Genomic DNA, 240,517 nt, shown 5'->3' on the forward strand with positions numbered 1-240,517 from the left:
TGGGGTAATTCCTCGCAGCCGCTGCCCCTGACCTCCACATGGGCTAGCTCCTCCCAGACACCGCCCCTGACCTCGACGTGGACTAGCTCCTCCCAGACGCCGCCCCTGACCTTCACGTGGGCTAGCTCCTCTCCGCTGCCGCCCCTGGCCTTGGGCAGGGGGTAGCTCCTCCCGGACGCCGCCCCTGACCTCCAAGTGGGCTAGCTCCGCCTGGACACTGCCCATGACCTTCACGTGGGCTAGCTCCTCTTGGCTTCTCCTGCACCGTCGCAACCTGGCACTCTCGGCCACTGCCCCTGACCTCGGACGTGGGGTAGCTCCTTTCGGCTGCTCCTGCCTGTCACAGACTGGCACTCTCGGCCGTCACCCTTGACCTCGGGCATGGGGTAACTCCTTGCGGCCACCGCTCCTGACCTCGGACGTTGGGTAGCTCCTCCCGGCCACCACCCCTGACCTCGACATGGGGTAGCTCCTCCCGGACGCCGCCCCTGACCACGGACGTGGAGTAGCTCCTCCTGGCCACTCCTACGCCGTCGAAACCTGGCACTCTGGGCCGCTGCCCCTGACCTCAGGTGTGCGGTAACCCCTCCCAGACGCCGCCCCTGGCCTTGGGCGGCGGGTAGCTCCTCCCGGCCACTGCCCCCAATCTCGGGGCGGTGGGGTAGCTCCTCTCGGCTGCTGCCCCTGGCCTGGGACATGGGGTAGCTCCTCTTGGCCGCTCCTGCGACATCACAGCCTGGTGCTCTTGGCCCCCGCCCTGGACCTCCGACGTGGGGTAGCTCCTCCCGGCCACCGCCCCTGGCCTCGGACGTGGGGTAGCTCCTCTCAGCCACTCCTGCGATGTCGCAGCCTGGCGCTCTCAGCTGCCGCCCTGGACCTCCAATGTGGGGTAGCTCCTCTCGGCTGCCGCCCCTGGCCTTGGACATTGGGTAGTCATCCCGGCCGCCATCCCTGGCCTCGGATGTGGGGTAGCTCCTCCCAGCTGCCGCCCTTGGCCTCGGGTGGGGGGTAGCTCCTCTCGGCCACCGCCCCTGACCTTGGGTGTGGAGTAACTCCTCGCGGCTGCCACCCCTGGCCTAGGGCAGAGGGTCGCTCCTCCTGGCTGCTGCCCTGACCTCAGGCATGGGGTAGCTCCTCCCGGCCACGGCCGCTGACCTCGGGCATGGGGTTAGCTCCTCTTGGCTGCTGCCCCTGACCTCGGACGTGGGAACATTTCATGCAAAGATGGGCTTGATAAAGGACAGAAATGGTACAGACCAAAGAGAAGCAGAAGATATTAAGAAGAGGTGACAAGAATACACAGAAGAACTGTACAAAAAAGATCATCATGACCAAGATAATCACGATGGTTTGATCACTCACCTAGAGCCAGACATCCTGGAATGTGAAGTCAGGTGGGCCTTAGAAAACATCACTACAAACAAAGCTAGTAGAGGTGATGAAATTCGAGTTGAGCTAGTTCAAATCCTGAAAGATGATGCTGTGAAAGTGCTGCACTCAATATGCCAGCAAATTTGGAAAACTCAGCAGTGGCCACAGGACTGGAAAAGGTCAATTTCATTCCAATCCCAAAGAAAGGCAATGCCAAAGAATGCTCAAACTACCGCACAATTGCACTCATCTCACACGCTAGTAAAGTAATGCTCAAAATTCTCCAAGCCAGGCTTTAGCAGTACGTGAACCATGAACTTCTAGATGTTCAAGCTGGTTTTAGAAAAGGCAGAGGAACCAGAGATCAAATTGCCAACATCTGTTGGGTCATTGAAAAAGCAAGAGAGTTCCAGAAAAACATCTGTTTCTGCTTTATTGACTATGCCAAAGCCTTTGACTGTGTGGATCACAATATACTGTGGAAAATTCTTCAAGAGATGGGAATACCAGACCACCTGACCTGCCTGTTGAGAAACCTGTATGCAGGTCAGGAAGCAACAGTTAGAACTGAACATGGAACAACAGACTGGTTCCAAATAGGAAAAGGAGTACGTCAAGACTGTATATTGTCACCCTGCTTATGTAACTTATATGCAGAGTACATCATGAGAAACGCTGGGCTGGAAGAAGCACAAGGTGGAATCAAGATTGCCGGGAGAAATATCAATAACCTCAGATATGCAGATGACACCACCCTTATGGCAGAAAGTGAAGAGGAGATGAAAGAGGAGAGTGAAAAAGTTGGCTTAAAGCTCAACATTCAGAAAATGAAGATCATGGCATCTGGTCCCATCACTTCGTGGGAGATAAATGGCGAAACAGTGGAAACAGTGTCAGACTTTATTTTGGGGGGCTCCAAAATCACTGCAGATGGTGATTGCAGCCATGAAATTAAAAGACGCTTACTCCTTGGAAGGAAAGTCATGATCAACCTAGTAGCATATTCAAAAGCAGAGACATTACTTTGCCAACAAAGGTCCGTCTAGTCAAGGCTATGGTTTTTTCAGTGATCATGTATGGATGTGAGAATTGGACTGTGAAGAAAGCTGAGTGCTGAAGAATTGATGCTTTTGAACTGTGGTGTTGGAGAAGAGTCTTGAGAGTCCCTTGGACTGCAAGGAGATCCAGCCAGTCCATTTTAAAGGAGATCAGTCCTGGGTGTTCTTTGGAAGGAATGATGCTAAAGCTGAAACTTCAGTACTTTGGCCACCTCATGAGAAGAGTTGACTTATTGGCAAAGACTCTGATGCTGGGAGGGATTGGGAGCAGGAGGAGAAGGGGACGACAGAGGATGAGATGGCTGGATGGTATCACCGACTCGATGGACGTGAGTTTGAGTGAACTGGAGTTGGTGATGGACAGGGAGGCCTGGTGTGCTGCAATTCATTGGTCGCAAAGAGTCAGACATGACTGAGCGACTGAACTGAACTGAAATGATTCTCTTCTTATTCTTCCCTAGAGCCTTCTCTGCTAACTCCTGTGAAGGAAACTGCACAAAGGCTTCCCCTGTAGTCTTGCCCTCAGGGTCCACAGGCAGTGTGATCCTGTTTGGCATGATTTCCAACCCTGAGAAGAACTGAATGATGTCCTCCTTGTGCATCCAAACGGGAGTCCTCGAAGTCTAACGAAACCATCACTGGAAGAGTCACCACTGTTTGGACCACTGTGCTTCAACACCAATTCCATCTCGGTTCTGTGGGACTTGAACACTTCAATGTACCAATGTCCCATGCTTACCCTGTCTTTTTTAAGGGCCATTTTTACATCATCTGATTGAAGTTCAAGAAAAAGTTGATTGAACAAATAGTTCAACAAAAGTTGATTGAAGTTCAACTTCTGATTGAAGTTCGCCACTCTGCCTGCCTTCTGTACTGTAGATAAAATGAACACATGTGACCTCATCACGGATCATGCAGTTGGAGAGGAAATTCTGCACATCCTTAACAGAGCAGGACCAGGGCAGGCCATGGAGCTTGACCAGAAAGCCTTCATCTCTCTCAGGGCCTAACATCATGGACACTTGACAGAGCAGACGTCAAACAAGCTTGGGTGCAGCTTTGTGTGGCTGAAAAGAAAACAAAAACTTAAAGAACAGCGGGGGATGCCTTCAGCCAAAGACTCCAGGTAGGTAACAAATTGTTCTGCCTCTCCAACAAGACACAGTGCAGTCCCACATCCTCCTCAGTGTCTTCTTACTCCAAGACTCTTGCTGAGTGATTTACTTGACTTTCTTGCTTTCAAGTACCATCTGTTTGTTGATGACTCCTAGAGCTCTATTTCAGGTTTTGATGGTTCCTTCCCACCTCCACCCCTCCAGCTCATTCCAGCCATTCCTAGTGTGAACATCCATTTCTTTGCAAACTCCCATACTCCCCTCCTGGAATCTGTGCAAGGTCAGTAGATGAATATATCTTCATATATAGTTTACCTTAGGATTGGTGTTGTATATTCTATGTATTGGGGCAAATGCATAATGACATATACCCACCATTATAGTATCATACAGAGTAGTTTCAGTGCCATTAAAATCCTCTGTACTCTGCCTATTCATCTTTCACCCAACCCCAGTCCCTGGCAAGCACTAATTTTTTTTTACTGTCTCCAAAGTTTTGTCTTTTCCAGGATGTTTTATATTTAAATTATAAGTATATAGCCCTTTCCAGCTGGCCTCTTTGACTTGCGTGTGAGTACATACATACACTCAGTTGTGTCCCACTCTGTGACCCTGTGGACTGTAGCCCACCAGGCCCTTCAGTCCATGGGATTTTCCCAGCAAGAATACTGGGATGGGTTGCCATTTCCTCCTCCAGGGGATCTTCCTAACCCAGGGATCTACATTACAGGCAGATTTTTTTTTACTACTGAGCTAGCGGGGAAGCCCTATGCATTTAAGGTTCTTCCATGTCTTTTTATGGTTTGATCACGCATCCTTTTTTAGCAATGAATAATATTCTATTGTTTAAATATACACTTATTTATCCATTCACCTAATGAAGGACATCTTGGTTGCTTCCAAGTTGCACCAATTATGAATAAAGCTGTAATGAACATCTCATTGCAAGTTTTTGAGTAGACTTAATTTTTCAACTCTTGTGGATAGATACCAAGGAGTTCAATTGCTGGGTCATACAGTAAGAGTATGTTTAGTTTTGTAAGAAACCACCAGACTGTCTTCCAAAGTGTTTTCCATTTTGCATGTTCACCAGCAATGAATGAGAGTTCCTGTTGTTTCATATCCTCACCAGCATTTGGTACTGTTAGTGTTCAGCTTTGGGGCATTCTAACAAGTGTGTAGTGGTATCTCATTGTTTTAATTTGCATTTCCCTGATGGTATACATGTAGAGTATATTTTTGTATGCTTATTTGGCATTTGGTTATCTTCTTTGGTAAGCTGTTTGTTAAGGTCTTTGGCCCATTTTTAAATTGGGTTGTTTCCTCACCATTGAGTTTTAAGAGGTTTTCTTTCTTTCTTTGCATATTTTGAATAACAGTCCTTTATCAGATGTGTCTTTGGCAAATATTTTCTCTTAGTCTGTAGCTTGTATTCTCATTCTCTTGACTTTATTTCACAGAGTAGAAGTTTTTCATTTTAATCGTAAGCTTGTCAGTTCTTTCTTTCATGGATTGTGCCTTTGGTATTATAAAAAGTCATTGCTGGGCTTCCCTGGTGGCTCAGTGGTAAAGAATCCACCTGCTAATGCAGGAGGCATGGGTTTGATCCCTAGTCTGGGAGGATCCCACATGCCTTGGAGCAACTAAACTGGTGTGCCACAACTACTGAGCCTGTGATCTAGAGTCTGGGAACCAAAACTACTGAGCCCACGTGCTGCAGCTACTGAAGCCTGAGTGCCCCACAGCCCATGCTCCACAACAAGCAAAGCCACCGTAATGAGAAGCCTGTGCACTGAAACAAAGAGTAGCCCCCACTCCTTGCAACTCGAGAAAAGCCCACACTGCAATGAAGACTCAGCACAGGAAAAACCATAGCCTTGACTAGATGAACCTTTGTTGGCAAAGTAATGTCTCTGCTTTTGAAGATGCTATCTAGGTTAGTCATAACTTTCCTTCCAAGGAGTAAGCGTCTTTTAATTTCATGGCTGCAGTCACCATCTGTAGTGATTTTGGAGCCCAGAAAAATAAAGTCTGACACTGTTTCCACTGTTTCCCCATCTATTTCCCATGAAGTGATGGGACCGGATGCCATGATCTTCGTTTTCTGAATGTTGAGCTTTAAGCCAACTTTTTCACTCTCACTTTCATCAAGAAGCTTTTTAGTTCCTCATATTCAAAAGCAGAGACGTTACTTTGCCAACAAAGGTCCATCTAGTCAAGGCTATGGTTTTTCCAGTGGTCATGTATGGATGTGAGAGTTGGACTGTGAAGAAGGCTGAGCGCCGAAGAATCGATGCTTTTGAACTGAGGTGTTGGAGAAGACTCTTGAGAGTCCCTTGGACTGCAAGGAGATCCAACCAGTCCATTCTAAAGGAGATCAGTCCTGGGTGTTCATTGGAAGGACTGATGCTGAAGCTGAAACTCCAGTACTTTGGCCACCTCATGCGAAGAGTTGACTCATTGGAAAAGACCCTGATGCTGGGAGGGACTGGGGGCAGGAGGAGAAGGGGACGACAGAGGATGAGATGGCTGGATGGCATCACCGACTCAATGGATATGAGTTTGGGTGAGCTCCGGGAGTTGGTGATGGACAGGGAGACCTGGCGTGCTGCGATTCATGGGGTCGCAAAGAGTCGGACACGACTGAGCAACTGGACTGAACTGAACTGAAGGTGGAAATTTAGATTATTGACTTTAGATCTTTCTTTTTTTTAATATAAGGATTCAATGCTATAAATTTCCCTCTAAGCACTGTTTTTGCTGCATTCCACACATTTTGATAAGTTGTGTAAACATTTTCATTTAGCTCCAAATATCTTAAAATTTGTCTTGAGATTTCTTCTTTGACCTTTGTGTTATTTAGCAGTGTTTTGTTTAATCTCCATGTATTTCGGGATTTTCCAGTTATCTTTCTGTTATTGATTTCTATTTTAATTCCCCTGTTGCCTGAAAGCAGACATCATATGATCTTTATTCTTTTGAATTTGTGATGGCCCAGAATTTGGCCTATGTGAATTTCCATATGAGCTTGAGAAAAATGTGTATTTTACTGTTGTTGGACAAAGTAATCTATGTATGTCAGTTACATCCAGTTGATTAATAATGCTATTGAATTCAACTATGTCCTTCCTTATTTTCTGCCCATTGGATCTGTCCATTTCTTAATACAGGAGTGTTGAAGTCTCCAATTATAATAGTGGATTCATCTATTTCTCCTTGAAGTTTTATCAGATTTTCCCTCACTTAATGATAAAGAAGAATTTTACAAGACATAGGAGAGATTGGGTTCAACTCTGAATACAATAAAGACAAGTGGGATTTTATAGCCAATAACCAGAGTGAAAGGGTCAGTGGATGGAAAATTACTAAGAGGACATGTCAAGGATGAGGGATTCTTGCTAAACTGACCTAACAGTCTTACTAATGGCAGGCCAAGGACTTACACAACTGAAGTGTGGGATGAAGAACTTGATCATATATCAAAGATGGGAGGATGACTTAGCAGAATTCTTTGCCAAGGGACTTCCTTGGTGGTCCGGTGCTTAAGAATTTGCCCTCCAGTGCAGGGGACATGGGCTCAATCTTTGGTCAAGGAACTAAGATCTCACATGCCATGGGGCAACTAAGCCCATGCATCACAACAAAGGTCTGTCTAGTCAAGGCTATGGTTTTTCCAGTGGTCATGTATGGATGTGAGAGTTGGACTATAAAGAAAACCGAGCAACGAAGAATTGATGCTTTTGAACTGTGGTGTTGGAGAAGACTCTTGAGAGTCCCTTGGACTGCAAGGAGATCCAACCAGTCCATCCTAAAAGAAATCAGTCCTGAATATTCATTGGAAGGACTAATGCTGAAGCTGAAACTCCAATACTTTGGCCACATGATGTGAAGAGCTGAGTCATTGGAAAAGACCCTGATGATGGGAAAGATTGAGGGCAGAAGGAGAAGGGGACGACAGAGGATGAGATGGTTGGATGGCATCACCGACTCAATGGACGTGAGTTTGGGTAAACTCTGGGAGTTGGTGATGGACAGGGAGGCCTGGCGTGCTGCAGTTCGTGGGGTCACAAAGAATTGGACACTACTGAGCGACTGAACTGAACTGAACTGAACCACAACTAGAGAGCCTGTGTGCTGCAACCAGAGAAGCCCGCATACCACAATGAAGAGCTTGTACCCTGCAGGAAAGACCCAGTGCAACCAAAAAAAAAAAATTATTTGCCAAGACTGAACTGGACAGACCAAAGAAAAGATATTATTCTTTTCTCTTAACAATTTAAGTCCATTTCTCATCTGGTCACCTTTTGTTTATTAGATGCCAGTTGAACCATATGTTAAGACTAAGAAGTAGAGGATATTTGCTGGATGATATGAGCCATTGGGCATTTAATGAGGGGAATTTCTGTGGAAAGAAAATAACTACAAAGCTTAGTGGTTGGAGCAGATTATAAACCCAGTTTCTGAGTCCAGAAAGTAGCCAGTCAAGAAGATGTCTATATACTGGGCTCAAAGAAGATTTCCTTACCCTAGTGGAATGAGTACACCATTGGCAATCTGATGGGTTTTCTAACTTGAAGTTTGCATGGTTGTTTCCTGGAGCAGAACATGATAGATGCAAGTGTTCAGTGAACTTCCTGAGTGACCCACACAGCAGTAGGCACAAAGGTTGCCTATATATGATCTGCTGTGGTGATGCCCCTTTGATGTTTACATTAAGTTGTCCAGCTTCAGCTTACAAAGCTTCGTTAGATCATGGGGGAAGGTCAGCTACCAGACAACCTTGAATCCCAGTAAGGACCTGGACAGTGATGTTTTAGTTCTCAGCAGCACCAAGTCAAGAGGGTGAGAGAAAAATTGGAAATGCCAGTTTGTAAATTGGAAATGCCAGATATTGAGGGAAACTAGAAGAATTAAGAAGCTGGTAAGGACTGACAAAATGTGCAAGCTGACAGGATTCAGTCCAATTTACAGGTAGACAACAAAGTAGAAAATAAAATGTAGTTTACTAAGAGGTGAAAAACTGTTCAAAGACAACAAACAGGACTGCAATCTAATAACCAACAGAGGTGTACTATAGTTTTCTATGGAACACAAGATTTCTCTCTACAGTCACCCCCAACTTTTCCAATTCTTGTTTACAAACTACATCTCATCTCATTAGATTTGGCCTGATTATTTACATAAATACAGCAAAAAATGGTAATTGACCACATACACTTTTTAAAGTTTGCTTTCCTGGAACTTTTCATAAAGAATTCCACATTAGACTTTCAAAGGCCTTCTTGAAGCCAAGCCAAGAACTTGGCACCAAATTTCACTTGCAATACTTATAGATGTAGGTGAATTCCTCCTTTCTTGAAATCCCCCAAATAGCCCAAGATCCTGGGCCTTCCTTGCAAGAAGTGATCTTTATTCACCTGTAAATATGGGAAATCTATAAGCCAGGTACCAGGACAGTTTTTTCAAGAGGACTTTGTAAGCATTGTTCTATAAAGTCAATCTTAGTTCTGTAAAACTGTCTAGTCATATCTGATTCTAGCACATTATTTTCAAATATGACATTCCGATCAACATCTTGGGTTATGTATGCAATGTTTCTAATTATGTCCTGTTATAAGGAGGACAGATTCTTATTGAACTTATGCAAATAATTATACTGTCATGGAAATAAGAATACTCAAGAGTTTCAAATTCTGGAGAAATCAGTCAGGGAGAAAGGTTTCATTTCTGTTTACAAAAGTACAGTTTACTAGTTGTTAGTATAGCTAACTTAAAAGAGAAAGAGGTTCCTTAAATCCAGCAGCAATACTCCAAACAAAAGCCATAATCATCCTTCATTCAGTGCCATATAATTCATTCTTATTCTGCTTGATTTGGGGTTAGCAGTTTAATGAACCCATTAGCTTTTCCACTGGAGTTTTGAAAATCTTAACTAAATCCAGTGGTATGGTCTCAAAATTATTTAAATAATGCCATCAGAATCCTGTACCCCTGGTTACCTGGCAAAGTCCTTTCTGGGTCCCTGAGACTGAGTGTTACATTTTCAGGAATTTTGTGAGTGGGTTGATGTCACACTAGGCTAAGGCTAAGTCACTTCAGTCGTGTCTGACTCTGTGCGACCCCATGGACGGCAGCCCACCAGGCTCCCCCGTCCCTGGGATTCTCCAGGCAAGAACACTGAAGTGGGTTGTCATTTCCTTCTCCAATGCATGAAAGTGAAAAGTGAAAGTGAAGTCGCTCAGTCATGTCCGACCCTCAGTGATCCCATGAACTGCAGCCTTCCAGGCTCCTCCATCCACACTGGTAGCTTGAAATTGGCTATGGTGAGTGTATTTACATCACCAAAATCAGTAAATTAAGGATCTCCTCCAGCACTCAGAGCTGGTAGTTAAACATTTACCAGCACAACACTAGGCACCTCCAACTCAGCATACCTCAAACTGATGAGCTTTCTAGTTTGTATCTCTTGTAAAGCCCACTCCTCACCCTATATTCCAATCTTTATGTGAATGATGTCACTATAGATCCAGCTGTCAATCAAGAAATCTTTGGCACTGTCCGTGACTCCTTTTCCCCAATCATTCACCACATCAGTCACTGCGTCTTGTCAGTTCTCCCTCAGAAATATTTTCCTGAACTAATAGTTGCTGTCACTACCTTAATTCAAGCTCCCATCATTTTTTACCTGCACAATTGCAATAACCTCCTGAGTTATCTGCCTGCCTCCAGTACATCTGGACACTATTTCTCCCGTAGTCTTCCTGAAACACCTCAATGCAATCCCATCAGTTATCAACATAAAGACTGCAGCTGGGTCTCCTTTACTTGTAGGAAAATGTCCAAGATTATCAAGCAGCACCCACAACAGCCTTCATAATCTGGCCTCAAGTCTTCTTCAGATTTATATCCCCCCTCATCTCTACTGTATACCCCATGATCCAGTATGAATTGCTTATTGTTCTCCAAATGTAGCCTCCTCTTTCAAAATTTTATACCTTGGCTCATGATATTCCTTCTGCCTGAAATCCTCCCTACCACTCCAGAGTCTGGGAAATTTCCCCTCTTCTTTGAAGACCCAGCTCAGAGTTAATATTCTTTGTGAACTCTCCCAAGGAAAGTTAGTCTCCTTCCTCCTCCACAGAGTCTGTTCATGCCTCTAATATAGAACTAATCATTGTTTTGTAGTTATCTGTTTTATAGTTCTGACTCACACCCCAGTAGACTGTGCCTTACTCCAGAGCCTAGCGTAACACTTAAAACATAGTGAGAGCTCAAGATATGTTGTTGAAAGAACAGATGGGAGGATGAATGAATGGAGTTGATTCCTAGCTCTAATAACTGGGCTGTTTCCTAGGGCCCATCCTTTAAGTCTCATTCAGGTGCCCCCAGCTCTTCAGTCTTACCTTGGTGCCCTGTATGGCCACTTAGTCTTTGCTAGAATAGTGCTTTATCCAGCTCTTGCCAGACCTTTTGACATCTGGCATCATGCTCTGAAAGCCCAGACCCCATGGCATAGCCTCTGTCACTGGCTGCCAGAAATTCTGGCTGCCAACCACCTGCCAGTCTGGGCTTCTTCCTTGTGTCTGCTGCATCCTGGTTACCCTGATGCTTGCTGTACCTGCCTGTCTAAACAACTGGCTGGGGGTTCTCCTGCTGCTTCTGGGATCTTCTACTTTACCTGGTCTGCTTTCAAAGTCCTGGCCCTCCATATTCTAGCTTCCCTTGCCATCAAAGGAGTTTCATTTCTATCAGTATCCAACTAGCAGATTAGGTAAAGCACGTCGATTAAATTCATGGGCTCTAGATTCTAACTACCTAGATTCAAATCTCACCACTTCCACTTGCAGCCAGATGTGTGATCTTGGGGCAAGTCACTTCATCTCTTTGAACCACAGTTTGCTCATCTGCAACCTGTGCATAATAACGATACCTACATCATAAGGCCAATGTGAGACATAAATAAGATAATGTGCTTAACACAGAATGGGGCATATAGTATGTACTCAATAACTATTTGCTATCATTCTTTTTTTTAAGCACATTATTTGTTATTCATTTGGCTGCATCGCGTCTTAGTTGTGGCTTGCGGGATCTTCATTAGGTCATGTAGGATCCTTTATTGTGGTGCACAGACTTTCTAGCTGTGGCACACAGGCTCCAGAGTGCCTGGGCTTTGGTAGATGCAGCATTCAGACTTAGTTACTCTGCAGAATGTGGATCTTAGTTCCCCAACCAGGGATAGCACCTGTGTCCATGCATTGCAAGGTGGACCCCTAACCACTGGACCACCAGGGAAGTCCCGGCTATCATTCTTATTTTTATGTTCCCAGTATCTAGGACAGTGTTGGCACTCAACAAATGTGCACTGAAAAGAGAAGAGGAAAAAGAATAACAATCAGCAGTTATTCAAGCTTTCCTGATCAAAGTCTACTCCATCTAAATCTACTCCCATCGCAGGATGTAAATACCCCATGGCCATTTGGTCGTCACTTACCTATTTCTGAAATCCCACCTCCTCTAGAAATCCTTTTACGATTAAGAGGCAATAGCTTTGCTTGTCCCAATCCACCTAGGTCTAAAACTCTCACAACTGCCCACCTCCACTTTTCATCACAATTACATGCATTTATCCTGATTTCTTAGCCACAAACTGCACTTATCCCCAGATGTGTCACTGGCATAAATATCTCTGGACTACACATTTTACCACATTAACCCACTTCTCTCCCCCATCTCCATGTGTGCTTTCTGCATTTTTGGTGTCACTTAGCCCTTGTTGCCTTTGATGGTCAGGGCAAGGGCTGTGTGTAAAGAAATGCTTCCGGATTGTTTTTTGATGAAGGAGAGGAGGTGGAAGCAGAGCTGAGGAAGGGATAGTATTTGTGTCCCTACTTGTTCTTCATGCCAGCAGGGGCAGAAAGCCTGCCGCTTCTTTCTTATTCATTGGCTACATTCCTCTCAGAGGCCAGAGGGGCAAGCCTGGACAATGCAAATGAGCTGTGGATGGGACTTAGCCAAGGGTCCTCCAAAAGGAAAGCAGCGGGGCTGATGAGGAGTGAACAGAAAAGGAAGGTGCCTTACATATTTCTCAGCAACTTCTTTTCCCCAAGTGACAAACTACTCTTTCTTCCCAGAGACACAATACCAAAGTGCATAAGCTCCCTCTGAATAGCTGAGAGCACTTTGCAGATGGGGTGGTTCCTGAGTCTCCAGGGAATTTGTTGTGCACCCACTACCTACAAAGCCCTATACAGGCAGTGTTAAACCTAGGCGAACTGAAGCTTTCAATCACAGGTTTTAGCTGTGGCATAAGAGAGAGAAGGGGTAAGTAGTGATGAGCGTGTAAACAAGAGCGAGCAACTGAGCCTACAAATGCCCAAAGGGGACACATTTAGCCAGTCCCTTTCCCACTTTCTAGTACAGATCTACTATTAATGCTTGCTTCACTTGACTCTAACCAGCAAAGCATGCTGTGAGGATCCTTACCCAGGTGGAAGTTCATGCATTCATCTGTGTAAGTGGACTGGGTGCAGAACAGCTTTTAAGTTCGGTTTCAGCCCCCTACTTGTTTTTCTCACCCCCTTCCCATCGCCCACTTCCCTCCCCTCCCCACGCCATTAACGACTCAAGGTCTGTTTCCTCTTTGGGGCTGCAGTCCCAAGCAGTTGTCACATGTGGCCTGATGTAGATGCCCAAGAGACTCACAGAAATGTTTGAAAACTTCCAACCCTAATCGTGTCTCCCCTGACTCCTCCCTCTTCGAGGCCAGCCATGGGAGCGGGGCTGCTTGACCTTTGCTTGGAACTCAGAGCCGCCTGGGGTTTGGCATTGAGCTGGAAACAGAGGCAGAAAGCCACCCCATCACAAGAAAGGGAAAGCTGAAAGAACAGTGACGGGTTAAGCTCCTTATAAGGAAAAAAACCTTCACGTTCCTGCACGGAAATTCCGTTTTTTGCTTCTATATGGTTCAAGTACACTGTAAAGACTAGACCCGATAGGATTCACAAAAACCATTCCCCTAAGGGTGGAGGACAACTAGGAGCGAAGAGAGAAAGAACGGGCGGGGCGGGTATTAGGAAGGACACTGAACGAGGATTTTGAGGGATGAGTCATCAAAAAGAAGCTGGGAACGAGAGCGGAACTAGTAATTTGAGCTGGGAAGGAGACGAGCATTCATTAGGCATCGATGGTGTCAATCACATCTGCTCCACAAATGACCTGAGAGCCTTCCAGGCTTCTCAGACCGGAAAAAGGGTCTCGGTGGGCGGTCTAAAGGCTTTGAAATCGGAAAAGACAGAGCGCGAGCAGCCGTCCGAGGAGCTAATGCAGCAAAAGCTGGTTTCTTAGAAAGATGGCGTTTGCCATCAAGGTCACATGGCCACTTTAGGGGACTAAACGAGATACTAGTGAGAATGATAGGAACAGCCACGTAGGATTCAGATTTTCAGAAGCAGTTTCGAATCCAATTTTTTTTTTTTTTGTCAGTTAAATTCATAAGCACATGGAAACATAAGTCCTAAAAACCATCAAAACGACATTTGAAGGAGGTGGATTTTCACTGGGGCGCTTCTCTCTCAGGGAGCTGGAAAGAGTGAGGGATCCCAGGAGTCAAGAGGACTGCAGAACCAGAAGGCAGCTGGGTGCCAGGCCAGAAGGCAACGTGGGAGGCAGATTGAACCGGGGACTGCCAATCTCACCAGATCTATGTCAGGCTGAAGTCTAGGCAGCTTGCTCTAACGTCAGACCTCACTTGATTTTGCAAGGTTGTCCCGACAAAAGGACTTTGTTGGGTGCCCTGTACATTGTACCAGATAAGTTCACCAATAGTTAGCCTTTAGTTGGTCCAGGATAGGACGAAAAATGTTTTAACCCCTAAACTATTTGTATGTTCTTTTGTTAGATTTATTATCTGTTAGTTTCCTAGCAGATGTTATATATTTTTAAACGGCAACCCGGTTGTAAGTAAACTACAGGATAAAAAGGGATTTGTTAACTTCTTGGCCAGTCAAGTTAGGGGGGCATCCACTATGCTGCCCTGAATTGTAGGGACCAGGGAAGAGCTGGAACGTATATATTTTGTGATCGCAGAATGGAAGCATTCTGATCTAGCTGATTCCTTCCATTTGCACTTCAACCATTTTCACGCTCCCACCCACAATCCATACTCCAAACTGGGAGCTGCCCAAGATTCCCAACACTCAGAAGAGCCTACAAAGGCTGTGCCTAAGAAGATGGGCACAACAGAAAACGAGACTTCAAGGGTACCTGAGAATGCAGGCAGTGGCAGAGGGGTTCACATCTTGACTAGCTTAGTCTTGTCCTTACTCAGCTCTGGCCATCCCAATTCAAGTGACCCCCTCAAACTACACTCTAGTATTACCCCATTGTGAGGCATCATCAGACTAGTTCAGTTTTAGTTTTATTGATTGCTTTGAATCTATTCAGGAATGGGGTTTGAGGGCAAAGGGAACCACGTGCTGTTCTACTCTCATTTCCCCTCCCCTAAACATTTAGAAGGGCTGTAGGAAGTCTAAGGAGCCTCCTTCCCAGGTGGCTCATTGGTAAAGAATCCGCCTGCCAAAGCAAGAGATGCAGTTCGATCCCTGGGTCAGGAAGTTCCTCTGGAGAAGGAAATAGCAACCCACTCCTGTATTCTTGCCTGGAAAACTCCACGGACAGAAGAACCTGGTGGGCTACAGTCCATGGGGTCACAGAGTCTGACCCGACTAAACACGCATGCGCACGAAGCAAAGCGTAGCCTCAGGGAGCTGATTTCTTATGGAAGAGTTTGAGCTCAGTCATTCTAGACCAGTATAACTCACGCAGGAGGAAACCCTTAGGCCCGAGCTCAAGGGGGAACCAGGCCTCTTCACTGTTCCTCCCTTGGCCACCCTAGAGGCTCACAGCAGTGTCTCTTGGTCAGATCTGAAAGAGAGCTCTTGTCGCGTCTGTTACAGATATTTAAGCCATTGTAAGAAAGCGTGAGTGGGAGGGGGGGTGGAAGGAGGAGGACACAGCAAACATAAACCTATAGTCCTTGGGAAAGCACACATCTCCAGGAAAATATAGAAGCTTTAGTGACAGAAAAAAGGATGGCCAAGAGGCGTGCCTGGAGCAGCACTTTCTCTTCCTCCCTCTTTTTTCTGTTAACGCAGACCCCAGAGCGACTCTACCCTACTGGAAGGAAGCTGGCCTCCTCCTATAGATGCTGGGCGGCGCTCCGGAGCTCGCAACTTAGGAAGGAAGCTGCTATATTCCATCTCGGACACCAGGTGGCACCAAATCACAAGCATAACGCCAAAGAAAACTGGCAGGAAATGGACCTTGAGAGTCCTTGAACTATTTTTCTCCCTCCCTATTCCCCACATGGAATTGAAAAATAAGAAACCTTTCAGATATGGTGGATAATTCTAATTCAGTAAAAACACTTTAATCTTCCAGCGGAAGGTTCCTAGGATTTAAATGCAGCCTTAGTCCCCACCCTTCCCGGAGACCTAGTTCTCAGCAGCAGATAAGGAAAATGGTGACTTTCCTGGAATCATTTCAGATGCCTCCACCCTCCAGAAGAGTTGTTTTTCTCCCAGGTGGTAAGCTGAGAAGTAGCAGACACCAGACTTCAGAGGCTCTACTCAAATCCTGGGCCCCCTTCTGAAGGGCCAAGTGCTCTGTCATGTGTGTGCTAGGAAATGACCATGTCTAAACAAGTTGTAATGTGGCCAACCAGCCTCATGGCCTCTTGCATCCAAACAGGACCACTTCCAGCCCCCACAAATACGCTCCATAAGTCCCCATTTCCAGGTTCCTCCACCTGGAATGCTGTCCTCTTTCAGCCATTTCTGTCAGGTCCAAGCTATGCGTTGAGGTGCAGATGGAAATCCATGAAGCCTTCCTTCATTTCCCCCAGTCTGAAGGGACCTCTGCTTTTCTAAATTACCATAGTAACTTGTGCCATTTGCTCTATTTGTTGTTCAGTTGCTAAGTCGTGTCCAGCTCTTTGTGACCCCATACTGCAGCACCCCAGACTTTTCTCTCCTTCACTATCTTCCAGAGTTTGCTCAAACTCATGTCCATTGTGTCGATGATGCCATCCAACTATCTCATTCTCTGTTGCCCCCTCCTCCTCCTGCCCTCAGTCTTTCCCAGCATCAGGGTCTTTTCCAATGAGTTGGCTCTTCACAACAGGTGGCCAAAGTATTGTAGCTTTGGCTTCAGCATCAGTCCTTCCAATGAATATTCAGGGTTGATTTCCTCATTTGCTCTATGCTTCTACTTCATGTCTCCCCTACGAAATTGTGACCTCCTCAAGGGCAAGGACCATGGCCTATGTATCTTTTTACACCTTATATTGATGAACACAGTAGGCACTCAACATACAATGATGATGATATCTTACATTTGTATAGTGCTTGAAATGGCAACCCACTCCAGTACTCTTGCCTGGAAAATCCCATGGACAGAGAAGCCTGGTAGACTACAGTCCATGGAATCGCTAAGAGTCGGACACGACTGAGCGACTTCACTTTCACTGTACTGTGCTAAGTCGCTTCAGTTGTGTCCGACTCTTTGCGACCCTATGACTGTAGCCTACCAGGTTTCTCTGTCCATGGGGTTCTCCAGGCAAGAATACTGGAGTGGGTTGCCATGTTCTCCTCCAGGGGATCTTTTCAACCCGGGGATCAAACCCACGTCTCTTATGTCTCTTGCATTCGCAGGTGGGTTCTTTACCACTAGTGCCACCTGGGAAGCCCTTGTATGGTGCTTATAGTTTACAAAATACATTCACATCTATTTTCCCATTTAATCCTAACTACAACCCTGTGTATGAGGGTTGCATGAGCATCCCTATTTTACAGATGAGCAAACAGACTCAGAGAAGTTAACGAACTTGCTCAAAGTTGTACAGCTGGGAAGAAGCAGAGATGGATCTGAATGCAGGTTTTCTGACCCTAAATTCAGTTCTTTCAATTTTCTCTACCTGAGCTGGTGGCTGGGAATTCTTTCGTGGAGACTGAGGTCATGGAATTCATCATGGGACTGGGGGAAAGGGAGGAGGGGAAGATCTAAAGGTTAAACTCCTTTCATCTCTGCTCCCTTTGTACCCCTTCCCCTCCCTTGCTTCCTTGTTTCCAAAGAGGATTTCAGAATGCAATCTTACTTTGTTTAAGAATGTCCTGGTTTGAGATGTCCTTGTGGATAAGAAGAAAACACGTGAAGTGAAGATAGGACAGTAAAGGTGTATTCACAGCTAGTGACTAATGGATCTTTGGGGGCTTGAAGAGAGGTCCCTGGCCTGTCCAATAATTTAACTAACGACTTGGATCAGGACATTGATGGCATGTTTATCAAATTTGTAAATGATGCTGGTTTCAGGAAGATCCCAAGAGGCCATAATGAACCAGGAAAATGAAATGTAAAGTTTTCGTAGTCGAGTTCATCGAAACCAAATGCTTAAGTGTAAGGTAGGAGAGACATGACTCTGTGAAAAGGTTTCAGGTGTGTGAGGTGCCTGTAAGTTCATTATTTTTGACACTAGCTGCCTGAAATGCTAATGAATTCAGGCCTAGGATGTGGAAGATTACATTTGTACCTTCTTGTCTGCTCATTAGACCACAGTGGAGGACTGTCTTTAGCCTTGGACACCACAAAAGAACAGGAGCATTAACAACCTGGAGCATGCACGAAGCACAGAGACCAGGAGTATGAGAGGACTCCAGAATCATTGTATGTGAACTTGAAGAAGGGATCAAAAAGGGGGTGATTGTGGTTTGGGATCAAGTTCTCATATGTCGGAACCATCATCATATAGAAAATGGATTCATCTTGTTTTGCTCTGTAAGAGGGACAAAGGGCATGTGCTCTGGGAAAACATATTTTGACTCAACCTAAGGAAGAACTTTGATGGTTCAAGATGACCAAATATTATGCAATGGTCAGCTTTGAAAGGACAAGATATTCCTATCACTGGAGGTATTTAAACAGAGACAAGATAACTACTTGGCAAAGGCCACAAAAGGAATCAAGCAGCAGATCATAGGGGTGAGGAATTAGGCAACCATTAAGTTGGCTTCTGACACTGTAATTTGGGGATTCAAGTCAGGGGTAGGGGTTGGGGCCAGAGGTGAACATAGTTGTACCTCAAAGTAGGTACCTCTCAACTAGTTATTATCTCTGCCTCCAGATTGCCCTGCACAGAGGCTTCAAAAATATTTTTCTGAATACTTTATCATGAGACTTTCCAGCTCACCATAGAATCTCAGTAACGCTAGAGGTCATTGGGCTCAATCCTTTATCAGATGCTTTCTTTGCCTTTGAATCACCCACAAGGAGTGATTATCCAGTCACTGCTTAAATATCTCTGTTGACGGCGAGCTGCCTACATTTGAGTTAGTACATTCTAATTTCAGAGATTGTTTTTAATCATTATAAAGTTCTTCTTAAACATAGCAAAATGTTTATATCAGGATGTTGAGATTAGGAAGTTTTTTCTTGTCTGTTTTTGAAGATGTTGGTAATAAATTTTAAAAGGACTTCAAAAGGCTGGAATCATGAGCCAAAACTTTTATTATCATTTTCTCATTATAAAAAAGAAAGAAAAAAAGCCTCTTCCTTCTATCCAGCCCAAATCTACTTTCCTGTAACTTCCACCCCATTAGATCTTAGAGCCCTTGGAGTCACACACAGAATAAATGTCCAGCTTCCTCTTCACTATGAGCCCAGTAATGATTTGCTGACAGTAGAGAAATTTCTCTGGGGATTTGCTAGTTCCCTTACTATTCTCACCATTCTTTCTCTGGCTGTACTTTTGTTGACATGTCCCTTGAAGTATGATGCCTGCATTGAACAGAGGGCCTCAAGTGTGGTCTGACCAGTACAGACGATCTACTGCACAAGACGATCACTTACTTCCTTTATTCTGGACATTATGCTCTTATTAATATAGCTTAAGGTCATGATACTTTTGGTAACAACCAAACCACACTTTTGACTCGTGGATCATGATGAGATTCCATTTACTCTAAAACCCTTTAAGTCACATCTCACACTTCTTAACAGTTACACTGTTACATTTTGAAATTTAAAAAGGTGACATCATCCGTGTCTTTGTAAACTCTGATTTTGCTATACCGAGTCCATCATACGAGCCTCTTGACATCTGTACAAGTTCTTATTCTGTCATCTCACATTTGGCACTTCCTCCCAGCTATGTATAATTTTCAAAGTTTATCTAGTGACATGAAAGCCGGAAATCGCCTAGAATTCCCACATTTCTTCATGTTGTCCTAAAAGTATGGTGAGAGAATGTTTCTTTGAGCTCCAGATACACTGTAGGGGTAACATTCTAGTCTACCCATCGAGTCAGCCTATCAAAGGAAATGAGCTTGAGTGGGAAATGGTTTTTCCAGAATCCATGCAGGGGCTAAGTGTTCTCTTCCTTTTCTAATTGCTCACCAACCCTCATTTGTTCTAGAATCTTGCCCTCAGTCAATATTTAACTCATTGATCTCAGTGATGCAGCAGTGTGCATCCCTTTCACCCTCCATGGGGTTTTCAAAGCCATCACCAGTTGTCCTGCAACTGGAGCTGCAGGTCGTCACAGCTGGGCTGTTATTGATCGAGACTAGGAGGTGGAGTTGCTCAGAGCAGCTAAAGGCTCTCTGGGACTAGACTCCCTTGAGGAGCCTCTCTCTGGGGCTCACTTTGTCCCTTTGACTCTGAAAATCCTTCTCCTTGCAGAAAAGAAGAAACACGGGAGTTGCCAAGGAGATTTTGTTTCTTGTCTGTGAAACCATTAGCAAATTAAAGAAAAATCAGGGCCCCCCATTATTCATCTGGCAACACCCAAACTCTTCTGCTGTTATGAAGACCTCCACAACCTTTCTTTCCAGTCTTTCCAAATGATTTCCCATCATTTGACTTGAACCTTTCACTTCTGTCACTGCTCCTCAAGCACATTTAGAATCTTACCTCCATGCTCTGGCTGAGGACTTTCCCCCAATTTGGAATGCCCATTATTCCATCTCCCACCCAGATCTTACCATAGCTTTTCTTGCAATTTCTCCAGCTCTTTTTACCTTCACCATACAAACGAAGTCACAGAGCTTATGCATTTTACTCATCTGATCACAGTTCAGACATACTGTCTGAACTGTCTTCCTGACAGTACGCACCCCAAAGGGGGTATATTTTATCCCTCATTGTATATAGACCAGCACAGGGCCTGGCTTACAGTCCTGATAACCATCCTTGCTTCCCATGGAAATTTTCCACAGTGACTGACCTCTGGCCCTTCACACACACCACGAGTTCAGATCCCAAGATATCTGTGTCCAGCTCCTCAAAAGACTAATATAGAAACTAGATAAATCTAGAGATGGAGGCTGGATCCGGTTTAGGCCCTAATGATTTTTGCCATGTGAAATCAAATCCAAGTATACCCTCAGCCCTTTAAACAAGAACCTGGGCTTTTTTTTTTTTTTTTTTTTGCTGGACTCAGGGCTGGCAGTCAGCAAGGGGGCCAAGAACACTCAAACCACCCAGGCACAGCACTGACTGTCAATTAGACTGAAACTCTGCCTGCATTAGAGGTCTCACAGATCTTTTTTTAGGTGTGAAGACCAACTATGATCTCTCACTGATGAGTCCCAAATAGGGTTGGAGCTGGGTTTGCTATGGCACCTTTAGTTCTTAGAGGAGACAATGTCTACATCCTTTCCAACTAGAAAGCCTCCTAATTTGGAGGCACACACACACCCCTCAGAAGAGGAGGTTCATTTTGGTATATCTGACATGGAGTAATCAAAGGATCATAATAATAAAGACTGACTGAGCTAAAATGGTCACATAACCCAGCCCTTTGCATTCAGAAAGATGAACACCATTGCTTCCCTTAGTCACTCATTCAATATGGCAACTGTTATTGAGGACTTACTACATGCCATGATCAACTCCTATCTACAGCAAAGTTTTGCCTTGTGTCTAACTTAATCTTTCCCCCCTATCACTCTCAGAAGATCACCCAGTTCTGTCCTGATTTAGGGGATGATATATCTCCTAATTTTTTGATGATGTTGATGTCACACTTGTCATATAGTAGGTGCTCCACAATTATTGAATGTTATTTCATCAGCTTCCTCCTTTTTAAATTAAAAAAAAAAAAAAAACTTAGTCCTTTGGCACATTGTTTTTGCTCTTCTCCAGATCCTCTCTAGCTTTTCCACACATGCTGAAAATGTGTTGACCAAGGGCAGACCCATTACTGTTTTCAAAGTCCTAACCAATGTTAGGTAGAGTGGAGAAAATTGAGGACCATGAGAAAGGTCATATGTTACTGGACTACATTTTAGGTCTGTTTCTAACACTGTGACATTGTGTTTTTCTGAGCCCATTTCCTCAGTTATAAAATAAGTGGGTTGGACTACATGACTTTGAGCTTACTTCTAAAAAACTCAGACTGCGATTACTTCCCAGTGACTCCATGCTGAATTTTTGTTATTATGTGCTAGTATCCAAGTTAGTTTTGGAAAGAAAGAAGGAAGGGAGGGGGGAAGAAGAGAAAGAATAGGGTGAGAGGAAGGAGGGAAGGAGGAGAAAACCAGTTCTACATTAGGGACTCATCCAACTCAAGACCCACCCTGACACCCTCCCCCCAGTTCTATTTTCTTTTTTTAACTAACCTAGGTCAAGTCAATCATTGCCCATCTCTTTTGTCCCCACATACCATATTAGTATTTAGTTCTTGGTTTTGGTCTTTTTACTACCTTGTGTTTGTTCCCTCTGAACGTCATCGTGTTGTGTTGGTTCATCTCCTTCATTCCATCAGGGACACTTGGAAGAATGCTATTCCTGGTTTCTGAGGTGTCTGCAACCCCACCTAACTGTCACACTTGATGAGCAGACTCCTGGTTTAGTCCTTCAAGTCACTGAGGGTAGTACGAGATACCATACTGCTAACTCTGTGGAGCCCACTGAATCTGTCCCCCAGGGTTGACAGGGAGCTACTGATCACAGTCCTGGAGAGAAATGCTCCCAGGGTCCCAGTGACTTCTCCAACTCTAATTCACAGAACAGGAAACCAGTATCCCTGGGGAGGAGAGGGCCCCTGCTCTGTCAGTCACCCAAGGCCAGGGAGTCCACATATCTGATGCTGCACTGGATTCAGACATGAAAAAGAATTTTCAGCATATTAGAGGGCGGACCTCGTCCCAGCTCCCAGTCGTCCAGGACGAGGGCAGGGTAGTGGCGATGGTGGCAGAGGCAGCAGCGGGTGGCGGCGGCAGTGGCAGCAGAAGCCGTGGTGCAGTGGAGAAGGAAGTGTTATTTTTGCAGTTTCATTAGGAGGCCCGAGGAGGTGCCGAGAGAAGGCTTCAGCAGCAGGAACCCAGAGCGTTGGGGGGTGAGGGTGGGGGTGGGGACAGCAACCTGATTAAGATTTGAGAGGCCTTCGTGCAGGGGGTCAGCAGCCAGCTGCCCAGACTTGTATCAGCTTAAAGGCACAGGATGCAGAGGGAGACTGCGAGTCCTCTCCCGCAGAGGTGCCCTGCCAGGAGGTCTGTCGGGGCAAGGCCTGTGCAAGGGAGGCAGGTTGGGAGTGCTAACTGGATTTTTTATTTTTATATCAAGACACTGTGTTTAAAATTTTTACAAAGGACAAACTCCATGGGTTTCCGTTAGTGTTTTAAGAACTTTTCTTTAAAAAAAAAAAGCCAACAACAACAAAAAAACACCGTCTTTTTGAAAGAGAAATGACATACACGAAAGAGACTCTAAAGAAAATGGGGCGAATTTCTGAGAGCATTACCCCAAGGGCAGAGGTAGGACCCAGCTTACACCCAGGGCCCCCAATAATGACATGGCCTCCACAAAACCTCGTTCACCAAATCTGGGGTCCCCTGGTCTAGGGAGGCCAATGCTCCTGGGGAACGCAGGTCACCTGTGGTCTCCACAGCCCTCCACAGAGATAGAGGCGGCTGGTGAGTTGTCCCCTACGGCCTTCCAACCCCATCCAGTGACAGCCCCTTCCTCCTTCTCCCCCATGGTCTTGCTCGAATCTGTTTCTTTCTTGGGGCTCACGTTCCTCAGTCATTGTGTGAGCAATGGGAGTTCCAAAGCCAGAGAGACCTAGGCCTGGAGCCCTCCCTTCCGGAGCCTCTTTGCACTCATGGGTTGGAGAAGCATTTGTTCCAATTTTTTTTTTTAAAAAAAATCAACAAAAACGAGACCCAGAAAAAAGACCAAGTCTAAGGGAGAAAGAGCTACTCTGCTCTTTAAAGCTCCCAAGTCTGGAGTTGGTGGGTGGTGCAGTTCCAAGAGATGCGGAAGGCGAGCACCAAGGGGTATCCAGCTGGTGCTTCAGGCTCCCTGGGAGTGTCTGTGGTCAGGTCTGGGAGCCGGCTTCAGCTGCTGTTCCATGGGTCCTCAGTTTCCCAAGGACTCGTGTGTGTCTCCATTTGAAGGGCTTGTTCAGGTTTACTTCCTTATTTGTGTTGTTGCACATGCGGGTGCATGTCCATATCTGTCTATGTTTGTGCACGTGGGTCTGCTGTTGGGTGTGGGTGCGTGCGTATACATAGATGTCTGCATGTGTCTGCGTGTGTGTGTGCGTGTGTGCGTGTGTTTTTGTGGATCTGGGAGGGGTAGAACCAGGATATAGGCTGTGCTCTGGGCTGGAGCTACTATACCCGGGTGGTGGAGTGTGAGTGGGGCAGCCCAGTACTGTTGAACCCTGCGGCAAAGGTGTTATAGGGGTGCAATGTCTGCAGCCCCACCAGGGAGTTGGGGATCATAGTGATGGTGTTGGGGGTCATGAGTGGAATGTCATCAGGGGAGCGCCGCAGGGTCAGCGTGTAGTCAGGCAGCGTGGTGAGGCGCAGGGTGTCGTGGGGGGGACCTGCCTCACACTCGTGGTGTGTGGGACCCAGTTGCAGTGCTGCCAGCTCCTCCTCAGGAGCAGCTCCCAGTTCAGGAGCCCCAGCTCCCCTCTGAGGGCTGGGCTGCCGCAGGGGCTCCTGACGTCGCTTGTCCTTCCGATAGTAGAGAGCAGCGAAGGCCAGGACATTAAGGAACAGGAGGGAGGCCCCCACAGCGATGGTGACGCTTAATTCAGTGGAGTAGTCACGTGGGTTCTCCACCAGGAGTGGCCCTGCATCCTGGTCCCCGTTCCAGGACCCCTGGGCATTCTCGTTGCTGTAGGCGGGAGAGATGGCTGGTCGCTTGGTGCTCCAGGTCTTGCCATTGGGCCTGCGGGTGATGTGGGAGCTGTGGGTGGTATCCGGGGGCGGCACTTTGGTGGTTGTGGACGTGTAGTGGAACATGTCGTGCAGGTTGTATAGGTGGGGCACCAAGTGTTTCCAAAAGGCCACCTTAGTGGCCCGGTAATGATCGCGGACCCTTGGCTTCAGCCCGATGTGAAGGTACAGCTGGTCTCGGGGATTGTATTTGGACCAGGCCACTTCCTCAAAGCGGTTGGCCTTGGTGTGAATGAACTTGGTGTCCTGGGGGACCGGCTTGTTGGGATCCCTGAAATACCACATGGAAATCTGGGGTCACCACTCTATGTAATGAGGAAAAGGCCCAGATTCTTCCTTTAACACCCAGCCCTAAACCCCTTCCCCAGTCCAGAATGTCCTACCATTTCCATGTTTTTTGGGGTCCCTCACCCTGTCCATACCCCTCATCTTCCCCAGACCTTGAACTCCTATTGCCCATGGCATCATGGAAACCATCACATCCTCCCCTGCACCCATCCTCTGAGATCAAGCTATAGGATGCTTCTTCTCACAAGTTATAGAGCATCCATTCATCTTTTCAGCTGCCCAGTTTTTCCAAGAGCCCTTTAAAGGCTTTCTGAATGTACTTTATTCCCACTTCACCTGGCTTCTTACCATCTAAACTCGAATCCCATAGTTATGCCAGTAATTCTCATTCCTGCTTGATCCTTATGCTGACCAAGTTCTGAGCCTCCACAAAAATTTTTAAGGGAAGGAAATGGCATGAAAGACTAGATAAGGGGATGTATGGAGAAGGATGAAGGGGTTACCAATCAAGATTTGGGGACTGTTTTAGGAAGGGAGATGATGGAAGAGGTTTAGGTAGAGGAGCAAAGGGGAGGGCACGCTAGGGTCCCAAAGTAGAAGAACCCCCACCTTCTCCTTACCCAGTCTTGGCAAAGTTGGTCCAGTAGGTCATCACAACAGCACTGAGCATAACGTCATTCTTGGAGAAGTTGCAGGGGAAGAGGTCAGTGGGGCCTACCATAGGGACACCAAAAACATAGGGTACTTCATCCCCATGAGCTGCGTCTGACCAAGCAGGCTTCATGAGGCTCTGGCAGTGATGGTAGAAGGCGTAGAAGTAGGTAGGCGAGCCATAGCGGGCATGCAGATCAGCCGTCACCACTGAGGGCTCCACCCACTGGTGGTCAGTGAAGAGTGCCACCAATGTCTTACGGCGGGTCTCAGGATTGTCACGGTCTGCCCAGTCTGTGTACATGAACTTGATGGTCTCCCGCAGGGTGTCCTTACCCTCAGGATAGCCATACAGATTGTCCACAAAGTTGGAGACTGAATAGTCAAAGTCAGTGCCAGAGACACCATCTTCAGGGTCCACCACCCCTTCCACAAACTTGAGCCCCTCACCCTGGTTGACACCTAGCATGATGTCATAGTTGAGGAACTCGCCCTGTTCCATGAGAATCTCTGGGTCATCAGGAATGACATCACCATCAATCACTGGGCCAAAAGCCACATGGTAGCGGGCTGGCTGGATGTCTTGCTCTACCAGCTCCTTGGCACTCTTTTGCCGAAGACAGTCCACCATGTCAACTGTGTCTAGCACATTACAGCCCACCTTGTCTGCCAGCAGGCTGGTGTACTTCACCGGTTGGTAGTTCACAGCCCAGCTGGACAGAGCAGAACCGCTTTGGATGATGGCCCTCTGGAAAAGCCCTTAGAAAACAGACAGCACCAAGTCAGATCATCGTGTCACTCATGGCCTAGGCCTGGCCCTGTGGGACAGATCAAACACCTCTTCATTCCTTTTTTATTGAGGTCGCCCTCTGGGTTGAATGGGCTGTGAAGAAGGAATAACCCTTTTGCTGGAATGATGGGTTAGGACCAGAGGAGAGGTTGTTGGGCTCTTTTCCTGACTGGTCCCCCGCCTGTTTCTTATCTCCTCATTCTAGGATGATGGTTGGTAACTTCGGGGTTAAGGAAATGCCAGGAAGAATTAACCCCTTGGGTCCCAGACATCAGTTTCCTTAGGCTCCCTCTCTTTATCTCTCCTTTTCTTCCCCTCTTGCTTCCTGCCCAGCTGGGCCCAGCTCTGTGCCAGCACACCACCAGGGAGCTGGCGCTTCCACCACAAAGGGGTCTTTTTCATGAGGGATGAGAAATGCAGGCAGGAGAGAGTTTCACATTCTGGGAGTTTGGGGAAGGATTCCTGAGGGCAAAGGCCCTGTGGTCTGAAGGTCTCCAGGGCATGTGCCCTCCCAAACTGTAGCCTCCACAGGGACTTTCCTTTTCCTGAAGCTACTGATGCCTCAGGTCCAGATTTTCCCCTTGCTAAGAAGGAGCCAGTCCCCCAAACTCAAAACATAGATGATTCTTCCCCTCTATGGAAAAAAGGTATCATTCTTTCTCTGACCTCAACATTCCCAAGTAAGGGAAAATCTGGCCCACAGGTGCACAGTTCTATTCCTCTAAAAGAAAGAGTTTATGGGACTTCTCTGGTGCTCCAGTGGTTAAGACTCTGTGCTCCCAATGTAGGGGCCACAGGTTTGAGCCCAGCTCAGGGAACTAACATCCTTTATGCCATATGACATAGCCACAAAAAAAAAAAAAAAAAAAGAGAGAGAGAGAGAGAAAGAAAGAAAGTTGAAGGGAGTCTGCATGGGTAAAAAAGAGAGGGAGAGAAATATAGATGACTACATAAGAAAGCCTCATTTTTTGAAAGATTATTCTCCATTAATCAGTTACAGAAAGAGAGAATAAATCTTTAAAGCAGCCAGGTTTCCAGGGACACAGGCCCACTATGACACAGAGAATTACCACCACACCAAGAAAGGCTTTCTCCTCCCGGGGAAATAGTCCCAGTCAGAGGAGGCACTGTTCCTCTGTCCAAACAGAGGCACCTTCACCACTCGTCGCTTCACTCTCCTTGATGGAAAAAAGGAATTCCTCTTCCTGTACCATCACCTAGGAACACATTCTAAGTTGCCTACTTCCCACCTTAGTCTTCCCTCATGGAGTCCCTGGAGGGACAGAGGCAGAATTTCTAGGTCAGAAAAGGTGATTTTTCTCCCTGAGACAGGCCTTCTTCAAAGAGAGAATGCAAGTCTTCCTGTGAGAATATCACTAACTCATAAGGTGGATTTCAGTGAAAAACTGTGTTCTCTCTCATGGTTTTCCTTACTTTAGAGAAGGACACTTATTTTGAGAAGCTCATCTTTGCCTCTCAGAGGTAGAAAGGGCTCTTACAGTCCAGGTGGCGCTAGTGGTAAAGAACCCGCCTGCCAATTCAGGAGATGTAAGAGACACAGGTTCTGTCCCCGAGTCGGGAAGATCCCCTGGAAAAGGGCATGGCAACCCACTCTAATATTCTTGCATGGAGAATCCCATGGACAGAGGAGCCTGGTGGGCTACAGTCTATAGGTTTGCAAAGAGTTGGACATGACTGAAGCAACTTAGCATGTACTCATAGTCCACAGGTGAAGAGAACATTTCCTGCTGAACACAAAAAAGGGTCCATTTGGCCCTCTTGGAAGGGTCACTGGCAGAGGCTTCCCATCAGGCTAAAAATTAAAGTCTCCCTTAGCTGGGGTCATACAGCTTGGGGGTGGGAGAGGTTTGGTCTGGACTGTGATAAGAACTTGCCACCCCTCAAACAAAGCTCATCCACAGGTTTTTAATGCTGGCTTTGGTCCTGTCTCCCCCGTCAAGGGCAGTTCCTGTCTTACACAGACTTGCTCTTCAGAGATGAAGGCCGAGAATGAGTGTTTCTTACACCTAAAAACTAATTTCCACTCTAGAGCTCTACCCGAAGTCACGTGTCCTTCCCACACAGAAAGATTTCCCTGGCCCAAAAAGAGCCAGTGTCCCTTCAGAAAGAGAGAGAGACATCCTACTCCCACACTCCTCAATAAGACTCCCACATCACAAGGAGAACCTTCCTTTCTCAAGATATAAATGGGATTCTCTCCTTTCCTCTCTCATACTGGGAGATATACATCTTCCCCTAGAGAAACACTTCCTTTCCACTTCTCCCCAAAGAAGGCTTCCCTTGTAGCTCAGCTGGTAGAGAATCTGCCTGCAATGTGGGAGACCTGGGTTTGATCCCTGGGTTGGGAAGATCCCTTGGAGAAGGGAACGGCTACCCACTCCAGTGTTCTGGCCTGGAGAATCCCATGGACTATGGGGTCACAAAGAGTCAGACACGACTTTCACTTTCACTTTCTCCCCAAAGGGACACTGAGCTGTTAGGTGAGGGTTGCTGATTCCCCTGGGTGCTCTTGGGACATGAAGCTGGGCACCCTGGAGCCTGGAGGGCCTGGGGTCAGGGTCGGCAGCCAGCACTTGGCTAGTTCTTGTGCTGTTCCAAGAGCTACTCACCTTCAGAATGATGCGACAGTGTGAGGAGGCTGACACAGGATGCACCAATGCCTGAGCCAAAGACGGTGATACGGCGGGGATCACCACCAAAGAAGGCGATATTCTCGCTCACCCAGCGGAGGGCCTGGATTTGGTCAAGGAGCCCATAGTTTCCCTTGGCAGCCTGATCGCCAGTGCTCAGGAAACCTGAATTCAATAAAGGGCACAAGGACAGTGAAGGTGGAGGGATGGAGTATTTGGATGGCGATGACTGTCAGGGGCATAAGGATGGAGGATGAGCATGCAGTGTAGCTCTTTTCACCCAGTTAGCATTAACCATTGCTCTTTTCTGCAAGGTCCAGCACCATCACTCTGGGAAAGATCAGTTTCCTACTTCCTACTCATTCCCCAGTTTGGAAGGAGGGGTCTCCAGACTGTCTGAAAGGGATGCCTCCAGTTGGGAGACTTAAACTGCAGGAACTGTAAATGGCCAGTATCCAGCATCCTCTGCCTTGATGTGCTAACTGATACATTACTCTAGCACCTGTCAAGATAGAGTAGAAAGAGCAGGGACCTTGGCTCTACCATTTACTGGCCATGTAGTTTTAGGCAACTTATTGAAAATCCCTGGGATTTAGCTTCCTCTCCTGTAAAATGGGGATAAAATACTTCAAAGGGTTGTATCAAGGATAAAATGAGCATAGGCATATCAGATATGCTCAGCACACTATACATCAATAGCTACTTCTCTTTTTGCTTTGTTCTGTCTCTGGAGGAAGTTAAGATTCGAAGAGATTATAATCCCTAAGCCCTCCTGGCACCCCCTGTCCAAGCTTGTCCATTTCCACTTCCTTCCAGGGCCTCAGATGCCCCCTTCTCCTCATTCTCAGGGCAAGTCCTCATTTCCCCATCCTCCAAGACCTAATGAATCAGAAACTCTGGGGGTGGGGCCCAGCAATCTCTATGTTTAACAAGCTCTCCAGGTAATTCTGATGCCTGCTAAAGTTGGAAAACCACTGGGTTAGACCATCTTTTTCATCTGGTGGAGAAATGGGGAAGTCAGTGCAGCTCATTACCACAGAAACAGGTCTTCCCGCCCACCCACTGGGATTTGCTGCTGAGGAGACATGTCACCATGGAGACTACCTTCCCACCCACCTGCTGGGATTTGCTGCTATGGAGACTTGTTGCCATGGCGACTACCTTCCCACCCACCTGCTGGCTATCCCACAGAGATGTCCTATATTCCCCCTACTCCACCCTGCTTCCATTTTAGTCTGATCTTGCTGCTTCATTTCATCCTCTTCCCTGATATTTAGGCTCCTTGGAAGGCTATCATCTCCTGCCCTAGGCTTTTGGAAAGGTTCTTTCCAGGTGGATAGCTGTGGTGCTCTTACACACTGAAAACCTATACCTGGGTCAGTATTTTTTAACTCCACAGTTAAAAGCTCATCCACAGCCCCTGGGATGAACTTTGTGGGAGGCCATGTTTGAGGAGGCTCCCTCAGCTCACAGAGAGTTCTCCAATGGGCCTGGTAGACCACGAGCAAAAGCTGAATTCAAACAGACTCAAGCAGGCACAAGACCTCATCACTGTCTTTCTTGAGTCCTTCTGAATCTAGCTACTGTGAAAGAGCTCATTTCACCCTCTTCAAGTATGTTATTAATTTACCTTTGGTGCAATTAAGTATGTAAAGTACTTAGTTATTCCTCTCAGGATCTAGTCACAAGCCCTCTTTAGCCCCAGGTTCCCAATGAGGAAATGAGAAGGAATTAGAGAAAGCCTGAATGAGGATGAATGGAGGAGCTCTTGTGCCTCTAGACAAGGGAACCAGCTTCTTGTCTGGCCCATTCACAAGCTGAAGTTGCTCCTGCAAGTCTTGAAAAGTATGCTGACCAAGATCCAACCTGGCTGTCCAAGCCTTGAGACCCTCCAGCAAAAATCATTGTGTTTCTCTTAGCCTGCCTGTCCTCCCTCCCTCCTCTCTCTTTCCCCCATTTTCTCTCTGCCTTGTCTTTTATTTAGGCAATAGCAGACTTGGCTTTGGTCTTTGCCAAGGTATCATTCAGTGAAATGTGTCAAATACACCTGTCCTAATCAGCAGGGAGAGCCTGCATTTGGATGTAGTAAAGTTGATTTCTCCAAAATGTACCAATTTCCTGGGTTGGGAACAAAGGCCTGAAAGGGCTGAGTGGAGGATTTGAGCATCACTGTCTTCTCCCTTGGGTCCCATGAACCTCAGGATAAGAGGCACTGAAGCTTGTGGATGACGTCATGTCAACCATCCTACTGCAAGCATCCTGCTTGAAGTGCTCTATCCAACAGGCTCAGGCAGATGACACAGTAAATGTCACTGACCACAAACACAAAAAACCTGGCAGTTTGGAAGAGCAGGCATTTGCTGCTGGTTCCCCAGTAACTCAGTCATCCAGTGAAACCATGTGAGAATGAGGGCTGAGACACCAAACTCCATAAACCGCTAGAGCAAATCTGAGCCAGTCTCCCTGGGCCCGAGTTTATACTGCAGTACATGGTAAGCTGCTTGTCAACAGAAGACAAGGGAATCTGGTACACTGTATCAAAACCAGATAGCATGTCACCCAAGGCTTGACATTTACCAGGTTTTCAGTTTGCCTGAAGGTACCTGAGCAAGGATGTAGGATTCAGTTCTGAAACCTGAAAGAAAACTCAGCAAGCCCTTACTTCCTCAGCCCTAGGGATATCCACATCCTATATCCTGCTGAGGTCCCTTTCTTTTGTTGGTCTCAAGCCCAGTGGGGGCTTTTCAAATTATAGATACCTCTCTGCCTTGGATGGGATCCATGGACTCGCCTGTGACATTGTCTAATAAAATATGTGCATCACCTAAGATGTCTAAAGAAGCACCTTGGAGGGAACCGTCTGTTTGGGCTCAGGGCTCGGAGAAGCTGATGGAAGGAGAGTGAATGAATGCATATAATTGAGGTCCAAAACTGGTCACATGTTTTGGGAAACAAAACAACAAAGCCTCAGCTATACAACAAAATCCCCAAGAAACAGGGACAAACCCATTTTCTATATCTGGCCCCAAGAGACAAAAACAACTCGTATGTATCCAGAGTCCAATCAGTGGCTTATTGATTACATTTGTGTTCCAGAGCAGGCACTGAAGGGCACACAGGAGGTGGTGGGAAACTTCTGGCCAAATCTTACTTTATGGCTCCTTCTGAGGTTTGAGTAGTATTATTTTGATCATTAACTATTTAAGTCCAAAGAATACAAATGTTTATTTTTTAAAAATAAATATTTTTTAAAATGTGCTGTTTTTTTTAACCCCAAGATGTGCTGTTCTGGTTATGCAAAAGAGAGGAGGTTGTAAGGTGGTGGTCGGGGTCTTAACCTGAATTTCATGGATGAGTTTCAGTGGGATCCATGAAATAATTTCTGTAAGTTTGTGTGTGTGTGTGTGTGTGTGTGTGTGTGTGTGTGTGTGTGTGTATGTATGCATGCAAGGATTTTCTGGGATAAGGGGCCATCATTTCAAAGGGGTCCAAGACTCCCCAAAAGGTTAAAAATTTCTGATATACAAGCTTAAGGATTAGAGCAACTGAAGGGTTGTGAAGTAATCATCAAACCAGGATATCACAGGGAGCTTGCAGCCCACAGCTCCCAAGTGACACTTCAAATCCTGAGTCTCTCCTCTGCCTCCTTTCTCTGTGTCACTCTCATCCTCTTTTCTCTTTACCATCCTTTCCTTCCCTTTCTTACTTTTCTCCCCTCATTTCCCCAATTCTCCACTCTCTCTTTGCCTTCATTCCAGCTGGTCAGATAATTTGGAACTGAAGCATATTCTTAGTATTCTCTGTGCTTTCCATTGGTCCTTAGAGAATGGAGCTTTGTGTTGATCATTTTTAAAAGCAGCTGAGTTGAACATTTTCTATCACTCTCATTTAGAAAATAAAGTAACAAAATTACTTCTGGCCTTCAACAACCATGCATGTGTGCCTGCATATCTGTGTGTGATTACATTTGTATATTCATTACTCTTCAGGCACTGGGCAGCCCAAGTGTGTGGGTTTACAGCCACCTGCATGGTACCATTTTTACTGTCAGAGACTCCAATCCTCTTTCTCAATGGGACATAACAGCTTACGAGAGCCTTGCCATAATGTCTGGAGCAACTCCGAGAGCCACAGGAGCAGTGGCAGAACTATAAAACCCGAAGCCCACTAGTCTGTGGAGAGACCAGGGAGATGCCCCACACAGGTCACATCTAGTATCTGGATCTGCTGAAGGGGACGCAGGCTCCACTTTTTTCAGAGAATATAATTTCTCCAGCCTGAACCTCCAAAAGATGTCTTGCTATCCCATGTAGTATTAAGGGGAAGTCAACAGGAGGTGGCCTTTCTGTGTATGGAACTGCACCCACAAGTGAAATGCAGCTCTGGGGTCTCTGAGGTTCGAACAGGCAAAGCCACATATTCACAAGTATATGAAAATAAGGTCCCATCAGCCAACCAGCCCAGAAGAAGCCAGGCCTACTGTTGGTTCAGCACCCAGGCCTGCAGACCTGACAAAGAGCCCTGACCCACACTGGGACTCTGAGGACACCAGCCCTCCAAGCAGGAAGTTGGCTTCTTTGTGCCACTCCAAGGGTATGGGGCTGCATGCACCCTCAGAGGCCTGTGTGCTTGGTTGCCCTCTCTGAGGCACTTGTTTACCTCAAGACCTTGGCCACAGTTAGGCATTACCAGTTATCAAGGAAGGCACAGGGCAGAGGGGCAGCCTAAATCTCCAAAATAAGCACGTAGGCAACAAAGTATGTGTGGGAAGGGGATAAGGGTGTGTATGAGGAGGTATTTGAGAACTAAGTGTGTATGTCTGGGAGCACAGTGGTGTAAGGGATAGGAGTATATGGAGATATATGTGTGGAGAGAGTAGAAGAAATGTGTAGTGTATGTATATGGGGTATGTAAGTGTGGGGTGTGCATGAGTTTGTATGGATATGGATGACCAGGTGTGGGTATATGGATGCATGTATATTTGTAGGGTAGGAATATGTATACATGTATGTATTGGACATACATATGCTAGATGTGTATAGGAAGAGTATGTGTGCATATGTACATGTGTACATGTGGGTATGTGCATGGGGGTCTGTGGGTTTGTGTATAAGGGGGGATGTATAAGGAGGAACCGGAGAAGGCAATGGCACCCCACTCCAGTACTCTTGCCTGGAAAATCCCATGGACGGAGGAGCCTGGTAGGCTCTAGTTCATGGGGTCGCTAAGAGTCAGACATGACTGAGCGACTTCACTTTCACTTTTCACTTTCCTGCATTGGAGAAGGAAATGGCAACCCACTCCAGTGTTCTTGCCTGGAGAATCCCAGGGACACGGGGAGCCTGGTGGGCTGCCGTCTATGGGATCACACAGAGTCGGACACGACTGAAGTGACTTAGCAGCAGCAGCAGTAGCATAAGGGGGGGAACATATATTATATGTAGAGCATGGAATGTGTATGTACACGTGGAAGCAGGGATATGAGGGATATATGTAGTATTTGTGTACTTTGGGGTGGGGAGGTGTGGACTTGCAGGTATGGCTCCTATATGTGTAGGGAGGGGAACATTGCTTATGTAGGGAAGCTGAGGGACATATGCGTGTGTGTGAATGTTAGAGGAGAGTGGATACAGAAGTGGGGTATGTAGGGAGACATAGATCTGTGTATGTGTAGAAGATTCCCCCACCACTCCATACACACTCCACACATATAGTCTCCCCAACACACATATCTAGATACCCCACACCTTTCTACACTCCTTACCCATACCCCGCATCTTATCCATACCCCACATCTACACAGATTTCTCTCACCTCCCATGTGTACACACACACAAACACATACACACACACAGAGGTTCCCTCCCCATTGCTATATCTACATCTGTGCCCATATACATATGTGCGGTGTTTGGGTGTGGGTACCACTCCAGTACTCTTGCCTGGAGAATCCCATAGACAGAGGAGCCTGGTGGGCTGCCGTCTATGGGGTCACACAGAGTCGGACACAACTGAAGTGATTTAGCAGCAGCAGCAGCAGCAGCAGTAGCAGCATGGACCCAGGGTGTGGGTCTTTGTGTAGAGTGCATTATGGGGGTAGAGGGAAGCATGAGGTGGGCATGTGTGGTGTATATGGGCATAGATGTAGATATAGTGATGTGGAGGGAACCTGTGAGTGTGTGTGTATGCATGGAAGGTGAGAAAAATCTGTGTAGATGTGGGGTATGGATATGGAGTATAGAGAGGTATGCGGGTATCTGGATATGTGCGCTGGGGAAAATATATGTGTGGAGTGTGTATGGAGTGGTGGGAGAAGGTGCATATATGTGAGGGGGTCTGTAGATGTAGATGTAGGGATGTGTGTGTGTATGTTTGTGGAGGTGAGAAATAGTTGGACACATGGGGATGGATGTGGGCCATGTGGACATGTGAGGGTATATAGGTGTGCAGATGTGTGACTGACTAAAAGGAATATCCTGTGTATGTGTAGGGTGTTTAGGGATGTGAGGGTGGGAGAATAGAGATAAGGACAGGACACCAGAAAATAAATTGATTTTACAAAACTCAGCCATGCAAAAATCTGGAAGCAGAGACCTGGCTTGAGGCCTAAGAGAAGGTGTGAAGTTTGAACTGAATTTCAAATGGCATCTCAACATTCCAGGAAAGGACCTAGGGATGTGCGTAAGCTCCGAGCAGTTGGGTAAAACCATGGGATAACAACCTTGTGACCACCGTCATTAGCACCAGCTAGAGAACCGAGGGGCTTGTTCTCAACTCCTCAGCCTTCTATCCTTCCTTTGAGAGCTCAGGCTTCCTTCTAGGCATCCAACAGGGAACCATACCTAGCACTCCAACCCGATAGTTGAGGGTGATGACGATGACGTTGCCATAACTGGCCAGGACACTGCCGTCAATCATGTTGCCTGTCCCTTCCATGTAAGAGCCTCCATGGATGTAGACCATGACAGGCTTAGCGCCACTGTCCCGGATGTCTGCAAGGAGAAGGGTTGAGACACAGGCTGGGTAGGCTGCCCTTCCTCCCCCACCCCCGCCAGCCCTGGGGTGGGGTGCGGGCAGCAAAGCTATCCCAGGTTCCAGGACACCACTGCCATCTCTGAGGGCAGGACTCAGGGGGCTGTTCAGCCCAGAGCTTGGGCCATCGGCCAGAGAAAGTCAGATTCTGGTGATGTTTTTAAAGACTGGTTTCAAGTGCCTCCCAGCTGAAGGCAGCCAGGTGTGCCTGATACAGTGAGTTCTACAGAGGCTGTGGCTGAGCCCTGGGGGACAGAGGGCAGGAGGAAGAGAAAGGGCTGGTCCCTTAGCTGGATCAGTGAGTCCCTGCCCTGGGCACCCAGGAGTCCTGGGACCTGACATGGCTTTAGAGAGCAGGAGCTGGGGAGCCCTGAAACCCCCAAGGCTAGACCAGTTACATGGAAATACGGCCATTGGCAGCAGCTGGCCCCCCAGTGCAGACAGAGACAAGAGGTGTGGGGATAAGGGGCGGCACAGGAAGAGAACAAGGGAAAATGTGGGGACAGGGGAGAGAATGGCAGAGATGGGGTTGGGGGGACCTTACTGACATGGTTTCTCAACCATGTGCTCATTTACCCCATTCTCCCTGGACATCAGGCAGACTTAGCTGCAAACACTGGGGATGAGGAAGAGGTGGGGCAGAACTAAGAATGAGAGAGCCCACCCCGAGTCAGCTCTGAGATGAAGATGGAGCCTCCACAGAGGCCACTCAGCAAGGGATTTTTAAGTGGTTGCTCCCAAGCCGTGACTGTCCCAAGTGGGGACAGGGCTGATCTCCTAGACCTGCAGCACAACCCCCACCCCCGGCCTGGGAGCTGGGCTGCACCCCACTGCCCCAGAATACCCTACCAGCCACCAGTGGGCCCCCTTGAGCTGTGTGGCCCCCAGGGGTGGGGGCCAAGGCATGGAGGTAGAAGGGAATGCTCTCTGCTGCTGCAAACACAACCTGTTTTCCTGAGGAGGAAGGAAGACTGGTTCAACCGTCACCCAAAGATCTTATGCCATCCACTGCCTGGTCTGTGGCGTATTGGCCTCAGCCTGGTGTTTCAGCCTGGTTCTTGTGGCCGTCCTGAACCTAATACAGCCCCTGACCCCAGGCCATCTCTCTCTTTCTGGGCGAAGGCCAAGGAGGTTCTAGGTGGCGCTGTTCCCCAGCCCCTGGGGTCATCACTGCCTCACTCCTCACTTCCCTCTCCCAGGAGCCAACCTCCCCACAAAAACACAGGGGCTCCTGCCATTCAGGTTTCTCTGTGCCTCTCCTCACCCCCCGCCCTCCTCAGTCCTGCTTTCTCTCCACTCTCCCTGCTGCTCAGTCAGGGCAGGTGCCCAGGAACCACAGAAGATGGGGAAGGAAGCTGTCTCCGGGCAGTGGGGGACCCCGTAGCTCTGCTCGTGGTCCCCTGCTCCTGCCAGCCGTGTCCATCACCCTGGAACTCCCAGTGGCTGACCAGGCCAAAGATGGATGAACAGCCCAACGGCCTTGTACAGGAACAGAAACACACCAACGGACAGACAGACAGACAGACGGGGCTTCTCCCCATTGAGAGGGGGAGGGGCTCTGTGCCATGCACCAGCCGCCACGCCCTGCAGCCCCCAAATACCTTCATCTTCATCCCCGTCATTATCCGCTAAGTCCTCGCCCTGTTTCTTAGCGCCGGATCCTGGGGACCAGACACGGGGAGACACAACAGCACAGAACAGAGAACAAAACAGAGAGAGAATTCAAAAACAGCATGACTGCAGTGTGGCCCAGCAAGCCAGCTCTGGGCCTGGGCCCAGGACAGGCAGGAGGGATGGCAAGAACTGAGGGAATGGGTGGGCTGAGGCCCAGACCTTCATCAGGATGATGGTGTTGCAGGCCCCTGCTGTGCTGGCCTCACTGCACCTCCCTACCTGCCTCTCTGTCCCCAACAGCCTGTCTCAGCCAACCACCTTCCCAGTTAGGAAGGAGGCAGCAGCAGGTGGGCCAGGGCATGGAGCTGGAGACCATCTCAGGGGAAGGCCTTCTCCCAGGTGGAAGGGGCTGCACATGCGTACACAGGCCAGCTGAGCTGGAGCGTGGGGGCAGGCGCCAAGGGTGAGAGGTGGCATCACCACCATGTAGCTACAGACGTGAGCTGCCAGGGCAGAGCCAGGGACCCTAGTCCTAAGCTATTTGGGCCCAGTGGGCAGCCTCAAGCTGGGTCTCAACTGATCCTGATTCCCACAGGAGAAAATGGGAGATGAAGCTTTCCCTCGCTGGGACCTGCTCTGAGTAATGGCAAATGGGGTTCCTGCCCACAGGAACCAGGCCTGAGAGCAGCAAGCATTGCTCTGAGATCAAAAGACAGCCAGAGAGGGAGGGAGGGAAGAGAAGGAAGGGGAAAAGGAGAAAGGGACATGAGAGAGAGAGAAACAGAGATAGGAATGATGGTAGCAGCTCCTACCATGTACCGAATGGTTACCATGTGCCAGACACTCTACTTCTGCCATACTGTTTGATCCTTACACCCCAGTGAGGGAGGGACTATCTTTATTCCTGTTTCACTGATGGGGAAACTGAGGATCAGAGAAGCAAAGTGACTTGCTTAAGATCACACAGTTAGGAAGTGCTAGAGGTGAGATCCAAACCCAGGTCTGCTTGATTCCAAAGTCAATGGTCTTTCCACTGCACCATGCCACCTTTCTGGGATGGGGAAAGGGAAGGGAAAAAATAAGTCAGGAAAAGAGGTGGATCATGGGGAAGGGGGAAGGGAGGGAATAAGAGAAAAGAAGAAACTAGAGGAGAGAAGTTTAGGACCTGGCTGAGCTGGCACCAACTCTCCTTCCCATTCTAAGGAGACAAGAAGTTCATCTTGAAAATGGCTTTGAGAAAGAAGACCCACCACCCGGGTGCTGATCAGTGTGTGGAAACAGAGGTCATTCTACGGTACCCCAGGGCTTATCCTCTTGTCTAAGACATCAGATACTCTTGGCCCGGAGGCAGCAAATAGCTTTCTTTCTCAGCTGGTCTGGGTTCCCTTACAGCTATTAATCAAAACAGGAGCCGCCCTCAAATTATAAAATAACTTTTCAACTAGGGCAAGAGCCCAGCCTGAGGGGCAGAAACTGCCTCTGGCTTTCTGAACCTCTAGTGGTGCCTACCGTCTTAACACCTGACGACAGCACTGCCCTCAGAAACCCTGTGGGGCCTGGGGCATCATCACCCACGCAGCAGAAAGCCCCACCCCGTCCTCAAACAGCAAGAAATCACTCATCCTTAAACATGAATTCCCTCCAATTTGATGAAGGTGGAGGTGGGGGGACAGGGCACACCTTCCCCAGGAATTTCTTCACTTACTCTGGACCCTGACTTAAAAGATGCATCCCTTTTGTCCCCTTCTGGGAATGTCCCTGGCTTGCTGCACAGTCCCAGCCTCCTTTGTGCAGATGCTTTGCTCCCTCTGCATAGCACTCACTGAGCAACTCCTCACTGCCATGCCTGTCCCCGCCCCTCCAGGGACTAGCTAGACCACCATCCCCGAGTCCAGTACTGTGCTGCTGCAGGTGCTCAACCAGCCCTGCCTGCTCTGAACACACCACCCCCATAACCATCTCTGGGGACGGGTCTCCCCTAAGAGGCAGGCTTTTAAAATCTGTTTCAAATGGCCAACAGGCCCTGGATAGGGAACTAATTTGAGCAGCTAAATGACCAGATGCCCTCTCCCATGCTGTCTGGAACCCACTTCCCAGCTTGGCCTGTGGGGCTTCACTAAACCAGCTGAGTTTCAACACTAGCCTATGAGCTTCAGAATAGCGATCAAGTCTTTAGTTATTTCTAAATCTTTCCTCTACCTCATATCCCTCCACATCCCAACAGCACCTAGCACATGGCCTTGCCCATAGTCAACAATCATGATTGGTAAATGTTCGAACTTGACTGGTGCTTCCAGGTCTGGATTCTTAGGACTGGACTGGACTGCCCTAGGCTCTTACTGGTGCTCTGGGGATCAACTGCTCCTAGGAAATGGTTAATGTCATTGCCTCCCCCTCCATCCCCACACCCAAGCAAGCAACTAACTACTAGAAGCAGGTTTAACAGACCCTCTTCATGAATTCTTTTACAGGTTAAAGGAATGTTAAAAGGAATGTTAAGACTGGAATAGTCCTCTACCACCTTCAGATGCAGAAACGGAGGTTCTCAAAGGAAAAGACTTGTCTAAGGTTTCACTGTGAGTTAGCAGCTGATATGGGACCAGGCTTGTGGCTCCCAGACCCATACTCTTTATGCAGTACCTCCATCTCCTATCTTCATTCATGCAAAAGCGTTTTTACTGATTGCCTTCTGAGCTCTTTACTGAAGCCCTGAGCTGGGTGTGGGGAGGTGGTGGAAAGCTTATCTCTGGGGCAGGGGACCTCCCTCAGAGCTTCAGTGTGCATCAAAAGCACAATATATACATTTCTGGGCTCTTCTCCCAGGAGATTCTTACTCAGTAGGGAATATCCAGTCCCTAATGACCCCACCTGGGGGAATCCTGCCCTATGATTTCAAAGGAAAACAAACTCCAAGCTTGCCAAAGGGTTGTAGGGACCAGGCTGTGATTTTCCACCTGTTCCTTAGTCTGTTACTGCTTCCAATTGATTCACCCCATCTGTATTTCACCATTTGTTTCAGAGGGGAGGTGGGAATGACCAGATGGGAGTTGCCTCACATGCTACAGTGGAAAGAACACTTCCCTGAGGGTCAAGAGACCCAGGTTTTGGTCCAGGCCCTGCCACAGAACAAGGAAGGGGCCTTGAGCAGCAGCAAGTCACTCCCCTGGGCCTGTTTCCACATCTGTAAAATTGGGAAGCCAACTCGTGCCTTATAAGCTTCCAGAGAAGGGAGGGGGGGTGGATTTTCTGAGGTAAGTATGCAAATACTTTGCAAAAAACACAAAGTGGTGTTGGAACAGGAAGAGTTATTATACAGGTGGTGGGGGGACAAATTCCTCCTGGCAAGAGTGCCAATTTGAAATTTGAGATCTTGTGCCTCCTTTAGAGTCCACAGTTCCCAGAGACCTCCCAAGGTCTGCCATCAGGCCAGCCGGGGGCACTCAGCTATGCCCTGGCCAGAGGCGGTAGACAGGGTGGCAGGGTTGCTACGCCTGGGTACAGTTTGGTCTAAGCTCCAGGGCTGGAGAGTTGAATCTCAACTTTCAACCTGGGAAAGAGCACGGAAGGATGAGTTGGCAGCTCCCTCACCAGGAAAATGGCAGAGCCTCTGGCTCCATTTTGGTGGCTTAGAGTTTCTCCTGAGGTGACCTGGAGGAAAGCACTGGCTTGGTCTTCGGCACACACTTTAGGGTGGAATTGGGGGCCAGGAAGTTTGAAAGAAACGGGGTTTTGCTGCTTCTGCTCTGAACCTGCCTTAGGCCACCAGAGCCTCCCTGAGGGGAGCCGGGGCCCTTGGATGAGGTGGAACTTATGCCTGCTCACTGACCGCCCCCTGAGCCTGGGCTATTTGAAGGAAGGCTGGGTCCTCAGGGGCAAGGGCAGGTGGGCAGGTAGCCCTCCCTCTCTCTCTCTCTCCCTCCCCGCCGGCTGGCTACCTACCTCCTTTCCTACAAATTTTCTTGTTGGGCTTTCGGGCGCATTCCTTGGAAATCCGCTTTACTGTAAAATGAATAAAAAACTAAAAAATAACAGGAGGCCTCTGCCCAGGGGCATGCACCCCCCACCCCCCAGGCCCCAATAGCTGCTCTGCAGGCGGCACATGGCAGAGAGCCTGTCCCACCATCTCCTTGTTTCTGTCACTTACCTTAGTGTGACCCCCGCGGGAGGAGGCATCAGCTAGTGAAAGAGGAGGCACCTAAGCACTGCCCACCAGGCTTGCCCCCTTCCCCCCACACACACCCAGCTCCCTTGGCCACACACACACAGGTGGAATGGCAACAGAGGGGCCCGGTGGAGCCAGCATCCTCCCGCGGGGAAGCTGCCAGCAGTGACCCATACTCCCCCGGGGAACCCCCATCCAGCATCTGGCCCTAGACCTGTCAAAGCTCTCAGGCCTGGCCAGGCCCATCCTGTGGTAACAGTGTCACTCACACATGGGAGCTCAGACAATGCTGGGAGAGGAAAGAACAGGGAGGAGGAAGAGGGAGGCCAAGCCAAGTGATGGTTAAAAGCCTTTTCACAGACAGACAGATGCATGCTTCAGGGCACACGACCACATGCCAGCCACAAACACGGTGGGGCGGGTGGGAAGCAGGGAGGGCACAGCGCCTGGCCACACTCACCATCCTCCGTTGGCACATAGACGTTCAGGTAGAGGCAGTCCTCGTTAGGCTCCTGGATGTAAGTAGCGACGATATCCAAGTTGGCGGTGAACCAGACAGGAAGCATGACTTCGGGCACAGCTGTGTGGATGTTCTGGGGGCACACTGGGGGAAACTGTGTGGCGTTCCGGATGCCCGACCAGGATGGGGGCGGTTCAGGGGGCAGGAAACGTTTCTCGCCGATCGGGGGAGCTGCGTAGGGCACCCCAAGGTACTGGTCCACAGGCCCCAGGATCTCACTGGGCAATGGTACCCGGGCACCCCTTAGCTTCCCAAAGTGAGTGTTGACTGTGGGTGCTGGGGCCTGGGTACTGGCCCTCAGCACCAAGCTCAGGAACCACAAGGTGAGGCACAGGCTCCGGCCAACTGTGGGCTTGGGGCTCAGGGACAGCGAAGGTGGGCCAAGCCACAGCCACATGTTCCGGGCCGGGGGACTGGCAGGAGAGGCAGACTCCAGGGTCACAGCATCAGCCCAACAGGCAGCCCCTTCATGGCCACACTGACTTGAACCTCAAAACTGAACTCCCGAGGGACACCTACAGGTGCCCGGCAACGTACAGAGCAGGTCGTCCGAGCACCACAGCTTCAGAAAGGGGACTCCCTCAGGGCCAGACAGGCCTGTGGAAAGAGGGAAGTATGCGTCATCCAAGATGGTTGGGAGGATCGTGGAGTGGGTCTTTGGGGCCCTACCGTGCTCGGGCTGTTCTCTTATAGTTAAGAAAGGTTTCTTCACACCCGGGATTCCAAGGACCCTCAGACTGCCATTCAGAGCCATTCGCTGCACCCAGGGAAGTGGTTAGAAAAGCCAAGGGGATGGAGAGATTGACAGTTGTTGCCACTGTAAGTTGCCAGTCCCCAACTTCAACTTCTCAGCCAATGGAGTTCATCGGGGTCAACTGGAGCCAGAGTAGCATGTGGGGGAACAGGAAGTGGAGCTCAAGTTCCTGGGTACTCTTCCTGGACACTGAGCTCCTAGCCTCCAAGACCCATAACCCCCATAGGGTCCTCCACGTCAGGAGAGGGTAGGATTGTGCACCTCACTCCAGGACTAAGGCAGAATAAGGGAATATGCATCACATAAGCAAAGGGGCCTCTAGAGAGATCCCCTCTCTCTCTGGCAGGGAAGGGGGCAGGACAGACATTCACAAGAGTCCCCAGGCCCTCCTGTACATTTCTCCACAGCCCTCACTGCTTCCGAATACTTAAACATCAGTCCTTTCTGGTAGTTATCTCTAATTCACACGGGGTGCCAGAAACTGAGGCAGAAAGAAGTCTGCCTAGCACCCTAGGCATTGTTGATGCTCAGCCAGTGTAAAATAAACAACGGAGGGCGGGGGACACACACTCAGAGACTCACAGAAATAAACTCACAAAGACTCAAGAGGGAGTGAGAGAGAGAAAGCCTGAATCACAGACACTGTGATATTCACTCAGGGACATACATTTCAAACCCACAGAGACCCCCTCATATAGTCCCACCTTCTGAGACAGAGAGCTTCACAGAGCCAGAGACTCACAGAGAGATACATTCAGAGACACACACAGAGACTCACTGAAACCTAATCACACATACCACATAGGTAAATATCCAGGGACACAGGCAGCATAATGGTGACACACAGGTGGAGACAGAAGCAGAAATAGCAACACACTCGAGGCACACAGGCCTTCCGATACAACAGCTGTACAGTCAACACACATACATAGGCACACACAGACACTCCCGCATGGACACACACACACACACACACAATTGAGTTTCCCCCTATTTCTCCCGCCTTCCAAGATTGTAGGCCTGCTCCTTTAAGAACTGGCTGAAGGGGTGGGGGAGGGAGAATGGGAACGCCCGGCCACCGCCACCGAGAGAGGGGAATGAGAGCGTGTGTGTCTGTGTGTGTGTGTGTGTGTGTGTGTGTGTGAGAGAGAGAGAGAGAGAGAGAGAAGGAGAAAGGAAGAGAGAGAGAAAGGAAGAGGGAAAGAGAAAAAGGAGGAGGAGGGAGGGCGGGCAAAGAGACTAAAGGGGGGGCTCAGAGGAAATGGGGAGAAAAGTATGGGTGGTTAGATCCCAGACACTGCCCAGAATGCACCCGGGTGGGGGGAGGAGGGGAAGGGGTAGGAGTAGGGAGGTGGGGCAGGAGGGAGTGGGTGTGCGTGTGTGTATGGGGGGGCTAGTCCGCAGCTGAGTTCACACAATCCCCCCATTCACCGTCTCCATGGCAACTCCGGGGTACAGACCGCTCATTCACACGGCTTCCCCGCCAGCAACCCCCCCACCCCACACCATTAACCCCCTCGGTGCTGCCCCTCCCCGCAAATTCCATTAACCCTTTTGAGATGCCTCCCTCTCCAGTAACCCTTGAGCACCAAATGCTGTTCTCCTGTGAGTCAATTTCCTGCAGCCCTTCCCCATGAACACCTAGACAAATCAACCGACCCCCAAACGCCCTCTGTACCCTAGGACCCACTGTGAGTCCCCAAGGCCAAGATCTCCATCCTGGTCCAACTTGCAATTTGGGAGAAGACAAGGGGAGGTGGCAAAGCCGGGGATTCAGAAAGCATCTGGGGGGTATTCTGGGCTGGAGCAGTATTGGGCGGGGGGCATTGTGCAGGAATGGACTGGTGTCTAGAACTGCAGTACTGGGGGCTTTGCGGGTTCTGAATGGTATTGGGGGATGGAGCTGCAATGGAATGGGGGAGAATAGGATAAAGGCCTCCGTTGGTGGGGGGGGCTGCAGAGAGTGGGGGAGGGAGTCTGGCTGTGAGATGCTATGATGGAAGAAGGATGGGGCTGCACTGCGGGGGAGGGGGGACTGGCAATGTGCAAAACAGAAACGGGGCAGGGGGCCCTCAAGAGGGGTATTTTGATGAGCATGCGGGCAGGGCAGTGGAAATAGAGGGACCATGGGCGGGAGGATGATAAGGATGCGGGATTCAGGGAGGAAGGAGGTGGAGGGGAAATGCGGGGGAGGATTGGAGGGGGGGGGTCAGGGGTGCCGATGGAGAACATGGGGTTGAGGATGGGGTGCATTGGCTGGGAAGTGGAGCACCCCAGGATTGGGAAGGGATAGGATCGGGGCAAGGTATGGGCAGCTAGAGGATGAGAGACCGGAGCAGGCGGCCTCACCTGTTCCCCGGGCTGTTGCGAGCGACTGAACCGGGCCACGGACCACCCATATCGCTTCCAGGCCAAGGGCTCCGCACCCGAATCCCCGAGATCTGCTCTCCGGCAGCCTGGCTGCTGTGCCCGCGCACCGAGGGGGCGCGCTGCGCGTACCCAGACAAGGGGGGGCGCGGTCCCTTCCATTAACTCCTTTTGCGCCAGAGATGGCTCAAGTCCTGGGGCATGGCCCAATTCCTCCCAGGCTCAAACACACTCTCCCCATCCTCTCTCTCACACACCCCTCAAATCACAGATAGACGATCTTCCAGGGCAGCTAGTTCAAACTTTACCTTCAAAGCTTGAGACCTCAAAACAAAGGGAGAAACTGAGGCACTGCCTGCAGGAGTCCTCAGTCACACTCCATGAAGACCAGCCTCCAGCCCACTTGGTATCCCTCACCTCTCCTCAGCACCAGCACCACCCAAGCACCAACAATAGGTGTGTAGTGTGGGGTGCACTTTGCCCTCATCCTGTCACTCTCAAAAAGGTCAGCATTGTTCCTTTCTGTTGGGGCATGTCAGACTCTGGCTGTCAGCATGCCAGTTGTCCAACCATGTCAGTCTCTCCCACTCCAGACCCGGCTGTCTCAGTGTCTTGTGTTCTGTGTGTAGGGCACCTGTCCAGTTTCATTAGCCCCCCATCCGAAGCCCCTCTGAGTGTCCCTTATCCCAGCCAAGCCTCTACCCGTATAGTTCCTCAGAACGTTTCTGTCAGGATAACACAGGGCAGAAGAAAGCTTCAGTCAATTATGTTCAACTTTATCCTGTTGGACAGTTCCTCTCCTTGTGCACACTACCCTTAAATTTAGTAAGTCCCATCTGAGCAAGGGCTTCATGGACCTCAGAGGGACTTTTTTTTTGTAACTTGGGTATTGATTGGTGCTCCTGGTTTTACCAGCACAACTGACAGTTCCCAGTGCTAGAGTGCAACTGTGGACTGGATGGTATCCTGAAGTTGTCCAATCATCAGGTACCACCCACCTATGAGGTTGGGACTGGCCTCTTCCAGCCCCACCAGAGGGCTCCATGATAGTAAATCAGTTGCCTCTCATGGATAGTCTTAGATCTTGAGCCCCAAACCTGAAGGCAAGGGTACTGAAAATGGCCCTGCCACAGTTCCAAATGTCTCTGGAGCAACATTTTTGGGTTTTCTCTACTATAAGATGGGAGTGAGGAGGTCACTCTGGGTAACTGTGAAGATGGGTCGTATGAAAACAAACAGTTCCAGTAACACAGCAGAGAGAGAAAAGGGTGCTTCCCTTCACTGGTTTCTTTTCCTCCTGGAACCATTCTGCCCTTCCACCACCTATGTGATGGCAACACTTACCAATGGAGGACAATGTTTTGTCCCAGAAATGTGACTCAGGGAACTTCTCTATCTAGGACATCACTTGGTGCATGATGGGGACCATACAAGGTGGCCCAAAGGATAGGCAGTGTCTGTCACCCCCACCCCCCACCCTGAAGCTTATTCAAAACCCAGCGTGTGGGGTGGGTAGAAGAAGAATCAGGTTCCAGTGATTTTTCCCCTGGTCCAGTGGCTCCTCCCCAATCCCAGCAGTGTTTCCTCCATGGAGACAAGCTATACAGAAGCCACACCATCTAGATGAGAATATGAGCTGCCCTTATTGAGAGACTAAGGCTCCAAGTCTTAACATATTACCAGGTTAGAAAAAGGAAGAGATGGTAGCAACCCAATTAGAATTCAGAAATGTAGGGGGTGGAAGGTGAACAGGAGAGATGATCTGAAGAGAATGAAGGTGTCGACTTGCTGGTCCAGCCCCGACACCCTTCCAAGAGCCCACCCTTCCCGGACACGCAGATTCACACACTTTCTTTGCAAAGAAGCTCTGTGTATTGGGTGCAACAGCTCTGGGGTCTCTATATAAATAATATACAAAACCCAACAGCTCAATGCCTCACATTAACAAAAATACTAAAAACTCATTAAAAATGGAGCCTAAGGGAAGAGCCCCAACCACTACTGGTGCTAGCCCAGGAAGAGGACTGGGAATTAAGAGGAAATGGTGGGGCCACATCCAGTGTACAAGCAGTTCCTCCAGGTGGCTCAGTAGCGTCCAAATATGTTGGTACTGGGCTGTGGCTGGGTGTCTGTGAAAAACCAGAGACTATCAGGAATGGGCAGCTGAGCAGGGGCGAGGGTCTGCAAGAGGAGAGCCACTCAGGCACCAAGGGAAAGGGGTAGAAGGCAATGCTTCCCCCCACAAGCTGGGCTTGAAGCAATCACCTCAGCCACTTTGACCTCTACCCTCCCCCCCTCCCCCTCCCCCCCTAGTTATTCTGCAGAGGCACTCCTTGGGCAGGAAGGCAGGCTTACTAGAGAGCTGTTGTTGGAGCTGCCGGACCAAAGCTGCTGTCTGTTGTTGTTGCTGTGTCTGCTGAAGCCCCTGGCGCTGGAACTGAGGTGAAAACAGGACATGGAAGATGGAACTTGAATGTTCCCCATCCTTCTCCATCCTCACGTCCCCACCCATCTGTAGAGGGCCTGGGCTTGCCTCCTGCCTCTCCCTAGCTGCACATGCTGCCACCCCAGTGGGGGGCGGGGGGCAGGGGCTGGAGTCCAGCAGCTACCTGGGGCTGGGACTGGGGCTGGGGCTGAGGAGGAGCCGCCTGCTGCTGCTGCTGCTGGTGTGCTTGTTGCTGCTGCTGTTGCTGCTGCTGCTGCTGTTGCTGCTGTTGCTGCTGCTGCTGCTGTTGCTGCTGCTGCCATGAAGACAGAAGAGATCCATGTAAGGAGAGCAAGGGGCTGAACCTCAGTGGTGGAGGGACAGGGAGAGCAGAGGAAGCACAGGGAACTCTGGGTCTGCTGCCTTCCCTGCTCAGGGAGCTGCAGAGAAAATCTAATCTGGAGCACCCAGCAGATGACCCCCAACTCTCTCCAACCGGGACCCCTGGAAAAGTGGGGAGGGAAGGAACTAGCTTCTCAAGGCCCCACTACATGCCAACTGCCCTGCGGGTACTTAAGGTACTTGCACTGCCTCATTCTATCTTTTTGTCTTTTTTTTTAATCTATTTAATTAAAGGATAATTGCTTTATAATATTTGTTTGATTTCTGCCATACATCAACATGAATTAGCCATAGGTGTACATATGTCCCCTCCCTCTTGAACTTCCCTTCCACCCCCTTCCCACCCCTCTAGGTTGTCACAGAGCACCAGGTTTGAGCTCCATGAGTCATACAGCAAATTTCCACTGGCTCTAATTTTACATGTGGTAATGTATGTTTTTCAGTGCTACTCTCTCAATTCATCCCACCCTCTCAATCCCTCTGCTTGTGTCCACAAGTTTGTTCTCCATGTCTGCATCTCTACTGCTGCCCTGAAAAAAGGTTCATCAGTATCATCTTTCTAGATTCCACATATACGCATTAATATATGACATTTGTTTTTCTCTTTCTGACTTACTTCACTCTATATAATAGGAGAACCACCCAGAAGAGCCTGTGCCTCTCCTTGCCCTCTTCCTCTCCTCCTCCTCCTAGGTCTCCCAGGTCCCAGATGAAATCCCAGGGCCTTACCCGCAGGATCTGCTGCTGCTGCTGCCGGATATGGTACTGTTGCTGCTGCTGCTGCTGCTGCTGCTGCTGCTGCTGCTGTTGCTGTTGCTGCTGTTGCTGCTGCTGCTGCTGCTGCTCAGGCAGGATGGAAGCCGACCGGATGCCAGCCTGGACACCCTGGGGGCCCAATGGGGTCATGGTGCCTATCATGGGTGTTTGCTGCAGTGTCTGGTGGGAAAACCTACAAAGACAAGGAGAGGCAGAGATCAAGGCATGGGCTGTGGGGGGAGAGGGGCAGATGAGCCCCAGGTCTCTGACCCCAAAGAAATACCAACAGGCCATTTCATTCACTTCTGTCACCAACCAGAAGAGCCTTTTTGGCTTGTGACAGATTACTAAGTTGGGGAATGAGAAGCAAAGACAACCCCCTACTTTAGTGTCTCCTAACCTTCATGGTTAGGGATTTTTCAATTCTGTTGTAGCTGTTTTTCTCTTATGAAGATGAAACACAGCCTGAGCATAGGCTAGCTATTCTATAAACACTCACTAAGGTTGTTCAGCTTATTACCATTGTCAGGGTCTTGAAGACTGCTGAGTTCTATTGCTCCTTACACTTTCCTGACCCCAATCGGTACTTCACCTCAACAGGCTACTGGCTGGGTCCTTGTCTCAAGTCTTCTGTCACCTTCCCTTTGCATCCTCTCCACGTGGTGGTGGTTTAGTCGCTAAGTCATGTCCGGCTCTTGTGACCCCATGGACAGTAGCCTGCCAGGCTCTTCTGTCCATGGGATTCTCTAGGCAGGAATACCGGAGTGGGTTGCCATTTCCTTCTCCAGGGGATCTTCCCAACCCAGGAATCAAACCCAGGTCTCCTGCATTGGCAGGCAGATTCTTCACCAACTGAGCGATAAGGGAAGCCCATCCTCTCCACGAGACCCATGTTAATTTCTCAACATGCCCAAATCATCACATCATTTTCCTGACCAAGAGCGCTTTCAGATTGTGTCTCAACCCCATGCCAAGCATTCCAAGCTCTCTCTCAACCTGTCCACTCCCAACCTATCCCTACTCCTTCCCTGTCACGAATCTTAAATTCCAGCCAAGCTCTTCTCCTGCCTGTCCTCCCAGCCACCCTACATGTCTTTGTTAATGCTATGTCCTCTACCTGGGATCCCCCTCCTTTTCCTCCTCCATGCAAATCCAAATCACAGCTATCCTTCAAAGGCCAACTCAAGTCTGACCTCCTTCATGAAACTTTCTCTGATGATTCAGGCCCACAATAATATCATCCCCCACTTTTCCTGAATTCCCGTTTTATTTTACAGCACCCAACTGCACAGCTGATTGTATCTTTCATTACCACATTCTCTAAGTACTTTTCTGAATAAGTCTCTTCTTCCCAGCTAGAGTAAAAATTCTATGTGGTGAAGGACTTTGGATTTTTTTCCAATAGTTTTCCTCACCCTACCTGGTCCTAGCACAGTGCTGGCCACACAGTGGGCACTTAATCAGTACCTCTAAGTAAGGGACTTTTCTTCCGGTCCACCCCCACAGTGTTCTCAACCCGAAGCTGCAGAACCTCAAGACATGATTACAATGTCTTTAGTAAGGCCTAACTGACATTCAGTAAGATGGGAGGATGTGTTCGCTGGTCCACTTCAGCACTAAACTGCTCTAATGGTAGCTAGATGACTCCTTCCCACACACTGCATCTATGAACTCCAGGTCTTTCCTTCTCATAAGCATATAAGTGATTTATCCTCTTTGGTTCTCAAAGAAACTTTGGGAAGCAAGCATGAGAGTACTGGCCACCAGTGCCCCTTCCAGCTCTGGCATTTTGTGTTGACAGGCCAGGTATGTGCTCTTGATGCCTCCAAAAGTTCTGACTAGTCTCACCACATCCAGGCCCAGGTTTTCCCAAATTGAAAGCCTCAGTGTCTCCGCCATGCCTGGCTCACTTGGGTACCTTTGAGTGGAGGTCAGCCCATGTCCGTAGGTTGGGGCCTGCTGGTGCACATAGCCACTGGGCCGCTGCTGCAGGTGGCGAGTAGGATCTACAAGAGTAGGATTGGTAGAAGGGTGGGTGCTCTGGTAAGGCTGGCTGGAGTAGCTGGGGGGCACCATGGTACCTGCAGGGCCTGTGTGTTGCTGCAATCCCACATGAGAAACATAAGGAGTATAGCCCTGGAGGGGAGGAGGAGACAGGGTGTCAGAGCCAGGGGTGTGCAGACCAGCGTGCCTGGAGCTCCCCAAGTCTCCCCATCTTGCACCCTTACCTGGGAGGTCTGCAAACCGTACGAAGAACTGGGAGTCATCTGATGGACAGATGACTGTCCCAACATCCCTTGACTCTGTTAGAGGGAAAAAGGAAACAAACTCAAACTCTGGAAATGCTTTCTGCTGCCTCGTTTCTTGCATCTCCCACTCTCCATGTACTTGTGAAGACCCCAAATTCCTGTGACCTTCAAAAGCCCCTCTCCCTGACGGCCCTCCCTACGGCCCCTCTCACTATCTTTGCCTGGAGCTGTTGGCGAAGGCGCTGTCCTTGGGGCACTGCAGGCTGCTGCTGTCGGTACACAGATGTCTTGTAGGAGGCAGGTTCCAGTCCCATGACACCAGTCATGGTCGTGGGCAGCACTCCAGGGTAAGGTGGGCGGGTAGGCAGCTTCTGCATCGGTAACCGCACAGGGCGGTATGGATCCACACGGGGGCCACCTGGAAAGGGGAGCCAACTGACCTCTTTAGGCTCTTTGTCCCTCCATCCCCTGCTCAGCACCCTGTGCATCCATAGCTCCTGGGAGAAGTGGCATTGCCCTTCAGATGGGAGGAATATTCGGGTCAGTCCCTCGCACCCAGTGGCTGGTACCCACCTGCTGGCAGTGGCTGGTTCTGGGTGTAGAGGCCTATGGAGCTCTGCCTGTAGCTAAGGTGGGAGATGGAGCTAGGGTTGGCATGGTGCAGGAGGTCTGGAGGCACTGTCACTCCGTAGGGGCCACTTCGGCCTGGGCCCATTCCATAGTCCTATATGAACGGCAGGGGAGGAAGGTGAGAGGGCTGGGGTCAAGTGGGGAAGGAGGACAGAACAGGAGGTGGAGCTATGTGGCTCATTGTTTTAATTCTAAAAGTACTCCTTCCTCAAATGCCCCTAGCCCTCCCACAACCAGGATCAGGAAGAGAGTGGGGCTGGGAAAGACGTGCACAGGGATGGCATGCACGGGGATGGCAGCAGCAGTGCTCACTTCCGTCTTGGCGGCAGGCTGGCTGCGCTTCTTGCCCTTGGTGGACTTCTTCTTGCGTTCCTCAGTGCTGGGTGGAGCAGCTCCAGGTTTGTCAGTTTTGGGGGGCTCTGGAGCCTTTTTTTCAGGCTCTAGCAGGGTGGGGGCAGGGGGTTCCTCGTCTTCTGGAGGCAGTGGCAGTGGCTCCAGGTAGTAGGCGCGGGGCCGGGGCCTCAGATGTGTGTGGTACAGCAGCAGCCGCTGCTGCTCCTCTCCACGGGCCACGCGCCGGTCCACCCGGACTGTTCCAAACCAGCCCCAAGACAGTGGCGCTGATGGCTTCAAGCCCTCAAAAAGATCCCAGGGAGAGATCTTTTGTTTGGTGGAAACCTGAAGACCCTGCTCCAGAAAATGAGAAATAGTGAGCTGCTGAAACTTGGAAAATACAACACAGACCTTGAAGGCTTGCAGGAGAGGGAAAAGTATCTGTTGGCAACAAAAGAAAAAAAAGTTCATGGGTAGATTCAGGGAAGATGGTGAGAGGAAGACAGACAGACACGGATATACACACAGGGGAGGGAGAATGAAGAGGGGACGGTAGGGAGCAGAGGGAGACAGAGACAGACACTGACAGTCAGAGGAAGACAGATATAGAAACAGGAAGGCAGAGAAAGAAAAGGCAGTGAGAGACTGAAGGGAGCCAGAGAGACAGACAGAGAAAGGGAGAGAGAGAAAAACAGGAAGAGAGAGACAGGCTGAGAGAGAGAGAGATACACAGAAAGATAGAGACAAATAAGCAGGAAAACAATGAAGAGAACGCCTATAGGAAAGGATTGGGCTTCTGATTTGGAACCGCACATCCTTATTCTCCTCTCCCTCTACTACACACAATGATTATGATTACTCAATAAATACTGCAACTCACAGAAAGAGGGGACAGAGAAAACCATGCTGAGATAGGTGGATGGGAGGAAAGAGATGCAGGGATTAAAGAGATGCGGGCCATCGGCCAGGCAGATAGGTGGGGTGCAGGCTGGGCTGGAGCAGGATGGGCTGTGGGTGGGGCAGAGGAAAGAGGTTGGGGTGCTGAGAAATGGGTGGCAGGTACAAAGGTGGTGGGGATGATGAGTAGTGGGGAGGGGTAAAAGGAGAGACCAAGGAAAGAGAATGAGATTCCCAAGACAGGGAGAAGATACTTGAGGAAAATAAGTGATTATCTCACACCCCAGGGATGGTTCTTGCTTCCTCATGGAGCCCAATGAACTTGTTGCAGCTATAAGGTTTAAAGCAGGGGAGGCTCTGGCCCAAAGGGGAACAAAGGTGGGAAGCAGGAAGCAGGGGGTGGGAAGATAATGGAACGTGCCTCCTTCTTGAAGATGGAGTCGAAGCCAGCAATCTTGTTGCCCTTGGTGTCAATAAGGGAGCCCTGCGGCTCACACGTGATCACATCTCGAGTCGGCTTGGGCAGTGGCAGCAGCTGGTAAACTTTTTCCAGACTATCCGACTGGCGTTCCGCCAACTCTTTCTGCAGGCACAAGAAGATGGGACAAGAGTTTCAGAACACAGGAAACAAGGAATGGGACCTCTCAGGGGCCAGCACAGAAGCTGGCCCGAAGAAAACCCTCAGTAAATCCTCACTAAACAAGTAACAAAGAAGACACAGATGTGTGAGGGAAGGGTAGAGGGGCAGGATGATGTCACTGAGGCTGGACTCCCTCAAGGAAGACAGAGGAGGCCTCTAGGCCTCGCTCCCTCCGCTCACCCGCAGCTTCTTCACCAGGTTCATGTAGGCACGTTTGTTCTCCTCCATGCTGCCCTGGGAGATGCTGGACATGTCTGCAGCTAGGGTCCCATTGATGAGCACGCTTAGCATGTCCAGGACAGTGGTGAAGAGCTCGCTATAGCAGGAAACCAGGGAGAAAACCAGAGGAGAAAGAGTTTCAGACAGAGATGGCCGGCTTGGACATGAGCAGGGAGCAGGCACCCAAACCGTGTGAGAAACCCCAGACCCTGGACCTCAGAGCCCAAAGTGTCAGCCACATCTACTGCCAGGGTCATGCACCTGGTTTGGGGGAGGGGCTCCTCTTGGGGGCGAAAGTGGAGGGAGGGGAGGGGGATGCTTTACTTGTTGGACTGCATGTCGACAGTGCCGCTGATGATGATCTCCAGGAGGAGCACAGCCCACTCCGTGGTCTGCTGGGTGCTGCGCTGCACTGTGTCAAACATGCCCCCCACCTGCCAGGGCCACATCAAGTCAGTCAGATGGCTCAGGGGCGGAGGCCAGCCTTTGGAAGCTCAGATTAGAACCTGGGCTACATGATCTCAGGCCAACGACTTAATTCTCGACCTCTCTGGGCCTTGGTTTCCTTACTTATGTAATGATGAAGTTAGACCAAAGGATGTCCAGGATCTCATTGAACACTCCACAATAGGTGTCTAGGGCTTCTCAGGCCCAGCCAAAATCTACAATACTGAGGCAGGGTCCCTGCAAGGATACAGTCTCCTTAACCACTTCCAGGTCCCACGTCCTTTAGGAGAGATGGGTTAATACGTGAAGATCCAGGCGAACCTGGGCCCTCATCTGCATCCTCGCCTCCCCAGGCTGGGGCTTCTTTGTCTGCGGTCCTAGCTCCACCCCTTTCCTCCTTCTTCCCGGCTCCCTCTCTCACCAGGTTGAGCCGCAGTTTGAGTGCCTCATGCATTAGCTGCTTTGGTTTGCAATCGTCTAAATACTGGTCATCTCTCCAATTAGTCACAATCTAAGACAGAAACAAGTACAACACACAGCTCAGGGATTTCGTCGTGTCCATGCCAAAGCACCCAGGGTGTTCTTGTCAGAAAATACTGAAGATTAAGAGTACATAAGTAGCCTCTTGGCTGCATCCTCCTCTGCCCTCCTGCCTAGCTCCAGGCCGAAAGACCCATACCTGGTGGACCTGGCTGTAGAGCGAGGTAAGGAGTCCCTCACGCTGCTCATCCTGCCCCTTCAGACATGTCAGCACCAGGGATAAGAAGGGCTGCTGGCTCAACAGGGACATGCTAGAGACGGGACAAGAAAAAGAGCAGGACCAGGTCAGGCGACTTCCAACCTCATTCCTCCAAGCCCCCGACTCTACTCTTTTAACATGTAGCCTCTTGTTTGACCATCTTTCTTCTCCTCCAATTGTACCTTTTTCTGATTTTGACCCTCACCTCTTTGACCCAACTTCTCTTCCTCCCTGGGCCTCCTCTCCATTCCACTCCGCAATCCCAGCCCCACAACAGCCACTTTACCTCTTTTGCTTTTGTCGATCACGTTCTTTGCGGGAAGAGGAGTCCAGGTGCTGGCCGTTCTCCAATTCTTCCCCAGCAGCCTTTAACACATGCCCCTGGACTGAGGTGGGCAGTTTGGCAATGAGAGGAGCCACTAGCCATACACCCGAGCGTTCTAGAGAGCTGGAGAGATGGCACGCGCAGGGTTACAGAGGAGCCAGGAAAGGCTGGAACAATCCCTCCTCTCTTTTCTAGATGGACATGCCTGACATCTCTGGGCAGCTGAAATCATTTACACTACTGGAAGAGAAAACTCAAAAGGGGATGGGTCCTAACACATTTCTATTCAACCTGAGCACAGGCTTGGTCTTGCTGCTGCTGGGCATGTTGCTTGCAGCATTTCCAGAAGATGACCCTGTCTCTGCAGACTGTTGGAAAACCTCGATTGTGGCCTTGGCGATGTTCTCTAAGAGGGAGTTCATCTCCTAAGGAGGATGAAAGGCACAGGGGAGGTAAATAGGTTAGCTGGTGGCAAAGGCAAAGAGATAGTAGGAGAGATAGGACATGAAGACAGAGGAAGGCACCTGTGGAGGCTGATGGGAGGGTAGGAACACAACTCTGTTGGGCATCATGCCCTCCACCACCTTGCAGTACTTCTCCAGTGCCCCACTGTCTTCTCCTTTACATACCCCCTTACAGCTGTGGCCACAGAAACAGCCTCTACTACCACAGCTGTGAACCTTCCCCACAGCTCAGAGCCCCAACACTCTCAACCCATGTCCCTTATCATCGGTTCCACACATCCGCCATCTTCCCATCCTCTCTTATCTCCAGAACCCAAAGATAGAACCTAGGCTCCTCTATGGCAGCCCCCTTCTCTGACACATATTGTTGGAAGTGAGCATGAGAGAGGGTCTGGGAACCACTCACATTGTTAGGGGTCTGCTTGATCATGAGCTGCAGTTCCAATGAAGACTGGCGCATGGTCCACTGGTCCAAGTTCTGTGACAGAGACCCCATCAGCAAGCTAGTCAACATTGTGTCATCCCAGCCACTTAGTACCCTGATGCCAGCCCCTGATCTCTCACAACCTTGAATCACATATGCCTGGAGGTCTGAAAGGGCCCTTGACTTCCCCTCTTTAGGAAAGATCACACTTAAATAATCCAAAATGGCTGAAAATAAAACTATCCTATTTCAAAAGTGGTTTTGAAAAAATTTCACATCTTCCCCAGTTTCCTGCTCCAGAGCCTCACATTCCTCCGTATCAGGAAGTTCTGCTTAACGCTTAACTTAAATCTTTGATGTTGAAGTTGAAGCTCGCCACTCCTGTTTTCAAAGTCCTTTACAGACCCGAGGGCTAGTCTTAGTTAATCTCTCTGAGGCATTATCTTCTCTCAGCTGAAGAGGCCTCATTCCTTTAGGTTCTCCTCAACAGCTTTATTTTTCCATCCCCCAGTCACATGAATGTCTGCAGCAGTGTGGTGAGGCAGGAAGGGTGCAGGCAGACCTGGGCTCCTATACTGACTCTAAACTTACCAGCTGCGTGAGTTACTGAACCTCAGTCAAGTTACTTAACCTCTTCAAGCCTCAGTTTCATTGATGCTAAAACAAGGATATTCATACCTACTTCACAGGGTTGTTAAGACTAACTGAGGAAATCTACATAGAGTACTGAGCATGGTACCCAGCATGAAGCAGCCATTCAATAAGCAGTAGCTTTCCAACAGCATTACTACTCATCACTGAGCTACGACCGACATGCTAGACACATAAGACCAAAACCTAGACCTCCCAGATGCTCTGTCTCCCACTGATAAGCCAAAGCCCTACTCCAGCCACTTGTGTGCCCTCACCCAATGGTTCACTCTTGCGTCTAGACCATATTGGCTTGACTTCAAAACCCATGCTGGAGCTGTTTCTCTCACCACCTTTTGTCCATATCCTCATTCATCTTCCTACTTAATTCTCCCTCTCTTTTTCTCTCAAGGTTCCCATCATTTCACCCCAGGTTCAGGCCCCACCACTTCCTCCAAGACCCTCGTCACCTTGGCCTACCTGGAGAATACGCTTAATGCGTTGCCGCTGTGGGTTTTCCCCATCCTCGTTGTCCAGCAGCCGATGTGGGTAGCAGATAAGCTGCATGAGGCGCTGGGCCTGGGCACTGCTCAACACTGGGTCTTGCAGGTCATTGCTGTCCTCACACAGCGATTTAAGGCAACGTTCTCCTACCCATTCCTGAGGAAGCCAAGAATCAGGGGACTGGGCCAACCAGTGAGGGGCTTAGGAATAAGGGGGATGGACCAGAGGTTGGTGAGGGATAAAATGTATGGCGGGGAGGTGGTGTGATCATGACAGGAAACGAGACTATATTATATAGCAGCATTTAAGAGGTCTGCGGGAGAAGGTGAGACTGACCTGCTGGCAGATGCTGCGTAGCACGTACTTGGCATAGACATCCAGACTGGCTGTCTCCACAGAGATGTTGCGGCCACCCTGCCTCCGACTGCCACTGCCACCTCCTCCTTCCTCCTCTGGAAGCTCTTCTGTTCCTCCTGTCACAGTGAAGCCCGAACCCTTCAGTTCCGCATCCCCTGCGGTTCACGGGCGGGAGATATGGAGTGCAAAGTGAGATCCCAATGCTGTGTGGAGACCTGCCCCAGAGCCACAGAAGCAGCACTCCCCAAATCCTGCCCTATGGGACAGAGACATACTTCCCTCCTTCCTATCCTCCAGAAAGGTCAGAGAGACCACCTTTAGGAGGGAGAAAGACTGTCCTTTGTAGTTTAGCTGGTGCTCCACCCTATACACACTTTTGGCACCACTCTTTCTACCCCCATACCAAGTACAAACACAGCCTTGAGAACAGCAAACACAGCTCCATCCACGATGCGGTTCTGGGAGGCAGCCAGCAGGTGGCGGTCACAGGAGGAGCGGATTCCTACAGTAGGCTTGTCTGGTGGAGAGAGCTGAAGTCAGGGGAAGCCAAAGTAGAAACAGTGGGGGTAGGGTAGCCACACTATCCTTGGCAGCCTGGCTTGGATGGAGTCACTTACTTCCATCCGATTGGCAAGGATTGAGTTGAGGTGTCTTGAAAAGGTGGAGGAGGATGCGGCAGGTAAGCCGGGCCCCTGGCTCAGAGTCCTGTTCACTGCAAGCTACAGAGAAGACACAGAGGCGGGGAAAGGATGAAGGTGGGCTATATGTGGGTTTGTGGGTGCTGAGGCACTAAAACGGTGGCTGAGGTCAGGCAAAAGGAGATAACACATTGGAGAAGAGGTGAGGGAGCCAACTGTTCTATAGTGTAGAGGGGAGAACCTGGAAGGGTCAGGAACAGGAACGACTGGGGATACAGGTGCAGGGTCAGAAACAGGCCCCTCCCAGCCTGAGGCACACAACAGAACTGGCTTCTGGTGCCACCAGGAGGCCCACAGTGAACAAGGAGAGTATGGCCATTGAGTGTGTATTGACATTGGGGGTCTAGACTTTCTAGGGGTCACAAATTGGTAGTTCACCAGCATTAAGGAGTGAAGGGATGGCCGCACAGCGAATCAGATCCTCCAGGAGCAAACACTGCCGAGCGATGAGGATGGCAACAAAAGTGGCCAGGGAGTCGTGAAAAGACAGGTCACTGACCTGGAGGAAAAAAGCAGACACACACCAGGACTCAGTGTGGAAAGAGTTCTCCTACTCTGAGTGCTGGGCCTCCATTCTGCATAAAGCTGTCCCTCCACTCTCACAGTCGCTGGGAGCAGACTCCTGCCCTGGGGACTGCCCGGTGTGCCCCCACCCCCAGTCTCACATCTACATTGCAGAGGAGGTCGTTGAAACCACAAGTGCCATTGTTAGAGGAGCAGCACAAGGCCTTAAGCACTCCCAGCCACTCTGCACTCAGTGACTTGCAATAGCCGGTCAGCTCTGCACACAGGATGGCGATGTCATTCACCCTGGGGAAAAGTACAAATGCCCTCAGCAAAAACCTTGTTCCAGCAAAACCTCAGACTCATTAACTTTTCATCGCCACCCCAGCTATAACCAAGGTTGTGGTACCTCCCGGGCAAGTCATCCCTCCCAACATCAGGCGGGAGCGTGGTGCCCATGCCTCACTCAGTACGCCCCATACCTATCCGAATCATGGTGCCCCACACAGACGTGCATAAGGGCATTGCAGACAAAGCTGTAGCGGTTAGCAGGGTTCTCACTAAGACTCTTGCCTAGCCCCGTGTAGGTGAAGGTGTGAGCGGCGGGGTTCTCTAAAGTGTCGATCATGAACTCGGGTGCCCAGCGCATGTTGGACTCTGACGGCTCCACGTTGCAGTAGATGGTGTTCTTCACCTTGGAGCAGAAGTCACTGCAGGGGTAGGGGAGAGGAGAGAGCAGTATTGAGGAAGTGCTAGTGAGCCAGAGGGATGGTCAGGAAAGAGGAGAAAAGAACAAAAAGGAGAAAATGAGGGACCAAGGGCCTTAAGGCAAGAAGAGGGGAAATGGGACAAAGCAGACCAACTGGGCGGGAGAGAAACCCAGTGAGGGTAAGGCACAGGGGCCCCAGGAGGCAGGGAGGAGGAGCGTGGGCCCTGCAGGCGTGGGCTGGAAGCAAGGCTGATGAGGAAGGAGGCCCACTCTGGGGACCAAGAACACTTAGAGGACACTGTCCCCAAATGACCCTGCAGACACAGCAGGGTGGTAGGCTGTGCTCTGCTCCTGAGTTGGGTGATAGCGAGGAGATGGGATGAGGTCCCACTCTCTACCCCTTACCTTCTACCTCTCTTACCTGAAGAGTTCCCCAAATTTGCTCTTTAAATGGCTACAGGAGGTGTACAGATCATAGAGATATGCAAGGATACAGCGTTCTGCAGAGGAACCATCAGATCGGTTCATCCCATGCTTAACTACGCCACACAGCCTGTCGAGAAGGGACAAGGTCGCACCTGGAGCAATGGCGGGTCTGGGCGCCAAGATTCCTGTCCCTCCGCAATGTTCTGTCCCCTCCCTACCAGGAAGGCATGCAATTCTGCATTGCAAGAGCCTTATGTGTTCTCTGCAAGTCATTTCCAACGGCCTTCACCAGGGCCCCATGGGTTTTGGTTATTCTGAAGCTCCACTTACCCCTCAAAGACCTGTGCCATCTGGTCCTGGTTGAGGATGAGGCAGGCATGATAGTGGCGCAGGACAGCCACGATGCACAGGCACAGGCTGGTGGTGTAGCTGCCCACCAGATCTGAGGATTTGAGAAGCAGTTCGGCCTCGACTACACTCAGTTCATTCAGCAGCTAGCAGAGTGAGTGGGGGTTGAGAAACAAGAAGAGGCCTCAAATGTTATACATCATTCCTTTTCCTGTGAGAAAACTGGAGCCCTTTCCTGCTAGAGATGCCTCAGCCTGGAAGGACTCCAGTGGCATATTCCACTGCCCTTTATTCTATTAACAACAAGCCACATAAATGATCTACCCAGTGTCCAGGATATAATCCTATGAAGTCCACAGTGGAAGGACAGTCTGTGCCCAGTGCTCTAATCCATCTCTCAGGCCTCCCCAGGGAGTACTTGAGTCTCTATTCCTGCTGGCTTAGCTCATGGGCCACTCCCCTGACACTAGCCTTTTGGTCCCTCCAAATAACATGGGACACTGGCTTGAGCCTCTGCTCTTGTCTTTGTGACCCTGTACTGCACAAACGCCCTCTCCTTCATCTCCCCAACTCCCCCACCTGAATGGCAAAGTCGATGAGGCCACTGATGCTGAGTGAATATTCCATGAGGTCGAAGATAAACTGCACATGCTGCACCAGAGGCAAGTGGTATGACATGCCAAGGGCAAAGCTCGTGATCTGCTCCAGAACATTCCGGGAGACCTAATAAGGGCAGTGGGAGTGAGATGGGAGTGGAGAGAGGTGAGAAGAACCAGGGCAGCAGGAAAGGATGATGGGGAAAAGGGGTGAGAACAGGAGGCTTAGCCTGCCTGGGGGAGAAAAAAGATAAGGAGAGAAGGAAAACAGGACAAGGAGGCCAGAATGTGGGAAGGGGGCTGGACTTAGGCCCACACCTGAGCCGTGACCTGGTGTTGGTCATAATGTGAAAGGTGCTGGAACTTAGCAAAGATATCCTCGGCAGTGGGAAAAGCTTCAGGTCGGTTTCGTCGCCGCTTCTGTCCATCCTCCCCACCTGAGGGGACAGTTGAAAGGGACGAGTCAGGACAGGGAAGATAACCAGGCAACTGGGGGTGGGGGGGTATGGAGAGAAGGCTATGGTGGGGAGGGAAAGGGGAAGGAAGGGAGGGAGGGAGGAAGGGAAGGAAGGAAGAGGGAAGACGGGAAGGGAGGGTCAAGGAAGGGGTGGGGGAGGGATGAAGGGAAGGGAACAGTGAAGCAAAGGTTTGGAGGACCACAGACTATGTGGACCTTAGAGGAGTACGTACAGGGAAGTGCTAGGTTGAGGGAGGGAAGGGAGAGGGAGGGCGGGTAGTATGGGGCTTACTGTGAGGTACCTAAGAATGTCAGGTCTCCAGGATTCAGAGGCACAATAGGAGCAAGCTGGTCTGCAGAGGGGGGGAATGAGGGGGGAAGTTTCAAAAGGACTAGAGCTCTCAGGAGACTCCAAGAGACAGGACATTGGGACATGACTGGGAGTTCCCTATGCTGGGGAAGGGAAGACTGACTAAGGTGCTCTTTGGGGGAGATCTATTTCAGGTGCCTCAAACCCACCAGTTTCTGCTGTCCCCTTGCGGTTCAGAACCTTCAGGATATCCTTGGTAATTTTCTTGATGGCATGGCGGGCATCATCTCGCTGCTTTCCCACCCCAAACAGTACGACCAACCGCTGGTTGCACTCATGGCTGCATGACTCCTCCTGCATCCCAGCAGCACCATCAGACTCCAGCAGGGATCACTCTCCCTCCTCTCAAAAGCATGCTCCATGCCCCTCAGCACCCCAGCACTCCAACCCTTCCCAGCATACCACACCCTTAAGAACAGCTCCAACCCCTCGGCAAAGTCCTTGGACAGAAACCTGGGCTCAGAACAGAGGGTCGGAAGGTGTTGGCGAACGGTACCTGGGGGATGGGAAAGTGTGTGGCATACTGCACATGCCGTGGCTGGTCATAAAGAACCCCAAGGGTTCCTTCTAGCTTCTCCTTGGGTGGGGGCTTCACCTCCTTCTCAACATCTGGTTTCTCAGGGGATGGACTGCCCTTCCCCTCACAGGGCATAGTAGGGGAGAACAACTAAGAGAAAGGCGAAAGGGCAGAACGTTTAGAGGAAGACAAAAGGATTGAGGGGGGCGCATAAAGAAACTCCCCAAAGTGGCATAACGGAAGGACCTCAGGAGCTAGATGCTTCCACACCAGTATGTAACTTAACTTACTGAGAAATCAGGCTTTTCCATGTCCTCAAAGAGCACACTGGAGCTAGGGTCAATGTCCATAGACTCTGAGAGCCCTGGATCCTGAGTGTAGAGAACAGAAGTGAAGCTGCTTTAGCCCTGAGGAGCTGCTCCTCACCATCTTGAAAGGTTGACTGGAGTTGAAGAGAGGAGCCCATACTGGGAAAAGCATTGGTTCCAGATCCAAGCCTTGACTGGTCCCTTAACCTCTGCAGGCCTTGGTTTCTCTCAGCTTTAAAATGAGGATAAGGATATCTCATGGGGGTGGCGGGCAGGGGGTGGCGGGGAATTCCCTAGTGGTCCAGTGGCAAAGACTCGGCACATTTACTGCCATGGTCCCTGGTTGGGCAACTAAGATCCCACAAGCTGTGTGACACAGCCCCCGTGAAAAAAGAAAAACAATACCTCACAGGTCTGTTGTGAGAATCAAATGAAAAAAAAATAAATAACTTGAGAGTGCTTGCTAAACTGCAAAGCACTAAGCAAATCCTACCCTCCTTATTTGGTAAAGGATTCTCAGAGGACTCCTGGAGCCAGGAAGATGGGGCTGTCAAGAAGAAACAATCTAGGACAAGGAAAAGCTCACTCACCTCCAGCTTGCTGCTGCTGCTGCCCTCAGCCTCCTTGCGCTCTGGGTCATCAGCTGGGTCATCAAAGGGAGAGGGAGGCCGGGGACCAGGGGCTCCGAAGGCAAGGTCCCCTCGGGAGATGAGGGTGCAAGTGTACATGTTGTGGGAGAAAACATCATGTCGAATCAGTTCACAGAACAGCAGTACCAAGTTAAAGAATTCCACTCGCTCACTCTCACTTCGGGGGTCCGCTGGAGAGAGGGAAGGAGAAAAGATGAATTAGAGGAGCACAAAAGAGACAGGCAGAAAGAAAGAAATACACCAAAGGCATGGTGCTCCTAGGTACCTGAAGTAGACAAGAATAGGAATGACTCAAAAGAAAAAAAAACCAACAAAACCAAAGCTATGGAGGGACAAAGTGTGGTTGGTTATCCTACCCCACCTTCTGCCCCACACACCATCTCCTAAAGGAATACAGCATCTCTGCTATTTATACGTGAAAATGCGTCAACTGCATGCTCTCATTCTTATTCTTATCTTTATTTTTCGACCCTGTTGAATTGTAAGATGATCAAAGACTAGAATTATGTCCATAAGTCATTATGCTTAGAGCTCAAGACTGAAATATATTCCAGAAGGCCCTTCACTATGCTTTCTGATGACAGGATGGCTGAGTCTAGGCAGAGGGAACCAGAGAGTGGCAGGTCCATACTCAGCATGGGAGCCTGTGTATCCAGAAACTGTAAGAGGACATCTTGGAAAATGGGAGCACTGGGAGCAGAAAGGGAGCCAGAGGCAATGGAACCCTTCTCATCTGCAGCTTCCGATTCTCCACAACGCTGTAAGATGAAAGAACAGACTATAAGATTGGGTTTCAACTATTTCTTCACTCGCCCATGTGCAATCCTTGAACTACGGACTGTTCTGCCTCCATTCCCAAGGTTTTTACTTCCACTCCCCTCCCCTGACTCCCATTTTCTTTACCATCTCCCAATTGCACCTTGGTCGCTTCTCTTAACTCTGACATGGTTCCGCTCCTTTCTACTTTTGCCTTATGTCCTCAAATTTCCCTGTACATTTTCTACCACTTCTTCACTCTCACAATTTCAACTTTGGTCCCACTACCAGCTCAATCTGGCTTCAATCCCAACTGCCACTGCCCCATGGGCTGCCCCTAACCTCAGCCTCAATCTCTGCCTGTCTCTTCTCCAGCAGCTTGGCTACCACCATCGCACGATGCCGACCAGAACGCTTGCAGCTGACAGCCCATTCACACAGTAACGATACCACTGCATCATCATCTGAGGAGATCTGGAGACCAAAGGAAGATAGGGTAAGTAAGGTAGAGTTGAGGACAAAGAAACAAGTTCCAATTTCCTAGTAACTAGACTCCATTTTTGGAGAAGGTAATGGCACCCCACTCCAGTACTCTTGCCTGGAAAATCCTATGGACAGAGGAGCCTAGTAGGCTGCAGTCCATGGGGCCACACAGAGTCAGACACGACTAAAGCAACTTAGCAGCTGCAGCAGACTCCATCTTAAAATATCCTAGGCTCAGTAAGATGGGTTGTCTCTTCAGACATCCTCTGGCTTCAATGCCTCACCACACTTTCCCCTCATATATACTGTTGCTTTTGCTCTGTTTTTCACTTTTCTTCCCCTTCTTGCTTATTACCTCGTGCCCATCCTTGCTAGGCCCCAATCCAAAGATTCGATTACAGAGGGAATCAAGAGAGTTGCTGAAGTCAGAGCGTTCAAAACTATGGCTGTCCAACACCTCCAAAGTATGGAGTACTCGTCCAATGGTGAAGCCTAAGGAGGAAAAGTGGTAAAGGGGACTTAACTAGAGGCCTGGTCTACGCCAACTCTCAGATCTGTATGTCCTTACCATCCTGATCCTTTCCCCAAACATTCTTCCTATTGTCTGTCTTCTGGCACCCACCTGCAGTAGCTTCCTGGCACTTATCAAAAGACCAGCGAACCTCAACGGCCTGTCCTCGCTCCTTGATCTGTTGCTCGATCTCCCGCAACTTTGCACGGACCTGCAAAAAGGAGGGCTTTAAGGATGTAGTAAAGCATAAAGAAAAAGGCCAGGGCTTCAGGCTAAAAGAACAGTAGCAGGCACTAGGTCACTATTTCTGAACTGGTAACTTCTCACATCCCAGTCCCCTGGAGGTACCAGGCTATTGGTCAGACTTACCTGCTGAGTGAAGGCACTGTTGCCCTCTGGCATGGGCAGGTTGGAGGGGGCAATAGGCAGGTGGTCAAGTGGTGAGCCAGTCTTGATTCGACTATCAGTCAGTGAATAGTGCCAAACCAGGGCACTAGGACAACACAGCAGGATGGTCTGCCAGACAGAAATAGCTAAGTCAAACTCGGTTTCCATGGCTACCTTCTAGAAGCCCACTATAAGACCCTACCCTTTGGCTTCTGATCCAAAGTCATTCTGAGTCCCTGGGGTGGCACCACTCCATCTCTGAGCCCCTCTCCTCATCTACCCTCCTAAAGGCTTTGGGTCTGCTATTTAGGTCTGGATGGGTATTAACTGAAAAGGAACTAACACCCCATGAATGAGAAGCCAACAATTTCCAAGCAAATTCTCAGTGCCTACTTTTGGCCCCAAGTTAGAATCACTCCCATTTTCTAGGACAAGCACCTGACTCTTCTCAAGATGCCTCTTAATACTAATACTTTCATGGGACCACCCAGTACCTACCTGAAGGATACAGCTGAGGCCAAAAACTAGGGGCCGGTGCTGAGGGCACATAAGCAGGTCACTAAAGGGTGTAGAGGGTGTGCTGCTACTTGGGGGCTGAGGAGCAGGGGTGGTGGGCAGTGTGCTTGTCGACTGAGCAGACATCACATGAGATGAGTGACTGCTCACACCATCCAGCTGCAGGGCCAGTCTCCGTGTACAGAAGTAGGCGAGGCGGCGGGAGAGGTACGCAGACTGAACAAACTCTCCAGAGTACTGTGAAGACATGACAATCAAACCCCCCAGTTCTCTCCGAGGGACACAGCTCTTGTGCCTTATATCTCCTCAAATCCTCCTGAGACACCCCCCACCCCCACACACACACCAAATCCTAGGCCTTACTCGAAGCAGCAGGGGCAGCAGCAGTTTAAGCAATTCATCCTCTCCAGGGCGGATTTTCTCAAAACACTCAAGTACCCAGGTCAGAAACTCATGTCTGTCCAGCATTCCGTCCTATGGACACCAGGGGTGGGAAGGGGATGAGTTTCAAATAGGGACTATTAGAGATGAGGCAGAGAAAGTAAATGAAAGGATGAGGAAAACCACGAGTGGGGCAAGGTGGCAGGTGGACTCTGCTCCATGTTGGCAGAGTATGAGGTTAGGCTCATTTCCATGCCACACGACACACTCTCCTTCCTACCTGAAACATGAACATGGCCAGCTTCTCGTTGTAGTCCCACTGCCGGATTGCCATCTCAACATCATGGGGCAAGGGGCCTATAGTGGAGCCACAGCCCCCACTTCCAGCAGGCCCTGGCCGGTAGTATTCAGCCATCTTTTGAAGCTGCTCCCATAAGCACTTGGTGATGATCTGAGTCCATTCTAAAAAAAGATGGGGAGATGGCTATTTTACAATGTCCCTCTGCTTAGAACACCTTCTGTCTCCCACCTCCACTCCCAGTCACCATGTTTCTAAATCCTATTCATCCCCATATAGGCTCTAGTCAAATGCCACCTTCAACAACAGGTCCTACTGTATAGCACAAGGAACTACATTCGATATTCTATAATAAGCTATAACGGAAAAGAATACAAAAAAGAATGTAGATAAACACACACACACACATGTATAACTGAATCACTTTGGTGTACACTAGAAACTAACACAACAGTATAAACCTACTATACTTCAACAAAATAAATTAAAACAAAACAAAAACAAATATCACCTTCCTAAAGCCTTTCCAGGTATCCCCAAAAGAAAATAACCTTTATGTTCACGGAATTCTCAAAGAAACTTCTGCCTCCATTTTTTTAATATTACATAATATTATTTATTTATTTTTGGCTGCTCTGGGTCTTCATTGCTGCACACAGGCTTCTCTAGTTGTGTAAGTGGGGCTAGTCTCTAGTTGTGGAGTATAGGCTTCTCGTTGTAGTGGCTTCTCTTGTAGAGCACAGGCTCTAGGGTGTGCAGGCTTCAGTAGTTGGGGCACATGGGCTCCAGAGCACAGGCTCAATAGTTGTGGCTCACAGACTTAGCTGCTCCAAGGCATGTGGGATCTTCCCAGATCAGGGATCGAACCCATGTCTCCTGCACTGGCAGGTGGATTCTTTACCACTGAGCCACCAAGGAAGCCCCTGCCTCCATTTTTGACATTATGTTTCTATATTTAATTATGGGATTTATACAGTGGCCTTAGCATCCCTACTAGACTATAAGCATCCGAAGTGTAGGGATTAGGTAGTGATTATCTTTATAGCCCAGTACCCACTCCAGTGTTCTTGCCTGGAGAATCCCAGGGATGGCGGAGCCTGGTGGGCTGCCATCTATGGGGTCGCACAGAGTCGGACACGACTGAAGCGACTTAGCAGCAGCAGCAGCAGCACACATACAGTAGATACTCAAGACACTTGATGTTTACTAACTGAGTGAATGCAAGATACAAGCAGAAGCAAGGAATATAGATGAGGAAGGAGAGTAATTTCAAGGTTTCTCCACCACTCTTTGAAGTGATCAGTGGAAGGATCCCTGGTATTAGGAGTTACTCACCTGTGAAGGGGTCAATATGTCTCTTCTTAACCTTGGTCTCTGAGATTGCTGCATAGTAGGCACAGGTCATCTTAATGAGCCAGGCGGCCCGCATCACAGGCACTGTGTATTTGGCTAAATACCCAAACACTTCTTCCTTCTTACTGAAAATGGGGACCTGAATGGACATTGCAAACAGTGAGACTTCTCTCACCCCAGTGAGCTGACACCCGTGTACTTCAATCTGAGAATCAGAGGGTACTTGGTACTCACGTTCCCCTCTTTGGCCTGAAGAACAGGAAACAGTACCTCACCTTTTTGGCTAGTTGTGTGAGTGGCTTGGTACCAGCCAGATCAGTAAACCACGTGTTAATGGCACTCTGGGATCGTGCAGTCACCAGCCAGAAGTTGTCCTTCTGGTTCACTTGGGGCTTCCTTCGCCCAATGTCAGGGAGGGTGTTACAACGTAACTTCTCTGTAATGATGCTGTTGAAGTTGGAACTGATCTGAGGGAAGAAAACTACACCTCAGGGTGGGAAGAAGGGGCAGAAAGGTGGCTGTGCCTTTGATGGGCAAATGCCAATGTGGTAGCATTAGGTTACAAAGGAAAACACTGCCAGTTAGGTCATCCCTTTACGTCTTCCCAGCCTAGGGCCTTTGCTCCCTCTCAGATTCTTCCAGCCTTTTCCTTCAGCCTGATGGGGTTGTCTCACCTTGGCAGGATTAAAGTTGACATTCTTGGCAGTGCCATGTTCATCCCCAGAGACAGCGGGCTGGTTATTGAAACCTTGTTTTACATTCAAGGCCGTTAATTCATCCTGAGGCAGGAAAACAACATTTTAGCTTTTTTCTTCCTTGGGGGAGATGGTGGTGGTGGTGGAAGAGGGCAGAAGAGAAGGGAACAAGGGTGGAAAAAAATAGGAAAATGATTGGGGAGTAGATAACACATTATTATTTAAAAATAATCTCATATTCATTTGGACCCCACCCTCACCCCCACAGTACTAAGATTCCCAATCCCCAGAGCTCGCTCAACAGCACTCTTCCCCTGTGAGTTTACAAGCAGCCTTAGTTCACCCAGCCGCCTCAGACAACTTTCTGAGATCTGTGTGTGTAGAGGGGGCGCCTCCAGCGTGGCCCCAACATCACTCCCGGTTCTAGCTCAGAAACCAGCCCCCACCTCCCCCAGGTCTTACTCTCCGACACCAGTCCACTTTACTCTTGCCCCTTTCGGGACTTGCGCTCCCACAGAGCCGCCCCGCCCCCGCTTCCCCGAGCCATCAGTGCTTCCTCCTATGCCGATTGCTGGCCCCTGGCCCCCTGGGAGCCCGAATTTCTGAACTCACCTCCTTCTGTTTGGGATCTTGAGGGTACACATCAGGAGGCCCCAGCCGCGGCCGCTTCAGGGGCCGGTGTTCGTAGCTCAAGATCCCGAAGGCCGCCATCTTGCTCAGCCCGTAACGACAGAGGCGCCAGCCGGGCCCGATCGCGGCGGGGGGGGGGAGGCGGGGAGGGTAGGGGAGAGGGAGCCGAAAAGAGGGGCGGCGGTGGCGAGGACGGCAGCCGAGAGACTACAAGGGGCACGTTAGAAACTCCCGATCTTTGCCGGAAACTACCGAGGGAAACCGAGGGACGCCGGGAACCGTCTGACAATACCGACCGCAGCAGGGGCGGGCCCAGCCCGGCGTAGGGCGGAGCTCCGCGCCCCCGGAGCTTTTCGGCGCCCGCCGCGGGAGGTGGGTTTCACTCAGTCAAGATTCCTGCAGCGACCACCAGTCTTGTGCTGTACTGGGGATACGAACCTGCGAGGTGGGAGGCGGCCGAGGCAATGAGCTCGTACTGGAACTGGGTTCTCGGAGCCTCTCTCAGTTCTCGGCCTCGAATAAGGGCTAGATCGTCTGTAGGAACTCTTGCCTTTTTCAACCGCTTCTTCGTTTTCGCATCTGAAAAATAGGTATACTACTAACACCTCTTTTAAGGGACTGTTGCGAAGATTAGAAACTATATATGCATGAGAAAGCACGTGTTAAACCCTGAAAGGTCGGCTCTAATCCCTCAAGGTCTTTATGGTACATCACTGAGGTTCTTAACCTCTTGTGTTTCACAATCCCATTAAAATGCTGATGGAAGCTAAGGCCCTTCTTCCCAGAAAAAAATGCGCATAGAGATATACAAAATAGATACTTTCTAAGAAAAGGAGTATGTCAAGGCTGTATATTGTCACCCTGCTTATTTAACTTATATGCAGAGTACATCATGAGAAACGCTGGGCTGGAAGAAGCACAGGCTGGAGTTAAGATTGCCGGGAGAAATACCAATAACCTCACATATGCAGATGACACCACCCTTATGGCAGAAAGTGAAGAACTAAAGAGCCTCATGATGAAAGTCAAAGAGGAGAGTGAAAAAGTTGGCTTAAAGCTCAACATTCAGAAAACGAAGATCATGGCACTTCATGGCAAATAGATGGGGAAACAGTGGAAACAGTGTCTGACTTTATTTTGGGGGGCTCCAAAATCACTGCAGATGGTGATTGCAGCCATGAAATTAAGAGACGCTTACTCCTTGGAAGGAAAGTTATGACCAACCTAGACAGCATATTAAAAAGCAGAGACATTACTTTGTCAACAAAGGTCAGTCTAGTCAAGGCTATGATTTTTCCAGTAGTCATGTATGGATGTGAGAGTTGGACTATAAAGAAAGCTGAACGCTGAAGAATTGATGCTTTTGAATTGTGGTGTTGGAGAAGACTCTTGAGAGTCCTTTGGACTACAAGGAGATCCAACCAGTCCATCCTAAAGGAGATCAGTCCTGGGTGTTCTTTGGAAGGACTGATGTTGAAGCTGAAACTCCAATACTTTGGCCACCTGATGGGAAGAACTGACTCATTTGAAAAGACCCTGGTGCTGGGAAGGATTGAGGGTAGGAGGAGAAGGGGACGACAGAGGATGAGATGGTTGGATGGCATCACCGACTCAATGGACATGAGTTTGAGTAGACTCCGGGAGTTGGTGGTGGACAGCGAGGCCTGGCGTGCTGTGGTTCATGGGTTCCCCAAGAGTCAGACAGGACTGAGCTGAACTGAACTGAACTGATACAGACTAGATACTTTGTAGGGAGATTCTTAGGCCCTCTCCTGAAGTTTATTCACATATCCTCTAAGGGTCCATGAACTTCAGGTTAAGAATCCTTGCTCTATCAAGAGAGGCACCTACTAAGTGTCAGATGCTTTTCAGACGTTGTCTCTAATCCTTCCCCCCTCCAAAAAAAAAAAAAACAAAGTTAGGGATATTATTGTATCCATTTTGTGGTTGAGGAAGCTGATTTTCAGAGTGGAAGTTCACTTGCCCTGTGTTATATGGCTACTGAGTAACAATTGAGACTAGGCTACTGAGTAACATTTGAAACTAGGCTACTGAGTAACATTTGAGATTAGGATTTTTTTTTCTCAACTCTCTCTTCCTCTCTCTTTTTTTAAGTAGTGTATCATCTCATTGCTATTCTTTTTTCCTTGCTTTTTAAAGTTGACCTGCATTATATTATATAAGTTATAGATGTATAATATAGTGATTGACAATTTTAAAGTTTAGTTATTATAAAATATTGGCTATATTCCCCATATTGTACAATATATCCTTGTAGCTCATTTTATACATAAGTTTGTGTCTCTTACTCCCTTACCCTATATTTCCCTTCTCCTTTCCCTCTCCCAGGACTTCCCTGGTGGCTCAGGTGGTAAAGCGCCTGCCTACAATGCGGGAGACCCGGTTTCAATCCCTGGGTTGGGAAGATCTCCTGGAGAAGGAAATGGCAACCCACTCCAGTATTCTTGCCTGGAAAATCCCATAGACAGAGGAACCTGGTAGGCTACAGTCCATGGGATCGCAAAGAGTCAGTACACAACCGAGTGACTTCATTTTCTTTCTTTTTTCTTTCTTTCTTCTTTCCCTCTCCCAACTGGTAACCCCTAGTTTGTTCTCTGTATCTATGAATCTGCTTCTTTTTTTAATGAGTTGAATTTATTTTTTAAATAAATAAATTGAACCAACAATTCACTAGTTGGTTGTATTTTTTGCTTTCTTTCTTTTTTGACCGTACCAAGCAGCTTGCAGGATCTTAGTTCCCCGACCAGACCAGGGATCAAACCTGTGCCCCCTGCAGAGGAAGTCCTGAGCCCTAACCAGTGGACTGCCAGGTAATTTTCTATTGTATTTTTTTAGATTTCACATATAAATGATATTGTACTTTTCTTGACTCTTGACATTCTTTCTATAATGATATTGCCTTTTAGAGAAAAGATAGAGTGCTGTAATAAAAGTAACAGATGACAATAAATCAGTTCAGTTCAGTTCAGTCAGTGGTATCCAGCTCTTTGCAACCCTGTGGACTGCAGCACGCCAGGCTTCCCTGTCCATCACCAACTCCCAAAGCTTACTCAAACTCATGTCCATCGTGTCCGTGATGTCATCCAACCATCTCATCCTCTGTCATCCCCTTCTCCTGCCTTCAATCTTTTCCAGCTTCGGGGTCTTTTCTAATGAGTCACTTCTTCACATCAGGTGGCCAAAGTATTGGAATTTCAGCTTCAGCCTAAGTCCTTCCAATGAATATTCAGGACTGATTTCCTTTAGGATTGACTGATTTGATCTCAGTCAGTCAACAATAAATAGAAAATAATAAAACTAGCAAATAACAAATAAAAGTAACAATAACAAAATGCTGTTGAATCAATGGGAAGACTAATTCTGGTTGGGGAGATGAAGACATATTGGAGAAGGTAACATTTGAGCTAACCCTGAGGAATTTTGATCCACGGAAAATTAACATGGTTTAGAAAATAAGCACAGTGCCTGGCACATATGAAAGCCTCAATAAATATTTACTAAATAATCAATTTATGTAAATGAGTCTCCAGTTAGATCTGTGTTTGGGGGAAGGTACATCTGGCAACAGAATGAAGAATGGCTTTGAGAGCAGGGGGCCTTCAGAAAGGGAGGCCAGTTCGTGGGTTCTAGTACTAATGGTGACTAGAGGGAATAAAAGGCTGATTTAGCACAGTGGCTGTGGTCACAGAAAGGAGGACATGCCTAGGAGACACACAACAGGAGAGCTGATTGGATTCTCAGGATGAGGGAGGTGGAGAAACTGATAATGACTTTGAGGTTTCAAGTTTGGGTGATTGAAAGGGTGATGATACCATTAAATGAGATACAGACACAGGAAGAGAAGCAGATGCAGGGCAAGATGAGGAGTTTGAAGGTAGCATTGTTGTTCTTTCATTTCCGAAATCTTCTTGTAAGTCAGACCTCCTTGCCAGTCTTCACAGGGACCCAGCTCTAGAAACAGCTAAGGATGGATATTCTGATTTGGATTAGGTCAGAGGAAAGATAGCTATAGATGTGCTCATGGGAGCTAAGACTGCATTTTCTGTCCAGCCTAAGACAGTAGAGCTTTGATAGCAGTTTCAGGGTAACTGAGTCAAGGAAGAAGCTTAGCATCAAATGAGGGGAGGTTCAGACCCTCCACTCTATGGGATGAAACAATTTAGATGAGAAGGTGATGGGGAATGGTGGTGGTAGTGAACAGATCCTTCCCAGGATCTAGGTAGTCTGATGATCCTTGAGTCTGTGACAATAGTGGATACCCAGCTTTAGTCTCTACTTAACACCACATTACAGTGGTGGTGTTATACCTACAGATTAGATTAACACCTAATCTCCTGGAGGATTTAGCCTGTGTCATAGCAGACATTCACCACACCCTCCGTAAAGCCCTGGTTTCTAAGGTTCTTTCCACCGGAAGTTATGACAGAAGGAAATGTGTGGGTGGGGAGGGGTAGTGGGTAAGGGGCCCAGGTTCCTGACACAGTCAACACCCAGGGAACGAAGAGTAAGCGCCATGTTGAAGCCACCGTTGCCACTCAGATCCCTCTTATTTCTCCAGCTACCTCTGCTGGGGGTGGGGCTGAACCCAAAGTTCCTCACGCCCAGTGGCAATGAAGACATTGGTGGGAAACCTGGGACTGGAGGAGGTTGGTGAGAAGGGAATCTGTGGGAAGGGGGTCGCACAGAATCCTGAAACCTGCCACCGGGCATTAGAAGGATGCGGGCAGAATTTAAAAGTACTGTAGGGAGGGCAAGGGAAGGGTTCCTTGCTTCACTCTGCTTCTGCTTCTTACCATGTTGTCTTCTCTTCCCCTCCCCCACTTTACTTTCTCTCCAACCTAGACTTCTTCCTGACTTCAACACCCGCTGGGACCCTCGATGTTTCTACTCTGCCCCTCCCAAAGGTTCAGTGTTTTGTGTTCAATGTGGAGTATATGAATTGCACTTGGAACAGCAGCTCTGAGCCCCAGCCCAACAACCTGACTCTGCATTATGGGTATGAGAAGGGGAGAGGAGACGGGCGGGGCGGGGGGTGGGGGGGGGAGGAGGAGGTGATGTGAAAGACTAGATGTGAAAAGACTGTGTGGGGACCAAGAAAGAGAGTAGCCAGCACCCTAAGCTCTCCACTATTTTCTCGTGGGGTAAGTCATAAATCAGTTTAGAGGAGCCGAGGCTGGGCTGTGGAAATCTGGAGTACCCAGGTTTATTTACCTCACTGTTATGCTCCCTTGAAAACCTTCTCTAGGTACAGGAACTTTAATGGTGATGATAAACTCCAGGAGTGTGGCCACTATCTATTCTCTGAAGGAATCACTTCTGGCTGTTGGTTTGGAAAAAAGGAGATCCGTCTCTACGAAACGTTTGTTGTCCAGCTCCAGGACCCACGGGAACACCGGAAGCAGCCCAAACAGATGCTAAAACTGCAGGATCTGGGTAAGTTGGAAAGGAAGGTCAAAGGATATTGTGGGATATTGGAGTATTTAAAGTGGTGTTCTTTCACCATCAGTGTATGTGGCAGAAAAGAGGAGGTGAGGGATAGAATGGGGAAGGGAGGAGGGCTCAGGGGCACTACCTTCAGGATCCTGACTTATCTAGGCCAGGGAAATGACCACACATGCACACATATCTCCAGTAATCCCCTGGGCTCCGGAGAACCTGACGCTTCGCAACCTGAGTGAATTCCAGCTAGAACTGAGCTGGAGCAACAGATACTTGGACCACTGTCTGGAGCACCTGGTGCAGTACCGGAGTGACCGGGACCGAAGCTGGACGGTGAGTGAGTGGGGATAGCAGCCCAGGCCCAGCAAGTAGGGTTAAAGGATTCAATTAGCCAATAGGAATGCTGGTCCCCAGCTCCTGCTCTCTGTCTCTCAGTTCCCCTGCCCACCTTCCACCCTCCTCCTCTGACTCCTTTCTCTCTCCTCATCTTTGAGTTTTCTTTAAGGTTTCCCTACCCATACTCTTCCCAATACCAGAAAGACAAGTAAACAAAAGCATTCAGTTCTGGTCAGTGAAGGTAGCAGTGTGACTTGAATAGTCAAGAGAGGAGGGAGAAACTGAGAAGAACCAGAAGATGATGTGAGATGGGAGTGGGTGCAGCAGTTTTCATTCTCCCTTCTTCTATAAACACCCATCTTTCCCCTCACTCTCTTTCTCCTCAAGGAACAATCCGTGGACCACAGGCATAGCTTCTCTCTGCCTAGCGTGGATGCACAGAAACTCTACACGTTCCGTGTTCGGAGCCGTTATAACCCACTTTGCGGAAGTGCTCAGCATTGGAGTGACTGGAGCTATCCAATTCACTGGGGCAGCAATACTTCAAAAGGTAAAATGGACCTAACGCATCACCCTGACCCATGAGCCGAGTACCCCAACATTTCTTGCACCATTGTCTTTTGCCCTGCCTCCCTACCACTAAGACCCCAAACTTGGTGGCCCATCTCCCCTCACTGTTCAACTCCAACTCCCAGGAAGCAGGATTTTTCTGTGTAGTGTTGGATCAGTGTGTTGTTAGAGTAGGAGGAGTGGGTTGAGAAGGAGGCTGAGGGGGTATTCAAAGGGGATACAGAATGTGTAAGATTTCCCTGCAGCATTCCCCAAAAGCCTGCATGGTAAAGATGGCTTTTGGAACCAGGCAAATGTAAGGTTTAAATCTGCCTCTGCCACTTCCTACCTCTTTGACCTTGGGCACATCACTCACATTTTGATTGTTTCTTTGTTTGTAAAATGGACATAATAATTGCTCCCTGGCCCCTCAGGAGTTGTGAGGATTGAATACACACACAGATAGTGTTTAGCACAGTGTCTGGCACCAAGTTGGCACTCTAAATGTTGGCACGTAGTAGGGGTACTACAAACGTTAGGTCTCTTTTCCTTTCCTCTTTTTGACAGAGAATATTGAGAATCCAGAAAATCCTTCCTTGTTTGCATTGGAAGCTGTGCTGATCCCTCTTGGCTCCATGGGATTGATTGTGAGCCTCATCTGTGTGTACTGCTGGCTGGAACGGTGAGAATTCCGAATCCCAGGAAAATGAGGTGGGGGGGTGGTGGTGCTGGGAATAGTAGAGGAGGGTTATTACAGGGTCTCCAGAAGTAGAAGGCGGACAGTAAGGAATCACCCAAGAGGATCACCCAAGAGGGCATGAGGATGAAAGGAAGATGCAGGCACAGGCAACACAGAATCATTTCACTCCATGTGGGAGAAGGATAATAAAAGAGTGTGACTGATGTGGTCCTACTCCCTCTTTCTCCCTGCTCAGGACAATGCCCCGAATTCCTACTCTCAAGAACCTAGAGGATCTGGTTACTGAATACCAAGGAAACTTCTCGGTGAGAACACTGTCATACGCAGACTTCAGTGTGTCAACTGCCACCAACTGCCTGCCAGCTAGACAGAGCATGGGGGAAGGAAGGGAGGGGAGAGGGGCCTGCACTAACAGTCAGGATGTGGCCGACCATTTGGGGGATGGGCTCGACACAGAGAGACACCGAGAAGAACTGATCCTAGATTGGTTGAGGCAGATGGAAACAGTGGTATTGGGGGGCCAGGAGTATGTGTGTCCCTTCTGTAATCACAGTGGTTGCAAATCAGGAGAGTTCCCTTGGCACAGACCCCTGACCTGGAGATATTTGTCTTTAGGCCTGGAGTGGTGTATCTAAGGGACTGGCCGAGAGTCTGCAGCCAGACTACAGTGAACGGCTCTGCCACGTCAGTGAGATTCCCCCCAAAGGAGGGGAAGGGCCTGGGGGCTCCCCCTGCAGCCAGCACAGCCCCTACTGGGCTCCTCCATGTTATACCCTGAAACCTGAGCCCTGAGGCCCTGGCAAGAACCCAGGGTCCTGGAGCCCTAAACTGTGCTAACTTGTCCTTGTCCAACCGACCTGGGTCCAATGCTCACCTCGCCGCCCATGGCTGATTTTGAATTTTGTTCCCCCTATCACTGCCCCCTCATTCAATATCTCCTACTTGAGAAATGCCCCTTGGGCCGATCCATGTTTCTCATCTCCCCCAGTCCAGCCCTTCCTTCTCACCGTTTTGCTTCTGCTGTCCCTCCCTCCCAATTTCCATCTACTCTTCAATTGTTCTAATGAGAAATAAAATTTCTGTTGATAATCATCAAGGATGTCTATTGTTGGGGTGGGGAACAAGGGAAACGTGGGATCCAATGAGGGTGGGAGGCACAGTACTGAGGGCACAAAACAGGAGCCATGGGCTCTGCCACAGCAGCAACGGCTCTACAAATTCCCTGGGAAGGAGTGCTGCTCCAGAAACAGACTTCACTCTAGGTGTCCTACACTCTTTCTGGGGCCCATTTTAGAGTAAGATTTACCATGCTGCCCTGATTTTCTTTGGTTATTGTCATTGCCCCCATTTTCAACACATTTTTATAGACCCTACCCAGGTTCTTCTCCCCTTAGCCTTCCTCCACCTTCTGCCACACATAGCACTTCTGACCTCATAATCCCTCAGCTGCAGCCTCAGGCCCCACCCCTGGGGATGTTGGTTATCCACAACTGCCCATAGCTCTCTCCTGTCTGCCCAGTCTGGGCCTCCTCAGTCAATGTAATCCATCTGCCTCTCCAGCCCCCTGATCTTATGGGCCCACTTGGCCCCTCAAGGCCTCTAGGACACCCTCCTTCTGCCATGACATCTCAAGACTCTCTTTGAAGAGTGAGAAGATCTTGAGAGCATGTTCATCTTTATCAAACATGGAGGTGAGGGGTATCACAGAGCTGGAGTCTATGTGTAGGGTTGGAGGTGTTGGAGGGGCAGTGGAGGGCACAGGGATGGTGTAACTGGGGAAGGGCCACATGCCCCATCCCGTCTCTTCTCAGATAATCAGCAGTTTCTGGCCAATATTAACTGTTCTGTCCTGCTGCTGCTGCATTATGCCCGCCGTAAAGTGGGGCTGCCTAAAACAGGTGAGGAGCGTGGGGAGGGAACTCATGGCCAAGGGTCTGAAGTAGTAGGGTCATCAAGCCTACTACTTCGAGCCCCCGAGTCTTCCTGGTGGCAAGAAGAGAGCTCCTTGAATCCCTGCAGCTTCCTCAGCCTGTTCTGGATAGGATCACTGGCGCCTTTCACTCCTGCTCCCCTTCCTTAGCTGCCTTAATTACTCTGTGGCCTCCCTCCAGAAACCATCGATTTATGTGATGAAACGGGGACAATGAAGTTGTTTTTTCTGATGAAGACTCCTGGAGACTATGCCAACAAATTCCTTACAGCTCGAAACACCTACTACGTTTGTAAGGTGGAGCGTGGGGCAGCAGGTAGAGACTTGGGAGCATTCCCCAGAGGTAGAGCAAGGCCCCACAGTTGGACTGTGAATCCAATCCTTCAAATAAGGGCCCCATCGACCAGATCCAAATTGACTGTCTCTAGTCAAGCCTAAGAGCATTGCCTCCGTGACAGTGGTTAAGTTAGCACATTCTGTGCCCCCAACCCCCACCCTGACCTGGCTGAGGGATGGACCCGAAGGGAGGAAATAAGTTACACCAGCCCAAGGTAGTATGGAGTATTAGGGTCCTGAAACTTTGGGCTTTGGAAGGGAGAGGCTGGGTGACGGGGCTGGGTGTATTGCAATACTGTATTCACAGGAACTAGAGTTGAGAGTGCCTACAAAGCATTTGTGCCCCTCCTGAAGAACCCAGAACCCGAGCTTATTGGTAAGCAGCATGATGGAGGAAGGAGGAACGTGGAGGGTACTGGACTCAGCTGGGTGATTGAGAATATAGGCTGGGGCTGGTGTAGTCTGTCAGGTAGGATCACAGGATCCTAGGTAAAGGGGTCTAGCATCTAGGTCCACTTCAGGAGTGGTGCTTGGCTTAAACCACGTGGATGTGTGTGTCTCACTCACCCCTCCTTGCCATTTCTCAGCCATCTTCTCAGTACATCTCCCTATCCCCACCATCTCATTTCCATCTTTCCCTTCATCTACTGCTTTTGGAATCTCGGTGTCCTGCTTCCCACTGAAAAGAGTAAAGCTTAGGCACCTTTGGGTTACTTCTCAGCCTAGCTTTAGGCCCGGTTACTCCAAGTGATCCTGTGAATGATGGAAGGGCCAGGATGGGTAGGGAAGGTCTCTAGTACTCAGAGGTGTGTGTGTGGTGGGGGGGGGGGGTGACTTTCCCTGGTTCCTAGATGCCTTGCGTACACAATGTGACCTCCTGGAGAGGAGTCGAGTGAAAATGCTTAGAATCCAAGAAGCCAAGAAAGTCGTTCCAATTGAATCCTCTGTGAACCTCACAGTAAGCCTTACCAAACATGGTCTGTCCCAGGAGCCTCCTTTCCCCACCTGTCTACTGAAGGCTCCTCTGCCCCAGCTCTCTGGGGTGAATTTCCTTCCCAAATCCAACATTCATGCCCAAGATCTGCCTCTCACCTCTTTGGTCCTGCCTTTGGCCCTAGTTTGTAGAAAACTTCTCTGCAGGGGCCTTTTTACTTACTGACCCTTTCCTTTTCCAGTCCAAATCATCAGGACGATCAGATGAAGAGGGGACCACTCGCAGGGCTCCCGTCTTGAAGACCAGAGCGGACTTTGTCAGTAGGAAGGATAAACATCGCTAACAAAATAAAGTGACCAAGTGAGAGCTGCAGTGAAATCACTGGCATTTAATGTGAGGTTCCTTTTTTCAAGAAAGACTTCTCCCAATATCGACACCAAGGCTTAAATCTGCCCCAGGCATTGTGGAGGCTCTCAGGATCCGTAGGAGCAGGAGAGGGCAGGGGCAAGCACATGGGTGGGGGGTGAGGAAAGGCAGCGAAGTGTAGTACAATAAGCCTTTGAGGGACAGAGTAGGGGGTGGGGTCTTTTCCGACCAGACAACCTCCCCTTGGGAGGCCTATCACAGCCCGCCTACTCCTGCTGGGGTTAGGTGATGGGATGGGCATCTTCCCTCCCCCACCGTACTCCACCAAGTCCCCGGCTGAAATTCCCCTGCCCCCCACCAGTCTGCCTCTGGGCAGTCCCTATCCCGGCTCCTTCCTTATCCACAGGGGAACAGAGAGGCAGCAGAAACCAGAGCTGGTTATAGGCATTTATTGAATTAATTCATTTATTGATTTGACACACTTCCCCACTCCAATCTAGCACACGAAACAATCTGGGTAGGCCAGGCGCTGACACAGGAAATGATGGGAACCCACAGCAGGGGCGGGGGAGGGGACAATGCAAAGAGGACTGGGGGAGGGACTGCTTTGGGGGCTAGGGTGGAGAATGAGCCCCAGATGGCCTTCCCTAGCAGGTGCTAGTAAACCTGATCTACATTCTCCTCCATCCCTGCTCATTTCCCAGACCCTCAGCCAAGCTCCCCAGCTCCCCCTGCCCTGTTCCGCCCCTCCCCCTGCCTGCCACCACACACACTTCCCCATAACCCCTGCAGTCAGGCAAGGGGAAGAAGGGCAGGGACAGCTGTCTGGGGCCTGGAACAGGGAGGTCTCTGTGCCTAACTTTACCACCCTAAATCCTTCCCTCCTTCTCTTCTCCCCCCTCCCATCCCCTTCCCAGGACACAGACTCATTCCAGGCCCTAAACTGCACTCTCCCACCATAGCACTAACCCACAAGGGGTCATGAGAGAGTGTGGCTGCACCCCACCACCACACACTCCCAGGCACAAGGTGACAGGATGAAGGCACCTGGCTTAGCTTTTCCTCAGGGAAACTCCAAGCTAGTTCAGCACAGACCATGTTCTAGACCTGGTCCTCATGGGAGCTCTTCCCCTTGCCCCCTGCTCTCTGCAGGCCTAGGGTTCTCTCCCTTGTCTCCCCCGTGTTTCCAGGAATAATATCTGTAGTGTTTGCATCAGGTGACTATGGCAAAGCCTTCCAAAAAGAAAAAAATCATTCTCCCCATCACTAACACCTTGCCACTGTTAAACATCTCCCTATTACGTGTTTATATTTCTTTAAAGGTTTACAAAAAGCCTTTCTGTTATCTGTAGTCTTCCAAGGGTGATTTGCCTTGGTGAGCCACAGCCACTCCAGGCTTCATACCTTGGCCCTTCCAGATCCCTGTTACACCCCCAATCCCACACCACTGGCCCAAGAGGCCACTGAATAAAAATCTCAAGCTCAATCCAGCCTGGACCAGCTCAGATAAGACTCTACAAAAAAATCCTGCTCCCAAAGGCAGGGGTAAGGCCACTGGTGACTTCACATTTCCAACAGTATTGCCCGCCCATGCTACAAAATCTATGGGGTGGGAATGCGTGGGGTGGGGAGCCGAGGATGGCTCCCTAATTGGCACAGTGAGAATAAACCCTCTCCCCTTCCCCTCCCCTCTCCCTCCCCACCCCCCAGCTATATCTTTATAATTTTCTCAGTACCCAGGTGAGCAGACCCTACTCTAGCTCTAAAGCAGGGTCCCAAATTCCCTGGGAGGGGTCAAGGGTAAAGAGTGGATATGGGCACGCCTGGTTCTGTCTCTGAAGCAGGGAATGAAGCTTCCAGCCATGGCTCAGGGATCTGTGGGAAGAAAAAACAGAGGACAAGGTCAGAGGCTCATCTGGGGGCATGACAACTTTCCATCAGCAAGAACCACATTAAGGAAAACAGACAGCCCCTCCCCCATCTCTCCCGCGCTTCCGTGTAGCGGTGAGCACTGCTGAGGGGCCTTGGGGGTCCCATCTGGAAACTATGCCACTCTAAAGGGACGTCCTCCCTCTAATTCCCTGGGACCTCCAGCTACCCCTTGTTCTCAATCTCCCCCTTGCTAGATCACAGGACTAGCTGGACACCTAGGAACAGGAATAGGTTGTGAGATGCTGCCATGACTAAGATGGGCCATACCTGGCTCAAAGTTGAAGTCCAGTCCTTCGTCCCCATCCATGAGGTCATTGATGATGTTATCCATGTCACACTCCAGGTTCTCCATGTATATGTCGAGATCAAGATCCTGAGGCATTCGGTCTTGGCTTGGAGCTTCAGTAGGAGGTGTGAGCACAGGAGCCCCCAGGGGCTTGGGGACCGGGGCCCCCCCCATGACTGGAGGTGGTGCTGGTGCTATCATCGGGAGGGTGGGAACCAGACCGCTGGGGCCTGCAGCCTCTAGGGGTTTAGGACACAGGCCACCCCCCGTGCCTAGCTTACTGGAGGAAGGTATCCCCCCCAGCAGCAGAAGTGTTGGAGCCTGGGACAGAATGGGATCTACCTGGGTCATGAGGACATCGGCAGGAGGTGGTGGTGTATCAGAGGTGAGCAGAGCCTCCAAAGACTGGGAGCTTGAGAAGCACCCTTCTCCTGCTGACAGGGGCCCCTCTGCTGGGCTGAAGAGAGAGGTGCTGTAGGTGTGTAAGGGGCCCGGAACCCCAGGATGCTGCAAAGAGAAGCCAGAGAGGCTGCTCCGAGACAGCAGCGAGTGGGGAGATGTGAGATTGAGCCCATCTAACAGCTCCAGATCTTCTTTCAGGGTGGGAGGGACACCCCCTGCATAGCCACTGGCTGAGGCTGGCATTTCCTCTTCTGCCAGCACCTCAGGCTCCGGCTCCCTGGGGGAGGGCCGGGTGCTGACAGTGCTGGCATTCGAACTGCTTCGTGGACGGAAGGTGCTCCATGCATCGGCTTCCTCTCGGTTTCGAGAGCAAGGGCTGCCTGACCACTTGGCAAAGTGGCCAGCAGGGCTCCTTGGAGTGGCACCTTCACGTGGAGCGGGCAGCACAGCTGGTTTCTTCTTGGGGGTTTTGCTGCGGCCCCGGAGCAGCCTGCTGCTGCTATCCATGGAAGCTGCCCGGCGGCGGGGTGCCTTGCCGCTCTTGCCTCCCTCCGGATTCAGCATCCACCAGGAGCTCTTGCCAGTAGCCTCGTTGTGAACCTTGATGAACTTGCTATGCAGGGATAGGTTGTGGCGGATCGAATTCTGGAGGGGGCAGAGGCAACAAGAAAGGGAGGTCAGTGGTCAGCAGTCCAGTCAAAAAGGACACTGGGGCGTGGCCGGGGGGGGCAGTCCTGGAAATGCAAAGTTAGTCAAATTTGAGGGGAAAACAGGCAACAGTAGGGGTGGGAAGTAGTGGCAGGGGAGGCGACCACACACAATTCCCACCTGAAGACAAGCTTCTTGGCCAGACCTCTTTGCACAGAGGGCGGGGAGACAACCAGAGCCTCGACCTATTCACAGGGCGCTGCACCCACTTCCCCCTGAAAAGCTCACAGCCCTCTACCCGACCCAAGTCTCTGGGGGCTGCCTGGGGCTTGTAAGCATTGGAAAGATGCACTCCTAGTTCATCAAGAATTAGGCTCCAGTGGGAAAGAGCATTCCACAGCTCCACCCCTTTCTTTGAGTGCAAGCTTGGGTGGAGTTTACAGGACAGTGGCACAGCAGCAGCCCAGGACAGACCCACCCTGTCCTGAGTCAGTCTTCTGAACAGGCTGAGGGGCTAGAACCTTAGCCTGGCTGGTGCTCCACTCTACACAGGGCATTTGGGCCCTGGCACTCTACAGGATTTGTAGATTCCTTTTTTTTTTTTTTTCTGATTCCCTCCACCGCCGCCCCCCCCTCCAGATTCCTTGACACACACCCTCAACTACATTCTGGCCAGGCTTCTCCCTGTGCCTCAAATACACCAGGCCCCTCCCTCCCTCCTTGTCCGGAGGAGCTCCCCTCTCTCAATTCTACTAGCTTGTCAAGATCAACCTTCAGTCCTCTTGCTTTCCTAAAGTGGTTGCTTGACTTCTGCAGCCAGATTTCTTGTTCAGTATTTTTCATCTGTTCCACACAAAATTTCCCCAAATCTATATTATGTTGTTTATAGTTTCAAGTAATTTGTATTATCAATTGTAAATGCCAGGACATGTTGTCCAGGTAGGCAGCCCTCCTGCAGTGGCCCCCTCAAAGTGCCAAGCTCCCAGTACATAATCAATATCTGTTGCCTGATCGACAGGTGGCCCTTGGGTGAAGAATGGCGAATCTCCCCTTGAAGCTCCGTCAGCTCTTGAGTGCCTTGGGTACTAGAAGCTCTGTTTTTCCTTCCTCCCTCGCTGCTGATATTCTGCTAGAGATAAGTTTTTTTCCCAGGGGCCCAGGGAGCTGAGATTGGCAGCTTCTTGAACCCCTAGAGCAGCTTATTTCTACTGGCTGCTCCAGGCTAGTTGCACCATCCCTTTGTATCCGCAGGGCCTCCCCAGCCCCCCCACCCCCCACTCCACCACCCCCGCACCCCCCCCACCCCACCCCCACCCCTCAGGAACCTCCCTTCTCTTTCTTACCTCCTTTTCCCCACTTCTCGTCAGGAACTTCTGCATAGGAACTCTAAACTTAGGGGCATTTGACCTCCCACATGAAGCTCTTTAGTGTTTAGAAACTTGGGAAGAGCCCAGAGGCCTTGGAGCAACTAGGAGGCTAAGGCTATGGACAGTCAGAAATCACTTCATGTGTTTCAGCCAGATGCTCTAGATAAGGAGAGCCTTTGCCTGGGAAAATATTCTTAAGTGGCCTCTTGCTCCAGGGCTCTCTAGCGAAGAACTCCTTGTCTCCCTGGGACCCTGCAGTAACAGCACTCCAACTACTCTGGCCGCACTAATGTTTTGGGTTCCTTCAGGGAATCACACTTGTCCATCCAGCCTGGGCTCTTAGTAACTAAGAGCCACAGTTACTTCTGGCACTGTGATTTCTACCCCCTCCCCACTTCCCCCCTGCGTTTCCAATTTCTAACTCTGCGTCTACTGAGAAGGTTCATTCCCTTCCCTATACTCGGTACCCATGAGTGCCATTTGCTCATCCCTTCTTCTTTAGCCCTTGGAATTACTACCTCCTACAGGCTCTTACTTGGAGAGGCTGGCTCCCTAGAAGCCTCCCGTTTTTACCTCTTGGAAGGAGGGCACCTGCTGGTTGCTCCCCAAGCCACCTAAATTAAGCCTTCTTGTTCTAAGTGAGTGCCGCCCCCTGGTGGGGTGGTGGTAACCTTGGCATATCACCAGGGAAGCCAGCTCAGGCTTGGGGGTAGGGAGTGAGGGGTGAGAGCCTTGTAGGCTCCAGACTCGGCCTGATTTGGCTTTGCCATCATTCCATGGCAGCGTGGATTAGCAGATAGAGCATATGATTTATAGTTAGACCTGAGTTCAAGTCCTCATTCTACCGATTTTGGCAAGTTTCCCAACCATTCTATACCTTAGTTTCCTAATACGTAACATGTGGAATCTCAGAACTGCTGTGAAGATTAAAATTTTTAACTACTTTGTAAATGAAGAAAACCCAATATAAGTGTAAATTCTAAGGAGGGACTACACTCCCACAGCATAACTAACAACTCATGATTATTTCTTCTACCCTGGAAAATGAACCTAAGGGAAAAGAAAAACAGCTGTGCAGGCTGGGTCCAAGGAGGGGAGCTCTTTATGAGCTGCGACTGTGGCGTGGCAGTCTACCCAGAAATAGTGCCAAGGGTCTCAGTCAGCTGTCTTGCTTTCTTTTCTGCCCAACCCCAAGGGATACTGCAGACTCAATCCCTCGATCTCTTATACCTAGAAGAAGACCCTCTGCTCACTCAACCTTCCGTATTTCCTTGCACGCTGGTCTCACCACCTACTGGAGTACAAGGCGTCAGTAGGAGTTGAAGCTCCCTAACTTTTCGAGTCCCATATTTCTCAGGACAATCTTTCGGAGCATCTAGTGCAATCCCTCCTCGCAGTTTCCTCATGGGAGGCCAAAGGAACCCCCGACCTTGTGTTCTAAAGTCAGAGCCCTATTTTTTCCCATGAATATTCCTCAACAGCAAATGAAAACTTCCCCCCACAACTTGGATAGCTCCTGACTAGGGAGAGTTTCTTAGCATTATATAGGGTAAACTGAGGCAGCCCCTCCTTTTTTTTTTTCTCTTAGTGTGTCAGATCCATTTCCTTCCCACGGGGGTATCACTCTTTACCTTTCGCCAATTCATTCCATCTTCTTGGGTAGCAGAATCCTAGAACAGTACTTCTACCCTGAGGTACTGGGAGGCAAGCAGGGAATCCAAGTAATCCCACAGGAATGGGAGAAAAGGTGTTGGGGTGGGAGGTGGGGGAGGAGGGAAGGCTAGGTTCCTGCAGGGAATCCACACAGTTCCCGCTGTACATAGGATAAAGACTTCTCTGTGGGGATAAGTGTTTTGGGCAGCCCAAGCCAAAGTGCTGGGAGTGTTGAGCAGTGAGCAGAGAATTCAGTTTTCTCCAGGGCAAGGACAATGTCTTATTCATTGTGATCCTTCAGCATCAAGCACCTAGCAGCATATACTATGTCCTAAGTAAACGCTTGTCTAATTGACCGCGGAAGGTGGATCTCTGGGGTAGGGGTATAAAAGGGGAGGCAGAGTAGAAGTAAGGAGACGGGTGGGAACCAGGGGCAGATAGGTATTGAGGGGGATCATAGTTACCTTCCATCCTGCTGAGCTGTTGCTGTCACCCTTGTCCTTGAAGTAGGGCACCGTGCGGACCATCCACTCATAGATCTGGGCCAGTGTCAGTCGCTTCTCGGGGGCGCTTTCAATGGCCTGGCTGATGAGTTCTGCATATGACTGATTTCCCCAGGCATTTCGGCGGGAGCCTCCCTTCCGAGGACCTGTTACAGCCCCCAGGATCCCGGGCTGGGGACCCCCTGCCGAGTCTGGGAGCCTGGCGGGCAACAGGGTCGGCTGGGTGCGCCCGTCCGAGCGCCCCTCCGGGTGTACCTTCTCTCCCAGACCTGACTCCACCTCGGACGCCTCGGACGGCTCGGGAGCGAGCTCTGGTCGGGGAAGGGGCCAGGTGCAGGAGCGGGGACGGCTCTGGGGTTCGAAGTCGGGATCGAGGTCTACGATCGCGGCAGCCTCTCTGGCTGAATTCTCATTTACTGGATCCATACGTGAAGTTGGACCTCCGCCGCTCAGCGTTCAGAGGAGCCTGCCACAGTCCCTAGCGATGCCTCCCCTCAGGGGGGAAGCAACGAGGGCCAGGGGGCACATTCCTGCCAGTCCTCAGAAAGTCTCGAACTTCCCCTCACCCCTGGATGCTTGATCCTAAGCTGTCCCTTGCACACAGTTCTCCGTTTCTTCTCTGCTACAGGCTGCAGCCTCGGAGCTCTTTCTGAGACACCACCTGTAACCTCCGCCTAGCGAAGGCACTTTTCTCCTAACCTCTCAGCTTCCTGCTCTTTTAAACCTGAGGCTCCGTATCCCCTCACAAATCTTTCTCCCATCACAGAACGCCTCTTTAGCCGCAGTTCCCTCCCCCTTTTAAGTTGCTGCCCCCCGGACACTCCTCCTGAATTTCCTCCACCCGGATCACTGCCCTCCCCCACGCCCCGCTCCCTCGCGTCACTTGCCCCTCCCCTGACTCCCTCTCCCCCCGCCTTTCCCCTCCCCCCTCTTTATCGGGTCCAGGTCTCCGCGGCCCCAGCCTCTCAAATTCCCGCACCAATCCCCCTATCAAACCCCCCACCCCCCGCCCCCCGGGTTTCCCTTTTGTTTTGCTCCAAGCAGCGGCCCCCGCCTGACGTCTCTGTTTACCACTCGCCAGGGCAGCCATCTGCGCACGCGCCTGAAGAGCGGGTTGGGAAACCGAGTTCTCTAGTCGTGCCACCCTGGTCCGGCATGGGGACTACATCTCCCGTCCTACTTCGCGGTCAGCCCGATCAGGGTGGCAGGAGAGCGGCGTGGCAGGATATAGAGAGGGGGAACATTAATTATTATTATTAGAGGTGGTCTCGGACTTTTTCTTTTCGTTAAAAATCATTTTCCTCCCCCCTCCCTCCTCCCTAGTGATTCAGGATCGCTAGATGAGCATGTGGAGAGATGCTAGACCGTTCCCTCTTTCCGTCAGAAGAGGGCAAAAGGAAAAAAAAAAAATGCGGTCTCTGTAAGAAGCAGAAAACCGAAAAGCAAGAAGCAAAGAACTAACGAGGAAATAGAGTTGTTTTAGTGTTGAAGAGTTGGTCAGAGGGCTTGGGGAACATAAACGAGTGGTTAGCTGATCGTAGTGTCTCCCCTACCGCCCTCCACTCGGCATACGCAGTTCCCACCGATAGTGCGGTTGCTGACCAATCAGTTTTCTCCACTGACTCTTGTGGCCTCTTCTCAAATATTGATATTCTCCAGGTTCCCATCCTCAGCGGCTTCGCTTCTCATTCAACAGGTTCCAAACCGAACTCATGATCTGTTCTTGCGCCCACACTCCTATCCTCTGGATACTCTTATCTCTGAATTTGGTTAATGGTTGTCCTAATGTACCCGGTCTCCTAAGCTAGACTTACCCTTCGTCTTTTCATCTCCCTAACCTCCCACATCCAAATCCCAGTTCAAAATCTTATTTATCAGTGGATTAAATTGCAGTATCGCCTTAAGCCGACCTCCTACCATGAAGTTTTTCCCAACTGCTGTTTATGTTCTTTGCTGTCAACAAAATAACTTTTCTAAGAAACACTCCTGGTAATAACAACTAAAATTTATGGAGCACTTATTATGTGCCAGGCAGTGTGCTGATTGCTTTATGTACATTAGCTCCTTTACTCCTCAAATCATCCCTGAGGTAGATACCCCTGTTATACCCATTTTACAGACAAGGACACTAATGCTCAGAGATTTAGTGACTTGCCCAAAGTCACACAGTTAGCAGGCAGGAGAACTGAAGTATCACTTATATGTGATCTTAGCACTTCCCTGCTTAAAACTTCCTTTGATTTTCCCTATTCCCTATGTGATAAAGTTCAAACTCCTTAGCAAGGCATACAGGGCTCTTCAGATTCAGGCTACCTTTCCTGCTTTCTCTTTCACTGGGCACATTAAGTTCCAATCAGTCCGAGTTTTGCACTGTTTCTTGGAAATATCATACATACCCTTTTATACCTTTCCCTCCTCATCCTGGAATGTTTTCCTTCTCATTATCCTTTCCCCAAGTCTCTTATTCTGGAAAACTCCTATTCAGCCTTCCTGGTCTCCCTTAGGTACAATTAGTTCTCCCTTTTCTGGAAGCATTCCCAAGCATTTTTTGCAGGCTTATGTTATACACCATAAACTGTATCATACTGTAATTCCTTGCTTTTAGGTATCTCTTCCACTAAACTGTGAACTCCTTGAAGGCAGAGACAAGTTTTATGTATCTCTGCGACCCCACATAGTAGACATTCAATAAATGTTGGTCGAATGAATGAGATAAGGAATCAAATCACATTGCACTTGTACATTTGAGAACGTTTTAATAAGTGTATCATATTTATTTACCGCCTAGCCGTGTCCCATTTTTCCTTAGACATAAAGTTCCTAGGGATAGGGACTGTAATGTAACTTATCTATATAGTGCCTAGAATTACACCATTGGCAGTGTGGCTTGATACATGCACTGTGATGACTAGTCCTACCTCCCATCAAGGTTGTAGAGCCATACAAGCCAGAATTTCTCAGAGGCCACAGCACATTGGACCTTCAAAGTGATATTAGTCTGCTCATGGTAACATAACCATTTGGTTCTACATATTTCCACCTTCTTTTACTCCAACATGCATTTGTCATGTAAGGGGTAAACAGAAGACAGTGTATTCACACCTGAGGTCCAGACTAGAGATAGGAGACAGTTGCTCACAATGACTGCAGACATTTCCTGTCCACGCCTGGGATATTTGGTAAGGGCTGCACAAACAGTGAATTTGGTAGAGGGGGGAGCCTTTTGGGCACTAGGTCACAAGGAGCTCTCTTCTAACTGAAACAGGTGTGGTGGCAGACCATGCAGAGCTGCTGAGATAGGGAAATGGCAAGGTGGGGCAGGCACTTGTCCTGGCTTGAGTTATATCTTGCATTATCTCCCTTTGTGCATTTGTTTGAAAATGTCCACCTCTCCACCAACTCATGTCCATCACCTTAAATTTCAAATTCAAATCTAAAAACTTACATGCCTTGGAAACTTTCCCCAACTAACCCAACCTGACAGATTACTTAACAACTCTACACCTCCCAAGCCTCTATGAACTCTGTATTCTTTCATTTTGTGCTGGTGGTTACATGGCTCTTCATTTCATGAGGGCATATTCTCTCCCCAACTAGAATACAAATTCTGCAATCAATCCACAAATGTTTATTGACTGTTAAGATGAGGGTATACCTTGGGACTCTGGACAGGTGAAAATGACCATAAACCATCGGACCAGATGCTTTGGGAGGGTGAGCTGAAGGATCGATGGAATGGTAAGAGCACTAAGACTTTAAAGCATGCATCTAGAGAGGTCAGAGTTATGCACTTTATTACTGTTGCTGTGTTGGAATACACAGCAGTAGTCAAGAAAGAAAGTTAACAAGGTAACCTTGGAAAATAGAAGAGACATCTTTCAGGATAGAAGACCAACACAGATGCAAGCTACTATATACAGGATAGATAAACAACAAGGACCTACTGCATAGCACAGGGAACCATATTTAATATCCTGTGATAAATCATAATGGAAAAGAATATGAAAAAAATAGATACATGTATAACTGAGTCAGTTTGCTGTACTTCAGAAATTAAACACAACATTGTAAGTCAACTGTACTTCAATTAAAAAAAAAAAAAAGAGGACCAACACCAGGTCCCCAGAAAACTGGCATAGTCATAAATTATGAACAGAAATATGGCAGGATATGGGTGGGGAAGGCCTTTTTCCCAGTTGCAAGCCCAAAGTTGATGATCTCAACTGGCTCCCCTTTACCCACTTGTTTTTTCCCTCTTGATTGTCAAAGGGCTTGGCTCTCTTGCCTCTTTCACCACTACCACCAACTCTTCTACCTGGGTGCCACCCCCCAAGCCTGCTGCCAAACCAGCTTTATTCATCCGAATTGAGATAAACATTTCCTCACTTCTTCTTACCATACCCAGCTTTGGAAAAAACCCCTCCTATCTAAGATTTGCACAGGACTTTTGCTATTACCTATAGTGAAAGATGCAGGGGTTAACAAAAATAACAATGAGAAAGCTCAAAGAATCTCAACTTGTCCCTGGTCTTCACGGACGAGTATGGAACATACATGTTTTTGTAACCCTCTTCCCTAAGTCCTTCTTTATGTGTTTCTGTGAAAGATTTCATGTTCTTCTCTTAGAAGCCAGCAATACCCTCCCAACCCTGTCGTTGTTTTTAAAAATCTTTTTAGTTAATAAACATTTCGTAAGAGCCTACATTTCCAGACACTAGGCTACGTGCTTTTGCATAAAGTACACCCCAGACTAAAATCCTAAGATTTAGCCCCAAGTAGATTTGAGTTGGCACTACTACTAAGATTGAGGCAGCTTTCAGTCCTTTCCAAACCTGGAAGTCAGTCTGATGTAGTGAGAAGAGCTCTAGACTGAGTTGGGAGATTGAGTCCTCATTGTAGTTCTGTCACAAACTAGTTGAATAATGATAATAATTGCACTACTATTAATAAGTAACATTTACTGAATTTTAATTTTTTTTTTCATTTATTTATTTGGCTGCATTGGCTCTTAGTTGTGACAAGAGGGCTTAGTTGCCCTGAGGCATGTGAAATCTTAGTTCCCTGACCAGGGATCGAACCTTCACCCCCTGCACTGAAAGGCAGATTCTTAATCACTGGACCCCCAGGGAAATCCCTATTGAGTTTTTATTATGTATTAGGCACAGTGCTAAGTGCTTTGCAAGGATTATCTGGTTTAATCCACAGAATAAGCATGTAAATTAAATACCATTACTATCTTAATTTCACAGAGGAAAATGAGACTTAGAGAGGGTAAAGGGATCTACTTAAGATCCAGAGTTACTAACGAGAGAGCAGAGATACAAATCAGGGCCAGCTGACTCCAGAGCTTGCACAAATCAATTCACCTCTTTGGCTTTGTTTTTTTCTTTTGCAAAATGGGAATTTTGTATTAGGTGATCTCTAAAGTCTCTCCTAGGTCTAAAATCCTATTTTCTGTGGTGCTTAAGATGGTTACAAGACTCCAGATTGAACTTTTGGCTTTAGACTGCCTTGAGCTTACACTTCACACCCATACAAATTCTGTCCTGGCTTCCTGCAGGAATAAGGTCCACAAAGCTTCATCTATCAGTATTCTGGCTCTTTGAACTGATCTTTGAGCTTTCTCATTAACCAGTCCTGTAGGCCTCTATGGTTCCAACCTTCAAACGGCATGATATTTACTAGGCTTATTATCAGAAGAGTGTCCAAAACACAAAAAGATGCTTGTATTTTATTTTTTAAAATTTTAACTTTTTTATTTTTATTTTTTTCTTTGGCTACACCTCACAGCATGTAGAACTTCCCCAACCAGGGATCAAACCCGAGCCCTCTGCAGTGGAAGTGTAGAATCTTAACCACTGGACAGCCAGGGAAGCCCCAAAATGCTTGCATTTTAAAATTTTATGAAAAGAGCTAGATGTGATACTTTATATGCTATATGCTCATAATTTTGTTTAAAATATGTTGAGAAAAAATAGGAAGAAATGTTTAAGTGTTAACGTGTTTTTTTTCTTTTTGCTTTCTTATATTTTTCCAATTTTCCTTGTGTATAACTCTTAAACTAAGGGCATTGTTTGATGTTTTGCTCTTTCTATAAGGAATTTGAGGCACTTTACCAGAACAAAAAACAGTACAAATGTCATCAGATTATAGAACTAGATCATCAGAGGCATGTAGAGGATGAAGCAGCTAGTGTGCAATGACTGAACATTAAATTAATCTCCTGAGCTGCCTAGGGGAACAGGGAAAACACAGTAAATTACACAATTCTTGTTATCAGAATGAAAGACACGTGGCCATTCCTCAAGAGAGATAGAGACTTTCGTCACTAAATTCTTTTTTCTTTCACTTGAAAAGACAGCGCTCCAACAAACAAAATTTTTTGAAAAAAATAAAAAATTTGTAATCCTATTTGCCCTCATACAATTTTCAGCTTTGCCTTTTACAATTTTATGAAAACTTTTTTCAAGTTTCCTATCCTTGTCCACAGACACAAATAATTTTACATGGCTGCAATTAGATTCTATGTACCATTTTGTGTTGTTGCTTTTTTCAATGAACATATCATAAACACATTTTCATATTTTGTCTTCCAGAACTACAATTTTTACCAGCTACATAATGGTTCATCACTGGCACTAAATTGCATAAGAAATTTCTCATATGGGATTTACCATAACAGATAATGTCCTCAGTAACAGTTTTGTAATGCACACAGAAGAGATTTTCATATTACTTTCTTGTAACTGTCCTGGCTAAAAGCCAAGGGTATAACATTAAAGCATTTCTGCAGGGGCCGAGCTAATATGGTTCAGGCATGTAACCTTCTGGTGCTCTAAGTTGATCTGAGGACACAACTTAAAATGCCACCTAAAGGAGTGGATGGATAGAATGTCCCTTACAATATATTCCATAAATATCTCTTCTCACAGTCAGGCTTTTGACAGGACCTCAGAAGCTGACTATACTTATTCTCTGATGAAGGCTAGAAGTGTTGGTATGCTCTGTTATTGACTGAGGCAGGATCCATATGTTTTGGAAGCCAAATGAACGAGTGGTTGGGTGACACGTTAACCTTCTGGCTTGAAAGTTGGGAAGTTTGACCAACTTTGTTGCCTGCATGGAAGTTTACCTCATATCACCGTGGAGGTAGGGTGCAGGTGATGTCAGATTTTTCTTAGGAAGCAGCTTTTGGAACTGAGTTCCACACCACAGAGGAGGTATTTTTGATCTGAACAATTTTCAAAACCCATAACCAGTCAGGTGGCCTGAGCATAAGAAGGAAAGTCTTGTAGATATTCCAAAGGACCCTCTGCTTTTAGGAACTGTGGGATCCCATGTGTCTGCCAGTATGAATTAGCTGCAGAATGGGGGTTTATATTGACCAACTGAATCTTGGAGACTGTCACCAAGGACAATTGAAATTTTTTACGTAAATCATGTTGAGCTGTTATTTCTGGCACTAATTGTGTACCAGAGCCCATTGCCTCTGAAGAACCACATCTAATCTGTAGTAATATTATGTCAGCAGCATAAAGGTGGATTCTTCTTTTATTTAAATTTTTTATTGTATTAACATTACAGCCACAAGAAAAAAAATTTTTTTTAAATAGAAAAATAGAAGAAAATAATTTCCCACAAACTCACCGTCTTAACACAACTATCATTAGAATTTTGTGTACTTCTCTTATTTTTTTCAACATCAGATTTTTACATATTTATATTCATGCTTTGGCCACCTCATGCGAAGACTTGACTCATTGGAAAAGACTCTGATGCTGGGAGGGGTTGGGGGCAGGCGGAGAAGGGGACGACAGAGGATGAGATGGCTGGATGGCATCACTGACTTGATGGACGTGAGTCTGAGTGAACTTGGGGAGTTGGTGATGGACAGGGAGGCCTGGCGTGCTGCGATTCATGGGGTCGCGAAGAGTAGGACATGACTGAGCGACTGATCTGATCTGATCTGATCTGATTCATGTTATGTATATAAATATGTGTCCTTTTAAAAAATATTTATTTATTTGGCTGCATCGGGTCTGGGTCTTAGTTGCGGTGTACTGGCCTAGTTGCCCCGAGGTATGTGAAATCTTAGGTTCCCCATAGTATGTGGGACCTTAGTTTCTTTGACCAGGGATTGAACCCACGTCCCCTGCACTGCAAGACATATTCTTAACCACTGGCCACCAGGGAAGTCCCTGTGTCCTGTTTTAATATTTGCAGTTGCACAAGTAATACATGAGTACATTTTTCTTTAAAAATTCAGAACATTACAGAAAAATCCAAAAATTCCTTTGGTCCCTTATCTCACTCACCTTTCTTCCCTCCTTGAAGTTAACACTGTCATGGGTTTGATATGTACTCTTCCAGACCTTTTAAAAAATACTCTTACATAGGAAGAATGTAATATTGTTTTGTGTGCAATAAATGATTACATTCAGCAATTTTGAGATCTATCCTTATTGATATCTCTAGTTCATTCCCTTTAATTGCTGTATTGTATTCCATTTAATGAATATGCCACATTTCATTTAACCATTCCATAAGGGAGAATTCTTATCTTTGTGTGTGTGTGTGTGTGTGTGGTAAGAGGCTTAACAATTTTGCTAAACTGCCTCAGCTTCCCCAATGTCACTCTGAGCTGAGCATATTAATGCAAAGAGACAACCTGAAATTAAAAAAAAATAAGTCACTTTAGGAACACTACTACATTGTTGGTGGGAATGTAAACTGATACAGTCACTATGGAGAAAAATATGGAGATTTCTTTAAAAACTGAAAATAGAACTACCAGATGATTCAGCAATCCCACTCCTGGGGATATATCTGGAGAAAACCATAATTTGAAAAAAATACATTCTCCCCAATGTTTACTGCAGCATTATTTACAGTAGCCAGGACATTGAAGTAACCTAAATGTTCATCAACAGAAGAATGGATAAAGAAGATGTGGCAAATATATACAATAGAATGCTGTGCTGTGCTGTGCTGTGCTTAGTCACGCAGCTTACTCTGCCATAAAAAAGAATGAAATAGTGCCATTTTCAGCAAAATGGATGGACCTAGAGATTGTCATACTGAGTAAAGTAAGTCAGGCAGAGAAGGGCAAATATCATATAGTATTGCTCATTGGAAAAGACTCTGATGCTGGGAGGGATTGGGGGCAGAAGGAGAAGGCGACAACAGAGGATGAGATGGCTGGATGGCATCACCGACTGGATGGACATGAGTTTGAGTGAACACCAGGAGTTGGTGATGGACAGCGAGGCCTGGCGTGCTGTGATTCATGGGGTTGCAAAGAGTCGGACACGACTGAGCGACTGAACTGAACTGAACTGAACTGATCGCTTGTTTGTGGAGTCTAAAAAAAAAGCTACAAATGAACTTATCTACAAAACAAAATAAAGTTACAGATGTAGAAAATAAATTTATGGTTACCAGGGGATTAGGGAGGAGAGGGATAAATTGGAAGATTGAAATTACACATGCACACCACCCTATATAAAATAGCCTTTCTCTTCTCCACAGGATCTTCCTGACCCAGAAATTGAACCAGGGTCTGCTGCATTACAGGCAGATTCTTTACCAACTGAGCTATGAGGGAAGCCTATATAAAATAGATAACTAATAAGGACTTACTGTATAGCACATGGAAGTCTATTCAATACTCTGTAATGGACTATATGGGAAAAGAATCTAAAACGAGTGGATATATGTATATGTATAACTGATTCACTTTGCTATACACTGGAAACTAACACAATATTGTAAATCAACTATACTTTCATAAAAGAAAATTTTAAAGTCACTTTATATGCAGATACGGAGATGCTTGGTCCTCAGATCACCATCCTGTGAGTCTAGATTCTCAGTGCTATCCAATAGAAACTTCTGTGTTGATGGAAATGTTCTATATCTGTTCTGTTTGATACAGTAACCATTGGCCACATGTGTCTATTGAGCACTTGAAATGTGGCCAGGTGATTGAGGAGTTGAAATTTTAATTTAATTTAAATTTGGTCAAATGGCTAGTGGCTACTGTGTTGGATGGTGCAAGACTCTAGCATACAGTAATGGAAGCCACAATTTTCTATACTACAAACTGTATCATCAGGAGCTCTAAGACAATTGTGTCCCACTCTCTAAAGGTCAATGAATGATGCTAAGATCTTGTGTCGGTCCTTTTACATATCCTACCTTTAAGGTTCAGTCTCCTTGTTCCTGATTTCCAGATGTGTTAAAAGATGGATTATCATATGGAAAAGACAGGGTTGCTAGAAAAGCTTTCTGGGAAATGACTGTACTCAAATCAAACCATGTAGAAATTAATTTCTAACTCCAGCACCCTCACTTGACATTTGATAATTGAATCCCCCCAACCAACCATCCCACTAGTCCAGTGAAAGCTTCAGGGATAACAGGGCAGTATGCAAAGTCAACAGAATAATATGAACATCTTACAAAAACAGTCTTGGCTATGAGCAAGCGTTGTACAGTTAGTCGAGTTGTTTGTCATAAATGGGTTTAGATCCAGCAAGAACTAATCTACTTGTTTTCTATAAATGCCTCTGGGACTTCCCAAATCCTTATCCAGATCTCTTTTATCACCCAGAATGTTCCCAACCATCCCACATAGTCTGCTAAATCTATAGCTCACATAGTTAAGCACGTGGTTATGCAATTTGCTTTCAGAGTAGGCTCCAGAATGTCCAGACCTAGTGTCCAGTTGATCTTCCCTGGCAACATCAGGCAGATATGACAGCACATGTGGGCTGAAGAAATACACAGTCTGCCCCTGGGGAATAGTGAAGCACGAGGCACAAACACACGTACTCTTAATACAGATAATAATAAAATAACACAAAAAATATGCTAGCTATGCCTGTAATAAAAATCCACGACCAGCTCCTCTTTTTCACGCGGGTGCCCAATGTATGAATGTATATACATACACCTATCCCCTTGTCTTTTTCTCCCCACTCCCCTTTCCTGTTCTTTCATGTTTACTTTCTTTGATCTTTTTCTCCTTCTGCCTCTGGCAGTTTCCACTGCGGATTCACTTTCTTCTTTTCCTGTGACCGGTCTTATAGCATCCTTCAACAAGGTCATGCACTCAGTTAATCTGTGAGCGGTATCAGGCCATTAAGGTACAAGTTAAAGAAAAAGGAGGTTTAACGCAGTCCTGTTTTACTCATGATTTAGTCCGGAATATCAGAGGACTTCTACCTACCTTTAGACTTTCTATTTCAAGCTTTTTAAACAAGAAAGTCTTCCTACAGTCAGAATAGAAATAATGCTGTTTAAATAATTTGTTCTTTAAATAAAAATTTTGAAATACAGAAAAGAATTGCTTAAAGTAACTGTGGTTCCATCACCCAATGAAAAACACAGTTAATAATTTGGTTATATTTCTTTCCAGCATTATTTTTCCCTTCCACATAGATTTTTAAACAATGTTGTATTCATACTATACATACAATTTTGTGTTTTTGGTTTTGTCTTTCTCTCACTCAACATATAAGTATGTTTTAAAATGATTACACAGATTTATAAATACAATTTTAGTGCCTAAATAATATTCTATGAGTTGGATGTATCATAGTTTAATGATTTCCTTATTACTAGACATTTATCTTGAAGTGGTATTGAATGAGGATTTTCACAAGCATTGATTACCAAGGAACTATGTTAAGCACATATGATAGTCTCCAAACAGTAATTGCCCATGAAATCACAGGAAAATGATAGTTCAATAAAAGATTCAGTTTTTCAAAGCACAGTAGATTTCTCCATAAAGTTTAAAAGAATGTAATAGTTTTCAATCTTATAGTAGTGTTAGAACCTCCCTTTCCAAGATGACAGCCTGGCATAGTAGAAAGAAAAAATACTCTGGAATCAGATATTCTTTTCTTTATTCAATAAATATTAATCGAGTGCCTATTACATGCACTGTAAATACACCAATAAGGAAAACATAGTGCTTGCCCTAATGGAACATTCAGTCTAATGGAGGTCCCAGACAATCAACATAGTTAATTACATACAGCATGATAAATACTAAGATGGGAAAAATATGGGGGGCTATTGATGTACTAGTGAGGGACACCTAACTTGAGCTTGTGGGTCAGGAAGGCTTCCTGGAAGAAGTGGTATCTAAACTTAGTTGTGAGAGATGAGTAGGAGTCAGCAGGCTAAAGATAGGAAGGGGACTGGAGGAGAGACTCTGTATTCCAGACAGAGGGAACAGCAAGGATAAAGGCTTACAAGCAAGACAGAGACTCTCTTCATCTGAAGTGGTCTTTATTTTGCTATCATTATTACATAACATTTTTTACTGAACATATTAATAGAATTCTGGGTCAATAGTGTTTTTTTTCCCAGTAATTTAAAGATGTTTTTCTACTGTCTTCTAACATCCATAGTTTCTGAGAAGTCAATTGTTTTTGAATCATTACATGTAATGTACTATTTTTTTCTGGCAGCTTTCAAGATTTTCTCTTGATCTTTGGTTCTTAGCAGTTTGACTATGATACACATAAGTGCAGTTTTATCCGTATTTATCCTGTGTGGGCTTTGCTGAGCTTGAATCTGTAAATATATGTCTTTCACCAAATTTGGAAGTGTTCAACCATTATCTCTTCTCATAATGTTTCTGGCCTTATTCTCTCTTTTCTCTTCTTCTGGGATGCTAATCACACATATTTTAGACCGCTGATGTTCTCTCATGAAGCTGTAAGTCTCTGTTAATTTTTTTCAACCCTTTTCTTCTTCAGATCAGATACTTTTTATTGCTATACCCTCAAATTCACTTACTTTTTCCTCTGTTGTTTCTGCTATTAAATGCATCTAGTTAATTTTTAAAATTTCAGATATTGTGTTTTTCAGTTTTAGAATCTCCATTTACTTCCTTTTTAAATATTTTCTATTTCTCTGCTGAAGTTTCCTATCTTTTCATTCATTTCCAGGGCATTTTTACTCTCCTCATTGAGCATCATCATCTCAGGGTTGGCATCCATTGTTTTCCCCTTGAAAATGTGTCACATTTTCTTGATTCTTCATATATTGAGTGATTTTAGAGTGTTTCCTAGACATTGTGAATGTTATGTTGTGGAGTCTCTGGATACTGTTATATTTCTCTTAAGAGTGAGGATGCATTTGTTTCAGCAGGCAATTAACTTGGTTAAATTAAAAATAAAAACCCTGCCTTGCCTGTGATGGGTGGCAGCTCAAATCTCAGTTCCGTTCTTTTATCTTAGATGAAAGTTGCTTTCAGTCTGCCCTGTGCATGCATGGTTTAGGATAAGTCTTGAGAGGAATTTATACAGATAATTTAGGGCTCCTTTTCTCAGGATCTCTTTCTGATCTATTCCCTCACTTTCTAGAGACTGTGGTTTCCCCAGATCCTGTCCTCTGGCTCTTCAGGCTAGAAATAGGATGGTTTTCTATTGTACTTTTAGCCATGTGGTTGGTGACTGCAGCCTGTTGTCAGGCTAAATCTGTAAAAAGTAGGAACCTTGGCCTATGCTGTCCCTTTCTTCCAAGTTCCAACCTCTGTCCAGTGTTTGCCTACTTTTGTTTTCTCTCTGGAGTTTTCAGGTGTGTGTGTGTGTGTGTGTGTGTGTGTGAGTGTGAGTGTGTGTGTGTGAGAGTGTGTGTGTGTGTATTTTGTCCAAAGTTTATAGTTGTTGCTGCTGCTGCTGCTGCTAAGTCGCTTCAGTCGTGTCCAAGTCTGTGTGACCCCATAGACAGCAGCGCACCAGGCTCCCCGTCCCTGGGATTCTCCAGGCAAGAACACTGGAGTGGGTTGCCGTTTCCTTCTCCAATGCATGAAAGTGAAAAGTGAAGGTGAAGTCACTCAGTCGTGTCCAACTCTTAGCGACCCCATGGCCTGCAGCCTACCAGGCTCCACAGTCCATGGGATTTTCCAGGCAAGAGTACTGGAGTGGGGTGCCATTGCCTTCTCCGTTATAGTTGTTGTTGAGGGCTTATTCCACCAAACCTGTGAGAGATTCTCAGATGAGCTTACTTTATATTTTGGGAGGAAGAATCATAGCCCTCAACTTCTCTCTTTTTCACCTTAACATTTCTCTATATTATTACCCATATCCTCCTCTTGCTTCAGAGGAAAAAAAAAGGCTAACTTGTTTGCTTTTTCCCATCACCTCCTGTTTTTAGCAGGAACTATAGTTATTCCAACCATTTTATTTATTCAGTTATTCAACAAATATGTATTGAGTCAGGCATTGAACTAGGCATTATAAGTATTAATAATAAGAGCAAGTCAAAATAGACTGTACTTCACTGAGACTGCTCTCTTCAAGGTGATCAAAGGTCTGGCTTCTTAATCACCAGATCAAATAACCTTATCTTAGTCTCATCCTTTCTAACTTCATTGATCCATCCTCTATTGACTCTGGTAACCAGTCTCTCCTTAAAACTCTTCTTTATCTCTCAGTTCTCTCACCTCATTGATTTCTCTTTTAATTTTCCAAGTAGAGGAATTCTCAGAGACCTTGTCCTTGGCTCCTTTCTTCTCTTGTCCTTGACAGTCTTACTCAACCTTAGTTTTTCAACTACCACTTCCATGCTCCAGACTCCAAGTCTCTATCTTCAGTCCTCATATCTCTCTTGAGATTGAAACTTGAATTTCAGCTGTTTGTATCCACTTGGTTGCCTAACAATTACATTAAACTACACATAGACAAAATCCAACTCCTTATCTAGCTCCTGAACCTACTCTTCCTCCTGTGCTTTTTATTTTGGTTAATTCTTGATACCATAAGGGTATAATTAAATAAGGGCTGAATCAGGGCCGTTGCAAAAGGGATTCTCACGTTGGGTGGGAAGTTTGACAATACAGAAAGCTCTAAAGTCCCTCCTAATTCTGTGATTCCATTATGGTTCCAGCACAGTGTTATCCATTTCCTTTAAGGAGCTGGGAATCAAACTGGGGGGAGAAAACAACTGAGTGATAGTTCTGACTTCAAAGGGCTTCCCTTGTGGCTCAGACGGTAAAGCGTCTGCCTACAATGCAGGAGACCTGGGTTCGATCCCTGGGTTGGGAACTTCCCCTGGAGAAGGAAATGGCAGCCCACTCCAGTATTCTTGCCTGGAAAATCTCATGGACGGAGGAGCCTGGTAGGCTACAGTCCATGGGGTCACAAAGAGTCGGACATGACTGAGCGACTTCACTTCACTTCACTTCTGACTTCAAATGAAAGCAGGAATTCAGAGAAAGGAGATAGTGAGCATTGAAGTAGTAAGAGAAGACTAAGCTATTCAAAGGTAGAAGCTATATCCTCTATTTAATTTCTATCCTCACAGCACCCATTCTCTACACACTGTAGCAACTCTATAAAGACATTTTGAATGATTTTTGTAATCATCATTAATGTTTATTGAGTACACATTGAGTGCATAGTTCTTCACTAAATGATGCAGGGGTTAACCGAGATTTGATGTAGTCCCTGACCTTTCCCAATCAATCAGTCAACCAACAAATATTTGCTGAGTGCCTATTATTTGCAATACGCCATGCTAGGCATTATGGGGGATACATGATGCAAGAGAAATAAAAGTTGTAGTCTTTTCACTTAAGGAGTTTACAGTATGGTTGGTAAGATGAGACATGTATAAGTATAAAACTAATTAAAAATGTGAATCAGAGCCAAATGAACACTACAGAGGATAAGTTTGTAGAAAATTTCAAAAGTACAGATTACTGTAGACTGGATGAATATGGAGGTTTTATGGAGGAGGTGGGACCTGCACTGGGCTTTGAAGGATGGACAGAAATTAAATAATCTTGAAGTTACCATAGGCATTAAGAATATAGAATTCAATACAAAAAGTTTCAGATTAAAGGGCAGATGAAGAACATCTAGGCAGGAGCAGGCAATTTACACCAGAATGTTACTAAGCTGTTGTTAGTGAAATTCTACCCCTTATTCCATTTTTTTTTTTTTTTGGTCTTTCTCCCCTTTTTCATTTCCTAATTCTTTTTTTCATCTTACTCCCTTTATGGTGATATATAGGGCTAAAAGAATCTTTGTGAGGCAGGTTGAAAACCTGGGCTCAGAAACCAGACCGTGTGGGTTCAAATCCTGGCTTTACCATTCATTAGGTGTGTGATTTTGGGCAAATTGCTTAATCTGTCTGTGCCTCATCAGTAAAATGCAGCTATAAAAATAGCACCTATGCCATAGGATTATTTTGAGGATTAACTAACTGAGTTAAAATATATAAAGTGCCTAAAAGAGTGCCTGGCATATAGTATGTATTCAATAAATGTTAGCTTTTATTAAGGAAAGAAGGCTGGCTAACTACAACATTATTATCTTTCCAGGTCTTATTGTTGCTAGATAATTTGTTAAATAATTAACAAACACCCTTATGGAAGTTGGAGGCCAGCCTCCTGTCAGCTAAAGGTTAGGTCTTTAGTTAACACCTGATAAACACGCATAGACACACACACACTTAGGCCACACCACTTTTCCCCAGATAGCCCTCACCCCTAGGCAATCCAGAGACACTTTAGTAAAATAAACACAATCACCAACTCAAATAGACAAATTGAGTATTTAAAGAACTTTTCATTAACATTGTGAGGGAACTGACAACTTTTAGAAGGGATTTAGTTAAAGTAGAGGTGATCCCTAGGGAGGTGCCAGGTGAAATTAGGGTTAAATGAACTTCAAGGGGAGAAATCACTACTGGTAGTAGGCAGCTGGATGAATGTGTGCAGACAGCGGGGCATCATAAGAAGGCAGGTAAACTCTGGGCCAACATTGCCTGGAGGAGACTGTGTCATGAGTCCCACTTTCTGGATTTCCTCTCTCCACTACCTGTTTTGCACTCAGACCTTTCCCCTACTCCCTCCCTGCAGTTCTAGACCCCTGCTCCCAAGAACAAAAACACTCCAAATTATAGGTGTTCTTGATGTGCCAATTCCTCAGGACAGGCTGAAGAGAAACTAAAAAGAAGTTCTTGTCACTCTTGTTGCAAATGACTGATTCAGAGATTGTGCAATCTCCTTTGAAAAAAGTTAAAGGGCAGAAAGATGGATAAATGTATGTTTGATTAAAGTAAGTATTGCCTGTGGACAGGAGGATGAACTACTGAGATTCCTTCCAATTTGAGGATCCTAAATTCTCTCTTATCCTCCCCCCAACTCTGGATTCCTTTTGACAAAGGATGAACACGGTCAAAAAGACCCAACAGAAAAGAAAATAGGCATTGCTATCACATCACACTCTGATGTTACCTGTTTGCCAAGAGATCTGACTTGGCTATTCTATTCTGCATGTGTGTGTGTATGTGTGTATGGGAGCCAGATGATAGCAGGAACCAGATGATAACAGCTGTCAATTGCATTATTACTGCAAAGGATTTAACTAGCCCAGTAATCAACTTCTCTCTTTCTATAAACTTCTACCCCCCTCCACAGCTGTTAAACATATTCAAATCTCCTTTCTCTTTAAACAAAACAAACAAATCTTTCTTTGTCAATGTATTGCTTTCTATCTACCACATTCCTGGATTCTTGGGCAAGCTTCTCAAAAGAATAGTCTCTACTAAACGTTTTCACTTCACCTCTGATTCAGTTCTTAATCTTCTGCAATCTGGGTTCTACTTCCAGTGCTCTGCCAAACCTTTCACCTTTAGATAATTGTTAAACTGAGTGGACATCTTCCAGGTCTTATTTGACCATTCTATTGTATTAAACATTGTTACCACCTACTTGTTCCTTTTGGAAACATTTTTTATTTCTCTCCCTTCAGATCACTAGTGTCTCCTGGTTCTCTTTCTACCTCTCTGACAACTCCTTTCTAGGTTTCCTTCACAAGATTCTCTTCCTGTGCCTGTCTTCTAATTTTTTCCCAACTATAAACAGTTTTATTTTTTTATTTTTCTGATGAAAAAAGATACATATTTATTGTTAAAGGGCTTCCTTGGTGGCTCAGTTGGTAAAGAATCTGCCTACAATGCGGGAGACCTGAGTTCGATCCCTGGGTTGGGAAATTCCATGGACTATCCATGGGGTCACAAAGAGTCGGACACGACTTTCATTTTCACTTCACCTATTGTTAAAAATTAGATCCTTTAGAAAATTATAACTAAAAACATAAAAGTGAAACTCTACAACCACACAGAGGTAACTACCACTAACATTTTGATTTATAACCTTCTGGTCTTTAAAAATTATTATATATATCATATACAGTAATACATGGCATTTTAATGGATGGTATCACTGATGCAATGGACATGAACTTGGGCAGAATTCCGGTTATTGTGAGTGACAGGGAGGCCTGGCGTGCTGCAGTCCATGGGGTCACAAAGAGTCAGACACAATTGGGCAAATGAACAACAACATACAGTAATACAAGTGGTATCATATTACAGTATCTTTTTTCACAAATAAGGTCTTATATTTGTCACCATTAAAAGTCTGCATTTTAAACAGATTCTTGGACTGGTGGCTCATACCAATCAGGTCGTTCAACTTCAGCACCTGTCTCATCCCCAATAGCTTTTCCAGAACTACTACCTTCACCATGTTGCTCCATGAGTTTTCCCAATTCAAACTTGGGCTTCTTCAGCATTTTTACTTTTCTAACAAAGACTTCATGAAACAGATAAATAGATTGGCAAGACTTTTCTATGTCTCTTCCAATGCTGTCTGGAATCAATTTATTTTTCAAGTCATTTGTCTGCACCTCTTGGGTCACAATTTCCTTCATCTTCTTCTGAACTTGGCAGATCTGCTGGTGCTGGGTATAAGAAGTCTTACAAATTTGATTGTTGCATTTTTAGTAAAACCCACACAGAAGAGATGAAGCAAATAATCATCAGTAGTCTTGACATCAATGTTAGCTTCAATCATGGTATTTTCTTTTTGGCTTCCTTTTTGTTGCCTTTCATAAGGCGCTTGTTCTTGTCGATCATCATGATTGAGGATATTTTTTTTTAACCAGCTTTCCCCCACTTTTTTTGTGGGCATTATCCCATATCAATGAATATAAGAACATTATTTTAAATGGATACATGGGAGAACCCTGAATTTGGCCATTTACACAAGACAGTGAGTTTTACTATTGAGGTGAAAATTTTGAGCCAAAAGTTTTGATAAATAACATCAAACAATTTTTTTGGCCATGCCCCCAAGGCTTGCAGGATCTTAGTTTTCTGACTAGGGATTGAACTTGGGCCCTGGCAGTGAAAGAGCCAAGTCTTAACCACTGGACTACAAGGGAATTCCCATTAAAAATTTTTTTTTAATACAAAAGCACTTAAACATAAATGAAATGAATATGAAAAACAACTCTTTCTGCTGTCCCTGATTCCTGTTTTCCAGTTCTGTTCTCCAGAGACAAGCAGTATTACGAGTTTCTTGAGGTCAAAGGCTTTTTTTTTTTTTTTTTAATATATACTGCCAGTTAGCCTCCCAGAAAGACTATATGGATTTACACTCTCATCAACATTGCATGCCTTCACCAATTTTTAAATATTCTGTCCTTGCCTCTTCACATTTTTCTTTCTACACTATATGCTGATAGTTCCCAAATCTCTAGCCCTAATCACATCCTTGAGCTCCAGGCCAGTATTTCCAACCACTTCCTGAACATTTGGAGGTCCTATAGATACCCCAGATTCATCTAAATTGAACTCACTGTCTTCCCTCCCAAGTTCACTCTTCTTTCTGTAATGCCAGTTTTGATTGGTGGTACCAGCAATCTGGGCTTCCCTGGTGGCTCAGACAGTAAAGAACTTGCCTGTAATGCAGGAGACCTAGGTTCGATCCCTGGGTCGGGAAGATCTCCTGGAGAAGGGAATGGCAACTCACTCCAGTATTCTTGCCTGGAGAATCCCATGGACAGAGGAGCCTGGTGGGCTATAGTTCATATGGTCACAAAGAGTCAGACACGACTGACTGAGTTACTAACACTTTCACATTCACTGCATAGCAAGAAATGAGCAGTCACTGGATAAACTTAAAAAGTACACAAGGCTTCTGTTTGGGATCACAAAGAGTCGGACGTGGCTGGGCAACTTTCACTTCACTTTACTTCACTTTCACCAGCAATCTACCTAGTTACCTATCTCAGAAACCTAGGAGTCATTTTATTATTTTCTCTCTCTCCCTCAAATAGTAATAATAGCTAATAGTTACTGAACACTTACTGTTTGCACATATTTTATTTCATTTAATTCTCACCAAAGCCCCAGATGTAGTTTTTAGTCTTATTTCCATTTTACAGAGGAGGAAAACTTGTTGGATAACATGTCAAGGCTATATAGCTAGGAAGCAACGATCTAAACCCAGGCAGCCTAAGTCCATAGCTCACACATTTAGGCCCTACAACCACCATATCTAATCAGATACAACTCCTACCTATTTTATTTCCTCAGTCTCAGCCTTCTGTCTTCCCCTTTCTCCACTCCCACCGCCACCACCTGATTCCAAGTACTATTGCAGATACTCATAATTGGTCACATTCAACTCCGATACATCTTCTTCCATGTTGCCTGCAACATAATCCTTCTAAAACACAAATCTGATTGTGTCTTTTTTTTTCTTTCTATTGAAGATCCTTCAGTGGTTTCTTACTGCCTACATTATAAAGCCAAAGATCCTTTGCTTAATATACAACAATCATCTTCATCTGACCATCCCCAGCCAGGCTACCTCTCTAAGCACTTCCATAACACAACCTGAATTGGTGATAACTGTCTAAAAATATTGTGCAGCTTCTTATCTGGATGACTTTGCATATGCTATTCCTTTTTGTTGCTTTCCTGGCATCATAAGTAGCGCTCACTGAGTGCTCAACTGCGTGTGAAATGAATTGAAACTATCAGTGGCACAAGTGGCCAGGCTGCGTTCTACGTTTTTAATATTGTTGGAACCCCACCCTCGGGAGACCACCCTTCTATTTTCGCGCAAAACCAGGACTTATTCAGGTCCCGGAGCTTCGGCCTATCACTGTAGGATCCCAGCTTGCGGGGAAGTGCCCACTGCTGATGGATGCATAATATAAAAACAATTTCTTGGGTTGAGGAGCAGCGATTGGCGGACCTCCCCTGTAGTGCTTCCTAGGATACTGGGGGAATACGTGTTGGAGATGCAGGTTCCGGGGCAGTCACACACACACTGCCCGGAAGTCTGAATGATGCTTTCTCGGTACAGGAGCGCAGGCCGTCAGCTTAGCCACTATTCAGGGTTCCGGGCCCTTGGCCGTGGTGGCGTGCGCGTGCGTGCGTGCGTGCGTGGGCGCGCGTGCGCGGCGCCGCCGTCTGTGGGTTGGCTGGTTATTTTGCAAGCGGGAGGGGCCGTGCGCGCTCTCTGTCTTCGGCCTCTGTCCCCCCACCCCCCCTTTCCCCGGTCTGGGTCTCTCCTTCGGAAAGATGTCGGACACGGCAGTAGCTGACACTCGGCGCCTTAACTCGAAGCCGCAGGACCTGACCGACGCTTACGGGCCTCCGAGTAACTTCCTGGAGATCGACATCTTTAATCCACAGACGGTGGGCGTGGGCCGCGCGCGCTTCACCACCTATGAGGTTCGCATGCGGGTGAGTCACGGGGTGAGGGAGACAGCTGAGGGAGGACCGGGCGGCTGGGCGGGAAGGGCGGGGGCGGGGAGGGGGAAAGACTGCCATTGGGAAGGCTAACGGTGGAGGAAACACTTGAGGGGTCATTTGGGGGTTAGGGGCTTAGTAGGTTTGCTGAGAGGTCTGCACACAAGGTTGTGGCCTGAGGATGCAGAAAACTCCTGAGGGGGAACTCCTGGCCCAATGACCAGCCTGAGGGAAAACAAGTACCCAGGAGCAAGAAGGAAGCATGGCTGGAGACGGTGGGGGTGGAGAGGATTAGAGTGAGGAATTCCAGGAAGTAGGAATCAGAACTGTAGCAACAGAAGGAGGGAAGGAAGAGTGGAAGAGGGCTGGGGGATGGAAAGCCAAAGCTATATGCTGCGGAGTCCCAAAACGAGGTTGTGGGAAGTCAGTCTGAGGAAGGGGATCAGGAAGGCCCAACTTCTTCCTAATGAGGTCTCCGTGGATGATCAGTTCTGCTCAGTCGTGTCCTACTCTTTGCGACCCCATGGACTGCAGCACACCAGGCTTCCCTGTCCATCACCAACTCCCGGAGCTTGCTCAAACTCACGTCGAGTCGGTGATGCCCTCCAACAGTCTCATCCTCTGTCGTGGATGATGGGGTTGAGCAAAGCCTGGGTTAAAGGGAAGAGAGACTACAGGAAAGGGAGACAGTGGACTTGGTGGAGCAGAAATAAGAACGGGAGGCTCCTTGAGTGCTTCCCAGACTTGTGTGGAATTAACATCTGAAAGAAGTGTTCAGTGCTTGTTTTCTCAGGTACTACATGCTCACTGGAAAACCTGACCTTGCAACTCGGATTGGTGGATTGTTAGTCACTGCCCTCATCTTGTGCTGACCCTTTAGATTTGAAGTATCCAGAATGTTTATTTCAGTATTTACTGGCTCTCATTTGGGTTTTCTGTATATGAATGGCCATTTGCCCTTTCTGCCCTGGATAAACCTTTTGGATTCATTATATTAGTCCTTGGTCTGTAGTCAACTTTAATATATGACATTTAAGTACTGCTCTAGGAGTGGCTTCTTCCAGTGTGCACTACAGAGGACTTTATTCTCTAGTTCTTAGTCCACCATGCAAGGATGGAATGTGCAGAGTACATGGTTTGCAGGTTCTTTGCCCCCACTGAAGTGGCTACAGGCAAAAAGGTTGAGAGCCATTTCCTAATTTTCCTTATGTTTTCTTCTCAGACTAGAGGGCCAGAATATTCTCTATGGACAGCATGCTGCTCAAACAGCATTTGAAGACCTAAAAGAGTGTATGTGCTTTTATTTTTGAATGAATGAATTGAATGAGAGAGTATGCTGTCCCAACTGAACTTTGAAATCTAACTGAGAAGTGATGATCTCCAAATTCCAAGTTTGGCAAAGTCCAAACTGAAGAAAGAAACACGAATAGCAGAAAATGAGAAAAACTCATCTATATAAGAATTATATGAAATCATCTCTTTGGGGAAGAATGGATGTTAGATCCCTCAAAATATGATAAAACTTGGGAACTGTTAATGGTAGAGAATTTAATTACCTAAAGAGGCCTGGGCATAACTTGTTCAGTGTAAGAACTCTCTGCTGTGGGGTTTTGGAGACGTTGTCCTGATGTATTACCCAAGAGCTGTAGGGATTATGAATGGAATTGTTCGCTACTCTTCTTCTAATAACAAGAACTGTTCATCTAGTGCCTGTCGTGTGTCAGGCACTGAACTAGGATTTAATTTATAAATCCTTACAAAAACAGCATTTTACAGATAGGAAACTAAGGAGGAATGCAATATAAGTAATTTGCTCAAGTACACATAGCTAATAAGTGGCAGTGTTGGGATTTGAACCCAGATCTGTCTGACTCCAAAGCCCATCATACTCTTTCCACTACATTGTAGTGTCTTTGGCAGTGCTTAGTTGCAAAACTTTAGTTTGCAGGTTTTTTTTTACCCACTAAGCTTTTCATCAGGCCTTTCCACAATTACTAATTGTATGGTAATGATAGGATTGATGGCAGTTCCTAATTCTGTGGGTTTGAGTTAATTTGTATTTTTGTTAATTTGTATGGCTATATAGACTTAATATTTTGTTGAGCTCTGAGGGGAAATTGATGAAATCATTTGGTTTTAAATTGCTAATTTAAGTGACTGATCATGGTAGGTATTATAGGGAGTATGAGGCTCAGAGAGTGGGCTTTGAGAGTTGGGCGTTGTGTATGGTAGAAGCAGATGGCACTGACTTTTTTCATTTGTATAATAATAGCTCAGGGAAGGAATATCTATCCCCCTCACCCCCGCAAGAAATGAGTCTGGAGAGTTGTTCTGGTGACTTCACATGATATGTATGGGACTTTTCAAATGTCAGTTATCCTTTGGACTTGAACTTTGCTTCTTTCTTTCCTTTCCCTTGATTTTGTTTTGATCAGAGCCAAAGGACTGTGTATCCTGTACTACACAATCCTGTCTCTCTCATACAGTTTGTAGGTTGGACCTGAGAGAGTATCCTAGTACATAGTAGCCCCTTCCTTAGATGGCTAGGTGCTGAGACGAAGGGCCATTACTGTCACCATCCTGTGGGGGTAGGGAAGAATAGCATTTTTGTAAGTCAAAGGAGGAAGTCCACAAAATGACAGTGGGTGGTTTTACTGTGTCTTGGAAGAATCTACTCAACACTTTTTTCCTTACGTCTTTCTGTTGGCCTACTAGTTAAGGTTCTACTGTTTGGGGATCACAGTATTTGTAATGAACTCTGGTGGAAACCTAGAATCTCAAGATACTGAATGGCTTTTTTTCTTGAATGATTGTTTTTATTCCCAGCTTTATTGAGATATAATTGACAGATAGCGTTGTGTGTTGTTGTTGTTCAGTTGCTCAGTCATGTCTGACTCTCTGCGACCCCATGGACTACAGCATGCCAGGCTTCCCTGTCCTTCACCATCTCCCGGATTTTGCTCAAATTCTGTCCATTGAGTCAGTGATAACATTGTGTAGGTTTAAAGTATAGACTGTGATGATTTGATACATGTACATATTTGCATGCAGGATTCTGAGAATGTTCTCTATAATGGCTTGTTTTGAATAGTTAATACATGCACATGGTACAAAATCAAAAGGTACAAAAATGATATACTATATATATTGAAAAAAATCTGTGTACCCATGTGGACCCATGTGATTTAAAACTATGTTGTTCAAGGGTCAGCTGTACTGTAACAATGAGGTCTCCCTCTCCTGCCTTCTGGAGGTTCCTCTTTCTGAAGAAACTACTGCTTCCATTAATAAGATACTGCTTTATATATTTCTCATTCCACTTCAATCCACTGCCATTCCTGGGATCATGATCCTGAGTAGAGTTGTAACTAATGTAAGTTGGCCAGTTATTTGGCTTTATTGTTTGATGCTATATACCTAGATCCTGAAAAGTCAGTATCTAGACAAGGACTACAGAACATAACATAGCAAGGAATGTGTGAAGCTCCAGCATGGTGCCAATGCCCTTTTCCTGTTCTGAGTTAGTTGTGGAGAAAGTAGAAAAACTAGCTCCTTTTATTTCCATCTACTGATTTGAATTGACTGGTAGGAAGTATAGTCGGTATTAATACATTTGTTTGGCTATTTCTGTTTAGAACCTATAGATAGGAGTGAGGATCAGGGCTTTTTGTTTGTTGGAGGTTCATGTTGCCAATGGAGCTTTGGGGAAATTCTCAGTGATTAAAATGTGGGAATCAGCTGATGTATATCAGGGAGCAAACTATGGAAAACCAACTTAATGTAATTGCTATTTCTGCTGCACTTTCTGGATAAGGGGAGGGTAAACAGATACATAGTTCACTGTTAATCAGTTGAGTGTTTATTGAGTAACTTGCATAATCTGCATTTAGGGAGATGCAGCAGTAGTCATGGCTCCTGATTTCAATGAAATTATAATTTACTTTGGTAACAAGGCTAACATAATGCATAAAACAGTAGTGTGTCAGGCAATACCAAAGTCTTATGTGTCCTAAGAGTTCAGAGGAGGAGACCAATAAATTAAGCCAGTGTTGTCAGGACAGATTTCCTGGATGAAGTTGGACTTGAGCTGGGACTTTTAGAATGGAAAGGATTTGGACAGGAAAAGCAAAGGAAAGCATACTTTGAAGGTGCTTATCTCTTGTTTTTTTACAGGGACCGTAAATTCACTTTTCAATTGAAAATGTAATACATGCACATGATAAACTCAAGTTGTATAGTGAAAAATGTGACGTACCCATTCCAGTTGTCTAGTTTTATTCTCCAAAGTCAGTCACTATTATCAGTGTCTTTTCATAAATGTTTTAATTCATAAATATAAATAGATACACATATACATACCCCTTTTAAAAACACAGACTATATACTGTTCTGTGCCTTGATTTTAATGCTTAATATCTTTCCGTATTGGGACATATATATCTTTCTCATTCTTTTCATAGTTGTATTCCACTCTGCAAGTGTACCATAATTTATTTAACCAATTATCTATCTATAGACATTTATTATTATTACAAATGAGAAAATTCAGTGAAAACCCTTGTATACACATATTTATGTATAACTTCAAGTCTATTTGTGGGATAAATTCTAAGCAGCATGGGACTTCTGATCACCACCTCTGACAAGGCTGGATGTGGTGAGGATTGGTATTCACCCAGTGGTGTTTCAAAAGGGTTATAGGAGCATGGTCCTTAGGAGCTGTTTCTTTTCTTAAGATGTGTTCAAGTGGTTGTGACAGGTGGGCATCACAGGCTGAGTGTTATTTACCATCTCTCTTCTCTCATTCTTTCTCCTTGTAGACAAACCTACCTATCTTCAAACTAAAGGAGTCCTGTGTACGACGGCGCTACAGTGACTTTGAATGGCTAAAAAATGAGCTGGAGCGAGATAGTAAGGTATGGCCCTGTTCCCTGTGTGACCCTTGAGAGAGGAGATCTCCATAGGTTTATAAAATCTTGAAGGCAATAGGGAGGGTGAACATACTATATCTGCCAAATCCCAATATGTTGGATCTGAGTGATACCCTTTGAGACCTGAAAGTGGGAAGTTCAGGAGAAATTGTAAAGAAAAATTATTACTTGACTCAGCGGATAGAAAAATCATGCAACTTAATTCCTATAGGTGCTAAAAATGGAAAGTTGAGCTAAATTCTTGGATGGTAGTGGACTGTTAAAGAAAGTGAAGAATATTTGAAGTTTATTTCCTCTCTTTTGAGATGGTAAACCTGTCCTCCTACAGAAACAGAGTTGGATTAATTTTTGACCTGAGCCATCCTGTTCTTTTTTTTAAATTAATTAATTTATTTTAATTGGAGGCTAATTAGTGTACAATATTGTGGTGGTTTTTGCCATACAATGACATGAATCAGCTGCAGGTGTATATGTGTCCCCCATCCCAAACCCCCCTCCCACCGCCCTCCCCATCCCATCCCTTTGGGTTGTCCAAGTGCACCAGCTTTGAGTGCCCTATTTCATGCATCAAACTTGGACTGGTCATCTATTTCACATATGGTAGTATACATGTTTCAATGCTGTTCTCTCAAATCAGAGTCCCACAGAGTCCAAAAGTCTGTTCTTTATATCTGTGTCTGTTTTGTTGTCTCGCATATAGGGTCTTTGTTACCATCTTTCTAAATTCCATATATATGCATTAATATACTATATTGGTGTTTTTCTTTGTGACTTATTTCACTCTGGAAAATAGGCTCCAGTTTCATTCACCTCATTAGAGCTGATTCAAATGTGTTCTTTTTAATAGCTGACTAATATTCCATTGTGTATATGTACCACGACTTTCTTATCCATTCGTCTGCCGATGGACATCTAGGCTGCTTCCATGTCCTAGCTATTGTAAACAGCACTGTGATGAACATTGGGATACACGTGTCTCTTTCAATTGTGGTTTCCTTGGTATGTATGCCCAGCAGTGGGATTGCTGGGTCATATGGCAGTTCTATTTCCAGTTTTTTAAGGAATCTCCACACTGTTCTCCATAGTGTCTGTACTAGTTTGCATTCCCACCAACAGTATAAGAGGGTTCCCTTTTCTCCGCACCCCTGACTGTTCTTATGATCTCAGTTCTTGCAAATTGCTGAACTATGGCATAGGATGGACCCTATTCCTAATAGGAAATTAAATGTACAATGCATTACCACGGATATTTTGCATCTGCCTACAGATTGTAGTACCTCCACTCCCTGGGAAAGCCTTGAAGCGGCAGCTCCCTTTCCGAGGAGACGAAGGGATCTTTGAGGAGTCCTTTATTGAAGAAAGGAGGCAGGGCCTGGAACAGTTTATTAACAAGTAAGCCAAGTTCCTGGGGGTTCCTTTTGCCACTTTTGCCGTCTTAGTCTTTCTGTATGTTTCATCTCTCTGCTCTTTTGCAATGGGTAATATGATGTGGTGCTGATTGTGTGCTGGGGTCACTGGACAGTAAAACTCCATTCCTTTGAACAGAATTCTGATCCTGTACCCCAGGGCCTGAGGAAGCATTGCATGTTGGATGTGTCCAGGAATTTGCCCCTACCTTACCTCTCTGTCCCCTTCCTCTCTGCAGTATTATGGTTGAAATGGTGCCCTGTTGCTGTCCTTTACTTGCTTGACCCTCAGGGCTGACTTTGCCCTTCTTCCCCTGTCCACATCCACAGCCCTGCCCCTCTGTGAATTCTCTCTGGTCCCAAAAACTACTGATAACCATCTTGGTCTCTTTATAGAATTGCTGGGCACCCACTGGCTCAGAATGAACGCTGCCTACACATGTTCCTGCAGGAGGAGGCAATTGACAGGAACTACGTCCCTGGGAAGGTGCGCCAGTAGGAGCCCCTCTCACCACTTGCCCTCTACTTTCCTGCTGAAATGACATTGGTTTTTACACTAAGCCTCTCTTTCTCTCTGATCTGAAGTTGTCTGTCCATCCCCTGGCCTGATAGACTGTCTGGCATTGTGTTCCTTGGTACCTGACTATACCATGGGCACTCTACTAGGATCCTCTTCTCTGAGGAGAGGTGGGAAACCACAGGCAGATGCCCTTTGCTTGGGATTGGGGGGGGTGGGTGGGGGTATTGGACTGGAAGGCAATTTCTTGGGCATTTACCCATACCAGAAGGCCAACCTTGGGGGCGTGGGTCTTGTGTTGGTGGGGCACTTGGATACATACTGATGCTGCAAGTCCAGGGGATTTTTCTTACTCTTAGGTTTAACCAGGAACGCTGAGCAGGGAAAGACCCTGCCTTTCCTACCTGCATGAACTTTTTTCTTTGGGGAAGGTGGCAGAGACCCCAAAGCTCTCATTTTCTCTAGGCCTTTTCCCAGTTTTCTCAAGAGTTTCTTTTGTTATACTTTCTCTCTCCCTTGTTGCTTTTCATGGCAGTAATTCTAGGGTCTAAGCAGTCTGTTTATGGAGCAAGGTGTGTGGGTTTTTTGGGCCCATCATCATGGCTGCTTCAGAGTCAGAAGAAAGCCATAGGACAGTCAGGGAGATCCTGTTGCCTAGCCCCTCCTTTGTGGCTCCCCACTCTGACTACCTGTTTCTTGCTCACCAGCAGGTGAGTCAGTATGGGCTGGGCCAGCAGTTCCTCTCCCCAAGCCCTCGCTACTTTTATGGGTTAGCTTTGCAGGTTTGGTGGCTTGAGGGCTGGGGGAAACTCACCACTGCCAGGTAACTCCCTGAAGGGTGGGAGTAGATCATTTTCTAGGTACCTCCCAGTGGTAGGGAAGGACATCACCACTCTCTTCCTTCCATTCTCCCTCCCCACCATCCTATTTAGTGCTGCCACAAGGTAGAAACACATGAACAAACCACACAGTCTGACTTCTCCTAAGCACTTTGAGCTGTTGAATGGGGCTTAGGGGCAAGAGTTGTCACTGCCCTTCCCAGCTTGGTCACAGGGTTATTGAACTGCCTGCACTTGTTTCCCATGGAACCCCAGCATTCTCCCCAGAAGCTGAGCTAGGGTTAGCAGCTGGGTATAGATTTCCTAAATCTTAGAGTCTGAAGCAGCTTCTTGAGGCTGGCAGCTGTCCTAGGCTTCTATCTGAGAGGTAGTGGTTTGCTTGCTGGAGCCCAATGTCTATCCCAAGTGGTGGGATGGGAGCAGGTTAACTGTGGTGTCAGGTCAAAAGTGGGGGCTCTTTGCTTAGACTTCCTGTCATGGAAGGGTTGGAGTTCTTTATATAGGGTCTTGGGGAAAAGGATTACTGATTCTGACAAGACCCTGAACAGAGAGGTTAAGGATTGGATTTTAACATGGGGTTTAAGTCCATCTATATGTTGAAGTTCCCTGAGACAGACCAGCTCTCCGGCTACCGGGCCTGAGCAGCCCCTAGAGAGACGCTCTGCTCCCTTTCCCACCTTTCCAGTGTTGGTGTTGTTGCTGCCTTTTTCATCTGTATCCTCTGTTACTATTTGTTTTTAAAGATTCCTTCTTTCATTGTGCACAAGTGCTGAAAGCCTGAGGTCCCATTTCTGCTGTGTATATATCCTGACTCGGGGCTTTCATTCAGCAAAATGTTCATTCTTCTGTCAGACAATGTCATATTCAACTCTGTTCATATTAAACCACTGTGAAGCAAGCCTCTGTTTTCCTGTTTAAGTTGTAAATTTAGTACTTTTTAGTTTCTAGAATATTCTGGGTATTGTGCAGAATTATATTAACACGGTCAATGTCCTAAAGTGATAAGTAATTTTTACATTTAAATTTTTAAAAAGCAGAATCCAAGCTACCTGTAGTAGTATTTACCTGTCCTTTTTGCAGCTTCCAATTGACTTTGTCACAGAGGTAATGCATCTGCTTGGAGGAAGTAGCCATAGGGCTCAGTAACTGTGGTTTGGGTCAGATTTAGCAAATTTGGTTTTTAAGCTTGTAGGTTTGTGCTAATTTGGGCAAAGCATATTTATAGTATGTGTGTGTATATGCAAATGCTATATGTGTACATAAACGTGTGCATATGCTCATCCTCCAATACACCCACACATGCCCTACAAACACTTTTTTTCATAGGCTTTTTACCTCAGTTGAGATGTTTTCCTTTCAAATAAATTTTATGTAGGCAGAAAGGTGAGTGAACTCTGAGAATTTTTGATGGATAGATAGTTTCACTTGACCAATGGGTTCTCAAATGGCTTCATGCACAAAGTGGGTTTTGGGAAAGGTTTGGAATGAGAGGTTAGTTAGGAATCTTGGCATTTGGGAAGTCAAAGCTACTTTTAATCATGTAGTTGAGCATGCAAAGAAGGTATAGAAAGTGATGTCATTAAAACATAATGAATTAAGAGGACTTAACAGTGATATTTGAGTCCAGGTAGAAAAGTGGGGACTGAATTGAAGAAGTTAAAGAGATTTGGGAATCAGATGCCTAAAGATATCTGAGGGAATAGGGAAGAACAGCTGTTTCTATGAGATGAGAAAAAGGAAGAGTAATAAGAGAAGTGTAGCCTTCATAGGCAGCAGTGTTGGAGAATGAATATAGAATAACCTGAAAAAGCAGCTATAAAAATATTAACAAAATTTTGACAGATAACGATATAAGTACTAATCAATAGCTGCCTGTGTGCCCAGCCTTATGCTAAAAGTTGGGCTGTGATGGGGTGGGTGCTCAAGGTACAAATAAAATGATTACATTCTCTTTCTTCATAGACTTTATACTTTTTATACTTTAGATCAGGAGGTATCTCAGTAAGACAAAAAATGCTAGAGACAAATTAAGAGGTCCAGATATATCTAGTTAGTTGTCCTAACTTTTTTCCTTTTTAATGTCAGTCAGGTAAATTATTTCTTTGGATTCAAATGTAACTGGGTTCTGAAAGAACCCGAAATCCAAGCCCATGAACAATGAGAAGGAGAAGCATACTTTTTATAAGAAATTCAAGTTTATGCATGCATCTAGGTATTTACTACTAATTAATCCTCTTTTTCCATAGCACAGAAGCAACTCAACTTTTCACTGGAAGCTGGGCGACAGAGGCTAACAAAAATTTTTGAATACAGTAGATATACCCAAGGGAAGTCTAAGTCTTCACATTCCAAAGATGGCTTAGCTACCCTTTGACCCTTTCTTTGAGATGAGTTGAGCTAGTATAGGGTGGGAGAGATGAACAGCATTCAGGCTTCTTTGGAGTTTTTGATGAGGTGTCCTAGGTAAGGCATTTCCATCTTCAAATACATGCTGTAATAATTTAAGTAAAATTACTCTTTTGCTTTGGAAATGCAGACTAACTGCTGACTGAAATAGATATTTCTTCCTACCTTTGAGGATTGTTGAGTCATCTCTGGTCTTCTCAGACACAATAACAGTTCTAAGTTTTCCTCACTTCACTCATTTTTAACCCTTTTATCTTTATTATTCTGAAGTCTCTCCAAGGTCCTCATATGTCCCCAAGTCATAGAGTCTAAAACTGGATACCACTTTAATTATAGCCTGAAGTTTAGGTGGTTGTTAGTCCATCTATATATCGCAGTATTCAAGTTTACTTTAAAAATACAAACACTTTGTGACTAATTTAGCTTGTGGTTCTCTGCCACTCCCTTCCCGACCACCCACCACCCCTCATTCTTCTTATCTTTTTTATGTTATACAAAAGAATTGTTCCCTATTTTACTTTTATTTTCTCTCTCCGTCCTGTCTATCTGTCTATCTACCCTTCTGAGAACAGAAAAGTCATTCCTTAGAAAAGAGACAAACAGGTAATCATTAACAATATACAGAATAAAGGAGTTTTAAAATCACAGCAGGCTTCTTTTAAATATGTACTTCTGTGGTGGTTTTAAGTGTTTGTATATAGGTAAACAACTACTTAATATAGAGAAACTGAAGGTAAAGGATTAAGAGGCACTGCCAATAGAAGAACAATCAAATTGGATAAAATGGTAGTTCTTAAGTGAATAGTAAAATACAGTTAGATTCACAGAAATTTATGCATTACTTTTCAAGAAAATATTTTTTAATGTTATTTCTTATCCATTAATTTCTTTTGTCCAAATACAGTCAACTTTGATAATCTGTGCTAGTGGAGGGATATTATTAAATATTTTGTTATGCATTTTTGTCCTAAACTTTAAATACAGAAATGTCTAATGTTCATAAGACTTAAAAATATTCCCTAATATGTCATCAGAAAAGACACAGGAAGATCTGAAAAGTAGAGAGAGTACTAAACCTAAAGAGAAGCCTGGGTTCAGAGCTGGCTATGCTATTAGTTGGCCATAGCTCCTTAAGCAAATTGCATCACCACTCTGGGCCTGTTTTCTCAGCTATAAAGTGAGGGGGTTTAAATGATATATGAGTTATCTTAAATCTCTAATGTTTATGGTTTTCAACCCTTGTTTCTCAAGGAGTTGAGAAACCCTGGAGGTGATGCTATCAAAAAAGGTAAAAGCACAATTTTCCCTCTGTGATGAGGTTTGCTATGGTGCAGTTAGGTTTTCTCTCCCAGAAATGAATGACTCTTCAGTTACCCTGATTAGATTTTCTTTGCACATATTCTGTTGTGTCATGAGTACCCATTGAATCTCAGTGGTGATTTGATGATAATTTTTTCATAGGCCTTCTAGCCAAAATTTTTATTATTTAAGAAAAAATTTTTTTTTTGCCAAGTGACATGAGGGATCTTAGTTCCCTGACCAGGGATCAAACTGCATCCCTTGCAGTAGAAGGGTGGAGCCTTAACCACTGGACCACCAGGAAGACCCTAGCCAAAATTTTTAAATAAAATAATCACCTCATAACTATATGTAGTTATTCTTATTTAAAATATATAAATTATAGCTTTGATTACAAAAGTGCCAATTTTGTTAAAATGTTTTATTGTGATGAAAGTTCAAAAGTAATTAATGCTAGTTGAAAAAATTCAAACAAAACATAAATATGTAAAAAGTGAGATTTCTCCTTATTCCCTAACCCTATTTCCATTCCTCAGGAATAACCTAATTTGGTATGGGTCTTCCTAGGCATTTTTCTATGCACAAATGCATGTATATGAATACATACGTATATTCATACACACGTAAACATCATTGAATACTCACATACTTGTATATAGTTTTAAAAACAAAATGGGATATTTTATGAAGTATTTTGGAACTTTATTTTGTAATATTGTGTGAACTTCCTCTCATTAGTACATGGAAATTTACCTCATTTTTAAAAAATGGTGACATAACATTTTACAGTGTAGTTCTATCAACATTTAATGATTCACTTATTGGTGGAAATCATCTACTATTATAAGTAATGCTGCATATAACCTTGTGTGTTTTAAGTGTTTCTGTAGGATAGATTTTGAGAGAAGGAATTCCTGGGTGAAAGGATGTGTGCATTTTACATTTTGTTAGGTACTACTAAGCTACCTTCTTAAAGAGTGCAGTTTAGTTTCCCACTTACAGAAAATGAGAATTTCTGTAACTTTACAAAAGTGGAGAAATCCTGTTTCCCTCCAAAACGTTTCTTTGCCAAAAGTGGAAAAATATTAAACAATTCATAATTACCCATACTATTTGGTGAAAGTGGTGTTTTCTTAGTTTTAATTTGCATTTCCTGGCACATTTATTTGTAATGATACCACTGTCAGGTTTTTAAAATTTTCCCCATACTTTTCATTTTAGTTGTTCTATAAGCAGTTATCGCTGCTAATTGAGCATCCCTATACTTCTTATTATAGAAAAACCCATATCAATTAAAGGTTCAGGATGTTCCTAGCCTTCTTCCCACCTCAATTTGGAAGAAAATGAAACTACTAGCCTAGTGGCAAAGCAACATATCTGAGGCGCTCTCATGACGACCAATATTTTTCTCAGGTTGGCACTACTTGAGGCCAGTCCCAGAACAGGACTGATAGCTCAACCACAGGCTCATCTGACCTCAGGGCTAATCTCCTTAGAAACTCAGGGAAATATCACTTTGCCTTTTGGACCAGGACCCCTCCAGCTTGGATCTCCTTTTCGGTTATTTAGATTACAGGTAGGGACGGGACAAGGGCAGTGACGTAGATAGAGTTGGGGACTGAAATAAGAAGCCGACTCGCCAGGCCTCCGCTTTTCTGGTTGGCTATCCACACGTCAGAAATGAGCAAACTTAATTGGTCCTATGCAACGGGAAGCACATGCTCTCCTCTGATTGGCTTCTTAATCGAGGGGGTGGGCCATAGGGATTCCAGCTGGTTGGCTGGGATGGAAGACCAATGGGGACCCTGTGGCACTGGTTTCGAAAGCATAACCTGCCTCAGGGCACCTAGAAGAGTCGGCGGGATACCTCGGAGCTCGTTTGGCTTGTTCGGTAACTTCCTGCATCCCGCAACCTAGCTACCTCTAACCACCCCCCAACCCCGTCACCCCAGGTCCACGCTTTGGCGTCTCACTGTGTCTCCGGATGTGCCGCCGCGAAACTGCCTGTAGTCTCCTTGCCTAGCACTTAGAGGGGCCGTGCCTTAACCTGCAGGGCTCCTTCCACCACCGCTGGTCCCGAGCTCTTCCTCTGATGCGGCCAGGGGAGTGAGGGTCGGGGACCTGGACGGGGGCCACAGAGAGAGGTGAAGCCGGAAGCGGGAGAGGCTGGGCTCTGCGGCTGTGAAGGCCTCCTTTGAATTAAATACCAAGAAGGAAGCAGGGGGTGCCTGACTCAGAAATTTCTCCATCTAGGTGTTCAAAACTGTTTGAGCCAACCATCCCCTCCGTCGCCTGATTTCACCGCTCGCTTTTCCTAGACTCATCAGCTCCAGACCGACTGAAGCAAATACATCGGCCATCTCAGCCTGGATTAGAGCCAGTGCCCTTTCTTTCTCAGTGTCAGTGGACCTGACCTCGTTGCTTTATTCCTTTACCCCAATTATTTTTAATTACACTAGTACAGTCTCCTTGGTGTGTGGGGGGGAAGCCCTCAAAACATTACACAAAAATGGTGCTAAAGTACACGTTGGCCATTACCCACAACCCTAGTCCTCTTAGCCTTCCCAAAGGTAGCCACTATCAACTGTTTTGTATATCCTTGTAGTTTTCCAACTCTTTTTAAAAGACAATGTGTTGTTGTCTATTTGTACAAAAAGTATACCATACTGTACATATCCTGAAAGTTTTTCATTCAATGTTTTTGAAACATTTCAATTTCACTAATATCAAGATTTACTTCATTTAAAAAAATGCCATAGAATTGGAGAAGGAAATGGCAATCTACTCCGGTATTTTTTGCTTGGAAAATTCCATGGACAGAGGAGCTTGGTGGGCTGCAGTCCATGGGGTTGCAAAGAGTTGGACAGGACTGAGCAACTGACCATACACAAACATGCCATAGAACAGCTATTAAATGGTTTATTTAACCATTCCTTATTGATATGGTTTTTACAAGGAGCCGTGCTATGAACATTTCCTGACTTGACATTTTTCTCAGAGTTTCTCTAGGAAAGTGGTTTTCAAACTTTTTAATGTCAGGACTCTCTACACTTCTAAGAGAATTTGTTTATGTGGGTTTATATCTATCACTATTCAATGTATTAGAAATTACAAAGTGATAATTTTAAAATAGTCATTAAAAATAACAGCAATAAACTACATGTTAAATGGTATTTGTATATGAAAAATTACTTTTGCAAAGCCAAAAAAGAAGAGTAAAATTGTGCTACATTTTTTGCAAGTCTCTTAAATAGGATTAATAGGAAACATATGGATTCTAATATCTGCTTCTGTATTTGATCTACTATGATGTTTTGGTTGAAGTATATCACACAGGTGTAATTAGAAAAATGAGCAGTATTTTAATAGCCTTTTCAAATAATTGTGTATATTGTTTAATATTACATCAATCCTTAACAAGTGGTAGTTTCTTAAATAGAAGATTACTTTTAATGTGGATTTTGAAACTGTATTAGTAAATGTTTCATATTTTGTTACATTAAAACCCATGTCTACCTTGTACTTTAATAGATCTTTTACTGGTGCATGATTTTATAACATGTATTGGCAGTTTGGAAAGTGTTGTTTTCACTGTTACACAGATCTTTCAAATGTTGACACAGTTCATTATACAGAGCCAAAAAAGTCACATTCATTAATATCACCACTGCTCTCATCAGAAGTCTTTAAGTATTGAAAAGCTGCCAAACCTATCTATGGTGGAGGTGTAAGTTTTCAAAAATTCTACTTTTTTCTCGAAAGCTCAGATTCTGTCAGTTTTTCTTGAAGCAACAGGCTCATTTTGTCCATTTCGAGAAAACGCCTGCCAAGAACCCAAGTCTGAATATCCATGATTTATCTGTCAGTTGTTATTTCAAGAAAAATGGTGTTTCATTTAAAAAGTGACTAGTTCAGCTCACAACTCAGTTTCACAAGTGCTCTTCCTTGGCACAACCCAACTTGAGTATGCAACAGAAATACTTTATCTGTACTTTCTGTTTTGTTATACAAAATATTAAACCATGTACTCAACAATGGAGATGTAATAACTTTTACTGCTTCATCAAGGACATTCTTAAGTGTGTGGTGGTTAAAAAATAGTGACTGCTAGTACAGCTTGGTCCCACTGCCTTTTATCCACCTTTGCTTTTTCTTTTTCTCCCACATTTGCTTTTGCACCATCAGTGCAAATGTCAGCACAGTAAAAAAGGCAAACACATCTTAATACTTTATTTATTTATAGCTGCACTGGGTCTTCATTGCTGTGCACAAACTTTCTCTAGTTGCAGCTAGCAGGGGCTACTCTTGTTGCAGTGAGTGGGCGCTGCTCTCTAGTTGTGGTTCGTGGGCTTCTCATTGCAGTGACTTCTTTTGTTGTGGAGCACAGGTTTTAGAGTGCATTGGCTTCAGTAGTTGCAGCTCATGGTTAGTTGTGGCGGCACATACTTAGTTGCTTTACAGCATGTGGAATCTTCCTGGACCAGAGATCGAACCTGTGTCCCCTGCATTGGCAGGCACATTCTTAACCACTGGACCACCAAGGAAGCTGTTTTGAATCTCACAGACCCTCAAATGATCTTGGGGGTTTCTAGAGATCTGTGGACCACCTTTTGAGAACATCTGAACACATACTCTAGGAGATGTACCTAGGAGTGGTATCATAAACTATATGCATTTATAATCTTAGTAGATAGATATTTTCATACTTTGGCCACCTGATGCGAAGAGCTGACTCATTTGAAGAGACCCTGACGCTGGGAAAGATTGAGGGCAGGAGAAGGGGACGACAGAGGATGAGATGGTTGGATGGCATCACCGACTCAATGGACATGGGTTTGGGTGGACTCCGGGAGTCGGACATGACTGAGCGACTGAACTGAACTGGTGTGAGCCCTTCCAGAAATTGCCATTAGCCCAACCAACCAGTGGGAACACAGCCTTACTCATCAGCAGACAAGTGGCTTAAAATCTGTGTCATGTCTGCATCCTCTCAGGGTGGAACTGCTATGTGCCATCTTGCCTGTCTCTGACTAGCCTGCTTTCCACACTGGGGCTGTTGGCCTTGGGGCCAGTGGAGGGCGTAACCAGGTCCTTTTATCCTCTGTGTTTCATTAGGCATTCATCTGGCCAACCAGGGGATCCTCTTCATCCGGGCTCTGGAACAAGTGGTTGCCACAACCTGGAGTGGCAGACTAAGGGGTACATTTGCTGTCTTAGCAGCCTCTGAGCCTCCTTCCCAGAGCTCCCCACAGGCCTGTGTGTTTCCCCTAGGGCTTGTCCCTTTCCCCAGGCTGCCCTGTCGGGGGATCAGTGGGCAGAGATAGTGGTTCAAGGTTCAAAGCTCTTTAAGGCTGAGGAGAAAGAGCTGTCAGGAAACTCTGGTCTCACTGGAGGGCTGGGGTGAGGGTGGGAGTCCCAGCGGGGGGAGAGCAGGCAGCGGCCTCAGCTAGGACTCAAGACCTCAGGAACTTGCTCCCTTTCCTCACACACCTAAGCTGCAACTCTCTGCTCCTCTCCTCCCACTGCTTTTTACTTTTTGCTATGTCCCCCATTCCCTTCCCTTTTTTTTTTTCCCTAGAAAAGCTTGATATTTAGCTCAGGCCAAACCTTCTCAGTAGAAAGGCAGCCTTGGGCAAAAGTGGCCCGAGACCTGGAGGTGGTGGTGCTTGAGGGTTTGCTCCAGCTGGCAAGGCCTCGGCTGCTCATTGCCTCTGCTTTCCCTTGCCTGGTACGGTGGGGCACTCTGGCCCATTCAGGGGGCTCCCTTGCCCACACGAGTCACCTGCAGGCTTTAATCTTTCATTGCTGGATTTGGCGTGGGGTGTTCCTGGCTGGCTCCTCCTCACACCTCCCATCATTCAGAGTAGCTGTTGGCCCTGCAGATGTGACCCCCAGAATGGGACTGGAGGATATAGCTGAGAGGCTAAAGTTAGGGACAGTTAGCTGAGGTTCACGTTTTCTCCCCACCCCCCCCGCCTTTTTTTTTTTTTTTTTGAGAGCTAAAGGCCAAGCTTGAATTCTGCTGCTGTATTCATGGTTATAAGCTTTCCATGCCTAGGTTCTGGGGAATTTATCTATGCATGTATATTTTTAAACATTGTTTCTTGGGTACTGGGCATGTGCCTGTCTGAGCCCCAGGCCCATCTGTCCACACCCCACCATCCACTCTGTCTCTTTCTTGGTTCCTAGAACCTAGAACTAGAGCCCATCATCAGCTGTTCTCTTCTGTAAGGAAATATAGTTTAAAAATGGCTAAAGATGACAGAGAGCAGGAGCTTGATAGATACAATCTTTTCCTTGTTTTCTTATTTGTTTCTGTTTTGGAAATGAAAGGGGGATTTAAATGGTCATTTGAATTCTCTTTTCCAAATAAAGGTTTACCTTCCCCCCCCCAAAAAAAAATTTTGATTCCAGCTTGATTTCATCTTGTGCTTCATCCAGCCTGGCATTTCGAATGATGTACTCTGCATGGAATTTAAATAAGCAGGGTGACAATATACAGCCTTGACATACTCCTTTCCCAATTTTGAACCAGTCTGTTGTTCCATGTCTGATTCTAACTGTTGCTTCTTGACCTGCATACATGTTTCTCAGAAGGCTGGTAAGGGGATCTGGTATTTCCATCTCTTTAAGAATTGTCCACAGTTTGTTGTGATCTACGCAGTCAAAGACTTTAGCATAGTTAATGAAGCAGAAGTAGATGCTTTTCTGGAATTCTCTAACTTTTTCTATGATCCAACAGATGTTGGCAGTTTGATAACCTTTCCATAATAATTTCCCAATCATATCCTATCTGCCTTTGGTTGGATTATAGAGGGAATAGGAGGTAGAAGGGAGAAGCTCATAAAAGAAGCTAAGGAATGGGAAGAGACACAGGAGGAAAACTTGGAGGGTGAGGTGTCATGAAAACCAAGGGAATAGAGTATTGTTGGAAAGAAGAAAGGAAGGAGTACATTTAATACTGTATTAAATGCTGCTGAGAGACCAAAGTAAGATGAGGACTGAAAGGCATCTGTGAGATTTAGTGACCTTTGAAATGGCAATTTCTGTGGAGTGATGGGAAGCGGGAAGAACATTGAGTACATAACTCATTTAAGAATTTTCAGGGACTTGCCCAATGGTCCTGATTCCACTCCTTCACTGCAAGTGGCACAGGTTCCATCCCTGGTCAGGAAACTTAAGATCATGCATGCCACATGGTATGGCCAAAATTTTATTAAAATTAATAAAGTTTTAAAAATTATATAAAAAATAATTTTCAATTTTTTTATTTTATAAATTTTTTATTGGAGTGTAGTTGATTTACAGTATCATGTAAGTTTCAGGTATATAGCACAGCCACTCAGTTAATACGTATATGTGTGTGTTAGTTGCTCAGTCGTGTCTGACTCTTTACGACCCCATGGATTGGGGCCCACCAGGCTCCTCTGTCCATGGGATTTTCCAGGCAAGAATACTGAAGTGGGTTGCTATTCCCTTCTCCAGGGGATCTTTCTGACCCAGTGATTGAACCCAGGTCTCCCGCATTGCAGGCAAACTCTTTACCATGTGAGCCACTAGAGAAGACATACATATATACAAATATATTCTTTTTCAGATTCCTTTCCTTTATAGATTATTGCATAATGTTGAATATAGTTCCCTGTGCTGTATAGTAGGTCCTTGTTGGTTGTTAAAACTTATAGTTTATGTCTCCATTTTTTTTATCATTATAAGAAATTGAACACACAATATGCTGTTGTGCCATATTCTTTTAGGCCATTTCACTCATACAATTTGAAATTAATATTTAATAACTGTATGTTTTATATGGCTTGTGCATGCAGATATTCTAATTGTTGAGTTACATATATTAATTTTTTTAGTTTCTTGTTTACTTATTTCTGGCTTCATTTATCTTCTTTTACTATTTATGCACTATTGCCCTGCATTTAAATCTGAAATTAAATCAAGAAAATACAGCTACCACCATAAAATCACTGGTACCACTATGTAACGCCTGTATTGTTTTCTAATGACAAGAGAAAATTCTTTGTATATAAGAAGTGTGTATATCCATTATCAGTCACATGTGGATCCCATTTGTATATTTGAGTACTTGAAAAATACATAGAACTCGCAAGCTTTTGAGCCTGGAAATTTTATTTTAAGCTTTTGTGTATAATTTATGTCTGTTTCCTCATAGTCTCATCCATTTTAAGTGTAACAGTTCTGAATTTCTCAGCAAATCTTTTCCTAAGGTGAAGCTAGGATCTAACATTGTACTTCATTAGCACATGCCCTTTCTCACTTTAATATCATCAGGAGTCCCTATTATCTGAACACAGGAGGGTATACATCAGTGTCAGTCTTGAAATTTGAAATGTTTTGTTGAAATGTCAACTCTGTTTGCATAGACCTTAGCCATGCTTTTTACACCCTCAGTTTTCAGAGGAAAGAGGTAAACCATTCAGCAGTTCTGCCAACTTCTCCCTGTTGTTCTGCCAACAAGAATTCGTTGACTTATACTTTTCTTTTCAACTTACAAATCAATTTTGTTTCTCTTAAGTCACTTTCTTATTTCGCTCCTTCAATTTACTATAAATTCTTCTTTTTGACCAATATCCCCCCATAGACTTTTCCTATTAATAATATTGAAGAAAGTGGTGTCTTATGTATTTGTTTCTCTAATCTGATAGTTTTTGATACTCTTTTTTTTTTATAACTTGATGAACAGTACTACTTTGCCATCGTTATTTATGAGTAGTAGTAAATATGTAAATGTTATTTTAAAAAATTCTTTTAGGAATATTATGAGTCCAAAAGCTTCCCAAGCACTTCCTGTTTCCCTTCCCACATTGTACATGCACATAAATAAAGCTAGGAGATATTTGATGTATTGAGAAAACATTTATGGTTGTTATAAAATGAACTTGGCATCATGCATTTTCCTTCATCCTGCCAGTTAAAAGTCCTCTTTAAAACTCTTTTTTAATCAGGAAATTGTGGAAAAGTATCCGTTCAGTTCAGTCCCTCAGTCATGTCCGACTCTTTGTGATCCCATGGACTGCAGCATGCCAGGCCTCCCTGTCCATCATCAACTTCTGGAGCTTGATCAAACTTGTGTCCATCGAGTCAGTGATGCCATCTAATCATCTTATCCCCTGTCGTCCCCTTTTCCTGCCTTCAGTCTTTCTCAGCATCAGGGTCTTTTCCAATGAGTCAGTTCTTCACATCAAGTGGCCAAAGTATTGGAGCTTAAGCTTCAGCATCAGTCCTCCCAATGAATATTCAGGACTGATTTCCTTTAGGATTGACTGGTTTGATCTCCTTGCAGTCCAAGGGACTCTCAAGAGTTTTCTCCAACACTGCAGTTCAAAAGCATCATTTTTTCATTGCTCAGCTTTCTTTATGGTCCAACTCTCACATCCATTTATGACTACTGGAAAAACCATAGCTTTGACTGGACGGACCTTTGTTGGCAAAGTGATGTCTCTGCTTTTTAATATGCTATCTAGGTTGGTCATAGCTTTTCTTCCAAGGAGCAAGCATCTTTTAATTTCATGGCTGCAGTCACCATCTGCAGTGATTTTGGAGCCCAAGAAAATAAAGTCTCTTACTGTTTCCATTGTTTCCCCATCTATTTGCCTTGAAGTAATGGAACCGGATGCCATGATCTTAGTTTTTGTGAATGTTGAGTTTTAAGCCAACTTTTTCACTCTCCTCTTTCACTTTCATCAAGAGGCTCTTTAGTTCTTTGCTTTCTGCCATAAGGGTGGTGTCATCCGAATATCTGAGGTTATTGATATTTCTCCCGGCAATCTTGATTCCAGCTTGTGCTTCATCCAGCCTGGCATTTCTCATGATGTACTCTGCATAGAAGTTAAATAAGCAGGGTGACAATATATAGCCTTAACGTACTCCTTTCCCAATTTGGAACCAGTCCATTGTTCCTTGTCTGGTTCTAACTGTTGCTTCTTGACCTGATACAGGTTTCTCAGGAGGCAGGTAAGATGGTCTGGTATTCTCATCCCTTGAAGAATTTTCTACAGTTTCTTGTGATCCACATAGTCAAAGACTTTGGCATAGTCAATAAAGCAGAAGTAGATGTATTTCTGGAACTCTCTTGCTTTTTTGATGAGCCAACGGATGTTGGCAATTTGATCTCTGGTTCCTCTGCCTTTTCTAAATCCAGCTTGAACATCTGGAAGTTTACAGTTCACATACTTTTGAAGCTTTGATTCTTCAAGTAATTAGTGAATATATTTTTGTTGTTTGAGTCAAACATTAAAGATAGTTTTTTTCAGCCTCTCCAATGTAGGTCCTTGTCCCAGAGGAAACTGGTGTTACCAATTTGGTGTTTGTCCTTCCAGATCATCTTCTGTGTATTTAAAAATACAAATATATATATTTTGTTTATTTTTCCCTATATAAGTGATATACTCTACATTGTTCCACAGCTTGCTTTTTTATTTGGCAATATACCTAAGAGAGTGAGGTTAAATCAGTGTTTCTTACATAAGACATGCTGTATCATATTCTATAGTACGCATATACCATTTCCTACTTCCCTTTTTTAACTGTGATAAAATAAGCATAACATAAAATTTACCATTTAACAATTATTTTCATTTTTTGAATTGAAATATAACTGATGTATAATATTACATAAATTACAAGTGTTAGATATTGGTCCTTTGCCACATATAGTTTGAGGATCACTGAGAGAGAATTTCTAGTTTTTGGTTTTTTCCTATTAACTCTTTTAAAAAACTTTTACTATGAAAAATTTTTAATTGTTTTCTTATTATGAAAGTATAACATTATTGTAGAAAATGAGAAAATACAAATAAGAAATCATAGCAATACAATTAATCTGTCATTATGTGGATGTCAGTCTTTTCTAAGCAATGTCTAAAATTTATCTCATGTTCTCCTATTGATATACACTGGAATTTTTTGTTATTATAAATAATACTGTAATAAATACCTGGTATGTTGATTTTTTTTTCGTTTCTGATTATTTTTTTAGAACTAGTTCCTAGAACTGCTATTGGTTCAAAGCATATTGCATTTTTAAAAAACATATTATATTTTTAAGGCTTAAAATATTTTTATTGAAATATAGTTGATCTATAATATTATGTTAGTTTCAAGTATACAGCAAAATGATTCAGTTATATATACATATGTGTGTGTGTGTATATATGTTCTTTTTTAGATTCTTTTCCATTATAGGTTATTACAAGATATTCAGTACAGTTCCCTGTGCTATATAGTGGGTCCTTGTTTATTTTGTATATGGTGGTGTGTATATGTTAATTCCAATTCCTAATTTATCCCCCCTCATTACCTTTTTTTTGTGGATATATGCAAGTGTTTCTATAGGATAGGTAATGAATAGAATTACTGGGTTGAAGGGTATGCACATTTTACATTTTAATAGATAGTACAGTATTGCTCACCAAAAGACTGAATATTTCCAACAACAGTGTGTGAGAGCACATATTTCCCCATACCTCTGCCAACAATTGATATCAATCAGACAGGGAATTCCCCTGGTGGTACAGTGGATAAGAATCTGCTTGCCAGTGCAGGGGACATGAATTCAATCTGTGGTCTGGGAAGATTCCACATGTTGCAGAGCCACTAAGCCCCTGCACCACAAATACTGAAGCCTGTGTGCCTAGAGCCTGTGATACCCCACAGGAGAGGCCTCTGCAATGAGAAGCCTGCACACCTCAACGAAGAATAACCTCTGCTCGTCTCAACTAGAGAAAGCCCACATGCAGCAGTGAAGGCCCAGCACAAGCAAAAAATTAAAATAATTTTTTTAAATCTGTAAGGCAAAAGGTGATGTTTTGATTTGTAGTTCTCTGCTTATTAGCCTAGTTATATATATTCCTTTCATATATTTATTATTTGCATTTCCTCTCTTCTTATTTGCTTATTATATCTTTTGCTCATGTTTCTATTGGGTTGTTTTTTCTCATTGATTTGTAGTTCTCTATTTTTTAGATATTAATTATCTGTCTTCTATGTATGTTACAAACACTTCCCCATTCTTTTGTATTTATTTTTTATCTCTTTAGAATAGAAACTTTAAATTTTGATGTAGTCAAATGCATCATTCTTTTCCGTTATGGCTTTTTATTTTTCATCTGTGTAAGAAGGCTGTCCCTACTCCAAGGTTTTAAATATACTCACTTATATTTTCTTCTCAAGTCTTTTTTTTTTTTAATTAATTAATTAATTTGGCTGTGCTGAGGCTTAGCTGTGGCACACGGGACCCTCAGTTTCATTGCAGCATGCGGGATCTTTAGCTGGGGCATGCAGGATCAAGTTCCCTGACCAGGGATTGAACCCAAACCCCCTTCATTGGGAGCATAGAGTCCCAGCCACTGGACCACCAAGGAAGTCCCCTCATGTTTATTCCTCCTTTTTATAAAAGGTTCATTGAGGTATGATCAATGTACAGTAAACTGTACATAAAGAATGTAGTTTGGTGAGTTTTGACATATGTACATGCCCATTAAACTATCACCACAATGAACATGTCCATCACCCCCCAAATCTCCTTATTCCTTTGTTCTCATATATTTCTAAGTGTGAATGTGTGTGTATGCATGTGTGTGCTCGGATTATGTTTTCATTTTTTAATTAAGGTATAATTATGTATAGTAAAATTCATTCCTTTTAGTGTACATTTCTACATGTTTTGACAAATGCATTATAGTTGTGTAACAACCATGATAATCAAGATACAGAATAGACCCATCACTTCAAAAAATTCCCCAGTTCTCCATTATGGTCAACTCCTCCCTACTTCCTAGTACTCACTACCTATTTTCTGTCATTGTAGTTTTGTGTTTTCAAAACTGTCATATAAATTAAATCATACAGGGACTTCCCTGGTAGTCCAGTGGTTAAGACTCTGTTCTTCCAATGCAGGGGGCACGGGTTGGGGGGAACTAAAATCCTGTATGCCATACAGGATGGCTAAAAAAATTATATATATATATATGAAATTATACAGTATGTAGCCTTTTGAAATTGGCTTTTTCCAATCCATGTCAACCTTTAAAATGTTTCCATGTTGTTGCTTGTACCAGTACTTTGTTCCTTTTTAGTTTGCTAAATAGATTTCAGTGTATGGATGCGCCACAGTTTGTTTTTCCATTCCCCAGTTGAGGGACATTTGGGTTGTTTCTGGTGTTTTATGATTAAAAATGCAGTCACTGTTAACATTAGCATCAGGTTTTTGGGTGAACACAGATTTTCATTTTGCTTGGGTGAATGCATAGGAATGGGACTGCTAGGTTGTGTAGTCAATGTATGTTTAACTTTATAAGAAACTGCCAAAATGTTTTCCAAATTGGTTATACAATTTTGTATTCCTTTCAGTAATGTATGAGAGTTCCAGTTAGTTCTAGTTCCTCAGCACTTGGTAGTGTCAGTTTTTTAAAAATTCTATTAAGTTTTTCATTGTGGTTTTAATTTGTATGTAATTTGTATTTGACTTAATGTATTGAGTATCTTTGGTATAATGTCTGTTAGAATCTTTTGCCCATTAAAAAATTGGATTATTTGTTTTCTCATTATTGAGTTTTGAGGGTTCTTATATTTTGAGTACAAGTCCTTTATCAGATATGCAGACATTTCCTCTCAGTCTGTAGCTTGTCATTTCTTTCTCTTACCAGTATCTTTTGAAGAGCAGAAGTTCATAATTTTGATGAAGTTCAGTATATCAATGGCAAGTTTCACACTCACTCATTTCACATGCTAGCAAAGTAATGCTCAAAATTCTCCAAGCTAGGCTTCAACAGTACATGAACCGAGAACTCCCAGATGTTCAAGCTGGATTTAGAAAAGGCAGAGGAACCAGAGATCAAATCTCCAACATCCATTGGATCATAGAAAAAGCAAGAGAATTCCAGAAAAACATCTATCTACTTCTGCTTCATTGACTACGCTAAAGCCTTTGTGTGGATCATAACAAACTGTGGACTATTTGTCTCCGCTGGAGACTCCTAAACACAAACAGGCAAGTCTGGCTCAGTCTCTTATGGGGTCACTAGAAAAGGTCAGTTTTCATTCCAGTCCCAGAAGAAGGGCAATGCCAAAGAATGTTCAAACTACCATACAACTGCACTCATTTCACATGTTAGCAAGGCTTCCCAGGTGACGCTAGTGGTAAAGAACACATCTGCCAATGAAGGAGACTAAAGAGAATGGTAAAACCAGACCCCCTTACCTGCCTCCTAAGAAATCTGCATGCATGTCAAGAAGCAATAGTTAGAACCAGACAAGGAACAAGGACTGGTTCCAAATTGGGAAAGCAGTACATCGAGGCTGTATATTGTCACCCTGCTTATTTAACTTATATGCAGAGTACATCATGCGAAATGCCAGGCTGGATGAAGCACAAGCTGGAATCAAGATTGCTGGGAGAAACATCAATAACCTCAGATACTCAGTTGACACCACCCTTATGGCAGAAAGTGAGAGGAACTAAAGAGCCTCTTGATGAAGATGAAAGAGGAGAGTGAAAAAGCTGGCTTAAATCTCAACATTCAAAAAAACTAAGATCATGGCATCTGGTCCCATCACTTCATGGCAAGTAGATGGGGAAACAATGGAAACGGTAAGAGACTTTATTTTCTTGGGCTCCAAAATCACTGCAGACGGCAACTGCAGCCATGAAATTAAAAGATGTTTGCTCCTTGGAAGAAACGCTATGACAAACCTAGACAGTGTATTAAAAAGCAGAGACATCACTTTGCCTACAAAGGTTGTATAGTCAAAGCTATGGTTTTTCCAGTAGTCATGTATGGATGTGAGACCTGGACAATAAAAAAGGATGAGTGCCAAAGAATTGAAGCCTTCAAACTGTGGTGCTGAAAACTCTTGAGAGTCCCTTGGACAGCAAGGAGATCAAACCAGTCAATCCTAAAGGAATCAACCTTAAATATTCATTGGAAGGACTGATGCTGTGAAGCTGAAGCTCCAGTCAATCCTAAAGGAATCAACCTCAAATATTCATTGGAAGGACTGATGCTGTGAAGCTGAAGCTCCAATCTTTTGGCCTCCTGATGCGAAGCACCAACTCATTAGAAAAGACCCTGATACTGGGAAAGATTGAAGGCAGGAGGAGAAGGGGCAACAGAGGACAAGATGATTGGATGGCATCACCAACTCAATGGACATGAGTTTGAGCAAGCTCTGGGAGGTGGTGAAGGACAGATAAGGCTGGCGTGCTGCAGTTCTGGGGCTGCAAAGAGTCAGACAGGACTGAGTAACTGAACAATAGCAACTCAACACTACCCACACTACTCCAGAAAGTTTGTTCTAATGTACATTCTTACCAGCCATATGTGATATGTCACCAATGCTGGAGAGTTATTTGTCTTTTTCAGTCATTAGTCTTTTTTATTTGTTTCACAGTAGAAATTATCATCATTCTTATTCTTCACTATTTTCAGACCATTGCTTTCAACACTCAGATTAAAAGGCTCATGCCTTCTGGTAATATTCAATGTTCATGTCTCACAGAGAAGGCAATGGCACCCCACTCCAGTACTCTTGCCTGGAAAATCCCATGGATGGAGGAGCCTGGTAGGCTATAGTCCATGGGGTCGCTAAGAGTCGGACACGACTGAGCGACTTCACTTTCACTTTTCTGGTATTATTACTTTTTATTCTATTTTTTTTTTTTTCTGGTTGCCTCCCACAGCTTGTGGGATCTTCATTTCCTGACCAGGGATCAAATCCTGGGCCCCTGGCAGTGAGAGTGTGGAGTCCCAACCTCTGGATTGCTGAGGAATTCCCTTTTTATTCCTTCTTCTTTTTTAAAAAGTATTTATTTATTTATTTCTTTAGCTGTGCCAAGTCTTATTGCAGCATGTGGGATCTTCAATCTTAGTTGTGGAATGCAGGATTTTAGTTGCAGCATATGGGATCTAGTTCCCCCAACAGGGATCGAATCTGGGCCCCCTAGTTTTGGAGTGTAGAGTTTGGGTAGAGGGGAGAATAAGAGCCAGATGCCTGAGTTCTCAAAAAAAATATAAGGAAATATAAAAGAAGTTAATAAATTACTACATCAAGAAGGAATTGGGACTTCCCTGGTGGTCCAGTGGCTAGGACTCCACACTCTCAATGCAAGGGGGCCAGATTTCGATCCCTGGTCAGACAAGTCCCAATTTTTCAGGCATCTAGCTTTTATTCTCCCCTCTACCCAAACTCCAGCTCTTCACCTGATCAGACAGCTCTGTGATTTGACTAGCCAAGCAGCACCCCAGCTTCACAGTTCTCTGGCCACTGCTAGTGTTCTCCACTCTACTTCTGCAACAAAAATCTCTCTGCCTGCTCCTGGATTTGGCCATTTCCCAGAATTACTCTACTGAAAATGTAAAATTCCATTATTGCAGTCTTTGTCCTCTACTTTGGTTTCTCACTACCTTAATCCTTTTGTCATTTCCCTTCAAATCCATAACCCCTTCACTTTCTTTTTTTGAATTAATTAATTTTTGGTCACACTGGATTTCTTGCTGTGCTTGGGCTTTCTCTAGTTGTAGCAAGCAGGGGCTATTCTTCATTGAGATATACTGGCTTTTCATTGTGGTGGCTCCTCTTTTTGTGGAGCATGGGCTCTAGGTGCATGAGCTCATTAGTTGCAGCACACAGACTTAGTTGCTGTGCAACATGTGGAATCTTCCCAGACCAGGGATCAAACCTGTATTCCCTGTATTAGCAGGAGGATTCCCATCCACTGAGCCACCAGGAAAGTCCACCCTTCACTTTATTTTTCAAAAGGTGTTCTTATTATTTTAAAAATAATATGTATTATAAAAGAATGGCTTAATAACTAAACCTACAGTCTAGAGAGTTCTATCTGGTAGTTCTATTACTCTGAGATAACCTCTGTTAAGAATTTAGTGTAGGTCTTCCAGAGTTTCATCTATACACATACTTTTATATTTTTATAATAATGGGCACATATTATATTTTATATGCCATTCTGTACTTCCTTTCTGCATAATCTATTTTGGACATTTTGGTCATTTTATACATACAGCATCAATGCATTCATTTTTAAAAATCCAAACAATTTTCTATTGAGGTGTAAATGGACATATAGTTTCAGGTTTACAACATAATGATTCAATATCAGTTATTGAATTTCATATTGTGAAATGATCACCAAAATAAGTCTAGTTAACATCCATCACTATAGATAGTTATGAACTTCTTTTTCTTGTGTTGAGAACTTATTTAAGATTTACTTTCCTTTTTTTAAAAGTAGTTTTTATTGGAGTATAGTTGATTTATAATATTGTGTTAGTTTCTTGTGTACAGCAAAGTGGTTTAGTTATATATATTCATTTATTCTTTTTCAGATTCCTTTCCCATAAAGGTTATTGTAGAGTATTGAGTATAGTTCCTTGTGTGATACAGTGTGTCTTTGTTGATTATATTAAAAATTTACTCTCAGCAATTTTCAAATATGTAATACAGTAATACATAAATAATACATAAGTAATACAGTAAATAATACTGTAATACAGTATTATTAATTACAGTTACCATGCTTTATATTACATCCCCATGATCCCCTCTCCCATATTGCCTCCCGCCTCTGGCAACCACTAATTTGTTCTCTCATATCTATGAGCTTGATTTGTCTTGTTTTTTTGTTTGTTTGTTTTTAGATTCTACATACAAGTGAGATCATATGGTATTTTTTTTTTTTCAGACTTATTTCCCTTAGCATAATGCCTTCAGGGTCCATCCATGTTGTCACAGATGGCAAAATTTAATTTTTTGTGGCTGAATAATATTCTATTGTATATATTTACCACATCATCTTTATCCATTGATGAACATTTATTTTTTTAACTGATAAATTTTTTTATTTAACTTTTGAGTTTTTACACTTTTCCTGATTATTCCATGTAAGGTGGAAATTATGTTTAAAAGACATACACAAATCTTTTATATCAATAACCAAGTTTTTTTCTCTTTTGCTCTACTATTTTTACAACCACAGGTATGCTTGCTAGCAATATAGCCATCACAGGGGTAAACGTGAGGTAGGATACTGGTAAGGAAAAACAAAGTGAGAGAGAGAACCATCAGATATACAGACAGGCTTGTTCCACATCATTCATGGACATTTAGGTTGTTTCCAAATCTTGACTATTGTAAATAATGCTCCACTGAATATGGGGGTGTATGTACCTTTTTGAGTTAGTGGTTTAATTATCTTCAGATAAATACAAAAAGTGGAATTGCTGGATCATATGGTAGTTCCATTTTTAATTTTTTGAGGAATCTCCACAAACTATTTTCCCTACTGGCTGTACCAATTTACATTCCCATCAGTGATGCACACAAGGGTTCCCTGTTCTCCACATCCTTACCAACATTTGTTTTTTCTTGTCTTTTTGATAATAGCCATTCTAACAGGGGGCTTCCCAGGTAGTGCTAGTGCTAAAGAACCTGCCTGCCAATGCAGGAGCCATAAAACACCTGGCTCCATTCCTTAGTTGGGAAGATCCCCTGGAGGAGGAAATGGTAACCCACTCTAGTATTCTCACCCTGGAGAATTCCATGGACAGAGGAACCTGGCGGGCTACAGTCCATGGGGTTGCAAAGTTTCGGACATGCCTGAAGTGACTTAGCATGCATTCTAACAGGTGTGTGGTGATACTGTGTGGTTTTGATTTGCATTTCCCTGATGATTATTGATGTTTTATTTTTCATGTACCTGTTGGCCATTTGAATGTCTTCTTTGGAAAAATGTCTATTCAGATCTTCTGCTCATTTTTAAATCAGATTTTTGTTTGTTTGTTACTATTGAGTGTGGGCTTCCCAGGTGGCACTGTTGGTAAAGAATCTGCCTGCCAATGCAGGAGATGCAATAGATGCAGGTTCAGTCCCTGGGTTGGGAAGATCCCCTGGAGAAAGAAATAGCAACCCACTCCAGTATTCTTACCTGGGAAAGCCCATGGACAGAGGATCCTGATGGGCTACAGTTCATGGGGTTGCAAAAAGCTGGACATGACTGAGTGTACACACAATTGAGTGTACCTATTGAGTGTATGAATTTTTTATGTATTTTGAACATTAACCTCTTAGCAGATATATGAGTTTCCCATATGTTCTCCTATTTATTAGGCTGTCTTAATTTTATTGATGGTTTCCTTTGCTGTGCAGAAGCTTTTTAGTTTGATGTAGTCCCACATGTTTATTTTTGCTTTTATTGCCTTTGGTTTTGATGTCAAATCCAAACAACCATCACCAAGATCCATGTGAAGGAACATAGTTTTCCTCTAGGAGTTTTTATAGTATCCAATTTTAAATTTAGGGCTTTAGTCCACTTTAAGTTTATTTTTGTATATGGTGTTGGAGGATGTTCCTTTTTTTTTTTTTTGCTTGCACTGAGTCTTCATTGCTGCACATGGGCTTTCTCTAGTTGTGGTGAGTGGGCCTACTCTTCATTGCGGTGTGCAGGCTTCTTATTGCAGCAGCTTCTCTGTTGCTCAGCACAGGCTCCAGGCACACAGGCTTCAGTAGTTGCAGCAGATAGGCTCAGTAGTTGCACCTTGCAGGTCCTAGAGCATGCAGGCTTCAGTAGTTATGGCCCACAGTAGCTTAGTTGCTCTGTGGCATGTGGAATCTTCCCAGACCAGGGAGAAAACCCATTTCCCCTGCATTGGCATGTGGATTCCTATCCACTGTACCACCAGGGAAGTCCGAGAATGTTCTAATTTTATTCTTTTACATGTAGCTGTCCAGCTTCCCCAGCACTATTTACAGAAGAGACTGCCCTTTCTCCATTGTGTATTCTTGTCTCCTTTGTCATAGATTGGTCATATGGTCAATTGAGTGTAAGAGCATGGGTTTATTTTGGAGCTCTGCACTCTGTTCCATTGATCTATATATGTGTTTTTAATGCCAGTAACACTGTTTTGATGACTGTAGCTTTGTAGTATAGTTTGTAATTGGGGAGTGTGATACTGTGTTCTTCTTTCTCAAGATTATTTTGCCTATTTGGAGTCTTAGCTCATTCATTTAAAATATTTTTATTTATTTAGATAAATAAGAATTATATATATGTATATATATTTAAAGATTGTATATATTTAAGGTGTAAAATGTGATGCTTTGATATATGTACACATTGTGATATGATTACCACAACCAAACAAATTAACATAACTCCCATAGTTACCATTTTTTGGTGTGTATAGTGTGAACACTAGAGATCTACTCTATTAGCTATATAATACATTGTTATTAACTATAGTCACCATGCGTATATTATGTTTTCAGAACTTATTTATCTTATAACTGAAAGTTTGTACCCTTTGATACAAAAAAATTATTTTTTCTTTTCCCTCCACCCCCAGCCTGTGGTAACCACCATTATACTTTCTGACTTCAATCCCAACTAATTAATTTTAATAGCTGTATAGTGTCCCATTGTGTATATGGACTATCATTTTATTTAGCCAAATCTACTGATAGACATTTGGGTTGTTATGGTATGCTAAGTGCTAAGTCACTTCAGTCGTGTCCGACTTGTGTGACCCCATAGATGGCAGCCTGTTAGGCTCTCCCGTCCCTGGGATTCTCCAGGCAAGAACACTGGAGTGGGTTGCCATTTCCTTCTCCAATGCATGAAAGTGAAAAGAGAAAGTGAAGTTGCTCAGTCGTGTCTTGACTCTTAGCGACCCCATGGACTGTAGCCTACCAGGCTCCTCTGTCCATGGGGTTTTCCAGGCAAGAGTACTGGAGTGGGGTGCCATTGCCTTCTCCATTGGGTTGTTATAATGTATGACTATTACAAACATTCTTTGTACATGTATTTATGTGCCTATGTGAGTATATAGCATGAAGTTTTAGAAATGTATTGCTATGTGAAAAGGTATGCACACTTAGAATTTTAATTACAGTTATAGAGTCTACCATTTTACATGCTTTACCAAGAGAATATGAAGGTGTGTTTTTCCCACGTACTTGTCAATATTGGGTATTATCAATCATTTTATATCCTTTCCAAGGAGAGTTGTTTGTAATCCATTTTGTTTGCACTCAGTAGCATGTTCTGAACTTTTTTCTGTGTCAATGAATATACATTATACCATAATTTTAAATGGCTGTGTAGTATTATAATTTGTGGATGTAATATAATTTTATTTAATTTTCTCTTAATGGACTTTTAGGTTATTTTCAGGTTTTCTTGCTATTATAAGCACCTGTGATGAACATTCTTACCCATGAATCTTTGTGTAATTGTCTGGTTCTGTCCTTAGTAAAATGTTTTACTTGTTAATGCATTTATTAACCAACATTTGCTTCAAAATCTATAGCTTTTAAGGACCAGTTTATGTGTAATGCTTCTTTTGCTCAGCATAATGTTTCTGAGATTTTCCCATGTTAATTGTGCATATCAAGTTTTCTCCCTTTCATTATTGAGTGATATCCCATTGTGTGAATATACCAGTCTGTCCTTTCTATTATTGATGAACATTTGGATTGTTTATGTTTTTTTTTTTTTTAGCTATTATGACTAAAATCTTTTCATAAACATATACTTTTGTTGCTTTGTCTTTTGTAGGGTTTTTTTTTGGTAAGTATCTAGATAGAAGTGGCATTTCTAAACTGTAGGGTAGATATATATTTAAATTTATAAGACACTTCAAAACAGTTCTTGTAAATAGTTGTACCATTTTATATTCATATTGATAATGTATAAGAATTCCACTTGTTCTATATCTTCTCCAACATTTGATATGGTTGGTCTTTTAAATTTTAGGTATTTTACTGTGTAGTAGCATCCATTGTAGTTTTAATATGCATTTCTCTGATGACTAGTGATGTCAAGCACTTTTTCACACGCTTATTTCCTATTTATACATTTTTCTTTGTGAAGTGTCTATTCAAATATTTTCTCCTTTTTCCAAACTGGATTGTTTGCCTTTTTAAATTATTGAATTGGGCAACCCACTCCAGTATTCTTGCCTGAAGAATCCCATGGACAGAGGAGCCTGATGGGCTACAGTCCATGGGGTTGCAAAGTGTTGGGCAAGACTTGGCGACCAAGTATGAGTTCTTTTTTTCTGTATTTTTTAATAAAGACTTTTGGGGGGGGGAATTTTTAGGTTCACAACAAAATTGAGGGGAAGGGGCAGAGATTTCCCATATACTCCATGTACCTATGCATACAAATTAAGTTTTTATAGCTATTGCTGGCAGGGCGGTAGGAAAACGAGCATACTCATGCCAAGCCTGTGGAAGTGGTTCCTTTAGCTCCTGTTAAGACTGTGGAGAAGGCACCTCCTCTTGTTCTACATACAGGTCTGGTTGCTGTGACCACAGACCATCCAGTAAACAATGATGGCATTTATCTTCCTCCTAGACTGTGACTTTCAACACATTCTATATCTTTTGACATAGTCTTCTAAGATAGGAGTTCATTATACTCTGGTTACAAGTTCTTTGTCAAGTATATGTTTTACAAATATTTTCTCCTAGTCTGTCACTTGCCTATTCATTTTCTTAGTGGTGATTTTTGATGAACAGGTTTTTTTTTTTTAATTTGGTGAAATCTAATTTATAATTTTTCTTTTATATGAATATTGCTTTCTGTGTTCTTTCTAAGAAAGCTTTGTCTATCCTCGTCTCAAAGATCCTTTCCTGAGTTTTCTTCTAGAAACTTTATAGTTTTAAAAATTATATTTTATGACTGGTTCCACAATCTATCTTCAATTGGTTTTCTAAAAATTTCAGCTTTATTAAGGTATAATTGACATTCAGTTAGTTTTTATGAATGATGTAGGATTGGGGTCGAGGTTTATTTTCTCTGTATTGATATCCAATTTTTCCAGCACCATTTGTTGAAAGACTTTTCCTTTCCCCAATTCAATATTGCTTTGTCAAAAATCAAATTACTTTGCATGTATAGAACTCTCTATTCTGTTCCATTGGCCTATTTGTCTATCAAATACTGTGACTTTCTTTGTAGTAAGTCTTAAAGTCAGGAATATAGATCTACCAACTTTGTTAATCTTTTTTGAAATTCCTTTGGATATTGTAGGTCCTTTGCATTTCTGTGTACATCTAAAAATCAGCTTGCCAATTTCTATTTTAAAACGTGATGGGGTTATGATCACAATTTTATTGAGTCTATAGATGAATTTATAGAGGTTTGACACCTTAACAGTATTGTGTCTTTCAATCTAAGAACATGGCAGGTCCATTTATTTAGGCCTATAAATTTTTCTTATAGGAATGTTTTATAGTTTTCAGTGTAGAACTTTCTAGGTCAGTTTTAATGGATATTATCGAATGCTTTATAGTGGGTTGCCATTTCCTTCTCCAGAGGATCTTCCTGACCCAGGTATCGAACCCAGGTCTACCTGCACTGCAGGCAGACGCTTTACCCTCTGAGCCACTAGGGAAGCGATAGAAATGTTATACCAGTTTGCATTATCACCAATAGTACATTTTCCCATACTTTCATCAACACTGGATTTTATCAATGTTTTTATTCCTTGTCAGTCTCTCATAGATTAAAATTTATATTAAAAGTTTTATTGGCATGTCTTTGACTAGTGGTGAGATTGAACATTTTTTCCACTAACTGTATTTATTGATTATCTATATATAATTTTTAATAAATTATCTTTTGCCCATTTTTCTATAGGGGTGTTCATCACTTTCCTGTTGATTTGTAATGATTTGTAAAAGCTCTTGGTAAGTTAGGGAGGAATGAGTGTGTCTGTATAACTAGAGAATTAATAGTATTATCTTTACAACTTGAAGAAATTGAAGCTAAGAAAAGCTAAGCAATTTGCCTGAAAGTGAAAGGGAGAGTCGCTCAGTCATGTCTGACTGTTTGTGACCCCATGGACTGTACAGTTCATGGAACTCTCCAGGCCAGAATACTGGAGTGGGTAGCCTTTCCCTTCTCCAGGGGATCTTCCCCACCCAGGGATTGAACCCAGGTCTCCTGCATTGCAGGCAGATTCTTTACCAGCTGAGTCACAAGGGAAGCCCAAGAATACTGGAGTGGGTAGCCTATCCCTTTTCCAGGGGATCATGCAAATACGTGACAGAGCAAGGATTTGAATCCTGGCCTGTGTGACAAAAAATACTGTTCCTTCTTTTATAAAAAGATTATTTTTAGTCTCTTAATAACTTTTTCAAGACTTATAAAAATTCTTTTAAAAATTATTTATTTATTTATAGTTTTGGTTGCACTGGATCTTCATTCCTGCTCATGGGCTTTCTCTAGTTGAGGAAAGTGGGGGCTACTCTTTAGTTGCAGTGTATGGGCTTCTCACTGTTGTGGTTTCTCTTGTTGTTGAAGACAGGCTCTAGGTGCACGGGCTTTGGTAGTTGCAGCACTCAGGCTCAGTAGTTGCGACTTCCAGGCTCTAGGGAGCATGGGCTTCAGTAGCTGTGGCTCGTGGGCCCTAGAGTGAGCAGGCTTCAGTAGTTGTGGCACAGGGGCTCAGCAGTAAATGGCTCATGGGCTCTAGAGCATGGACTCAGTAGCTGTGGAGCACAGGCTTAGTTGCTCTATGGCATGTGGAATCTTCCTGGACCAGGGATTGAACCTGTGTCCCCTGCATTGGCAGGCAGATTCTTAGCCACTGTACCACCAGGGAAGTCCTAAGATTTGTAAAACTTCTCTAAGATTATTGTCTTTTGGGGGAAGAGATCAAAATGGTGAAGTATGAGGATGTTGATCTCACCTATCTCTATAAATACATCAAAAATATATCTATGGGTGGAGCAATTCTCACTGAAAACAAACTAGAGAAAGACAGAAAGGCTCTTCTGCAACCAAAGCTGTAAAGAAAGATCCAAATGAATTTGGTAGAGAGGGAGAAGCAGCAATCTGATCAGAACCTGCACACTTCAGAGAGAACACAGCAGAGGAGATTATATGAACTTGGAGACCCTTCCTAGGGAGTGAATGGCTCAAACCACATATTGGGGTCCAATACTGGGAAGACAAATCCTCTTAGCTGGTTTGAAAACTAATGGGACTAATAGAGTTATAAGAAACCAAGACTGTGCCCCTGAAGAGCAGGCACACACTTGCTTATTCTCAAAACAAGGCAGAGGAAGCTGATAGAAACTGCCTGGGACTCTGACCTATCACGATGTGTGCCCTGGCCCACACCAAGAACCCATTATGGCCTCTCTTGCACCAGCACAGCTCCCCACTAGGACAAGGGCTACTGTTGCTGAGGAGAGTATACAGTGTACTAACTGAATTCAGTTCAGTTCAGTCACTCAGTCGTGTCCGACTCTTTGCGACCCCATGAACCGCAGCACGCCAGGTCTCCCTGCCCATCACCGACTCCCGGAGTTCACCCAAACCCACATCCATTGAGTCGGTGATGCCATCCAACCATCTCATCCTGTGTCATCCCCTTCTCCTCCTGCCCTCAATCTTTCCCAGTATCAAGGTCTTTTCCAATGAGTCAGCTCTTCTCATCAGGTGGCCAAAGTACTGGAGTTTCAGCTTCAACATCAGTCCTACCAATGAACATCCAGGACTGATCTCCTTTAGGATGGACTGGTTGGATCTCTTTGGAGTCCAAGGGACTCTCAAGAGTCTTCTCCAACACCAAGGTTCAAAAGCATCAATTCTTCAGTGCTCAGCTCTCTTTATAGTCCAACTCTCACATGCATACATGACTACTGGAAAAACCATAGCCTTGACTAGATGGACCTTTGTTGACAAAGTAATGTCTCTGCTTTTCAAAATGCTGTCTAGGTTGGTCATAACTTTCCTTCCAAGGAGTAAGCATCTTTTAATTTCATGGCTGCAATCACCATCTATAGTGATTCTGGAGCCCAGAAAAATAGAGTCAGCCACTGTTTCCACTGTTCCCCTAACTATTTGCCATGAAGTGATGGGACTGGATGCCATGATCTTAGTTTTCTGAATGTTGAGCTTTAAGCCAACTTTTTCACTCTCCTCTTTCACTTTCATCAAGAAGCTCTTTAGTTCTTCTTCACTTTCTGTCATAAGGGTGGTGTCATCTGCATCTCTGAGGTTATTGATATTTCTCCTGGCAATCTTGATTCCAGCTTGTGCTTCCTCCAGCCTAGCGTTTCTCATGATGTACTCTGCATATAAGTTAAATAAGCAGGGTGACAGTATACAGCCTTGACATACTTCTTTTTCTATTTGGAACCATTCTGTTGTTCCATATCCAGTTCTAACTGTTGCCTCCTGACCTGCATACAGGTTTCTCAAGAGGCAGGTCAGATGGTCTGGTATTCCCATCTCTTTCAGGATTTTCCACAGTTTATTGTGATCCACACAGTCAAAGGCTTTGGCATAGTCAATAAAGCAAAAATAGATGTTTTTCTGGAACTCTCTTGCTTTTTCCATGATCCAGTGGATGTTGGCAGTTTGATCTCTGGTTCCTCTGCCTTTTCTAAAACCAGCTTGAACATCTGGAAATTCAAGTAGTAATTTAAATAACTCCCAGAAAACACAAGTCCAATACTGGAGAGCTTCATAGGGGATTTCTACTAAACATATAAAGAATCCTATCCTTCTCAAATGATTCCAAAAAATTGAAAAGGAGGGAACACTCCCAAATTCATTCTACAAGGCCATCATTACCCTGATACCAAAACCAGATTAAAAACACTACAATAGAAGAGATTACATGCCAGTATCTCTGATGAATATAGATACAAAAATTCTCAACAAAATGTTAGCAGACTGAATTCAACAATATATGAAAAGGATCATACAGCATGAACAAATGGGATCTATTCTAGGGATGCAAGGATGGTTCAACATTCACAAATCAATGTAATACACCTCATTAACAAAAGGAAGGATAAAAATCACATGCTCATCTCATTAGATGCAGAAAAAGCATTTGACAAAATTCAACATTCATTCATAATAAAAACTCTCATCAAAGTGGATACAGAGGGAACAAATCTCAACATAATAAAGGCCATATATGACAAACCCACAGTGAGCACCATACTCAATAGTGAAAGGCTGAAAGTGTTTTCTCTTAAATCAGGAACAAGATAAGGATGCCTACTCTCACTACATATATTTACCATAGTATTAGAAGCCCTAGCCACAGCAATCAGACAAGACAAAGAGATAAATTGAATCTAAATTGGAAGAGAAGAAATAAAACTCACTATTTACAGATGATATGATACTAAATATAGAAGACCCTAAAGTCTCCATCAGAAAACTAAGAACTAATCAGTGAATTCAGTAAAGTTGCAGGATACAAGATTAGTAGACAGAAACCTGATGCTTTTATATACATTTGTAATGAACTATCAGCAAGAGAAAGCAAGAAAACAGTCCTATTTAAAATTGCATCAAAAAGAATAAAACATCTAGGAGTAAACTTAGAGGAGGTGAAAGACCTATACTCTGAAAACTATAAAATACTGATGAAGGGAATTGAAAATGATGCAAAGAAATGGAAAGATATCCCGTCTTCATGGTCTGGAAGTATTAACATTGTTAAAATGGTCATACTGGTCTTCCCTGGCTCAGTGGTAAAGAATCCTCTTGACAATGCAGGAGACATGGGTTGGATCCCTGGTCCAGGAAGATCCCATATGCTGTGGAGCCAGTAAGCCTATGAGCCACAACTATTGAGTACTCTAGAGCTTGGGAGCCACAACTACTGAGCCCACATGCTGCAACTACTGAAGCCTGTGCACCCTAGAGCCCCTGCTCGGCAACAAGAGAAGGCGTCACAGTCAGCAGCCCTCACACGACTAGAGAGTAGCTCACTGCACCTAGAGAAAAGCCTGCGCAGTAATGAAGACCCAGCACAGCCAAAAATAGAATAAATAAATACAAATATTTTTTAAAATGACCATACTGATGCAATTGCTATTAGAATACCCATGACATTTTGCACAAAGCTAAAACAAATAATCCTAAAACTTAGATGGAAATCAGAAAAGATCCCCAGTAGCCAAAGCAATCTTTTGAGTAAAAGAACAGAGCCAGAAGTATGCTCACTGATTTCTTGCCATAAAAATAGACACTTAGATCAATGGAACAGAATACAGAGCACAGAAATAAACTCATACATTTATGGTCAATTAATCTACAACAAGGTAAGCAAAAATATTGTTCTTGTTGTTCAGTCGCTCAGTCATGTCTGACTCTTTGCAGCTCCATGAACTGCAGCACGCCAGGCTTCCCTGTCCTTCACTGTCTCCTGGAGCTTGCTCAAACTCACGTCCGTTGAGTCGGTGATGCCATCTAACCATCTTATCCAATGTTGTCCCCTTCTCCTCCTGCCTTCAGTCTTTCCCTGCCTTCAGTCTTTTCCAATGAGTCAATTCTTCGCATCAGGTGTCAAAGTATTGGAGCTTCAGCTTCAGCATCAGTCCTACCAATGAATATTCAGGGTTGATTTCCCTTAGGATTGACTGGTTGGATCTCCTTGCAGTCCAAGGGACTCTCAAGAGTCTTTTCCAACATCACAGTTCAAAAGTGTCCAGTCTTTGGTGCTCAGGCTTCTTTATAGTCCAACTCTCACATCCATACATGACTACTGGGAAAATCATAACTTTGACTATATGGACTTTTGTTAGCAAAGTAATGTCTCTGCTTTTTAATATGCTGTCTAGGTTTGTCATAGCTTTTCTTCCAAGGAGCAAGCGTCTTTTTAATTTCATGGCTGCAGTCACCATCCACAGTGATTTTGGAGCCCAAGAAAATAAAGTCGGTCACTGTTTCCATTATTTCCCCATCTATTTGTCATGACGTGATGGAACTGGATGCCATGATCATAGTTTTTTGAATGTTGAATTTTAAGCCAGCTTTTTCACTTAAGCCAACTTTTTCACTCTCCTCTTTCACCTTCATAAGAGGCTTTTTAGTTCTTCTTTGCTTCCTGCCCTAAGGGTGGTATCATCTACATATCTGAGGTTATTGATATTTCTCCCAGCAATCTTGATTCCAGCTTGTGCTTCATCCAGCCCAGCATTTTGCATGATGTACTCTGTATATAAGTTAAATAAACAGGGTGACAATATACAACCTTGACGTACTCCTTTCCCAATTTGGAACCAGTCGGTTGTCCCATGTCCGGTTCTAACTGTTGCTGCTTGACCTGCATACAGGTTTCTCAGGAGGCAGGGAAACTCGTCGGTAGTCCCATCTCTTTAAGAATTTTCCACAGTTTGTTGTGATCCACACAGTCAAAGGCTTTAGTGTAGCCAATGAAGCAGAAGTATATGTTTTCCTGGAATTCTGTAGCTTTTTCTATGATCCAATGGATGTTGGCAATTTGATCTCTGGTTCCTTTGCCTTTTCTAAATTCAGCTTGTACATCTGGATGTTCTCGGTTCACATACTGTTGAAGCCTAGCTTGAAGAATTTTGAGAATTACATTGTTAGCATGTGAAATGAGTTCAATTGTGCAGTAGTTAGAACATTCTTTGGCATTGCCTTTCGTTGGGATTGGAATGAAAACTGACCTTTTCCAGTCCTGTGGCCACTGCTGTTCAGTTTAGTTGCTCAGTCATTTCTGACTCTTTGCGACCCCATGGACTGCAGCATGCCAGGCTTCCCTGTCCATTACCAACTCCTGGAGCTTGCTTAAACTCATGTCCACTGAGTTGATGATGCCATTCAACCATCTTATCCTCTGTTGTCCCCTTCTCCTCCTGCCTTCAATCTTTCCCAGCATCACAATCTTTTCTAATGAGTCACTTCTTCACATTAGGTGGCCAAAGTACTGGAGTTTCACTCAGCTTAAGCGTCAGTCCTTCCAATGAATATTCATGACTGATTTCCTTTAGGATTGACTGGTTTGATCTCTCTGCAGTCCAAGGGACTCTCAAGAGTCTTCTCCAACACCACAGTTCAAAAGCATCAATTCTTCAGTGCTCACCTTTCTTTAGTCCAACTCTCACATCCATACATGGCTACTGGAAAAACCGTAGCTTTGACTAGATGAACCTTTGTGAGCAAAGTAATGACTCTGCTTTTTAATATGTTGTCTAGGTTTGTCATAGCTTTTCTTCCAAGGAGCAAGCATCTTTTAATCTCATGGCTGTAGTCACCATCTGCAGTGATTTTGGAGCCCAAAAAATCACTGGGCTCTGTTAGCTTTTGCCGTCTTCATTTTGTACTCCAAGGTCCCTGCTGAATTTTCCAAATTTGCTGACATATTGAGTGCAGCACTTTCACAGCAGCATGTTTTAGGGTTTGAAATAGCTCATCTGGAATTCCATCACCCCCACTAGCTTTGTTCATAGTGATGCTTCCTAAGGCCCACTTGACCTCACACTCCAGGATGTCTGGTGAGTGATAACACAATCATGGTTATCTGGGTCATTAAGATCTTTTTTTGTATAGTTCATCTGTGTATTCTTGCCACCTCTTCTTAATATCTTCTGCTTCTGTTAGGTCCCTACTGTTTCTTTCCTTTATTGTACCCATCATTGCATGAAATGTTCCCTCGGTGTCTCCAATTTTCTTGAGGAGATCTCTAGTCTTTCCCATAATATTGTTTTCCTCTATTTCTTTGCATTGTTCACATAGGAAGGGGTTCTTTTTTCTCTTTGGTATTCTTTAGAACTCTATGTTCAGATGGGTATATCTTTCCTTTTCTCCTTTGCCTTTAGTTTCTCTTCTTTTTTCAGCTATTTGTAAGACCACCTCAGACAATCATTTTGTCTTTTTGCATTTCTTTTTCTTGGGGATGGTTTTGATCACTACTTGCTGTACATAGTTCTTCTGGCACTCTGTTTATCAGATCTAATCCCTTGAATCTATTAGTCACTTCCACTGTATAATCAGAAGGGATTTGATTTAGGTCATACCTGAATGGCATAGTGGTTTTCCCTCCTTTCTCCAATCTAAGTCTGAATTTTTCAGTAAGGAGCTGAGCCACAGTCAGCTCCTGGTCTTGTTTTTGCTGACTGTATAGAGTTTCTCCATCTTTGGATGCAAAGAATATAATCAGTCTGAGTTTATGTTGACCATCTGGTGATGTCCATATGTAGAGTCATCTCTTGTGTTGCTGGAAGAGGGTATTTGCTATGACCACTGAGTTCTTTTGACAAAATTCTGTTAGTCTTTGCCCTGCTTCATTTTGTACTCGAAGGCCAAACTTGCCTGTTACTCCAGTTATCTCTTGACTTCCTACTTTTACATTCCAGTCCCCTATGATGAAAAGGACATCATTTTTTGGTGTTAGTTCTAAAAGGTTTTTTAGGTCTTCATAGAGCCATTAGTGGAGAAGGCAATGGTACCCCGCTCCAGTACTCTTTCTTGGAAAATCCCGTGGACGGAGGAGCCTGGTAGGCTTCAGTCCATGGGGTCACTAGGAGTCGGACACGACTGAGGGACCTCCCTTTCACTTTCCACTTTCATGCATTGGAGAAGGAAATGGCAACCCACTCCAGTGTTCTCGCCTGGAGAATCCCAGGGACGGAGGAGCCTGGTGGGCTGCCGTCTATGGGGTCGCACAGAGTCGGACACGACTGACGTGACTTAGCAGAAGTAGCAGAGCCATTCGACTTCAGATTCTTTGGCATTAGTGGTTGGGGCATAGACTTGGATTATTGTGATATATAATAGTTTGCCTTGGAAACAAACCAAGATCAGTCTGTCATTTTTGAGACTGCACTGGGGCAAAAAAGCAATCTCTTCAGTAAATGGTGCTGTGAAAACTGGACAGCTACATGTAAAAGAAGGCTACTATGCTCAGTAAATCAGAGATAGAAAGACAAATACTGTATATAATGTTATCAGTTATATGTGAGACCTTAAAAATAAAACAAATTAATATAATGAAACAAAAATAGACTCACAGATATAGAGATCTAGTACCAGTGGGGAGATAGAAGGGGGAAGGGAAAGAGAGGGCTACAGATTTAAAGATACAAACTGCTGCTGCTGCTGCTAAGTCACTTCAGTCGTGTCCGACCCTGTGTGACCCCAGAGACAGCAGCCCACCAGGCTCCCCCGTCCCTGGGATTCTCCAGGCAAGAACACTGGAGTGGGTTGCCATTTCCTTCTCCAATGCATGAAAGTGAAAAGTGAAAGTGGAGTCGCTCAGTCATGTCCAACTCTTCGTGACCCCATGGACTGCAGCCTACCAGGCTCCTCCGTCCATGAGATTTTCCAGGCAGGAGTACTGGAGTGGGGTGCCATTGCCTTTTCCAAAGATACAAACTACTATATATGAAATAAACAAGCCATGCGGGCATATTGTATAGCACAGAGAATATAACCAATTTTATATTCACTATAAATGGAGCATAATCTGTAAAAATTTTGAATTGCTATGTTGTAAACATTAAATGCAATATTGTAAATAAACTATATTTCAATTTTTTAAAAAGGTTATTATGTCTTTTGCTAAAAGCTTTGGTTTTGGAATTTGGCTCCTGCTGTTAATCTTGATAGAACTTTAGTGAACATTTGGTATAGTTTTCCCCTTTTAAAATATCATTTAAAGTTTAAAAACAAACTTATCACTTTGAAGTAATTTCAAACTTAAAAGTTGGAGGAATAGCACAAAGCATTTCCATATGCTATCTACCCAGATTCATAAACTTTTGACATGTTGCCACATTTGCTTTCTTATTCTATCATCATCTGTCTGTAATTTTTTGAATCACTTGAGTAATTTTCGGACATAAATTTCCTATTCTCCTAAATCCTTAAGCATGTCTTTCTTAAGAGCAGAGACATACTCTTACAAAATCACAGCATAATGATCAAAATCAGAAAAACTCACATTGATATTAATATAGTATTATCACTATCTATATTTAGATTTTACTTCTTGTCTCAGTAATGTCCTCAATAGCAATTTTCCCCCAGTCCAGATTATAAGCCAATATTATTTATTGAATTTATTTGTCATGTCACTTTATTATCCTTTAATCTGAAATGGTTCCTGTCTTTTTTTTTTTCATTGTGTTGCCATTTTTGAAGAGTTCAGGCCAGTTATTTTGTAGAATGTCCTTTAGTTTGGCTTTATCTGATGCCTCCCAATGATTAACTTCAGGTTATGCATTTTTTATAGGAATATTGAAGAAGTGATTTGTTCTCAATGCATTACACCAGAAAGCACATAATGTTTGCCTGTCCCACGATCGCTGATGCTAAGTTTGGCTATTTGGTAAAGTGAAGTCTGCCAGGTTTCTCCACTGTAAATTTACTATTTTTTCTTTTGTAATCAATATACAATTTGTGAGGGGATAATTTGAGACTGTATAAATGTCTTGTTCCTCATCAAATTTTCACCTAATAGTTTTTAGCACTCACTGATAATTCTTACCTGAATTACTCATTACTATGTAGTTTGGAAAATAGTGGTTTTCTAAATATATCTTTATTTCTACATTAGTTGGCATTCTGCTGAAACAAAGAGCTTTCCTTTTACCCCATGTATTGATAGATTGATTATCAGTATGGATACATGGGTTCTTATTTTTTGCATGAGTTATAATATTTTATAGTGAAAGTGAAGTAGCTCAGTCGTGTCCAACTCTTTGTGACCCCATGGACTGTAGCCTACCAGGCTCCTCCATCCATGGGATTTTCCAGGCAAGAATACTGGAGTGGGTTGCCATTTCCTTCTCCAGGAAATCTTCCCGACCCAGGGATTGAACCTGGATCTCCTGCATTGTAGGCAGATGCTTTACCATCTGAGCCACCAGGGAAGATAGCCCTATAATATTTTATAACGTGGGTTATAATGTGAGGAACAGGGAGGCTTTGGGGTTGCAAAGAGTCAGACACGACTTAGTGACTGAACAACAACAATAGTAATGTTTTACTGTCATTATTCAGTTTTATAGTTAAATTGGCCCAGACTTGGGCAGTAGGAGCCCTTTCAAGCTGATATCTGTGTCCATTTACATATCCCTATCATTATTTAGCACTTCCTTACTTTCTGGGACAATAAGACTATTTCAAGCTTATCATGTACTTGCTATATGTTATATATGCATTACAAGCTTATCATATACTTGCTTATCATATACCTGCTATCCCCCTGGGACCAGCTATTTCTCCAAGGAGCTTTGGCTCTCTTAAATGAAGAATGATATTTAGAAACTAAGATCTTGTACTAGGTATATTTATTACTACTGGAGTATCATGGCTTTTGGCTTTTTTAGCAGAGAGACCTATGAATTAACCCAGGCTTTTGAATCTCTCTCAATGTTCCCATAAAATGATTGTCTAGGTCTGTGCTTGAACACGTCATTATTTGAGGATATGCTCCCGAGACAGTCTTTTCTATTGTTGCGCAGCTTTGGTACTTGATGACATTTACATTTGAAAACAGTGGTCATTGGTTTCCTCTACTAAGTCTTGTCTTTATGCTAAAAATCTGCAATTCCTTTACTGTCACTATTCTCATGACAGAGTTTTAAGATCCACTCATCATTCTGGTTATTCTGTTCTGCTCTTACTTCAGTTCACTAATATCTCTCTTTAAAGATTGGCATCTAGAATGAAATGTACTATTTCAAGCAATGAAATGTACTATTTCCCCTCACTACAGAGAGGAGAGTCAATGCCTTTTTGTTTTAGATCCTATGCTACTACTCATGTAGGCCAAGATTTATTTAGCTTTTGCCTTTTTTTTTTTTTTTTTCTTTTTCTTTTTGACAATCACGTCAATCACTCTGTTGACTTATGTTGAGGTAGTCGGAATTCCTAAGACTGACTCTGCTGCTGTGTTCATCCATTTGGTACTTGCACAGTTGTGTTTTAGGACTCGGAATGCACTCTTTAAGTTGATCTCTTTCTCTTCACCTTGTTAAATTTAGCCTATTATTCCTGCTTGTCAAGCTTATTTTGAATCCTAAATGTCGTCCGGTTGACTAGCTTTCTTTCCGTCTATCATCTGCAGATTTGCTTAGTATGCTTTTGGTGTGTTCATACAACTAACTATTTAAAAATATCAAGAAGGGAAATTTGCAGCTCAACTCTTTTCAGCCTGATTGGAGACTTTTCTCCCATGTTGAAATCAGTCTGTCAAATAAGGGTTAGTGCTGTTCATCTACCTTCAGTTACTGTTGTATATAGGATCTGAACTAACAGACCTGTCACAGTACACAAAGTAGGTCCAATTTCTAAGTGTTTTCATGGGCCAGTGCTTCAAGGTCATAAGAAGGCTTATTTCTTGTAAAATAGAGGCCTTTCACATAGTCCAAACTTATTTTTGCATGAAAACTGACCTGGTCTGGCTCGTTCTGTGTCATCCTTGGTGACAGAGTCAAGGGAAAATGTTTGAGGGAGCCAAGACCATTATACTTTAATCATAGAATCCTTATTGAATCTAAGAACTTTAAGGATCATCTAGTTCAAGCTTCAAAAATCTGACTGTCAAAACCTCCTAATAATGTACCCTTCTATATACCCTGCTAAATTTGACAACAAGTGTTTACATACTTTATTAAAAAGGAGGAAATATGCCTTACTCTGGAAGGTGCTCTCAGAATTGCAAATAAGGATGGGGAAAGGTTATTGTCTTAAAATTAAATATAATGGATAAAAGTAGCCATCTGAAAGCATGCTTCTAAGAGAATTAACCTACCTTAAGACAGTTTCTAAGTTTTCTTTTAATGAGACTAAGGTATCTTTCAAGTTTCCATCAAAGAAGAGAATGAAATGTAATAATGCAAAAAATCCTAACTTACTCAGCTGCCTTATAACTTGGCCCTCTGAGATAGAAAACTGTGTATAGAAGTGGAAGGGTGGTTATGGCAAGGAGCCTAGAAAGGAGAAGAATGATATTTTGTTTCTTTATCCTTTTCTGAGGTTTATTTGCTTTAAACTACTGAGCGCCGAAGAATTGATGCTTTTGAACTTTGGTGTTGAAGAAGACTCTTGAGAGTCCCTTGGACTGCAAGGAGATCCAACCAGTCCATTCTGAAGGAGATCAGCCCTGGGATTTCTTTGGAAGGACTGATGCTGAAGCTGAAACTCCAGTACTTTGGCCACCTCATGTGAAGAGTTGACTCATTGGAAAAGACTCTGATGCTGGAAGGGATTGGGGGCAGGAGGAGAAGGGGACGACAGAGGATGAGATGGCTGGATGGCATCACTGACTGGATGGACGTGAGTCTCAGTGAACTCCGGGAGTTGGTGATGGACAGGGAGGCCTGGCATGCTGCGATTCATGGGGTCACAAAGAGTCGGACACGACTGAGCGACTGAACTGAACTGAACTGAACATAGATAATAAGGTTAAAGATATGGGGCTACAGGGAATGTATTATGCTTTGCTTTTCTGTTTTGTATTTTGGCCAGGCTGCATGGCTTTTGGTATCTCAGTTCCCCAACTAGGGACTGAAGCCAGGCCATGGCAGTGAAAGTCCAGAATTGTAACCACTAGACCATCAGGGAACTTCTGCTGTTTTCTTTTTTTTTTTTTAATTGGGGTTCTCTTATCTGTTCCCATGGCTTCAGTTGCTTACTATACATTCACTTTACACAAGTGTATGTTCAACTCAGACTTCTTTTCTGAGTTTTAGACCCAGTGTATCCATCTGCCTATGTGGATAGGCATCTCAAATTCACCATTTCCCATATTGAGCTTGTTCTTCCCTTTTCTGTCAAAACTTGTTCCTCCTCTTCTGTTCCTTATCTCAGAGAATGGCACCACTGTTAGTTCAGTGGCCCAAGCCTGAAACCGTCATACTGTCCTCCCTCTAGTTATTCTACCACCAAATCCTTTTAGGTCTACTTGCTAAATATCTATTGAATCCATGTACTTCTATTTTCTTATTGCCTATTCCTATTCTGGTCCAGGCCACCATCACATTTCACCTCCACTATTGCAACTATCTCTTAATTCATCTACCTGCCCCCACTTTCCTACTCCCAAAGCATTCTCCACACTATAGCCAGGAACACTTTCTAAAACATAACCCTTCAGTGGCTTCCTAATCCCTGTAAGAGAAAGTCCACAATTCTTTGAGTAGCTTCCAAGATCCTACATCTTGCTCCTGTACCAGCTTCTTTTATCAAAACTTCCTATCTCAAACTCTAAACCCTGTTTTCCATTATTGAGAATTCCATGCTCTCTTCTTCTTGAATCGAAACCTTCACACATGCTATTCTAGTATCTGGTTGCAAATTGGTGACCATTTGATCCCCCCACTTTAAAGTTCCCTATTTGTCTTCCATTAGTTTTAGCATCCAGTGATAATCATTATCTGGAGTAGCAAATGTCAACCCACTCCAGTATTCTTGCCTGGAAAATTCCATGGACAAAGGAGCCTGGTGGGCTAAAGTCCATGGGATCACAAAGAATCGGACATGACTGAGCGACTAACATTAATGTATGCACAATGATCATTGTCTAAATCAGTTATTTTATAAGAGGCTTCAAACTGGTAATTTTTCTAGTTCTATCATTCTTTCTACATCTATTAGCTGGAAATCTTTTGTAAAGAATTTTCTCTGACTGGCTAGGTCTATTTGGTATACTGAAACATAGTTTAAACATGATTGGCAGGATGAATATTTAATTCTTTTATGGTTATATTTTTAAACATTTTTAAAATTAGTGACTTGAAGTTTTGGACAATTTTATCAGAAAAACTAAGAGTAGTGGTTGTGTTTTCAGAGTAGCAGATTAAAAGCCTACAGGGTAAATTAAGCATTATACATAAGCAATGAAAAATAGAAAATATTTTTGTAATATTAGTTATTAAATGAAAACTGGATGAATTTTTGAAGTTTAACTTGAGTGAGAGAAAGGCAGTGCTAGTAGTGAAGAACCCACCTGCCAATGCAGGAGACTTAAGAGTCATGGATTTGATCCCTGGGTGGGGAAGATTTCCTGGAGGAGGGCATGGCAACCCACTCCAGTATTCTTGCTTGGAGAATCCCATGGACAGAGGAGCCTGGTGGGCTACAGTCCATAGGGTCTCAAAGAGTCAGACATGACTGAAGTGACTTAGCATGCATACACTTAGAGGAAGAAGATGTAGGTAGATACTAACAGTGCTTTGAAGGGATCTACGGAGTATTTTCAAGAGTTTTTAGAATTTGATGGCACTGGTTCTTATGTTTATTTATTTATTTTTATAAATCATATCTGGCAGTTTATTAAAAAATGGAGCATACTGAACAACAAACTATCTTTCATCTTTCAGGAAGAAAAAACACTAAATTTGAAAAGACATCACCCACTGAATTTGGACACAACATCTCTACTTAATTAAGAGAAACATTTGTACAGTCCAGGTCTTTATTTTTACACCCATCAGGCCATAAATTCATAGGGAATGGGCTCCAACAGTTTGGGTTCCTTTCCATTGGTCCTCCCAAAGTGTGCTTCTCTGGGTGGAGCAGGCTGGCACTTCAGCTGAACCCAAGTCCCTTTCTCTTTGACTTCCTTCTTTTTCTGATCATTTTCCTTCATACATTTCAGGAAGCTATCTCGGCTCTTAGAGTGCTTAATATGCTCCATACGCACCTTAATTCTCTTGGCAAGAATCTTGTCCTTAACTTGTTTGTTTACAATGATGACAACAGCATGCTGGGTAACATTGTAGACTCTCCCAGTTTTGCCATGGCAACATTCATGGGGCATTCCTTTTTGAACAGTACCCATTCCCTTGATATCTACAATATCACCCTTCTTGTAGATTCGCATGTATGTGGCCAAAGGAACAACTCCATGTTTTCTAAAAGGCCTAGAGAACATGTAGTGGGTGCCCCTCTTCTTTCCCTTTGTGTTGGTCATTTTGGCGAATTACTGGAAAATGGTGGTTCTGGCCGAAAAGCTGGTTCTTATGTTTAATTTCACTAAGGATTTAAGCTATTTCCATTTCTGTGACTGGTGTAACACCAACACTTCCCTTGTACTCAGCAACCAGGGCCCACAGTCAGGGGAAATTTTCAAGTTACAAATGGAGAGAGGCACATTTTCCCATATGCCAACTGTCAGAAGGGAATTAAAGAGGTACATGTGAGTGCACCTGAGACCAGAGTGATAAAAGATAGAAGGACTTTAATGTTTGGACTTAGGTGTGAGGAGGGACCAGATCTAGGGTAAAGCAAAATGAGATGCCTGTAGTGCCGATGCTACACTTGCTTGACCCTGAGAGTGAGTGCCTCCTTAAATGTTGTGCTGTAAGATAGTGACTTTTGAGCTCTCTCAGTGGGAAACAGTCCAGTGAGATCCGTGGAAGGACGTGGTACAGCAGTTCCTAGGTACAGTTTGAAACTGAGCAAAGACTCTAAGGCTACAGATAAGAACACAGATATTATATGATAGGAGAAGAAGGTTCAAACCAAAGTAGATTGAATATTGGAGGTCAAGAAAGGGTTCATGGAGACTTGTACTGATGTCAGAAAGCTCTCCTCAGGCCAGAAAGTTTTAGGAGGAAGTGTGATAACAAAAAACAGAGGAAACAGGAGCAAAGGCATGGGGATGTGAAATAGGTTTAATGACTGTAATTTAGGGAGTAGTAGGAGATGAGGCTGGGGACTGCATTATGTAGAGCTTTACAGACCATGCTATGGATTTGAGCTTTATCTCTGTGGACCTTGGAGAACTACTGAAGTTTTTTTTTATACTCAGAAGTTACATGGTCAGATTTGTGACTTTAAATAAATGTCTTCAAATGTACTCATAAAGAGGATTATATAATGAACCTTCATGTACCCATTAACTGCTGCTGCTAAGTCACTTCAGTCATGTCTGACTCTGTGCGAACCCATAGATGGCAGCCCACCAGGCTCCCCCATTCCTGGGATTCTCCAGGCAAGAACACTGGAGTGGGTTGCCATTTCCTTCTCCAATGCATGAAAGTGAAATGTGAAAATGAAGTCACTCAGTTGTGTCTGATCCTCAGATACCCCATGGACTGCAGCCTTCCAGGCTCCTCCATCCCTGGGATTTTCCAGGCAAGAGTACTGGAGTGGGGTGCCATTGCCTTCTCCAGTACCCATTAACTACATTCAATAATTACCAAGATTTTGCCAATCTTGTTTCAGCTATCTCTTTTTTCCTTTCTCTTTCCTTTCTTTTTTAAAAAAATTTATTTATTTTAATTAGAGGCTAATTACTTTACAATATTGTATTGCTTTTGCAATACATCAACATGAATCTGCCACGGGTGTACACGTGTTCCCAATCTTGAACCCCCTCCCACCTCCCTCCCCATACCATCCCTCTGGGTCATCCCAGTGCACCAGCCCCAAGCATCCTGTACCCTGCATCAAACCTGGACTGGCGATTTGTTTCTTATATGATATTATACATGTTTCAATGCCATTCTCCCAAATCATCCCCCCGTCCCTCTCCCACAGAGTCCCAAAGATTGTTCTATACATCTGTGTCTCTTTTGCTGTCTTGCATACAGGGTTATCATTACCATCTTTCTAAATTCCATATATATGCGTTAGTATACTGTATTGGTGTTTTTCTTTCTGGCTTACTTCACTCTGTAAAATCAGCTCCAGTTTCAACCACCTCATTGGAACTGATTCAAATGTATTCTTTTTGATGGCTGAGTAATACTCCATTGTGTATATGTACCACAGCTTTCTTATCCATTCATCTGCTGATGGACATCTAGGTTTCTTCCATGTCCTGGCTATTATAAACAGTGCTGCGATGAACATTGGGGTACACATGTCTCTTTCAATTCTGGTTTCCTTCTTTTTTAAAATTTGCTGAAAATTTTTTAAAAGCCAATCCCAGGTATCATGTTATTTCACCATATACATTCACTAGGCATGTCTAAAGTACAGACATTTTCTTATATAACAGTTATGCTGTGGTTATGCTATCTTGCTGCTGCTGCTGCTGCTAAGTCACGTCAGTTGTGTCTGACTCTGTGTGACCCCATAGATGGTAGCCCACCAGGCTCCTGTCCCTGGGATTCTCCAGGCAAGAATACTGGAGTGGGTTGCCATTTCCTTCTCCAGTGCATGAAAGGAAAAGTGAAAGTGAAGTCTCTCAGTCATGTCCGACTCTTCTCGACCCCATGGACTGCAGCCTACCAAGCTCCTCCATCCATGGGATTTCCCAGGCAAGAATACTGGAGTGGGTTGCCATTGCTTTCTCCTTATGCTATCTTACAAAATTAAAAATTCCTTAATAGTATCTAGTACCCAGTTGATTATAAAATTTCTCAGGTTATCTCAAAAGATTGTCCAACAGTTGGTTTGTTCATATAAAGATCCAAACAATGTTCTCATATTACATTTGGTTATCATCATTTTTACCTTCTTACTGACATTGCTATAGATTAAATGTTTGTGTTCCACCCCCTTCCCCAAGTTTGTATGTTGAAACCTAACCCCCATTGTGATGGTGTTAGGAGGTAGGGCATTTAGAAGATGATTACGTCGTGAGGATAGAGCCCTCATAAATAGGATTAGTGCCTTTATAAAAAAGACTTCAGAGAAATCCCTTACCCATTCCACCATGTGAGGACACAGAGAAAAGAGAGTTGTCTATGAAGAGGGGATCTTACCAGACACTTAATCTGCCAACACTTTGATCTTGGACTTCCCTCCCTGTCTCTAGAACTATAAAAAATAAATTTATGTTATTTATAAGCTATGGTATTTTGTTATAGCAGCCTGGACAAACAGACTAAAATGAGGTGTAATTGGAGTAGGAAATGGCAAACCATTCCGGTATTCTTGCCTGGAGAATCCCACGGACAGAGGAGCCTGCTGCTAAGTCACTTCAGTCGTGTCCGACTCTGTGCGACCCCATAGACGGCAGCCCACCAGGCTCCCCGTCCCTGGGATTCTCCAGGCAAGAACACTGGAGTGGGTTGCCATTTCCTTCTCCAATGCATGAAAGTAAAAAGGGAAAGTGAAGTTGCTCAGTCGTGTCTGACTCTTAGCAACCCCATGGACTGCAGCCTTCCAGGCTCCTCCGTCCATGGGATTTTCCAGGCAAGAGTGCTGGAGTGGGGTGCCATCACCTTCTCCACAGAGGAGCCTGGCGGGTTGCAAAGAGTTGGACATGACTGACCAACTGAACACACACACACACATACACACAAGTATATGGTATTTTGTTATAGCAGCCTGGACGAACAGACCAAGACAAGGTGTAATTGACAAATAAAAGTAGAATATATTTAAGGAATTATCTGGCAGTCTAGTGGTTAGGACTCCATGCTTCTAATGCAGGAGTCCAACTTTGATCCCTGGTCAGGGAACTAAGAGCCTACAAAGCGCTACCAGAAAGAAAAAAAAAAGCATATATTTAAGGTGTACAACTTTATGATTTGATACAGGTATACACTAGGGAATATTTACCATGACCAGGGAGGATAGGGGTTAAAGGGAAAAATGTTGATCAAGGTATACAAAGTTTCAGTTATACAAGATGGTTATTATTTCTTCAGTTCAGTTCAGTTCAGTCGCTCAGTCGTGTCCGACTCTTTTCGACCCCATGAATCGCAGCACACCAGGCCTCCCTGTCCATCACCAACTCCCAGAGTTCACTCAGACTCATGTCCATCGAGTCGGTGATGCCATCCAGCCATCTCATCCTCTGTCGTCCCCTTCTTCTCCTGCCCCCAATCCCTCCCACCATCAGGGTCCTTTCCAGTGAGTCAACTCTTCGCATGAGGTGGCCAAAGTATTGGAGTTTCAGCTTCAGCATTATTGTTTTTGCTTTGGCTCCATCCCTTCATTCTTTCTGGAGTTATTTCTCCACTGATCTCCAGTAGCATATTGGGCACCTACAGACCCAGGGAGTTCCCCTTTCAGTATCCTATCATTTTGCCTTTTCATACTGTTCATGGGGTTCTCAAGGCAAGAATACTGAAGTGATTTGCCATTTCCTTCTCCAGTGGACCACATTCTGTCAGACCTCTCTACCATGACCCTCCCGTCTTGGGTGGCCCCACACAGCATGGCTTAGTTTCATTGAGTTAGACAAGGCTGTGGTCCATATTATTTCTTAAGCCTCTCTTAATCTAGAGCAGTCTGCACTTTACTTTTTCAAGCCATCGACTTGTTACAAAAAGTGGGTCAGTTGTCCTACAGAAAATCCCACATTTTGGATTTGTCTCTTACCTTTCTTACGCTGTCATTTACTTTATTCCTCTATACACTCCATATTTTTCTATAATGGAAGTTAGCTTTAGAGGCTTGATTCAAGTTCAACTTTTTTTTTTTGTCAAGAATATTACACAAGGGTTGGTGTGTAATGCACTTTGAGTCACATCTGGAGCATCATGTCTATTCCACTTTTAATGAGCAGGTGACAGTCTGATTCCTTCGTTATGATGTTTCCCATCAACCTTTCATCTATTGATTTAATTCATTGATGATCATTAGCAGAATTAATTATTTTACTAGGAATTTCAAGGTGGTGATTTTCCAGTTTTATCTTCTACATTAATTAGTTGGAATTCTTCTGAAAATAAACTTTCTCTCATCAATTACAGCTATTGAGTTACTTATGCAGAGAGGATAGGAGAGATACTTAATTCTTTATCTTGGACTTGATTGCCAGTTTTTAGAATAAACGCTTTGTGCCCTGTTTACTTACTTTCAATGATATCCAGTGAGTTGTATGTGTCTGTTCTCGCTTTATCATTATGAACCCATGTTTTTAAAAATATATTTAGTGGGTTTCAATTGATTGCATTCATTATCCTTTTTAACACTCAAATTGTCCCATATCTTGCCAAAATGTTACCTCCTGTATCCCTTCAACACTAGTCATTAGGTTTTCATAGCTTGCTTGATTTTTGGCATAGAGATTACCTCATATATTTCCTGCCTGAGACCTGCCATTTCTCTAAGGAGCCTTAGTTTATTTATATTTTCTTTTTTAACAATATCTTTATTGAGGTACAACTTACATACCATAAAATTCACCTATTTGAAGTATACAATTCAATGATTTTTAGTAAATTATATAGTTGTACAACTATGACCACAATCTGACTTTAGAATATTTCCATCAGACCACAAGATCTTTTGTACCCTTTGTCTGTCAGTCTCCTTACTCGTCCCTATTCCTAGGCAACCACTAATCTACTTTCTGTCTCTATAGATATGCCTTTTCTATAAATTTCATATGAATGGAATCACACGCTATATAACCTTTGGCATCTGGCTGCTTTCATTTAAATATTGCTTTTTTAAAATTGAGATGTAATTCACATACCATAAAATACATCATTTTAAAGTATATAACTCAGTGGTTTTTAGTATATTCACAAGGTTGTGCAATCATCACCACCATCTAATTCCAGAATATTTTCATCACACCAAAAAGAAACTGTACCGGTTAGCAGTCACTTCCCATTTTCGCCATCCCTTAATCCCTGGCAACCAACAGTCTACTTTTTGTCTCTATGAATTTGTCCACTCTGAATATTTTATTGCAGCTGAAGATTGAGAAGCTCTATACGGTCAGCAAAAAACAAGACCGGGAGCTGACTGTGGCTCAGGTCATGAACTCCTTATTGCAAAATTCAGACTTAAAATGAAGAAAGTAGGGAAAACCACTAGACCATTCAGATATGATCTAAATCAGATCCCTTATGATTATACAGTGGAAGTGACGAATAGATTCAAGAGATTAGATCTGATAGACAGAGTGCCTGAAGAACTATGGACAGAGGTTCGTGACATTGTACAGGAGGCAATGATCAAGACAATCCTCAAGAAAAGGAAATATGAAAGACAAAATGGTTGCCTGAAGAGGCCTTACAAATAGCTGAGAAAAGAAAGCTAAAGACAGTACTCAAGAAAAAGAAATAGGAAAGACAAAATGGTTGCCTGAAGAGGCCTTACAAATAGCTGAGAAAAGAAAGCTAAAGACAGTACTCAAGAAAAAGAAATAGGAAAGACAAAATGGTTGCCTGAAGAGGCCTTACAAATAGCTGAGAAAAGAAAGCTAAAGGCAAAGGAGAAAAGGAAAGATATACCCGTTTGAATGCAGTGTTCCAAAGAATAGCAAGGAGAGATAAGAAAGACTTCCTCAGTGATCAGTGCAAAGAAATAGAGGAAAACAATAGAATGGGAAAGACTAGAGATCTCTTCAAGAAAATTAGAGATACCAAGGGAACATTTCATGCAAAGATGGGCACAATAAAGGACAGAAATGGTACAGACCTAACAGAAGCAGAAGATATTAAGAAAAGGTGGCAAGAATATACAGAACTATATAAAAAAGATCTTAATGATCCAGATAACCACAATGGTGTGATCACTCACCTAGAGCCAGACATCCTGGAGTGCGAGGTAAAGTGGGCCTTAGGAAGCATCACTATGAACAAAGCTAGTGGAGGTGATGGAATTCCAGTTGAGCTGTTTCAAATCCTAAAAGATGCTGCTGCTAAAGTGCTGCACTCAATATGCCAGCAAATTTAGAAAACTCAGCATTGGCCACAGGACTGGAAAAGGTCCGTTTTCATTCCAATCCCAAAGAAAGGCAATGCCAAAGAATGTTCAAACTATCACACAATTGCAGTCATCTCACACGCTACCAAAGTAATGCTCAAAATTCTCCAAGCGAGGCTTCAACAGTACGTGAACTGGGAACTTCCAGATGTTCAAGCTGGATTTAGAAAAGGCAGAGGAACCAGAGATCAAACTGCCAACATCTGTTGGATCATAGAAAAAGCAAGGGAATTCCAGAAAAACATCTACTTTTGCTTTATTGACTACACCAAAGCCTTTGACTGTGTGGATCACAACAAACTGGAAAATTCTGAAAGAGATGTGAATATCAGACCACCTTACCTGCCTCCTGAGAAACCTGCATGTAGGTCAGGAAGCAACAGTTAGAACTGGAAATGGAACAATGAACAGGTTTCAAATTGGGAAAGGAGTACATCAAGGGTATATATTGTCACCCTGCTTATGTAACTTATATGCAGAGTACATCATGCAAAATGCCAGGCTGGATGAAGCACAAGCTGTAATCAAGATTGCTGGGAGAAACATCAATAACCTCAGATATGCAGATGACACTACCCTTATCACAGAAAGCAAAGAGGAACTAAAGAGCTTCTTGATAAAGGTGAAAGAGGAGAGTAAAAAAGCTGGCTTAAAACTCAACATTCAAAAAACTAAGATCATGGTATCCAGTCCCATCACTTCATGGCAAATAGATGGGGAAACAGTGGCAGACTTTATTTTCTTGGGCTCCAAAATCACTGCAGATGGTCACTGCATGAAATTTAAGCAAAATATAGCAAAAAAATAAAGCAAAACCATGAAATTTAAAGATGCTTGCTCCGTGGAAGAAAAGTTATGACAAACCTAGACAGCATATTAGAAAGCAGACATTACTATGCCAACAAAGGTCCATCTGGTCTAAGTTATGGTTTTTCCAGGAGTCATGTATGGATGTGAGAGTTGAACTATAAAGAAAGCTGAGCGCCAAAGAATTGATGCTTTTGAACTGTGGTGTTGGAGAAGACACTTGAGAGTCCCTTGGACTGCCAGGAGATCAAACCAGTCAATCCTAAAGGAAATCAGTCCTGAATATTCATTGGAAGGAGTGATTCTGAAGCTGAAACTCCAATACTTTGGCCACCTGATATGAAGAACTGACTCACTGGAAAAGATCGTGATGCTGGGAAAGATTGAAGGCAGGAGGAGAAGGGGATGACAAAAGATGAGATGGTTGGATGGCATCACCGACTCAATGGACACAAGTTTGAGCAAGCTCCAGGAGTTGGTGATGGACAGGGAAGCCTGGCGTGCTGTGGTCCATGGGGTTGCAAAGAGTTGGACACGACTGAATAACTGAACTGAACTGAACTGAGCATTTTATATAAATGAAATCATACAGTATTTCTCCTTTTGGTCTGACTTTTTTACTTAGCATAGTGTTTTCAAGGTTCATCCATGTTATGTGACAGAACTTCCTTTATTCCTTTTTATGTCCAAATAGTATTCCATTGTATGAATATACCATATTTTGTTTATCCATTCATCAATTGATGAAAATTTGGGTTGTTTGAGACATATGGTAGGTTACTCCAAGTTTAACCTTTTGAGGAACTGGAAACACCTTTTTTTTTGCCACTTTGCTTTTTTTAATTGAAGGATAATTTCTTTACACAATTTTGTGGGTTTTTTGTCAAACATCAACAAGAATCAGCCATAGATACACCCATGTCCCCTCCCTCCCTCCCATCTCCTTCCCATCCCACCCATCTAGATTATCAGAGCCCCTATTTGAGTTCCCTGAGTCATACAGCAAATTCCTATTGGCTATCTAGTTTACATATAGCATTGTAAGTTTCCATGTTACTCTCTCCATACATCTCACCCACTTCCTCCTTCCCTCCCACTGTGTCCATAAGTCTGTTCTTTAGGTCTGTTTCACCATTGTTGCCCTGAAAATAAGTTCATCAGTACCATCTTTCTAGATTCCATTTATATGCATCAGAATACAATATTTATATTTCTCTTTCTGACTTACTTCACTCTGTATAATAGGCTCTAGGTTTGTTCACCTCAGTAGAACTACTTAAATGTGTTCCTTTTTATGGCTTTTATTCCACTGTATATATGTACCACAGCTTCTTTATCCATTCATCTGTCAGTGGACATCTAGGTTGCTTCCATGTTCTAGCTATTGTAAATAGTGGTATACTGTTTTCCAAAGCAGTTACACAATTTTACATTCCCAGAAACAGTGTATGAGAGTTCCAGTTTTTTCCACATCCTTGCCAAAGCTTGTTTATTGTCCATCTTTTTGACCATAGCCATCCTATTGATTTTCCACTATATTTATCTGGCCAATCCCTACTCACAAATCAACCCAACGATTTCTTTTTTCTATTCCTGTTTACAAATTACAAAGTACTATTAAGGAAAATCCTATACTCCTGACCACTAGTTTCTCCTCCACCCAACTGATCTTCTATTGCTATCAGAGTGATCTTTTACTTTTGGCAGGGGAGGGGGCTGCACTGAGTCTTCTTTGCACCACACAGACTCTCTGGTTGTGGTATGTAGCCACTTTGGAAAACAGTGGGTGTAGCCACTTTGGAAAACAGTTGGCAGTTCCTCAAAAGGTTAATTTCAGGTTCTGATTCCTACCCATTCTGTCTCTGAGGTTGCTGTGGTGGCTTGCCTGGATCAATTCTGTGAATTCTCTCTCTTCAGTGTGTAGCCTATTAATGTTTCTACTCTTTTTATTTGTAAGCTTGGCTTCCTTGGTGTCATACAGGTCAGGATAGCTTAGCGTTCAGCCAATTGTTTTATTAGAGATTGTGTCTAAATACCTTGGGCCAGTATTGTCTTTTACTCTTTGTCGATGGAATTGTGTGTAGGTTTAGAAGTATAGCCGAAGTTCAGGAGAGTTTAAAATTTTTCCTTGATTTTTACTTTCTGCTGGGCCTTCTTGTGTCTCCTCTGTACCTTTGTAACGCTTCGCATTCAAGCAGGGAAATGTAGTTAAGTAGGATCCTCTCTAGTACCTTGAGCTTGAGTGCAACCTTGTACATACTAGCCTTGTAGACCCACGGGGGTATGAGTGAGCTTATTAAGCCCTACCAGGGTTGTCTTTCTCTCTGCATCTCTCTGCTAAACTTTCAGCAGGCCTGCTGTTCTGTTGCTTGCCCCAACCAATGCTGTAATCTCAGGTAACTGTGATGATCATTTTCTCTGATCTAAGGAGTTTGCTGTTATCTTCAACATCCCTGGGCATAGAAATTTTTTTGTGTGTGCTCATTCCCATACAAGTAATTCCCCTCCAGCAGCCAAGTTGTTGGTTTTTATGGTTTGACTTGCCCTAACCTTATAATATCAGCTCCAGTAGAGCTGGGGAGGGAGGTGGGAATATGAACAAGCCTCAGGCTAAAACACCATAGATTCCCACTGTTCTTAGCCAACATTTAATAGATTTTCTTAAATACTTTTAAATTTATTTTTTAATTTTGGTCTATTTCCAGAATCTTGAAATGGTTGTTTTTGACAAATCTGTACAGTTATATCATTGTTTTCATGGGGAGAAAATTAGCTGAGCCCCTCATTCTGCCATTCATGAAGTCTTGCTTAATCTATGTTTTAAAAGATCATTCTGGCACTTCCCTGGTGGTCCAGTGGTTAAGAATCTACCTTCCAATGTGGAGGACATGAGTTTGATCCCTGATCAGGGAACTAAGATCCCACATACTGAGGGCAACTAAGCCCACACACCACAACCAGAGAGTCTGTGTGGTGCAAAGAAGACTCAGTGCAGCCCCCTCCCCTGCCAAAAGTAAAAGATCACTCTGCTAGCAATAGAAGATCAGTTGGGTAGAGGAGAAACTAGTGGTCAGGAGTATAGGATTTTCCTTAATAGTACTTTGTAATTTGTAAACAGGAATAGAAAAAAGAAATCGTTGGGTTGATTTGTGAGTAGGAATTGGCAGGATAAATATAGTGGAAAATCAAGGGGATAGGAGAATTGAGTGTGCTGGTTACTGTCAATGAAGTCCCACTGTCCATGGAGTCTTCCCTAGGTAGAGAAGGAAGTGAAATCCAAAGGGACATTGAGGCCTTTGAGAAGAGTTAAGAGTGTTGATGAATCGAAGGCCTTTGGAAAGTTGAAGGGTAAATTCAAAGACTGTAAAGTGTAGGACAGGCAGAAAAACAGGTAGTTCTGAGTGCAGACTCTGGTTTTGGAGGTAGAGCCATTCCAGGTGTCACTACAGAAATGGATGGCTGAGCTGAAGAAATTAAAATAGGATATGTCATGGAGCTGTGAAGTTTGGATGTTAGATCATCAAGGGGAATAGTGAAGGCTTTCAGATGAAAAGGGGAAAGAAAACAGTTGGTACCAAAGTCCTCAGTGAATGTCAGGGGGAGATCTGAAAGTTGACATTTAACATTAATAGGATGATAAAATTAAGCAGTGTAAACTCTGAAGAAAGAAGGGCTATTGAGTAAAACAATACTTTGGGGATCCAGTGAACAAGACCTGAGATGATGTTAACTTGGTCTTGATTTATGGGAAGGGATGAATAAAGGAAAATGAATAGCTTCCAATTAAGAAATTTGCAAGGGAAACAAAATTGGGATACCTAGAGTTAAGGAGAGGAGATAGAGACTCCTTGAATGGATGAGCAAGACCAAAAGCAAGAAGGTTTTAGGAAATGGTGGATAGTTCTTTTTTTTTTTTTTTGGCTTAAGCAAGCATAGGTGTAATTCAGAGTATGCGTGTGTGCATGCTCAGTCGCTTCAGTTGTGTCCAACTCTTTGCGACCCTATGGACTGTAGCCCACCAGCCTCCTCTGTCCATGGGATTCTCCAGGCAAGAATACTGGAGTGGGTTGCCATGCCCTCCTCCAGGGGACCTTCCCAACCCAGGGATTGAACCATGTCTACTGTCTTCCTGCATTGCAGGTGTATTCTTTACCACTGAGCCACCAGAGAAGCCCGTAATTTGGAGTATATTAGAAGATAATATTGTTTGAATTCAAACAATTCAAATTAGTTTGAATCTACACTATAAATAGTGTTATTGTTAAAAGTATTATTAGTTAGATGAAATACTAAGGAAACTGTTTGAAATTATTGTATTTAGATCTTAGGGAAATTTTGGAACTGATATTGGTAGCTGGGAAGCAATTTGACAACTTTAGAATACTTTGTGACAAATGGGATTTGGTGTATGTTTGATAAGTTATTAATGCCACCACTGGAATTGAAGGTGACTATAAATCATAATTTTGATAGGAATATATCCAGGAGACTGATGAGTTTTGGCCTTTTGTAATTAGAAAATTGGAGCTTTAAAAATGTATTGACTTTTTGGAACAATCTTCTTCTATTTTCTAGAACCATCTGTAATTCACTATATATAGAGGACTGTGTAGAATCTGCTTGAGTATGGGGGTTTTTATCTCAGTTGCCCTGACTGATTCTATTTGACATGATTGTGTCTATGTATAAGAAACATAGGTGTGTAGGAGAAGAGAAAATGTAAAGCAAAAATGAATCTGAATTGTAGATGTAGAGCTCCAGCTATGAAAACTTTAAGAAGATTAACTGCTGTGATGGTAATCTGGCACATTTTCAATTCTAGCTATCATTTGTTATGAACTGAAAGAACATTGAAATAATTGGATACTGAGGTGTATAATTGCTGGCAATGGGATGGAGGAGGGGAGTTGGTTAGCTAGCAAGAAGACTTACAGCTGTTTTTATGTTAATACTGTATATTTGGCATTGGTTGATAACAGCAGGAAAATTATTTATGATTATGCTGAGGACTTGTTATATTGATTCTATTTTGTAATAATATGAAAGAGTTTAATGGTTACTCTTATTAGATGTAATATTTCTTTCTTTTTTTTTGTCATTCCAGCAGCCATCAGAAAAGAGACCACAAGAAAGCAATTGCCTGTACAGTCCTCTTCATCGTTTGTGACCTAGGATATTGAGCTCTTGGGCTGTCAGAATTCCAGTTCATGAGGCAATCTATGTCATTCTGGTCTAGCCAGGTAAGTAGTCCCTATGGACTAATTTCTTGTTCTCTGAAAAGAACAAGAAAGAAAAAACCAAAGTAGGGGAGTATGAAAAAATCTAGATATGAATCTTAGACCCTAGAGGAGAACTTAAGGCTTGGGCCATAAGCAGCAAAACAGGTGAAGATGACCCTGGGGGTTATATACAAGTTCACTAGAGTGGAATTCATGAAAAAAATACTGGGAGAATTATGTCTGTTTTGAGACCTGGCTTGACTTCAAGCATGAAGAAACTTAGGTTGAACTGCAAAAAAAATTCCTATGAAGGCAAGGTTAAATAGGAAAGAAGTATGCTTTGAAGTTAAAATGGATAGAAGCTTAATTTTAATGAAGTACCTTTTTCTTTCTTTTTTAGAAAACTAGCAATATTTTATTTTTTGTTTTTTAGTTTTTATTTTATATTGGACTGTATAGTTGGTTTACAATGTCGTGTTAGTTTCAGGTATACAGTAAGGTGATTCAGTTATGAAGTATCTTTTTCTAAAGCAATATTAGCTCTATAGAGATAATAATAACATTTTAAAGATTTCTTTTATATTTAGGAGAATGAATCCCAGCTCTTTAAATTATTAGTTGTGTGATCATGGGAAAATTAGTTACCTTCTCAAACTTCAGTTTCTTTACCTATCAAATAGATTAGGTATACTTATATGGTTACTGTACAAATTAAATGAAAAAATATATAAAGTGTATAACATGATGCCTAGCACATACTTAGAGCTCAATATACAGTCACTATTATCAGGCTTTGGAAGGAAGAGTAAATGAGATGGGAGTGCAGTAATGTGATGAATGATTCTTCACAGGTAGGCATGCAATTAGTTATTTCTTGTCAGGTTAGTTTGCAGCAAAAAGTTTCAAGGTCAGAACATCTTGGAGATCAGGACTACAATGGGTGCTAATCAGGCCAGTTTGAAGGAGGGTAGCTTTCTTTGTTTCTTGAGTTTGTAACAAATTAAGTCTTCTACACTTCCCTTCCAGAACAGTGCATTTAACATTAGCATTTTAGCTAGATTTATCTTTAGTGTTTTTAATATTTTTGTTTGTTTGACGTGGATCTTGAATTCTGGGTAAGATGGCAAAAACCATCAACAGATCAAGTAGACAGACCATGCTAGTTAAAAACAGAGAAGATGGTAAGTGGTAAGAGTATAAAAGGTACAGATTTCTCCATGGTTAGTGTAGATCACCTTTTGGATTTACTTCATTAGGTCACTTGTCTGGGTAGAGTGAAACAGAATGCCTGGAGTTGAAGTGCCACAGGGAGTCTAAAACAGAGGTCCTAATGAGGTTCTCTGATTAGCCTATTCAAGTTAAGGAGGAGGAATTAGGCTTCTCAGTCTAAATAGCAAAGGAGGACATGGACTGTACTTTTTATGGACCTAATTTTGCTAGGCCTAAAAAACAGCCATGGGACAGAAAGTATAAAGCTATAGTATTTTTTGTTTTATTGTTATTTCACATTCTATTTGAAGAGTCTCTGATTTAAACAATTTTAATAGACTTTATTTTTAGAGCAGTTTTATGAAACTCCAGTACTTTGGCCACTTGATGCGGAGAGCTGACTCATTTGAAAAGATCCTGATGCTGGGAAAGATTGAGGGCAGGAGGAGAAACGGACAACAGAGGATGAGACGGTTGGATGGCATCACCGACACAATGGACATGGGTTTGGGTAGACTCCGGGAGTTGGTGATGGACAGGGAGGCCTGGCGTGCTGCGGTTCATGGGGTCGCAAAGAGTTGGACACGACTGAGCGACGGAACTGAACTGAACTGAACTGATGTTCACATCAAAATTAAACTGAAAGTTCCTATATACCCCCTGACCCCACACAAGCATAGCCTCCCCCACAATCAACATTCTGCACCAGAGTGGTGCATTTCTTAAAATTAATGAACCTATAATGACACATCATTATCACCCAAAGTCCATAGTTCATACTTGGTACTGTACATTCAGTGGGTTTTGACAATTGTATGATGACATATATAGCCACTTATAGTATCATACAGAATAGTTTCACCACCTTGAATATCTTCTGTGTTCTTATTTATCTCTCTCTCCTCCCTAACCCCTGGTAACCACTGGCCTTTTTACTGTTTTTATAGTTTTGATCTGATTTTTAAAAATAGCTTTATTGAGGTATAGTTCACACACCACACAACTCACCCATTTAAAGTGTACAATCCAATGTATAATTTAGTATATTGACCTTTTTAAAGGACCAGCTTTTAGTTTCATTGATTTTTTTCTATTGATTTCTATTTTAGGGCTCATTGATTTCTGCTCTAATTCTTATTATTGTCTTTTCTTCTGCTTACTTAGAATTTAATTTGCTCTTCTTTTTCTAGCTTCCTAAGGTGGAAACTGAGATTACTGATTTTAGATCTTTCTTCTTTCGTGCGTTTAATACTATGACTTCTCTCTAAGCACTGTTTTTGTGGTATCCCACATATTTTGATAAGTTATATTTTCATTTTCATCTAGTCAAAATATTTTTAAATTTCTCTTGAGATTTCTCCATGACCATGTGTTATTTAGAAGAGTATTGTTTAATCTCCATATATTTTGGAATTGTTCCAGTCATCTTTCTGTTATGATTTCTGGTTTAATTCCACTGTGGCCTGACAGTGAAAATTGTTTGATTTCTATTCTTTTAAATTCTGTTCTTCAAATTGTTAAGGTGTGTTTTATGGCCTAGACTGTGATCTATCCTGGTACATGTTTCATGTGAGCTTGAGAAAAAACGTGTGTCCTACTGTTATTGAATGAATTAGTCTATAGATGTCAATTATATCCAGTTGATTGATGGTGTTGTTAAGTTCAGCTAGATCCTCACTGTCTGCTAGAATAGACAGTTCTATTTTATGGAGGCATATTGAAGTATCTAAACAAGATATTGGATTTATCTACTTGTCTTTGCAATGCTATTAGTTTTTGCCTCACATAAGTTAATGCTCTGTTGTTAGGTTGTATATACATTAAGGACTGTTATGTCTTCCTGGAGAATTAGCCCTTTTATCATTATGTAATGCTCTTCTTTATCCCTGATAACTTTTCTTGCTTAAATTTCACTCTGTGTGAAATTAATATAGCTACTCCTCTTTTTTTGTTAGTTAGAATGGTATATTTTATTCCATCCATTTACTTTTTAATAAAAAATTTTTATTTATTTGGCTGCATCAGGTCTTAGTTGCAGCACATGGCATGCAGGCTTAGTTGCTTTGCAGCTTGTGGGATCTCAGCTCCCCAACCAGGAATTGAACGCATGGCCCTAGCATTACAAAGCAGATTCATAATCACTGGACCACCAGGAAATTCCCTATCCATTTACTTTTAATCTATATGTGTCTTTATATTTAAAATGGGCTTCTTATAGATAACATATACCTGGGTCTTATTTTCTTAATTCATTTTTATAATCTCTATCTTTTCAATGGTACATTTTGATCATTAACATTCAAAGTGATAATATTTATCATATTCATTAGTGTTTTCTATTTGCTGCCCTTGTTCTTTGTTCCTGTTTTTATCTTTTATTCTTTTTGTATCTTCTGTGGTTTTAACTGAACATTTTATATAGTTCCATATTTTTTTCCTTTCTTAGAACAGCAACTATACTTTTTTTCCCCTTTTTAGTGGTTGCCCTAGAGTTTTCAATATACATTTGTAGCTAATCCAAGTCCGCTTTTCAAATAACACTACAGTTGACCTCTGGACAACATGCATAGGTCCACTTATATGCAGATTTGTTTCCAATAAATATATAGTTAGCCCTCTGTATTCATAGGTTTTGCATCTGTGGGTTCAACAACTGCATATTGAAATTTCCATTTGTGGTTGGTTGAATCCACAGTTGTGAAACCTACAGATATGGAGGGGCAACTGTACTATGCCATTTTATATAAGGGACTTGAGCATCCATGGATTGAGGACTCCTGGAAACAGTCCCCTGTGGATACCTAGGGACAACTGTACACTGTTTCACAGGTAGCACAAGTGCCTTATGATGACAAAATAATCCTAATTCCTCCCTCTTGTTCTTTCTTATCATTGCTGTCACTCATTTCACTTCATTATAAACACACACACACGTATACATAATTGAATGCACTGTTGCTATTTGAGCAAACTGGCATCTATTAGATCAATTTAGAATAAGAAAAATTTCTTCTTTTTTTAATTCCTTCTCCTGGTATTCCCATTTTGCATATATTACACTTTTATTTTTGTTGACCCACAGTTCTTAGATATTCTTTTCCTATTTTAGAAAAGTCCTTTTCAGTTTGCTTTTTATTTCTGGAAGATTCTATTGATATTCTCAAGTTCAGTGATTCTTTCCTCAGCCATGTCCAGTCTACTAATGAGTCTGTCATAGGCATTCTCCATTTCTGTTACAGTGTTTTTGATCTGTAGAAAATCTTTTTGATTCTTAGAATTTTCATCTCTCTGCTTAAATTACTCATCTGTTCTTGCATGTTATCTGCTTTTTCCATTAGAGCCCCTAGCATATTTATCATAGTTGCTTTAAATTCATGGCTGATTCTAGCATCTGGTATGTCTGGATCTGGTTCTGATGTTTGCTCTGTCACTTAAAACTGTGTTTTGCCTTTTGGCATGCCTTGTTGTTTTTCACTGGAAACCAGACGTGGTGTATGAGGTAAAAGGAACTTTGGTAAATAGGACTGTTGTAATGTACTGGTAAAGTATGGTGGGAGGGGAAGTGTTTTATAAATCCTCTGATTAAGCCTTAATCTTTCAGTGACCCTGTGTCCCTGGGCTGTGAAATTTATGTGTCTCTCAGATTTTTATTCTCCCCACTTAGGTGGTACAGAGTGTTTAGAGGGGTCAAGAGTTGACTATTTCCCTTCCTCTAGGTTGAGCAGGCTCTAATAAGACCCCAAAAGATTAGGCTCTTGTAAAACAGTTCTTAAGGGTAGAACAGAATGGCCTAGCATATTTCAAAAAGATTACTTTCTCCTCCTCCTACTGGAATCCTGAGAGTGTGTTATCTCCATGACTGGGTCTTCCTGGATTTTTTTTAATCTCTCAGGCTTGTCTACTCTGATACTCCAGCATTTCATCAATAGTTCAGAATTTTCTACCCCAATACTGGTTCCCATGGAAGTTTCTGCTCATGGGTTTCTGTTCTGGCAAGTTGTAATTCTCTGAATCTGCCTGCTTGTTCCCCAACTTGGGGGGCAGTGTTTGCCTTATTACTTCACTGACAGATCTAGAAGAGTTGTTAATTTTTTAGTTTGTTCAGCTTTTTACTTATTAGCATGGAGTGATGACTTCTTATGTGCCAGACTAGAAATTGGAAGTCTCCTTTGTCAATTTTTTAATTGGATTATTCATTTTAGTACAAAGTTGCAAGAATTTATGTATTTATGTATGTTTAGTCCCTTAACATATATATGATTTGAAAATACTTCTCTCTCATTCTGTGTGTTGTCTTTTCACTTTCTTTCTTTCTTTTTCTTTTTTCATTACTCCCTGGAAGTCTAGTACCTTTTTTCCTTGTTGTCCTGGAGAAGCTCAAACTTTTCCATTACTTTTCCCCTCAGATATTTAAGCCACTGCCTATACCAATACCTTATTATAAGCTGCCATCTCTCAAACAAGATCTGATGGCAGGCACTGGGGGATATTTGTCTTTCATGTATTTGTCAACTTCTTAAGTTCTGTCATAGAACAGTTATTGAGAAGGTCCTTGGCTATGGAGCCTACATTCTGGACACATTCATGTGGCCACTGATTTAGAATGGAGAAGGTCTAATACCTTTCATTTTTTGATGTTTTACAGCAGAGAGAATAAAACACAAATTATTGTCTAAGTAAATCATTGTCTGAATTCTCCCCAAGTAAATTTTTGTGCTTTAAAAATAGTTTTTCTGCTGAATTGTGTCTTTATAAGTATCCTGTGCATCTCAGGTGCCTGTGCATCTGCTTTCTGTAAGCAGTTATTCTCATAAGTAGAGTGATGTCTCAGATATGTTTTACATTATCTCTGAACATTTTTAATTTGGGTATGTGAGATTACCTTCAAGAATAAAGTTAGATAGGCTGATTGCATTTGAAGAGATCTTCATAATCCTGAATGTCTTATACTTTAAACCTGTAAGAAAATTATTTTTAGATGCAGTTAACAGATATGACCTCTTTATTCTCCTTGTCCAAGTTTTTCAGACCCTGCTTATATATGGAGATCTCATTTCTTATTCTCCTGGGATCTGACATGGACTGTCTTGCCATGGGTCCTTTTATTAATGGAGTCTTTTCACTTTTTTGATATATCCTTTGAAATACCAAAGTTTAAAATTTTGGTTAGTCAAGTATATCTATTTTTTCTTTAATTACTCATGTCTTTGGTGTCATACATAAGAATCCATTGCCCAATTCAACATAATGAATATTTACATTTATGTTACATTTAGGCCTTTGATCCATTTGAGTTAATTTTGTATATGAAGTGAGATAAGGGTCCAACTTCATCTTTTGAATATGGCTATCCAGTGTTCCCAGCACCCTTTGTTGAAAACACAACTCTTTCCCCATTGAATGTCCTTGGCACCCTTTTCAAAAATCAATTGACCACAGATACATGGGTTTATTTCTGTACTCTTAGTTCTATTCCATTGATCTGTGTGTCTATCCTGGGCTTCTCCAATGGCTCATTGGTAAAAGAATCTGCCTGCAATGCAGGGGACACAGGAAACGTGGGTTCGATCCCTGGGTCAGGAAGATCTCCTGAAGGAGGAAATGGCAACCCACTCCAGTATTCTTGCCAGGAAAATCCCATGGACAGAGGAGTCTGGTGGACTACAGTCCATAAGGTAGCAAGGAGATGGAGATGACTGAGTGACTGAAGACACATACACATGTGTCTATTCTAATTCCAGAACCACACTGTCTTGATTATTGTAGCTGTGTTTAATAAGTTTTGAAATTTGGAAATGTGATCACTCTAGCCTTGTTTTTATTTTTCAAGATTGTTTGGTCATTCTGTGTCTTTTGAATTTCCATATGAATTTTAGGTTCAGCTTATAAATGTCTGTAAAGGAGAAAGCTGGAAATTTGATGGAGATTACTTTGAATCCATACATCAATTTGGGGAGTATTGACATTTTAACAATACTAGACATTATGTTAGACATTAGACATTATGTCTAATAGTGTTAAAATGTAATCCATGAAGTGGTATGCCTTTCTACTTATTTAGTTTTTTTTTTTTTTAATGAGGTCTTTTCCATTTTATTTATTTATTTAGCTGTGCCATGCAGGATCTTAGTTCCCTGACCAGAAATTGAACCCGCCCTGTGCAGTGGAAGCATGGAGACTTAAAACACTGGACTGACAGGGAAGTTCCTATTAAGTTATTCAAGTTATTTTAACAATATTTTATAGTTTTCAGCATATACATTTTGTACTTCTTTTGATATGTTTATTTACAAGTCTTTTTAATGCTATTATAAATGATATTGTTTCTTTTTTATATTATTTATTTTTTTAATTGGAGAGAATTGCTTTACAGTGTTTCATTAATTTCTGCTGTACAACACTGCATATCAATCATCAGTTCAGTTCAGTCGCTCAGTCGTGTCTGACTGTTTGCGACCCCATGAACCACAGCACGCCAGGCCTCCCTGTCCATCACCAACTGCCGGAGTCTACCCAAACCCATGTCCATTGAGTCGGTGATGCCATCCAACCATCTCATCCTCTGTTGTCCCCTTCTCCTGCCCTCAATCTTTCCCAGCATCAGGGTCTCTTCAAATGAGTCAGCTCTCCGCAGGTGGCCAAGATATTGGAGTTTCAGCTTCAACATCAGTCCTTCCAATGAACACCCAGGACTGATCTCCTTTACGATGGACTGGTTGGATCTCTCAAGGGACTCTCAAGAGTCTTCTCCAACACCACAGTTCAAAACCATCAATTCTTCAGTGCTCAGCTCTCTTTATAGTCCAACTCTCACATCCATACATGACTACTGGAAAAACCATAGCCTTGACTAGACGGACCTTTGTTGACAAAGTAATGTCTCTGCTTTTTAATATGCTGTCCAGGTTGGTCATAACTTTCCTTCCAAGGGGTAAGCATCTCTTAATTTCATGGCTGCAATCACCATCTGCAGCGATTTTGGATCCCAAAAGAATAAAGTCTGTCACTGTTTCCACTGTTTCCCCACCTATTTGCCATGAAGTGATGGGACCAGATGCCATGATCTTAGTTTTCTGAATGTTGAGCTTTAAGCCAACTTTTTCACTCTCCTCTTTCACTTTCATCGACTATACGTATATCCCCTCTCTCTTGAGCTTCCCTCCCACCACCCCATCCCACCCCTCTAGGTTGTCACAGAGTGCCAGGCTGGGTTTCCTGTGTTACACAGCAGCTTTCCACTAGCTATCTATTTTACACATGGTAGTGTATATGTCAGTGCTAACTTTCTCACTTCATCCCACCCTCTCCTTCCCTCACTGTGTCCATGAGTCTGTTCTCTATGTGTCTGCATCTCTATTCCTGCCTTGCAAATAAGTTCATCAGTACCATTTTTCTAGATTTCATATATATGAGTTAGCATATGATATTTGTTTTTCTCCTTCTGACTTACTTCACTCTGTGTAACAAACTCAAGTTTCATCTATGTCAGTTCAACTGATTCACATTTGTTCTTTTTTATGGCTGATGAATATCCCATTGTATATATGTGCCACAACTTCTTTATCCATTCCTCTGTCAATGGACATCTAGGTTGCTTCCACGTCCTGGCTATTTTAAATAATGCTGCAGTGAATATTGGGGTACATGTGTCTTTTTGAATTATGGTTTTCTCAGGGTATATGCCCAGTTTTGGGATTGCTGGGTCATATGGTAGTTTTATTCCTAATTTTTTAAGGAATCTCCATACTGTTCTCCATAGTGGCTGTATGAGTTTACATTCCTATCAACAGTGCAAGAGAGTTCTCTTTTCTTCACATCCTCTCCAGCATTTATTGTTTGTAGACTTTTTGATGATGGCCATTCTGACCAGTGTGAGATGATATCTCATTGTAGTTTTGATTTACAGTTCTCTAATAATGAACGATGTTGAACATCATTTTTTCTGCAAGTGTATAGAAATATCATCAAATTTTATACATTTATCTTGTATCTTGCAATTCTGCTGAATTAATTTATTCTAATTATTTTCTAGTGTTTTTCTTAGGATTTTCTATATATAAGACTAAGTCATCTACACATATAGTTAGTTTAACTTTTTTTCTAGTCTGGATGCTTTGTTTTCTTTTCCCTTTTTTCTTCCTTTCTTTTTCCCCCCTAATTTCCCTGGCTATATCCTCCAATACAGTGTTGAATACAAGTAGTGAGAGTAGACATACTGGTCTTGCTTATGAACTTAGGGAAAAACATCCTTTCACCATTAAATATTATTCATACATGCCCTTTACCAGGTTGAGGAGGTTATCTTTTCCCATTTTAAAAGAAAAAAAAATTTTGTTTATCATGAATAGTTTTTGCGGTTTGTCAGTCTGTGTCTATTGAGATGATAATATGTTTTTTGTCCTTTATTGATATGGTGTTTAACACTAATTGATTTTTGGATTTTAAACCAACCTTGCATTATTGGGATAAATCCTACTTGGGCATGGTTTACATTTCTTCTTACATATTGCTGGATTAATGTTGCATATGAGTGTGGGTGTTTGTGTGTGTGTGTGCATGTGTATGTCTACAGTCATAAGAGAGTCCATAATTTTCTTTATAGTAATATTTCTGGTTTTGATGTCAGGGTAATACTGACCTCATAGAATGAACTGGGAAGTGTTCCCCTCTCATTTTGGGGGGGATAATTTGTGAAAAATTATTATTAACTCTTCCTTAAATATTTGGTAGACTTCACTAGTGAAGTCATCTGTGTCTGGGCTTTTCCTTGTGGGAAGGGCTTTGATTACCATTTCAACCTTTTTACTTATTTAGATCTATTCAAATCCTCTATTTCCATGTTCTAGCTATTGTAAATAGTGCTGCAATGAACATTGTGGTATATGCATCTTTTTCAATTTTGGTTTCCTCAGGACATATGCTTAGGAGTGGGATTGTTGGGTCATATGGTGGTTTTATTCCTAGCTTTTTAAGGAATCTTAAATTTTAAGGAATCTTCCATAGTGGCTGTATCAGTTTACACTCCCACCAGCAATGCAAGAGTGTTCCCTTTTCTCCACACCCTCTCCAGCATTTATTGTTTGTAGACTTTTTGATGATGGCCATTCTGACTGGTGTGAGGTGATATCTCATTGTAGTTTGATTTGCATTTCTCTAATAATGAGTGATGTTGAGCATCTTTTCATGTGCTTGTTAGCCATCTGTATGTCTTCTTTGGAGAAATGTCTGTTTAGGTCTTTTCCCCACTTTTTGGTTGGGTTGTTTGTTTTTCTGGTATTAAGTTGTATGAGCTGCGTGTATATTTTGGAAATTAATTCTTTGTCAGTTGTTTCCTTTGCTATTATTTTCTCCCATTTTGAGGGTTGTCTTTTCACCTTGTTTATAGTTTCCTTTTCTGTGCAAAAGCTTTTAAGTTTAATTAGGTCCCACTTGTTTATTTTTGTTTTTATTTCCATTACTCAGGGCAGTGGGTCATAGAAGATCTTCCTTTGATTTGTGTCATCTAGTGTTCTTCCTATGTTTTCCTCTAAGAGTCTTACAGTATCTGGTCTTACATTTAAGTCTTTAATCCATTTTGAGTTTATTTTTGTATATGGCGTTAGGAAGTGTTCTAATTTTCTTCTTTTACACATAGCTGTCCAGTTTTCCCAGCACCACTTACTGAAGAGGCTGTCTTTGTCCCATTGTATATTCTTGCCTTCTTTGTCAAAAATAAGGTACCCATAGGTGCGTGAGTTTATCTCTGGGTTCTCTATCTTGTTTTCTTGGTCTATATTTCTGTTTTTGTGCCAGTGTCATACTGTCTTGATGACTGTAGCTTTGTAGTATAGTCTGAAGTCAGGAAGGTTGATTCCTCCAGCTCCGTTCTTTCTCAAGATTGCTTTGGCTATTCAGGGTCTAGAATGTGGAAGCAACCTAGTTGTCCATTGACAGATGAGTGGATAAAGAAGCTGTGGTACGTATATACAATGGAATAGTACTCCACCATAAAAAGGAACATATCTGAGTCAGTTCTAATGAGGTGGACGAACCTAGAACCTATTATATAGAGTGAAGTAAGTCAGAAAGAGAAATATAAATATCATATACTGATGCATATTATGGAATCTAAAAAGGTGGCACTGATGACTTTATTTTCAGGGCAGCAATGGAGAAACAGACATAGAGAACAGACCTATGGACATGAGGGGAGGGGAGGAGGGAGAAGGTGAGATGTATGGAGAGAGTAACGTGGAAATTTACAATACCATATGTAAAATAGATAGCCAATGGGAATTTGCTGTGTGACTCAGGGAACACAAACAGGGGCTCTGTGACAACCTAGAAGGGTGGGATGGGGAGGGAGACGGGAGGGAAGTTTGGGAGGGAGGTTTGGGAGGGAGGGGACTTGGGTGTACCTATGACTGATTCTTGTTGATGTATGACAGAAAACCACAAAATTCTGTAAAGCAATTATCCTTCAATTAAACAAAATTATTTTGAAGAATATAAACATCAAAGGAGAAGGCAATGGCAGCCCACTCCAGTACTCTTGCCTGGAAAATCCCGTGGATGGAGGAGCCTGGTAGGCTGCAGTCCATGGGGTCACGGAGAGTCAGACACGACTGAGCAACTTCACTTTCACTTTTCACTTTCATGCATTGGAGAAGGAAATGGCAACCCACTCCAGTGTTCTTGCCTGGAGAATCCCAGGGATGGGGGAGCCTGGTGGGCTGCCGTCTACGGGATAGCACAGAGTCGGACAGGACTGAAGCGACTTAGCAGCAGCAAACATCAAAAAATAAACTAAAATATTAGAATAAAAAATCTTCTGTTTCTTCTTGAGTAATTTTACTTTGTGTCTTTCTAGGAATTTGTCTATTTCACCTTCAGTTCAGTTCAGTTCAGTTCAGTCGCTCAGTCGTGTCCGACTCCCTGCGACCCCATGAATTGCAGCACGCCAGGCCTCCCTGTCCATCACCAACTCCCGGAGTTCACTCAGACTCATGTCCATCGAGTTAGTGATGCCATCCAGCCATCTCACCCTCTGTCATCCCCTTCTCCTTCTGCCCTCAATCCCTCCCAGCATCAGAGTCTTTTCCAATGAGTCAACTCTTCGTATGAGGTGGCCAAAGTACTGGAGTTTCAGCTTTAGCATCATTCCTTCCAAAGAAATCCCAGGGCTGATCTCCTTTAGAATGGACTGGTTGGATCTCCTTGCAGTCCAAGGGACTCTCAAGAGTCTTCTCCAACACCACAGTTCAAAAGCATCAATTCTTTGGCTCTCAGCCTTCTTCACAGTCCAACTCTCACGTCCATTTCATTATAGGGGACTGGAATGCAAAAATAGGAAGTCAAGAAACACCTGGAGTAACAGGCAAATTTGGCCTTGGAATACGGAATGAAGCAGGGCAAAGGCTAATAGAGTTTTGCCAAGAAAATGCACTGGTCATAGCAAACACCCTCTTCCAACAACACAAGAGAAGACTCTACACATGGACATCACCAGATGGTCAACACCAAAATCAGATTGATTATATTCTTTGCAGCCAAAGATGGAGAAGCTCTATACAGTCAACAAAAACAAGACCAGGAGCTGACTGTGGCTCAGATCATGAACTCCTTATGACTAAATTCAGACTTAAATTGAAGAAAGTAGGGAAAACCACTAGACCATTCAGGTATGACCTAAATCAAATCCCTTATGATTATACAGTGGAAGTGAGAAATAGATTTAAGGGCCTAGATCTGATAGATAGAGTGCCTGATGAACTATGGACTGAGGTTCGTGACATTGTACAGGAGACAGGGATCAAGACCATCCCCATGGAAAAGAAATGCAAAAAAGCAAAATGGCTGTCTGGGGAGGCCTTACAAATAGCTGTGAAAAGAAGAGAAGTGAAAAGCAAAGGAGAAAAGGAAAGATATAAACATCTGAATGTAGAGTTCCAAAGAATACCAAGAAGAGATAAGAAAGCCTTCCTCAGCGATCAATGCAAAGAAATAGAGGAAAACAACAGAATGGGTAAGACTAGAGATCTCTTCAGGAAAATTAGAGACACCAAGGGAACATTTCATGCAAAGATGGGCTCTATAAAGGACAGAAATGGTATGGACCTAACAGAAGCAGAAGATATTAAGAGATGGCAAGAATACACAGAAGAACTATACAAAAAAGATCTTCATGTCCCAGATAATCATGATGGTGTGATCACTGACCTAGAGCCAGACATCCTGGAACGTGAAGTCAAGTGGGCCTTAGAAAGCATCACTACGAACAAGGCTAGTGTAGGTGATGGAATTCCAGTTGAGCTATTTCAAATCCTGAAAGATGATGCTGTGAAAGTGCTGCACTCAATATGCCAGCAAATTTGGAAAACTCAGCAGTGGCCACAGGACTGGAAAAGGTCAGTTTTCATTCCAATCCCAAAGAAAGGCAATGCTAAAGAATGCTCAAACTACTGCACAATTGTACTATTTCACCTAGGTTATCTAATTGTTGCTATACAGTTTTTCATAGCATTCCCTAGTAATCATTTTTGTATTTCTAATGTGAGTAGTGAAGTCTCCACTTTCACTTCTTTTTTAAAAATTAATTTGACTGTACCATGTCTTAGTTGCAGCTCTTGGGATCTTTGATCTTTGTTACAGCATGCAGGATCTTTTAGTTGTAGCATGTGTAATATTTAGTTGCAGCATGTGAACTCTTAGTTGTAGCATGTGGGATCTAGTTCCCTGACCAGGGATTGAACCCAGGCACCCTGCATTGGGTACGCAGAGTCTTAGCCCCTGGACCACCAGAGAAATCCTCTCATTTATGATTTTAGTAATTTGAGTCTCTTTTTCCTCATCGGTCTAACTAAAGCTTTAGTAGGTTTGTTCATCTTTTCAAAGATTTAACCTTTTGATTTCATCGACTTTCTATAATGTTTTTCTAGTCTCTATTTTATTTGTTTTCATTCTAATCTTTATTCTTTCCTTTCATTTCCTTTGGGTTTAGTTTACTCTTTTTTCCCCATTGTCTTCAACTGGAAGGTTAGGTTGCTGATTTGCAATCTCTTTTTTTAATGTTGACATTTATGTCTATACAGTTCTTATAAGTACTGCTCTAGTCGCAGTCTATAAGTTTTTGTATGTTGTGTTTGAATTTTTATTCATCTCATAGTATTTTCTAAATTCCCTTATGGTTTCTTCTTTTAAACCCTTGCTTTTCTAGGAGTGCATTGTTTAATTTCCACATATTTGTTAATTCTTCCAAATTTTTTTGTTACTTAAATTTTTAATTTCACTCCACTGTGATTGGAGAATATAGTTTGTACAATTTCAGTCACTTAAATTTTACTAGTCTATCCTAGAGAATGAATGTTCCTTGTGTATTTCAGAGGAATGTATATTCTTCTGTTGTTGGACATGTTGTTCTATAAATGTCTACTAGGGCTAGTTTGTGTATAGTGTTATGTAAGTCTTCAGTTTCCCTGTTAATATTCTGTCTTATAGTTCTAGCCATTATTGAAAGTGGAATATTGAAGTCTCCAACTATTATTATTGTATTCTCTATTTTTTCCCTTCAATTCTGTCAATGTGTGCTTCACATATTTTGGGGTTATGTTGTTAGGTACATATATATTATAATTATTATATATTCCTGATGTGTTTGTCATTATAAAATTTCCCTTTTTATCTCTAGAAACATTTTATTCTTAAAGTCTATTTTATCTGATATTAGTCTATCCAGTTCAGCTTTCTTATGGTTGCTATTTGCATGGTATATATTTTTCCATCCTTTTATTTTTAGCCTCTTTGTATCTTTGATCTAAAGTGTTTCTCCTGTAGGGAGGAGATCACGATGGCAGAGTAGGAAGATGCTGAGCTCACATCCCACACAAACACATCAAAAATAGATCTACCTGTGGAGTAATGCTCACTGAAAACAAACTGGAGACAGACAGAAAGATTCTTCTATAATCGAGCCTGTAAAGAAAGAGCCATACATAGTCAGTTAGGGAAGGAGGAAAAGCAATCAGGTCAGGATCTGTGCCTCCAGGAGGGAACACAGGAGAGCAGGGGGATATCACTTGGAGATCCTCCCTGGGAAGTGAAGGGTTTGAACCACATACTGGATATCTCAACCCAGGGGTCAGATACCAGAAATAATGAGTCCCCTTAGCTGGTTTGAAAACCAGTGGTACTTCAGGAGGGCTGTAAGAAATCCAGACTCCACTCATAAATAGAATGCACATGCTTGCTTACTCCGGGAATAAGGTGGAAGAATCAGACTGAAATTGCCTGGGGCTTTGGCCAGTTTCCCATGACCATCCCAGTCCTTTCCCCGACCCCTCTAGCTATGGCACAGCTTCCCCACTAGGATGAAGGCTGCTGTTGCTGAGCAGAGTACACACTTAGTGGGGAAAGAGCTGGCTTAGCATGAGCATTGCACCTGAATGTGGTGAGGTCAGCCATTACTGGTGCCTGTGGGGGTGGTAAATCAGAAGTGGTCTGGAGCTCTAATTGACGTGCTAGGACTGTCTCTGTGCACTGGCCCATGCTGAGCACTGGCTCTGGCTTGACTAATTTCTCCAGCACAGCTCTGCACTAGGACAAAGGCTGCTATTACTAAGGAAAGTGCACACTTAGTGGGGACAGAGATGGCTCATACCTGGCACTGCATCTGAATCTGAATGGTGTGAGGGCAGCCTTACTGGTGCTCATAGGAGTAGCAGATCAGGAGCAATCTGGAACTCTGACTGGTGTGCTGGGATGGTCCCAGCACATGCCATGGCCCATACTGGGAGTCTGGATCAGCACCTCTTGCTCCAGCATTGCTACCTTCTGGGATGAAGGTGCTGTTGCCAGGAGTGGGGAGAGAACACACTTAGAGGGAACAGAATCAGTTCAGACCAGACCCTCAGAGCTTCTGCTTTAGCACCTTGGGACCCAACCCTGTCCCTAGTACTGGCCACTGAGCATAGGAGAAGCCCCGGCTCTGGCCCTAACCCCTCCATCTCCAGTCCCACCTCCCACCAAGGTGATAACTGCCATCAAACCTGAGAGGAAGATATGACTTGTGCTCACTTAAGGTCCAACTCTCCCACCAAAGCCACTGGGCACATGTAGGCTGTATAAAGGTGTGCCCATACAAGGACATGTCTTCAAGACCAGGATGGGTAACTGTTTGACCTAATTTCATAGACACAGAGAAACTTAAAGGAAATCAGAAGACAGGGGAATTTGTTTCAAACCAAAGAAAGATTTTAAAAACCTTGAAAAAACAACTAATAAAACAGAATTTACTAGGTAAAGAGTTCAAAGCATTTGAACTTGAGAAAAGAATAGATGAACACAGTGATAATGTTAATAAGGGACTAGCAAATATAAAAAGAACCTGTCAGAACTGAAGAATATAATAACTAAAGTGAAAGGCACACTAGAAGGATTAACAGTAGACTAAGCCACCTCATGCGAAGAGTTGACTCATTGGAAAAGACCCTGATGCTGGGAGGGATTTGGGGCAGGACGAGAAGCGGACAACAGAGGATGAGATGGCTGGATGGCATCACCAACTTGATGGACACAAGTTTGGGTAAACTCGAGGAGTTGGTGATGGACAGGGAGGCCTGGTGTACTGCGATTCATGGGGTCACAAAGAGTCGGACACGACTGAGCGACTGAACTGAACTGAAGTGATACAGAAGAATGTGTAAGTGATCTGGAGTTTAGAATAATGGAAATCACAAAGTCAGAACAGCAAAAAGAAAAAAATTAAATAAGAACAGTTTAAGGGGCCTCTGTGACAAAATAGAGCATACCAACATCCACATTAAAGGAGTCTCAAAAGGAGAAGAGTGAGAGAAAGGTGTCAAAAATGTAGTTGATGAAACTATGGCTAAAAAAATCCCTGAACCTGAATGAAACAGATATCCAGGTACAAAAAGTACAGAGGTTCTCAAATAAGATGAACCCAAACAGACCCACACCAAGACATATCATAATTAAAATGGTAAAAGTTAAGAGAATTCTAAAGACAACAAGAAAAAAATAAAGTCATATACAAGGGAACCTCCAGAAAGCTATCAGCTGATTTTTCTGCAGAAGCTTACAGGCCTGAACAGGAAAACTCTACAAAGTAGGATACTCTGCCCAGCAAGATTATCATTCAAAACTGGTAGAGAGATAAAGAACTTCTCAGACAAGCCAAAACTAAAAGAGTTCATCAGTATTAAACTGATCCTAAAAGAAATGCTAAAGGATCTTCTCTAAGTTGCAAAGAAAGGACCATAGCAAGAAGTAAGAATCTATAGGGAAGGAAAAGTCCCACTAGTAAAGGCAAATATATATTAAGGGCTTTGGATCAACATTTCAGTGGTTAAATAAGCTAGAACTAAGATTTAAGTCTTATGGACTCTGTGGGAGAGGGAGAGGGTGGGAAGATTTGGGAGAATGGCATTGAAACATGTAAAATATCATGTATGAAACGAGATGCCAGTCCAGGTTCAATGCATGATACTGGATGCTTGGGGCTGGTGCACTGGGACGACCTGGAGGGATGGTATGGGGAGGGAGGAGGGAGGAGGGTTCAGGAGGGGGAGCACATGTATACCTGTGATGGATTCATTTTGATGTTTGGCAAAACTAATACAATTATGTAAAGTTTAAAAATAAAATAAAATAAAATAAAAAGAAAAATTATAAAATCAGCTATAACAAACCATTAAGGAATAAACATGAGAGTGTAAAATATGACAGCAGAAATATAAAACTGTGAGAGAGGGGAGTAAAAAACTGTAGATCTCTTAGAAAATTTTTGTAGTAAAATGACTACCAGTTTAAAACAAATACATAGGTTAACATATATGAACCACATGTCAACCACAAATCAGAAACCTACAATAGATACACAGAAACTAGAGAGAAAGGAACACAAACATGCGTATGTGCTCAATCACCTCATTTGTGTCCATCTCTTTGTGACCCCATGGACTGTAGCCTACCAGGCTCCTCTGTCCATGGGATTCTCCAGACAAGAACACTGGAGTGAGTTGCCATGCTCTCCTCCAGGGGATCTTCCTGACCCAGAGATCAAACCTGTTTCCTGTGTCTCCTGTATTGCAGGTGGATTCTTTACTACTGAGCCATCAGGGAAGCCACTGAACACAAATACTGCTTAAGAAAATCATTAAACAAGTGAAGAAACTGAAAGAAGAAAAAAGGAACATCTTTGGAGAGATGTCTATTTAGGTCTTCTGCCCATTTTTAATTTTTTTTGAATATTGAGCTCCATGAATTGTTTATGTGTTTTGGAGATTAATCCTTTGTCCATTGCCTTATTTGCAAATTCTTTCTCCCATTCTGAAGACTGTCTTTTCATCTTGTTTATGGTTTCCTTTGCTGTGAAAAAGCTTTTATGTTTAATTAGGTCCCATTTGTTTATTATTTTTTAAAATTTTCATTACTCTAGGAGGTGAGTCTAAAAAGATCTTGCTGTGATTTATGTTAAAGAGTGTTTTGCCTATGTTTTCTTCTAAGAATTTTTAAAATTAATTATTTAATTTTAATTGGAGGCTAATTACTTTACAATATTATAGTGGTTTTTGCCATACATTGACATGAATTAGCCATGGGGGTACATGTGTCCCCCATCCTGAGTGTTCGGTCTTACCTTTAGGTCTTTAATCCATTTTGAGTTTATTTTTGTGTGTGGTGTTAGAGAATGTTCTAATTTCATTCTTTTACATGTAATTGTCTAGTTTTCCCAGGACCACTTAGTGAAGAGGCTGTCTTTTTTCCATTGTGTTAATATATTCTTGCTTTCTTTGACATAGATTAGGTGACCATTGGGCTTCCCTGGTGGCTCAGACGGTAAAGTGTCTGCCCGCAATGCGGGAGACCCAGGTTCGATTCCTGGGTTGGGAAGATCCCATAGGTGCATGGGTTTATCTCTGGGTTTTCTAACCTGTACAGTTGATGTATATATCTGTTTTTGTGCCAGTACCATATTCTCTTGATTTCTGTAGCTTTGTAGTATAGTTTGAAGTCAGGGAGCCTGATTCCTCGAGCTGTTTCTCTTTCTCAAGATTGCTTTGGCTATTCAAGGTCTTTTGTGTTTCCATACAAATTATAAAATGTTTTGTTCTAATTCTGTGAAGAATCCCATTGGTAATTTGATAGGAATTTCATTGAATCTGTAGACTGCTTTGGGTCAGTTCAGTTCAGTCACTCAGTCATGTCCGACTCCCTGCGACCCCATGAATCGCAGGACGCCAGGCCTCCCTATCCATCACTAACTCCCGGAGTTCACCCAGACTCACGTCCATCGAGTCAGTGATCCCATCCAGCCATCTCATCCTCTGTCATCCCCTCCTCCTCCTGCCCCCAATCCCTCCCAGCATCAGAGTCTTTTCCAATGAGTCAACTCTTTGCATGAGGTGGCCAAAGTACTGGAGTTGACACTGCTTTGGGCAGTATAGTCATTTTCACAATATTGATTCTTCTAATCCAAGAATATGGTGTATCTCTCCATCTGTTTGTGTCATTGATTTCTTTCATCAGTGTCTTATGCTTTTTGGAGTTCAGGTCAGTTAAGTTCAGTCGCACAGTCATGTCCAAGTCTTTGCGACCCCAAGAATCGCGGGCCTCCCTGTCCATCACCAACTCCCGGAGTTCACCCAAACCCATGTCCATCAAGTCGGTGATGCCATCCAACCATCTCATCCTCTGTCATCTCATCCCCTTCTCCTCCTGCCCTCACTCTTTCCCAGCATCAGGGTCTTTTCAAATGAGTCAGCTCTCCGCATCAGGTGGCCAAGGTATTGGAGTTTTAGCTTCAACATCAGTCCTTCCAATGAACACCCAGGACTGATCTCCTTTACGATGGACTGGTTGTATCTCCTTGCAGTCCAAGGGACTCTCAAGAGTCTTCTCCAACACCACACTTCAAAAGCATCAATTCTTCAGCGCTCAGCTTTCTTCACAGTCCAAGTCTCACATCCATACATGACTACTGGAAAAACCATAGCCTTGACTATACGGACTTTTGTTGACAAAGTAATGTCTCTGCTTTTCAATATGCTGTCTAGGTTGGTCATAACTTTCCTTCCAAGGGGTAAGAATCTTTTAATTTCATGGCTGCAATCACCATCTGCAGCGATTTTGGAGCCCAGAAAAATAAAGTCAGCCACTGTTTCCCCATCTATTTGCCAGGAAGTGATGGGACCAGATGCCACGATCTTCGTTTTCTGAATGTTGAGCTTTAAGCCAACTTTTTCACTCTCCTCTTTCACTTTCATCAAGAGGCTCTTTAGTTCTTCTTCACTTTCTGCCATAAGGGTGGTGTCATCTGCATATCTGAGGTTATTGATATTTCTCCCAGCAATCTTGATTCCAGCTTGTGCTTCCTCCAGCCCAGCGTTTCTCATGATGTATTCTGCATATAAGTCTTTGGAGTACAGGTCTCTTTTTGTAGGTTTGTCCCTTTAGGTAGGTTTATTCCTAGGTATTTTATTCTTTTTGTTGCAATTTTAAATGCGGTTGTTCCCTTAATTTCTCTTTCTGATCTTTTGTTGTTTGTGTATAGGAATATAAGAGGTTTCTGTGTATTAGTTTTGTATCCTGCAACTATTAAATTCATTGATGAGCTCTAGTAGTTTTCTGGTGGCATTTTTAGGATTTTATATGTATAGTATCATGTCATCTGCAAACAGTGACAGTTTTACTTCTTTTCCAATTTGGATTCCTTTTATTTCTTTTTCTTCTCTGATTGCCATGGCTAGGACTTCCAAAACTGTGTTGAATAAGAGTGGTGAGAGTGGATATCCTTGTCTGTTCCTGATCTTAGAGGAAATGCTTTCAGTTCTTTTTTTTTTTTTTAATTTAAATTTATTTATTTTAATTGGAGGCTAATTACTTTACAATATTGTATTGGTTTTGCCATACATCAACATGAATCCACCACGGGTGTACACATGTTCTCCATCCTGAACCCCCCTCACACCTCCCTCCCCGTACCATCCCTCTGGGTCATTCCAGTGCACCAACCCCGAGCATCCTGTATCCTGCATCGAACCTGGACTGGCGATTCGTTTCTTATATGATATTATACATGTTTCAATGCCATTCTCCCAAATCATCCCACCCTCCCCTCTCCCACAGAGTCCAAAAGACTGTTCTATACATCTGTGTCTCTTTTGCTGTCTCACATACAGGGTTATCATTACCATCTTTCTAAATTCCATATATATGCATTACATTGAGAATGATGTTTGCTGTGGGTCTGTTTTATATGGCCTTTATTATGTTGAGATAGGTTCCCTCTATGCTTACTTTCTGGAGGTTTTATCATAAATGGGTGTTGAATTTTGACAATTTTTTTGCATCCATTGAGATGACCATGTGGTTTTTATTCTTTAATTTGTTAATATATTATATCACATTGACTGATTTGTATATATTGAAGAATCCTTGTGTTCCTGGGATAAATCCCACTTGATCATGGTGTACGATTCTTTTAATGTGTTGATGGATTCAGTTTGCTAGTATTTTGTTGAGGATTTTTGCCTCTATGTTCATCAGTGATACTGGTCTATAATTTTCTTTTTTTGTGATATGTTTGTCGGATTTTGGTATCAGGGTAATGGCGGCCTCGTAGAATGAATTTGAGAGTGTTCCTCCCTCTGCAATTTTTTTGAGAAGGATAGGTATTAGCTCTTGTCTAAATGTTTGATAGAGTTTACCTGTGAAGCCATCTGATCCTGGATTTTTGTTCGTTGAAAGATTTTTAATTACAGTTTCAATTTGATTACTTGTGATTGGTCTTATTTATATTTTCTAATTCTTTCTTTCTTTAGTTGTAGCATGCAGAATCTTTTTCGTTATGGCATACAAACTCTTAGTTGTGGAATGTGCAATATAGTTCCATAACCAGGGATCAAACCCAGACCCCCAGTATTGGGAGCACAGAGTCTTAGCCACTGGACCAGTAGGGAAGTCCCACTCCTTTGATGAACTTTGAATAGCACTGAGACGTATGAAATGGTGAGTGACTAAAGATGAGGATAAGCAGGTAGAGGCTAGGACTGATGGGGACTGCTAACCTCTATCAGTTGCTGTGGTTATTGGAAAAGAGTCCTATAGTACTTCAAGTAGGTTTTAAGAAAATAGAATTTAGTTTTAAATGGATAATAATGGTGGCTATGTGGTAGGTGGGAAGGAAATAGTTATTGGCCAAGATCCAAGACTGGGAGACTAGTGAGTATATAATAGTTATACCATATACAAGATGGCAAGGGCGTGAACTAGGCCAATTGTAGAGTTGGAGAGGATAGATTCTAGAGATCTAGATAAGAGTAGAACACAACTTTAGTGGGAACTAAGATATGTATATATTGGTGATGGCATTGTTGAATAAAAGATGACTTCCAGGTTTCTAGCTTGACTTGAGGAAAATGGTACCATTGACTGAGATAAGGAATACAGGAGGAACAAGTTTGGTTGGCAGAGTGACAATAAGTTCAGTTTTAGACATGTTTGGGGAATCCAAGAAGATGCAGTTATTCAGAAATGAGATCTAAGAATTCTAGCTCAGAGGAGAGGTGAACGCAGGAAGTAGAGATTTAAGAACTATTAGCACTTAGCTACAGAGAAGGCAATGGCACCCCACTCCAGTACTCTTGCCTGGAAAATCCCATGGACGGAGGAGCCTGGTAGGCTGCAGTCCATGGGGTCACTAGGAGTTGGACACGACTGAGCGACTTCACTTTCACTTTTCACTTTCATGCACTGGAGAAGGAAATGGCAACCCACTCCAGTGTTCTTGCCTGGAGAATCCCAGGGACGGGGGAGCCTGGTGGGCTGCCATCTATGGGGTCGCACAGAGTCGGACACGACTGAAGTGACTTAGCAGCAGCAGCAGCAGCAGCACTTAGCTAATGGTTAAAAGCATGGGGTTATATGAGATTGTTTACGGAGATTATAATAAGAGGAACAGGTTAACGTTAGTACCCAAGGGAATGTTTAGAAGGTGGGTTAAGAAATAGCCCAGAAAGAAGATTTCTATCTTCTATCCTTGGTTTTTCTTTTTTATCTTATACATTCTCTACAAGAAATCTTATCTATACTGATGGCTTTAAATACTTATTTTTTTCAAAATTCAGTTTATTTTTTCTAACTCTGTACTGGACTCTTCTTCCCTGAATGTTTCAAACTTAGCATCTAAAACTTAGATTATTCACCTCAAATAATATCATCATTATTAACAATATCAGGCCCTCCTTTCCGAGAGTATAGGCATAATTGGGGGTGTCATCCTACCAGGTGGTCTCATTGAGCATCTCTGTACCCTTAGTCTGTTATATTTTGGGTGCCCTTGAGTGGAATACAGAGAAATCAGGGGATGGAGATGAGCAAAAGACTGCAAGCCACCCAAAAGCCCACCTACAGAAAGATGAATAAAGGACTGAGGGATGACTGTACCTCAATGTCAAGTCAGTGAAACAGGGACCACAGCCCTGACATCACTCTGGACTCTTATCATACAGTGCAGAATAAATACAGGGTTTGGAAGTTTATCAATATGATGCCATTTTAATAAAGCTCAATACTAAATATACTTTTCATAGGATTCATACATATGTGCTATAATTATGAAGGAAAGCAAGGGAATCAACACAATGGCCACAATGCTTCCCTATGGGGATGGTACAGGGGTGTGTTTTGGGGAGAGTGAAGGTGTATGACATTCTTGTGCTCAAGGGGAGTGGTGGCTTCATGGATTTTTACCTTATGCTTCATATGTTATATGTTCATATGTCTTATATGTTATATGTTTGTATGCTATACGTTCTTCATATGTTATATGTTCTCTTCGTATGTTATAAGTACCAAATATTATGCAAATAAAAAACCAAGAAACCAACTAGACTTAACAGACATATATACAGAACATCCCACCCAACAACATCAGAAATACACATTCTTTTCTGGTGCATGGGGGACATTCTGCAGGAGAGACCACATGTTAGACCACAAAACAAATCTTTATAAATTAAAAAGATTGAAATCATTACCAAAAATAACACAATACTAGATGATATTGAGCACTTACTACATGCTCAATACTATTCTTGGTGCTTTATGTATTTTAAGTCATTTTATTTTTCTCAACACCTTGATGAAATTGCATATTATATCCATCTTCTAGATGAGGAAATTGATACATGGAATGGTAAGTAACCTGTCCAAGGTCACACAGCTAGTAAGTGGCTATATCTGAATTAACCTAAGCAGTCTGGCTCTAGAGCCAATAATTTTAACCACTATGCTCTACTACCTTTTTTAAGTTTCTTCTCCCTCCTTTGTTCTTAATTTCAGTTAATGTCACCATCCATCTGGTTTTTTAAGCTAGCAAATTCAGTGTCATCTTCTTGACTTATCCCTGTTCCTTATCCTGAACATTACACACACTATTATTTTGCCTTTTCTCTAGCCTCTTTTTAATCTTTGTGTGTGTGTGTGTGTGTGTGACAGAATTTCTTTTTTTCCTGCTCTAGGTCTTCATTGCTGTGTGCAGGCTTTCTCTAGTTGCAGTGATCAGGGGCTACTCTTTGTTGTGGTACGTGGGCTTCTATTGCAGTGACTTCTCTTGTTTCAGAGCATGGGCTCTGGGGCATGTGGACTTCAGTAGTTGTGGCATGTGGGCTAAGTAGTTGCAGCTCATGCATGGGCTTTAGAGCACAGGCTCAGTAATTGTGGAGCACGGGCTTAGTTGTTCCACTACATGTGGGATCTTCCCAGATCAGGGACCAAACCCATGTCCCCTGTATTGGCAGGCAGAATCTTATCCACTGGGCCACCAGGGAAATCTAAACCCTTATTCTACTCTTATTAGACTATTACAATAGTCATCCCTGTGGTCTTCCTGCCTCCTGTCTCTTTCCCGTTCCAGCTTTCTTCTATACTTTGCTATAGCTCCTATCCTACTGTCCATTACTTTGCTTAAAAGTCTCTGTTGGGGTTCCTCAAAAAGTTAAACACAGAATTATCATATGACTTGGCAGTTCTACTTCTAGATATATTATCAAAGATAATTGAAAATAGGCTTTCCAATGTATACTTGTACATGAATGTTCATAACAGCATTATTCATAATAGCCCCAAAATGGAAATAACCCAAATATCCATTGACTGATAAGCAAAATGTGGTATACCCATACAATGAAACACTATTCAGCAAAAAAAAAAGAATGAATGAATGATGTACTGATACATGCTACAACATGGATGAAGAGAACAAAATCCTAAGTTTAAAAAGCCAGACAGAAAAAGCCTCACACTGTATGATTCCACTTATATGAAATATCTAAAATGTAAAATTCTTAGAGACAGAAATCAGATTAGTGGTTTCCAGGGGCTTGGAGGGTTAAGAGGGAAATGAGGAGTGACTGCTTAATAGGCACATAGTTTCTTTTTGAATGATGAAATGTTCTGGAATTAGTGGTAATGGTTGCACAACAATATGAATGCACTAGAAGCTACTGAATTTGTACACCTTAATAGTTAAAATGGTGACTTTTATGTTATGAAAACTTTATCTCAACTACAAAAACATTATTTCTCTACTTATAGGATAAAGTTAAAATTCTTTAACTTGGCATACAAGGTCTCTTTTCATAATATCCATGCACTTCCTCTCACAAATACTCTAAACATGTTGAATGTAATACTTCCCTTTTGTATCTGTGTCTTTACATATTCTGTTCCCTCTGCCTAGAATACTAATATTTTTCTATTCTACCTTGGCAAACTTATACTCACTTTGGAAGATCCTGCTAAAATATTACCTTCATGTGAAGCTTTTTCTAGCTACCCTAGGCACACATAGTTGCTCCTTGGTCTATGTTCCCACAACACCTTATTTATATTTTTGCTCTAGAATTTAGCTTAATTGTTTTGTAACTTGTCAGCAGTATATGTTTCCCATTTAATCACTGAGTTTTTTACTTTTTTGGAGGTCATAGATGATATAAAGTGTAGACTCTTTCTAGATAAATACACATATATTAATATATTTACAGTTTTAATGTAATTTAATTGAGTTCATGAACCTCCCAAAGGGCATGTGCAGACCCACTCATCTGCCTTAGAATCACCTGGAGTTTTTTTTTAGCCAATTCCTAGGTCCTACACCTGGTTACTAAATCAGGATCTTTGGAGGTGATAATTTTATTCACTAGACACTATGGAACACTTTGAGAATAAAAATATGAATGTAACTTTTGCTCTTAAGAAATAAAGACAATCTAGTGGTAAGGGAAACAAATAGAAAAAATGTGATAAAGTAACAACAGAGAGTGAGATTAGATATATCTTCAGAGAATGCAATTAAACAGAGACAGAGAATGAATAAGCACTTACTAAGTGCACAAGGTAAGGAAGGGCATTTCAGGAAGAAATTAAATTACCCAGGCATGAAATGGTAAAACTGCATGGCCCATTCTTGTAATTGAAAATAGACTGGTATAAAGAATTGATAGAAGATAAAGAAGATAAAGTTGGATAGGTGGGCAGGAGTCAGAACACAAAAGGGCCTTTTATACCAAACTATGTGGTAGCCATTGGAGAGTTGGGGTTTTTTGTTTTGTTTTTTGCCATACCACATAGCTTACAAGATCTTAGTTCCCCAACCAGGGATTGAACCCCATCTGGCAGTGAAAGTATTGAGTCCTAACCACTGAATTTCCAGGGCATTCCCACTGGAGATTGTTAAAGGGGAAAGTCCACTGTGTTTTAGACAACCAGTTACAGTTTAAGAATACACTAGGAAAGACCAGAGGAAGGGAGATTAGTTTAGAAGGCTATCGGAATTGTCTCAGGGAGAAGTGAGGTCCTAAACAAAAGAGAGGAAGTGATAGATTTAGAGAAGTATTTCTGAAGAAGGTTCAATAGACCTTTGTTTACTAAGTGACTGTGAAGAGTATGAGAGGAATTATGAAGGGAGTGGCATTGGGGGGCTTCCCTGGTGGTTCAGTGGCTAAAACTCTGAGTTCCCAGTGCTGGGGGCTTGGGTTTGATCCCTGGTCAGGGAACTAGATCCCACATGCTACAACTAAGAGTTTGCATGCCACAACTAAGATCCAGCACAGTCAAATAAATATTAATAAATACTTTTTTAAAGAAACTGAAAAAAAAAAAGAAGGGAGTAGCATTAAAATGGCCTAAAGCCCTAAAAGGCCCTGGTTTAGGAGTCTAGATTAATGGTGAGACAATTAACTAAGAATAAAACTGTTGGCAACAAAACAAGTTTGGGGAGTAGTAATTGTAATATAATAATCACTAACATTTATAGAGAGCCCATTGTATGGCAGGCACTATGCATGCATGCTAAGTTGCTTCAGTCGTGTCCAACTCTTTGCAACCCTGCCAGGTTCCTCTGTCCATGGGATTGTCCAGACAAGAATACTTGAGTGGGTTGCTAAACCCTCCTCCAGGGGATTTTCCTGACCCATCTCCTGAATCTCCTGTGTTGCAGGTGGATTCTTTACTGCTGAGCCACCAAGGAAGCCCCAGCAGGTAAAACCCTATCTCCACTGCTACCCCTGCTAGATAATAAATTCTACCTGGATTATTGTGATAGATTAGTCTGTCTGCTTCCACTTTTGCCCTTCAACAGTTTGGTTTTTCTCAGAGTAGATACAGTGATCTTTTCAAAAGAGTAAGGACTTATCCTTCTGGTTATAATGGACTAAAAAGGACTGGATTTACTCTTTGACCTTAAATAACTACAAAACTGGACAAAATAAATGAAACAACAGTTCAGAGAGAGTGAGCCTGGCTAGAGTCCAGCAATCTCTTTGAATTTAGAAGGCAGAGTTGAGAATCCAGGGAAACGGAAGTGGCTAAAATTCACAGGGCACAGTAAAAAAGAGAAGAAACATGCACATAGAGAGACAGAGAGAGAGATACAAAGAGAGAAAGAGAAAGAATATTGCCTCAGTAGTACAGATAAATTAGCTTTAGACCAAAGACTTTCCCGATGGCTCAGCAGGTAAAGAATCTGCCTGCAGTGCAGGAGACATAGGAGATGCAGGTTTGATCCCTGGGTCAGGAAGATCCCCTGGAGGAGTGAATGGCAACCCGCTCCAGCATTTCTTGCCTGAAAAATCTCATGGACAGAGGAGCCTGGCAGGCTATAGTCCAAAGGATCTCAAAGAGTCAGACACGACTGAGCAACTAAGCATGTGCACACATGTGTGCGTGCGTGCACACACACACAAAGGTTGCTTTAATTCTGCCTAACAAAACTTAAGAGCAAGCCTTAAAGGATTAAACTGTTTCTGAGTAACTTTATTATCTCAGAACAAATTGCAAAAGTATTTAAAGGAAAAACGAAGAAAAATTCCAGCACTCAACAACATAAAATCCCCAATGCCTTGTATCTAGTAATAAATAATGAAGTATACAAAGCAAGAAACTATGAGCAAAATCAATCAACAGATACAGACCCAGAAAGAGCACAGATGATAGAATCAGTAGACAAAGACTTTAAAGTTCGAATGTACTCTATTCAATAAAGTAAAGGAAAATGTGATCATATTGAGGAGAGATATGGAGGATATTAAAAGACTGAAATTAAACATAGATATTAATGTCTGAGAAAAAATTACTTGACTGGATTAATAGATTAGACAAACCAAAGGAAAAATTAATGAACTTGAAGACACAGCAGTAGAAACTATCTGAAATGAAACACACAGAGAAAAAAATGAGTAGAAGAAAAAATTAACAGAGTATCAGTGTGCAGTGGGACAACTTCCAGTGGTCTGAACTTGGGAGAGATATTGAAAGTAGAAATAGAGATTTGCTAGTCTCAATGATAATAGGTGGTATTTGAAGACAGAAGACTGGATGCCACTGCAGAGGGAGAAAACAGAGGTGAAACAGAAGAGGGCCAACGACAGAATTTGGGAGAATGGCTTTGTATAAGTAAGGGGTCTCTTTCTAGCAGTGTTTGTTAGAAAGTGGATTCCAGAAGCTCTGGTTTCAAAATTTGTCACTGACAAAAGTTTCTCAGCCTTCATAGCCAGATTTCTTGAAGAACCATTCTATATTCTCTACTGCCTCTTCTTGCATATGTGATTGCAAAGAAAAATTTGATGGTATTCAAGGGCTATGATCTAGGCAGAGGGAGCAATATATAGATGAGCAGATAAGTATGCATGACCATAGTATTTGGGGGAGAATTTCAAGTAACATGTTATTAATGTGTAGGGATTATGTAATGGAGTAGCAAGAACTGAAGCTGTAAGGATCAGCATGGATCACTAGGGAACCATGGCAGGCTTTTAAGCAGAAGACTAATATGATTACATGTGTATTTTAGAAAAGGCCATCCTGGTGGAGTGTAGAAAATGGATTAGAAGTAAACATGTGGAGGCAGGGAGATAAGTTAGGAAGTATATTAGTTTCCTAGAACTGCCATAACCACTTACCATAAATTAGTTGGCTTAATGCCCTTCCCAGGTGGCACAGTGGTAAAGAATCTGCCTGCCAATGCAAGAGATGAAAGAGATGTGGATTTGATTCCTAAGTCAGGAAGATCCCCTGAAGTAGGAAATGGCAACCCACTCCAGTATTCTTGCCTGGAGAATCCCAGGGACAGAGGAGCCTGGTGGGCTGCCATCTATGGGGTCGCACAGAGTTGGGCACAACTGAAGTGACTTAGCAGCAGTAGCAGGGTCGTCTTTGCTATGTGAGGGTTTTCTCTAGTAGTGGCACATGGGCTTCTCATTGTGGTGGCTTCTCTTATTGTGTCAGCTCAATTATTCTTAAACAAACTGTCTGATAATTATTTTTTCCAACTTTATTGAGCTATAATTGACATATAACACTGTGTAAGTTCAAGGTATACAATGCATTGATTTTATACACGTATATATTGTAAAATGATTACCACCCCACATAATTACCATTTCTTTTTTGTGGTGAGAATATTTAAGGTCCTCTCTTAGCAAAGTTCAAGTATATAATACAGTATTTTTAATTACAGTCACAATCCTGTACATTAGATACTCATCATTTATTTATTTTATAACTGAAGTTATGTACCCTTTGAACATTTCTCCTTCTCCTCTACTCCCCAGCACCTAGAAACTACCATTCTGCTCTCTGTTTCTATGAGTTCAGTTTTTTAGATTCCACATATAAGTGACAGCATACTATATTTGTCTTCGTCTGACTTATTTCACTTAGTATAATGCCCTTAAAGTTCATCTATGTTGTTGCAAATGGCAGAATTTCCTTCTTTCTTGTGGCTGAATATTGCATTGTATGTATGTGCATATATATATATGTGTGTGTATGTATATCCCACAACTTTTTTATCCATTCATCTGTCAGTGGACACCTAGGATGTTTCCATATCTTGGCTGTTGTGAATAATTCTGCAAAAAACCTTTGTTGTTGTTGTACAGTCACTAAGTTGTGTCTGACTCTTTGCGACCCCATGAACTGCAGCATGCCAGGCTGCTGTCCCAACTATCTCCCAGAGTCTGCTCAAACTCATGTTCATTGAGTCAGTGATGCTATCCAACCATCTCATCCTCTGTCACCCCCATCTCCTCCTGCCCTCAATCGTTCCCAGTATCAGGGTCTTTTCCAGCGATTCAGCTCTTCACATCATGTGGCCAAAGTATTGGAGCTTCAGCTTCAGCATCAGTCCTTCCAGTGAATATTCAGGATCAATTTCCTTTAGGATTGACTGGTTTGGTCTCCTTGCTATCTAAGGGACTCTCAAGAGTCTTCCCCAGCACCACAATTCAAAAGCATCAATTCTTTGGTGCTCAGCCTTCTTTATAGTCCAACTCTTACATCCATACGTGACTACTGGAAAAACCATAGCTTTGACTAGATGGACCTTTGTTGGCAAACTGATGTCTTTGCTTTTTAATATGCTGTCTGGGTTTGTCATTGCTTTTCTTCCAAAGAGCAAGTGTCTTTTAATTTCATGGCTGCAGTCATTGTCCACAGTGATTTTAGAGCCCAAGAAAATAAACTCTGTCACTGTTTCACTTTTTCCTCTTCTATTTGCCATGAAGTGATTGGACTGGATGCTATGATCTTAGTTTTTTTAGTATTGAACTTTAAGCCAGCTTTTTCACTCTCCTCTTTCACCCTCATTAAGAGGCTCTTTTAGTTCCTCTTCATTTTCTGCCATTAGAGTGGTATCATCTGCATATCTGAGGCTGTTGATATTTCTCCCAGCAATCTTGATTCCAGCTTGTGATTCATCCAGCCCGGCATTTTGCATGATGTCCTTGCATTAAGTTAAATAAGCAAGATGACAATATACAGCCTTCACGTACTCCTTTTCCAATTTGGAACCAGTCCATTGTTCCATGTCCAGTTCTAACTATTGCTTCTTGATCTGCATACAGATTTCTCAGGAGGCAGGTAAGGTGGTGAAAATATTTGTGGTCTGGTATTCCCATCTCTTGAAGAATTTTCCACAGTTTTTGTGATCTACACAGTCAAAGGCTTTAGCATAGTCAATGAAACAAGTAGGTGTTTTTCTGGTATTTCCTTGTTTTCTCTATGATCCAGCCATTGTTGGCAATTTGATCTCTGGTTTCTCTGTCTTTTCTAAACACAGGTTTTACATCTGGAAGTTCTTGGTTCACGTACTGCTGAAGCCTATTACTTAAAGCCTAATTGGCTGTTTGTGATTGGCTGTCCTTATTATTGTGATTTTGAAACCTTGAAGCTTAGATTCTGGCTTGCCTACATAGGCCACCATGGCATTAGAGCCACATCAGTGTAATGGCCTCCTTATTTAATTAATTTAATAACATATATATTTATATATGTATCTGTATTAAGGTAAAAATGAATTCATACTAATATTTCCAATTCATATCTATTACCCCTGTGGGTCATTTTACCTTCTTCCCTTTGCTTATCTATATCCTCCCACTTCAACACTAAGAAACCTGGCTCCTACAGTCCACCATCAGATACTTAATTGTTCAATTCCAGTATACACGTATAGTGGTTTCAGAATTATTAGCCTGTACCCTTAGGGGAAAAAATTTTGTCAACTAGAATAGAATGCTTATGTACAGTCCCTTTTGCCTATACTCTTAAACATCACTCATTTACAAAATTACTTAGGTTTGCACCCACTTCAGAAACGTTCTTTTGTACGTTTGTAACCCAAATTGCAAATTCTTTTTTCATGTTGTGCATTCTGACCTTTGTATCGCTTGATCTCCTAAGTGATTTTTTGTTTTAGTTAAATATATTAAGTTTTTTTCATATTTTACTTTGTGCTCTAAAGTTCTATGGGTTTGGAAAAAAATATGAAGCATCCACCATTACAGTATCATAGAGAAAAAGTTCACTGTCCTAAAATATTCCCCTGTCCTTCAACTTCCTCCTCTTCTCCAAATACCTGGAAACCAGTGATGTTTTTACTGTCATTTTAGTTTTGCCTCTTTTAGAATGTCATATAAATGGAATCATACAGTATGTCATCTTTTCATACTGACTTGTTTCACATATAAATCATATATGTTTATGATTCATCCATGTTTTTGCATGGGTTGGTAGTTCATTCCCTTTTATCTTTCAGTAGTATCCCATTGTTTGGATATACCATAGTCTGTTTATCTAGTCACTTACTGGATTACATCTTGGTTGCTTCTAGTAATTATGAATAAAGCTTCTGTAAACATTCACATACCCCCCGAAAAAGACCCTCACAGAAGAAATATTTGAGCTGAATATTCAAAGAAAAGGAGGAGATTACTAAGTAGAATGAGTAAGAATATCATGAGGAAGGGCAGAGAGGGATGAAAGAAGAAAGCATATTTGGGGCCATCAGAAAGTTTTCCCTAATTGAAATGGTACTTTTATGATGACAAAATTGGAAAGGTAGGATGGGACTAGGTCATAAAGATTCATGGAGTTTGGGCTTTATCCTTATAAGCCAATGTTTTCCAACTTCACTTATTCATATTCTACCTTTACCATTTTAATTTTTTAAATTTAGTCAATAATATTTTTGAAATTATGAGTTTAATATATTTCCTATGAATATTAAAATAAAAATATGCCTCTTAAAAATGTTTTCATTTGTTTTCCAGCAGTGGTACACTATAATTGTTTAGAAAGATAGTTCTGAGAGTGTTATATGAGAGAGAATGGATGGGTGAATAAAATATGTGATTATTGACAGATGATGAAGTCCTGAATTAAAAAAAAAAACAAAACACAAGCCTTATTCGCAGGGATGGTAAAGAGGGGAAGGGATTTAAAAGATATTTAGGAACTAGAATAGACAGGACTTATTAATTAGAAGAAGGTCGGGATATTTATGAGCCAAAATTTGGATTTAGTGACTAAGTGGAAGGGTGGAAGATTACAGAGAAGGAAGGATCTTGAATTACTTGTAGGTCTCTTGTCTTGGAAGTGAATGATGATATCAGTCCACCAGAGCAGAGAACAAGAGTAAAATTAGGTTTGAGGGGAAAAAATTTCTCTCAAAAATTTATTTAATTGACATTTTCTTTTAAGTTACAAATATGTTTGTTCTCATTGTAGGAAGTGAAATAATAAATGCAAGAAGATAAAGGACTTCCTTGGTGACCCAGTGGTTAAGAATCAATCTACCTGTTAATGCAGGGGACACAGGTTTCATTCCTGCTCTGCAAAGATTCCACACGACCTGAGGTACCTAAGCCCGTGCACCAAAACTTTTGAGTCTGTGCTCTAGAGCCTGTGAGCCACAACTACTGAGCCTACATGCTGCAACTACTGAAGCCTGCATGCTCTAGATCCCCTGCTCTGCAAACAAAAGAGGCTACTGCAATGAGAAGCCCATGCACTGCAACCAGAGGGTAGCCCTCTATTCCGCAACTAGAGAAAGCCCATGTGCAGCAACAAATGGATTTTATTTATTCATTTTTAATATTATTTACTTATTTATTCATAAAAAAAGAAGAAGATAGAGGTAAAATCTCCCCTTTCAATGGTAACAATGACCCTATATGCAGGACAGCAGGGGAGACACAGATGTAGAGAACAGACTTTTGGACTCTGTGGGAGAAGGCGCGGGTGGGATGATATGAGAGAGTAGCATTGAAACATGTATATTACCATATGTAAAACAGATGACCAGGGAAAGTTCAATGTATGAGGCAGGGCACTTAAAGCCACTGCTCTGGGACAACCCAGAGGGATGGGATGGGGATGGGATGAATCACCCGTGGCTGATTCATGTCGATGTATGGCAAGAACCACCACAATCTTGTAAAGTAATTAGCTTCCAATTAAAATAAATTAATTTTTAAAATTAAAAAAATCTCCCCTTTCATATTCCCTTCCCCTCCCCTTGTAACATTGAGGGTACCAATTTGTGCAGCCTTTCACACCTTCATCATGTGTATGTATTTATACACACAGATACAATTTTTTAAAATAAAAATGAAATCATATTCTTCCTCCCTCTCCCTCCCTCCTTCCCCCTCTCTCTCTGAAACTGTGTCACACAGCCGCTTTGTGGTTCCTTCCATAGCACCTGCACATCATTCCTCAGTGGTAGCAGGCCCAAAGTGGGAGGTGACAGTAAGAACAGAGGGCCAAGAAACAGAACTCTGTTAGAGCCATCCATTGGAAGCAAAACTTCTCATTGCACAAGACAGGTCTGTATAGTCTTCATTGGTCCCACACACAGCAATAGAGCATGCTGTCCTCCCCACACACAGCTCACTGCTTGGAGCCAAGTTCTCACTGAGTCCTGACAGCAGCCCCTTCCGTTTTACTCACAGTTGAATGCATTCTGTTGTATGTGCATGATACTCTCCTTCCACTGCTGGGACTTGCTCTGAGATGACTGTGTCTTAATCTCACTGGTCCCACACTGATGCCAAAGTCTAAGGAGTCCACATGGGGTAACTGTAGTCATGCTTAGAGACCTTGCCCTTGGCGAAACACTGGTCGGGGTCTGCATCCTCCAAGTGGTCCAGGTATTTGTCCCTTGCACACACTGGTAATCCTCTTAGTGCTTGTCCCAGATCTTCTCCCTGGATTGATGCGCACGGTCTCCTCACCTGCCAGTGGGGCCTTGCCATCAGCTGTTTGATATGATAACGGTCTGTGAGGTATGGGTCCGGGAGGTGACCCAGGCTGTAAGTCCTCTGGTGCTAACAGGATATGAGGGAGGAGATCCTCTGAACAAGTTGTTCCTTCTGAGACGAATTAGCAGTTGTATTAATAAAACGTTGTCATCGCAAAGCTCCAGTTTCATAATGGACAGTGAAAGATGATGTTGAGCTTTTTATAAGGTCTTTGGTTTCCTCACTCAAGGCTTTGGAAATTAAGTCAAAACTAACTGTTGTCAACCTTCCAATGATGAAAGGTTGGGTTGACTTTGATGTGAAAGTGAAAGTGAAGTCGCTCAGTTGTCTCTGATTCTTTGCGACCCCATGGACTGTAGCCTACAACGCTCCTCCGTCCATGGGATTTTCCAGGCAAGAGTACTGGAGGGGGTTGCCATTTCCTTCTCCAGAGGATCTTCCCAACCCAGGGATCGAACCTGGGTCTCCCGCATTGTAGGCAGATGCTTTACCATCTGAGCCACCAGGGAAGACTCTCGTGTAGACCGAGTCATTTCTTAAAAGTGTTCCAATACCACCAGTTTGTCTTTCTGTCCTTCACTTTTTCTCTTTCCGTCTTTTATGAGAAAGCTGATTCGTCCGTTGCCATCACGACTGAGCGATACGCACACGCACACGCACGCACGCACGCACGCATGCGCACACACACTCATGCGCGCGCATGCGCGCGCACAACATTACAGATTCCGCTTTCCTTCTTGTGGGAACCAACCCGCCCAGCTGAAGTCACCTCAGGTCATAACTACAGCCTCTTCGTGCACAATATAGCTGTCCTCACCCAGGTGTGATTCTTCTATCATTTGCCTATTCACCTACATTCCTGTCCCGTGATGGTGGGCAGCTTTTCTCCCTTCATCTTCCTGTCTGCTACCCTCCCCGCTTATTTACATCTTCAGAGATCACCTGATTTAGTTGGAGGCGGAGAATGGTAGCAACTGGAGCGACTGGAGTGCAAGAGCAGGGTTGCATATACAATCTGGTTGGGGGAGCGGGGACTGAGCACCCGTGAGGCGAGAGGATGGAGGCCAGCAGGGACTCAGGGGACTTGGGAGTCAGTTGAGGGGAGATGGAAACGATTTGGGTGGAAAAACTACCACGTGGCTGAGAGGCGGGGACTGCTGGGAGAAGGAGAGGGCCAGCTGTTGGAGGGGGGCTCAATCCTGGACCTCTCCACCCCCCACCGCCAGACCAATCAGAGCTTGGGGGGAGCTAGGGGAGTTATACCTTTGAGGCGGTACAGGGCACCTCACTGAGCCCTATCTATTTCCCCCAATTTATTCCATATTGGATTCTTAACCATCCTCAACGCGGGGAGCTTCCCTTTTTCCCATTAGGACACCAGTTGTATTATACTGGGCTTCCTAGGTGGTGCAGTGGTAAAGAACTCGCCTACCAATGCAGGAGACACAGGTTCTTCCCTGGGTGGGTAAAGAACTTGCCTACCAAGCATGCTGGCACCCTGATATCTAACTTCCAGCCACTAGAACTGTGAGAAACAAATTTCTGTTGTTCGTAAACTACCCCCGCTACAGTACTTTGTCATAGAAGCCAGAACTAAGACAACCCTGTTTCCAGATAAGGCCACATTCACAGGTACTGGTATTAGGACTTCAATATATCTTGCTATGGGATACAATTCAATCTATAATAGTAATTAGTGATAAAAAATAGTAATTATTGATATGTTAAGACTTGAGTCTCCCATTTCATTATTTTCTGTTTGTTTCCTCTGTTCTTCTTTCTCTTCTTTTGCTTTCCTGTGCTTGCTTGAACATTTTTAAGGATTCTATCTTGATTTATTTATAGTATTTTTGAGCACACTGCTCTATTTAGTTTTCTTAGTTGTTGTTATAAGTGTTACAATATAAACATGTAACTTATAATCAGTTCAGTTCAGTTGCTCAGTTGTGTCTGACTCTTTGTGACCCCATGGACTGCAGCACTCCAGGCTTCCCTGTCAATCACCAACTCCCAGAGCTTGCTCAAACTCATGCCCATTGAGTTGTCGATGTCATCCAACCATCTCATCCTCTGTCGTGTCCGCTTCTCTTCCTGCCTTCAATCTTTCCCAGCATCAGGGTCTTTTCAAATGAGTCAGTTCTTCACATCAGGTGGCCAAAGTATTGGAGCTTCAGCTTCAACATCAGTCCTTCCAGTGAATATTCAGGATTGATTTCCTTTAGTATTGACTGGTTGGATCTCCTTGCAGTCCAAGGGACTCTCAAGAGTCTTCTCCAACACCACAGTTCAAAACCATCAATTCTTCAGTGCTCAGCTTTCTTTATGGTCCAACTCTCAGATCCATACATGACTACTAGAAAAACCATAGCTTTGACTGTACAGACCTTTGTTAGCAAAGTAATGTTTCTGTTTTTTAATATGCTGTCTAGATTGGACATAGCTTTTCTTCCAAGGAGCAAACATGTTTTAATTTCATGGCTGCAGTCACCATCTGCAGTGATTTTGGAGCCCAAGAAAATAAAGTCTGTCACTGTTTCCATTGTTTACCCATCTATTTTCCATGAAGTGATGGGATTGGATGCCATGATCTTAGTTTTTTGAATGTTGAGTTTTAAACAAGTTTGAGAACCCCATGAACAGTGACTTATAATAGTCTACTCTTATTAGTATTTTACTATTTCAACTACAGTAGAGAGACTTTATTTTCATTTAGATTGCTTTATGATACCCACATTAAAAATGTATAATTGTCTTAAGTATTTCTTCTACATGTATTGAGCCACCACATTAGATAGTGTTATAATTTTAGCTTTAACCATCAAATATGACTTAAGAAACTCATGAAAAAGATAGTATTCCCCCATTTTCACCCATTCTGATATACTTTCCTTTCTAAATTTCCAGACCTCCTTTTATCATTTTCTTTTCATTTAGAGAACTTCCTTTAGCTGTTCTTTAAGGGCAGGTTTGCTAGCAACACATTCTCTCAGTTTTCCTTTGAATGAAGGATAGTTTTGACAGATACAGAATTTGTTGTTGACTGTTAGTTATTTTTTAAAATTTTTTGACATGTACACACTGCTTTATTTATTTTTGGCTATGCTGGGCCTTCGTTGCTACATGCAAGCTTTCTCTAGTTGCAGAGGGCAGGAGCTGAATAGCCCCCTCTACTCTCCCATTGTGGAGCATGGGCTGTAGGAACATGGGCTTCAGTAGTTGCAGCTCGCAAGCTCTACAGCACAGGCTCAGTAGTTGTGGTGCATGGGCTTAGTTGCTCTGAGGCATGTGAAATCTTCCCAGACCAGTGATCAAACCGGTGTCCCCTGCATTGGCAGGTGGATTCCTAACAACTCTGGGAAGTCCAACAGTTGTTTATTTTTGACTAATCTTTATTTTTTAGAACAGTTTTAGGTTTACAGAAAAATTGAAAAGATAGTACAGTTTCCATATACCCCACACTGTTTTCCCTATTGTTAACATCTTACATTAGTATATTTGTATGGTACATTTGTTACAGTTAATGAAGTAATATCAATACATTATTATTAAAGTCTATACTTTATCCAAATTTCCTTTGTTTTAACCTGATGTTCTTTATCTGTTTCAGAACCACCCAAGATACCACATTACATCTAGTCATCATGTCTTCTTAGGCTCCTCTTGGCTGTGACAGTTTCTCAGATTTGTATTCCTTTTGATGACCTTGATGGATTTGAGGAGCACTGGACAGCTGTTTTATAGAATATCCTTTACTAGAATTTATCCAATGCATGATAAAACTGGAGTTATAGGTTTTGGGAAGGAAGACCACAGAGGTAAAGTACCATTTTCACTGCATCGTATCAAGTGTACACACTATCAAATGATTTCTCACTTTAGATGTTCACATTGAACACTTGGCTAGGTGGTGTTTGTCAGGTTTCCTCAAAGTAAAGTTACTATTCTATCCCCCTTCCTGTGTTGTACTCTTAGAAGTCACTGTGTATACCCAAACTTGAGTAGAGTTTTGCTCTACTATCTCCTTGGGAGCAAACTATCAAAATAAATTATTTAGAGTTTTGCATGGGAGATTTGTCTTTTTTCCTCCATATATGCATGTATATATGTATATACATATATGTGGCATTATGAATAAATGTATTAATATGCTTGTATGTATGTATTTATCCATCAAATCAATCATTATATGAGTATAAGTATATACTCATGGATATTTATTTTATACTTTGGGTTATAACCCAATACTATTTTATTATATTGCTCAAATCATTCTGGCTTTGACCATCGGGAGCTCTTTCATTTGGCTCCTCTGTCCCTTTGACATACTCCCATCACTGTGGTTTTTTATTTTTTTCCTTTGCACTTTTCTCAGCACTTTCTTACTTTCTGGCTCTATAAGATGTTCTAGGCTCATCTTATGTATTGCCCTAATCTGACAGTTATTCTTTTACTGTGCTTGAAAAATTTTGTGCCACTATCTTCTGACCTGCATGGTTTCAGGTGAGGAATCTGTCATCATCCAAGCTGATGTTCCCTTTTAAGTAGTGCATCTTTTTCTTTGGCTGACTTCACGATTTCTTGTCTTTCAGTTTCAGAAGTTCAATTATAATGTGTCTTAGCATGGATTTCTTTGTAATTCATGCTTTCTAATAACTGCATTGTATTCTATATTTGAAGATATCACAATTAAAATATATGCTACAGACATAGAATCACTAATACAAAAATATATAAAGAATATTTATTGTAACATTATCATTAGTGGCAAAAATAGCATTAGACTATAGGGTCAAAGAGAATGTGTTATTAACTAAGGAGAGGTTCTCAGTGCTGTGGGCTGAGTGAATCATATTCCTCAATTTATGGCATATTGTCTTCATTGACCCATGCAAGATTCCTCCTTTATTTGTTTATATATTTTCTTTTAGCCCCATTCCCCACTCTCATGCCCTCTTCACCCCACATGCAACCATTCCTTAATGTATATCCTTTTGTTTGAATGTAAAATGCAATTTGTTATTTTATATGTGTATTATTTATATTTATATAAATCATATTATGTTAAACATTCAGTTTTTTTTCACTCAGCACTCTGTTGTAGAAGCCATTTTAATAAGAAGCTTGGGGTGAACACACTCACACTACTATATATAAGACAGATAACGAACAAGGACTTTCTATATAGCACAGGGAAATCTACTCAATATTCTGTGATAAGCTATATGAGAAAACAGTCTAAGAAGAATGAAAGTATGAATATGTGTAACTGAAGCACTTTACTGTGCACCTGAAATTAACACAACATTGTAACTCCAATAAAATTTAAAAAAAGAAAAAAAAAAGTCATTCCTGTTTACTGCATACATACATCTAAGGTATTCCCTCTGACTTGGATATAGTACTCTGAGGTATATGTCTACTATCAGTTTCTCCAGTGATGAGCAAGCAGATTATCTCCAACTTCCTGGTAACACAAACAACAATGTGATGAGCATACTTGTATATGTACCCTATGGACCTGTGTAGCAATTTCTTTGGCATATAAAGGACATGCATGTATTTTATATTTTAATAGATATTGCCAGGTTACTTTCCAGAAAGGTTATAATAAGTCTTTCTTCTATCAGAGGTGTATGCTGCTGCTGCTGCTGCTGCTGCTAAGTCGTTTCAGTCGTGTCCAACTCTGTGCAACCCCATAGACGGCAGCCCACCAGGTTCCCCCATCCCTGGGATTCTCCAGGCAAGAACACTGGAGTGGGTTGCCATTTCCTTCTCCAAAGCATGCATGCATGCTAAGTTGCTTCAGTCATGTCCAACTCTGGGTGACGCTATGGACAGCAGCCCACCAGGCTCCTCTGTCCACAGGATTCTCTAGGCAAGAATACTGGAATGGGTTGCCATTTCCTTCTCCACAGAGGTGTATGAGAGTCCCTGTTTTCCCTAATCATTGCCAGTGTTGGATGTTATCAGTATCATTAATTTTTTGCCAGGCTTGGTGAGATATATTGCATTTATTGCTTTAATTTGCATTTTCCTGATTTCTAGGCGAGATTGGGCATCTTCTCATTTGTTTTTGACAACTTGAATTTCTTCTGTAAATTGCCTTGTTTAAAACTGAATTCTGAATGTGTTGAGTTTGTCATCTAGGAGCATCTAGATGACCTGTCTAGTAGGCAACTCAAAATATGGGCCTCTAGTTCCAAAGAGAATTAGAGTTGGTAAATAGCAAATTGGGAGTTGACAGTTTATAGATGACAGCCAGAATCATCTAAATTGGATCTAAATGATAGGATCATCCTTGAAAACAGTGTAAAGTGAGGGAAAAAAGCTGAGCAAAACCCCTGCAAATTCAACATTTAAGCAGCAGATAGAGGAAGAGTCAGGAAGAATGTAAGGAGAAAGAGAAGCAGGAGAGGCTGATGCCAAGGAAGACAAGGGAGGAGAGATATTCAAAGAAGATATGATCTGCCATGTCAAAGGCTACAGAGAGGTTCAGTGAGGTTAGGACTGAAAAATATCCATTACATGTGGCAAATAGGGCATTATTTACCACCTTAGTGAATGTAGTTCCAATAATATGGTGATGGCCCGAAGCCAGATTACAGGGGGTTGAGAAGATCCCTATCAAAGGTAGGGAAGTAGACATAGTGAGAAGTAGATGATCCTTTAAAGAAGTTCAAACCTAAAAGGAAGGAGAGAAGGCAATAGTTAGAGGGATTATAAGGTTTGTGGAGGGCTTCATTTGTTTTAAGAAAAAAGAGACTTGATCATTTGTACAGGCTGGGAGAAGGAAAGGTTAGAGGCAAGAGGAACAGAGATTTTCTAAAATGTCTAAAGTGGCACTCCTGATTTCCCTTCAAAACTTGCTTCCCCAAACTTTCCAATCTCAGTAAATGGCACCACTATCAGTTTCTCAACCCCCAAACCTGGATATGACACTTGAGTCCTCCCTTTCTCTCATTCCATTTAATGAATAAGTGGGAATGCTGAGAGAGCACATACATTTTCTAATATTCCAATAACCTTACCTGGCTTACTGAAGCCCTGTCAGAGCAGGATGTAGAAGCCATGCAGGTCAGGGTCAGAAAGAGAGTGAACTTGCTTTTTTAAATTTCCTGACCATGTTCAAAGGTAATAGTCAAGTCTGAGAACAGAACAGGTGTTAGTCTTAAATAGTTAACTGAATCTCTTGATATTAAGAACAATACATTTGCTTGAATGCTGTCCTCAGTATAGTGATGAGAAGCATCAACAAAATAGCACAAAGTGGTGATATAGCTCCTCTTCCTAATAGGTATTAATTCTGCTCTTCTTTCTAGTTCTTTGGCAAGGAAGAGAGAGGATTAGACGCCTGTCTAATAATGAAAGAGAAGGACATGGGTAGGGGCTTAGTGTGAAGGAAATTAGCCTATGTTTAACAATGTACTCTGGGACTTAAAACTCACTAGACTTAAGTCATTAACAGTAAGGACTGTGTCTGTACCCTCAACACCCAGCACACAGTGTCAGTGCTCAATAAATGTTTGAATCTAGAATATTAAAATACCTTATTTAATCCCTGCAATAACCCTATGAGGTAAATAATTTTACCCACACTGTATAGATTAGGATACAAAGGCTTAGAGAATTTAGTAGCCTGCTCAAATTTAGACCTATGGGCATGTGCATGTATAAAATGTCTTTAGTGCAGTGCAAACGCAGGTTTGGGATAAGGGGTGAGGCTATGGCAAAGAGGGTAGTGCTTTCTCCACACTGACTTGCTTTAGAGCAGGGTTTCTCAGCCTTGAAATTTGATACTTGCAGCTGGGTAATTCTTTGTTGTGGGGGGCTGTCTCATGAATGATATGTTTACTAGTATCTCTGACCTCTGCCCACTAGACGGCTGTAGCATACCCTTCAGGCCTACCACATGGTGACAATCGAAAATGTCTCCGGACATTGCTAAGGGTTAAAATCACCCCTGATTGAGAATCACTGCTATAGAGGTTCACAGAACACAGCAGGTGCTGCCCAGGAGCCTCTTTATACCCAAAGAGAGTAACTCTTCCCCAGTCTTTTCTCCCTACAAAGTCAGTGGTAGAGAACATGCTATGAATACAAGGTGACATGGCTGGTTCTAAGTCTTAGCCCTTTTCTGTGCCCTTTATTCTCCTTCCTCTCTGTTGTATATTTGTTTTTTTCCCTTCCTTGGATCCCCCAGCCCTTTCTCCCATTTAGACTGAAGTTATGTTTTGTGTAAGAACGGTACCCCTTGGGCAACTCAGGATGTTTTTGAACTTTCTGATAAAATCCAGGCCCTCTCTGCTATTAAACTCTACTCTAGTCCCTGAGGCTTGTTGGCTCTCTCCCCGATGTTTTCCTTTGTCACATGGAGATACCAGTCATATTTGTGAGATTCCATCCAAGTATTAACAAAATGGTGGAGTCAGATCTACCTGAACCCAAGGCCCAGGTTCTTACCTTTCCCTCCATTGTTTTCAAATTTTAGATCAGAATCTATAGATCAGAATCCCTTGGCGGTAAAGTTGCCAGATTTTGAAAAATAATAAGACAAAAACCAACCAAACAAAAACAAAATGTCCAGTTAAATTTTAACTTGAATATAGTTATATACCAAATATTGCAAATATTTATAGTTAAAATTGTTTGTTTTTAAAATAAAATCAAATCCCTTATGATTATACAGTGGAAGTGACAAATAGATTCAAGGAGTTAGGTCTGATAGAGTGCCTGAATAACTATGGATGGAGGCTCATAACCTGGTACAGGAGGCTGTGATCAAAAGCATCCCCAAGAAAAAGAAATGCAAAAAGATAAAATGGTTGTCTTAGGAGGCCTTAATAGCTGAGAAAAGAAGAGAAGCAGATGTACCCATTTGAATGCAGAGTTCCAAAGAATAGCAAGGAGAGAGAAGAAAGTCTTCCTAAGTGATCAATGCAAAGAAATAGAGGAAAACAATAGAATGGGGAAGACTAGAGATCTCTTCCAGAAAATTAGAGACGGGAACATTTCATGCAAAGATGGGCGCAATAAAGGACAGAAACGGTATGGGCCTGACAGAAGATGTTAAGAAGAGATGGCAAGAATACACAGAAGAACTGTACAAAATAGATCTTCATGACTCAGATAACCATGATGCTGTGATCACTCACCTAGAGCCAGACATCTTGGAGTGCAAAGTCAAGTGGGCCTTAGGAAGCATCACTACAAACAAAGCCAGCAGATGTGATGGATTCCAGTTGAGCTATTTCAATCCTAAAAGATGCTGCTGCTAAAGTGTGCACTCAATATGCCAGCAAATTTGGAAAACTCAGCAGTGGTCATAGGATTGGAAAAAGTCAGTTTTCATTCCAACCCCAAGGAAGGGCAATGCGAAAGAGTGTTCAAACTACCACACAATTGCATTCATTTCACATGCTAGCAAAGTAATGTTCAAAATTCTCTAAGCCAGGCTACAACAATATGTGAACCGTGAACTTCCAGATATTCAAGCTGGATTTGAAAGGCAGAGGAACCAGAGATCAAATTGCCAACATCTGCTGGATCATCAAAAAAGCAAGAGAGTTTTAGAAAAACATCTACTTCTTCTTCATTGACTATGCTAAAGCCTTTGACTGTGTGGATCACAACCAACTGTGGAAAATTCTTAAAGAGATGGGAACACTAGAACACATTACCTGCCTCCTGAGAAACCTGTATGCAGCTTAAGAAGCAACAGTTAGAACCGGGCATGGAACAACGTACTGGTTCCAAATTGGGAAAGGAATGTCTCAAGGCTGTATATTGTCACCCTGCTTATTTACCTTATATGCAGAGTACATCATGCACAATGCCAGGCTGGATGAAGCAAAAGCTGGAATAAAGATTGCTGGGAGAAATATCAATAACCTCAGATATGCAGGTGGCACCACCCTTATGGCAGAAAGCAAAGAGGAACTAAAGAGCCTCTTGATGAAAGTGAAAGAGGAGAGTGAAAAAGTTGGCTTAAAACTCACCATTCAAAAACCTAAGATCATGGCATTTGTCCCATCATGTCAAGAAGAGGTGGCAAGAATACACAGAAGAACTGTACAAAAAAGATCATCATGACCAAGATAATCACAATGGTGTGATCACTCACCTAGAGCCAGACATCCTGGAATGTGAAGTCAAGTGGGCCTTAGAAAGCATTACTACGAACAAAGCTAGTAGAGGTGATGGAATTCCAGTTGAGCTATTTCAAATCCTGAAAGATGATGCTATGAAAGTGCTGCACTCAATATGCCAGCAAATTTGGAAAACTCAGCAGTAGCCACAGGACTGGAAAAGGTCAGTTTTCATTCCAATCCCAAAGAAAGGCAATGCTAAAGAATGCTCAAACTACCGCACAATTGCACTCATCTCACACGCTAGTAAAGTAATGCTCAAAATTCTCCAAGCCAGGCTTCAGCAGTATGTGAACCGTGAACTTCCAGATGTTCAAGCTGGTTTTAGAAAAAGCAGAGGAACCAGAGATCAGATTGCCAACATCTGTTGGGTCATAGAAAAAGCAAGAGAGTTCCAGAAAAACATCTACTTCTTCTTTATTGACTATGCCAAAGCCTTTGATTGTGTGGCTCAATAAACTGTGGAAAATCCTGAAAGAGATGGGAATACCAGGCCACCTGACCTGCCTCTTGAGAAACCTATATGTAGGTCAGGAAGCAACAGTTAGAACTGGACATGGAACAACAAACTGGCTCCAAATAGGAAAAGGAGTACGTCAAGGCTGTATATTGTCACCCTACTTATTTAACTTATATGCAGAGTACATCATGAGAAACGCTGGGCTGGAAGAAGCACAAGCTGGAATCGATTGCCGGGAGAAATACCAATAACCTCGGATATGCAGATGACACCACCCTTATGGCAGAAAGTGAAGAGGAACTAAAAAGCCTCTTGATGAAAGAAAGTGGAGAGTGAAAAAGTTGGCTTAAAGCTCAACATTCAGAAAATGAAGATCATGGCATCTGGTCCCATCACTTCATGGGAAATAGATGGGGAAACAGTGGAAACAGTGGGCTCCAAAATCACTGCAGATGGTGATTGCAGCCATGAAATTAAAAGACACTCCTTGGAAGGAAAGTTATGACCAACCTAGATAGCATATTCAAAAACAGAGACATTACTTTGCCAACAAAGCTCCATCTAGTCAAGGCTATGGTTTTTCCAATGGTTATGTATGGATGTGAGAGTTGGACAGTGAAGAAGGGTGAGCACCGAAGAATTGATGCTTTTGAACTGTGGTGTTGGAGAAGACTCTTGAGAGTCCCTTGGACTGCAAGGAGATCCAACCAGTCCATCCTAAAGGAGATCAGTCCTGGGTGTTCTTTGGAAGGAATGATGCTAAAGCTGAAACACCAGTACTTCGGCCACCTCATGCGAAGAGTTGACTCATTGGAAAAGACTCTGATGCTGGGAGGGATTAGGGGCAGGAGGAGAAGGGGACGACAGAGGACGAGATGGCTGGATGGCATCACCAACTCGATGCACATGAGTTTGGGTGAACTCCGGGAGTTGGTGATGGACAGGGAGGCCTGGCGTGCTGCAATTCATGGGGTCGCAAAGAGTCGGACACAACTGAGCTACTGAACTGACCTGACTGAGATGGGGAAACAATGGAAACAGGGAGAGACGTTATTTTCTTGGGCTCCAAAATCACTGCAGATGGTGACTGCAGCCATGAAATTAGATGACACTTGCTCCTTGGAAGAAAAGTTTTGAGCAACCTAGACAGCATATTAAAAAGCGGAGACATTACTTTGCCAACAAAGGTCCATCTAGTCAAAGCTATGGTTTTTCCAGTGGTCATGTATGGATGTGAGAGTTGGACTGTGAAGAAGGCTGAGTGATGAAGAATTGATACTTTTGAACTGTGGTGTTGAAGAAGACTCTTGAGAGTCCCTTGGACTGCAAGGAGATCAAACCAGTCAGTCCTAAAGGAAATCAATCCTGAATATTCATTGAAAGGACTGATGCTGAAGCTGAAGCTCTACTTTGGCCACCTGATGCAAAGAACTGACTCATTAGAAAAGACCCTGATGCTGAGAAAGAATGAAGGCAGGAGGAGAATGGGATGACAGAGGACGAGATGGTTGGATGACATCACCAACTCAATGGACATGAGTTTGAGCAAGCTCCAGGAGATGGTGAATGACAGGGAAGCCTGGAATGCTACAGTCCATGGTGTGGCAAAGAGTTGGACACGACTGAGCAGCTCAACAAGGAACAATAACAAAAAATTATTTGTTGTTTATCTGAAATTCAAAATTAACTGGAACATTTTGTATTTTATCTGGTAAACTTTCCTGGAAGGCATTATTAAAACACAGCTTGCTGGGCCTCACTTCCCAATGGTTTTGATTCTGTAGGTCAGGATGGGGCCTGAGAATTGGTGCCTGCTGGTCTAGAGACCACTTTTGAGATCCATGCCACATAGGTTAAATGGTGAGAGATAAGAAAGTCCGTGGGAAGCTTTTCCCTCTGATCCTCATATTCCACCAAAGCAGAAGGAAAGAAATGTTTAAAACTTAAAGCAGGATTCTACTTTTTTTTATCAAACTACTGAACCACCTGATCAGAAATCCACTTGTGAGAGTATATGAATTTCTATCAATAACAATAGTCCTCTAGCTATTCAAAACTATGAATTTTGAACAATAATACAAAAACATTCTAAAAGTGAGCTTAGGAAATTTTATTTTACCAAAGCCTAGTGTTAGTCATTGCTCAATTTTGATTACGTCAATGAGAATGCTTCATTTTATAAACTGATTCTTGAAACTATGTGATTATCAGTCTTTAAAATTTTTTTCTTTAATCACTGCTTTTGATAGTCACAAAAATAATGTATGCTCGTTAAGTTTTAAACAAACAACCAGAGAGTTGTGGCTTGGAAAGAAAAATTCTCTATGATCCTAGTCCCAAGAGATAAGCTGTGTATTTGCTGTGCTTTTACAGAGGCCCTTTGCATACCGCTGACATGTATGATTTTACTTATTTTTCAACAAAAATTCACTCATTTTGAACTCATGGATTTGAATATATTTGATATCTCAGACACCATGTACATTTCCTGTCCCAAATCTGGAATCAGCCACTTCTCCAAAAGGCCCTGTTTTCTCTTTAGTGGAAAAAGGTATTTTAAGGTCACAGTCTAGATGCTAGCAGTGCTCATAGGTACAGGGCTGGTCACTGTTTCTAAGCCTTTTAAGAAAAAATGCCTCATGAGTTCCCACAGATACTTTAATTCAAAGTCAAGCCTATGGGATTTTACTTAACTCCTATGTTGTATTTGAATCTCCTTTCTTTCAAACTTGAGAATCTTGGTTCCCATTGTTGTTGTTTAGTTGCCAAGTTGTGTCTGACTCTTTGTGATGCGATGATCTGCAGCACCCCAGGCTTCCCTGTCCTTCACTGTCCCCTGAAGTTTGCTCAAACTCATGTCCATTGAGTCGGTGATGCCATCCAACCATCTCATTCTCTGTCACCCCTTCTCCTTGTGCCCTCAATCTTTCCCAGCATCAGAGTCTTTTCCAATGAGCTGGCTCTTCGAATCAGGTGGCCAAATTATTGGAGCTTCAGCATCAGTCCTTCCAATGAATATTCAGAGTTGATTTCCTTTAGGATTGACTGGTTTGATTTCATTGCTGTCCAAGGGACTCGCAAGAGTCTTCTCCAGCACCACAGTTCGAAAGCATCAATTCTTCAATGCTCAGCCTTCTTTATGGACCAACTCTCACATCTGTACATGTCTATTTGTAGCTCAGTCAGTAAAGAATCTGCCTGCAGTGCAGGAGACCCGGGTTCTATCCCTGGGTTGGGAAGATCCCCTGGAGAAGGAAATGGCAACCCACTCCATCCTTGCCTGGAAAATCTCATGGACAGAGGAGCCTGGTGGGCTGTAGTCCATGGGGTCGCAAAGAGTCGGGCATGACTGAGTGACTAACACTAACTAACTATTGGAAAAACCATAGCTTTAACTATATGGACCTTTGTTTTGCAAAGTGATGTCTCTACTTTTTAATACGCTGTCTCAGTTTGTCATAGCTTTTCTTCCAAGAAGCAAGCATCTTTTAATTTCATGGCTGCAATCACCATCCTCAGTGATCCTGGAGCCCAAGAAAATAAAATTTATCACTGTTTCCACTTTTTCCCCATCTATTTGCCATGAAATGATCAGACCAAGTGCCATGATCTCAATTTTCTGAATGGTGAGTTTTAAGCCAACTTTTTCACTCTCCTCTTTCACTTTAAAAAAATTAATTTGTTTATTTTAATTGGAGACTAATTACTTTACAATATTGTGGTGTTTTTTGCCATACATTGGCATGAATCAGCCATGGTATACATGTGTCCCCCATCCTGAACCCTCCTCCCTCTTCGCTCCCATCCCTCAGGGTCATCCCAGTGCACCGGCCCTGAGCAGCCAGTCTCATGCATCGAACCTGGACTGGCCATCTATTTCACATATGGTAATATACATGTTTCAATGATGTTCTCTCAAATCATCCATCCTTACCTTCTCCCACAGAGTCCAAAAGTCTGTTCTTTATATCTGTGTCTCTTTTGCTGTCTCACATATAGGGTCATTGTTACCCTTTCTAAATTCCATATGTATTCGTTAATATGTTGTATTGGTGTTTTTCTTTCTGACTTATTTCACTCTGTATAATAGGCTCCAGTTTTATCCACCTCATTAGAACTGATTCTAATGTGTTCTTTTTAATAGCTGAGTAATATCCCACTGTGTATATGTACCACAGCTTTCTTATCCATTTGTCTGCTGATGGACATCTAGGTTGCTTCCATGTTCTAGCTATTGTAAACAGTGCTGCGATGAACACTGGGGTACACAGTCAGTTCAGTCGCTCAGTCATGTCTGACTCTTTGCGACAGCACGCCAGGCCTCCCTGTCCATCACCAACTCCCGGAGTTCACTCAGACTCACATCCATAGAGTCAGTGATGCCATCCAGCCATCTCATCCTCTGTCATCCCCTTCTCCTCCTGCCCCTAATCCCTCCCAGCATCAGAGTCTTTTCCAATGAGTCAGCTCTTTACATGAGGTGACCAAAGTACTGGAGTTTCAGCTTTAGCATCATTCCTTCCAAAGAACATCCAGGACTGATCTCCTTTAGGGTGGACTGGTTGGATCTCCTTGTAGTCCAAGGGACTCTCAAGAGTCTTCTCCAACACCCCAGTTCAAAAGCATCAATTCTTTGGTGCTCAGCCTTCTTCACAGTCCAACTCTCACATCCATACATGGCCACTGGAAAAACCATAGCCTTGACTAGACGGACCTTTGTTGGCAAAGTAATGTCTCTGCCCTGCAATATGCTATCTAGGTTGGTCATAACTTTTCTTCCAAGGAGTAAGCGTCTTTTAATTTCATGGCTGCAGTCACCATCTGTAGTGATTTTGGAGCCCAAAAATATAGAGGCTGACACTGTTTCCACTGTTTCCCATCTATTTCCCATGAAGTGATGGGACCAGATGCCATGATCTTCATTTTCTGAATGTTGAGCTTTAAGCCAACCTTTTTACTCTCCTCTTTCATGTTCATCAAGAGGCTTTTTAGTTCCTCTTCACTTTCTGCCATAAGGGTGGTGTCATCTGCATGTCTGAGGTTATTGATATTTCTCCCGGCAATCTTGATTCCAGCTTGTGCATCTTCCAGCCCAGAGTTTCTCATGATGTACTCTGGATATAAGTTAAATAAGCAGGGTGACAATATATAGCCTTGACGTACTCCTTTTCCTATTTGGAACCAGTCTGTTGTTCCATGCACAGTTCTAACTGTTGCTTCCTGACCTGCATACAGATTTCTCAAGAGGCAGGTCAGGTGGTCGTATTCCCATCTCTTTCAGAATTTTCCACACAATAAATTCTAGAAAATTCTGAAAGAGATGGAGTACACACGTCTCTTTCAATTCTGGTTTCCTCAGTGTGTATGCCCAGCAGTGGGATTGCTGGGTCTTATGGCAGTTCTATTTCCAGTTTTTTTAAGGAATCTCCACACTGTTCTCCTCTTTCACTTTCATTTAGAGGCTCTTTAGTTCCTCTCTGCTTTCTGCCATAAGGGTGGTATCATCTGCATATCTGAGATTGCTGATATTTCTCCCAGCAATTTTGATTCCAACTTGTGATTCATCCAGCCTGAGGAGAGTGATGTGAGAGTTGGACCATAAAGAAGGCTGAGCACCAAAGAATTGATGCTTTTGAACTGTGGTGCTCAAGACTCTTGAAAGTCCCTTGGACAGCAAGCATATCAAACCAGTCAATTCTAAAGGAAAATAACCCTGAATATTCATTGGAAGGACTGATGCTGAAGCTGAAGCTCCAATACTTTGGCCACCTGATGCGAAAAGCAATTCACTGGAAAAGATTCTCATGCTGGGAAAGATTTAGGGCAGGAGGAGAAGGGGACAACAGAAGATGAGATGGTTGGATGACATCACCAACTCAATGGACATGAGTTTGGGACAGGGAAGCCTGGGGTGCTCCAGTTCATGGGGTCATAAAGAGTTGGACATGACTGAGCAACTGAATGGCAACAACTCTGCATGTAAGTTAAATAAGCAGGGTGGCAATACACAGCCTTGATGAACTCCTTTCCCAGTTTTGAACCAGTTCATTGTTCCATGTCTGCTTCTAACTGTTGCTTCTTGACCTGCCTACAAGTTTTTCAGGAGACAGGTAACATGGTCTGGTATTCCCATCTCTTTAAGAATTTTCCAGTTTTTTTTGATCCACACAAAGGCTTTAGTGTAGTCAATGAAGCAGAAGTTGATGTTTCTCTGGAATTCCCTTGCTTTCTCTATGATCCAACAAATGTTGGCAATTTGATCTCTGGTTTCTCTGCCTTTTCTAAATCCAGCTTGTACATCTGGAAGTTTTTGATTCACATACTGCTGAAGCCTGGCTTGAAGGATTTTGAACATTACCTTACTAGCATGTAAAATGAGTGCAATTGTATCGTAGTTTGAAAATTCTTTAGCATTGCCTTTCTTTGGGATTGGAATGAAAACTGACTTTTTTCAGTCCTGTGGCCACTGCTGAGTTTTCCAAATTTGCTGATATATTGAGTGCAGCACTTTAACAGCATCATCTTTTAGGATTTGAAATAGCTCAGCTGGAATTCTATCACCTCCATTAGCTTTGGTCCTAGTAATGTTTCCTAAGGCCCACTATGGTTCCCATAGATACAGGGAATAATAGAATATCACATAATTACTCATTTGCTTTATCCCACTAACATACACAACTGTCTCAAAATGGCAGTATTAATACTACCACCACCTATATAATAATGAAAACAATTAAACATTTCTGCATGTCATCTCTCCATTTCCCTCCCTTTAGTAGCAATTATATACTATACTTTTACTTAGAACCTTCATTGAATCTTAGTTCTACATGTGTGTGTATGTGTGTTTGTTATTTATTTAATGCTCACTCTCTGTCCTTATGTGCTTCCCTGGTAGCTCAGCTAGTGAAGAATCCGCCTGCAATGCAGGAGACCCTGGTTTGATACCTAGATTGGAAAATTCCCCTGGAGAAGGGATAGGCTACCCACTCCAGTATTCTTGGGCTTCCCTGGTGACTCAGATAGTGAAGAATCTGCCTGCAATGTGGGAGACCTGTGCTCGATCCCTGAGTTGGGACGATCCCCTGGAAGAGGGCATGGCAACCTACTCCAGTACTCTTGCCTGGAGAATCCTCCTCAGGAGAGGAGCCTGGTGGGCTACAGTCCATGGGATCACAAAGAGTCGGATATGACTGAGCTACGGAGCACACACCAGTCCTCATGTCAATGTCTTTCTAGTTATTTTGGTTTTCTGAGGTTTTTTCTCTGGTAGATTCCTCAGGTAGGGGGTCACAAAACCAATCTTTCTTGAATGATTACATGTTGATAGTAGTTTGTAGCCTCTAATCTAGAAAGTCAGTGTATTAGTTAGCTAGGGTTGCTGTAACAAAATATCACAGACTGGATGAATTAAACAACAGAAATTCATTTTTTCACAGTTCTGTAGGCTTGAAGTCCAAAATCTAGGTGTTGGCAAGCTTGATTTTCTCAGGCCTTTCTCCTCAGCTTGCAGATGGCCACCTTCTTACTGTGTCCTTGCATAATCTTTTCTGTGTGCATATTCATTCCTGGTTTCTCTCTGGGTCTTCACATTTCCTCTTATGATGACAGTGGGACTGAATTACAGCCCACCCTAAAAATGGTCCCATTTTAACTTTATCACCTTGAAAAGTCCTGTCTCGAAATACAGTTCACATTCTGAGATACTGGGTTTCAGCATAAGAACACTACAAGTGGGGAGGGAAGTACACGATTCAGCCCACACCAGTCAGTTTGGCTAGAGATAAACCTTAGCCCACATTTTCTTTCCTGTATATCTTGAACATGTAAATTTATTTTCTTCTGGCATAAACCATTGCTGTCAATACATCTGATAACTGGCTGATTTTCTTTCCCTTGTTCTCTTTACTAGGATACATAAGATTTTTTTTTCTTTAAAGTCCAGTAGTTTTACTATGATATGATCATCTTGGGTTAATTTTCTCAGTTTCACAAATTCCCTTCTTAATTTTTTTTTCAAGTCTGTTGAAAGTTATTTTAGGAAAACTTTCTTATAGTCTTTATTTTTCATTCTTTTCCCCTTGTTTTGGTTTTCTTCTATGTATGTTGACTTTTCTCTAACTTCTGAATTTATCACTTTTTCTCAGATTCTATCTCTTTTTTTTAGTTTTAATTTTTTTCTTCTATTTATTTTCTTTTTCTCTTAAGGAATTGTGTGTTGAGTTTATTTGCTCTTGTGCTTCTTCTAGTTTAGAATTCATTTCTGATTTTTTCTTTTATTTGCAATTCTTTCCTTACTTCTGTCACATAACTTTTGAGTTTTTCTAATTTTGATTTATATTGTTGTTTCACATCTTGTATAATTTCCTTAATGTCCTTTTACTTGCTCTAAAACAGTTGGTTTATAGTTTTCATATTTTGTAGTGTTATTTATCTACCATGATTTTGTTGTCAAGGGATATTATTAGCCTTATTGTTTCATTGTAATAAACCTTGATCCTTTTCTGTTGCTCATTTTTACATGAAAAGGTTTTAATTTTAAAAGAAATTTAGATTGAGTATTTTTTTAATTTCATGGCTTTTGAGCGCCCTCTTGTGTTGCTTTTGTGTAACATTAAAACAAATGATATGGTGCTCTCCTATTTTCATCTGGACCTTCTCTTGCTGCACTGCCTAATTTGGATTCTACTCCCAGAAGTTTCTCCTCAGTGTGGGCTTTGTCCTAGAATGGACCTTTAGCTGGTTGGTTTTGAGAGTTCGGGGCTCACTCTACCCCAGGCCCAGATTGTTCCAGCTTCTTTAGGTCTTACCACTGCCCTGCTATAAGCATATGCAAAACCTCTCTCAGTTTTAACTGCTCTCCTTAAACTGGCCCTCTGAACTTTCCACTGAGTAACTAGCTATTTGGGGATTCTCTGGTCTGTTGGATGCCCCATTGCTTCCCTCTGCTTCCTTTTGCTGAAATCCATATATGTCTTATAGGTGCTGGTAATTTGTCCCCTTTCCTCATATTTTGGGATTCACAGGGGTATCTTATTACCTATTTTTGTTGCGGATATTGTCCATGGGTTTTGGGTTTGCTATCCTATTTTCTCTTTTTATAGAGGAACTTGGGGCAATTGAAAAACTGCTACCTTATCACCTTCCAGAAATCACCCTGTACATTAAGTTTTAATTGCAATTATTATATCTCTCATTTTTATGTTTTAAAAGTTTTAATCAACTTTCTGAAACATCATTTACATATAATAAAATATAATACAATATGCCTATTTTACATGTATAGTTTGATGAGTTTTGGCAAATAAATACACCTGTGTAACTTACCACCTCCTTCAAGAGAGAACATTTTTATCATCCCAGAAAGTTCTCTTGTGCTCCTTTCCAGTCAATCCTTCTTACTCATGGCACCAGACAATCATTTATTTGCTTTCCATTACTGTAGATTTGTTTTTCCAGAATGGCATATAAATGGTATCAACAGTATGTAGTTTTTTGTGTCTGGATTCTTTCGCTCAGTATAATGAAATTCTATCATGTTGTTGCCTGTATCAAGTTTGTTTCATTTTAATGCAAAGTGTATTCCTTTGTATGGATATGCCACTGTTTATTCATTTATTCTCCTGTTGATGGATTTATAATGTTTGACTTTTATGAATAAAGCTGCTATGGATATTCTTATACATGTCTTCTGATGGATATATACATTAATTTCTGTTGAATTTTTACCTAAGAAGTATAATTGCTGAGTTGTAAAGTAGATGTATGCTTTAGATACTGCCAAATAGTTTTCCAAATTGCTTATATCAATTTAACACTGCCATTAGTAATTATCAGTGTTCAGATTACTCCACATTCTTGTCAAAATTGGTATTTTCAATAAATGAGAAAAATTACCTTTCTAGTGAGAGAAAAGTGTGTTTTACTCATTTTTAACAGTGAGCTGCTCATTTTCCTTAGGAAATTATTTGTGGGAATTTTTTGAGTAGTAGGGTAAAAGAACATTCTTTCAGAAAGTTTCTGTGTTTGCTTCTGCTAGGTACTTAGGAGCAATATCTAGGACTGTAAACTAAATCAAGGTTTTATGTGTGTGTGTGTGTGTGTGTGTGTGTGTTTACCACCAGATGGCGTGTATTTCAGCTATAAACTTGAGCAAGGCCCAGCTTTTTGTTCAGTTTCTCAAGCACTTGATTCTCCCTTCTATAATAGAGAACCAAGGCAATTTTTTTTTCAGTTCCCTGGAGCTGAGGAAGTAGGGTTTGGTGAGATTACTTTCTAATTTGCACTTACTTAGGGTTGTGGCCCTTTCAGGATTCAGCTAAATTCCAGGGGTACAGGAAGAAGGCTTTTCCCCACCTTGGAGGGATCTAGGAATCCACAAAGGTCACCAGGTTTTGTAGATATTCCCAGGGCAAAGTAGCTTCAGTGTATCACATGTCTATACGGGTTCCCTTTTATTTTATCTTATTAATACTTTTTTATCATACCAGTTTTTGGATGCTTTTAACAGAGTTCTTTCTGTTTTATCCAGTCTCTTTAAGTGGTTTTCTGTTGGAAGAGTGGTTCAAGTACCTAGTCTACCATATAACCAGGAATGGAAATTTTGCTTCATATTTCTATCATTATTTTCTGGTATAGTTTTTGTTTGTTTTTCTTGGAGTTTCTAATTGTCTTTTATATTTTGATTTTGAGGAAAGATATCACTTCTTCTAATCATTAATATTTTCTAGCTTCTTAATCTATCCATCACTTAGAATCAAGTTGCTTCTTTTTGAAGACCTTCTTTCTGTAGCATGCTGGTTTCTTATTCTAAATTGGACTGACTGCTTTCTAGGCCTGCTTCACAGTTGTCATCCTGGAGGGGTTTTGTCACTGGATTGATGAATTAAGTCTTTTATTTCTTGTTTCTCATGTCTTTTTCTTTTTGGGATTTACCCTGGTTTTGTTGAAGTACACTTTAGAATAACAAACTAAGAAAGGCTCTGCAGAAAGTATTCTTTGAGTCTTTACATTTCTGAAAATATCTTTTTTGTATTCATACTTGATTGGTGATTTGGCTAGATTTTTAATTTAATTTAATAATTTTCCCTCAGAATTTTCGAGTGTTACTCTAGCATTTGGTGTTGCTAATGATAAAACTGATTTTTGTTTCTTGATAGGTAGCCTGCTTTTTCTTTCTGGAAGTATTATCATTTTTCTTTATTTCTGACATATAAAATGATATAGTGTCTTAAGTATGGGTCTTTTTTCCCCTTTGATCTTAGTAAACCCTTAAAATCTTCTTTGAATTATCTGTTTCCTCTGAGATTAATTCTGCTTGTTTATCTTGACCTTTCTTTTCATCATGCTATTTTTCTTCATATTTCTGATGGTCTTTGGCTGTCTTTTCATATTTATAAATGAAATGATAGGTAATTGATATAGTTGATATATGTAGATCCATTTTCTTATAGTTCTCTAAATAGGGGATTGGACTAGATGTCTGTGTAGCTGATCAGGACTTGTGCCTAACAACCTTCTCTTTAGACTTGTGTTTGGAAGTTGACTTTAGGCTGGGGGACCCAGATGCTGGATTAAGAGGAGTTTTCATTTGTTCTTGGGCACCAACACCTATACTACCCTTCAGTTTTCTCCACATGTTTATTCTATTTCTACTGAGTCCTCATCTTTTTTTTTTCTTTTTTCTTTTCTTTCAAATTCCTCTCTTTTTTTTTGCTTTCTTTCTTTTAATTCCTTTTTTTTTTTGCTGGGAGGTAAGAATTGGGTTAACTATGCAGAATTTGGGGATGATGGGTGAGAAGATCATGGGGAGCCAATGGGGACATTTGTTTCATAGACAGACTTTTAATTCAATCCACAGTTTTCAGATTCCCTTCTTCTTTTGACCTTGAATACTTGCCAGCTCTGAAGTGGGAGCTTTTTTGGAATTCTGCCAGGTCCATTGGCTTGTTCCATTCTGTTTCATCAGTTGACACATTTCCAATCTTCCAGAAATTTGTTAAGCCCATTTTTTTCCACTGTTAAGGGCTTATTCCTTTATTACCATTTTAATGAATGTCAAAAGGGAGGAGATAAGCACATATCTTTAGTCAGACATCTTCAATTAGAACTCTCTTATCTTTATAATGGCTTCATGGTGGACCTTTGTGTGGATGTAATATAGTTTATTAAATGTCCAATTGATGGACATTTGGGTTCTTTCCAGTTTTCCACTATTCAGACAATGCTATAGTAGACATCCTTTGTGCATACATCTTTGGGCAAGTACTTTTTTCTCTTTAAATTTTATCTTTTTAAACACTGAAAACATTTTATATTGGGGTACAGCCAATTAACAATGTTGTGAGAGTTTCAAGTGAACAGTGAAGGGACTTGGCCAGAAGTAAATTTGGTAGATATTGCCTAACTGTGCTCTTAAAACATAGACCCACATCACTCTCCAACTACCAGTGAATAAGAGTATTTTCCCCATATATCTTCACAATACTATTTATTAATTTTTTTAGTGGTTTTTGCCAAACATCAACGTGAATCAGCCACGGGCACACATGTGTTCCCCATCCAGAATCCCCCTCCTACCTCCCTCCCCATCCCATCCTGCAGGGTCATCCCAGTGACCAGCCCTGAGCACCCTGTCTCATGCATCGAACCTGGACCAGTGATCTGCTTCACATATGATAATATACACGTTTCAACGCTACCCTCTCAAATCATCCCACCCTCGCCTTCTCCCACAGAGTCCAAAAGACTGTTCTTTACATCTGTGTCTCTTTTGCTGTCTTGCATATAGGGTCATCGTTACCAATTCCATATATATGCATTAGTATACTGTATTGGTGTTTTTCTTTCTGACTTGCTTCACTCTGTATAATAGGCTCCAGTTTCATCCACCTTGTTAGAACCGATTCAAATGTGTTCTTTTTAGTAGCTGAGTAATATTCCATTGTGTATATGTACCACAGCTTTCTTATCCATTCATCTGCTGATGGACATCTAGGTTGCTTCCATGTCCTGGCTATTATAAACAGTGCTGAGATGAACATTGGAGTACATGTGTCTCTTTCGATTCTGGTTTCCTCTGTGTGTATGCCCAGTGGTGGGATTGGTGGGTCATTTGGCAGTTCTGTTTCCAGTTTTTTAAGGAATCTCCACACTGTTCTCCAAAGCGTCTGTCTACAGTGCAGGAGACCCAGGTTCGATCCCTGGGTCGGGAAGTTCCCCTGGAGAAGGAAATGGCAATTCACTCCAGTACTATTGCCTGGAAAATCCCATGGACAGAGGAGCTTGGTAGGCTACAGTCCATGGGGTCGCAAAGAGTCAGACACGAATGAGCGACTTCACTTCACTCACACTGTTCTCCATAGTGGCTGTACTAGTTTGCATTCCCACCAACAGTGTAAGATGGTTCCTTTTTCTCTGCACCCTCTCCAGCATTTATTGTTTGTAGACTTTTGGATAGTAGCCATTCTGACCGACATGAGATGGTACCTCGTTGTTTTGATTTTAATTTCTCTGATAATGAGTGATGTTGAACATCTTTTCATGTGTTTGTTAGCCATCTGTATGTCTTCTTTGGAAAAATGTCTGTTTAGTTCTTTGGCCCATTTTTTAATTGGGTCATTTATTTTTCTGGAATTGAGCTGCAGGAGCTGCTTGTATATTTTTGAGATTAATTCTTTGTCAGTTCCTTCGTTTGCTATTATTTTCTCCCATTCTGAAGGCTGTTTTTTCACCTTGCTTATCATTTCCTTCATTGTGCAAAAGCTTTTAATTTTAGTTAGGTCCCATTTGTTTATTTTTGCTTTTATTTCCATTACTCTGGGAGGTGGGTCATAGAGGATCCTGCTTTCACAACACTATTGAAAAACTATTTATCATTTATCTTTTCCCATTTTGCCATTCAAATGGGCAGAAGTCTGTCCTCTCATTATTTTAATTTGTGTTTTTTAAACATGAGTGAGGTTAAGCATTTTTTGGATGCATTTTTCATTAACCAGTTTCCTCTGTGAGTTGCCTGCTGATGTCCTTTGCCCATATTGTTTGTCTTTTTCAAGTCGATTTGTGGGAGTTCTTTTTATATTATGCATCACAATTGGGGTGTGCAGAGTGAAACAAAAGCTTCTTTACCACAGGATTTTAAAAAACCTTTAGTGTGATAATGTACATTGTGAAGAAGTGAATTTAGTGTGCAACATTTCCCAAACTAATCTGATCACAGAGCTATTGTTTTTTCTTGGACTGTCTTAAGGAGCTGACTTTGAGGGACCAGTTTGGGAACTGCTGTCTTATCTAGCAACTAAGCTCAATGAGAGTGAAGACAATATCTGTCTTATTCACCATTCTATATCCATTGTCCATTCCCTGGCATGTAGTAAACTCTCAGTAACTATTTCTTGAATGAATGAATGAATACATTTTTAATGCCCAATAAATAAGCATTTTTTTTGCACCTAATCATATCGTACTCTAATAGGTGCATATGTGCTCAATTGCTCAGTTGTGTCTGACTCTTTGTGACCCCATGTACTGTAGCCCAACAGGCCCCTCTATCCATGGGACTTCCCAGGCAAGAATACTGGAGTGGGTTGCCATTTCCGTCTCCAGGGGATCTTCCCAACCTAGGGATCAAACCAATGTCTCTGTTTCTCCTGCATTGCAGGTGGATTCTTTACTGCTGAGCCACTGGGGAAGTCCACTCTAATAGGTACTACTCAAGATAGAGAATTTGGATTTCATCTAATCTGAAACATCATTGACTATAATATATTCTCTTGTTTTATGCACTAGTAAGAAAGAAAAAAAATTCACTTTGCTGTACACCAGAAACTAACACAACATTGTAAATCAACTATGTTTTTGTTCAGTCATCCAGTCCTGTCTGACTCATTGCAACCCCATGGTCTTCAGCACACCAGGCCTCCCTGACCCTCATCATCTCCCAGAGTTTGCCCAAGTTCATATTCATTGCATTGGTGATGCTGTCCAGCCATCTCATCCTCTGATGCCCTCTTTTCCTCCTGCCCTCAATCTTTCCCAGCATCAGGGACTTTTCCAATGAACCATTTGTTTGCACTGGATGACCAAAATACTGGAGCTTCAGCTTCAGTGAGTCCTTCCAGTGAATATTCAGGGTTGATCTCCCTTAAGATTGACTGGTTTGATCTCCTTGCTGTCCAAGGGACTTTCAGGAGTCTTCTCTAGCACCACAGTTTGAAGGCGTCAATTCTTTGGCCTTCTGTCTTCTGTATTATGGTCAAGTTCTCACAACCATATGTGACCACTGGGAAGACCATAGCCTTGACTATATGGACCTTTGTCAGCAGAGTAATGTCTCTGCTTTTCAACACACTGTCTAGGTTTGTCGTCGCTTTCCTGCCAAGAAGCAGTTGTCTTCTGATTTCATGGCTGCAGTCACTGTCCACCGTGATTTTGGAGCCCCAAAACAGGAAATCTGTCACTGCTTCCACTTTGTCCCTTCTATTTGCCATAGAGTAATGGGGCCAGATGCCATGATCTTAGTTTTTTAAATATTTAGTCTTAAGCCAGTTCTTTCACTTGCCTCCTTTACCCTCATCAAGAGGCTCTTTAGTTCCTCTTCACTTTCTGCCATTAGAGTGGTATCATCCGCATATCTGAGGTTATTGATGCTTCTCCCACCTATCTTGATTCCAGCTTGTAACTCATCCAGCCTGGCACTTCTCATCATGTGCTCAGCGTATAGGATTAAAAAACAGGGTGATAGCGGACAGCCCTGTTGTATTCCTTTCTCGATCTTGAACCAATCAGTTGTTCCACACAGGGTTCTAACTGTTGCTTCTTGACCTGCATACAGGTTTTTCAGGAAACAAGTAAGATGGTCTAGTATTCCCATCTCTCTAAGAGCTTTCCACAGTTTTTCATGATCCATACAGTCAAAGGCTTTAGCATAGTTGATGCAACAGAGATAGATGTTTTTCTGAAATTCTCTTGGTTTCTCTATAATCCAGAGGATGTTGGCAATTTGATCTCTAGTTCCTCTTCCTTTTCTAAACCCAGCTTGGACATCTGGAAGTTCTTGTTTCGAATAATGCTGAAGCCTAACATGCAAGATTTTAAGCATGACCTTACTAGCATGGGAGATGAGTGCAATTGTCTGATGGTTAGCACATTCTTTGGTACTACCCTTCTTGGGAATCGGGATGAGGATTGACCTTGTCCAGTCTTGTTGCCACTACTGGGTCTTCCAGATTTGCTGAGATAATGGATGTAAAATCTTGATGGCATCATACTTTAGGGATTTGAATAGTTTTGCTGGAATTTCATTGCATTCACTAGCTTTATTAACAGCAGTGCTTCTTAAGGCCCACTTAACTTAGCACTCCAGAATGTCTGGCTCTGGGTGACTAACCACACCATCATAGTAATCCGGTTCATTAAGATCTTTTTTATACAGTTCTTCCATGTATTCTTTACACCTCTTCTTGATTTCTTCAGCATCTACTAGATCTCTACCATTTTTATCCTTTATTGTGCCCATCTTTGGACAAAATGCTCCCTTAAATCAACTATACTTCAATAAAAAAAATAAACAAAAAGAAGGAAAAATACAGCCAATTAAATAACACGATGCATTTTAGCTTTTATAATTTATATTTTATAATTATTGGGAGTGTTCTTTAAGACTTGTTTAGAAAAGGATTTTTATCATATATAACTCTTTTATATATGCTACCAAGAACTCTGAAATGAAATAAATTGGTTAAGGTATTTTTAAAACATCTTCACATTTGGAATCTGACTCTTCTGAATTACTTTTTGGCTCAGTCAATATGTTCTGAATTTTCTACATAATATTATTCTTTGTCATTAACAACATTAGAAATGTATTATTTCTGGTGGTGACAGGGGAGTGGGGGGAGGGGTGTAGGCGAAGTGTTCTACTTTTGTCCATCCAAGGTTTTCTTCCATGTTGCTGCATCCATTTTGCAAGTTTTGATGCTGGTGCTTTCTTGATCTTACCAGAAGGTGTCAGACAATGACAGTTACATCATAACTGCTGCCTGAAAGTGAAAGTGAAATCGCTCAGTCGTGTCTGACTCTTTGCGACCCCGTGGACTGTAGCCTACCAGGCTCCTCCGTCCATGGGATTCTCCAGGCAAGAGTACTGGAGTGGGTTGCCATTTCCTTCTCCAGGGTATTCTCCTGGCCAACAGTAATTGTGAGATTCCATTAGTTATAAACTGCACGCCGATTTTAAAAATGCTAAAAGCATGAAGAAAAGTGCAGTTTTTGATCAATTAAATGGTATTAGTTGCTATCATTGTTCCTTTCATAAATTCTGCATTTTTCTTTAGCTCAATTTATTTTTCTATTTTCCTTCATAACCCTGCTTTTAAAAAGAACAGTCTGTTTTTATTGTCTCACTTTCCTCCCCTTTCATTCACCCTTTAATCTACTACATTCTAACCCCCATCACTCCAGTGGTGATCTGTTTTAAGTCCTTTTGCAGAATCGTTCACCAACCAGTGAATGCTTATAGTCTGGGAAGATAACAATCAGATCAGATCAGTCGCTTAGTCGTGTCCAACTCTTTGCGACCCCATGAATTGCAGCACGCCAGGCCTCCCTGTCCATCACCAACTCCTGGAGTTCGCCCAGACTCATGTCCATCGAGTCAGTGATGCCATCCAGCCATCTCATCCTCTGTCGTCCCCTTCTCCTCCTGCCCCCAATCCCTCCCAGCATCAGAGTCTTTTCCAACGAGTCAACTCTTCACATGAGGTGGCCAAAGTACTGGAGTTTCAGCTTTAGCATCATTCCTTCCAAAGAAATCCCAGGGCTGATCTCCTTCAGAATGGACTGGTTGGATCTCCTTGCAGTCCAAGGGACTCTCAAGAGTCTTCTCCAACACCACAGTTCAAAAGCATCAATTCTTCGGTGCTCAGCCTTCTTCACAGTCCAACTCTCACATCCATACATGACCACAGGAAAAACCATAGCCTTGACTAGACAAACCTTTGTTGGCAAAGTAATGTCTCTGCTTTTGAATATGCTGTCTAGGTTGGTCATAACTTTCCTTCCAAGGAGTAAACATCTTTTAATTTCATGGCTGCAGTCACAATCTGTAGTGATTTTGGAGCCCAGAAAAATAAAGTGGACACTGTTTCCACTGTTTCCCCATCTATTTCCCATGAAGTGGTGGGACCGGATGCCATGATCTTCATTTTCTGAATGTTGAGCTTTAAGCCAACTTTTTCACTCTCCACTTTCACTTTCATCAAGAGGCTCTTTAGTTCTTCTTCACTTTCTGCCATAAGGGTGGTGTCATCTGCATATCTGAGGTTATTGATATTTCTCCCAGCAATCTTGTTTCCAGCTTGTGTTTCTTCCAGCCCAGCGTTTCTCATGATGTACTCTGCATATAAGTTAAATAAACAGGGTGACAATATACAGCCTTGATGAACTCCTTTTCCTATTTGGAACCAGTCTGTTGTTCCATGTCCAGTTCTAACTGTTGCTTCCTGACCTGCATACAAATTTCTCAAGAGGCAGATCAGGTGTTCTGGTATTCCCATCTCTTTCAGAATTTTCCACAGTTTATTGTGATGCACACAGTCAAAGGCTTTGGCATAGTCAATAAAGCAGAAATAGATGTTTTTCTGGAACTCTCTTGCTTTTTCCATGATCCAGCAGATGTTGGCAATTTGATCTCTGGTTCCTCTGCCTTTTCTAAAACCAGCTTGAACATCAGGAAGTTCACGGTTCACGTATTGCTGAAGCCTGGCTTGGAGAATTTTGAGCATTACTTTACTAGCGTGTGAGATGAGTGCAATTGTGCGGTAGAGGATAACAATAGTATGGAGCAAATCACAGTATCTTAAAACTAGAAGATTTCCTAATTCTGCCCTTTTCTTAATGTGGCAAACCATCACATTTGACCATTGTTCGTGGCTCCTTTACCACCCGCCCATTTTAGGTTCATTTTAAGTTCAATAGTTCTAGCTTCTTCAGCCAGTCCTCATATGACAAGGTTTCCAGAAAACTTCCCATCTTGGTTGCCTTGACCTGAACTTAATATGTAGTTGGCAGAGGCCTCCTCAGATGTGGAGCCCCAAGGGAAATTCACAATGTCCCCTAAAGGAACCACAAAGACCCAGCAATCCTTTTACTATTACTAGCTAGCTTTTGCTCCCATTCCCAGTAGATGCTATTTTAAACCGTTCCTCACCTCTCTTCTCACATTGCCTTCTCCATCTCAGTTCCCTCCCATTCTGAAGATGTTCTTGCCTCCCCTCATAAAGAAAATTAAAGCCAAATACCAGCTCCTCTACTTCAGAATCTAGTTATATTTGTGCTCAGCCTTTCCTGTTTACCTCCCTTTTGAAAAGCTTATCTTCTACACGTGTGGAAAGTCCTATACCCTCACATCTTTAAAGAGTCCTGACTTGGCCAATATTATTACTTTTCTTTCTCATCTCTTAAACTTTTTTGTCTTCATCACAGATTCTTGCCCTCAGCAGGTAAACATGCTTTAGAATCTACTGTATTGTGAGAAAAAGGTATGCTTCATTAATTCTATATCCAGGTTTAGTTAAACTCAATTATTCTTTTTTTCTTAGACAAACTTAATTTTAAATTTTTATTATTATTTATGTTTTGGTTCAAGATTCAAAAGTTATAAAAGGGCATACCAGGAAAAACTTCCTTCCCATTCCCATCCCAGTGGGAACCAGGGTTTTCAGTTTCTGTTGTCCCTTTGTAGCCCAGCCCTAGGGTGTCTATTGTATGTAATTAATAAACATCTAGAATGGCATTAGTTACATGCTGTTCTTGGGAAAATTAAAGGAATATTCACACAAAAAATTTTTCTATAGGGCTTTAATCTCTGAACTGTGGTTGAGAAAAGCTGTAGAGATAACTATATATATATATATATATATATATAAGCAGCTATGCATATATATACATATATTTATATATAATTTTTCTTTTTTAGAGAAATGATGTCATCTTATATGCTGTCTTGCATCTGTCTTTATTCACATAACCATATGTATTGGAGATCTATGTATGTTATCTAAATCTATTCTATTTATTAGATAGATACATGTTTGTATGCATCCACAAACCTAAAGATATCCCTTATTAAAAAAAAATTCACCTATATTTTTAAAAAAGCAGCTTGATGCAGCTATATTTCATGTACATATAGTTCACTTATTTTTTTTTTATAGTTCACTTATTTAAATGGGTTTTATTATATTCACAGAGTTTAGCAGTCATCCCTCATTTCCTCTCAACCCTCCCAGCCCTGGCAGCCACTAATCTATTTTCTGTATCTATAAATGTGCCTATTCTAGATATTTAATATAAAGGGAATCTTAACCATGTGTGGTCTTTTGTGACTAGCTTCTTTTACTTAGCAAACAGTTTTCAAGGTTCATGTTATAGCATGAACTTCATTTCTTTATAGTGATAAATAATATTTGATTGTATGGACATACTGTTGTAGGAAGGGGGAGGCCCCCCTTCAGGGTCCCAAGAGTGGGCTCTTATCTAACACTCAGAAAAGAATTGTCCAAGGAGACACTGGCTGACAAAGCAAGAGATTTTATTGGCAAAGGACACCTGGGTGGAGAGCAGTAGGGTAAGGGAACCCAGGAGAACAGCTCTGCCACCTGGCTCGCAGTCTTGGGTTTTATGGTGATGGGATTAGTTTCCAGGTGGTCTTTGGCCAATCATTCTAATTCAGAGTCTTTCCTGGTGGCGCATGCACCTCTCAGCCAAGATGGATGCTAGCGAGAGGAATTCTGGGAAGCAGACTGACACGTGGTGTCTCCTTTTGACCTTTGCCGAACTCTTCCGGTTGGTGGTGGCTTATTAGTTCCATATGCCTTACCAGGATCTCCTGTCATAAAACAACTCATGCAAATGGTTACTAAAGGGCCTGGCCAGGGTGGGCGGTTTCAGTCAGTGTGCTTCCCCTAACAATACCATGTTTTATTTTTCTATTCATCAATTGATGGAAGGACCTATGGACATACCACATTTTATTTTACTATTCATCAATTGATGGACATTTGTTTCTATTTTTTGGCTACTATAAATAATGCTGCTATCAATATTTGTGCACAAGTGTTTTTGTGGACATACATTTTGATTTCTCTTGGGTATATATTTAGGTGTACTTTTGCTTGGTCATATAGTGATTCTATGTTTAATCTTTGGGGAAATTGCCAAACTATTTTCTACAAAGGCTGTACCATTTTACATTCCCACCAGCAGTGTATGAAGATTTCAATTAATCTACATCTTCACCAATACTTGTTATTTTCTGTCATTTTGATCACAGCCATCCTAGTGGGTATGAAGTGGTATCTTATTGTGTGTGTCTTTTTTCAGGGATTGAACCTGTGGCCCTTGCAGTGCTGAATCTTAACCACTGCACCACCAGGGAAGTCACCTTATTGTAGTTTTGCTTCACATTTTTCTGCTGGCTAGTGATATTGAGCATCTTGTTATATTCCTTTTGACCATTTGCATATGTTCTTGGAGAAATGTCTATTCAGATCCTTTGCCCATTTTAAAGTTGCTTATCTTGTTTTTTATTGTGGCAAAATATATATAACATAAAATCTATGAATTTAACTATTTTAAAGTATATGGTTATGTGGCATAAAGCACATCACAGTGTTGTGGAACAACCACTACCCATTTCCAGAACTTTTTCATCTTCTTCAGCTGAAGCTCTGTACCTGTTAAATAATAACTCTCCATTCCCACGTCTCCTCAACCCCAGAAACCACCATTCTACTCTATCTCTATTCATTTGACTACTCTAGGAACCTCATACAAATGGTATTATATTTGCCCTTTTGTGACTGGCTTATTTCCCCTAGAGTGATGTCTTTAAGGTTCATCTAAGTTGTAGCGTGTGTCAATATTTCCTTCCTTTTTAAGGTGGTATAATATTCCATTTTATGTATGTACCACAGTTTGTTTATCCATTCATCTGTCCGTGGACATTTGAGTTGTTCCACGTTTTGACTATTGTAAATAATACTGCTATGAACATAAGTGTACAAATACCTACCCAAGTCCCTGCCTTCAGTTCTTTTGGGTAAATAACTCAGAAATGGAATTGCTGGATCATATAGTATAATTCTATGTTTAATTTTTTTTTTAAGGAATCACCATAGTGTTTTCCACAGCAATTGTACTGTTTTTACATTCCTACCAGCAAGGCACAAGGATTTAAACTTCTTCATATTCTTACCAAAACTGGTTATTTTCTATTTTTTGTTTTTTTAAAATAATAGTCGTCTTATTGCAGATGACACCACCCTTATGGTAGAAAGTGAAGAGGAACTAAAAAGCCTCTTGATGAAAGTGAAAGAGGAGAGTGAAAAACTTGGCTTAGAGCTCAATATTCAGAAAACGAAGATCATAGCATCTGGTCCCATCACTTCATGGCAAATATATGGGAAACAGTGGAAACAGTGTCAGACTTTATTTTTTGGGGCTCCAAAATCACTGCAGATGGTGATTGCAGCCATGAAAGTAAAAGACACTCCTTGGAAGGAAAGTTATGACCAACCTAGATAGCATATTCTAAAGCAGAGACATTACTTTGCCAACAAAGGTTTGTCTAGTCAAGGCTATGGTTTTTCCTGTGGTCATGTATGGATGTGAGAGTTGGACTGTGAAGAAGGCTGAGCACTGAAGAATTGATGCTTTTGTTTTTTTTTTTAGAATTGATGCTTTTGAACTGTGGTGTTGGAGAAGACTCTTGAGAGTCCCTTGGACTGCAAGGAGATCCAACCAGTCCATTCTGAAGGAGATCAGCCCTGGGATTTCTTTGGAAGGAATGATGCTAAAGCTGAAACTCCAGTACTTTGGCCACCTCATGCGAAGAGTTGACTCACTGGAAAAGACTCTGATGCTGGGAGGGATTGGGGGGCAGGAGGAGAAGGGGACGACAGAGGATGAGATGGCTGGATGGCATCACTGCCTCGATGGACGTGAATCTGAGTGAACTCCGGGAGTTGGTGATGGACAGGGAGGCCTGGCGTGCTGCAATTCATGGGGTCACAAAGAGTTGGACACGACTGAGCGACTGAACTGAACTGTAGCTAGGGGTCATTGAGAAATCCTGAAGGCC

The 240,517-nt window shown here is 43.1% G+C and overlaps 7 protein-coding genes, 1 non-coding gene and 1 pseudogene across 27 annotated transcripts; 3 read left to right on the top strand and 6 right to left on the bottom strand.

Annotated features, from left to right (window-relative positions):
• Positions 1-23,126: 23,126 nt before the first annotated feature.
• NLGN3 (neuroligin 3) lies at positions 23,127-47,374 on the bottom strand. 3 transcript variants are annotated; one of them, XM_061409790.1, is made up of 8 exons: positions 45,601-47,374; positions 42,438-43,094; positions 41,755-41,814; positions 37,803-37,862; positions 36,012-36,161; positions 29,149-29,334; positions 25,698-26,487; positions 23,127-25,060 (listed from the first exon to the last, which is right to left on the bottom strand). In XM_061409790.1, the coding sequence occupies exons 2-8, from the start codon at positions 42,892-42,894 to the stop codon at positions 24,217-24,219; spliced, it is 2,547 nt and encodes an 848-aa protein (XP_061265774.1). In that variant the 5' UTR covers positions 42,895-43,094; positions 45,601-47,374; the 3' UTR covers positions 23,127-24,216. The 3 variants fall into 3 exon arrangements, with proteins under 3 accessions (XP_061265774.1, XP_061265776.1, XP_061265777.1); XM_061409792.1 differs by lacking the exon at positions 41,755-41,814; XM_061409793.1 differs by lacking the exons at positions 37,803-37,862; positions 41,755-41,814.
• Positions 47,375-47,467: 93 nt separating this feature from the next.
• Positions 47,468-69,961, bottom strand: MED12 (mediator complex subunit 12). 13 transcript variants are annotated; one of them, XM_061409787.1, is made up of 46 exons: positions 69,635-69,961; positions 69,002-69,106; positions 68,603-68,794; positions 68,310-68,466; positions 66,957-67,138; positions 66,659-66,769; positions 66,278-66,532; positions 65,762-65,908; positions 65,504-65,603; positions 65,237-65,373; positions 64,741-64,872; positions 64,274-64,400; positions 63,583-63,812; positions 62,975-63,055; positions 62,664-62,834; positions 62,317-62,461; positions 62,100-62,150; positions 61,659-61,777; positions 61,324-61,467; positions 60,727-60,890; positions 60,392-60,523; positions 59,744-59,971; positions 59,423-59,567; positions 59,136-59,256; positions 58,677-58,778; positions 58,463-58,576; positions 58,039-58,214; positions 57,679-57,858; positions 56,551-56,622; positions 55,972-56,105; positions 55,642-55,803; positions 55,296-55,407; positions 55,038-55,127; positions 54,494-54,603; positions 54,131-54,266; positions 53,732-53,893; positions 52,393-52,767; positions 52,024-52,174; positions 51,672-51,868; positions 51,430-51,504; positions 51,283-51,337; positions 51,120-51,207; positions 49,175-49,394; positions 48,228-48,359; positions 47,974-48,055; positions 47,468-47,747 (listed from the first exon to the last, which is right to left on the bottom strand). In XM_061409787.1, the coding sequence occupies exons 1-46, from the start codon at positions 69,731-69,733 to the stop codon at positions 47,704-47,706; spliced, it is 6,444 nt and encodes a 2,147-aa protein (XP_061265771.1). In that variant the 5' UTR covers positions 69,734-69,961; the 3' UTR covers positions 47,468-47,703. The 13 variants fall into 13 exon arrangements, with proteins under 13 accessions (XP_061265771.1, XP_061265769.1, XP_061265765.1 ...); XM_061409785.1 differs by having other exon boundaries at positions 51,663-51,868; XM_061409781.1 differs by having other exon boundaries at positions 52,393-52,854.
• Positions 69,962-74,137: 4,176 nt separating this feature from the next.
• IL2RG (interleukin 2 receptor subunit gamma) lies at positions 74,138-77,789 on the top strand. Its single transcript, XM_061409796.1, has 8 exons — positions 74,138-74,319; positions 74,516-74,669; positions 74,919-75,106; positions 75,306-75,445; positions 75,836-75,998; positions 76,565-76,679; positions 76,933-77,002; positions 77,313-77,789. The coding sequence occupies exons 1-8, from the start codon at positions 74,187-74,189 to the stop codon at positions 77,487-77,489; spliced, it is 1,140 nt and encodes a 379-aa protein (XP_061265780.1). The 5' UTR covers positions 74,138-74,186; the 3' UTR covers positions 77,490-77,789.
• Positions 77,790-77,874: 85 nt separating this feature from the next.
• Positions 77,875-81,623, top strand: CXHXorf65 (chromosome X CXorf65 homolog). 2 transcript variants are annotated; one of them, XM_061409798.1, is made up of 6 exons: positions 77,875-78,388; positions 78,509-78,595; positions 78,809-78,943; positions 79,271-79,339; positions 79,815-79,921; positions 80,139-81,623. In XM_061409798.1, exons 1-6 carry the CDS (start codon positions 78,364-78,366, stop codon positions 80,238-80,240), a joined length of 525 nt encoding a protein of 174 aa, XP_061265782.1. In that variant the 5' UTR covers positions 77,875-78,363; the 3' UTR covers positions 80,241-81,623. The 2 variants fall into 2 exon arrangements, with proteins under 2 accessions (XP_061265782.1, XP_061265781.1); XM_061409797.1 differs by having other exon boundaries at positions 79,815-80,232.
• On the bottom strand, positions 80,697-87,920 carry FOXO4 (forkhead box O4). 2 transcript variants are annotated; one of them, XM_061409795.1, is made up of 4 exons: positions 87,016-87,920; positions 82,824-83,528; positions 82,463-82,594; positions 80,697-82,138 (listed from the first exon to the last, which is right to left on the bottom strand). In XM_061409795.1, the coding sequence occupies exons 1-4, from the start codon at positions 87,478-87,480 to the stop codon at positions 82,058-82,060; spliced, it is 1,383 nt and encodes a 460-aa protein (XP_061265779.1). In that variant the 5' UTR covers positions 87,481-87,920; the 3' UTR covers positions 80,697-82,057. The 2 variants fall into 2 exon arrangements, with proteins under 2 accessions (XP_061265779.1, XP_061265778.1); XM_061409794.1 differs by having other exon boundaries at positions 82,463-83,528; positions 87,016-87,919.
• A 17,477-nt stretch (positions 87,921-105,397) lies between these two features.
• On the bottom strand, positions 105,398-106,026 carry LOC133243203 (small ribosomal subunit protein eS1-like; annotated as a pseudogene).
• Positions 106,027-108,329: 2,303 nt separating this feature from the next.
• On the top strand, positions 108,330-171,426 carry SNX12 (sorting nexin 12). 4 transcript variants are annotated; one of them, XM_061409799.1, is made up of 5 exons: positions 108,330-108,627; positions 113,454-113,549; positions 114,832-114,956; positions 115,367-115,457; positions 118,578-119,377. In XM_061409799.1, exons 1-5 carry the CDS (start codon positions 108,463-108,465, stop codon positions 118,698-118,700), a joined length of 600 nt encoding a protein of 199 aa, XP_061265783.1. In that variant the 5' UTR covers positions 108,330-108,462; the 3' UTR covers positions 118,701-119,377. The 4 variants fall into 4 exon arrangements, with proteins under 4 accessions (XP_061265783.1, XP_061265784.1, XP_061265785.1 ...); XM_061409800.1 differs by lacking the exon at positions 118,578-119,377 and adding an exon at positions 171,349-171,426 and having other exon boundaries at positions 108,331-108,627; XM_061409801.1 differs by lacking the exon at positions 118,578-119,377 and adding an exon at positions 171,352-171,426 and having other exon boundaries at positions 108,331-108,627.
• Positions 137,893-161,719, bottom strand: LOC133243202 (large ribosomal subunit protein eL21-like). Its single transcript, XM_061409803.1, has one exon. The coding sequence runs from the start codon at positions 158,782-158,784 to the stop codon at positions 158,302-158,304; it is 483 nt and encodes a 160-aa protein (XP_061265787.1). The 5' UTR covers positions 158,785-161,719; the 3' UTR covers positions 137,893-158,301.
• A 35,783-nt stretch (positions 171,427-207,209) lies between the features above and the next one.
• On the bottom strand, positions 207,210-207,281 carry TRNAC-ACA (transfer RNA cysteine (anticodon ACA)). Its single transcript has one exon. It is a non-coding gene; the product is annotated as a tRNA-Cys (tRNA).
• Between the last annotated feature and the right edge of the window lie 33,236 nt (positions 207,282-240,517).

Source organism: Bos javanicus, chromosome X (genome assembly GCF_032452875.1).
Source record: "Bos javanicus breed banteng chromosome X, ARS-OSU_banteng_1.0, whole genome shotgun sequence".
Taxonomy (NCBI): domain Eukaryota; kingdom Metazoa; phylum Chordata; class Mammalia; order Artiodactyla; family Bovidae; genus Bos; species Bos javanicus.

Excerpts from the sequence above, each read along its gene's own strand:
- NLGN3 (XM_061409790.1), bottom strand. The coding sequence starts at position 42,894 with ATGTGGCTGTGGCTTGGCCCACCTTCGCTGTCCCTGAGCCCCAAGCCC. Across the intron at positions 37,863-41,754 it reads GAAAATTTGTAGGAAAGGAG|GATCCGGCGCTAAGAAACAG; the intron begins GTAGGTAGCCAG and ends TCTGGTCCCCAG. Across the intron at positions 25,061-25,697 it reads ACCAACTTTGCCAAGACTGG|GGATCCCAACAAGCCGGTCC; the intron begins GTAAGGAGAAGG and ends GTGGTATTTCAG.
- MED12 (XM_061409775.1), bottom strand. The coding sequence starts at position 69,733 with ATGGCGGCCTTCGGGATCTTGAGCTACGAACACCGGCCCCTGAAGCGG. Across the intron at positions 58,779-59,135 it reads CCCTTCACTCCTTAATGCTG|CTTGCAGTGAACAGGACTCT; the intron begins GTGAACTACCAA and ends TCTTCTCTGTAG. Across the intron at positions 54,604-55,037 it reads TCAAACTGCGGCTCAACCTG|GTGGGGGGCATGTTTGACAC; the intron begins GTGAGAGAGGGA and ends TGGCCCTGGCAG.
- IL2RG (XM_061409796.1), top strand. The coding sequence starts at position 74,187 with ATGTTGAAGCCACCGTTGCCACTCAGATCCCTCTTATTTCTCCAGCTA. Across the intron at positions 74,320-74,515 it reads GAAACCTGGGACTGGAGGAG|ACTTCTTCCTGACTTCAACA; the intron begins GTTGGTGAGAAG and ends TCTCCAACCTAG. Across the intron at positions 75,446-75,835 it reads ACCGGGACCGAAGCTGGACG|GAACAATCCGTGGACCACAG; the intron begins GTGAGTGAGTGG and ends TTTCTCCTCAAG.
- CXHXorf65 (XM_061409797.1), top strand. The coding sequence starts at position 78,364 with ATGTTCATCTTTATCAAACATGGAG. Across the intron at positions 78,944-79,270 it reads GGTGGAGCGTGGGGCAGCAG|GAACTAGAGTTGAGAGTGCC; the intron begins GTAGAGACTTGG and ends CTGTATTCACAG. Across the intron at positions 79,340-79,814 it reads CCCAGAACCCGAGCTTATTG|ATGCCTTGCGTACACAATGT; the intron begins GTAAGCAGCATG and ends CCTGGTTCCTAG.
- FOXO4 (XM_061409794.1), bottom strand. The coding sequence starts at position 87,480 with ATGGATCCAGTAAATGAGAATTCAGCCAGAGAGGCTGCCGCGATCGTA. Across the intron at positions 83,529-87,015 it reads ACAGCTCAGCAGGATGGAAG|AATTCGATCCGCCACAACCT; the intron begins GTAACTATGATC and ends TGCCCCCTCCAG.
- SNX12 (XM_061409799.1), top strand. The coding sequence starts at position 108,463 with ATGTCGGACACGGCAGTAGCTGACACTCGGCGCCTTAACTCGAAGCCG. Across the intron at positions 113,550-114,831 it reads AGCTGGAGCGAGATAGTAAG|ATTGTAGTACCTCCACTCCC; the intron begins GTATGGCCCTGT and ends ATCTGCCTACAG. Across the intron at positions 114,957-115,366 it reads CTGGAACAGTTTATTAACAA|AATTGCTGGGCACCCACTGG; the intron begins GTAAGCCAAGTT and ends GTCTCTTTATAG.
- LOC133243202 (XM_061409803.1), bottom strand. The coding sequence starts at position 158,784 with ATGACCAACACAAAGGGAAAGAAGAGGGGCACCCACTACATGTTCTCT.